This window comes from Chrysemys picta, chromosome 2, assembly GCF_011386835.1.
Source record: "Chrysemys picta bellii isolate R12L10 chromosome 2, ASM1138683v2, whole genome shotgun sequence".
NCBI classification, from domain to species: domain Eukaryota; kingdom Metazoa; phylum Chordata; order Testudines; family Emydidae; genus Chrysemys; species Chrysemys picta.
The window spans coordinates 207,469,991-207,684,124 of record NC_088792.1 but is presented as its reverse complement, the minus strand read 5'-3'; the positions used below and the strand labels follow the sequence as shown (position 1 = coordinate 207,684,124).

At 41.4% G+C, this 214,134-nt stretch overlaps 4 protein-coding genes across 12 annotated transcripts in view; 2 read left to right on the top strand and 2 right to left on the bottom strand.

Moving 5' to 3' along the window:
• Positions 1 to 51,374, top strand: part of SMCHD1 (structural maintenance of chromosomes flexible hinge domain containing 1) — a 168,956-nt gene extending 117,582 nt beyond the window's left edge. The window contains exons 32-48 of one of the 3 annotated variants that reach the window (XR_010598829.1): positions 275 to 432; positions 5,772 to 5,887; positions 7,992 to 8,053; positions 12,730 to 12,817; positions 13,299 to 13,430; positions 19,408 to 19,560; positions 22,543 to 22,669; positions 22,855 to 22,974; positions 24,272 to 24,352; positions 25,402 to 25,524; positions 25,774 to 25,964; positions 26,814 to 26,923; positions 37,863 to 37,933; positions 38,712 to 38,883; positions 44,983 to 45,141; positions 46,793 to 46,910; positions 48,620 to 50,966. Coding sequence is in view for 1 of the 3 variants with exons in the window: in XM_005310383.4 (XP_005310440.2) it covers positions 275 to 432; positions 5,772 to 5,887; positions 7,992 to 8,053; positions 12,730 to 12,817; positions 13,299 to 13,430; positions 19,408 to 19,560; positions 22,543 to 22,669; positions 22,855 to 22,974; positions 24,267 to 24,352; positions 25,402 to 25,524; positions 25,774 to 25,964; positions 26,814 to 26,923; positions 37,863 to 37,933; positions 38,712 to 38,883; positions 44,983 to 45,141; positions 46,793 to 46,890 (1,966 nt within the window). In the remaining 2 variants the exon portion in view is untranslated. Of the gene's footprint in view, positions 1 to 274; positions 433 to 5,771; positions 5,888 to 7,991; positions 8,054 to 12,729; positions 12,818 to 13,298; positions 13,431 to 19,407; positions 19,561 to 22,542; positions 22,670 to 22,854; positions 22,975 to 24,266; positions 24,353 to 25,401; positions 25,525 to 25,773; positions 25,965 to 26,813; positions 29,695 to 32,344; positions 34,225 to 37,862; positions 37,934 to 38,711; positions 38,884 to 44,982; positions 45,142 to 46,792; positions 46,911 to 48,619 lie in introns of those variants that run through there. The other 2 variants (XM_005310383.4, XR_010598828.1) reach the window with 2 other exon arrangements.
• Positions 51,375 to 80,228: 28,854 nt separating this feature from the next.
• EMILIN2 (elastin microfibril interfacer 2) lies at positions 80,229 to 184,706 on the top strand. Of its 3 annotated transcripts, XM_042854791.2 has the most exons (9): positions 80,229 to 80,570; positions 81,039 to 81,161; positions 103,780 to 103,955; positions 111,819 to 113,744; positions 125,509 to 125,955; positions 127,004 to 127,042; positions 134,254 to 134,388; positions 136,390 to 136,746; positions 184,112 to 184,706. In XM_042854791.2, exons 1-8 carry the CDS (start codon positions 80,446 to 80,448, stop codon positions 136,725 to 136,727), a joined length of 3,309 nt encoding a protein of 1,102 aa, XP_042710725.2. In that variant the 5' UTR covers positions 80,229 to 80,445; the 3' UTR covers positions 136,728 to 136,746; positions 184,112 to 184,706. The 3 variants fall into 3 exon arrangements, with proteins under 3 accessions (XP_042710725.2, XP_005310438.2, XP_042710726.2); XM_005310381.5 differs by lacking the exon at positions 184,112 to 184,706 and having other exon boundaries at positions 136,390 to 138,137; XM_042854792.2 differs by lacking the exons at positions 127,004 to 127,042; positions 184,112 to 184,706 and having other exon boundaries at positions 136,390 to 138,137.
• LPIN2 (lipin 2) lies at positions 142,093 to 205,027 on the bottom strand. 5 transcript variants are annotated; one of them, XM_008174993.4, is made up of 20 exons: positions 204,784 to 205,027; positions 181,983 to 182,183; positions 177,990 to 178,085; positions 169,140 to 169,441; positions 166,704 to 166,811; positions 163,456 to 163,579; positions 161,498 to 161,834; positions 161,097 to 161,196; positions 157,757 to 157,944; positions 156,233 to 156,326; positions 155,756 to 155,825; positions 155,514 to 155,603; positions 154,084 to 154,166; positions 152,768 to 152,912; positions 151,172 to 151,320; positions 150,585 to 150,671; positions 148,812 to 148,964; positions 147,552 to 147,666; positions 146,600 to 146,703; positions 142,093 to 146,285 (listed from the first exon to the last, which is right to left on the bottom strand). In XM_008174993.4, the coding sequence occupies exons 2-20, from the start codon at positions 182,172 to 182,174 to the stop codon at positions 146,141 to 146,143; spliced, it is 2,682 nt and encodes an 893-aa protein (XP_008173215.2). In that variant the 5' UTR covers positions 182,175 to 182,183; positions 204,784 to 205,027; the 3' UTR covers positions 142,093 to 146,140. The 5 variants fall into 5 exon arrangements, with proteins under 5 accessions (XP_008173215.2, XP_042710727.2, XP_008173212.2 ...); XM_042854793.2 differs by lacking the exon at positions 204,784 to 205,027 and adding an exon at positions 193,510 to 193,630; XM_008174990.4 differs by lacking the exon at positions 204,784 to 205,027 and adding an exon at positions 189,514 to 189,799.
• A 4,653-nt stretch (positions 205,028 to 209,680) lies between these two features.
• LOC101940074 (uncharacterized) lies at positions 209,681 to 213,590 on the bottom strand. Its single transcript, XM_065585326.1, has 3 exons — positions 213,452 to 213,590; positions 213,162 to 213,306; positions 209,681 to 212,379 (listed from the first exon to the last, which is right to left on the bottom strand). Exons 2-3 carry the CDS (start codon positions 213,271 to 213,273, stop codon positions 212,168 to 212,170), a joined length of 324 nt encoding a protein of 107 aa, XP_065441398.1. The 5' UTR covers positions 213,274 to 213,306; positions 213,452 to 213,590; the 3' UTR covers positions 209,681 to 212,167.
• Positions 213,591 to 214,134: the final 544 nt, after the last annotated feature.

Sequence of the window (214,134 nt, the reverse complement as noted above, 5' to 3'; positions counted from 1 at the left end):
TCATTAGTGCATAGTTAGATGTGAGAACATCTTAAACGTTAGACATTTCTTGACTCATGATATTTCTAACCTTGCATTAATACTAGGTTTTTGCCTTTACTATAATTTTTATATCAATGATAGAAAGTGGGCGTGGGGAGGAGAATATTGTAAACTCGGAAAGCCAAATAAGTCACAAGTACCTTTATGAAAATCCATTTAAACATCTTTTTGAAAAACTGCTATTAACTTATTGCATTATAACAGTTTGTTATATGATTGGTGTATGTTTCAGGGGAGAGCAAACGTTACAGCTTAAAGCCTCATACAACAGGAACACGTTAGATTGCCCTATAATCAAGTTCAATGTCCTGCCTGACCCTGAGAAACCAGTGTGTTTGAATGTTAAGTATGACAAAAATGCTTCTTTTGCAGCAGGAAGTACCTTCCCTGGTGAGTAGTTCTATTTAAATTAGCTTTTGTTTGGGTTTTGTTTTTGTTTGTTTTTTTGTAATTTTGGAAACCAGCCATACAAATAAATTATGGCTTTTGATGTCTGTAAAAAGTGATTTGTGAGATTTATTTCAATGGTGATCAGTATTTTCATACATCCCTTTTAGCTGATATTCCATTATACCTGACTGGCAAAATCCTTTACAATCAGCATTTTGGCTTCACCTATTGAGAAACAGGAGGCAAATATGTGAAATGATTGACAGAAGTTCCAGTTTTGCCCTTTTTGCCTGATGTCTACTAAAAGCCTGGAGGAGAAGAGATGTCTTTAGACTATGGTTGTGCCACTAAAAGCCATGCCACTAAAAGGCGCGCAGTGTAGCTGTTGTTTGTCAGCAAGAGAGAGTTCTCCTGCCGACAAAAAACTTCCACACAGACCCACACACACACACCCCCACGAGCGGAAGCGGCTTTGTCGGCAAGAGACAGCTCTTGTCGACAAAGCGCTGTTCACACCAGTGCTTTTCATCTGTAAAACTTTTGTCCTTCGGGATAGTGTTTTTTTAACATCCCTGAATGACAAAAGTTTTGCCAACAAAGTGTCAGTGTAGACAAAGGCTTAGTTATCATGCCCCTCTTAGTCTTACTCCACTTTCTTTTCCTCTACCAAAAAAAAAATCTAAATGAAATAGTCCTTCAACTTGTGAGCCTCTTTGCAGTGTATACAGAATTGGTCTTGTGGGCTGGTTCCATTTGTGCCCACTCTGAGGGGTTTTTCTCAGTCACTGGCTTTTTCTCTTTTCTGAAGATGTTGCTCTATAGACTGGGAATCCCACCTCTGCTACCATTTCTCCCCCGGGTCATGGAGGAAATTCATTTTTTGCCCTGACACTCCTCTTCTTGCATCACCATGAATGTCACAAGCTGATAGAGCACACCCAGATAACAGCAGTGCAGGAGATCTGACTCTTATTTAGAGGAAGTCCAGTATCAATGTGCTGGCATTCCACATTATCCACCTTATCCTTCTTGCCTAAAAGCCACTATTAGACAAATTGACTGCAGTGGCATATGTATAACTGGGAGGTACTCTCAGACCTAGCTCTTGTCTGAAATCCCTTCCCTTGACACTTGGGTAGAAAAATCCACGTTGCTTTTTTTCAGTCATTTACCTCAAATTCAAAGAATGTTACTATCCACTGCCTGAGCAGAACTCCCATATTCCCAGTATACGCCTGCAGATGCTCAATAAAATTTGTCATAGTGTGGAACTCTAACCATTGATTGGTTTGCGCCACACAAGACAAACAAACTCCCCGTGTTGTTCTCCAGGAACTTCACTCTCAAAATCCTTGTGACAGATTCATTCTCCTGCCGTTGGAAAGAAAAAACTAAGAAACTGTTTCCATTTTATTACTCAGATTAACCAAGGATGGTGGAAAATCAGGCTGGGCCTGGTGGAAATAATTTTACTGTCACAGTAATGGCTTCACCAAGTCCTGATTTTTCTGATGTAATGAATGTGCGTGTCTTGCACCAATTGAAGCTGTTCAGTCACTTTAATAGTTGATGCCCTATGTGACCTCTATGGGTTCAGGGGGTTGTTCTGTTTTGTTTCTAGGTTTTGTGAATAATGAAAGTTGAATTTTGTTATTTATATTCTATAAATTGCCTAGGGAGGTTGTGGAATCTCCATCATCAGAAATTTTTAAGAGCAGGTTAGACCTGTCAGGAATGGTCTAGATAATACATAGCCCTGCCATAAGTGCAGGGGACTGGACTAGTTGACCTCTCGAGGTCCTATGATTCTATTTCCATCTTGTGCATGTGTTTATGTTTTGTTTCATTATGTCTGTATATTTTATATAAAACAATAAAAATAAAGTCTAAAAATCATTAGGATTATCATGCATCTTCTTAAACTATTTCTAGCTGGGTAAAACAGTGTATCCCTGAATGTTACATGTTAGCAGCAGCTTCTGTGCCTAGTCAACCATTGAAAAAAGAGGCTTTCAAGCCCCCATATTCCAGCATTTTATAATGTTTAAATCCTTTGGTATTCAGATTGAAAGGGTTAAAGTTGTACTACTGTGCTGAAGTATCAATACACTTGCTATAGTTCAAATTCTACTGCCACTGGAGGTCATAAGAACATAAGAATGGCCCTACTGGGTCAGACCAAAGGTCCATCGAGCCCAATATCCTGTCTTCCGACAGTGGCCAGTGCCGGATGCCCCAGAGGGAATGAGGTAATCCTCAAGTGATCCATCCCCCATTGCTCATTCCCAGCTTCTGGCAAACAGGCTAGGGACACCATTCCTGCCTTTCCTGGCTAATAGCTATCCTCCATGAATTTATCTAGTTCTTTTTTGAACCCTGTTATGGTCTTGGCCTTCACAACATCCTCTGGCAAGGAGTTCCACTGGTTGACTGTGCGCTGTGTGAAGAAATACTTCCTTTTATTTGTTTTAAACCCGCTGCCTGTTAATTTCATTTAGTGACCCTTAGTTCATGTGTTATGAGAAGTAGTAAACAACACTTCCTTATCTACTTTTTCTACACCAGTCAGGATTTTATAGACCTCAATCATATCTCCCCTTAGCCGTCTCTTTTCCAAGCTGAAAAGTCCCAGTCTTATTAGTCTCTCCTCATACGGAAGCCGTTCCATACCCCTAATAATTTTTGTGCCCTTTTCTGAACCTTTTCCAATTCTAATATATCTTTTTTGCGGTGGGCCAACCATATCTGCACACAGAATTCAATGAATAGAGGCAACATGTCCTATTATCTATCTCTTTCTTAATTATTCGCAGCATTCAGTTTGCTTTTTTGACTTCCCCTGCACATTGAGTGGATGTTTTCAGAGAACTATCCACAATGACTCCAAGATCTCTTTCTTGAATGGTAACAGCTAATCTAAACCCCATCATTTTATATGTATAGTTGAGATTATGCTTTCCAATGTGCATTACTTTGCATTTATCAACATTAAATTTCATCTGCCATTTTGTTGCCCAGTTTTGAGAGAGCCTTTTGTAGCTCTTCACAGTCTGCCTGGGTCTTAACTATCTTAAGTATTTTTGTATCATCTGCAAATTTTGCCACTTCACTGTTTACCCCTTTGTCCAGATCATTTATGAATATGTTGAATAGGACTGGTCCCAGAACGGACGCCTGGGGGACACCACTATTTATCTCTCTCCATTCTGAAAACTGACCATTCATATCTACCCTTTGTTTCCTATCTTTTAACCAGTTACCGATCCTTAAGTGCACCTTCCCTCTTATTCCATGGCAGCTTACTTTGTGTAAGAGCCTTTGGTGAGGGACCGTGTAAAAGGCTTTCTGAAAATCTAAGTACACTATATCCACTGGATCCTCTTGGTCCACATGCTTGTTGATCCCCTATTCTAGTAGATTGGTGAGGCATGATTTCCCTTTACTATAACCATGTTGACTCTTCCTCAACAAATTATGTTCATCTATGTGTCTGACAATATTGTTCTTTATTATAGTTTCAACCAGTTTGCCCGGTACTGAAATCAGGCTTACAGGCCTGTAATTGCTGGGATCACCTCTGGAGCCCTTTTAAAAATTGGCATCACATTAGCTATCCTCCAGTCATGTGGTACAGAAGCTGAGTTAAATGATAGGTTACAGACTACTGTTAGTAGTTCTGCAATTTCACATTTGAGTTCCTTCAGAACATTTGGGTGAATACCATCTGGTCCTGGTGACTTATTGCTGTTTAATTTATCAATTTGTTCCAAAACCACCTCTAATGATACTTCAGTCTGGGACAGTTCCTAAGATCCTTCACCTAAAAAGAATGGCTCAGGTTTGGGAAACTTCCTCACATCCTCAGCCATGAAGACTGATGCAAAGAATTAATTTAGTTTCTCTACAATGGTCTTATTGTCCTTGAGTGCTCCTTTAGCACTTCAATCATCCAGTGGCCCCACGGGTGGTTTAGCAGGCTTCCTGCTTCTGATGTACTTAAAAAAAATTTGCTATTACTTTTTGAGTCTTTGGCTAACTGTTCCTCCAATTCTTTTTTGGCCTTCCTAATTGTATTTGTGCACTTAATTTGCCAGTGTTTATGCTCCTTTCTGTTTTCCTCACTAGGATTTAACGTCCACTTTTTAAAAGATGCCTTTTTGCCTCTCACTGCTTCTTTTACTTTGTTGTTTAGCCACGGAGGCTCTATTTTGGTTCTCTTACTATGTTTTTTTTATTTAATTTTCAACATTTAAGTTGAGCCTCTATTATGGTGTCTTTAAAAAGTTTCCACGCAGCTTGCAGAGATTTCACTTTTGGCACTGTACCCTTTAATTTCTGTTTAACTAACCTCATTTTTGTGTAGTTTCCCTTTCTGAAATTTAAATGCTACAGTGTTGGGCCGCTGTGGAGTATTCCCCGCCACAGGGATGTTAAAGTTAATTATATGATGGTCACTATTACCAAGCGGTCCAGCTATATTCACCTCTTGGACCTGATCCTGTGATCCACTTAGGACTAAATCAAGAATTGCCTCTCCTCTGGTGGATTCCAGGACCAGCTGCTCCAAGAAGCAGTCATTTAAGGTGTCAAGAATCTCTGCATCCCGCCCTGAGGTGACATGTACCCAGTCAGTATGGGGATAATTGAAATCCCCCATTATTATTATGTTTTTATTTTAATAGCCTCTCTAATCTCCCGGAGCATTTCGCAGTCACTATCACCATCCTGGTCAGGTGGTTAGTAATATATCTCTACCGCTATATTCTTATTATTAGAGCATGAAATTTCTATCCATAGAGATTCTATGATACAGTTTGATTCATTTACGATTTTTACTTCATTTGATTCTACGCTTTCTTTCACGTATAGTGACATTCCCCCACCAGCATGACCTGTTCTGTCCTTCCGATATATTTTGTACCCTGATATAATTGGGTCAATGGGATAATATTTAGCCCTTATTATTTTGTAGCTCATGTTTGTGTAGCACAGCATAAAGTGCTCTTAAATATGTGTTTAGATTAATTGTGAAATATTCTTGGATGCCTCCTAACAAATATATTATGCTAATACAGCATTTTGTGTTTATCTAAAATGAAACTTTTTCTCTCCAGTGTTCTGTTTTAAAGGACAATTAGTTTGCACTGCCACAATTTAAACATTGCCTAACACTCTTTCTTTCTCAATTTTGTGATCTGACTAGGAAAAATTGGGGGGCGGGGGGAGTGATGAAGGAGGACAGTAATTTTTTACATGTATTATTCTTGAAGAGGTTAGACGTGAGTTTCTGAATGTAAAACGTGAGTCTTGAAAAATAACGTTTTTATTTATTTATGCAGATTTTATGGTTAGTGTAATTTCTGAAGATAGCAACATTATTAAAAATATTAATCCAGGACGGATTTCTATGAAAATGTGGGAAGGACAGAGCAGTGGAAACAGAGTACCAGCTAATGTGAGTAATTGGAAAATGTTATAACACATGTTGGTCCTGTGAATATGACACAAACAACATTTTCTACAGAAGGGAATTCTGTGTGCTTTGTTTAGAGAAATGTCTTTTTCTGGATTGCAGCTATTAAGTGTTACATTTCTTGTACATTCAGTAAAATTATATCCACGCCAGCTGCTGTCCCTATTACTTTAAACAAACTAAGCTGTCTGTCTGGTAAAACTGCAATACTTCAACATTGGGAATGTTGTTGCTATTCAGCAGAAGCTCACTAATTTACACTCGGGGGAGACCTGTTACAAATTACAGCAGTGAAGTTTGTGAATTACCAAGAAAAGTAAAGGAGCATACTAGAAGTGTAATGCATTACAATGTACTTTTTATGTATTTTGACAATTGTTTCATATATAATAATGCAATAGTGTGTGTACTACGATATGTATTTTTAAAATAATGAAATATAGTAATATGAGAGTATCATTACAGAATTCTGCTATTAATTTTCTAAATAGTAAGGAAAGCTACTGTTTTGAAGTAAGTGTGTACATAACTGAAGTTTTACTTCAGGGTCTACTGTACTTAAGACAAGAAGTATGAATATATTGCTGTATAAAGCCACCACCATTCTCCAAACCTTAAAAACCAAAGGAGTCTCTTTGCACTCCATAAGGATGTCAGAAGAGTTGTGAAGTATTACCTTTTGCCAATCTGATGCTCTGTTTGAAGATTTAATTTCCAAAGCCTGTATTTGTCACTGAGTTAAAATAACTATAAAAATAATCTCCAAACAGATATTTTGCCTTTTGGCATTATAAGTTCACACTCCATCAGATCTTTGTTGACCTTATGGGCAAAGAGAAGCAGGATATGTTGCACTGAAACTTGGAAAGCACGTATCTACACCATTACTAGAGATAACACTTGTTTGTAGCTTTTAGCTGCGATTCCGTTTTAGTGTGTTATCTACAAATGATACATCAGAGTTGTCTGGATTAGCATAGATGTTCTGGAGAGTGGGACAAATCTATAAATTGGTCATCTCTTAAGAGGGCATCCACCAATCCAGAATTTCCTCCTTCCATCCTGTTTATATGGGATTTTTTTTTATACAATTCATGTATGTGTATTAGACATGAAATCCTGCCCCCACTTTGGTCAATGAAAAGCTTTCCTTGCCTTCACTGGGGCAAGAATTGTACCCTAAGATTTTCCAGTATTATTCACAAAACTTTGAAGGTGCCTCCCAGCCCATGCCACTAAACTACCACCCCTCAGCAGGAATCTTTCCAGCTGGGGAAGGAAGAGCTGGGGGGGCATCAAGCTGCTCTGTGCATGTGCCAGTAAGCAGAGCTCCTCCATCAATCCGAAGCAATTTACAGTAAGAGAAATTTTATTGCAGTTTTTTCCATCATATGCTTTAAGCTTCTGTTTGGTTGATTGCAACGTTAGCTGTTCTTGTGCTTGGAAGTGAAGATAGGCTGTGGTTCTTTGTACAAAACATTTTTCTTCTGAAGGCTGAACAGAAGGGATATTTCCACAACTCTTTGGTAATTTTCCTTGGCATACTAAGGAACAGTGCTGCATTCACATATCGATTAGTTCACTCATCTCTATTATGCAGGAACTGAGAATACCAAAATAGCGTCTAAATTACAAGTTCTTTCAGAAAACTGCTATGTTCAGTTTTCTTAATTTAAAAAACTTGTTTAATGGAAACAGCTTTTAAATTTTATAACAAACATACAATTTTTAACTGATGTTTAGTAGGGATGTAAATAGCATGTAAAAAACCTACCCATGTAACTGATTGAAATTCTATTGGTTAAACGTTTTACCGGAGAACTAGGGGGGATCTCCGCTGCCGGCCCTGTGCCCAGGGATCTCTGCCGCCACTGGTGTCCCCGTGCCAGCCCTGCGGGCCAGCAGCTGGGACCTCGGGTGCTTGGGGAGACAGCAGAACTGTAACCGATGAGCATCAAACTTATCAGTTAACCGGTTAAACTTTTACATTCCTAATGTTTAGTAAGACTTGATAGCATGTTACATATGAAGTGCTTTAAAAAATTTTGTGTGTTACATTTACCTTTTTAAAACCTGTTCTTTTCAGGTTACAACTCTTGGCTGTAGTAAAGTCAAGGATGGCAAGGATGAGGGCTTCTTTTACTTCAGGTTTGAGCAAACTCATTTTATAATTAAAGTTCGTAATAGAGTACGCATTAACAATATAGCTGTTGGAGAAATGCTTTAATTTCAACATCGTTGAAGAGAAACTGGTGTATATTCTAATGTATTGGTATGATATAATGCATATGGAATGGAGTCCTTCACAAAAAATAAACCCTGTTCTTTTGAGATCAATGTGAACATGTTACATATACTTTGTCAACATATTTAGAGATGGTTGTGGGGTAATGCATCCCTCATTTTGAGGCCACATTCCCTGTCTGTAATTTGCCATTTATCTGGGGTGAAGGAAAAGGATAATTTAACTTATGCCTTCTTCTCTGTCACCAATCAGTGGCAGAGATGCTCTATTTTCTGCCTCATAAGTTACCCATTAGTTCACAGTACTGGGTTATCTCCTTTCTCTGCAGTAGAACCACAGTTAGCAACCTGTCAGCTCGCCCACATTTTTTCTTTGTCTCACAGATGTCCTACCTATAATGGCAGGAACAGACAGCAGCAGAAAGTGCTCCCTTTTTCTGGAGCAGATTTTATCAAGTGGGCAAGTGTCATGCAAAAAGCAGGTACCTCAGGAGTGCTCCAAAAGTAACTTAAATAGGTGCAAAGAAGTCTGGGGAAGCAAATAGGAATCTTGTCAGAGTGCCAGGATCCTGTAGTGGGCTCTTCCCACAACTAACGGGATCCTTCATAGTGCCCCTACTTGGATGACCTTTCCACACAAGCGTCTTTCCACCTAAATGCAGTTAACAGGAGCACCTCCGAAGTGTGCATGATCACTCCGGTGGTGGTTGTTCACAAAGAAATGAAAAGAACAAAAGGCTAAGAAGCCTAAAAGTTGTAAGTCCAAAAATGGTTATTCAACCTCTCCCATTCCCAGCAGCTCTGCCCTTGAAGAAAGCAAACTGTGTCTGACCATGACAAGCCAGAATCAGATTCTCAAGAGAGGTTCTTTGATATTCTTGATATGAAGCCTGGTAACATGGAGGAAAAAGGACCTAACACTAAGGCAAAGTCCTTCTCCTTTGAGATTATCATAAGATCTGAATGAGAACTTGCAGATAAAACAAAGAGGGTTTATGATGAAGTTTTACAACTACCAGGGACTAAAAGTCTCCCTAACTCAGATACCCAAGATTGATGAAGCAGTAGCCTCACTAACAGAAGACATGGTTACTCCTTTGTGGAGAGACTCTTCTTTTCCCAAAGATACCATAGATAAAATGATGGAGGGTATCTCTTACAAGGATTTCAAAGCTTCTTCAACAGCCATACAGATATACTTTGCAAGAGCCAGAATGGCCAAATGTGGTGATCTGAAAAAAACTGATCTTTTTAACTAGAATAATTTTTTTGTCTTTTGATAAAGAAAATGTACCTCTGTGGCCTTAGATTCTTCTATAGTAACTGAGGTTTAGGGCAGAAACAGACACTAAGGTGTCAATAACATTCTGACACTCTGTATCTAAATTTGGTATACTAAGTAGTAGCTGACAAGACAAAACAAAACAAAACCCAAACCCTAAAATCTTGCTTCTAAACACTACTAAGTATCAGAATTAGACTATACGGCAGATTACAGATCCAAGCAGTTCTTTTCTTCCTACCAAAACCAAATACAGTAACTCCTCGCTTAACGTTGTAGTTATGTTCCTGAAAAATGCTACTTTAAGCAAAACGACATTAAGCAAATCCAATTTCCCCATAAGAATTAATGTAAATAGGGGGAGTTAGGTTCCAGGGAAATTTTTTTCTCCAGACAAAAGACTATATTTTATTTATTTATTTATTTATTTATTTATTTATTTATATATATGCGCACACACACACACATATATACACACAGTATAAGTTTTAAACAAACAATTTAATACTGTACACAGCAATGATGATTGTGAAGCTTGGTTGAGGTGGCGAAGTCAAAGGGTGGGATATTTCCCAGGGAATGCCTTACTGCTAAATGATGAACTAACACTCGGCTAAACCCACGTTGTTAATGTAGCCTCACACTCTACAAGGCTATGGAGGAAGGGGAGACAGCATGGCAGAGAGAGACAGAGACACACACCCTGTGTGAGAGAGACGCACATTGCCCCTTTAAGTATGCTGACCCCGCTCTAAGTACATTGCCTTTTTAAGTAGATTAGCAAATTGAGACAGCAGCTGCTGCCAGCAAGCTCCCTCAGTCCTGACCCCTGTAGTGTGCGCCACGTCCCCCTCCCTCCCAGTGGAGATAAGGAACTGGAGATGGGGGTACAGGAGTGTGTGGAGGGGAACACCCTGACATTAGCACCCCTCTTCTCTCTCTCTGCCCCCCCTTCTCCCCGCACAGCAAGCAGGAGGCTCCCGGGAGGAGCTCCAAGGCAGAGGGCAGGAGCAGCACACGGCAGTCGGGGGAGGGACAGCTGAGCTGCTCTGCAATTGATAGCCTGCTGGGTGGATGCCACACAGGAACTTAGGGAAGCTGATAGGGGGGCTGCCGGTCCACCCTGGTTCCAAGCCCCCACCAGCTAGCTCCAACAGGCTGCTCTTTCTGGAACCAGTGGACAAAGCAGGCGGCTGCCAAACAACGTTGTAAGGAAGCATTGTGCAACTTTAAACAAGCATGTTCTCTAATAGATCAGCGACGTAACAACGTTCACCAGGACGAGTTTAAGTGAGGAGTTACTGTAAACTCAAGAGAATTTGCCCCCAGGAGCAGAGGCTTCAGAGGGAGAACTAGGCAGCCCTCTTCTTCCTCATTCTTTTCCATCCTACCAAACCCCACATTGACACAGACTGTGCTTCCGTGCAAGTTCATCTGGGGAAGGCAAAAGAGTGTCTCACTCATTTTAATTGCTCATGAAAGAGTCAGTATTGGACAAAGGTTCTGGAGATGTCTCTCAGTGCGTCCATGTTGCACTCAAATATTTTCTTTTTCCATTCTTCATAGTGCTCCTGACTTCTCTCAACAAAATAAATGTTGTTTTTCTACACATCTCAAGAAATAATCCTACCATCCTTTTGTCCATCCCCAAGGTACAATAAAAACATTGTGGCACGTTCTAGACATGCAGATCACTAAGAATCTACTTGAAATTAAGTATTCCAGGAAATCTTATTTATTTTCCTGTGAAATGAAGAGGAGACAGCATCCAAATAATCATTAGCAAGATAGCTAAAACATTGCATAGTGGAAGCATACAAGGCTTCAAATCAGTCAATTCAAGAGGGCATCATAGATCATTGTACCAGTGTCCAAATCATGAGTAGAGACTGCTTGCATCTCCTGATCAGATTTGTTAGTAGCAATGTGTCGTCATAGTCCATCTTCTTGAGGTGCAACAAACTAGACAATCTTTCATGTGCTGTAAGTGGTACCCCTGTTAGGCCAAATACCTGTTCTAACTTTCCCTCAATTTTGATTCTGATATTTCTCATTCTTCACATACTGCAGACTAGTGATATGAGGCAGAATGGAAATTTTTATTTCCTGTTTATCTTCTTTCTGTGATTAAGTTCTACACAAGTCCAAACCATCCACTTTTATAAATTGTAAATTTAATAATTGAATTTGGATTTCTATTGAAGTTGAAAGAATCGTATTAGGTGTTCGATGAAAGTTAGGGTTTTTTGTACACATAAGTTTCCTTATATATTATTCCAATGCTTTTGAGACAATTCATCTAAATAGTACAGGAAGGAGTTATGATCAGGCTGACAAATTGCTAAATAGTTTGGATTACCCACAGATTCACTGCAGAGAGGAGACAGACCAATTCTGTAAACTAGTGGAGAGGCTAATCCCAGAGAGCCATATTGTGACACTGGTGTGCAGGAGTAAGATTTAGCCTCTCCCTTTGTCACTTGATCATATCTCTGTGGGCTAAATTGAGCTGCAAGGCTCAGCAGTGAGTAAAGAATGGCACATTCTTGTGCCACCCCAGGCAGACCCTTGTGATTGTGGCAGACCACTGCCATTCCCTCTTCCTTGATCTTCTTGCTACTGCTGTTGCCATTTTAAGTAGCAGCAGCCTATTGTTGTTTGTTTACAGTGCGATAGCTCCTGAAATATGCTAATCATTTCAAGACACACAAGACATATTTCTGGCTCAAGTGTGTGCAGTCTTCTGAGTTGGAGTTGCTACTAGCCCCATCCCCTGCTGATATATGAAGCAACCCCCTGCTGATATATGAATCAGGGCTTTTTACTTATAAAATGGCAGAAGAAAAAGAGGAAATTAAGCCAAATGAAAGTAAATAAAGTAGTCCAAACCAGTTTAAAAAATGTTCATCCATTCCATTATTAAATATAACTGATAACTTTCCATGAAGTAGTTTAAAATGATGTGAATAAAATTATAGTTGTGACGCAAGCTGACAAAACCCAGGAAATTCAGTGTTGTTATGCATGTGGGGTCGGGGGGGGAGAAGTACCTTTTAGCATTCATCATTCCATCTTGTATAAAAGAAGAGAATTTCATAAACTCCACAGAGAGTCTTCCTCAGACAGGTTATCACAGGTGTTGTTCATAAAATTGGGTAAAGAATGGACAGAATCTTATGGAAAGTAAAGTACCCCATCACTTTGTAGTAAGTGGTTAACAGGAATAGATAAAGATTTGATTTGCTGACCTTATTTGTAATGTCAACATTAAGATCACTATTTTTTTTAATTAACTTAGGGATAAAATGGTTCCAGAGAGAGTGGGAACTTACAGCATCCAGTTTGCTTTTGCGATTGATAAGACAAATATACTCAGCAGTGAACAGGTTTGCTTCTGTGATGAATTATATATAGTTAGGTGTATATATAGTAGGAAAGAAAGTATGTAAAATTCTTTACAGTAAATGAAAGATGACTGATTTTAATAAAAACATTTGAATTACTATTACCATTGGCTAATTTACAAAATCCATAACTTTATTTTTGGTAATATCAGACCTTGAACAGTTGATTATCAAATCATGTTTTTATTGGCCTTTTAAGTAGGCAGACATCTGCTGAATAGACTTTTTTCATTTTGTTCTGTTGTTTCTTCATAAATGCCGCCTCACTGTTTCTGTTAAAATATAACATTTTTATAAACTGCGTAATTTATAAACTAGTAAAACTCGTTATGGCCCTTTGAGTTGTTGATTACGTTTTAAGAACATATTTTAGCTTATACATTGTATTTGTTTCAGTATTGTTGGGCAGCCTACATATTGTAGATGAAATTTCAGTTAACTGTGTTCCTCTTACTTTCTTAAGATTATAATTGAAGTGGTAGCTAATGATCCAGTGCAGTTACTACCAGAATCTCTACCAGCTACTCCTGTAGTTTCTAATGTTCGAACAGTTGCCAGCCGAACTCTGATAAAGGATTTATGCCTCCATATAAAGGTAATGTTACTTTGCTGCAAAGCAGTAGTTGGAGCAATAAATAAAGGTTAATTAAAAATGTGATGTATTTTGATCATAAAAATTATCATCATCTTTAATTGTAAAATGTTGGATAAGTAGAGCAGTATGATTGGATGCCGCTGTTCAAAACTCAGAACTGTTTAAAAAAACATTTAAAAAAAAAACTTGCTGTCTACATTAGAAAATAAAAAAAATGGGGTTGGTTTGTTTTTCCCCCCCAAAAAAGTATGAACATAGAAATTACATTACATGCTGTTATTTCCTTTACTATTTCTGTGGACTTGAATTTGTAGGTTGTTGACAACAGGGGGCGCTACTTCCCCTGAAATGCATCTTTACTAGCTTCCAGTGGAGCGGATTACTGTCAGACCAGTGAAAAATGTCCACAGCAATTATCTTCAATACACAGCAGTTTATTGAGAAGGAATTACACAAGTGGTAAAGGGTTATATCAAGCACATAACTCCTATGTTAGACATTAAGACCTATACATTCCTCTTAACGAGTCTCTCTTTTACAAACATACACAAACAGGCCTTGTGCTAGCCTCATGCAGTTCCTGCTTGGCAAACAGAGAAGGTGGTTAACAATTTTATAGATGGCTTTTTCCCTCCAAGTCTGTTCTTCTCAGCCCTCTGGTCTGTCTCGGATTCCCTTGAGACTCCTCTAGTTCACAGTCCTACTCGAGCCCACGGAGCAGAGTTTTGGCTACTCTGCCTAACAGCATTGCTTCTTCAAGCGTCAATTAAGGAATCCCAGTCACAGTAATTTACTTTGCTTGATTCTTATACTCTTTTTCCTCAAAGGAGTCACATGTCTTAAAAGCATGCCCAGTGTGGATGTGGTTATTAATTTTATCTTCTTAGTATTTTAGAAGGAGCAAGGGGGGGTTGTACCGAACGAAGCTCACCCCACTTTACTCACTCATCAATCATTCACTCTGACTCGCTGTAAGGTCACAATAACCAGGTCGACCTGTGCTCCAAGCTGGAACTTTATACATGGGATAGTTACTTTTGCATGGGCCCATATTTGCAGACCAATAGGTTCAATATTGATTGCACACACAGACTTTGCCAAATCCTTTATCAAATCTGCTTCTGCTTAAAGGGAACCCTGCTCCCAGGATCCTCTGCAGCTCTTCAGCCATATTTAAGTCATGTCAAGTTATGCTCACACCATTCATTCAGTATGGCCACACCAGTTTGGCATCATCCCAACGTAAGTCTTCTACTTTTATCCCTTTATATTCAAGATGGTGAGAAACTCACACGTTAAACTGTTAGTCCTACAAGTTACTCTGGTATAGAGTATAACTCTGAAAGTAGCCACCTGCTCTAGATGGTGTCCTCAAACCCCTCTTTCTCCCTCTCCCCCCAAAAAAGAAAAGAAAACCACCTTCCCCTCAAAGGACACCAGATTATTACAAGAGCCACAGAAGGTGAGCTCTTCCATGATTGCTCCTTGTTCTTCTGGGGGAAAGATTTGAGCCTGAACATCTTGTTAACATTCCTGGCATCAGCTAAGATACACTTAGAGACATCTTAAAAAGGATGGATCAGTCCTTCTTGGAACTCTGAAAAAAACAGACTGTCCTGGCCAGTCATGGACTCACAGGATGGAGGTCTAGAAATCTCCCTGAACCTACAGATGAAGTCCAACTCTAAAGGAAAAAGAACATGAGTCCTATCCCAGCTTCTTAAGAGGGTTAATCGTGTTACTTGGCAACTCTGACTCCTTCTGAAGAAAAATCTAAAGCGGTCTTTTAAAGACGTTCCCTTTCATTTCCTCTTCAATTAAGTCACATTGTGATGAGTGTATCATCCTCCTCCTCCCTTGCAGGAAAAATCCAAAAGGGAATAACAGATGAGAAAAGTCAATCCTGGAAATTACCAGTCACCACCCTCTTGTCGTCATCTTCTTCTCTCTCTCTCTCTCTTCCATCCCCCCACACGGACAAGAGAACCAAGAAGACTGAAAAATAAAATCAGGAAAAAAAGCCAGAAATCACCCCAGATTTTCATCTCCTTCAATACGTTCTAGTTCCTCCTTCAGAAAGGGAATTCTGAGCTCTGAATCAAGATAATCATAAATCCAAAAAGAACTACAACACTGAGCTGAAAAATCAGATGTTCTTTACTCAGACTTCCATGAAACTCTGAGAGTGGTGGCTACTGTGTTAAGATAGACTATTAGAAAGTAGGGCTGGAAGGGACCTTAATAGGTCATCTATTCCAGCCCCCTGCCTTGGGGAAGGGGGTGGAACAGGGCATATCCCTTCCAGCCCCCTGCTATGAGCCGCTCAGGGCAGGGGGCTGGGAGCACCTCCACAAGCCAAGCACCCCAGCCCTCTGCCCTGAACCCCCCCACACCCCCAGCCTTCTGCCCTGCACCCCCACACACCCCCAGCTCTCTTCCCTGACCCCTGAACCCCCCCACACCCCCAGCCCTCTGCCCTGAACCCCCCACATCCCCACTGCCCTCTGCCCTGCACCCCACACACACACCCAGCCTTCTGCCGTGAACCCCCCCACATCCCCACTGTCCTCTGCCCTGACCCCTGAACCTCCCCCCAGGTCTGGGGTCCTGTCTGCCGGCCCCTTGCCAGCCGGCGTCCCGGCCGCAGGCCCTGCTCAGCCCGCTGCTACATCTCAGTGGTTTGAACAGAACCCCAGGCTGGAAGCGGGCTGAGCAGGCTGGCGGCATAAGATCAGCATTTTAATTTAATTTTAAATGAAGCTTCTTAAACATTTTGAAAACTTTGTTTACTTTACATACAACAATAGTTTAGTTATATAATATAGACTTATAGAGCGAGACCTTCTAAAAAACGTTAAAATGTATTACCGGCACGCGAAACCTTAAATTAAAGTGAATAAATGAAGACTCGGCACACCACTTCTGAAAGGTTGCCTACCCCTGAGCTAACCTAAATCTCCTGTGCTGCAGATTAAGCCCATTACTTTTTGTCCTACCTTCAGTGGACATGAAAAACATTTGATCACTGTTCTCTTTATAACAGGCCTTTCATAAATTAGAAGATTCTTTTCAGGTTCCCTCTCAGTATTCTTTTCTCAAGACTAAAAATGCCAAGGTGTTTTGTTTTTTTTTAACCTTTCCTCATAAGTCAGGTTTTCTAGATTTTTAAATGATCCTAGAATATCAGGGTTGGAAGGGACCTCAGGAGGTCATCTAGTCCAACCCCCTGCTCAAAGCAGGACCAATCCCCAGACAGATTTTTGCCCTAGATCCCTAACTGGCCCCCTCAAGGATTGAACTCACAACCCTAGGTTTAGCAGGCCAATGCTCAAAGCACTGAGATGTAGCAGGGCTCCATTTGCTCCTGCCTCTTCTCTGTTCCTCTGAGTCTCTCAGAGACCCTGGGGCTCAGCAATCACCGGTCCAGTTTATTTACAGCATGTAATCCCACCACCTCACCATATACAGCTTGGGGATTTCAGCCTTAAGGACTTCTCAGCCTCTGTACCCAGGAGGGAAGAGTTACCCCTCTCCTTCCACTCTCTGGCTTCCCCCAGCTTCCTTCCTTGGCCTGTTTGTAGCCCCGGGCTAATTAGGCTGTCAGCTATTTCCCATTTGCCAGTTAGGTGCTGGTTTCTCTAGCCAGCTCCAGTTTGCCTCCCTTAATTGGAACTGGCGTGACAGAGGGCTGGCTCAGGAGCTCCTGCCCAGCACCCTTCACACTAAACTTAATCTTTTTGTTGCTCTCTTCTGAGTTCTCTCCAATTTGTCCAAAATGTGGGGCCCAGAACTGGCCCTGGTACTCCTACTGAGGCATCACCAGTGCTGAGCAGAGCAAGATGATTACCTCCCATATCTTACATATGACATTCCCGTTAATACACTCCAAAATGATATTAGCATTGTTGACTTGTATTTTTAACTTGTGGTTCATTATAACCCTCAGATCCTCTTCTGCAGCACTACCACCTAGCCAGTTATTCTCCATTTTGTATTTGTGCATTTAATTTTTCTCTGCCTAACTGTGGTGCTTTGCACTTGTCTTTATTGAGTTTCATCTTGTTGAGTTCAGACCAATTTTCCAATATGTTCAGGTCATTTTGAATTCTAATGCTATCATCCTAAGTGCTTGCAATCCCTTCTGCCTTGGTGTCCTCTGCAAATTTTGTAACTGTGCTCTCCACTCCATTATCCAAGTCATTAATGAAAATATTGAATAGTATCAGATGTAGCATCCCACTAGATATGTCCTCACACTACTCTGAGTATGATCTTTCAACCATTTGTGCACCCACCTTATAGAGCCTGCCAGAGAAAGCATATGCACAGTCTAAAGTCAATAATAAATATCTCCCATCCAAAACTAAAACCTTCAGAAGTCATTAGGGAGGAGTGGGGAACTCCTGAAAATAGAAAGTGACTTAGTTAGCAAATCTTGAGATTATGCAGGCCCCAGAATGGAAGAAATTTGTCTTTGTGATCTCCAGAGTTGATTCAGTGGTGACATCCTTACCAGAGGATAATGGATAATTCCTGTTAAGAGGGATGTCTTTTCCAGAGACCCTGTAGACAGGAAATTAGAAGCCACCCTTAGAAGGGACTTCAAAGCCTTTTCAGAGCCCTGCTGTCAACCAAATGCTTTGCTAGAGTGCCAGTAACTGATGTAATGTCCTAAAAATATTCAATCCCCACATCCATGGCAAATTCAACCCGTACTAAAGAAGATATTCCTAACTATATCATTAGTGATGAAATGTTCCAGGGATTCCATGATCCTTGTTGTGAGACCAGTGTCAACCAGTTCAGTGGCCAGATGCTTTAAGCTCTGGACAGTAGATAACTTCTACAAAACAAATCTGAGTACCATTACTACTATTTCAAGTGATTATCGACATATTTCACTTCTGGTGCACATGTATAGCATGAATGTGAGATCAGATTCTTTTAAGCTAGTAGTATCTGCTGGTGCTGCCTCTGCACCCTAGATATGCTCATGGCTCCAACCCAAAGACATAAAGGGCTGAGAAGAACAACCATCCCTCAGTTCCTTCTTACTGCCATTGCAACAAGACAGAACCTCTACAGTGTCTGTTTACTCTGCACACCATGCAATCTCTTGTTAGCTAGTAAGTGTAGATAGTATATTTACTAGTTTGTTTACACGCCTTAGCCAAAAAAACCAAAAACCTTTATAATGCATTAGGGAATACTCCCAATTCCGGAACCCTCGCCAATATGGCTGAAACAATTCCCTGGGATTTAAAACTTGCCCCTTTTGTGATGCTGCTGTTTCACTCAATGGGCATTGAGGTGCCTGTTTTTCCTTGGTGAGGGATACATTCCTGACAAATGCTCTGTTGATCCCTCTCCAAGTGGACCCAGAAAGCTCTTTCTATTGGAGTGATCAATGAAGGCGTCTTCAGAACCAGGGGTGAAAAATCCTGTCAAGCCTGAATAGAAACTTTTGACTAGTGCTCCTGTGAGCTGCAGCTCTACTTTCCAAGAACCACTGCTTTTACCTAGAACTTTACATAACAAAAACTACCACCACACTCTATCTTCCCAAGCCTTAACCTTTCCTCACATGCTAAGAAAGAGTTTGAAAGATTCTGTAACCGCGCCACCTGGTGACTCCTATAACAACATTTACCCTAAATCAAGGGTTCCAAAACTGGATTGTGCCATCAGCAGATGGAGTCATGGCAGTCCCTAGTGCATGAAGGATACCACTTTGTTCCGTGCAGCGTGATCTCACTCATGCTTGCTCGTGAGGTCAAGCTGTATGAAGGATGTCATTGTGCTCTACAAAATGGCATCTTCAGATGCTGTCTGGGGTCTCAGGAGGAAATAATTCATTAAAATGGGGTCATGCTAGCAAAGAGTTTTTTTGGGGGGGGAGTTTGCTGCCCTAAATATTCAGTGCAATTCTTATTCATGACCTACACAAACTCATTTTTGTTTGTTCTTTTTTATTAAGGATGAATACAACAACCGTACAGGAAATGATTTGGTTGGCAAGATAGTAGCTGCAATTAAGAGTTCCAGTGAAGAAGATACAGAGATCCCAGTCTTTCAGGGGAAAGTTAAAACAATTGAGTTTCCATTTAACAGAGGATCTGCTGAAATTGTTGTAAGTGTTTGTTTTAATCACAATGAAAAATGTATTTTTATTTGTATGTAACATTTCAGTAATTTTAATTTTTGTTTAATGGAATTCCTTGATTTTTTTTCATAAATTCATAGATTTTAAGGCTAAAAGGGACCATGAAACTATCTAATCTGACTTCCTGTATATCAGAGACCATCAAATATCACTGTTATCTGTGTATTGAGCCCATAAGTTGCTTTGACTAAAGCAGGTTGTCTAATAAAGCATCCATTCTTGATTTGGAGACATCAAGAATCCACCACTTGCCTTGGTAGTTTGTTCCAATGGTCAGTTATCCTCATTATTCAAAATTTGTGCTTTATTTCTGATTTGAATTTGGTTTCAGTTTCTAGCCGTTAGTTCTCGTTACGCCTTTCTCCACTAGATAAGAGCTCTTTTGTACCTGGCATTTTCCCCTCATGAAGATTACTTATACACTCTAATTGATTCACCTCTCTGACTTCTTTTTGATAAGCTAAACATATTAAGATCTTCTTGAAACATGGAAATGGAATGTGAGTGACATCACAAGAAGTATATTATCCTCTTAGTCCTATAATAGTTTTTCTTTTATATTGAACAGTTTATTTAAAACTTTTCAGTGGGGAGGGGGGAAATTATTTAATTTCATGGAGTGCCAGTCTTGAGGAAAATGCTGGATAGTGCTTCACACTAGCTTCTGGAAGCAGAAATAAAAAAATGTCTCTCTCCAACCACTAGCACCTGCTCTCAAAGAGCCAGTTTGGCAGCCAAACTCCATTCTTCCTGCCTCAACAGCAGCTGACAATGTTACAGTCTCCCTCTGCTTATGCTATGAACCTTCTTTCTTTCCCTGTTATCTTTCCCTGGTTTTCAGCTGTCCTGCTTGTTATTTCATTCTGGCATGGTAAGATCCTACTGCTTTGGACAGGAACTCCTGTTGTCCCCCTCTCTCCCTTGAGGGGATGAGGGAGTACTTCAGTAGTGACCATCTTCAGTGACTCTTGTATTCCTTCTCCTTCCAGTAGCAGGTTGAGTTGTTTAAAGGTATATCTGCATTGCCAGGTGAAGATGTGATTGTAGCATGGTCTGGCATACCCTGTGTTAGCTTTATTATAGCTATCACAGGTAATAATAGCAGGATGGTGTACACTACAAAAAAGTAGTGTTTGTTGTATTGGGCTTCAGCACAGGCTAGCAATTAGAATACCAGCCCTCGAGGGCACGTCTACACTGCAGCTGGGAGCTTACCTGCCAGCCCAGATACACAGACTTGTGCTAGCTTGGCTAAAAGTAACAGTGTGGATGTTGTGGAACTGGCGGCAACTCAGGCTAACCCATCTGACTCCTGGGACCAAGCTCGGGTGGCTAGCCCAAGCTGCTGCAAGTGCCGCAGCATCCACACTACAGTTTTTAGTGTGCTAACAAGTCTGTCTACCTGAGCTGGCAGGCATGGTCCAAAATGCAGTGTAGACACACCTTTGAGGGCTGGTACTCTGGTTGCTAGCCTATGTTGAAGTCCATGCCGCCACATCTGTCCTATTTTTGTTACCCATTAAAGCTAACACAGGTATGCCTATCCATGCTACAATCATACCTTGGCAATGTAGACATAGCCTTAATAACCACCGGTGCTCCCATTTATAGTAGCTGAGAGCCTTTTGGTTTCATATAACTTAATGTACATGAATAGACCTATTGAACTCAATTGGTCTATTCATGTGCATTAAGTGTTTGCAGGATTGAGGTCTTTGTTAGTTGTGAAACAGCTTTTAACTTTTTATTCGACTATAATTTTGCATCAGAAATTCAGGGATATTCTTAAATTTTGGCAGCATTCCATCTTGACTAGAAGTATGGGTAAGTACCAGTTAACATCATGAAACTGATAACCACATAGGTTTTCACCAGTATTTTGAGTTTTGTAAACATGGAGAAATGAGGGGAATGGGGAAACAATTTGGTTCTATAATATCTATAACAGAACTTAAATTATGACTTACTAGAATTTTCGTTTCTTAGTAGTTGCTGACCAAATATGTAGTTGCAATATCTTTTTGAAAGTCATTGAATTTCTCTAAAGGTTGTATTGTTTTATTTCTTCTTGTATTGGTGACCTTTAAAAAGTGGATCTCTTGTCTGGTTACATAAAAATCTCTCAGCGTTAACAATGGAGTTCAACATTAGATTTATTGTGATCATCGCTTGTATAAAGCTTGGGAAAGATGCTATGTATGTGCCTTTATTTAAATTTACCCATACTAATTTTACATTTATATCATTCTTGATGGTTGTGGTATTTGCTATATTAAACTGTAGGGAAAGATGAGGGTTTTAATAAGACATTATTGAGAAATAGGTCTCAAATATAGTGTTTGGAAGCAGGTTAATTTTCATCTTCGAGAAAGTGCCCTTTAATAATAAAATGACTTCTCTATCTGTCATAACTTTGTTCATTCACTTGGGACCTACTGTCTATTTCCATAGTAACAGCAGCAACTTTAGCTCAGCATTGGGAGTTAGGTGCTTTTCTTACCTGGGTTTATATATTTGGCCTAGTTTCCCATTGTGTTTGCATTATGTTCACATGATACAAATGCACTCTAATACTTCCAGGAAAATTTTACTTAAGGGAGAGAGTATAAGGCATATTTTTTCTAAATGTTTGATCTTACTGATAAAACGTATAGTTAAAACTACAATTCTTTCACAAAGTAAAGCTGATATTTTAGTCCTTAAACTTAAGGTATAGAGTGTTTAATCTTCAAATTTTTATTAAGAAAAGAAATTATAAATATTGTTAATTAAGGATAAAAGATAGTTATTGATAAATTTCAAAGTCAGTATTTAAAACTTTATCCATATTTTATAAATAGTACTTAGTCAGTGATGTGATATTTGACTAGGAAAAATTCATAAGTCAAATTTTATTTGTTGTGATATATTTGTGCATGTTATATGATGTGTGTATATTTGTTTCTACAGAATCTAGTGCTGGCAGAAAACAGCCCTGGAAGAGATAGCACTGAATATATTCTTGAATTTGAGGCAGACTTACCAGCTTTGGCAAAACCTCTGGAACCATATCGTCTATCATTTATGTTTTACAATGGTGAGTTTCAAAAGTAGCTTCAAAATATTTCTCATTCTCTCATTCCTAAAGTTTGACTTTTATTTCACCCCCAAAAAAATCCATTTTGGTTTTGGGCATCTTTTCTCTCATCAAGCTGTGTGACATTTTAATATGTACTTCTGTTAGTATTGTTAACAGGATGTTGACGTGTTTAAAAAATTTAGATTTTAAGAAACAGCAGCGGATGGCAACGCTTACAAGAGAGAGAGACGAACTATCTAAGTCAATAGCTGTATACAGAAATATGTTTGATACCACTGAGCAGCTTATTACTGAAATGAAATGTAAGTCATGTCATTTACACATATACCTTTAAAATTAAAAAAAATGTTTTAACTATATTTTCTCAGGAAGGAAACTAGTTTTTTCCTATTATGATTTTGATATTAAAGAGATTGTAAATATCAAAACTGAAAAATGAGGAAACAAATTTTACAGTTTATTTTGGAAAAAAGTAGTGTTTGTTGCATTGGGAGAAAAGCATCTGGTTATTTGAGTAGGTGTACGTATAAAAAGTCTAGCAGTTATCTTGACGTGAGGCAAAATCCTTAGGCCAAAGTTTTCTAACATAATCCTCACTGCTTCTGAGCACTTTCATTTTTTCAGTGAGAGCTGTGGGTGCTCAGCTTGCTGGAAATCAAGACTGCCTTTTAGTCCCCTAAATATAAATTTAGGGACCTAACTTAAAGCCAACACTTTCAAAAGTGGATACCTAAAGTTTCATAATGTAATTTTTCTCCCCTCACCCTAGAGATCGTAACACCCAAAAGTATGTTGGTTGTATATGTTTGTAGGGACACACAGCAGTCATAATTGTTTATAAAAAGAGGTTAAGGAAGAGATATGTAGGGAAGGCTTACATGAAAGAGTGAGATAAATAAAAGTAGAGTGAGATAAATAAAAGTAACAAAAGTATACTTGTACATTTTGGTTATTCTTAAACTTACTTTGTTTGGATCAGCCTTCTTATTGACCCAAATGTTTCATTTGTTTTATATGCCACATATTTTGAACTTTCTCTCATTGTTAATTGCTAATATAAGTTAAATGAAGAATATTGATAAATTATAAGAAACGTTTGCTCATTGCAGTCCTAAGATCAGAGTTAAATTCCATAGGTGTAGTTCTAATATGGGCTCTCGATGCAAAGCTGGGTTCTGATACTTGTGGTAGAGGAACTTTTAGGAGCATTCTCAGATTTCAGACATTTCTGTCTAAGATAGGAGATCTGGACACAAGCTGTGCACTATGCACTGTTTTTAAAAACATTTTGTTTTGATTTGTTAGATTGAATGGAGAATAAGACAACAAAATTGTTGGGTTTACTTCTTTGTTTTCAAAGCCGTTTCAATATAATTGGGAAGCACTTATTTGAAGAGAAATTGTTTGCAGTCTGGCCAACCCCAGAACTCTTTTGTGATCAAATCTGAGGTGCGTCCAGTATACACTGGAAAGCAATAATAATGGAAATATCTCTGACAAGGGGAAGGAATACTCCTAGAAGAGAACTCATTGGGTAATAAATTTTCCATTCCAACATTACCTACCACGCTAAGTGATTATTAAATTGTTTCAGATCAGGTCCAGGAAGCTGAAACAAGACAGTCTCACCTGAAGAATGAACTGAAAAAGCATCAAATTGATATTCCACAGACAAGCATAGTATGGCTTTTTAATTTCCTTTTAAATTGTTTATTTCACAACAAGCAACATATTTAACACTATACAAGTAAAGCCAACTCTCAGCTTGTGTTGTATCAAAGAATCAAATAAAATGCGTAATCCATACATACTTATCTACCAAAACTCTAAGGTGTAAACTTAATGGGTCACTTATATAAAGTAGTGCCAAAAACTGTGCTTAATTCCTTATGTGTAAAGCAAGCTTTCATTTACTGTTCTGTCAATATGCCTTAAAACTTATTTGAAGGGACTATTTCTGAAGGTGAGTAGTTAGCTGTATCTGTCCATATGTAGTCCTTGCTTCTCGGCAAAGACTACCAGTAGAAGTGCCAGTTTTGAGGATTGCTATTTATAATATTATACAGATGATTATACATTTCACACACAACTGACCAATGCTGAATTAAAATTAGTAATTTAGAGGTTCAGTACAATATCTCCCATTATCAATTTCCCTGAAAGATCAGTTACTCTTTAAATAATCTATTGAGACATCTTGCATTGGTAAAGTTTTGAGTTCATTATTGAAATAATTGAATATAGAAATGAAGGTTATAAATAATATATATTATTTATCACAAACCAGTAAAATCAATTGTTTTTCTATGCATTCAACATTCTGGCCAGTTGGTTTCCCTCTGTTAGCTTAACCTTTAGGCAGAGAGCCTAATTGCAGCCTTCCAAAATTTTGTTCTCACCGCCCAGCTACAATCCTTCGCTCTGGCTCTTGCACTTTCTTCAGTTCCTCTTCTGTCTTGGCTTAAGGCAGGCACCTTCATTTTCTCATGAAGCAATTAACCAGTCTGACAGATGGAAAATGAAATAGGTACCTGAATTCTTTCAGCAAAAGAACCATAGTTGTGATGCCACCTTTTGTTTTCCTCTGACATCAACTAGAATAGAGCCATACTAAGTCTGGTCCAGATTGTTGTATGCTTCACAGCAAAAACCTGATTTACAGCTAGATAAAATCATGCTCTACAAGATGAGATGATGTACAATTGTTAACTTTCAATTTTAATTTACAGTTGCAATATGTTGATTCTTTCATAAAACAAAAGATGTTGGAGCAGGAAGGAGTAAAGAAATCTCCAAGAAGAGCATGTACCCTTTCAAACTATCCCAGAGACAATCAGGATATTTTAGGGAAGGTGAGTTTTTTGTTAGTCCTTTTCACAACAATTCCATGGTGAAGAACTTCAAGCTGTTCAGTCAGTAAGCTCCTAAACAAGTTTCTAAGTAACCTCTGGAAAAGCAGCCTCCAGAAAGGGGTGCCAACAGCATCCCATCAAAATTGCCCAGTTATTGTAATGAGCCTTCAATTGAAGAGGGATTGTGGTTAGCAGAAAAAACGTAAGTGATCTTGTTTCCAACAAGTATTCTTTACTTCTCTTGTACAGATTGCACATTTAGCACAGATTGAGGATGACAAAGCAGCGAAGGTCATCTCTTGGCATATGGCTAGTGATATGGACTGTGTAGTCACCCTAACTACTGCTGCTGCTCGTCGTATCTTTGATGAAACCCAGGGTCGACAGCAAGTCTTGCCTCTTGATTCTGTTTACAAGAAGACTCTCCCGGATTGGAACAGGTAAAGGAAAAAAATTGTACTTCTGTTTTCCTGGAAAACTTTTCCTTCACTACATTTTTTTTCTAATTTTGTTTAACCTTTATATTAGCAAAGAATTCTAATTAGAAAATGTCTTCACAATCATGTTAACTAGCAGGAATGTAGCTTAAAATCTTAAGTAATATCCCAGTTTTGTAAATTTAACTTTGTATTGTTATTTTCTATATTCTATAAGAAGCTTTTCTCTTGTAGTACAGGAGACCGTATATAACTCCTTTACAATTAACAAAACATTATTGGATAATGTTATGGTACATAGAATTAGGTATTTGGACTTATCACTTAGTACTTTGAAACCCTAACTTTTTCCGTTCAAATCATGAGCATGTTCCCAGAAATCATCTATAGTCATTCAAATTACTATACTGATTCTTTTCCTGGAAGGAGAAGATGCAATGTAGAATTTCAGGTTTCAGCTGTGCCCCAAAAGGAAACTAAACTAATCAATTTAAATAAATAACATTATATACATTTGCTTTTTAAACACAATTGTACTTAAGTATCTTGGATGGGTGGGAGATAAAACAAAAAACATGGTTTTTCAGCTGTTTGTGAAACAGTGTATCAAATCTGGCTTACATAGGACTGTTACATTCAAAAGTAACTCTTTAAGTCAGATCAGTTCAATTATATATCACTAGGAATTTGGGTTTCCTCAGGTGATATGTATTAATGTTGGGAACTTCCAAGTCCTGGCATTGAAGTGTTAATATGTAGATGAAGTATAGTTTCATGTTTCTGATTAGTGTGTCAAAAACAATGGTAGAATAAAATAAAATGTAATTTGTCTTTTTTTTTTTTTTAAACCAGGACTTTACCTCACTTACGAAATGGAAGAAATCACTTCAGACCTATTGGAAACCCTGTATTTGCCAGAGATTTGTTAACATTTCCAGAGAATGTAGAGCATTGTCAGATAGGTAAATGTCACTAAAGAAGTATTATCTTAATTTCTAAACGGAGTAGACACAGAAACCATACCAAATCATATAGTGAGTGATGGCCATTAAAATCTTTACAAATTTGCCTTTTACCAAAGCGATCACATAATTTGTGTTAGAGAGAATGACAGTAATGTTAATTTGCAAATGACAAGAAGATTTTAATGATCACTATCACCAGTCTTCATTCTTGATCGTCATTCTCCTACTTTTTCTTCTATATATTTAATTTTAAAACAAAAACTTCAGCATTATCTCCTAACCTCCAGTTTGTTTCAAAATAATTGGAGTCAATCTTGACACAGTTTTAAAAATATTTTCCAAAGTACTGTTACACTATTTGCTGTTCCTTGTATTTTCAAAACTATGTAGGGTATCATATCACCTCAGACCAAGTTACATCCTAGCTGGATTATGTATAATCATATGTGTGTGTTCAGTACCTGCATCCAAAAAGATTTTATCCTTCAACAATTTCACATTTTAAATATATTAACTTTCTCATCATACCTTTTCTAGCAATATACTATTTCAAACCCTGGCTTTCTTAAGCTTTTAAAGATCTACTCCAAAACTAAATATAATCTAATATTTTTTATCACGTTACCAGTGTTCAAGCATTCCTTTCCAATATTCATCAAAAATCAATTTTCCTCCAAATCTTTTCCCAAAGTTATGCATCTGCCTTCATTTCACTCGGATTCTACTTTTTATGAACGTTCAAATGATAGACTATTGCTTAGGGGTTGGCAATAATTTTCTGGTGTTGCAATATTACAATAAATATTTTCTAACAGTCTTCCAAGGGAAGTAGTAGAAACCACAATGCTTGAAACATATAACGGATGACTGAACAAAGTTGGACACTTAGAAAATCCCTTGTAGGGTATAGTTCTTTCCTGTCAAGGGAATGGACTTGGGAAAAAAATCCATGGATCTTTGAATTCTGTGGTAATGTATGTTTCTTGCTATTGAGAGGATTAACCAATCAAGGACAACATTATGGAAGGAATAGAGAGAGCACTCCTGGAATAAGAGTTCTTTATATGAGTCTTCACAACAGTTGTAATCAGTTGGTCTGCTTAAATTAACACAAGTGCAGTAACTTTACTTCTCTTCTGAAGATTTCAGGAGATAATATTGTGGGGGAAGTATACTTCCAGCTAAGTAATCTTTGAGTAGCATCCTTATGGATGCTCCACTTCAGGTGTGGCATTTTTTTTTCCATTGGAGACTTTCAGTAGCAATGCCTGTTCAGCCCATGCATGCTCCCTAAGCATCCTCATGCCTACACAGAGGTTTTATAGGGCTGTATGGGCCAATTGTCCTCAGTTCCTTTTCAACCACCTGGGCCAGAGTGTTTAGCCTTCCCACTTGGCTATTTGTTAAGCTTGCCTTCTAGTTTAGTTGAGCCCTTATTAGTGTTTTGTTTAGTTTATGTCTTTCATTTGGAGGGTCTTTATTTTATTCCCTCATTTTTCCCCTTACTACCTCCGCCCTCTGGGGGGAGGGAGCGAGACCCTTTCCCTCCTTTACATGGGTATGCTGGGATCACCAGGATTCAAGCACTGTCTCACTTGCCCAAACACTATCCTGCTCAGTGACAGACATTCCTGTTATATTAGTCTCTGGGGGACATGCTCATCCCTCAAAAGTGTAACTTCTATGTAGCCCTCAAGAACAGGACTAGAAAAACGTTGACAGACTCAAACTTTTCAAGATGGAGCGCTCTCTTCATCATGCCTCTGATTCAGGTCAGGGGGCCCATTGTGTGCATCAGCCACCAGGTGAGCTTATTGCCCCGTCTGTATCGGCACCACATTCACCCAGACCTTTGAAGGAGAAATCATCAAAAGGTACTGGGGAGGCCTCTAAAAAAAGGAGTTCCAGTTCTCCTTATAGACAGTCTATTTCAAAAATATCTCTGTCTCCACTGAAACTAGCTGTTTCTGAATCCTCCATCACTTGTTGGGTACTATTGAGACTTCAGACTCCTTCAGTACTGATAGATCTCCAAGACACTGAGTTCATCTAGGAACTACGGTTCCAAACATACTTTGATGCCTAAACAGTCTTTTGTACCACCTAAGCATGATTGAAGCAGCAGGGAGAAACAGACCTGCTACTAGCAGTACCAATGGACCTTCCTATGCAACCTTTTGTGCCTAGCCACATGACCACCTCAGTACCACGGAAGGTTAAATTGCCTCAGGCGTCACACTCTTTGAGGTATCCAGAATCATTGGTACTCACACTTCTACAAAGGACTCATCAAAGTAGGTTTCTCTTCTATCTTCATTCTCTCACCTGGTACCACAGGACTTTAGGTATTCCAAAGATCTGCATGTCTCTGATGAGCCAGTATCTCCCCTTTTAATGGGTACCAAGCGCCTATCAGTACCAGGATTGTCAGGGTCACCAGAATTACAAATCTTTCTGGTACCACTGGATTTTCCACCAGTTTTGGAGCAAGGTAGGGCTCCTCTCTGGACATCGCAGAAGATTTTTTTATCTGATTCCCATGTCTCTATCCAATATTCCCCTAGCTATCGCTACAGGGCTCCCTCCCTGATACTTACAGGGAGAAGGACTATTCATGTGAATGGCACACTCCCACTCCTCCTCCATAGTATGAACATCAACGGGTGCCACCTCCAGTGCCTTATCGCCCCCTCTCCCCTCCCACTGGGGACCCGTGGGACACTTACCATCAACAGTGTTGGTCTCTCTCAAAGGAACTATTGGAACAGGTTTCAGAGTAGCAGCCGTGTTAGTCTGTATCCGCAAAAAGAAGAACAGGAGTACTTGTGGCACCTTAGAAACTAACAAATTTATTAGAGCATAAGCTTTCGTGGACTACAGCCCACTTCTTCGGATGCATATAGAATGGAACATATATTGAGGAGATATATATACACACATACAGAGAGCATAAACAGGTGGGAGTTGTCTTACCAACTCTGAGAGGCCAATTAATTAAGAGAAAAAAAACTTTTGAAGTGATAATCAAGCTAGCCCAGTACAGACAGTTCTGCGGTGACCTAGAATCCTACTTTCGACGTCTCCGACTCAAAGAATATTTCCAACATACCTCTGAACAGCATACTAACCCACAGAATCCTCCCTACCAGCACTACAAAAAAAAAAAAGGATTCTGCGTGGACTCCTCCGGACGGTCGAAACAACAGACTGGATTTCTACATAGATTGCTTCCGTCGACGTGCAAAGGCTGAAATTGTGGAAAAGCAACATCACTTGCCACATAACCCCAGCCATGCAGAACACAATGCCATCTACAGCCTCAGAAACAACCCTGACATCATAATCAAAAAGGCTGACAAAGGAGGTGCTGTCGTCATCATGAATAAATTGGAATATGACCAGGAGGCTGCTAGACAGCTCTCTAACACCACATTCTACAGGCCATTATCCTCTGATCCCACTGAGGATTACCTAAAGAAACTACACCGTCTGCTAAAAAAACTCCCTGACAAAGCACAGGAACAAATCTGTACAGACACATGCCTAGAACCCCGACCAGGGGTATTCTATTTGCTACCCAAGATCCATAAACCTGGATATCCTGGACGCCCCATCATCTCAGGCATTGGCACCCTAACATCAGGCTTGTCTGGTTATGTAGACTCTCTCCTCAGACCCTACGCTACCAGCACTCCCAGCTATCTTCGAGACACCACTGACTTCCTGAGGAAACTACAATCCATCGGTGATCTTCCAGAAAACACCATCCTGGCCACTATGGACGTAGAAGCCCTCTACACCAATATTCCACACAAAGATGGACTACAAGCTATCAGGAACAGTATCCCTGATAATGTCACAGCTAACCTGGTGGCTGAACTTTGTGATTTTGACCTCACCCACAACTATTTCACATTTGGGGACAATATATACCTTCAAGTCAGCGGCACTGCTATGGGTACCCGCATGGCCCCACAATATGCCAACATTTTTATGGCTGACTTAGAACAACGCTTCCTTAGCTCTCGTCCCCTAACGCCCCTACTCTACTTGCGCTACATTGATGACATCTTCATCATCTGGACCCATGGAAAAGAAGCCCTTGAGGAATTTCACCATGATTTCAATAATTTCCATCCCACCATCAACCTCAGCCTAGATCAATCCACACAAGCGGTCCATTTCCTGGACACTACTGTGCTAATAAGCGATGGTCACATAAATACCACCCTATACCGGAAACCTACTGACCGCTACACTTACCTACATGCCTCCAGCTTCCATCCAGGACACACCACACGATCCATTGTCTACAGCCAAGCTCTAAGATATAACCGCATTTGCTCCAATCCCTCGGATAGAGACAAGCACCTACAAGATCTCTATCAAGCATTCTTAAAACTACAATACCCACCTGCTGAAGTGAAAAAACAGATTGACAGAGCCAGACGAGTACCCAGAAGTCACCTCCTACAAGACAGGCCCAACAAAGAAAATAACAGAACACCACTAGCTGTCACCTTCAGCCCCCAACTAAAACCTCTTCAGCGCATCATCAGAGATCTACAACCTATCCTGAAAGATGATCCTTTACTCTCACAGATCTTGGGAGACAGACCTGTCCTTGCTTACAGACAACCCCCCAACCTAAAGCAAATACTCACTGAACAAAACCACTAACCCAGGAACCTATCCTTGTAACAAACCCCGATGCCAACTCTGTCCACATATCTATTCAAGTGACATCATCATAGGACCTAATCACATCAGCCATACCATCAGGGGCTCGTTCACCCTGCACATCTACCAATGTGATATATGCCATCATGTGCCAGCAATGCCCCTCTGCCATGTACATTGGCCAAACCGGACAGTCTCTACGCAAAAGAATTAATGGACACAAATCTGACATCAGGAATCAAAATACTCAAAAACCAGTGGGAGAACACTTTAACCTGTCTAGTCATTCAGCGACAGACCTGCGGGTGGCTATATTACAACAGAAAAACTTCAAAAACAGACTCCAACGAGAGACTGCTGAGCTAGAATTGATATGCAAACTAGACACAATCAACTCCGGTTTGAATAAGGACTGGGAATGGCTGAGCCATTACAAACATTGAATCTATCTCCCCTTGTAAGTATTCTCACACTTCTTATCTAACTATCTGTACTGGGTTGGCTTGATTATCACTTCAAAAGTTTTTTTTCTCTTAATTAATTGGCCTCTCAGAATTGGTAAGACAACTCCCACCTGTTTATGCTCTCTGTATGTGTGTATATATATCTCCTCAATATATGTTCCATTCTATATGCATCTGAAGAAGTGGGCTGTAGTCCACAAAAGCTTATGCTCTAATAAATTTGTTAGTCTCTAAGGTGCCACAAGTACTCCTGTTCTTCTTTTTATTGGAACAGGCAGTCCCCTACTTCAGCCTCCTCAGTTGCAAGAGGAAACATTTTCCACCCACCACCATGACCTCATCTTCCCCAGATGAGGCTGTGTTGCCTCTTCCTCCTTCCCTGGCCATGAGTTCAAAGAATTGCAGGACGAGGTGAAACAGATTGCAGGGCTCATTGCATATCCAACTAGAGGAGGTCCAAGAATCTAAACATAAAATCTTGAACATTCTGCAAATGTCACCTTCTGTGCACAAGTGGCTCTACCCATAAATGAAGCCCTCCTATATTGTGCCTAAACCATCTGGCAGACCCAGCAATGGTGCAACCCACACACAGAAGACTTGGTAAAAAGTACTTTGTCCCAGCACAAGACTCGAAATTTTTATTTTCAGATCCTGCACCCAGTTTTTGGCAGTTGAAGCTGTAAATGAACACTGCAGACAGCCATGACCGGGACCTTTTTGGCTGTAAAACCTATTAATCTGTGCCCTTGCAATTTAGGATTGTGAATTACCAAGTGCTCATGGCAAAGTACAATCACACCAATTATTCAAAATTTACTTCTTTTATTGAACATCATAGCTGAAGGTCAGCTATTGGCTCAGACTTTGCTATTAACCTCCTTAGATATGGCTGATGCGGCAGCACACTCCATCTCCATGGCTACTATTATGTGGCAGGCATCTTGACTGCAGCTCTCAGGATTCCCTAGGGAGTTTCAGGACACTGTTGAGGACCTTCTTTTTGGTGGAATCAAACTCTTTGCAGACAATTGACAGATAATTGCAGACCTTGAAGGATTCCAGGGCCACATTTCAGTCACTTGGAATCTACATGTCTGAAAGCAAACATAGCTTTAGTAGATCTCATAGCATCAGATTTTATCCCACACAATTATTGGGTTTCCAGCGACCCACTGAGCCACACTACATCTGTTTAAACCATGCAGCCACCCTCAACTTCAAAGCATCAATTTTGACAGACTGGTTGAGGGTCCCGATCAACCCCAGTTTATGATCTTTCTGCTGCATCAGTTTACCCACCTTCCTCCCTTTAGGAACCGCCTCTTCCACTTCCAGCTGGCATGGGAGCAAATTATACTCCAGGGGGGATTCTGCGCCACTGCGCACACAGAATTCATGTCCCTCACAGATTTTTTTTTTCTCAGCAGAATATAGATTCTGCTGGAGAGGTGCTGCAGTTACACTTTTCACCCACCAGGGATTGCTGTGGCGCCAAAAAATAAGGCAGCCAACTGGCAGAGAGGCTTCATTCCTCACTGCAGGGCTGGGTGAGGAGGCACACAATGGACAGAGCAGGACACACGGATCTGCCGGGGGGTCATAGACTGGGGTTCAGAACAGCTAATGCGGGGGACAGACTGAGGCGAGGGCTCAGGAGCTAATGGAGTGACAGCATTGAGCCAGGAACTGATAGGAGGGGACTGAGGAGTGTGGCTGCAGGGGCACATGGGTCTGGGGCAGATGTGCCTGACTGAATGGGAGAGGCTAGGGGTCTGCATGGGGGAGGCTCTCCAACTCTCTAACAATTCCCCCTCCCCTCAAAATAAAAACCTGTTCCATTCTTCTCCCTTCCCACCCACCCCCACACACAACAAACCTCCAAGTTCACTCCTGCCCAGCGATTACTTCCCTCTCCCTCGGATCATCTGTTACCCCTGACTCCGCAAGCCTTTCCACTGCTTCTGAGGGGTGCGCAAAAAACATTTCTGTATTATAGTTTAAATTAATTATTACTGAAAGTTCTGTATTAATATGCCAAGTATGGAATCTATTTGTCAAAAAAAAATTCCTAATTTATTTTTTTTTGGTCTGTATTGTTACAGACATACTTGCTGACAGGTATTTTGAAATAAATTACCAAAATAATTGAAACTGGTGTGATTAAATTGTGTTATTTTGACAAATAAAATATTGCAGAATTTTCAAATATGCACAGAATTTTTAACTTTTTGGTGCAGAATTCCCCCAAGAGTAAGATTACATCAGGCAGTTGGGTGCTGGTGGTCATTAGATCAGCTTACTCCATCCATTTCACATCTTTCTCCTCCCCAGCCCCTTCCCTGTCCCTTTGCAGGGACCTCTCTAATGAGTACTTGCTGAGACAGGAGATTGACTTCCTTCTACATTCAGGAGCAATAGAACGGATTCCTGCACAGAATGGGGGCCAGGGGAAGGGGTTTTACTCCCAGTACTTTATGGTCCCAAAAAAGAATGAATGTTGAAGACCTTTTCTAGACTCTTAAACAGCTTTGTGAAAGCACAAAAGTTCAAGAAGGTGACTCTTGCAGCTGTAATTCTATAGTTGAATCTTGGTGATTGGTTTTCAACCCTCAACCATTAACATGCGTATTTCCATATCGTAATTCACCCATCTCACAGAAGTTCCTTCGCTTTCTGGTCAGCCAGGACCACTTTCAATATCAGGTACTCCCATTTGCCCTTTTCTCTGCTCCAACAGTATTTTTGAAGGTGCTGGCATTGGTCACTACCTATCTTCATCAAAAGCCAATAACAGTCTTTCCATACCTCAGGGATTGGCTGATCAAGGGTTGGGTCTTACAAAGTTCTTTTCACCATAAAGACAGCCTTGTCTCTGTTCCTCAGGCTAGGTCTCCAGCTCAGTATCAAGAAGTCCACATTGATTGACACCTCTACAGAGAATAGAATTCATAGGGGCATCCCCAGATGTGGTAAGAGTCAGGACTTACCTCCCCATGGACAGGTTCACAGCTCTATCAAACTTTATCACAGTGATTCAAGGAAGCCTGCAAACTTCAATAAGTAACTATCTCCAACTTTTGGGACATATGGCAGCTTGTACCTTTGTAATTCATCATGCAAAGCTTTCCTTTTGCTGCTTCCCGGTGTGGCTCAGAACAGTTTATTTGCCTAACAGACACAATCTAGACAGACCCATATCACTTCCTTGTCAAATAAGAGTCTCTCTCAATTGGTGGAAGTACCTTCACAAAACCTATACAGGAGTCCCTTTTATCCAATCATCTCAAACCATCACCATAACGACAGAAGTATCTTTGTTGGGCTGGAGAGCAAATCTGGGGACACATACACTTCAGGACAGATGGTCTATCCAAGGATCTCGTTTGCACATCAGCATTGTGGAACTGAGGACAGTCAGGAATGCCTATGTTCACTTTCTCCCATTAATCAGAGACAAAATCATGACAAACAATTTGGCTTGCATGTTTTACGTTAATCATTAAGGAGGAGCAAGATCCCCTTCTCTCTGTGCCAAAGCAATAAAGCTATAGAACCAATAGAACCAATCACATTTTCATTTCCGTGGCATAACTTCCAGGCATACAAAACATCATAGCTATTGCTCTTCACAGATGCTTCTCCTATGATTGAGTGGCACTCTCAATCATGTCTTTCTGACCTGGGGTTTCCAGAGATGGAACTTTTTGCCAACGAGAAGTTCAGATAGCTTTGTTCAGGAGGATTGTGAGGCCTTCACTCACTAGGAGATGCCTTCCTCATCCCATAGATGAGGGGACTTCTTTATGCATTTCCCCCAATACCTCTAATATTAATAGTTCTAGCATGGCCAAGACAGCCTGGTATGTTTACCTGATTCACCTGACTGTTTGTGGGCAATCAGCCTTCTGTCCATTTCTTATCTCTTCTCTCAAGATGCCAGTCAGACTCTTCACCCTAACCTGGGAATTCTTTTCCTCAAGACTTACTGTTCTGCAGAGGTACAACAGGTGCTGTTGATGAATAGTAGGAAAAATTCCACATGATATACTTACCTTCAAAAATTGAAGAGATTAAACCATTGGTATGACCAGCAGCATCTTTCATCCACTCATTCTTCCCTCTCAGCTCTTCTGGACTACCTCCTGAAATTGAAAAAGACAACATTATCTGAGTTCCATCAGAGTCTGCTTGACTGATATAATGGTCTTTCCTTCCCCAGTTGAGCATTTCTTGGTGTTCGCTCATCCCACAACAGAGTGATTTATCAAGGGGTCGAGGAAACTTGTCCCCCAGATTAAAGAACCTGCTCCTGTTTGGGATCTGAACTTAGTACGTAAGTATCTTATGAGGCCTCCCTTGAGCCGAGTGCGATCTGTTCTCTCTTTAACCTATTCATAAAGATGGCCTTTTTGGTGGCTATCACCTCTGCCAGAAGGTGTGGCTTTAATGGCAGACCCCCCATTTACTGTTATTTCCCCCAAGGACAAGATTTTGTTATGGCTACATCCTAGGCTCTTACATTAGATGCCATCTGAGTTTCACATAAACCAACTCATCCATCTTTCAGTCTTTTTCCTGAAACCATATCAGTCCAGGATGGATGCTACCTTATACACCTTGTACATCAGGAGGGTGTTGGCTTTTATCTGGATAAAACCAAGCCATTCAGGAAGTCTCCCAGACTGTTTGTTTGTAGCAATTGGTGATAGGTCCAAAGGGTCCACGATCTCAATCCAGAGACTCTCCAGGTGGATTTCTGGTTGCATAATATCTAGTTGTGAATCTACCGATATACCATCTCCTTCTAGGGCAGTGGTTCTCAACCTATTTCCCATTGATGCAGCCCAGAATGCGTTATGTGGACACATCCAATACTACTTGTATGGCCCTGAGGATGTCACATGGGCTGCAGCTCTGTTCTGATTGGACCACAGGTTGAGAACCATTGTTCTAGGATATTAGCCCATTCCACAAGACTTCTCTCTGCCTCTGTGGGGTTACTCAAGCATGTTCCTATTGTGGAAATTTGCAAGGCTTCAACTTGGACTAATAGGGACATGTGTCTTTGATCAGAGATTTTCAGTAGCAGTTGCCCGTTTGGCTCGCGCATGTGTCCTGTACATCCTCATGCCCCACATTAAGGCTGTACAGGGCTGCACAAGAGAACCAGCCTGAGTTCTTTCCACCACAAACTCACACAGAAGAAACTCTGAAAGCAGAGGGGAAGGAGTTGGATATTGGTGCATTTATAGAGTTACATGTCTCAAAGAACTCAGTTACTGCATGAAGTGAGTAACCTCCATCTGTGTCCTAGACACAGAGGCAGTCCTAAAACCTTAGTAAATCTTCTGTAATAAAAACTGCAATTAAATAAAAATACACTAAATTCTGATGGGCTGAAATGCAAAGGAATTGGTTATATGTAGTCCCTTTTGCCTCCTTCCTACAACTCGCAACTTACATTCAGAATTTTCTTACATCATAAATGTCACCCTGAGCTTCATTATTGTTCATTTTTTGTCTTTTTGCCAGAGAATTACGTTGTAAAAAGCTGTTTTATATTTAAATTACAATAGATATAGCATTTTAGCTACAATATAGCAGATACATTTTAAAAACTCAGTTAGTGGTTATGCAAGCTTTTATTAAGAACTGGTACTGCTTCTCTTAAGCTGTTGTTTTGAGTTGTCAATATCATTTTGGACATTTAATTTACTATAGACTAATACCTGTTTAAAGTATTTTATTGCTGAGAAGTTTCACCATTTGAAAATTCATTAAATTTACAGTGTTCGGGATGCTCTTAGGTGACACCATCATTATTGACAATTTGGATGCTGCCAATCATTACAGAAAGGAGGTATGTACCTTACCTTCAAGTGTTTGTGTATTTGCTTAAAGAAAATCCTGTTGGGTTACAGATTCTGTATACTTATAAATGTAAAGGGACAGATCCTAAACTAGTATAAATTTTCATAGCTTCATCAACTGAACTGGAGCTATGACAATTTATATTAGCTAATGATCTGCCCCAAAATGCTTTTCATTCAGAAATCCCAATGCACTTTACAGTGGATGCAGTCTATAGTATCAATGTTGACAAAATTGTCTGGGTTTTTTGTTTAAAAAAAAAAATACTACTATATGAATGTTGTAGTATACCATGGAATTTACCCTTGAGCTAGCCAGATGGTGTGCTCTCTGTCCTTAGACTCTCCGTGAAATGCTCAGACTCTTGCTTGGAGTGGAGGGGGCATGCCGAACATGCCAGCCTGACTGTGAGCTCTATGCTCTGGCCGTGCAAGGGTCAGCTGGCTGTGAACAGGCAGATCATAATTCACCTTCCAAAGTGTCTGCGAGTGACAGAGTATGCAGGGTAGGCACTTTAAAGGAAATGTAACTATACATTTAAATTGAGCAAGTTTGCTCTGTAATTTTGAGATGCAATAGACATGCCATTTTTACAGAATCACCTTTTAGTGTAGACCACCTGCATTGTAATGTAATAAAGGTAAGTATAAAACTGTGGGGTCCACCATGACTGGCCCACCACTACTGATGATTAAGCTTTTCCTTTTAACAGATTTACTATACCTACATACTTTTTACCTATGAGATTTATTTTTATACCTGTGTAGGTTGTAAAAATCACACATTGCCCAACATTATTGACTAGGGAAGGAGATAGAATTCGCAGCAATGGAAAGTTTGGAGGCCTTCAAAATAAAGCTCCTCCAATGGACAAACTCAGAGGAATGGTATTTGGAGCACCGATGCCAAAACTTTACAGTACGCTTTCTGGACAGATAGGTAAGTTCACAAAGTAGTGATAACGCCCCAAACATTATTTACTGTGATGTTACTTGTATATGTTTTTTATTACATCTGTTTAAGGTAAGAAGTGATACTTTAAGTTAGGTATAAGGTTGTCTTTTAAAGTATTACTGTACAGTCACTTTTTTATGACTACAAATTGAAAATTTGGCCTTTAAACTCTGTCAAAGTGTTTCTTCAAGAAAAAGAGAAATAAAAAAAAAAATTTGAAATGTTTCCTGTTTTATAGGTGTTAATAGTAAGAGAGCATTGTGATGGGTTATCCCCCCGCCCCCCGGGTGCAGTCTGGGAGCCGTGGGAACCGCTTTGCCTCCTAACCATTCAGCTGGGCTGGTCTCTCTCACACTGCTCTGCTGGTGATTCAGCCAGCCTCTCCAGGCCCTGTTATCATCCAATACGACAGCAAGTGGTACCACACACCCAACCAAGTTACTTGAGTGTTTTACCTAAGCCACTCAAGGATAGACAGAGAACAACAGCCAATTTTCCAGCTCCCCAGCCTTTCACCTTTGCTGGAGTATAAACCCAATATTATACTGTCTTGCACTGCACAAGGATCTGTACAATGCAAGCTCATTAGTATAGTTCACTTTGCTGTCGATGTGGGAAAGATATGCACAACAAGCCTGGGGTAACCAAGCTGAGATTTTCACAGACATTTCACTTAAAGACACACTCGTTAAAATAAAACATAAAACAAGTTTATTAGCTACAGAACGATAGATTTTAAGTGATTATAAGTGATAGCAAACAGATCAAAGCAGATTACCTAGCAAATAAAACAAAAATGCAAACGGAGCCTAATATACTAGATAGATAGGATACAAATTAGCAATTTCTCACCCTGATTGATGATACAAGCAGGATTGCAGATTCTTAAGGCACAGACTGTAATTGCTGTGCAGCATGGGTTCGCCTCCCCCGTTCCAAGCCCTTTGTCTTTCAGAGCGTCTTTCAGGTGTTGAGTTATGGGGGAGTGAAGACAAATCATGATGTCACTCCCCATCTTATTCAGTCTCTCCATATGGCAGGAACCCTTCATTTCAAGCTAAGTTCCCAGCCCCATTTTTGGGTCTCAATTTCTTTGTCAGCCTCTATCCGTTTAAGTTCCAAAATTCTCTGGTGTGCGGCTGCTTGCCTCTGCGCCTCAATTTCCAGCCATTTTAATTCCATAAGTCTTTTATATTTCTTTTCTTTTTCTTCTGCCTGCAATCTGCACAGCTCCAATTTCATGAAAGTTTCACACACACTCATTTTCCTGCTTTTCTATCCCTACTTCCCTTGCCCGAAATAAGCAAACAGAAAATAACAAGCTGGTAACATCCTTTACTCATCTCTTGACTCCTTGACCCACTACACTTAACTTTCACTTAAGATCTCCGTCAGTGTATGAAGTGCAAATCTTACTCAGAACAACAAGCTGTGTGGTTCACCCTGCTCGACTACGCCACTGTCACTGTGCCTCAGTGGGTCACAACTGAGAATACCAAATTCAGGACAAACTGCTGGAAAATAGGGCAGACATACCCCAAAACTGGTGGTTATGTATAAGAAATACCCAATCAGCAACAAAAGTAAATTTCTGTCTCAAAATAATGGCTAACCAGAAGTCAGAAAAGCAGTCTCCTAAGGTATCCCAGTCCTTGTAACCACCAAAAACACTAAACTTAATGATAAGTGGTTATTTAAAGACTAGATGCCATTGGCAGTAAAATGTTTTTGAACTGCATGGTGGAAAGCATAACATCCAACAAATGGATTTTGGAGGTCTTCGTATCCGGTTGGCTCATCCATTTCACATCCATCCCTCCCTCCTGTCCCTCTTCCCTGTCCCTTCAGTGACCCTTTTCACAATCAGTTGCTGAGACAAGAGGTGTATTCTCTTCTACATTTAGGAGCTATAGAACCCGTCCCAGCTCAGCATGGGGGAAGGGGTTTTATTCCAAGTACTTTCTGGTTCCCCCCCCCAAAAAATGGAGGATGGAGACCAGTATTAATCTCAGATGTCTGAAAAACTTTGTGAGACAGCATATATTCATGATGGTGACCCTTGTCACTATGATTCCCTCCCTATATTCCAGGGAGTGGTTTGCGATCCTTGGCCTTCAAAACACCTATTTTCATGTTGCAATTCACCGCTCTCACAAGAGGTTTCTTCACTTCAAACTCAACAACAACCATTAGTACAAAAGATAGATTTCATAGGGCCTTCTCTGGATGCAGTAACAGGCAGGGCTAACCTACCTACAGACAGGTTTCTCACCCTGAAGCAGGAGTAGTCCATTATTTTTTGTCAAGGTCCAAATTTCTTGGTCAAGGTATAGTCAAGGTCCAGATTCCAGAGAAGAAAATAATAAAAATAACAATAATATAATAAATAAATAAAAAGATTTCATGGTCCATTCAAAAGCATCTGGTGGTCTGAAATTGGCCTGTGGTCCGCCTATTGACTACCCCTATCCTAAAGAATCTCATCTCAAAGATTCAGCTCAGCCCTCAAACCTCAGTAAGGCATTGTCTTCAACTATTGGGGCACGTCACAGGTGTCCGCTCAACATGAGCAGTGCCTCATGTTGGCCACTCTGGGGATTAACTCTGCTAGCTTGCGCTCTCTCTCTCTCTCCGTTGTTGGCTTCTCCCATCTTGTCTGACTCTGCTTCCCTGCTCACTCCTGGGTCTGCAGCTTCCTCTCTGTGGCCTACTTCCCTGCAGCCTTTCCCAGAAGCAGCACCCCACCCCCGCAGCCAGCTACCTGGCTTTATACAGGCCCTGCCTGTTCCTGCAAAGGTGAGCCTGTCCTTAATTAGCTGCCTCCAGCTTGAATCTCCCCCGCTTGCAGCCTAATTAAGCTGATTGGACCCACTTGGCCTAATTCAGCTCTTACAGAGCTAGTGTGGAGAGTCCACCCCATCACAGGGCACATGGCAGTTTGCATCTGTGTAACCCAAAACGCCAGGTTACATCTTCGATTACTCAGGGATGGCACAGGACAATCTATATGCCAAAGAAGCACATTCTGGACAAGCAAGTGTCTGTACCCAGCTGGGTTCTGCAGTCAGTGGAAAGACCCTTCAGAGGTCTATGCATGAGTCCTGTTTATTCATGATTCCCCAACCACTGTGATAATATCAGATGCTTCTTTTTTGGGATGCAAGGGCACATCTAGTGCCTCACTCAATCCAGGGCAAACAGTTATCCCAATAGCAGCTTTTCGACATCAATCTTCTGGAGTTGAGAGCAGTCAAAAATGCTTGTTTTTACTTACTTCCTCTGATCAGAGCCAGATCAGTCGAGATCATGACAGACAACATGTCCTGCATATTTTATATGAATCATCAGAGAGGGGCACATTCCCATTCACTCTGCCAATGATAAAAGTTTGGAATTGGTGCATAGCCAACCAGATAGTTATCTCAGCTTCTTCCAAGTCTCCAAAATACCATGACTGATGATCTCAGCAGGCACTTTTCCCAAAATTATGAATGGGAGCTAGACTCACGAGTCCTCAGCAATATATTCTTACCTTGGGAATTTCCATAGGTAGATCTCTTTGCAACTGCTGCAAACAAAGTGCAAGAAATTTTGCATGCGAGTGCCATCGAAGTCCAAGTTCTCCAACCCGCCTTTTACAGTGTTTTTCAAGTAAAAGCTATAATCACAACCACATCCAAAGTTTCTACCTAAGGTGTCTTCTGAATTCCATGTTAATCAGACCATTCATCTCCCAGTTTTTTCCCCCCAAATCTCATCAGACTAGACAAGAAGATGCTTTCCATACCCTGGATGTAAGAAGGACATTAGCCTTCTATCTGGACAGAACCAAACCATTCAGACAGTATCCTAGACTTTTTTTCAGTTGCAGACAGATCTGCTGTCTCTACCCAGAGACTTTCAAGATGGATCTGAGCCAGAGTATTATTGCATGTTATGACTTGGCTGACATTCATCTTCCTTCTGAACTGATAGCTCATTCTACAATGTCACAATCTACTTCTGTGCATTACTCAAAGATGTTCCAGTTACTGAAATCTGCCGAGCTGCAACCTGGACCTCTGTACATACTTTTTCCAACCATTTTGCTCTGCTTCATGCCTCTAGATCAGATGCTGTGTCTATGCTGAGGGTTAGATCAGCATAGCTGCGGTTCTGAGATGCGTGAATTTTTCACACCATTGAGTGCCATTGCTATGTCAGCCTAACTTTTAAATGTAGAGCAAGCCTCAGTAGTTTCAGCTTCATAGTTCTAAAGGAGTAAATAATAGTGGAGTAGACACCCTGATTTTCAGTAGAATATGACTCAGAATACACAAGAGTAGCAGATCTGTTAGATAAGGAAGTGCTATCTTTCCAAGTCATTTTTCAGAGTAGACTGATACTTTTAAACTAGGGCTGTCAAGCAATTACAAACATTTATTGTGATTAATCGCATTGTTAAATAATAATAGAATACCATTTATTTAAATACTTTTGTATGTTTTCTACATTTTCAGATATATTGCTTTCAATTACAACACAGAATACAAAGTGTTCACTTTATATTTTTTATTATAAATATTTGCACTGTAAAAATAAAAGAAATAGTATTTTTCAGTTCACTTAATACAAGTACTGTAGTGCAATCTCTTTATCATGAAAGTTGAACTTACAAATGTAGAGTTATGTACAAAAAATAACTGCATTCAAAAATAAAACAATTTAAATCTTTAGAGCCTACAAGTCCACTGAATCCTACTTCTTGTTCAGCCAATCACTAAAACAAACAAATTTACATTTTCAGGAGATAATGCTGCCCGCTTCTTGTTTACAATTTCACCTGAAAGTGAGAACAGACGTTCGCATGACACTGTTATAGCCAGTGGCACAAGATATTTATGGGCCAGATGCACTAAAGATTCATATGTCCCTTCATGCTTCAACCACCATTCCAGAGGACATTCATCCATGCTGGTAACGGGTTCTGCTCAATAACCATCCAAAGCAGTGCGGACCAAAGCATGTTCATGTTCATCATCTGAATGAGCGGAAGGTTGATTTTCTTTTTTGGTGGTTCGGGTTCTGTAGTTTATGCATCAAAGTGTTGCTCTTTTAAGACTTCTGAAAGCATGCTGTACGCCTAGTCCCTCTCAGATTTTGGAAGGCACTTCAGATTCTTAAACCTTGGGTCGAGTGATGTAGCTATCTTTAGAAATCTCACATTGGTACCTTCTTTGTGTTTTGTCAAATCTGCAGTGAAAGTGTTCTTAAAATGAACAACATGTGCTGGGTCATCAGCCGAGACTGCTATAACATGAAATATATGGCAGAATGCGAGTAAAACAGAGTAGGAGACATACAATTTTCCTCCAAGGAGTTCTGTCACAAATTTAATTAATGCATTATTTTTTTTAACGAGCATCATCAGCATGGAAGCATGTCCTCTGGAATGGTGGCCGAAGCATAAAGGGGCATACAAATGTTTAGCATAACTAGCACGTAAATACTTTGCAATGCCGGCTACAAAAGTGCCATGCAAATGCCTGTTCTCACTTTCAGGTGACATTGTAAATAAGACGTGGGCAGCATTATCTACAGTAAATGTAAGCAAACTTGTTTGTCTTAGCAATTGGCTGAACAAGAAGTAGGACTGAGTGGACTTGTAAGCTCTAAAGTTTTGCATTGTTTTGTTTTTGAGTGCAGTTATGTAACAAAAAAAATCTACATTTGTAAGTTGCACTTACATGATAAAGAGAGTGCACTGGAGTATTTGTATGAGGTGAATTGAAAAATATTTTTTTTTTGTTTGCCATTTTACAGTGGAAATATTTGTAATAAAAAATAATATAAAGTGAGCACTGTCAACTTTGTATACTGTGTTGTAATTGAAATCAATATATTTGAAAATGTAGAAAAACATGCGAAAATATTTAATAAATTTCAATTGGTATGTCTGTAGGAAAGTTTACCTTGCCTGTATTATGTCTGGCAGTCTTTTTTATTAGTGGCCGTTTAAAATAATACCCACAGTGGGAGTTTAATTATTTAACAGTTTTCCATGTTTTGTGTTTTATTACCCTTTTGTTCTTTATCTCCTATTAGATCTTCTTCAGCAATACCGTACAGCAGTGGTCAAACTGCATAGTGTTAATCAGGATCTTCATTTACACTTAGAGTCCCTTAATACTCCAGAGATGCAAAAGAGAAAACAGGAGCTTGCTGAACAAGAGAAAAGTCTCAAGCTAATAGAGGAGAAACTGGGTATGTTATATTAACATTTTGTTAACACCCATTTGTCTCTCTGAGGGGGGAGAACAGTCAATGGACTAGCATACTTCCACATGTATTAATTTTCAGAAAACTAGAGAAACCAAACCACAAAGGCAAGGTTATGAAGTCATTTCACAAAGTGAGTTTTTACTTTAAATTGAGAATTAGGTTCTTGATAATGGTTTCTAATTTTTTTTCAAGGAAAATAATATAAAAACTACTTGCAGTGCACTGTTATGCATCATGATCCAGATATACATTTTCTTCCAAGGTGTCTTTAACTGACACCTTGAAAGAAAATCTTATTTTTATGTTCTAAAATGGCTTGCGAACAAGAGATTATGATCTCAGTAATAAGAATTGCATAATTTTATTATTATTTTTGTTTGCCAATGTTAAGAAAAGCTGCTTGTTGAAATGACTGCACAGCAAATAGTTGGACTGAGGGTGTTTCCCTAGCAAGCTGTCGCGAGGAAAGCGCGCCCCGTCCCCTTTTGGGGCAGGGTGAGGGTTATTATTTCCTTGCAGCTGAGTCTGTGCGATTCTCCTTTGTCTCAGGATAGCATGGCCCAGGGGCAAAAGTCAATATAACTACCCTCTCCTTCAGGGCTGCGTGGCCCAATGGCCAGAGTCAGTAGGGCTGCTCTCTTCAGCAAGGCCCAAGTCAATATGACTGCATGGCCTAGTGGACAGAATCAGTATGGCTGCCCTCCTGAGCAGGGCTGTGTGGCCTAGTGGCCGGTCAGGCGAGTGGGTCACCACCTAAGAGTGGGTGGCAGCCAGATAGGGGACCCGGGCCCTCCCTGCTCCACCGGTTCCCAGCTCAGGGCCTTGGCAGTGGCAAGTGTGCTTGCCACTGGGTTAGTGGAGGGGTCTGTCCAAAAGACGCTGACACCACCTGGCACAATGATTAATTCCCCCTGAGCTACTCTGTCCCTCATGCAGTGGTCCTGGCGTCTCCAAGGTCTTTGGGTTCCTTGGCCTATGCTGCTCTCAGCAGCTCTGTCACTCCTGGGGCGTCCACAGGAGCGTGGGTGTTTGCCTGGGTCTCAGTGTCTCTGGCTTCCACTGCCTGGGGCCTCACCATTTCCCAGGCTGGAGCCCGCAGCGTGCTTCCTCCCTCCACGGTGGTCAGCCTTCAATGAGCTGAGCTGCTCCCTTTTATACCTGGTCTCCAGAGCATGGCCAGCAGGCCTGGCCTCCTCAGCCCAAAGGGTGGAGTTAACCCTTGCAGTACCAGTGCGGGGCAAGTGCACCCCATCACACAAGGGCAAAACATTTTTTGACCCTTTTGTTTGTTTTTGTTTTTTTCAAGACCATAATTCCCTAAAGACAAACTTTCCAAATGTAAGAAATGTTGAGTTGATGTCAAACATTCCTATAACATATATGAATAATATGGAAACTAAGCATTTATTCTTGGAGACCTACAAGTAAAGTTTATAAGTGATTATTTTTGGTCTATTTTCCTTTCCTTTAACCAGATTTTAACATTAAGAAAGCAACCTTATTTGTGTTGAATGGCAAAACTTACCATTTTGAACTTTTTTTTATGATTTGCACCACTGTTTTATGAACTATTATATAAACAGGGTGAAAAAAGGTTCTGTTTTTGATGTATTTTTATTTGTACTTCTCAAAGGCATGACCCCATCAGGTAAAGGCACTGAATCATTACTTCCGCTAGAAGCACTTGATATGTCTGACAGTCCCACTCCTCCAAAAAGAATGAGAAGATAAACAGTAAAAAAGGTATATAGGTAAGTCTATCCTGAGTTCAGTCATTACTTTCCCATATACTAAACTAAGAGAGAAAATTGGTTTATTTCTGCCTCAGGAAGAGGAGTGCTTTTTTTTTTTTTTTAAATAACAATCATGTATAGTCGCCAACCACTAAGATAGATTGTCTGTAGGAGGCAGACTTCCCAAGAGACTTACAACTTCCTGCAGAACTTGTGCTGTAATATAAGTTCTACAGAAAGTCTTTACCAACCAGGTTCTGCTCCCCTCTCTGACAGCCTCTTTGGCTGTCATCATAGCTGCTCTTGCAGAGAGCCAGCGTTTCCTGCTCTTCAGCTCCGTCACCCCTTAGAAAAACTTAACATCTACCTAGAAACTACCCAGGTATCTGGGTCAGACATGGGTATATGTGCATTCCTACATAGGCTGCTTCAAACAAGTGTCTGAGGTAGGATCTGTGATACCACATGATGACAGGAAAGACAAGCAGCTGACACACACACACACACACCTCTCTCTCTCTCTCGTCAATACCCTGTTTCCACATGTCCCTACAATGCAAGGGTCCCCCATGGAGCTCCACATTGATAAACGTATGCATAACCGTTGAGTGGTCTCCATATTCCTCCCACCACTCCCGTTTTGCAGTGAAGCCATGCCACTTCCACTGCCAAGGGAGCCTCTGCACCCATAAAGAAAATGGCAAGAGTTGATCCTTATTGATTAAATGTGTGTTTTGCTTTCTGACAACCCAATTTCTCCTCTTTGATGCTACTGAAGCAAAAGCTGAATTTTTCGACTGAGTTTACTACTCATGAAAGATGCCCAGCACAACTGCCAGAGAATTCTGCAGTTCTGTTAGAAGAGCCCCCTTTTATGTTTTGCATGGAGTTTTGGGATCAACAAGTTCCAGACTTTGAGGGATTTACTTACCTCCCTCTCCTATGGAATTAGTGTTAATCTGTGAGAGGACCTAGATCTGTCCCATAAATCAGGATCAGTGCTTGCTTCGTTTCTAAAGAAGAATCAAGCTTCCTGCTTTTCAATTTTATACCAGTGAATGTCTCTTTTAGATTGGGTGCTGAATATTTTGTAAGCCAAAAACATTCCAAGAATGATGTAAGTGTACAGTTTTAAGATGGTAGGGAGAGTTACTTTTTGTTCATTTCCATTTGCCATTATAATCCTTAGAATTAAGTTATGTTAGTTTTATACTAGATTATGGTTACATTTTTGAGACCATTTAAATTTTTGATAGCTGTATTCTGTAACAGTATGATCTTACTATATTACTGTGCCACATTGCTTTTTTTACTATTTTCATTTGTTGGTTATTCTTTTCCTCCTCTTAATTATTGCCTAAATGCAAAATTTAAGTAGCTAGCCAATGGAGAGGTCTAAACAATATATCAACCTGCTACCACCCCCCATTTTTATCAAAATAACTACAAGACCAGTGATAAGTATAAAAGTAATCCATTTACAATATTAGTAATTCTATTTTACTCTTATGATCATCTCATCATGTTATTCAGTCATAAAGTCAGTCAATACATCAAAACAATCTGGGGTGATTTCTTCTTCACAAATTTTGAAACATACCTGAAGCTAATGTAAATTACCATAGCTCCATTGAAATGGATGGACAATTTACATTAGCTGAGGATCTGCCCCTTTACATCTATTATAGAATTGGTTTATAAACACTAATACCATACTTTCTCTTTAGTTCAGAAGAATATCGCCTCTCCTATGAAGAAGCAGCAGCCAATGCAAACCTCCATATCAGAATTGAGTGGGACCCTACAGAAGGGAAAGGCATAGACCAGTCAGATTTGATGGAAAGTAATTGTGTATTGAAAAATGTAAATAAGCTCTAATTTTTTGTAAAGTTAATTTTTATTTCTATAAAAGCTTCCAGAGTTTTTAGTTTCTTGAATGTGGAAAAGCTTTAAAATATACCTTTGTTTATTTATGCAATAAAATTGCTGCAATACAAAGAGCACTGCAAATACAATATATTGTGGTGATTTAAGGCTGCAGTAAATGTAATGAAATATGATTTTCATTTTGAAAGTGTCTTAATATGTCTTGGATAAGAGGTAATTCTAGATTGCCCTGTTCAGGTAGATGAAGGAAGTAATAATTCTAAGGCAAAAATTATATGGATAGAGCAACAGTACATTGAGATCCAACCAAAGCAGAGTCCTTAGGCAGTTGACTTCAAGCCAAAGTCTAAGGTTCTGTCCAAGGAGTGGAAACTAGGGGTTTGTGTACCTCAGATGATATCAACAGAGGAGGCAAGGTTTGTCTTTAGCCACTAGACGTAGAACTTACATTGATAGAAGGCTGTATTTCCATAGTATGGCTTGACAAAGTGAGAGACTTTATGGGTGCCTGAAAGAATCTTCTATACATAAAGCTGGAAATTACATTGCTGGTTGTGATCGCCAGGCATTTTTTTGTTGTGATATTGTACTGATATAAACTATTATTATTTGCTTTACTGCAGTCCCTATAATGTGCTATTTGCTTTCTGTGCAAATAGGAATACAGTTCTTGCTCCAAAAAGCAAACAGTACATGACAAGCAAAAGACAGTGGGTGGTGAAAAGAGAGAAAATATACAATGAAAGGATTTTTTCAGATTGTCAGCTGTTCCCAGTTATCTGTCTATGTAGCCATTGTTAGTTAACCAGTTTCTTTTCAGCATCATGATGAGAGAGGGATGGGAGGCTGTATTTGTAGGAAGGGAGGGTAGTGGCCTTACAAATTCTGAGTTGAGATCCAATGCATGAGAAATGACATGGAAGAAAGCACAAAGACAGTTGTAAGAGAAGCACACAAACAGGTCATCGAGTCTAGTCCCCTGCCTTCACTAGCAGGACCAAGTAGTGATTTTGCCCTAGATCCCTAAATGGCCCCCTCAAGTATTGAACTCACAACCCTGGTTTAGCAGGCCAATGCTCAAACCACTGAGCGAGCCACTGAATAGGGCAAGCCAGAGATATGAAGGAGCTTGAAAGTGAGAACCAGGAGCTTGAATTTGGAACAGTTGGAAAGTAGCCAGTAGAGGCAATTGAATGGGGGAAGACATAGAGGCGAGGAAGAAGATCATAGCAGCTGAATTTCCTATGGACTGATGGGGACAATGAGTGTCAGAGGCCTGAGAGGAACAGGTTACAGTAATCAAAATAGGATATGGTGAATGCCTGGAGAAAAATTGTACATATGAAGACAGAAGTTAACATTTTGAAAGTGCGTAAACCTTACTGACTTTCACTAAATCACTTAGCTGCCCTGGAAAATTTTACACTGAAAACTTCGGAACTTAAAAATGTTTTGGAGGACGAATTAAGATTTGGGCATGCCTTGGATGTGTGACGCAAATGAAGGGGAGGAGTCAAAGATGACCTCCAAGTTCTTCAGTTGAGTCACATGGATGGTGGTCATGTGGTCAATATATGACAAAATAAGGAGTACTGGGGGAGAGGTGAGGAGCATGAGTTCAGTTTTGGCCAAACTGAGTTTAAATAATTGGAGACCGGCTGAAGGATACAGGTCAAGAGTGGAAAGGTAGATTTGTGAGTCAGTGTAACTGTATGATGAAGATTTAGATGAAGCCATGTGAGCAGATGAGATCACCTAAAAGAAAGGATGTTGAAGGGAGTGAAAGGATCAAGAAGGGGTCCTGTGGGTTACACAAGCCTCAACAAATCCGTTCCTGAGGTCAAACTTGATATTGAGAACCCAGGTTTCTTCATTACCCATGGCAGTCTTCAGACTGAGACATTGGAGACATTTATTTGTTCTCACTCAGCAACAAGGAAGTTAGATACCATTTTAGGCTGAAGCATACTGTGCAACGCTATCTAGGAGAGTAACATTTGCTCTCTTTCTTAGCTGAACTAGGGTAAGTTGGGAACAAAATGAGTAACTTCAGGAAAAGCACCCTTTTCAGTGATCGTGGAGAATGCTGGTCAGTGGTGGACATTTTCTAAGTGACATTTCTAATTAAAAAAAAAAAAGGACAAGTATAGCACTTAATGATCCACATTTATCTGTAGAGTTATTCCAGGCATCAGTTTGTTCCACTGCTTATTTTTCTTTTTAAAAATCACATATATTAACTGCTGCAATGTAAAATTAACTACAAGTGTAATAATAAAAAGTACTTCAATCTGGTTAGAGTACCAGCCAGCTCACATTTAATGGCTATCAGAAAAATAGGAACTAAAGGTAAGATGCATGTCTGCTTCCATATAAATTTCATTCTAGCCCCTGAAATACATACATTGAAGCACAACAGTCCATTTGGGCTTACACACTGCTTTTTTGTGTGTTTATACAGTATGTATAATTTATTAGAACAAGGAAAAATTGCACTGTACATTGTTTTCTTATGAAGTTAAATAGCTATTTAATACAAAAGGTTTGAATTTTTATGTAATTACACATCTAGATAATAAACAGACTGAACTGAAACAATATAGCTGTAAAATATTTGGTTTATTCAGGACCATTTATAATTATATAGTTTGAGTCCCTTAAGAGAAGCATATCCCATGAGGGGGGAAGAGCAGCCAGATTCCAAAGAGAAAATTGGACAAGTCTTGTAGTTTGGACATATCATTAGCTTCTTTTTAGTATATGTATGAAATGGGGCACCAGATGGCAACAGTAGTCACTATACTGATTATTTTATTTGAGGCAAGAAAAAAAGAATATAAACTAGTGTGAACTCCTGTGTAATTTAGGCCAAAGAATGTCACCCAATAATTTCTACATCAAGCCCACAACTTCTGTTGATGTTTAGCATATCTTTTAGAAATATATCCAGTCTTGACTTAAAGACAGCAAGTGATGGAGAATCTACCATGTCCCTAGGTAAGTTGTTCCAATGGTTAATTACTCTCCCTGTAAAAAATTTGTACCATGTTTGTAGTCTGAATTTGTCTAGCTTCAGCCTCCAACTATTTGATCTTGTGTCTTTTTCTGCTAGATTAAAGAGCTGTCTATCAGAAATCCTTTACCGTGTAAGTACTTGTTACACCATGATCGAGATCCCTCATAAACCTCTCTGGTAAACCAAATAAATTGAGCTTCCTTAGTTTCTCACTATAAAGCATGCATTCCCAATCTCTAGTCATTCTTATGTTTTCTGAATCCTTTCCAGTTTTTCAAGATCTTTTCTGAAGTGTAGATATCAGAACTGGATGCAGTATTCCAGTAATGATCTTAATACCATAAACAGAGGTAGTAAAATATCCCTACTCCTACATGATATTCCCTTGTTTATCCATCCAAGCATTGCATTCGCCCTTTTAGCTACAAAATTGCATTGAGATCTACCCTAAATCCTTTTCAGAATCACTGCTTTCTAGGAAACAGTCTCCTAGTTTATAAATGCAACCTACATTATTTCTTCAAGTGGTGGTCCTTATGTATCCATGTACACCATGCAGCTGAGACCATAAAATCCTGCAAGTAGTGTCCATTAGTTGGTCCATGCCTGCACCCTGTAGCTCCTTATGCTCAGAACGGAGGGCATAAGGGGAGGTGCAAACTGACTGCCTCTCCTCTGGCCAGGCAGGGTTACCCTCCAAGAGATTTCTGGTCAACAGTGCTTTGGGGCTCCCACCAACTAGCCTTCAACCATTCATACAGACCCTATTGGGGTCCATGAGATCCTTATGACACCCTGGATCTGTGCAGAAGAGTCTGTGCCAAAGAGGCAATTGATTCACCACCTTCGTCTCGGTCTGCAGTCTCAACCTTCCACAACAGTTTGGCTGTGCCTGAGACTCCTGGGCCACATGCGTGAGCTAATTCTGTGAGACCACAAGCTACCTCAATGGCATTCTTAAGTGACATCTCAATATTGGACATTTGCAGGGCCACTTTGTGGTCGTTGATACATATGTTTACAAACCATTGTGCCATGACCATGGCATCCAGAGCAGATGCAAACTTTGAGAAGGCGGTCTTGTAGTCCTTGTTAAATAGACTCCAAGCCCCACCCTTCCTGGGTACTGCTTTTGAGTCTCCTAAGTGGAATACGTGGCTGCATCTACTCAAAAAAGAAATGGTTACTTACTGTAATTGTGGTTCTTCGAGACGTGATGCAGTCATGTATGCCAGTGGTTCTCAAACTAGGGCCGCTGTTTGTTCAGGGAAAGCCCCAGATGGGCTGGGCCAGTTTGTTTACCTGCCGCGTCCGCAGGTTCAGCCGATCATGGCTCCCACTGGCCGCGGTTCGCCGATCCAGGCCAATGGCTGCAGAAAGCAGCGCGGGCCGAGGGATGTGCTGGCCGCCGCTTCCTGCAGCCCCCATTGGCTTGGAGTAGCAAACCGCAGCCAGTGGGAGCCGCGATCGGCCGAACCTGCGGACTCGGCAGGTAAACAAACTGACCCGGCCCGCCTGGAGCTTTCCCTGAACAAGCGGTGGCCCTAGTTTGAGAACCACTGATTTATGCCATGACCCACTTTCCATCCCTCTCTACATCGGAGTCTAATCTCTGACCATTAAATGTGAAGGAGCTAAACGGGGGTTGAGATAGCACCACCTCATATAGCTAGGGGAGGGTCTTTGGCCATAAGGCGTGATGACTGCCTCCTACGGGTACTGTTAGGCAAATTTCTCCAGCTCCAGTGCGCTTGGCATACTTACACCTAAGTGGAATAAACATTTGCATCACATCTTGAAGAATCACAGTTACAGTAAGTAACCATTTCTTCAGAATCTCTGAACTACCAGGCCTGGTAAATGAAATACAATTTTATGAGCTACTACTATGATTTTATGAACTATGCTGAGAGGTCTTTGAGTGATTACACATGTGTATTCCACTCTTGGTGTGCATATACTCCACACACAATCATCCAAATTTTTTCCTTCAGTTGGTATCTGTTAGGGCAGCTCAAGTGCCCTCTGCTGCTATGTGCCACTGAGTTTAAGGGACCCAGCCATCCCTGAGCTTCCGCAGTTCTTTCTTACCACCCATGACAGTCATTTGATTCACTTGACTTGCCTTAGCAAGTGCTCTCATTGTGTTCAGGCTCATATTCCGGATCAATGCCAGATGTGCAAAGACTTTAAGCCTTGGACAAGGAAAGATGGAGAGGTTTTTGCTCATGGAGGCAGCCCTAAGACCTCCATCAGAGTCCAGTCAGTCAGACTCAGCACTGAGTTCCTCGGCATCAGGTAGGAATGCACTCCCTACTTTGCCTGAGTCCCAGCACTGCTCACCCTCCCCAATGCCTAAGATGCATAAGACCTCTAAGCAGACCACCTAGAGGGGAATGTTGCCAGTCCAAATGTCATCTAGGCTTGGGGATAAAAGTAGAGTGCAGCTGAAACCTAAGCATTCATCATCTCTGATGCTGCAGAAGCCTGCACCATTAATTCCAGCACCAAGGAAGGTGCTGTCAAGTCCAGAGCCTGTGGGTGCACCTTCTACATCTGTGACACTACACTATCCCAAGACCATCTCAGTACCGACCATGCTGGAGGCATTTGCATCAGCAAAAGATTTGCTCAACCTTTCAGTGCTGGTTTCTCCTATGGCGCAGGAGACTGCGCTCTAAGTACCAGCACACATGGGAGTGCCAGCAATATTGATGCAGCATTCAGTCCCACATCAACCACTGTTGCCTCAAACTGTATGTCCACCAGTACTGTTAAAGGGGAGGCTTGCAATGTTGGCTGCACTGCATCCTTCTTTGACTCGGCACTGGTCTCCGGCACCATCGGGAGCAGCCCCTTCTTGGTCAGCAGCAGAGGGAGAGTCATCCTCCTATGAATGGGAGATTGGCTCCTGTGTTTTCCAGCCTTAGAGCCACTCTCACTACTCTCCACTGAGGTACTACTACCCTGCAAGCGAAACTTCGGTACCATCATGTGGGTGGCCACTGGAGCCCACCAACAGTTCAGTGGCCCTTTTGGAATCTGTGAGGTTTCCCCCTGGTTTTAAGTCATACACAAGATGTTCCTGTTCTACTCAGAGGGCCATGATGCTCCTACTCATCAGGAAGAGGTGGTTCAGGAGGACCCCGCTAGACAGCTAGCGGAGGAAGAGCCGCCTCAGCCTGTGCTGGCCACCTCTTCCTCCTCTCTGGATGAGGCAATCTCTGCAGTGAGTGTTTTGCCTACCCCAGGTGACTATAAGGCCCAAGAGCATTTAAAAAAGGTGGTCTTAAACATTGGGATGCAAGTGGAGAAGGTTAAAGAATCCTCACACTGCCTTGACAATGTTTTAGCCCCTTATCTATTAATAAGGCAGTTATTGATGCTATTAAGGCTCTCTGGCAGACCTCTTCGTTCCTTCCCTCTGCCTCAAAAAGGACCTAATATAAATACAATGTGTCTTCCCAGGGTGGTTGAATACCTCTATTCTCACCTTCCTGGGCCCCCATGCTCTCTGGTGCTGTCAGTAGTCAATGAAAGGGAACAAGGGAAATGAGGGGCAACCCCCAAACCAAAAGATGCAAAAAAATGGATCTGTTTGGTAGAAAAGTTTATTCTACCAGGGGGCTGCAACTCAGTATTGCCAATCAGCAAGCACTTTTGGGCCAGTATGATTTTAATGCTTGGACTCTCTTTTAGAGTCAGGGTGCTAGGCAGGAGTTCTCCTTGTTAGCTGATGTGGGGAAATCTGTGGTAAGATCTTCTCTGCAGGCTGTTCTGGATGCAGCAGACTTGGCAGCTAGGTCCAGGGTTTCTGCAGTGGCCATGCACAGGAGCTCTTGGCTCGGGGCTTCCACAACAGGTCCAATGGCCTTTACCTGCCCTTGGCTGCAAAAACAATGAAGACCTTTCAAACTGACTCTGAACTCCACAGACTGGAAGATTCTAGGGCAACTCTAAAGTCTCTGGGGTTGTATGCTCCAACCCTATCCAGCAAGCACTTCCATCCACAGCAGACCCACCATTACTCTGCTCCTGCTCCTCAGCAAGACTTGCAGAGAAAGAAGAATGTGGGGGTTATAGATGTAGATCTCTTCCTCCTTCTGCCTCTGCATCAACACCTGCTCCATCTAGACACCCAGAGGGTGCTCAACAGGCATTTTGATGGGTTGCTCAAGGACACCACGCCAGTTTTCAAAATTCCATTTTCCCCAGATTTGCAAATCACCTGCCCCACTTTCTCAGCACTTGGTCCAAGATTACCTCAGACAACTGGGTTTTAAGTACTGTGGAAGTGGCATATAGTCTCCAATTTATTTTTGTCCTCTTCTCCCTCCACATCACTCTTCAGGGACCACTCTCATTAGCAGTCTTCTAATCCATCTCTCCTTCAGGGAGGAGCCATGGAGGAGATTCAGCAGCGTCACAGAGGGAGGGGGTTCTGTTCCTGTTATTTCCTAATCCCAAAAACAAAGATCTCAAACCAATTTTAGACCTGCACAAGCTCAACAAATATCTAATAAAGATAGTTTTGTATGGTCACACTGGCTTCCATTATTTCCTCCCTGGATCCTGGAGACTAGTATGCCACCCTTGATTTAAGAGATACATACTTTCATGTGGCAATTTATCCAGGTCACAGAAAGTTTCTCATGTTCATAGTGAAACTCTCTCAATACCAGTTCACTGTGCTTCCTTTTGACCTGCCAGCAGCTCCACAGGTTTTCACAAAATGTATGTCTGTAATAGCAGCGTTCTTGAGGAGACCTAGGATTATAGATCTACCTTTACCTGCATGACTGGCTAGTCAAGGACCAGTCCAGGGCTAAGGTTCTCTCCAGTGTGCAACTCATCTAGTCAGCCTTCAAATCTGTAGGTCCACTGATCAATTTAGATTAGTCCATCCTTTGTCCTGTGTAGAAGACGGAATTTATATGAGCAGTGCTGGACTCTACTCAAGCCAGAGCTTTCCTTACAGGCACAAGATTCCAAACAATTTGATCTCATGTGGCAGATCTCAAGGTTCGCCCAATCACAACAGCTCAAAACTATGAGAATTCTGGAACACGTAACTTCATGCACATATGCAGTTGATCATGCCAGGCCGCACCTCAGGACTCTTCAGAGTTAGCTGGCCTCCGTGTATTCACTTAAGTCACCACCACTTAAGCTGAACACTGAATACTGACTTTGCTAGATTGGTTGACGCACCCACTCAATATTTGTGCTTGTATTCCCTTTGTCCATCTTCAGCCTTCACTGACACTGGTGACTGACACATCTGCCCCAGGGTAGGGAGCTCATCTGGGCCCCCTCTGAACTCGAGGTTTGTGATCCTTAAGGGATCTCTCTGTCTTCATATCAATGTCAGAGAGATAAGGGGTATCTGCCTCTCCTGTCAGGCCTTCCTACCACATGTGAAGGGGAAAAGCCTGTTTTTTTCTCTTAGAAAACATTGCAAAAATGTTTTACCTCAACAGGCAGGGAGGTGCTCGCTTTTCTCTTCTTTGTCAAGAAGCAATTCACCTATGAATTCACCTATGCCCGCTCTATCTTTCCTAAATAGGGTGTATCCAGTGATTTTAACATTCCAGTCATGTGAATCATCCCATCGGCTTTAAGTAATGCCAGTCAAATTTGTTTTAATGAATTAGTATTTCTAATTACTCTGTAATTATAGAGTATTTCCATAACCAGACCACCTATGGCCATTGGGACTCTTTGGAAATGGGTGGAAGAATTAGGAGTGTGAAAAAGTTACTGGGGCTGACCAGACATGCACTGCTGGCTGCTTATGCATCCGGATAATTCTCAAAAATAATGGCTTCTTCCTGGGTTACACATGCTCCTTGCAATGGAAGTGGTTCCAAGAGACAGATCAATCACAAATCAGTAGCAATAGTAAACATATTTTAATAGAAGTATACTTAACTTTTCAAATGTTTTTCAGATGTTGGTGTAAAATTAGGCACCTGTTTAAGTGTCTTAATCTTCAAAGTGCTGAGCTCCTGCCACTCCTACTTGCTCCAGACAGAATTAGTTATTCCACAATATCTGCTGAGCTTTCAGTGAGTTATACTTAAATATTGATCTCAGAGTTTTGTGAAGATTAATTAGTTAATGTTTATAATGTCCTTAAAAATGAAACTGCTCTAAAATATTATTTTGAGGAGAATACATTTTATAATAAGTCCCTGCAACTAACTATGCACAGTACAGTGTTTAGGCCATGATCCTGTGAACAGTTACGCATGTGCTTAACTCTGTATACATGAATAGTTATGTTGACTTCTGTTGGGACTATTCACATGCATAAAGTTTAGCATATGCATAACTATTCATAGGATTTGGGCCTTAATCTGTGGAAACTACCATTCATTCAGTCATAATCATAAAAGATTTTGTCATACCAAAACTGTTAATTTCCCACTCTCAAGGGAAGAGCAGATTGTGATGACATTTTCAAATAATAAATGTCATTATCAAAAGAGGAGGGGGGGAAATCTTGGCCTAAATCATGTATTTTCAAATTTTTAAACACAGGAAAAGTTACATTTTAGGTACAAATTATCATTAGTGGGCCCCCGTTTCTTCCCTCCTTCGCCCCCCTTCCCGGCTTTATTCCCATCGCAAACAAAATCATATTATTTAAGGTGGGGGTCTGGAATTGTGTTCTGGTATTGTTTCCTAGAACACAGAAATGATTTCCCCCAGTTTACTCACTATAGCTGTAAAATGTTTTGAGGTCACATTTAGGTGAACCAGGTCACTTTGCTAAATCTATATTTAAGATTAAATCTTTCTCCTGGAAAAATGTTCATGGTATAACTGGTGTTTAATTTCATACAAAATTATTTTATTTCATACCTGCTGAAATCCATGTGAAAGGATGCAATAGTTTGATAAGTAGGTGTTTAAGATTGTCTCTTCCTTGGGGAAGATCTTGGCTGCCCCTGTGACAGTAGGTTTTTTGGAAGAGGTGAGAATGGAGAGGCAGAAGCCCTGTGAAGGTTACTGATAACATTAGACTTCTGTCATAGATGTTCATATGAGATGGAACAGTTTGAGGAAGTGCAACGGAAGACTATAACAGTGCCTGGGAACTAGAAGCAAAGCCATCAAATACAAAGCATGCAGGAGTGCTGTGAATATGCAAGAACCCTCCCATGCTGAAGCTGAGTCTGCCTAGCTGCTAATGGTACAGTACTTCTGACAGCAAGACACGCTATGAAAGAACTTCCTTAAACTTATGGAAATATTCTTATCTTCACCCACTCATTAATTGTCCTGGGGGCACACAGCAGGGCTGAAGGAGTGGAGCTGTTGTAGCAGCATGGTAAAGATGGGGATAGGTTAGGCCACTTATCGGGGTGCCTTTTGTGGGGATGGGGTTGTAGATCTGCTTGTGGTGCACATCCTAGCCCCAGGTGATGCTCTTAACAGCAACACAGCCTGAGTGTGGAATGTGAGTTCTGCAAAGGAGAGGTGCTGCTCCCAGCTTGTGCCCCTGAGGCAGGGAATCAGTATTTTGTTTTCAAACAGAGGTAGGGTGATTAAGATAAGAAAGGCCTGGTATTTAAATTAAGAATCTGGAAGTCCTTCGATGAGCCTCTAAAACAGGAATCCCTTTACAGCAGCGGTGGGCAAACTACAGCCCGCGTCTGGCCTGTCAAACCGTTTAATCTGGCCCTCGAACTCCAGCTGGGGAGCAGGGTCGGGGGCTTGCCCCGCTCCACCTGGCAGTCCCCAGCCCCCAACTCACACACGCTGAGCCAACACTGCACAGACACGACCGACACCCCAGACTTCACTGCGCTGTTTTCAGGATCAGAACCCCGCCCCTTACGCAGCAGCACTCCCAACCCCCAAAACGCCAGCCTCCTCGCATAAGCCACACCTGTCCCAGCTAGGGTGCCTCTCCCCCTGGCGGTGCCTGGTATAGTCGCCTTGGTGTCACTGCCAGCAGGGCCCCTAGGAGTCCCAAGTACCACCCCTGTAAAGCTCCCCTCCCCCAACTCAATAACATCCCTTATAGAGCTCCTCCATGCTATACCCCATAAAGCCCCTCACCCCCACCTCGGTAACATCTTACTATATACAAACTTTTAATGAATGCAATAGTGCAAACAGAACTCAAAGTATAACAGTCAGAACATTTCAAATACACCATTTTGGGGGGGAGGGTAGAACGTAAAGCTACAGGTGAATACACCCTGCTTCTGCCTGTCCACATGGGTTCTGGGATAGAGTGCCATGGCTCAAAATTGTCAGGGGCACTGATGCCCGACAAATCCAGGCTAGAGAAAGGGCCCAGTTTTTTCATGATGCATGCAATTTCCATAATGAGAATGATACCTGACTTTGATGCCATTGTAGAGAAGGGTGACCATCTACATTGTTCACATTAATCAATGAGGGTGTGGAAAGGGGGTAGGCTTGGTTTAATTATTGTAATATGTTATGATGGTATATTTATAATAATAAGTAAGGTTTTATGTTTATTTCCACTAAAATGTATCTTTATTAAATAGAATTTATTTGAATATCTCTGAATTGTTAATTTTGTAAGCATTCATGGTCCTCCATATAATTTCAATACCCAGATGTGGCCCTCAGGCCAAAATGTTTGCCCACACACACCTGGGGCTCAGGCTTTGGTCCCTCATCCTGGGGTTGTTTAGTAATTTTTCTTGTCTAAAGGGGGGTCGCGATGCAATGAAGTTTGAGAACCCCTGTAGGCACTTTAATTTAGATAGTCAAGGAAGCATGGAAAAGAGTAGCAGAAAAAGGGAAGCCTGCCAAGTCCCTTAAAATAATACCCATCTGTCATCCTTATGTAAAGTTAAGTGAAAACTAAGCTGAAAGGTGTCCGCTTCCACCAATACAAAGGCAGAATTATTGTAGATGTAAAGTAATCATGAAATTCATATAGAGAGCCCTGCATGTTTACAAGTTTCGTTGAAGTTGCCTCCAGTTGGTTCCTGTGTGGATCCTAACTCAATAGAACTGCTGTTATATTCATAAACATACATGAGTTCAAGATTCTTTATGATTACAAGTTGCAAATCCTCTATACCCAAGGACTCTTAAACTTAATAATAATGTAAACCACATCTTGGAGATTGTTTTGTGGACCACTTTCCCTCCCGTTTTTGGTCATATAACATCCTTGTAATTTCAGCAATTGCTTTACATGGAAACATAATAATGAAAGACCTGATTTTTAACTCTCAGTAGTATACTAAGTGTTTTGTCCTTTTTGGAAAAAATCAATCATGTTGTTGTCTTCTACCCTTCATTTCATATCCCTCTTAGGTTTATTTTGTGCCTCTCTGAGCCAGCACCATTAACCAGCTATTTGTCCATGCAGCACCAGTGCTCCACAGATCATAGTTTGGAAACCTATAGTCCTAAACCATGAACCTTAGAGTAATTTTTTGTGATAATAAATACAACTTCTGGAGAAAGCTAAATTGACCTTGGAGAGAGGGTTTACCAGTTTAAGACAGGCACAGATCACAAAGCATATATACAGAATAATAATTTTGGGGTACTGGGTTCCCTTTCTTTAAATATTGAATAGCTGGGTCTTTAAATCATGTAAAATGTTTAAAGCATCAGTGCTGGAGTAATTTCTATTCTTGTGCACTACTTTCTTTTGTCTTGGAATGTTAATATATGTCATAAGTGCTGCAAAACAAAGTTAGGAGTACTGTATTTTGACTATGTTTGCAAGTAACCACAAGGAGTTCTTGTATTAATGACTGAGGACTTTCCTGGGTTCCATATAGAAATATTCCCAAGGGCTGTCCTTTTGGCTCGACTGTGGACATGCCTGAGATGGTCTCTGCAACACTTGGAGGAAGAACAAAACTTGAATGGTTTGTTACATTTTTTGGCAATGGAATTATCTTGTACTATATTTTTAATTCTTTTTAAGAAGTTTGTACATGAAGAACTCCCACCATCCATCCCAGGGAGGCAAAAAATGAAATTTAGAGCCTCAAACTGTGATTAAAATCTTTGGTTTTTACAGTTTAAGTCCTTGCTTTTCCAGTCTGCTGATTTTTTTTCTGTATTGGTGACACACTTGTAATTTAGTTGATAAGAGAGGCAAGGGTTGGGAATGTTGAATATTTTGGAGCCTTTTAATCACAACAGATAAGAAAAATTAGCATAGCCTGGAAACAAGGGATCTTTGTAATACATTTTTTTGGTCAGGTATGTACGTGATTAAAGTCAAACTGAATTTGTCAGGAACTAGTATCCTCTCTGTTCTTCTCTTTTGAGGCATTTTCTACATGCAGACAGATAGCAGTGACCTTGTGTCGCATGTATGGTAAAATATGTTCATTAACAGAACAGGGACTTTCACGACTAACTTGGTCTGTAAGGATGATTGTTCCAGAGAATTATGAAAGGCATGCGGGTACATCCTTTTAGCGTGTCAGATGGCTGAGTATATGGAATACTTTCCAGGATAATATTTCTAGGCTTAAAAACATGACAATCTGTAAAGTGTTTTGAATATATAAAGCACTAATTAAAAACATGCCATCTTCATGGGAAGTAAAAACTGAAAAGAAATCTTGGATACTTTTTTCTGAGCTGCCAAAGCAAAAAACTGTTCAGCGTTCTGGATTATAAATACTTTCTGCAAAACATGCAAATACAATTACAGCTTTGGAAACAAAAGGGTAAGTTCTTCTTTGAGTATGTGTCCCTCTGGGTGCTCCACTGTAGGCTGTGCGCATGCCCATGCACTCTTGATGGAAGACCACAAAGTAGTGTCTGCGGGCCTGTACCTGCACAGAGCAGTGCCTCATGCTTTGAATGAGGACATATAGGGAGGCACAAGCCTGCCACCACTCAGTTCCTTCTTAACTGCCTGTACCTGAAGACAGAGTTCTGCTGTCTGCATGTGATGGGGTCCACTCATCACTAAGGGCGCCTCCTCTGGGCTGCTCTGGGGATTAGCTCCACTCATGTCTGATGCCACCTTCTGCTGCTTGTTCATGCACCTTATTGCCTCACAGAGAGAGAGAGGCAATAAGGTGCATGAACAAGCAGCAGAAGGTGGCATCAGACATATATATGTCTGATGCCATATATATATATATATATACACACACACACACACACAAATTGTGACCTGGACCTCCTGGCAGGTCACTATAATCCTCCCCTTCTGGGGCAACAACGTCCCACTGGATGACTATCCTAGGCAGTCTTCTGTTCCACTGCCTGGTCTGTACCACCCCAATGGCTGGAAGGGGATCCTGAGCCTGCCCACTGCTCCAGGTTCTAGTTCAGGGACCCTCTAATCAGCAGCCAGGGGTCAAGCTTCCAGCAGCTCCCATTGGCCTGCAGCAGTGAACCCCGGCCACTGGGAGCCGCGATCAGCCGAACCTGCGGACGTGGCAGGTACACAAACCGGTCTGCCAGGGGCTTTCCCTGCACAAGCGGTGGAACAAGTTTGGGAACCACTTCTCTAAGGTACAATAGAGGCTCTGACTGAGTCCAGTACTGAAGTGTCAGTACTCCAAAAGAAACACTGTTCTGATATACCTACACCAGAGCAACTACTGTGGTGGCACCCTCTGATTCCTTGTGGCACCGCAAGACATGCAGGGCTACCATCCATGTACCAGTACTGGTATCTCACCAGACCTCTGAAAGGTGAGATGACTCTGAAAGGGGAGATGTTGGTACCACAACAGCCTCTGTCTCACCAGCCAGTACCAACCCAAACTGTGTGTGAAGGCTATTGGAGCCCTCAGCATCCTTCCAGGTTCCTTTCTTCAGAGGATCTCATTATCTCTGATGAGCCTGAGTCGCCAATGCTGGTTAGATCTACCATTGTCATATCTGTGGTATCGCTAAGAAAGCAGCAACCTGAGACTTGTTTAAGTCTCCAGTCCTTGATACCTGTTAGGACAGGGGTTCTCAAAATGGGGGTCAGGACCCCTCAGAGGTAATTACATGGGAGATCGCGAACTGTCAGCCTCCACCCCAAACCCCGCTTTGCCTACAGCATTTATAATGGTGTTAAATATATTAAAAAGTGTTTTTAATTTATAAGGGGGGGGGTCGCACTCAAAGGCTTGCTATGTGAAAAGGGTCACCTATACAAAAGTTTGAGAATCACTGTTAGGACATCAGAACTCCATCTCACCTCTACCCTTAGTTCAGGCTAAGGTTCCTCATACTCAGAGATCTCAGGATAGGGATCCATCCTAGTACTATACTACCCTTGTAGGGATATAAAAGAAGGTACTAACAGTGATTCCCCCAAGTGACAGTGACCCCCTCATAATTTGTCCCCCACACTTTAAAATCCAACAGTTTCACCAAGTACAAAAATCTTTTGGGTCTTCTGTTAAAACTTGTAAGCTACTGTCTGTAGAAACCATTGATTATATCTATCCTGTGAAAGATACTTTACTACTATGTAAAACTTACAAACAAGTTAATTGACTTTGTTCTTGAAGTAATTGATACAATGTAAACAAACACTATAAGCTGTTAAGTGACTTTCACTTCATTCAACGGCTGCTAGGACAGACCCCCACCCTCTGTGATTAAAGGGCCAGGAGTCTCAAATGAATTAGCACACACCCCGAAAGTGGTGGAGACAGTAAATTAAAATATGGTTAAGATATGGAATGTATGTTGATGAATGCTTGATATACATGAATGGTTAGGGAGGTGCCAGCCTAGAAAAGGAGTATCCATCGGCCGAAGAATGTGTCAAGTGGATGACCAGAAACCCCCGGAGGGTAAACTGGGATCCACCCCATCACCTGGAAGGATGAGAAACACAAACTTTGGACAGTGTGGAGCCACCAGGAATGTGCCACTTTGGACAGGAATGTGCCATCTGCTGATTGAGTTCCCATAGACTAACATAGGAATTAATTCCTATAAGAGTGGACTCTAAAGACTGATAACTTTGAGTCTCTGGTTCTGGTGCCAGCCTCCAGGAGCATCAGGTGCACCTGACACAGACTCGGCTCCATCCTCATGACCAAGATACCTGGCCAGTAACTTGGCATGAGCAACTTCTAAGCTGGTAACTATAACACCTACACAGAACTTGAATGAATGATTGTGTGTGTGTGTGTGTGTGTGTGTGTGTGTATAAGAAATAAGTAATCAAACAACGTTGTTTACTTTTATCTTTTGCTTTATCAGTATATTTACAATAAATGTGGCATCTTTGCCTTATCCCTCTTAATAAGATCCTGCTGGTTTTTATTCTATTGGTATAACACCCTACCCCAATGAGTTCCAGTCATGAAGACGATCCTAGGGAGCCTACCATACATTGTAGGCCCAGGTATTGATTATCACTGGGATCGCTTCCCTTATCTCCTCCTCCCCATCCCCCCACAGTGGGATTACTGGGACCCTTGAGGCCCAAAGACGACCAACTCCATCAGGTGGCTAAGAGACAGCATTGGCACTCATTGGTACCATGCCAACCACTGGCACATAAAGAGTGTTCTATAGTACTGCGCACTTCAGTACCATACACTTCTCTGGTACCGGATGAAACACAGGAGGAGCAAGAGTCTGAGGCCCAGGAGCTCTCACCCTGCATCTGGGATGTCCTCTTCATCTCTGGACAAGGCAGTAGTGCCACCACAGCCCTTCTATACTGGTGATTTTAAGATCTTCCAGGATCCCATGAAAAGGCTAGTGGACTGCCTTCAGATCTCACTAGAGGAAGTCCCAAGAGTCAGAACATTCCTTGATGGACATCCTGGACATCAAGTCCCAGGGAAAGGTTGCCCTACCCATCAATGAGGCTTTATCTCCTCCCACACATACCCTGTGGAAAACACCTGCTACAATTCCACTAATGTATAAGTGAGCAGATAAGAAATATTACATCCCATTTAAAGGAATGGAGTAGTTTTTCACCAACCCTACCTAATTCCCTTAATGTGGCCAATGAGAGGAACTGGATCTGGACACCAGGCCATCTCCATCTGACAAGGAAACTGAATGGCTGGACCTGCTGGGAAGGAAGAGCTACTTATCAGCCGCTCTCCAGTTGCACATTGCCAACTACCAGGTCTGGATGGCAAAATATGATTTCAACACATACTCCAAATTGAGCACTTGCCACGAGACCAGACAGATCAATTTCAGTCTGTCATCACTGAAGGAGAAGTTGGTTGTGAAAGCTCCCTGCAAACTCTCTAGATTCATTGATACAGCTTCCAGGTCCCTGGCCGTGGTGGTCCAGAGGAGAGAATTCTGCGCTGGTCCTTCCAAGAGAAGTTGAAAACATAGTGAAAGCCGTCTTGTTAGTAGGGGCCTATGTTCTTCAGTGAATATTAAACTCCTCTCTCCACATGCTCAAGGACTCCAGAGCCGTCATAGGGGATTTTTGTGCCTGCAACGAGAAGATGGTTTAGTAGATCCCAAACCACTCAAAGATCAAGACTATTCCAGTACCATCAGCACACTTTCCATAAGCCTCCATAGCACTTCAGGAGAAAGGCCAGACCACAGAAACAGGGGCCTCCCACCCCTACTTCTATCCAGTCAGCCCCTCTCTCTACAAGTCATTTCTGACAGTTTAGTTGAGGGCATCAAGCAGTACGTTCAACTGTATTGCCTGTTGTGTGACTACCACCAAATACCATCTTTTACAAGAACAAGGTTATATTAAGTCCCCATCCTGATTTCCTTCCAAAGGTCTCCTCAGAAAATAATGTTAACCAGGAAATTTGCCAGTTTTCTACCTAAAACCTCATGCCTCCAGAGAAAAATCAAGCCTTCATTCACCAGATGTTAGGAGGGCCCTTGCTTTCTGTCTGGACCTGACTAAACTATTGCGGGCCTCTCCCAGGCTATTTGTAGCAATTGCAGAGAAGATGAAGGGCCAACCAACTTCCACACAAAGATTGTCTTAAGTGGGTTTCAGATTACATCTTGACCTGGTATGAAAATGCTGGGGTGCAGCTACCTCATGGAATAACAGCACATTCCACTAGAACTCAGTCCACATCTAGAGCTCCACTGAAGGATATTCCCATTACAGAAATCCGCAGGATTGCTATTTGGTTTGGTTTGCCAAACATTTGCTATCGTACCTGTTTCCGGAGATGACACCTCCTTTGGCAATGCAGTGCTTTGAACTGTCCTGGACTTACCTCTTCAGCACCTATCTCCTCATTGACTTTGCTTGGAAGTCTCCAAGCGGGAGGACCTATAGGGACATATACTCCAAAAAGGAAAAGAGGTTACTTATCTTACAATAACTTGAATTCTTTGAGATGTTTTGTCCCTATGGGTGCTCCACCTCCCACCCTCCATCCCCTCTGCTCTGGAGTTCGGCTTCACAATTGAGAAGGAACTGAGAGGCAGCGGACTCATATCTTCATATATGCCCTCATTCAGAGCATGCGGCATTGCTCTGCACAGGCGCAGGCCTTTGGATGCAGCTTTGCAGGCTCTGATCGAGAGTGCACATACAACGTATGTTTTCATAGAAAATTAGGGTCGGAAGGGACTTCAGGAGGACATCTAGTCCAATCCCCTGCTCAAAACAGGATCAACCCCAACTAAAACATCCCAGCCAGGGCTTTGTCAAACTGGACCTTAAAAACCTCTAAGGAAGGAGATTCCACCACCTCCCTAGGTAACCTATTCCAGCGCTTTACCATCGTCCTAGTGAAATAGTGTTTCCTAATATCCACCTAGACCTCCCCCACTGCAACTTGAGACCCTTGCTTCTTGTTCTGTCATCTGCCACTACTGAGAACAGCCTAGCTCCATCCTTTTTGGAACCCCCCTTCAGGTAGTTGAAGGCTATCATATCCCCCCTCACTGTTCTCTTCTGCAGACTAAATAATCCCAGTTCCCTCAGCCTCTCCTCGTAAATCATGTGCCCCAGACTCCTAATAATTTTTGTTGCCCTCTGCTGGACTCTCTCCAATTTGACCACATCCCTTCTGTAGTGGGGAGACCAAAACTGGACGCAATACTCCAGATGTGGCCTCACCAGTGCTGAATAGAGGGGAATAATCGCTTCCCTCAATCTGCTGGCAATGCTCCTACTAATATAGTCCAATATGCCGTTGGCCTTCTTGGCAACGAGGGCACACTGCTGACTCATATCCAGCTTCTCATCCACTGTAATCCCCAGGTCCTTTTCTGCAGAAAAGTCCAGTCCAGTTTTAAGACTCAAATAACTGGGCTTTCACCATTTGGGGGTGGGAGGGGACTATTTCACATTTGAATAAAATCTCAATAATTAGGACAGTTTCCTGATATTGTTTCTGTGTTTTTGTTTTACTCAGTTTCATCCCATTACTCTTAATCCTATCCTTTTGTACCATCCAAAATTATTACTTTCTATTTTGTTTCACTCTTCAGACGTATGTGTAAATACAGTATGTGTACATTTTATCATATTCCCCTTAATAATCATTTCAACAAATTGTACTATGGATATGTAATTCCCATAATCCTTCAAGCATTTGAATTATTTTTATACCCTTTAAATGTCCTTTAGGACACAATGTACATTATTATGCTTGTAATAGAAATAGTCAACGTGTATGTCTATTTTACGTCTTCTGTCTAAAACACTCTACCATACAATTGTCACAAAAGGTTATATTCTGCCCTTAGTTAATCTGTGCAATTATTTAAATCAGTAATTTGAGTTCGAGATGTTTTGTCCCTATGGGTGCTCTACCTCCCACCCTCCACCCCCTCTGCTGTGGAGTTCGGCTTCACAATTCAGAAGGAACTGAGAGGCAACGGGCTCACACCTAGGAAAAATTGGGTCCCTAAAGACAAGCTCTACATCTTACAAAACTTGGAAAAAAATGTAAACCATCTCTGCACCATGAGAAGTTACTCATCCTAATATAAACATCAAGCAAGAGCCACATTTTTATTAAAAGCAACTGGATTTGTATATGTTGTCTAAATTAACTCACTGAAACAGAAGGAGCTAGGATTAATACATGGAAATCCCACCCTCAGGAACAAAACTTATCAGTAAACTTTTTTCCATTTTACAGAAATAACCTCTCTTCATCCATAAAGTGAAGATAACATAATGTGAGGATCAGATTTTGAATGGTCCTCTGGGAATGAAAGGTTGGGGGTTTTATTTGTTTGTTTTTGTAAAGTAAAGTGATACACATAGACCAAAATGCACACTTTGACTTCAATGGGAGTTGCTGGTTGCTCTGCACTTTTGAAAATCAGGCCACTTGTTTAGGCTCCTAAATATGGATTTAGGGGCCTAACTTTTGACATCTACTTCTGAAAATCTTGGGCACGCCTATAGACTGGAGAGGGTGACCAGATAGCAAATGTGAAAAATTGGGACGGGGGTTAAGGGGCAATATGGGCCTATATAAGAAAAAGCCCTAAATATCATGACTGTCCCTATAAAATCGGGACATCTGGTCACCCTAGAACTTGATCTGATTGCCATTGATTTCAGTGGAAGCAGGACTGAGTCATTCGGGGTCACTTAGCTGTCTCAGTATCCTGCACTCAAACTTGAGCTTTTAAAACCATAATATTCCTTTCAACATTTTTACTAATAAATGATAGAGCAAGAGCTGGGGGAGGGATAGCTCAGTGGTTTGAGCATTGGCCTGCTAAACCCAGGGTTGTGAGTTCAATCCTTGAGGGGGCCACTTACAGATCAGGGCAAAAATCTGTCTGGGGATTGGTTCTGCTTTGAGCAGGGGGTTGGACTAGATGATCTCCTGAGGTCCCTTCCAACCCTGATATTCTATCCTGAGGCTCCAGTAATCTGAGGTAGGATTCTTCCCCCTGGTGCACTCTCTAGTTCACTCTCCAGGTGATTCAGTGTCTTGGCCACAATATGTATATATTTCTTTCTTTTGTACAACTCTGAATGTACCAAAATGTTTTTAGAGCCTTGGAAGCAATTATGAAGGCTACACACTTTTGTCTGCCAGAGAGAAGGAAGAGTTTCAAGTCACTTAAAAGTGACCAATTGTGGCTTACCCATAGAGCTGTCCATGGGTTTTGGGAAGGCTGAAGGCTAGAGGAGAGTTGCCATGGTATTGGAACTTAGAGAGAAAGGAGAGAGAGGTGCTTCCTACTATAACACACTGCAGACAATAACAAATGGCTAATAACTTGAGAAAACATACAAGGAGTTAAAGAATAATACATAGAGGCAGTGGGCCATAGTTAACATGGGAGCAGGATGGAGAATGTTGACTTTATTAATTGATTAGAGACTTAGTCTTCATTGTCTTTGTACTTCATTTCAATTTTCTTATTGGGAAGTCTATTTTTATTTTTTTTTGCACATCACAATTTTCCCATGGAAATTTTTGATTTTTGCGGAAACTGCATTTTCCATTGGAAACTCATTCCAATGGAAAATTCCCAACTAGTTCTAATACTGGTACATCTTCTAGACGCCGTTATGCTGATATAAAGGTGACTCATAGTAGTATAGTATAGTAGACAGTGTAAATAAAACATTTTAAACATTGAAAATACAACATTCCAAAAAGTAATAACTGAATCCATGACTGAGTTCATTCCTGAGTAGGTGCAGTCATACATAAACTCTTCACTCTCTTGAATAAACTCTAAAATAATGAATTCATTCCAGCGCTACTACATTCTGTCCTATAATGCTGTTAACTTAGTTAAGGTATTTGATCAAATGATTTTCAGTCCACTGTACAAAATACGTATCAGTGGTTTATGCTGTTTGAAAGTTATCTTCTAAAACAATGACCTGCAGCTGTTGCTAATCATTCCTGCAGCTGTTGCTAATCCAAAGCGATAAGAAGACCTATCCTTTATAGGCTACGGATATTTCCTTTAAACAATAAAAAGACAAAATAAGGATGACAGAGGTTAGTGCATGATTGAAATGACCATCAGTACAATCCGCACCAGGAAGTATGTTTGAAGAACAAGAGGTATCTGAAGAATGAAAGGAAATAGCATCAGGAAATAACTCTGTCTCAGGTGGGAGAGAGGAAGTTCATCACTGGCCTAGGTTTGAAAAGTTGTTCTATTGTAAGTAATTTATAGACAGTACTGAAATCCCCTGAGTGTTCTAAACCTTGTTGACATAAATACTGACAAATAAATGCTTACTTCACATGAGGATATTAATGTACAGCCTGGGCTGTTCTTCCTTGCCAGAAAAGACTGACAATTTACTGGTGATAATTTAGTGTCTTGGGATTACTGGTTAGGAGATCTCTCTCTCTCTCTCTCTCTCTCTAAAACCCATCATTCTCTCTCGGTGTTGGAAAGAAAGGATAGACAAGGCCACTGTAAGTGGAAAACAGTTCTCAATACATCGTCTTTTCCCTAAATATGTGCTGTGTTGTGCCAAATCAGTTAATGTCTTAATATAATGTAAAACACAAAGACCCCAATCCTGCATTGGTTTCTGCTACTGCGGATTCTCATTAATACCAGTGGGATTGTGCACAATGCAGAATTGGGGCTATTGTTGTCTGTACTTTCATCTTGGATAATTCATGTGATCAATTCACAGCCTAATTCTTCAGCCCTTAACTTTCATACACAGTCTTTTATTGCACAAAAACACATGAACATCCATCTATAAGTTCGTAGATAAAGTACCTGACTGAATCAAAAAACAATTCTTCCTTATATGTATAGTAGGTGCTAATTTTCTTAGTATGATTAAAAATGGAAAGTGCTATTAGAAGCAGTTACAAGCAAAGCAAAATGATACAAAACAAACAAACAAACCCCCGTTTTTAGGTGTAAGGCTTTTTTAAACAATTTTTAGACATAATCTCGTGCCTGTTACAACTATGTCAGCAATAACTATAATCAATTTTGTTCAATTGAGTATCTTTGATTTTCTTTGAGATTTTCAAATGAGCCTAAAAGATGTAGACATCCCAATTCCCCTATACTTCCCATTGAAAGTAGAAGAATGAGAGGGAGTGAATATCAGCTCATTTGGGGCACTTAGGTCCAGATCATCAAAGGTATTTAGGCACCTCATTCTATTTGAAATCCTAAATAACTTCGAGGATATTGGCCTTATCTCCTTTATATTATTTTGAAAAATACCTGCCTTTGCATTCATCTCTTTTAAAATAAATTCTTGCCAACATTGACCCTTCTGTATATGAATCTGTATACGGCCCAGTTTAAACATTTACAAGTACAAAATAATACGAGATTAGAGAACATTTTCTATGTGCACAGTAATTTATTACAGAGGTGCAAAACATATATATATAAACCTTCGGTTTTCCAGGTTTGCTATTAGTTTCAGTTTCTCTTTTGAAATATTTCTTTGTATATACTCTTCCATCGTAATGTGTATTTAACCTTCAGTCTTTGAACAGTTAGCTCCTAAATAGAGGAGCCCCCTAGAGGGGGCCCAGGGAATATTTAGCAGGTGCTTTCATAATCAATCAGAATAAGTGGAAAATCGCGTTAGAAAAAGTATTTTCAAGGCCCCAGCTACAATACAATTATTCAGATAACTGAATGGTGACATAAAAGTCTTTGTCCTCTCTCATAGTTGTATTTTGGCATATATAAAGGGTAAGAATATGCCAAAGTACCTGCACCTGATGAAGACCCTGCCTCCTGTCCTTGACTATTACAGCTTCTTGCTTCTGACACCAGCATCTTGCCTTCTGGTCCTCAAGTCTGTATGAACTGCTGCAGCTAAAATCTGTATCCTCTACTCCTGCTACCTTTCTGATTTGCCATTCTCCTGTTTCAGTCCCTTCATTGGCTTTCTCCTGCTTTCCTATTCAATTTCCCAGCCTCTCATCCTTTGTTTCAAGGCCATGCACAAGTCTGCCCCTTCCTACATTGCTTTGCTCACTTTTGTCTACTCCCCTTCTCATTGCCTATTTTTCTCCCATACCTTGTTCCCAATCCCATGACTCCCCTTTTGTATTTTTCTCCCACTCTCATTTTTGTGTCTACTTTCATGATGCCCCTTACATTTGGAACACCCTCCTCTTCCACCTGAGCTTCATCCAAACTGCTCTTAAAATTTCCACCTTCCATGAAGCTTTTCAGTGATAATCAGCTGACAAAAGGTGAATACAAAGCATCACCAAAGATCAGTATCACTGGCAGTGTTCCCTCTAATTTTTTACATCCATGGGCGGAATGAATTTTGTTATGTGCACCAGTATGGAGGTGATGTGGCGGAGTGGGGTCCAGGGATTTGGAGTGTTGGAGGGGGCTCAGGGCTGGGGCAGAGGGTTGGGGTGCAGGGGAGTGAGGGCTCCGGCTAGGGGTATGGGCTTTGGGGTGGGGACAGGGATGAGGGTTTTGGGGTGCAGGTTGCCTTGGGGCTACAGCAGGGAGAGAAGACTCCCCCCAGCTCTCTCTCCCTGCAACAGCACCTGGGTTTGCGGGGAGAGGTTCCTCTCCCCCAGCTGGGGCTGGGTTGGAGCTGGGGGAGGGGCGCCTCTCCCTCCAGCTGCGGCTGGGTTGGGGCTGGGGAAGGGGTGCCTCTCCTCCAGCCGCAACAGGTCCAGGGCTGGGGGAAAGGCATCTCTCCCTACCACAGCCCTGAGCGCCTATGTGGCGCTTAATAGGCTGCTGCGTGGCTGTGCAGCTTAGAGGGAACTTAGATCACTAGTCTGAATGCTGGAGTTTCATGTAGTACATCCTGTGTATCTTTTGCTGACTGTGTCTAATTTTGACTGTAAACTCCTTGGGGTAGGGATTGCGTGATCCTCTGTATGGGTCAGATTATGATAGCCTTACATAAGTAGTCCCATTGAATTTAGAGGGACAATTCACACATAAGTAAGCATATCACAATCTGACCCTATATTTGTTCATTGTTGATAATGAATAATGAATAATAAATAATAAGAACCTCTTTGGGACAGGAAGAGGAGAGTGGTTACTCGGAAGAATCTGTCCAATGATGCATGTGCCTGTCTGGAATAAGTAGTCTGTTTGGGGGACCACAATGGATTTTAGAGGATTACATATTTTTAGCCCCCAGTTAGTCTTAATCTTCCCCCTCATGAGTGTGTCTGATTGAAGTGGGTGAATGCCCTTGAGCTGTCATTCTGCTATGTTCAGCAGAAAGCTGCAGTCTATGGTATGAGTTGTAGTTTTGAGTGTAACTCCTAGAAAGGCGCATAACATTTATAAGAAGCAATTTAAAAGTGCAGACTAGAGAGGAGAGTTTTTTCCTTAATTTCTTCCCGTTCTTGTTTTTTTTAAAAACGTTCATTTCTGAATGTGACAACTAGTATAACTTAAATCATACATTTACAGAAAAAAAGTAGCAGTATGTTCTACAGGATACTATGGTGTGGAAACCAGAGAAAAACTGGAATCCAAATATATATTGCTTTATATCCAGCTGGCTATGTCAGAAAGAAATAAGTTGGCTTCCATAAACCCTATTCTAAACACTGCCATTTTTGAGTGTGGTTAGGTACGAGGTCAGAGTTTTTTGCTAATGAGTTTTTACATTATACCATGTTTCTCTCAATATTGTATTTTGTTATGTTTTATTTTAAACACACACTTCTGTAAGAACATTACAAGCTTTTTAAAATGTGCACCAGTGAACCAAAGATAGGATTTACCTTTGAATAGAGGTTCCAGACTGATCTGGAGTGTAAATAGCTGAGAAACTGTCAAAAATATTAAATACATCCTTAAAAACACATAATTGGAAAGCCAAGACAACTATTTTTTCAGGAACCAAGTAAGCTGTTGAGCATTATAGTCTTGGGAGTTGTCTATATAAGAAAGTTGCATCTGTTTACTTTAAATCAGTTTTTAAATCTACTTGGTTAAAGTGGAGCAAACTCCTTTGTTGATACTCTCATTTCAGTTTAAGAGGGGTTATTGCAGTTTAGCTTAAGTTGATTCCGATTATAAGTTAGACTAAAATGAGTCTGGTTTAAATGAAAATAAGAGCATACATGCCAGAGGTTTGCACCTGCTTAACTAAAAGGGTTTCAAATCACAGCTTTGAATTTTTGGCCATTTTAAAAAAGCTTCCCACATCCATTCTTTTGGTAAATTTTTGTGGCAAGCTTCTAGGAATCGTTTTGTTTTTGGAAAAAGGAACCAGGAACTTTAAAAGTAATTGTCTGCTGCAATATGCACACAGGGAGCATGCTTAACAAATTAAAGGTACAGTACGCAGAACATACAAAGACATCAGTTTTATGGATACAGTCACCCTGTAATTAAGGATAATTTGTTATAAATAACATTCAATTTTTAAAACAATAATCCATGATTCAGTACTTATTGTATTTATCTACTTTGTGCAGTTCTCCCTACTTTGGCAATGAAATCTTGCATTTGCTTCTTGTCCATTTCTGATCACTTTCATGTTATCGTGCAATAGCATGCTGCTGAATGTTGGGTTGCAAACATTGTGGAGGATTGCTTATTTGTTTTATAAAACTATTTTCACTGGAATTTGAATAAAAAAGTTTAATGGAAACATTTCTATGGTTTTTAAGTATTATAAATGTATATCTATAAAACCTAAAGTTTGCAGCAAATTAGAACTGGCAGTGTCACTTTGATCCTTTTTTTTTTTTTTTTAGCCCCGGGTCTAACTATTGTGTATACATACCCAACTATGTAGACCCAATGTTATCAAATGGACTGTCTGCAGTACAGCTCAACCACATTTGGCATCATCTCTGGAATACTGAGTGATGGCATAATGGGAGGAGAACGTGTGCGCCAATGGCCAGGTTGCTGTTTTACAAATGTTCAGAATAGGGATCTGCGCTAAGAATGCTGTGAAGGATGATTGTGACTCTGTGGAATGAGCAATCAGGTTAGCTGGCAGTTAACATCTGCCTGATCATAACAAGTGTGAATATATGAAATTATCCAGGACAAAATTGTCTGAGAAGAGATTGGGAGACTTTCATCCTGTCCGCTACAGATACGAACAGTTGGGTGGACCATCGGAATGGTTTAGTTCTTTCTATATAGAAAACTAGAGCCCATCTAACATCCAATGAGTGAAGACATTGTTCATTCCTATTTACAGGAGTCTTTGGATAGAAGACAGGTAGGTAAATTGCTTGAATCCCGGCACCAATCACCATCCCCAGTGCCTAGAAAAAGGCATCAAACAGCCTGCCAAAAGGGGGCAATTCTCGACACCGAAGACAGCCAGGCACGGGGATCAGAGTAGAGTGCTATCTAAGCTAAAGCATTCCCCGGCCTCAGTATAACAGAAGGCAACATCATTGACTTTGGCACCTATGCAGGCACCATCGAGTCTGGTACCAGAAGAGCCTTCTATATCTGCAGCATCACACAGGACCAATACTATCTTGGTACCAACCACACCGGAGGCAATTGCTGCTGCTACAGGAGTGCCACAGGCAATTGCCAGCACACAGGAGTGAACCTGCTGGATTATTTCAACATGTTCTTCGGTACAGTCAAAAGGGAAACCAGATATGCTTGCCACGGTGCAGACCTTGCCATCATGGCCCTGTCGGAAAAATCTCCGGTGACTCAGCGGGGGGTGCGTACACACCTAGAGTGGAATGTGGATGTGCAATCACTCAAAGAAGAACTGCAGTTAGAAGAATTTTAATGGGATTGAAATGGAAGAATTTGGCCAGAGATCTAGAATTGGCCTCAATGCCAACAAATTATCAATGGGTTTATATCAGCTAATCCAACAAAAATCATTTTTGTGCATCACAGAACAGGCTAGAAGGCACTAGATAAGAATTTTAGACTCAGATGCATGTTGAAGATGCTATTCAAGCTCTCTTCCCTGATGCACATATTAATGGGCTACCTGGTTTTATTAAAAGAGTTTGGGGTGGATCCAAGTGTCAAAATTAATATTACTTTCACGTGACAGAAACATTCACACCATAACAATTCTTATTGGGATCTATCATGTCATCTCAGACTTGTAGAAATTCCCAAGACGATTCCTACAGTGCATGGGAAATCTTCATTAGCCCCTCCCACAGAGGAGAATTTTTAACCTGGAGAATGTGGCCTTCAGAAGTTCATTAACTCTGATCTCTCCACCCATTCAACTTCTTGGGAGTCACCTAGAGTGGAATACACATGTGTAATCACTCGAAGAAGAAAAAATGGTTTCCTACCTGTCGTAACTATTGTTCTTCAAGATGTACTGCACATGCCCATTCTCCGCCCTCTCACCCCTCTATATCAGATTTTTCTAGAAAGAAGGAATTGAGGGTCAGCCGGGCACTTGTACTGGTGCTAATGGTGTGCGGCAGCAGAGAGCACTCGACCTGCCCCAGCAGGTAACACTGAGGCAACAATTTCCGGTAACTGTGCATGGGGCATGCACACACCTAGATTGGAATGGATATGTGCAACACATCTCAAAGAACAACAGTTACAAAAGGAAGGTAACCGTTTTTATCTTAATGCTGTTATTTGCTTTTTGAGCCACTACACTCTGGTGCATAAAGCTATTTATTCTGTGGAATATTGTTCAGGTTCAAAGTTCCATGCAGTCTCGGTTTCATTGGTAGGAAGAGAACAACCCTAAAGGATTTCATTTTTAAACTTTATGGTTCATGTTTAATTTTGCAATGAAGCAAATCATAAAATGCATTGTGTCTGTGGTGGATGAAGTATCATATTTCCTTCTCATAAACAAGTAATGATAGTAAGGATTATCATTCCCATCTCATACCATTTATGAGGATTCTAACTGTTGGGCTAGGAGCTAGAAGCACTGATATTTCAGAAAACAGCAGATACATTTGATCATATGCTCATATACTCATTTCCCCTAAGGGTGGAGTTCTGAAGAAAGTTTCAGGCAACTGTTAGTTGATTCATTATTTGTCACGACAAGGAGATTAATGAATGAAGGCTTACAGTTACCCTCTGTTCTACTGTGTTTCATATTGTGTTTTATCACAGAATCCAGGTTTCAAGCTATGGGTTGTTAGGGCACCTCATGCAAAATTAGAAGTAGAAACTGCTATCTGGTTATTATGAGGCACCTGAATCATTTTCACTCACCAGGGTATAAATTCAAACAAAATATTTTGTGTATAAAGACATACCACTGTGTCTTATTTTTGTTTAAATCATCCAATTCATTTTTGCAGTGTGTAGTCATTCAAAAGATAGAGATGACCTCAGTCCTCCATTGTTTGATGATTTTCTCTTTGGGACAGCCCACTCTTACATATTACTAGTAGCCTTTTGAAAGGGGGCCAGTTGGAGTTCCTTTAGTGGAGGGGGAAAAAAAGAAAGAGTCTTTATTGTTGTGTTTATGACATTTTTGGGACCATGCTGGATTCTGTCTTGCCTTACTCAAGAGAAATTCCAAAGAAGTTCTGTTGGCACAAATAACTAAGTCTAAAATGTAATGGTACTGCAAGTGTAAACCATGGTGCAGTAGATTATTTGAACTTTGTAAAATCATTTATTACCATCAGTCAGTTGTTGTCTTTCCCACAACAGCTATGGAGCACTGTTGGAAGGATGTTGTTATTTTAGGTGAAACAATAAAGACATCCATAATTCCTAAATGGATTAAAAAGAGGGCAGTAATCTTGAATAGTTCTTATCTTAGATGGTCTCTTCCAATGCACCTGTAATTTAGAGAATTTTCTACTGGTAAGCAAGGGTTCAGCAGTTTCAAATGAAGCAACTACTGAAAAGAAATTTGCTGAAAGACTGATTTGGCTTCATAGTTTTGCAAGCTAATTTTCTTTCAGATTTGGTGACCTTATCAGCCAAGCAGTTGGACAGTAGGTTTTGGCAGATTGGCAGGTGGAATTCAGGTAAGGTTAGGAGTTATGTCAGACCACATGAGAAGAACTAAGGTGAAGATAAATGTTATGATGGTAATGATTTATTTGTTTGTATAGTAGTAGCACCTAGGGACCCCAATCGTAAATCAAGACATCATTGTGAGAGGCACTCTGCAAACACAGAACAAAAAGACAAAAAATTATCTTCTAAGAATTATAGGAATATGAGCCTGTCATTTTCCAAAGTAATACCTTAAAGAGAACAGTCCGGTTGGCAGCGCAACAGGGCTAAGGCAGGCTCCCTGCCTACCCTAGCTCTGTGTGGCTCCTGAAAGCAGCTGCTAGGTCCTTGCGGCCCCTAGGCGCATGGGTGGCAGGGAGGCTCCGTGCACTACCCCAGCCCTGAGGGCCGGCTCCACAGCTCCCATTGGCTGGGCACCGCGACCAATGGGAGCTGTGGGAGTGGTGCCTGTGGGCATGAGGGCAGCATGCGGAGCCTCACTGGCTGCTTCCTGGGAGCAGTGGTAAGTGCCGCTGGGACCCTGCCCCCTCCCACATACCCCCTGCCCCAGTCCTGAGCCCCCTCCTGAATCTCTCATTTCTGGCCTCACCCAGAGCCTGTATTTTCCCCCCCCCCCAGCACCTCAACCCCCGGCCCCAGCCCAGATACCCCTCCCGCACCCCAAACCCCTCATCCCTAGCTTTACCCCAGAACCCACACCCTCTTCCACATTCTGAAAACCTTGGCCCCAGCCCAGAGCCCCTCCTGCACCCTGAACCCCTCATTTCTGGCCTCAGCTGGAGCCTGTACCCCCCAACACCCCTGCCCTAGCCTGTATCCCTCTCCCGCACCCCAAACCCCTCATCCCCAGCCCCACCCCAGAGCCCTCACCCCCTTCCCATACCCCAACCCCGTGCCCCCCGCTCAATGAAAGTGAGTGAGGGTGGGAGAGAGCGAGCGATGGAGGGAGGGGGGATGGAGCGAGTGGGGGCCGGGGTGTTCCTTTTGTGGGATTAGAAAGTTGCCAACCCTTAAGGGGTCATGGTGTATGGGTAGCATGGTAGCACTCCCATTGTGTGAGATATGTGACACCCTACACATAGAGTATAATGTTCATTTTGGACTGAGCAGTTTCTCTATTAGTTACTAGTATTAATTTATAAAGCATTGATTGCAAAAGCCTTCACTGTTACTGTTTGCTGGCTTGTATAACTGGGCGGGGCGGGGAGGGGAAGGCAGTCCTGAGTGGGGAGGGAGTGGTGGGTACATGCCAGATGAGTTGCCTGTGTACCTAAGTATCTTACAGTAGCACGTGTGCACTCCTAGGGGATTAGAAGACAAAGGTCTCCTGCCAAAGGTGCAGGCCAATAGAGGGCGGGGTGGGGCCTGTTTGTAAGGGTCGGCCCGTCTGGCTCTGGGACTGTGTGTGCAGACGAGATAATGGGTAAACGCTCTCTCTGGAAGACAAAAAAACCCTCCACAACTGAGTAATATGAAGTAATCAAGACCTGCCCCTTCCTTCCCCTCCCCCCCCGGTGGGAAAGGAGTGGGGGGTTCCTGCCTTGCATTAGTTTGGTCAGACAAAGCGTGGGTAGAGGGGAGTCACCCGTCGGGGGTGGGGGTGTGAATCCAGTGGACGGAGGGCGGAAGGGGGGCCTCTTGCGTCAGTGCGGGATCGCAGGAGGAGAACGGAGGGAGAAAGTGCAGGGGCGAGAGGAGAGAAGCGGGAAGACGCGAAGGGGGATTCAGAGGAGCGGAGTCTCTCTCTGCGGGGGCTTCTCAGCACGGCGCGGTCCGCTCTAGGGTGTCTCCAGCCCCGCTCAGGCGCCAGTCCCCAGCCAGGCGCGGGGAGCTCCAGCTCCTGCCCTGCCGGCCGCAATGGGGCTGCGCCCGGGACCCGTCGCGCCCCTGGGCTGGGCACTGGCGCTCCTCCTGTCTCTGGCCGGCGGGCTCAGCGAGGCCACCCCGCACTTGAGGTACAACCGGCCGGGCGCCAGGAGCAAGTAAGTGCGTCTCCCTCCTGCGTGCGCTGGGCAAGCGGGAGGGTCCCAGCTGCGGCTCCCGGGGCTGACTGATCCCCTCTCGGCCCCGGTCTCCGCCGCAACTCCAGAGGCAGAGCTGTGGGGGCGGGAGGCTCCCCGGGAGTCCCCTTTAGTCTGGGGGTTCGAGATGCTGCGAGACCCTCTGCCTGCAGCGGGGCGAGCCAGAGCGAGAGGAATGTAAAGCCCCGACGCTTGAAATGGCTGCAGGAGGGCTGCGGGGTGGATGCTGACACTTCGCTCAGGGCGCCCAAAGAGCTGGTCATAGGCTTGTGCTAGAGGACATGGAGAAGGTTTTATGAGCTACAGTCACGCAGGGCTGTCTCCTGACTGGTGCTTTTGTTCTACACTTGACATGCCACTGGTTTAATAATCTTTATTGTTTGCCCCTTTAACTGTGCATTTGTCCTGCTTTTTGTCACCCTCTCCCAGGAACTGGTGTGCCTACATAGTGAACAAGAACGTGAGCTGCTCTGTGCTGGATGGAACTGAGCAGTTTATTCAGGCGCAGTACAAATGTGCCTGGAACCAGTTTCCCTGTTCACCAACCCCAGTGTAAGTAAGAGAGGCGGAGATTTCTGGGTGGGGAACCATTGGGTCATCAGTAAATCATTTCCACATCTAGTGAGAACACAACAGCTAACAAGCTTTACATCACCAGAGCTCAGATGGTCAGTGGGATTTTAAAGTTTGGGATCTCTCTGTGGGTATTGCGGGACAACGTGTATAATTTTCTAGCCTCTGAGTACTGAGCTATAGCTTCGTTCGTGATTTACTATCTTTTTTATTACAAACATAAGGCAGCTGAAACAAATTAGAGCCACATTGAGTATTCTGTTGTGAGATCATGCAATAAGTTAGTTGTACATTGCTAAAACAAATCAAGGAAATTACTTGCAAAAGTCTGAACTGTCCATTGATAATTGATTTGGTGCTTATGTCATTCTAGTGTTATCTAGTCGGGGTGAATATGCATGCTGTACTTCAACTTTTGTGGAAAGAGTGCAAGCACCTGCTGAGAGTACAGTTACACACCTTGGCCTAGAATCATGGGTGCACTCCAGCTGTTTCGCTCCATTCCAGTGGTACAAAGCAATCTTAAACCTGGCTAAAGCTGGCTTTACAGTTGCTTTGCATTGCTGGAACAGTGTACTGGTGAATGTGGGCCAATATCTTTATAATTTATAGATTCTTAAATTGTCCAGCATAGACAGGAGTTTGTTTGTTTTTGCTTTTTGTTTTTGAATAAAGCTAGCGCATTATGCACTAAGGCATGGTTCTGTAGTACGTATTTTATGTTAGGTAAGGCATTGTGGTCCATTGGACAGGGCACTGGAGTAGGAGTCAGGAGACTAAGGTTCTATTCATAGCGCTGCCACTGACCTGTTGTGTGACTGGGGAAAATCACTTTACAGGGCTTCAGTTTCCATATCTGTAAAACAGTGATAATGGTACTTACCCTCTTCTGCAAAGGAATTTGAGATCCACAGACAATAAGCTCTGTTTAGGTCTGATCCAACTCCTACTAAAGTCAATAGATTCCTACTGACTGTAATGGATATTGGATCAGACACTAAATGAGCTAAATTTTATTGTTATAAATAGAAAAACAAAAACTGTTTGTATATATTTCTGAACAGACATGAGCGAATGAAGTATGTGGCTGATACTGCAAGGACCTGAGCCCCTCCTGCGATGGGCTCAGTCCACTCAGCTCTTGTTTACATCTATGGGCTCTGAGGACGCTCCTTGCCTCACAGGGGCCTGAGACAATTAATTTTGCATATTTGGTGTTTGTAAGACTTTTTGGCACCAAAAGAAAAAAAAAGGTACCTTCTTTTCTTATATAAACATTGGCCACTTGAGACAAATCATGGGAGACTCCCCAGAGACACAGCTGAATAACCCTGTCTGGGTCATTTCCGATGTTGTTTCTTTTCATAGTATTTAACTGCCCATTTTAGAGTTGTGACACTGAAGTGGACAAATAAAGATTGGGCGAAGTATATCCTTGTTTATTAATGGTGCCTGTCACTACTTCTGAGTGACAAACCTATCAGGAAGTTATATATGGTGAGCCAGGTTCTAAAATATTGACACTGAATATCTGATAAGGTATACTGGAGGTGTCCATTTTAAAGGAAATTAGATCTTCCTAATTGCAAATCTTTATTTCCTGAATCTGACTTGTTTTATATTGGTGAAGATAAACATTATCTTCTGGATAACTAGAGTTGGAATTACAAAGCATATTTTTATTTTTAATATAAGGTATACTATATAAAGGTATCTTTCAAGTTTCATATGCATTCAGGTGTATATTAGTATGGCAGCAGTGTGACTATAAAAACTGGGTGAATATTTTTTAAATAACTCAAAATATAAGTTCTGTAATCTTGGAAGTTTGCTGTGTCCCCAAAACTCTATGATATTAGGAGAATCTATTATTGTTAATATTGATCTATCACTCACTGTGTGCTAGTTTCCTTCAGGATAGAGAATAAGAAAGGAAAATGCACTGAAGAGTTTGCAATCTATGTCCTTGATCTTGCAAACAATTATGCACATGAATAACTTTAACTTTACTCACATGAGTAGTCTCATGAAACTCAATGGAACTACACATGCAAATAAAGTTACTCATATATGTAAGTGTTTTAAGGTTCAGGACCCAAACATAGACGAGACAGTAGGAGGACCGGGAAAAGGGTTATAACAAACAAGTAAAACTATTGAGGCAAAGTTCTGTGTAATTATTCTTCTTATTTCCTTTACAAATTTACAGATAGAGGACTAAATCATGAAGTAAATGAGCCAAATTCTGGTCAGATCGAGTAACTGAGATCTGAATCAGGTATACAACTTGTTACCTGTGTTGTAGATGTGTGCCTTTTGTTATTAATGTTGATCTGTGACAATCACTGATATGTCAGACTGACTTTCTGTATCCAACTTTAAAAACTGACTATGCCCCTTCCTATTATGTGGATACTCACCTGTTCCATGAAATGTCACTATGTGTCTTTCATTCGTAATAAGCTGAGCAATAAATTGCTAAGAACTGATACCCTTCAAATAGAAGCTCTTCATCATTTTAATGCTAAATATTAAATAGCATTTGAAATTTGCCATTTACTTCTAGTTAGATCAACATCTTGTCCACAGTGCTTTTTTGATATTTAGATGATCTATGTTACATATAAAAATATTTTGATGAAACAAAGCTGTGCATTATATATTGTGTATATAACGGTCTTAAATATCAGGTGCTTACCCGAACAGAGGATATTCTATACATACGAGAATATATGTATTATGGATATTAATTACAATGACAGTGAACTACTCTATAGAAATACGAATTCCAGTGACCAAACCCAGCACCATGTGAATTCATGAACTCATTTTTAATCACCTCTTACCCATTAGCCCTATTAAAAAATGTTTGTTTAAATAAAAAAAAAAAAAAAAAAAAAAGCTGTTGAATTACTGCATTGCTAGGAAATTTTAAGTGTAACAACTTTAAAAACAAGATGTACACCTCTACCTTGATATAATGCTGTCCTTGGGAGCCAAAACGTCTTACCTCGTTATAGGTGAAACCGCGTTATATCGAACTTGCTTTGATCTGCCGGAGTGCGCAGCCCTCCCCCCCCCCCCAGAGCACTGCTTTACCGCGTTATATTCGAATTGGTGTTATATCGGGTCGCGTTATATTGGGGTAGAGGTGTATTTGCTTAAATTGTAAGTTAAAATTCAGTAATTGCAGTAGGATCTCATTATTTAAGTATCTTTTGATATGTATTGGGGCCCAATCCTACAGTCTTTCCCTGAAAAGTTAGTGGGAGTTTTTTCTGAATAAGATTCTAGGATCTATATGAGCAGATGCTTGGAGTCTGAGAAGTTAGAAGAGAGAAGGAAGAAAAACCAGAAGGGCTCTTTGAAGTATTTTCTGCCCTTGGAGAGAGATTTGATTTATTTTTCTTAAACTATGACCAGCCCCGGAGAGAGGGGGAAAAAACAAACAAACAAACTTTTGCTGTTGTTGGGAAGTGGGAGTGAAATGTACTTATGCAAAAGTGTTCATGTGTTTACTTACCCACGCTCAAATATGTTTATAATTTAAAAAATCACTAATGTGTACAAATAACTGATCGTCCTATACTACCTTATTTTTAATTTATTTATTTTACTTTTTCACTTTCCATTGTGCATTCACTCTCTTTGGTTTCTTATTGAAGGGTTACTCATGAGAGTTGGGTTGATATCATTATTATATATTTTAATATAATTATTATAAGAAAACTATATTGGCCTTCTGGCAAATAACAAGTGTAGTATAGTATCAATATAATCTATCTGAGGATTATGCGCTTGATCCTACAAATATCTATCCATGTGAATAACTCTACTCATGTAACTAGTCCCATTGATTTCTGTGGTTCGACTCTTGGGAATAGAGTTATTCATGTGCTTAAGTGTTTACTGGGTCAGACTATATGTTCTTACCTGGGGGGGTGGGGGGGGAGTGAATTTAATGATTTTAACTGGTCTTTTTCATCTTTAACTTCTGTGATCAACATATAATAAACAGGGAGACAAATTATTCCACTAGATTGCAAGTAATTAGAACATAGACAGGAAAAATGACAAATTGTCTAAAAATAAATATGAATAAACAAACATTTAAATAAATATTTACAAATTGACCCATTAAACAAGTATTTTTGAGCCTATTGTTTTTACGTATATTTATCACTATAAATAAATCTAATTCCAGAATAATCACAGCGTGATAAACACCAACATTTGAATAAAGCATAGACAGAATTATATAAAACAAAAGACAGTGAAATACCCATAAACTCTAATCATTAGTATATGTAATTGTAAAGGCTGGGAGACCAACCTATAAATAGCATCAGACAAAGTGTGATAATAAAAACATTCCAGGTAAAGATGTAAACATTATTTTATTTAATGTGGGGAAAAAAGACTATTCGGGTGCTCCCTTTAGAAAGAAAACAGTAGACCAGATCCTTGGTATAAATTGGTATCACTGGTTGTTATCCACATTTTTTTTTCTGGAATCCATGCAGCAGTTTCAGTCCCTGTTCCTTACATAGAGGGTACTATAATGGGGTTCAATCCTGCCCAGAGTGGAGCGCTCTGGCTCCAATCCAGCATAGCACTTAAGCATATGCTTAACTTTCAGCTGTTGGCAGCCCCATGGTAATCAATGGGACTACTTGAGGGTTGAAAGTTTAGCATGTGCTTAAGTGTTATGCTGGATCATAGCCAGAGTACTCTGCCCTGGGCAGGATCAAGCCCAGGGTACAGTAGTCCTTGATCAGGGTCTAAGTGGGTCTCTGGCTTTCAGAAGTCAATATCACATAAGAAAAACCCTTGAAAACACAGACACTATGTTAAGTACAAAAGGGGAAAACTGAGGACTATTGTATATTTCCCCCTAAATATCAAGAAAGGAGGTTTTTGTTTTGTTTTTAAAGAGAGGGTATCTTGTGTGGGACAGAAATCTCTCTGTACAGGCTTCTGCTAGCTGACTATATGGAGAGTTTAGCCTAAGGAGGGGGACGTTGAAAGCAGTACGAAAACTTTAATAACATATTTGAGTTTTCTAGAGTGTTTGTTTGATAATCTTTGCAAGACAGCTGGGTGTGGTGAACTTGTCTGGCTGTGTGTCTCTGAGCCTAATATTGTGTATCTCTGACTATGCACACAGCAAACAACACTGCCTTTCTTCTCTGAAACTTGGATAGGAATTTTCATTTCATACATCATTCATAGCTTGTTGCAATAGTTCCAAAAATTTCACAAACTCTCCCTCAACTCACATTAATACAAATATTGCAGTTGATATTTGTCTGCTTTTTCATGAGTTGAAAATTGCACTGATTGGAGGTCTGGGGCTTCTTCTATTAAGTGCCGGACCAGTTCCAAAGTAGCATTGCTGGTCCAGAGGACCACTGACCAATTTAAGGTCTGATATTCAATAAACCACCAGAACAATAGAAGAATGCTCTACCTCACTGCCAGGTTTCCCATAATGGAGAATATTCCTCAGTTCCCCTTGTGGTCCTCAAGATATCAGACCTTCATATAACGTTCTGATAACAACTTGCCTTTTTTCTCCCCTCCCTCCCTCCCACACTTCTGACCTGTTTCAATTCAGGGGTCGGCAATGTGTCCATACACAGACACAAGTGTCCGTGGTAAATATGTTGAGGTCCGTGGGGGTGCTCACCTCAGGCGGCTCTCCACAAGCGGCTCCCCATCCCTGCTGTTGCTGGCGGAGGTGCGGCCAGGTGTCAGGCAGCTCTGCAGGGACGCTGCCTCCGTCCCCAGTCCCTGAGTGCTGTCTCTGCAGCTCCCAGCCCATTGGTTGGGAACCGCGGCCAATGGGAGCTGCGGGGGCGGCAGCGCGCAGTCACCTGGCCATGCCTCCATGTAGGAGCTGGGGGGGGAGGGGACGATGATATGCAGCTGCTTCCTGGAGCGCGCGCGCGCGCGCACACACACACACCGTCCCTGCACCCCACCCCCCTGCCCCAGCCCTGATCCTCCTCCTGCCCTCTGAACCCCTTGGTCCCAGCCTGGAGCAACCTCCTACACCCCAAACCCCTCATCCCAAGCCCCACCCCAGAGCCTGAATCCCCAGCTGGAGCCCTCCCACACGCCAACCCCCTGCTCCAGCCTGGAGCCCCCTCCCACACCCTGAACCCCTCATTTCTGGCTCCATCCTGGAATCTGCACTCCCAGACCAAAGCCCATACCCCCTCCCATACTCCAACCCCCTGCCTCAGCCCAGAGCCCCCTCCTGGCCCCCCGCCAATGTCTGTCACTTAGTCCGGTAATTTTGTCAAGTGTCCATTGCGCAATATGGTGGTGCTCACGCCTGATTCGAGTGCATGCTGCCTTGAGAAATGTTAGCTCTAGAAACAATGCTGTAGTTCATTCTGAAAGCTTAGAATCCCAGCTTTTAAATAGTGCAAACTATGAAATCTCTCAGTGCTAGTGCTTCATGAGAATATTGGTTGTGTTTCTGAATTCAACATTTATCTTCCATATATATTCTTTAACATTCTGTGAAAGTTTCTCTACAAATATTCTTGCTGGGAAACTTAATCATGGAGAGCAAAGACAAGAAAGCTGCAAATACAGATTAAGCAAATTCATTTTTTATTCACAGTTCTGATAACGTCCACTGCTGCTGACGTGTTAGACACTGTCACTAGAGGACAGGTAAAAATAATCTTCTGATAAAATATCGTAACATAAGTGAGGAAATCATCCTGTGAAAAACTGCGGTAGTAATTAGCAGGACCAAATGCCTCTGGTCTTCCTTGCTTTTGTGAACAAGTTTAAAAAACGATGAGATAGCATGGACCAACATGAAATCTTGCTGCAGAAGTTATGTGGGGAGGCTTCCCGGCTCGCCGAGCTCTGGTCAAGTGAAAAAATTCTCTAAGTTCTATCTGTGCTATTCTAACACTAACCAGAGTATTGCTTTCTCAGCTGTAGAGAAGGGTAGATTAAATGATAATGACCTAAGCTAGATGAAGGGAGAGCAATAACTCTGGTTCAAGCACAGAGCATTTTGTAGAGAAAAATGAGTGCAACAGCAGTGAAAATATGTTATTGTCCCAGTGTCTCCTCCCTCAAAATGCTTCAGCTGCTGCTAATAGCGGAAATTCAAAATCAAGCAACTTTGCCAGGTCTGGTGCGAATTCCAGCTCCAGTCCATCTGTAGAACACATCACATGTTCATGCTTTACCTGGCCTGAGTTGGCAGGGGGAATCTCTTAGGAAGACATTTCAAAATCCTGTTAAACATGTGTCCTTTCTACTCAGTGCTCTGCTTTAATCTCTTCTTAAATTTCCTTGGTGATCTGTAGGGTAGCCACTCCCATTGATGCTTTTTACCTTTCTTCCTACCCATCACAGTGCTCTGTTCACACTGCTGCCTTGCTCCTACACTTTGCATCTCTCCTACTCCCATCTTCCTCCTCTGACTTCTGATTTTCCCTCATCCTTTGCAGTGTATCCTGGCCTGAACACACAGCTCTTATCTCCCCACTTTGCCAGTTGCCCTCCATAGTTCCAGTTCCCAGGAAATTGTAAACTGGGGTCTGATTTTTCTCTCTCACAACTTTTATGCCACTGACCTCAACTGAGATACTCCAGTCTAAAAGGAGAATCAGGCGCAGAATCTGGGATTATGAAGTGAAAACAGAGTTGACTAACCATTTGCTGTTAATGTAATCAATGGTTAATGTATTACAATTAGGGCTGTCAGTGATTAAAAAATGAATAGCAATTAATCGTGCAATTAAAAAAATAACAGAATAAAATTTATTTACATATTTTGGATGTTTTCTACATTTTCAAATATATTCATTTCAATTATCACACAGAATACAAAGTGTACGGTGCTCAATTGATTTTTGATTCGTTTTTTACAGTGCAAATATTTGTAAAGCTTTGTTTATGAAAGTTGAACTTACAAATGTAGAATTATGTACAAAAAAAACCGGCATTCAAAAATAAAACAATGTAAAACTTTAGAACCTGCAAGTCCACTCAGTTCTACTTCTTGTTCAGCCAATCACTCAAGTTTTTTTTTTGTTTTTTTTTTTACATTTTCAGGAGATAATGCCTGTTTGTTGTTTACAATGTCACCTGAAAGTGAGAACAGGCGTTTGCATGGCATTGTTGTAGCTGGCGTCACAAGATATTTATGTGCCAGAAGTCCTAAAGATTCATATGTCACTTCAGGCTTCAACCACAATTCCAGAGGATATGCATCCATGCTGCTGATGGGTTCTGCTTGATAACAATCCAAAGCTGTGTGGACAGATGCATGTTTATTTTCATCATCTGAGTCAGATGCCACCAACAGAGGGTTGATTTTCTTTTTTGGTGGTTCGGGTTCTGTAGTTTCCACTTGGGAGTGTTGCTGTTTTAAGACTTCTGAAAGCATGCTCCACACCTCATCCTTCTCAGATTTTGGAATAAACTTCAGATTCTTAAACCTTGGGTTGAGTGCTGTAGATATCTTTAGAAATCTCACATTGGTACCTTCTTTGCTTTTTGTCAAACCTGCAGTGAAAGCGTTCTTAAAACAAACATGTGCTGGGTCATCATCTGAGACTGCTGTAACATGAAATGTATGGCAGAATGCAGGTAAAACAAAGCAGGAAACATACAATTCTCCCCCGAGGAGTTCAGTCACAAATTTTAATTAACACATTATTTTTTTAACAAGCATCATCAGCATGGAAGCATGTCCTCTGGAACGGTGGTCGAAGCATGAAGAGACATATGAATGCTTAGCATATCTGGCACGTAAATATCTTGCAATGCCGGCTACAAAAGTGCCATGCGAACACCTGTTCTCGCTTTCAGGTGACGTTGTAAATAAGAAGCAGGCAGCATTATCTCCCATAAACGTAAACTTGTTTGTCTTAGCGATTGACTGAACAAGAAGTATGACTAAGTGGACTTATAAGCTCTAAAGTTTTACGTTGTTTTGTTATGGAGTGCTGTTATGTAACACAAATAAGCTACATTTGTACTATGGTACAGTATTAGTATGAGGTGAACTGAAAAATATTTATTTTGTTCTTTTCACAGTGCAAATATTTAATCAAAAGTAATATAAAGTGAGCACTGTGCACTTTGTATTTTGTGTTGTAATTGAAATCAATATATTTGAAAATGTAGAAAAACATCCAAAAATAAATTTCAATTGGTATTCTATTGTTTAACAGTGTGGTTAAAACTATGATTAATCACAATAATTTTTTTAATCTCGATTAATTTTTTTGAGTTAATCACGTGAGTTAACGGCGATTAATCGACAGCCCTAATTACAATACAATGTTGACTTACCAGCATTTTCCCAACTCCTTTTTTCTGTTTTCTTATTATTAGAAGTATTTAGGTTTCTTGTTTGTTTTGAAGTACCAACCTAGTGCTGATCTGGCAGCATGTGATTTATTGGTATTTGACATTGTTTATCTTGCTGGTATAAAAGTAGAAGGAAGCAACCATAGAGGAAGCATGGGACTGGAAGTCATGAGATCCAGGTTCTATTCCGAGCTGTTCCATAGACTAGCTGTGTGATTAGGGACATGTTACTGAACTAGATTCTGTGGGTATATCTACATTTCAGGTGTAATTCCCAGCTCAAGTAGACATACCTGCGCTCACTCTGATTGAGCTAATGCACTAAAAATAGAGTGTAGCCACAGCAGTGAGAGGGGCTAGCCGCCTTGAGTCTGAACCCATCTGAGACTCTAGAGGATATGTGATATATCACTGGGAAATGAAAACACTGATGTGGCTGTAGATGCAATATTTTAGATAGTACAGTACTTTGGCTTATTTTTCCCCTTCTCTGCCTGTGTTGCAGAACTCAGCATAATGGACGAGTTAAATTCCATGGGTGAAACTCTGGCCCCATTAAAGTCAATGGCAAAACTCCCATTGGCTTCAAGGAAGCCAGGATTTTGGAAAATGAATGATTTCATGATACTGGACATTTTAAATGCAATGGATTCTGTAACTAAAAGTGGGATTTAAGGGTGTGGTACTGAGAATATTTAAATGTTTTTCTCTTCTAACAGTGTCCCATAATCCACCTGTCCCTTACAAGAGAAACAAGCATCCTGAAGTGATATCAGGCTAGAGTCTCAGCTGCACCTAGCTTCAGAGTGGCATAGAGGAGTGGAGCTATATTGAGTGGGATTCTCTGTCCTGCCCCTAGCACAGTTTAGAGTGTTCAGAGGCTGCTGTAATTTGTGCTAGTTAGCAATGAGTGAGTAGGGCTCTACCAATTTCACAGTCCATTTTGGTCAATTTCATGGTCATAGGATTTTAAAAATTGTATATTTCATGATTTCAGCTACTTACGTCTGAAATTCACTGTGTTGTAATTGTAGGGGTCTTGACCCAAAAAGGAGTCGTGGGGGATTGCAAGGTTATTGTAGGGGGGTGTGTGGTACTGCAGTGCTACCCTTACTTCTGCGCTGCTGCTGGTGGCAGCACTGCCTTCAGAGTGGTGCAGCTGCACCACTGCAGTCTTTTAAGTGTAGACAAGCCACTAAGGTGCAGATGTGCTACATTTAAACTGTTTTTCCTGCCAAGTTCCCATAAATGTTCATCAGTTTGTTTGGCCAATAAGTATTTATTCAAGACTTAGCTAGTCTGGGCAATAGTTGTACACACACATCTTTCATTGATTTTAATGGTAATTGTGCATGTATGAAGATTGTAAGATTGATTCCTAAATACTATTTTTGGCTTCGTCTTTCTTCCTTTTGTTTCACTGTGCCAGTGTTCAGAGCAGTGCCTGATCATAGCTGTAAGACTCAGACACTGGAATTTTGTTTGGGAGGATATTGCCAGTGCCAGGCATTGATCAAGTGTGTAAAAGTAATGGCACATTTAATTCTGATTTACAGCCATCTATTTTTCATTTTCTATCTTCACTTGCTAGAGGGAAACTATTTTATTCAGCAAGTAACTCCCTATCCTTCCTCCTCACCTCCCCGCCCAGCACGTGTTCTATCTTTTTATATATTAAGTTAGGAACTGGAAATAAAAATAGCAACCTAATACAGTAAACAGTGCCAGAAATAGAAAGACAATTCTTTCTTTAGTGCATTCAGTAAAAAGAACCTTGATTTTTTTCCCTAATATCAGACCAAAAAACTGATTATTTTTCAAATTATGTTTATTTGGTTCTTTTTCTTTGTTAATGGCATTTTAACACATACTGTAGTCTAGATTTACTCCTAACTTTACAGCTCTCTCTCCCTACACATTTATGCTTTCAGCAAGTTAGTCAGTCTTCTTGCCCCCCAAAATATTTTTCTGTTTTTGAAATATATTTGCATTATATGCACACAATTATTTACCAGCATATAGAACAATAAAAGCCGTCTTTTTAGTTTTCAGAATTAAAAGTTTTTAAGAATAAAAAAACCTAAGAATTAAACTGGATTTTGAGACCCACAAGAACCAATTCTTTGGGAATTTGAGAAGGTAAGGAGAGCTTGAAGTGATGGAAGTCCCCAAAAATAACATTGGGGGCCCCAAACCCCTAAATCCAGCCATCCTAGGAATTCACAAAAGAATTTAAACCATTGTAGTATATGCTTTTGGAATAAACTCCTACTTTATTAAGACACTTCATATTTTTCTAAAATCAAACTACAAATGCTGTAGAATGGTGGTGAGTTGTATCATAAAGCATCTTGTCTGGGTGAAATCTTGACTCCATTAAAATCAATGGAAAACTTTCATTGACTTCAGTGGATCCAAGGTATTCCCTACCATTTGTAGCAGTACTGTACATGAACTCTCCTCATCCTTGTGCTGCCAGCTGAAGGTATTAAGGGGTAGCCGCTCTGACCTCCCCATCAGTTTCTTCTCACTGGCTGTGGTTGGTAGTCGGGGAATGTGTGAGCTTCTCATATTCTCTTCCCTTTGTCCCTCTAGAAAGCTTTTTAGAAAGAATTTATTGTAAATATTTTTTAATTAGCAGTAGTTATTGTTAGTGGTACTGTACTTGTTTTTTTTTTCCTAAAAAATTTCCTTGTTTTTATAGTGTTTTCTTTGAGATTTTGGATACAGGGGTGTGCCTAAATCCCCAACTTTTGAAGCACTGTTTTGGCTCTAACATGTCCATGCCAGTCAGCAATCCTCACCCCTGCTGTTTAAAGTGTTTGGCAGAAGGTCACTTTGAGGCATAAGTGCCTTATTTGTAGGGGGTTTAAGACCAGGACTAAGTAGTTGAGGGAAGTTTGCCTTTCATCCTGATGAAAGCAGCTTCGCACCCCCATTTGATTGCACCCCGTTCTAGCCAGAAGAAAGCTGCCACTTTTTGAGAGCTAGATTCCCTACAGATTCTCACAAGAAGAAGACTTCTGGTAGGAGCTCCCTGGTACTGCATTCTAGCAATGTACAATTGTTGACTCTGGATTCTCATGTGGTAGCATGTAGACCAACTCCGTTGGGACCTTCAACAGCATTGACTTCCTCTGCAATACACGCTGCTGTATATCGGTATCAACGAAGTCTGAGGTGTACACCACGACAGGGATCTTTTGTCGGTGCTGAACTCGTCCGTTACAGGATGAGATCCAGGTACCGATTATTCCTTCCGTACTGGTACTGGGATCTTGCTTGGCACCTGTACATCTGATATCTTTGGGAACTGAGCCTTTGGTGGTACCCTCAGGGTCTGGGCTCTGTGGTGCAACAGTCTAAGTGCACAGTCCCTTCAGCAGAGAAGCCTTGGATAATTCTTCCGCTACCATCCTCTGAATGCTAGTCCAGGTCCCGGTTTCTGGCTACTCTGCCCTATACTGTGCCACCTTGGCATTTCAGTGTTGACTTTTCTTTGGATACAGATGTGGATCCTACATATCGAGATCTCATTATAGGAGATATCAACTGTGTCCTTGTTCTTCATGGCAGAGGTCAAGGTTCCAGCACAGTGACTCTTACAGAAGCATATCTAGATAGATTGCGTTGGGGTTGGGCTCTGGTACCATATCAAGTACAGCAGTGGCCTTGCTGGAATCCATGGTGGTGGTGGTGGGGGTGTCTTTGGGACTCCAGATCATCTTGTCCTCAACACTGCTTTACTAAGTCCCTATCCAGGCACTCTACTCTGTCTGATACCGCTCTCTCTACTGACACTGGTACCCAACAGCTGAGGGAGGTTATCCCTGTGGATTCTGATCCACCTGCTACTGAGGTTAAGCAGACACTAGACAGACTGACACTTCACTGTCTCTACCCAGCACTTCTTCTTCATCAGATGAGGCAACCATTTCAGAATCATCTTCCCCAGTTCTGGATGATTACAGAATGTGCCAGCAACTGTTGAAAAGCGAGGCCACATTCCTAGGTATCGAAATTGAGTTGTACAGGATAATCCACACAAACTGGATGCATTCTGCAGGACCTGCTAGCGTGGCTTTGCCTATTAATGAGGCTATCTTCAAGCTCCCCAGACTTCTTTGGCAAACTCCCTCTTCTCTGCCAGAAGAACAGAGAAGAGGTACTACCAAGTTCCATCTCTGGGACATGAGTACTTTGACTCACATTCCACCCCAGGTTCTCTGGTGGTGGCGGCCATGGATGAGAAAGTGAGGCGGGGCATTTTAAGTCTATTCCCAAAGATAAAAATGCAAAAAAGCTGGATTTATTTAGATGTACAGTTCAGAATTGCAAACCATCAGCCCTTCTTAGCTCACAGTGATTACTCCATCTGGGACCCCATATTAAAATTTGCAGACAAGCTGCCAGCTGATGTCAAAGAGGAATACAAAGCTCTTATAAATGAAGGCCACCTGGCTGCAAGATCATCTTTACAGGCTCTGCTCTAAAGATGGTGATTTGGCTGTTCGGGTGATGGCTACAGCATTGTGCTTCTTGGCTTCAGTCGTTGTGCGTGCCATCAGAAGTCCCACAAACAAATGAGGACTTGCCTTTTGAGGGCCCAAATTTGTTTTTAAAAAAGGCAGATGGAGATCTGCATTCTCTTAAAGATTCTGAGGCAACCACAACTGTAAAATCGTTGGGCATTTATACTCCAGCCCTAAGAGAAAGCAGTTTCACCCTCAAGTCCAACAAGAGGTATCTGTCATCCATTAAGACAATCTGACCAATCCCAGAGACACCATAAGTCTCAGAGGATGAGACCTCCTCCTTCACCTTCTGCTAATGCAAACAACCTGTAGCATCCAAACAGTCTGGTTGATGCCTTGGTTGAGGCCAGTGAACCACTCCGTATGATTTCCCCTCCCTTTGGCAGCAAGTTAGTTTCTAGTTTCTAAGTTAGGGGTGGGCATACTTTTTAGCTCAAGGGCCACATCGGGAATAGAAATTGTATGGTGGGCCATGAATGCTCACAAAATTGGGGTTGGGGTGAGGGAGGGGGTGAGGGCTCTGGTTGGGGGTGCAGGCTCTGGGGTGGGGCTGGGGGTGAGTTTGGGGTATAGCAGGGTGCTTTGGGCTGGGACCAAGGGGTTCGGAGGGCGGGAGGGAGATCAGGAGCACGTAGGAGCCGGAGCGGGGCCATGCCGTGGCTTCCGGGAGCCGCGTGGTGCGGCCCTGACCCTGCGCCCCAGCTGGAGCAGGGCTGAGCCACGTGGTGTGGCCCCTGGCCCATCTTAAAACTTAGTTTGCCCACCCCTGTTCTAAGTGCTTGTACCTGCATTGCTTAGATGGGTTCTAAGCATGGTGGAACTGGGATATACCCTACAATTCACGTCTCTTCCCTGCTTCCCATTCCCGCTTCCCATTCCCACTCCCCATCTCTTTTCAGAGACCATTCTCATGAGAGTGTACTAAACCAAGAAGTTCAATGCAATTAGGGGCAGCAGAGGAAGTACCTCCTCAGCACCAGGGAAAGAGATTCTATTCCCATTATTTTCTCATTCCAGAGTTCAAGAGAGGCCTCAGGCCTGTCTGAGATCTGCAAGACCTCAGCAAATACATAAAAAATATAGTTTTGCATGGTTACCTTAGCATCTATTCTCCCATCCCATCCCTAGACCCCAATGACTAATTCTCTGCCTTCAACTTAAAGGATGCCTACTTTCATGTGGCCATTCACCAGAGTAACAGGAGGTTCTTAAGATTAATTGTAGCAGATGTTTATTATCAGTTACTGACAGGGCTTAATTTGTAATGAAAGAGGTGCCAGGGCTCAGGCAATTTGGTGCTGGGGTTAAAGCAATTTTTTTTACATTCATAACTGATGCAGCAAGCACAGCGGTGCCGGGGCTATGAACTGCCAAGCCTAGAGGTACTGGGCCTCACCCCTGGCAAGCCCTGGCACAAATTAAACACTAGTTTATGGTCCTTCCCTTTGGGCTGTTGTCAGCTCCTCAAGTCTTCATAAAGTGCATGGCAACAGTTGTGGTTCATCTCAGCGGGCTGGTTCAAGGAAGGTCCAGACAGCAAGTGCTAGTGTTTGTCTAAAAGATCTGGTCCCTGTTACAGTTGTGGGGTGTTCTGAGTTGTCCTTGTTGATCAAGTCTTCTCGAGTTTATAGGGTCACTTCTTAGCTCAACCACAGTGAGATCATATTTACTTCGGGCCAGGTTTCAGGTGATATTGGAGCTATGCAAGAACTTCAAGGCATTCCCTTGTAGAACAGCGAGGCATTGCCTGGAACTTTTGGCTCCTGTGGTAGCTTGTATGTAGGTGACTCAGCATGTCAGACTTCACCTCAGAACAATTTAGAGAGGGTTGAAGTCTGTCTACCATTTCTCTCATCTTCTCTGGACATGCTGGATCACATATCTGTAAGCGTTCTGTCATCTGTAGCCCAGTGGGCTAGCTTACCTCTATTGTATTCACTGCTTTGTATTATATTCTGCATTATTCTAGTTAGCAGTAATGCAAGGAACCTACAGGCCTGCATCCTGTAAGACATTGGCGTCAGCAGTTAGCATAAAGCTTGAGGCCTATGATCTTTGGCATAGATAAGCTTAGGTGACCCATAATTGCTGGGGAACTGGAAGTAGAGTGCAGGGGGGAATTTTGTCCATAATGACATCAGCCAGCCACAGAAACATGAACTTAACACCAGCTTCTGGGGTTTTGGATGGAACATCCAACCGCAAGATAGGGATGTAAATACCGTTAAAAAAGTTAACCATCAAAAATTGGCTTGCATGCCACCTTTGGCACGCGTGCTGTAGGTTGCTGACCCCTGCACTAGGTGCATGTTGTTAATTATCACCTAGAAACACATCCACAGTGTGAGAGTGGTTATGTACTACTTAGTGTGAGTAATTTTAACATTCATGTTGGACTATATCAGTAGTCAAAAATGCTACAGCAATTAAGAAATTAACCTTTATGTAGCTGGGAACATGGTGGAAAGCCATTAAGGTCAAATCTTGTTTGCCTTACTCAGATGACTAGACACACTGATGTTGATGGGACTGCTTGACTGAGTGCCTCCCTAAATCCCAATTTAAATGCTAAGGTACACAGATTTGTATGCTCTTGAAGATTATAGCTGTCAAGGTTTCCTCTCCACTCTGAACTCTGGGGTACAGATGTGGGGACCCTCATGAAAGACCCCCTAAGCTTATATTCCACCAGCTTAGGTTAAAAACTTCCCCAAGGCACAAATTCCTTCCCTTGGACGGTATTGCTGCCACCACCAAGTGATTTAGACAAAGATTCAGGAAAAGGACCACTTGGTGTTCCTATTTCCCCAAAATATCCCCCCAAGTCCCTTCACCCCCCCTTACTTGGGGAGACTTGAGAATAATATACTAGGGTTACCATATTTCAGCAAGCAAAAAAGAGGACGGGAGGAGCCCTGCCCTAGCCCCGCCCCTGCCCCTCCCACTTCCCGACCCCCTCAGAACCCCCAACCCTCCCCCCGTTCCTTGTCCCCTGACTGCCCCCTCCTGGAACCCCTGCCCCTAACTGCCCTCCAGGACTCCACCCCCTACCTAAGCCTACCTGCCTCTTGTCCCCTGACTGCCCCCTCCTGAGACCCTCCCCCCATCCTAACTGGCCCCCTAGGACCCTACCCCCTACCTGTACCCTGATTGCCCCAACCCTTATCCACACCCACACCCCCAGACAGACCCCTGGGACTCCCACGCCCCATCCAACCACTCCCCACCCCCTGACAGCCCCCCCCAGAACTCCCGACCCATCTAAACCCCTCTGCTCCCTGTCCCCTGACTGCTCCGATCCCTCTCCCCACCCCTGCCCCCTGACGCCCCTCCCAGAACTCCCAAACACCCCCCCCCCTGCTCCTTGTGCCCTGACTGCCCCCTCCTGGGACCCCTGCTCCTAACTGCCCTCCAGAACCCCACCCCCTACCTAAGCCTCCCTGTTCCTTGTCCCCTAACTGCCCCCTCCGAAGACCCCCCCCCAAACTGCCCCCCAGGACCCTACCCCCTACCTGTACCCTGACTGCCCAAAACCTTCTCCACCCCCCCCAGCTCCCGACCCCCCCCATCTCTTGACTGCCCCCTCCAAAATCTCCCTGCCCCTTCTCCTGCCCCCTGGCCCCCTTACCCCGCCGCTCAGAACATGGTGTTGGGCTCTGTGCGGAGCCGGACACATGGCTGCGCTCCCCAGCGCAACACACAACCCGGTCCCTGCCCCTGCACAGTGCTGCCCGAGCGGGGCGCTGGGCAGCAGGGGAGGAGGAGCTGCCGAGGCCCGATGCAAACAGCCCGGCAGGCCGGCCGGCTCAGAATGCAGGGAGGGAGGGAGGGGGGGGAGGAGGAGCTCTACAGCTGCTCCGGAGTCCAGCCCGGCAAGCTGCGGGGGAAGGGCTCTGGCTGCCAGAGCCCCATGCGAGCGGCTGACTTTCCTGCAGCCCTCCCAGCCGCGCCTCGCTCTGCATGGGGGGGAAATCCTGGACATTTTTAGTGATTTACAAATTCCCCCCCCGACGCTATTTTTAACACAAAAAGGAGGACATGTCCGGGAAAATCCGGACGAATGGTAACCCTATAATATACCAACCAATTGCCTTTAATAAAAGTACAGACCAGACCCTTTATGTTTAGGACACTGAAATCAAGCAGGTTCTTAAAAGAACTTTATTATAAAGAAAAAAGTAAAAGAAGCACCTCTGTAAAATCAGGATGGAAGGTAATTTTACAGGGTAATAAAAAGATTTAAAACACAGAGGATTCCCCTCTAGACTCAACTTCAAAGTAACAAATACAGGAATAAACCTCCCTCTTAGCATAGGGAAAATTCACAAGCTAAAACAAAAGATAATCTAATGCATTTCCTTGCTATTAGTTACAATTTCTGTAATTTTAGATGTATCATTTCAGTAAGAGCTGGGTTACCTGCTTGGTCTCTCCCTTTGTCCCGAGAGGGAATAAAACAAAGAGTACAAACAAACCCTCCCCCTCCCCCAGATTTGAAAGTATCTTCTTTTCCCATTGGTCCTTCTGGTCAGGTGCCAATTAGATTAATTGAACTGATTAACCCCTTACAGGTAAGTGATTCTGTACCTCTGGCCAGGAGGGATTTGGTGTTACTGCATACATAAAGGTTGTTACACTTCCCTTTATATTTATGACAATAGCAGTGTAGAACTAGTAGATTGTTCTTTGTATGGCTTTTGAAGCATTTTAATTCTTGATTGGTTTTGCTCCAGTGGAGTTTTATTTTAAGATTCAGATGAGTTTAAACCTGATGTGGTAAAGCTGAAACTCAAATCAGAGCCAGTGGGTCTGAGTAAGCTGTATGCTGTGTGTATGGGCTATCAAATTTGCAAAAATTCACAAGGAATAGGGTTGGTGAGGGATTTCTTGATTCACGGGACCTACCATGTGGGGATTTTTTAAACTGTCGAATCAGAATAGGAGGGACAGCCCAATATTTTAGACTTATTTTTGTATTAAATTATTGGAAGTATTTTAAAATACATTTTAAATGTTAAAATAAAAAAAATTAATTGACATACTCTGTGTTGTATTTCCATATATAACCCCGTGTGTATCAAGTAATAATAATAATTAATGGAGATATCCCATCTCCTAGAACGGAAGAGACCTTGAAAGGTCATCGAGTCCAGCCCCCTGCCTTCACTTGCTGGACCAAGTACTTATTTTGCCCCAGATCCCCAAGTGGCCCCCTCAAGGATTGAACTCACAACCCTGGGTTTAGCAGGCCAATGCTCAAACCACTGAGCTATCCCTCCCCCCTAATGGGAAGCCTACTGTAATCACTCATTTTTTTAATTAGTAGGAAAGGAGAGTAGTAAAATTGTATGTAAATTGTCTGTATGAATGAGATTTGTCCTGGTTGGCTTTAAGATTTGTCCTGGTTGCACTCCTCTTTTATACTTGTGTGTATGTTTTTGTCATGATTTATTTTTACCTGAATATTGTTTGAGATGATTTCCTCTTGTTTAGCTATGAAGGAGGTCACAGGGAAAGTGTGCACAGGGTAAAGAGTAATAGTTGCGTTATGAATTGTAAAAGTGACTGCTACAAAAAAAATCATTACACAATTTTTCGGAGTAAAGTGAGATAAATTCTATGTCGGAGTTCTTTTCTTATATGCTTTTAAAACTTGTCTTTTAAAAGTTTGTCAAAATCATAGCTAATGGTATTTGGAGCAGATTAACAAAATATCTTCAAAAAGGAGTTTGGCCACACAGGGATGGAATGGAACACACAGCAAGCTTAGAGTAATTAAACGTTTTGTGGATATCCGAGAGTATCTATTGCCATCTCCTTCATACCAAAATTGACTTATGAGTTCAAAGTTTGTATTCCAGTTAGATGCTCTTTCTGAGAGAGATTGTAATCACCCTCAAACCACTGAAATATCTATCCACTCCTCAGTCACACTGTATCCAGCAAGTAGTTCAAAGTAAAAGCACCTTAACAAAATTTACATACATAATATAAGTGATTTAATGTTATAAACAAGAGAAGATGAACAGGAAAGTTGTGGGTGGCCAGGATGTTGTCTTTTTTTCATTGTTCCATTTTCCACTACATTAATCTATTTAATGTTTAGGAATTTGACCTAGGACATCTGTACTTTGCATTTACAAACAGGATTTGTTAGGTCTGTTGATGGAAATCATAACAGAAATAATAAACTTGTGTGCAACCTACAGTTGCTGAGATTATATTTTCATGAATGTAAAATTTATTGGAAACTGAGTCTGAATGAGTGTGCCCTAGGTCAGAATTTGAAACCATGATACACTGACTCACTCTGATTATTATTTTGTTAACATTAGCTGTGTAGCAGATGAGAAATCCCCTGGACTCCTGCATTTGAGATAAAATAACCACAAGGATCAGGGACTCCAGAAAATTATTTTATTAAATATTTTAATTAGCAGCATAGAGGGACAGTAAATGGATACCAGATGTAGGACATTATATTAAAATTATGGTTGTGATAAAGACACATTTTTACTAAATAGAAGATGTTGGATAAAATATGTCTAATTACTAAAGCAATTGTTTTTGCATGTGGCAAGAAGTCAGCAAGAGTAACAGTTAAAATAATATTTAATTTATTTGTGTTAGGAATTGTTTCCCAAACACAGCAGGATTTAAACTTTTCAGTCTGGTGGTTGATTTCTGTCTCATTTAAACAATAACACTCTTCCCAAGTTAGTGTTAGAAAATGATTCATTTAATACAGTCATTCATATATAGTTTAAGTTTTGTGACAGCTTGTTGTCTGTGGTGCTCACTCTGTCTCCATATGGTCCTGAAGTCAATGGCAAAACTCCCATTGAGTCCTATGTCATTATCCTGTCTTCCCTTCTACTGCATTACTCTTCCAGTGACATCAAAGTTGTGGAGTGTGTGTGTTTTTCATTGTCTGATTGTGAGTTCTGGTGATAGTCTAAACAAATCTGAGACACAAAAAAACCAAACCAAACCCTAAGCAGTATAAAGGATAGCAACAGGATTTTATCCACGGTGTAGGCATTATTTCAAACGAATAGGTAGCATTGTATTTGTTCACATAACTTTTTATTCTAAGTGTAATAACTTATGGAGACACAGTTAAAGGAAATAGTCCATGTTTGTTTTATTTTCCTCGTCTCTTACCCTGAAATGAGATATGTGTGTGTGTTGCCTTGCTTTAGTGTTTTAAATACAGCATAAACCCATAAGGAGAAGATGGTCTGATGTCTGTCAATATAGTATGAAAAAATTGCAAGATGCCACATGTATCATGTATAGGGAAAAAACTGGTTATTTAGAAATAGTTGGTGATCATCTGATTAAAGATTGTTGTAATACATAAACACAGGGTGCAAAATTAAGGTTACACATTCCAGATAAATTTGTAATTTACTGACTTACGAGTGCTTAACCATGGAAACTTAAAATTTTTATATATATCTTTTTGCATTTAATTAAATTTATTTTTTCTGGATTTTTCTAAAAAGAAAAGAGCTGGTGGGAAGAGGGAGTAATTAAAAACAAGGTGTTTCATTCTCTAGGGTTTCAAAGCTCTGCTGTTACAAAGTAATGTACACAGAACATGGTAATTCCATAATCTTGAACTATTTGGCTAAACAACACCTGGACATTACCACCAGAGGCGCCAAAATCTAGCCATATTGTGTGAAAATTATCAGGGCTGGTTTTTGGAGCACTGAGGGAGATGAAGGGCTTCATAATGCAGGTAACTACTGACATACACATACCACATCCTTTCTTAAGTGTGCATTTAATGAACTTAGGGGAAAAAACTCTACTGTGCACGCTCAGTGTGTGATTTTCAAATGCTCATAAGATGGTCCAATAATACTATTAATGACTAAAACAAGGCTCAGCGGTGCTTCTAAATGAGTAATCTTTCTAGGCCAAGTTGCAGCTTTCAAACTTCAGTTACTTTGAGAACAGAAATCAGTCTCTCCTGGCTCCCTGCCTGTGCACATTTATGTAGGTTTGTCTTCAAGATCCTCTACAACTTAACTCCTTCCTACTTCTCTACTCTAATCTCCTTTTTCCTCCCTCCCCTGATTGTTCCAAGCCTATGTCCTTCATATCCCTATTCTATGCCTACCTCCAAACTTTTTTTTCTTAAGCCACTCCCAGTGAATGGAACTTCTTTCCTAATTTTGACAGTGGTCACCATATCACAAATGCTGATGCTGGGAAAAAAATTAAGTCAACATAATGCAGAAAAATAACAGTATTTTTAATGAGAAAAATAGGCAGAAAAAGTTTTGTTATGAGATTCAGGTTGGCGCTGATTCAGCAGCTACTCTGTGTTTAAGGATGTGAGAAAAAGTAGTCAGTGGGAGGGAAAGATGTTGAATCAGTAGTGCAGTATTAACACTGGTAGTCACCAGCCCTTTCAGTAACTTCCCATTCTACTGTACATCAGTCAATTCATAGTTCAAAAACCCGATTTATACAGGCAGCACATCATGTTTGATAACTCTTACTAACAGTGGGTAGGTGTGCATGTATATGTATAACTAGAGTGTTATGTTCTATCTAAGAGAAAAATAAATCTTGCTGGGTATTATTAATTTCATTAATCATCATTGATTACTGTCTTTTTAAATCTAGGTCTGATATAAATGGCTGAATGATTATAGATGACTTTTAAGTACTTTTACTTTCTATTTTGACAGCTACCGTATGAGTTTCAGACCTCGGTATACAATTGCTTATAAGACAGTAACAGAACTGGAGTGGAGATGTTGTCCTGGTTATAAAGGTCAAGATTGCAGAGAAGGTCCAGCGGAACAACCAAGAACCATTCTGTTTCCCACTTCTCCACCACGAACTCGTGTGAAGAAAGTCTTGGGTAACTTTTTGTTTGAATCTTGGTATGCATGATCATGTCTAGTTTTGTATTTTGTCCTTTGAACCAAAAGAAAAGTGGCTTCTGTTACACAGTTACTGCATGGTTCAAAAACAATATTCAAGACGTCATATAGTGGGAGCCCAGGGGAAATAGCAAAGTTATAACAATATTGATTCAGCATGTTTCCTGGGGAATGATGAATGATTGGGTTAGAAGGCTGATCGTAAACCCATGCTGGTCAGTAATAGTTCAGGAAATTCTTTGTGGTAAACTTGTTCGTGGTAACAGTTTAAAGGATTTTAGTGTTGTTTTTTCAGAATGTTGCAGGGAAGACGAGTTTGATTAGCATTGCTATAGAACCAAAAGCAATAATAGTAATACATGATCATTTTAAATTATATACTAATAATGCATAATACTTGCATAGCATTTTACTTGTAAAAGGGCAGTCCAAACATAACTAATTAATCCTACAGGGCAGATAAATAGTAAACCTCAATTGTTGAGATGAAACCTGTAAAAGTAAATGATGTTTTCATAAACACTGCGAGGGTAAATGAAGTTCAGTTATTACAAGATTGTGACTTTAGTCTCAGTTAAGTAGAAGACAATGAAACAGAAGACTTCTGCTGGAGGAATTTATTACAACATTTATCAGAAATTAATACCTGTACAACACTCAGAATTCCATTAGCATTTGTTACATAGATTAGGTTGGAAGTGAACAGATTGCTATGATTTTAAGTAGTAAATAAATCTATTTTCAACACAGTCATATATATTAGATAATGTAAGTGCTTATTTGTGGAACAAGAACAACAGATGCTGGCAAGTATTTCAAATAACTAGCACACCAGTTATGCCTATAGAGTCTTTCCTCCAGACTGATAAAAACATAATTGTGATCTTAAGTTCCCAAATAAAAATAGATCAATGCATCTGCACTAGCCGCAGTTCTGACACATATTCAGCTCTGGTTTGTGCAAAATTAACATTAACCTCTCTGCCAATCTTGACTAAGTAAACTTGTGGTTTCTTGGCTTCTTTACAACATCCTTCAGCTAAATGCCAGTTTAAAAACAAACAATAAAAATTCCAACTTCATCTCCTCTGTTTCCTATCTCAGCATAGTCCTCCAACTTGTTTCTACTCCATAAACTTAGCATCACACTAAAACACATATGCCTGCAAATCTGCCTGTAACTAGCTCCATAACATTGCCTGTGTACAACTGCCTCAAATCTACTACTGCTGAAATCCTTATCCATATTTTCCTCTGATCTCACTCTGACAGTTGGAACTCCTTTTCCACAGACACCCCAAGCCTCAGCTCTCAGGACCCTAGCACGTACAGAATAATGGTGTCAGCATCTTCACATGCATAAAGAAGCACAATCACATCACTCCCATCCTTAAACATGTTAACTAGCTCTGTACATTTCAGGATCCTTTTAACAACTTCCCTCATTGTTCTTAAACCTTTCATGGATTTGTTCCAGCCTGTCTCACTGACTTTTCTCATTCCACTTCCCTCCTCACTACCTCACCTATCATTGACCTGTTCCCTCTCTCATAACACAGTCTGGTCAGTATTTGAGCAAGAGCCTTTTCTTATTCATCTGGGACATCCCATGCCATTTACTTGTCATCTGAAGCATCCTTTCAGTACCAAAAGATTCCTTATCTCTTTTCAAATCACAGCTGAAGGCATATTTTTTTCTCCTTCACCAGTACCTCTTAACTTTTCTCTCTTTACTTTTATTTATCTCTGCAATAGTATGATTTAATTCTGTAAAGCACTTTTGGATATAGTCTGTGTGAAAGATACTGTGCAAAATAAAATACTATATACTCCCCATATTTGCAGTGGTGTTATAGCCATGTTGAGGATATTAGAGAGACTAGGTAGGTGAGGTAATATCTTTTATTGGACCAACTTCTGCTGGTGAAAGAGACAAGCTTTCAAGCTACACAGAGTTCTTCCTCAGGGCTAGAAAAGTACTCCGAGTGTCACCGCTAACTACAAGGTGGAACAGATTGTTTAGAACAGGGGTCTCAAACATGCGGCCCGCGGGGCTATTTCCTGTGGCCCGCCAACTGGCCTGCAGCCCCTCTCCCCGGCCTACCTCCAGGCCGGGGTGGGCAAACTACGATGCAGCCCGTGGGATTGCCCCCTTCGAGGCCCGCGCCGCTCCGTGTAGCGGCTGGCATCATGTCCCTGCAGCCGGGAGGGGAGGGGAGAAGAGGTCTCCGTGTGTTGCTCTGGCTTCCAGGCACCGTCCCCCCGCAGCTCCCATTGTCCGGAAACAGGGAACCGCAGCCAATAGAAGCTTCGGGGGAGGTACCTGGAGGAGCGGCAAGCAGCGTGCGGAGCCCTCCGCTCCCCCTCCCCCAGGGGCCACAGGGACGTGGTTCCAGCTGCTTCCCGGAGTGGAGCGGGGCAGCACAGGGCCAGGGCAGCCAGCAGGCAGCCTGCCCTGGCCCCGGTGTGTGCCGCTGCCACCCCAGAGCCGCTCTAGGTAAGCGGCTCCGGGCCAGAACCCGAAGCCCTCCTGCACCACGCCCCCCAACTCCCTGCCTGGAGCCCCCTGCCTGCACCCCAACCCCCTGCCCTAAGCCACGTGCCGCATCCCACACCCCTCCTGCACCCCAATTCCCTGCCCTGAGCCCCCTGCTGCACCCCACACCCCAACCCCCTGCCCTGAGCCTCCTGCTGCATCCCACACCGCTTCTGCACCCCAACCCCCTGCCCCCAACCACCTGCTGCGTCCCAACTCCCTGTCCTGAGCTCCCTGCCTGAACCCCAACCCTCTGCCACACCCCGCTCTACCTCCTGCACCCCACACCCAACTCCCTGCCTTGATCCCCCTGCTGCATCCTGTACCCCAACCCCCTGCCCTGAGCCCCCGCTGCATCCTACATCCCTCCTGCACCCCAACTCCCTGCCCTGAGCCCCCTGCTGCATCCTGCACCCCAACCCCCTGCCCCGAGCCCCCTGCCACACCCCTCATCCCTCCTGCACCCCACACCCCAACTCCCTGCCCTGAGCCCCCTGCTGCACCCTGCACCCCAACCTCCTGCCGCACCCCACACCCTGACCCCCTGCCCTGAGTCCCCTGCCACACCCCTCATCCCTCCTGCACCCCACACCCCAACTCCCTGCCGAGCCCTCTGCCACACCCTACACATCTCCTGCACTCCCTGCCCTGAGCCCCCTGCCGCACCCTGCACCCCAACCCCCTGCCCTGAGCCCCCTGCCACACCCCTCATCCCTCCTGCACCCCACACCCCAACTCCCTGCCCTGAGCTCCCTGCCCTGAGCCCCCTGCTGCACCCCGCACCCCAACCCCCTGCTGCACCCCACACCCTGACCCCCTGCCCTGAGCCCCCTGCCACACCCCTCATCCCTCCTGCACCCCACACCCCAACTCCCTGCCTGTATCCCATCCTATTTGTATGCCTGTATCATTGTTGTATTTGAAGTTATGAATATTGGCTATGTACTTGCTTGATTTCTAAGTAGCCTTAGTAAAGCATTTGGTCAGCTTCTTGAGAAAGCAATGTGAAAATTAAGTGCCCAATCAAGAAACACTTAAAGGACAATGAATCCACATAAGAAGTCTACCCGAGGACGTTCAGGGTGGCATGTAAACAATGGCAGCTGCCTGTAAAAACTGAGTCATACATGGACATGTGACTCCAAAACTCCATCTTGGAGCTGGACTTTGCATAGGAGAGAGGAGGGGGTCTCCACCCACAAGAGAAAGTCTATTTAAACCCCTGGGAGACCCCTTCATTTTGTCTTCAGCTGGCTCAGGAGATACCTGAGAGAAACTGGAACTAAGGGCAGTAACTACAGGGGTTATGAGTGATACAAGGAGACTAGTCTGTAAAAGGAAGCTTACTGGAACACCTCTGGGGATGAGGTTTTATCTTTATTCAGTTTTATTACTGTATTGGGCTTAGATTTGCATGTTTTGTTTTATTTTACTTGGTAATTCACTTTGTTCTGTCTGTCACTACTTGGAACCACTTAAAGCCTACTTTCTGTATTTAATAAAATCACTTTTTACTTATTAATTAAGCCAGTGTATGTATTAATACTGGGGGGGAGGAGGCAAACAGCTGTGCATATCTCTCTATCAGTGTTATAGAGGGCGAACAATTTATCAGTTTAGCCTGTATGAGCTCTATACAGGGTAAAACTGATTTATTTGGGGTTTGGACCCCATTGGGAGTTGGGCATCTCAGTGTTAAAGACAGGAACACTTCTTAAGCTGCTTTCAATTAAGCCTACAGCTTTGGGGAACGTGGTTCAGACCCTGGGTCTGTGTTGGAGCAGACTGGCGTGTCTGGCTCAACAAGACAGGGTGCAGGAGTCCTAAGCTGGCAGGGAAAGCAGGGGCAGAAGTAGTCTTGGCACATCAGTTGGCAGCCCCAGGGGTGTTTCTGTGATCCAGCCCGTCACAGTATATATTGTATTTATGTATACAAAAATTACATCAAGGACCTGGCTTGAATGACTAAATCCAAAAATTAATGATCAGGCTGAAAATTCAATTTATATTAGTTCATTGTGCATATATGTTATATATAAGATTGCCCACTATATCTTGACCATATATTACCTTGCCATTGAAGTGCAGTTATTGGTTAAGAACTGAGTTTCAATTACACCTCTACACTGATATAACGCTGTCCTCGGGAGCCAAAAAATCTTACCGCGTTATAGGTGAAACCGCGCTATATCGAACTTGCTTTGATCTGCCGGAGTGCGCAGCCCCGCCCCCCTGGAGCGCTGCTTTACCGCGTTCTATCCGAATCCGTGTTATATCAGGTCGCGTTATATTGGGGTAGAAGTGTATAAGACTAAATTTTTACCTTTGTTTGATAAAAGAAAGTAAATTCAGTGTTGTTATGATCTAATAATTTTGTTTGTGTGTGAGAATTTCCTTTTTCCTTTTCTAGTTTTGGCATGTAGAAAACACACACTTCTTGTGGACTTTTAAAATGTATATTAAATAACTTGGAATTTTTAAAACAATTTTTAAATCTATATTACTCCATCATAGAAATGTGCTTAGACCTTGGTTCAGCAAGATATTTAAGAACAAGTCTTAGCTGTAAGGACATTAGTGGTCCCACTGAAATTAATGCCTATTCACAAATAATTCAGAAGCAGAAAAAGGCAAAGTTGTTTTCTACTTATAATGTGACCAATATTAATTATTATTATGAGAGAGATAATGAAAGAGATGAATATAGCTGGACCGCTTGGTAATAGTGACCATAATATAATTAAATTTAACATCCCTGTGGCAGGGAAAACTCCACAGTGGCCCAACCCTGTAGCATTTAATTTCAGAAAGGGGAACTACACAAAAATGAGGAGGTTAGTGAAACAGAAATTAAAAGGTACAGTACCAAAAGTAAAATCCCTGCAAGCTGCGTGGAAACGTTTTAAAGACACCATAATAGAGGCTCAACTTAAATGTATACCCCAATTTAAAAAACATAGTAAGAGAACCAAAAAAGAGCCACCGTGGTTAAACAACAAAGTAAAAGAAGCAGTGAGAGGCAAAAAGGCATCCTTTAAAAAGTGGAAGATAAATCCTAATGAGGAAAATAGAAAAGAGCATAAACTCTGGCAAATGAAGTGTAAAAATATAATTAGAAAGACCAAAAAAGAATTTGAAGAACAGCTAGCCAAAGACTCCAAAAGTAATAGCAAAATTTGTTTTAAATTCATCAGAAGCAGAAAGCCTGTTAAGCAACCAGTGGGGTCACTGGACGATCGAGATGCTAAAGGAGCACTCAAAGATGATAAGGCTATTGCGGAGAAACTAAATGAATTCTTTGCATCGGTCTTTGCTGTTGAGGATGTGAGGGAGATTCCCAAACCTGGGCCATTCTTTTTGGGTGACAGACCTGAGGAACTGTCCCAAATTGAGGTGTCATTAGAGGAGGTTTTGGAACAAATTGATAAACTAAACAGTAGTAAGTCTCCAGGACCTGATGGTATTCACCCAAGAGTTCTGAAGGAACTCAAATGTGAAATTGCAGGACTACTAACTGTCATCTGTAACCTATCATTTAACTCAGCTTCTGTACCAAATGACTGGAGGATAGCTAATGTGACACCAATTTTTAAAAAGGGCTCCAGAGGTGACCCTGGCAACTACAGGCCAGTAAGTCTCACTTCAGTACCGGGCAAATTGATTGAAACTATCGTAAAGAACAAAATTGTCAGACACATAGATGAACATAATTTGTTGGGAAGTAGTCAACATGGTTTTTGTAAGGGGAAATCATGCCTCACCAATCTACTAGAATTTTTTGAGTGGGTCAACAAGCATGCAGACGAAGGAGATCCAGTGGATATAGTGTATTTAGATTTTCAGAAAGCCTTTGACAAGGTCCCTCACCAAAGGCTCTTAAGCAAAATAAGCAGTCATGGGATAAGAGGGAAGGTCCTCTCATGGATTGATAACTGGTTAAAAGATAGGAAACAAAGGGTAGGAATAAATGGTCAGTTTTCAGAATGGAGAATGGTAAATAGTGGTGTACCCCAGGTATCTGTACTAGGCCCAGTCCTATTTAACATATTCATAAACGATCTGGAAAAAGGGGTAAACAGTGAGGTGGCAAAATTTGCAGATGATACAAAACTATTCAAGATAGTTAAGTCCCAGGCAGACTGCAAAGAGCTACAAAAGATCTCACAAAACTGGGTGACTGGGCAACAAAATAGCAGATGAAATTTAATGTTGATAAATGCAAAGTAATGCACATTGGAAAACATAATCCTAACTATACATATACAATGATGGGGTCTAAATTAGCTGTTACCACTCAAGAAAGAGATCTTGGAGTCATTGTGCATAGTTCTCTGAAATCATCCACTCAGTGTGCAGCGGCAGTCAAAAAAGCGAACAAAATGTTGGGAATCATCAAGAAAGAGATAGATAATAAGATAGAAAATATCATATTGCCTCTATATAAATTCATGGTATGCCCACATCTTGAATACTGCATGTAGATGTGATCGCCCCATCTCAAAAAAGATATATTGGAATTGGAAAAGGTTCAGAAAAGGGCAACAAAAATGATTAGGTATATAAAACGGCTTCCGTATGAGGAGAGATTAATAAGACTGGGACTTTTGAGCTTGGAAAAGAGGCGATTGGGGGGTGGTATGATAGAGGTCTATAAAATCATGAGTAGCATAGAGAAAGTAAATAAGGAAGTGCTATTTACTCTGTCTCATAATACAAGAACAAGGGGCCACCAAATGAAATTAATAGGCATCAGGTTTAAAACAAACACAAGAAAGTATTTTTTCACGCAACGCACTGTCAACCTCTGGAACTCCTTGCTAGAGGGTGTTGTGAAGGCCAATACTATAATGGGGTTCAAAAGGGAGCTAGATAGATTCATGGAAGATAGTCCATCAATGGCTATTAGCCAGGATGGGCAGAATTGGTGTCCTTAGCCTCTGTTTGCCAGAAGTTGTGATTGGGTGACAGGGCATGGATCACTTGATGATAACCTGTCTGTTCCTTCCCTTTGGGGCACCTGCCGTTGGCCACTGTCAGAGGACAGGATACTGGACTTGATGGACCTTTGGTCTGACCCAGTATGGCTGTTCTTATGTTCTAATGAACTAATAATGACTGAATTATAAACCACTGACAACAAAGACTGAGAATAGAAAAGATGACACCAAGCTATATAATATTTATAAAGCATTAATATGTTTTAACTTGATTTAAAGAAATTAAAATTGACCTCCAGCTGTTCTAAACTGTTGTTGTTTAGACATACTTGCATCCAAATTTTGTTTCCATTATGTCTTTAAAACAGACTCAGAACCAACGGAAATGCCACGGGAATCACCTGAGAAGAAAATTCAATTCCTTGAGGATGAATTGTTTAGACTTAGGCAGACAGTGCTTGATCTTCAATCCTCCTTACCTGGTGTGAAGGAAAACCTGAAAGTAACTGTCCAAGAAGATGCCAGTAAGATGTTGGTCTCATGGCCGAACAACCTTCATGATCACCCAGGGCCTGATAGTGTCCTGGGTGGTGAAACAGACAGTATTCATCTGCCTGGAATACTTGGCAATAAAGACCAGAAAGAGCCTCTTACTGATTTTGGAATGGAAGACATAAAGTCTGAACTAGCTGAGGTCAAAAATACTTTGAAGACAAAAAATGACAAGCTGGAAGAACTGAATGGGAAAGTGAAAAGCTATGAAGGGCAATTAAAACAACTGCAGGAAGCAGCACGAGGACCTACAATAACAATACCGAGTGGTGAGTTATATCAGGAATATCTAGATTCTAAAATTGAGGCCCTGAGACAGGAAATGCTGGAAGGATTGGAGAAGAAAATGGCAGATCTGAAAAACTCATGTGAATACAAACTAATGAATATCCAGCAACAATGTGATGACCATGAAACTAGCTGTTCAGAAATAATACAACTTGTAGAAGAAAAGGAAAATGGCCTGAGGAAAGAAATAAATGAGCTACGAACTCAGATCCAGGCTCCTTCAAACCAGTCAGGTTGCTGCAAGACTAGCCAGAGTGATGACTTTGGTCAACAGATAAAAAATTTGGATGAGAAAGTTGACAGAGTTGTGGAAGTACACAGAATCTTAAATGCCAGAATAGATAATGAAATCATTCGCATTTCCACTCCAAATCTAGAAGACATCTTTGGCCCAAGATGGGAGGAGCTAGACGCTAGAATCAATGTTACAGAGAGGAATGCTGAAGAACATTGTTTTTACATTGAGGAAACTCTCCGAGGTGCTATAGCTGCTGAAGTAAATGAAGTCAGAGACTTACTTGATCAAAAACTACAGGCACTGGAAGACAGGTTGGGTGGCACTATTTTAGAAATTGCCAATGCCACAGCCTCAGATGGAATATCAATTAGTTCAGGATCAGTCTTGCACAGTGACTCAGAATCTGGAAATGAGCAGCTTACAACTGAGATGAATCTCCTGAGGAACAAACTACAAGCCATTGAACACCTTTGCTGGCAGAAATGCCAATCTGCACCCCAAGATATGGAAGACCTTCAGAAAAGCATAGAAAATTGTAGCAACAAATATGAGTACTTGCTTTTGAAAGTAGAAGACAACTCTGCTCTTTTGAAGTCTTTAAATGGTTCCCTTAATGAGAAATTTAACTTTACTAAGAGCAACCAACAGAACGTCCAGAAGGATTTGCGTAGACTTCGGTATGGTCTAAACGTCATGGATAAAGATGTAAAAAATCTTCAGGTTGGCTTGAGCAGCTGTAAGGAGCAACTTCTGGGTGTCAATTCTACATGTGAAAAGACCCAGCAAGGTGTATTCAGAAAAATAGATGAAATACAAAAAACAGTTGTGAATCAAACTTCTCACCCAAATGATAATTGCTGTAATGAGGTGAAGGGGAGGATGGAACAGCTAAAAGAACAAATCTTTAATGACCTCAGGAAATGTAAAGAGAACAGTGGTATTCAGGAGGGAGTCTCAGATGTGGATAGCAGACTGTCCCATGTTGAAAAAGTCTGCAGCAAAATAGACTCCATCTCAGGTAGCCTGCAGCGAATAAAAGAAGGTCTGAACAAGCATGTCACTAGCTTATGGAACTGCATCAATCAGATGAATGGAACCATGACATCTCATTCCAAAGACATTTCTGGTCTCAAAAATTCTGTCCAACAGTTCCACAAGCAGGTCACCAAAATCACCACTGACCTTCAGGAGCTGATGAAAATTCAGTCTGGGGCACGTAAGTTAACCTTCCTTTTTATTTTCTCCACTAGCTTTCTCACCAGAAAAGTTTAGAGAATGGAACTGAGCTAAACAAGTCCCCGAATTCAGTTCAGCTTAACAAGGGAGAGCAAAAAACATTACATTTAAACATTTGTTTTGTTTTACAAAGATAGTAATTTGATTCTGTTTTCCAAAACTACATAAAAAGCTCTTTGCACACATTTTAAAAAAATACAATCAATATGTTTGGAATGTTACTGCTCTTACTTTTTGATTAAAAACAAAGCAGCAGCAACAAAACAAATGTTTGGTACTTTTGTCCCCCAAGAGGTGAATTTCAAATGAGTGTTTTAGGTAGTGAACATCATTGAAAATTGCTTCAGTTTGTTTTATTGTATTCACCTCCCTCCTTTTTTTTTAGTGACGTGAAAGACAACTTAGGAAAAATCAAAGCCAGATGAATTTTGACTTGAAATAATTATGAGACAGATCTCTAATTTGGCTACTCCTACATATCACTCTAAAGTTTCTTTTTAAAGAAATGAGATTCTCAGGTCGTGTCATTCAGCACTGGTCCATTGACTTTTATGGAGCTATACCATTTTATACCAGCTGAAGATCTGGACTAAGACTCTGGTGGTGTATAGTTTTACAAAGAAGCTGAGTTTACTGAAGGACATGGAGTTCCTGTCTTTGTTACCATGATTAAAAACTGAGAGTATTGACAGTATTGTGAAATTTGCACTCTTCCATTTGTTGCGAAACACATAGCTTTATTTTATTTTTATGCTTTATACAGATATGATATATTTGACATTACAATGGATTGATTATGCTATAACTTTAAATCAAGGAAAGCACAATTTCATTATTCACTGATATTAGGATTTAAAACATAATTGAACTTTTCTGTGTGTTAACTTCAGAGTAAAAGACTGTGAAGCTATTTTCATGTAAGTATGGGATAATTAAGTAAAGAAGAGAGGCTTGTGAATGCTAGATAATGCACATTGGCATGGAAATAAATATTTCTTCTTTAAAATGACAATGTTTAATTGTTTAAACAGCAAAAAATGTGTATTTTGATAACAGAAATAAAAATTTTTCTTCTTCAGGTGCCCCCTACTGGTGCTCCGCTCTAGGTGTGCATGCGCCTCAGATCAAAGATTTTACATAGCAGTGTCTGTTAGGCCCACACGTGTGCCCCCTGCAGTTTTGTGCCTGGCACAGTGGCTATATAGAGCTCTGCGGGTGAATTGCTCTCAACTCCTTCTCAACCGCCTTGGCCTGAAACAGAGCTTTAGCAGCATCTGAGCTGAGCTTACCTCAACTATATTTTTTTCTCATATCTTACTAGTTATTGGTAGTTCGTAGTGTTTCCTATGTGTGTGCTAGTTGTAGGAATTTTATAAAATAAAAAAAAATTATTAAAAAAATGTACTTATTCGTTTAGGGTAAGGACTGTTGTCCTTTCGCCTTTCTCCCCTCAGAGGAGCTTAAATGCAGGCAGGGGAGAGCTTAAATGCAGGCAGGGGGGAGCTTAAATGCTGGAAGGACATGCCCGGGTCTCCTGGTTTTAAACACTGCCTTTCATGCCAAGAGGCTATCCCAGTCAGTGACGGGCACTCCTGGTGTGTCCGTTGCATTGGGGAGGCGCATGTTCCCCAAAAGTGTAACCTCTTCTTGGCATTAAAATCGAGAGTCAGAAAGAACCAGGATTTAAGCTACATCTCCTTATGATGGAGAGCTCGCTCTGACTGGCTTCTGACCCTGGCCAGGGGACCCTCCCGGACAATGGTCTCCGAACAAGTCGACCACTTTGGCCTCCTCGGCACAGCACTCCTCTAGAGCATTGAAAAAGAAATCTGTGGAATCCTCTTCTGACCACATCATGCTACCGATTAATGAGGTTCTACTAGACCATGCAAAAATAATTTGGCATACCCTGACCAAAATATCACATACCTGTAACAGGAAGGACAAAAAAAATTATGTTCCCTGTAAAGACTTGGAATGTTTATTTTTGTATCTATCACCCAACTCCTTTGTGGTCAACGCTGTGAACGAATGTGGAAGACAGCACCACACTAAATCAACACCTTCTGTTAGAGACCTAAGCGACTTGATTTATTTGGCTGTGAGTCCTATTCATCCACGTCTCTACGATTTAGGTTCACGAACTACCAAGCTCTCATGGTGAAATAGAGCCATGCTAACTGTTCATAGTTGAATGTCTTTATTGAGCATCTTCCAACAGAGAAGAGGAAACAGTTTTAGGCAATCATTGCTGAGGGTCAGCAGCTGACAAGAACATCCCTGCAGGTCTCTCTGGACACCACTGATACAGCCGCTCATTCTATCTCCATGGCAGTACTCATAGAATCATAGAATATCTGGGTTGGAAGGGACGTCAGGAGATCATCTAGTCCAACCCTCTGCTCAAAGCAGGACCAATCCCTAGACAAATTTTTGCCCAACATCCCCAAGTGGCGCCCCCAAGGATCGAACTCACAACCCCGGGCCCAGCACGCCAAAGCTCAAACCCTCATGAGGAGGCCCTCCTGGCTTCAGCTCTCAGGGTTTCTGAGGGAAGTCCAAAATACAGTTGAGGACCTTCCTTTCGATAGATTGAAGCTGTTTGCAGAAAAAAATGACAAGTCACTGCATACCTTAAAAGATGAGCATCTTCAGTGACAGGAAATTGACATCCTCCTAAACTGGGATGCTATAGAACGGCTCCTATGCCACACAGAGGGAAAGGATTATTCCAGGTACTTCCTGGTTCCAGAAATCAGGGGCAAGTACATGAAGAAAACGATGGACAACCTGTCATGAATGTTTTATATCACTGTAAAGAGGAAGTGAGATCACCTTCCCTCTATACTGAAGCAATGAGACTCTGGAATTGGTGCATATGAAACCAGATCATTATCTCAGCAGCTTAATTTCTGCGTGTACAAAATATCAGATGCCCTCTATCAGATGCCCAAAATATCAAATAATAGCAAATGCCCTCAGCAGGCCCCTCTTGCAAGATCAAAAATGGGAGATAGATCGCATTACATTCCACCGGATATTTCAATGTTGGGGCAACCTGCAGATAGACCTCTTTGCCATACCCAAGAGCAAGAAGTGCTCCCACTTCTGCTTGAGAGGCGGACTGGGTCATCATTCCCTGGGGGATGCCTTTCACCTTTGTTTGGAGTTCAGACCTGCTGTATGCATTTCCCCCAACTCCCTTGATATCCAAGGTGCTATTCAAGATAAGAAAAGACAAGGCCAGGGTTACTCTAGTAGTTCTGATGTGGCCAAGACAAAGATGGTTCCCTTACTTCGTCTAGGCTCTCTGTCTATCAACCAGTTACCCTCCAGACTTTTCCCCATCTTTTCTCACAGGGAGCTTTGTTAGAGTGTCTCTAAACTTCATTAGAGTGCACTTGGCAGCTATTACGGCCTTCTATCATATGGTAGTGGTAGAGGGGTTTTCTGTCTTTGCTCATCATACAACAAGGAGGTTTCTGAAGGAACTGGCTAAAAATTCTCACAAATCAGATGCCCTGCACTAGCATGAGACCTCAGTTTGGTGCTCAGATGCCTTAAAAGGCTCTCCTTTGAATCTATGGCTACCTGCTCCCTTTTACTAGGGTGACCATCGTCGCCTATGCTGAATACGGGACACTTGGTAAAATTGCTCGTTTCAAATGAGTTCAAAGGCAATCAATCAGAACTATGAAGTAGCCCCCTCCTCCCCCGCTATTAAAAACGCCAGGGTCCAGCAGCGCAAGGGGGGGCTCAGGCCCTTAAAAAATCTCCCAGATTGTTACTCTCCATTGCAGACAGAACTAAAGGATCTCCAGTTTCCAAGCACAATCTCTAATGATGGATATCTGGCTGCATTACCTACTGCTATCAGTCTCCCGAACTTCATCCTCCTCCTGGAGTATTAACTCACTCCACGAGATCCCTCTCTACTTTAATAGCCTTTCTTAAGAACGTTCCCATCATGGAAATATGTAGAGCCATGACTTGAACCTCCATTCATACATTTTCTGAACACTATGCGGTTAGTCATGCCTCCGCTTCTGATGCCATGTTTGGCTCAACTGTACAATTTTCAATCTGAGATTTGACTCTGAAGCCCCACCCCTCTGTAGACAGTACTATTCAGTAGTCCCCTAGAGTGGAGCAGCCATAGGGACACTATTTGAAGAAGAAGAGATGGTTACTCACCCTTGTGCAGTAACTGTTGTTCTACGAGATGTTTGTCCCTGTGGGTGCCTCCTCTCTTTTGTTTTGGAGTTCTTTACAATGTTGTTCCAGGATAAAGAAGGAACTGAGGGTGGTTTGCCTGTGCAGCTATATATAGCCATGGTGCAGGGTACGAGGCTGCAGGGGCGCATATGCAGGCTGAACAGATATGATTACCGAAAATCTCCGATCTGAGGCATGCGCACCTAGAGTGGGGCGCACCCGTAGGGGGACACATCTCAAAGAACCACAGTTACTGTGCAAGGTGAGTAACCGTCTCTTCTGGGAACTTCTCATGTGAAATTCCAGCCCCAAATTTCCACTTATTTAAGCAAAGAAAGCAAGGAAGACTCATAACGCCAAGAAATTTCCTGGGGTGAAATTTTGGCTTCATTGTCGTCAATGGGAGTTTTACCATTGACTTCAGCGGGGTCAGGATTTCACTCCTAGTTCCTAACTCAGTGCCAGATTAGACTCAGCCCCCAGAAAAATACAAGATAATGGTGAATTTCTAAGGAGAAGGATATATTAAAATCCAAAAATCGACTGCATATGTCCTGAAATAAACCCCCTTCTGTTCTTCAGTCTAAATCTTATTAGAAGCCACCTGAGAGAGGAATGCACGCACTGACACCATTTGGTCAAAGCAGCATTATCTTCTGGGTGACTCAGTAAGCTGCCATTAGTTCAGTTATCAACCAAGTCTTTCTCTTTTCCGCCAGTGTGATTCAATAATGTGTGGCCAGAATAGTGGGATCAAGATTATTGTTTATTGTGTTCAACACCTTTGCTCTCCCGCCCCCAAACCTTTCATAATTTTGCTGCATACAGAAAAACCACCACCCCTCACCACTATTAATACCTCTATTGCTTTTTTTGTCATTGAACAATTTGTGTTTCCCAAAGCATTTAACTAGAGTATGCATCTCTATTAATACTCCTAGGAGGGCCAGGAGCCTGCCTACCAATTAATTGTTGTTGGAATTTAATGAAAGAATAAAGATCAGAAATATTGGTACTGTCCAAGAGAGTAGGCTTAGCCCTTCATTGTAGTTCGCTTACACTGAGTTTCATAGAAGTCTTGTTGCAGTATTGGTAGATGGACTGTGCTGGTGGATTTTACATTGAATGTGAACTGGGATCTTCAAAGTCAGTGATTTCTGAGTTGTCTGAGTATATACAACATATAATGCTTGTATTTGGGCCAAATTCTTGTGACCAGCTCAAGAAGCTGGGCTGAGCATGAAACAGACAGGAGAGGAGAAGGAGGTATCTTCCTTCCCAGGCAGTGGAACAGCCGAAGAACCACTCTATAGTGGCTACTTCAGTCCCACGACTAGATCCTCTGATCCAGCCCACCCTGCTCCTCCCCCACTTCACTTCTGCTGCACACAGATGCACACCCTTAGCGCAGTCCACCTAATTCTGACTATAGCCCCATCCTATGCATTTTGAAACTGCACCTGCTATGCAGAAGGGATCAAGACTTTTTCCTTGCTGCGGACACACACACTCTTGTCCACACAATGTAAAGCAAACCTCTCAACAGCTTCATGGATTATGTTTGTTTAAATCTACTGCAGTATTTTAAAGCATGAAATAAGCTTAAAACACCCACATTTCCATAGTATAATTCAGTTTCATAGAACTTTATATGGTCTCCATAAACTGTACCTACAGCGACCTTGAGAAGAGACCCAACCATTAGAGACTAAACATACAAGCTTTTAAAACTGTAGCTTCTAATGTCAAATATCTGTGGCCTCAAAGAGGTTCATAAAGCAAATACTTATGTCCCAGAGTGATTCAGAATAAAATAATGCTATCCAGCACAGCAGTCTGAGTAAGTCTTGATGTTTGTAGCTCCGAAAAGCTTTTGGCAACAGAGGGACTCTGTTGGAAGTGGTTAGGGAACCTTGCTCCACTCGGCAGTTACGTCTTGTACTTATTCCCTTTGGGGATTAATACCATTCTTGGAACAGGATGTGTCTTTATCTATGTGCATCATTCCACTAAGATTTAACTTTTTGATGTGTCTGATTGCAATATCTTCTATGGTACCTTTACTACTTTGAACTGGTGATTTTCAGTTCTGGCTTATAGATCAGTATTAAATTCATACCTAGATTTAGGTACTATTTGCCAATATATTGTATCATTTAAATTATGTCATTTTGGTTTGAGAGACTAGAATAATAACACATTTCTCTTTCTACAGTTGTTTGAATGTGGTAATACAAGGATACCCTATGAGAATTCTAAAACAAAACCTTGTCAAATTACATGCACCAATTAGACAACTAAACTGAGCAAAGGCAAATTAGTCTGAAGCCAGGAATATGGCTGTTTTGGCTTGAAATGTTATATTGAGACATTTTGCAGCCAAGAACATTTAAATGACTCAGTCCAAACTAATGTTGCAGGGTAATAAGTTATTGTGTGTACTATATATAAACCATGGGTCAAATCTTTTTTAAGTCATTTAGGACTTAAAATGAAGTTTGCCTGTTAGGACTGAGCAAGACTGCCAGCTTTGGCTCATTATGAATAAGTAGACTAGATAATCCCATAAAATGTGTAAATAGGTTCTCTGTGTCACTTCAGCGTTTAGAGAAGCATATTACTGAATGATACTGCACTAAAACTGGCACTAAAATAATCTTTTCTTTAGATGTAGCCTGTTAATACATTTTTGCCATTCATTCCTGTCGCCAGAAAAAGTATGGTCTGCAGCCAAAAATGGCTTCAGGATTTTAGTTTTCTTTGATTACAACTATTTCAATCAACTTGTAATTATCTGTGAAGAGGGGTTTCAAACATAGGAATTGCTAAGAGCAGTCTTCTATAGTTATTCTCGATGAAATCTTGTGTATACCTAAATTACTACACTTAGGGATGTGTGGTAAAAACTTTTCTGTAACACCAGTAATAGGAATTCTGGTGCAAACCTTAGTATATCCTCTGCCAGGTACACCAGGCAGCCTTTTGTAACTTGACAATTGTCAAATCCATTGTCAGCAACAGGAGTTTGGAAGTCATAGCTCTTCTTGATTCTTGTCAGTGGAGTCACTGATGCCTTAGTCATCTAGTTTATTTCATCCCGTCATTGTTCTTGTCTGCTCAATATATTATTAGGGAAATGGACATTGCTAGAAAGAGCAGAACCACAACAAAGTGCAACCTGAGTTTCACATACCTGTCCCCTGCCTCCCTCCCCCATGTATTTTTTTCTCAGTGAAGTACCAGTGGAGTTTAAAAGTGAGGGGGGAAAAGGAATTGGCATTTTAAGCCTAGGATTGGGGGGTTTCTCCTCAGTTTAATTTAGATAGGCATCTGAGGTCAGCAAGCTGAGAATGACCAGGCGGGTGATAGTAAAGAGAGCAGTGCGAACACTGTTGGTGAAGAGGGTGCTCCTGAGATTCTAATTTGAAGTATAATAATGGTCTAAACTCTGCTGCTTGCCTTTCCAATTGCTTTGTAGACAATGGGGAATACTTCTCTTTTGTGTGCTACTCAACACAATACAAGCTGACTTGGCCAAATTCATCCCTAATTTTGCCCCATAACTTCAGTGGAGTTACACCAGGGAATTTTGTCTTCACTCTTTGGATTGGTAACACATGTTCAGTCCAAAAATATGCTGGCATCTTTGTTATCATCTTTGTCTCATGATTTTAAAGCACAATGCCATGATATGATGCAATTCAGTACAAGAGGCCAAAAAGGCATATGAAAACTGCCAGAACTGTAAAAGCGATGCCTCTCAACTAACACACACTTTGGATGGTTGGCATATGATTTTTTTCCAAAATGGAGTTGGTATATCTGGATATTTTCAAATATATGGATATACACACTTGTCAAGGTTCCTTCCCCACTCTGAACTTTGGGGTACAGATGTGGGGGACCTGCATGAAAACTTCTAAGCTTAACTACCAGCTTAGATCTGGTTTTGCTGCCACCACTCCCAAGTGCTAATTCCCTTCCCTGGGTAGCCTTGAGAGACTTCTTCACCAATTTCCTGGTGAACACCGATCCAAACCCTTGGATCTTAACACAAGGAGAATTTAACCATCCCCCCTCCTTTCCCCCACCAGTTCCTGGTGAGTCCAGATCCAACCCCTTGGATCTTAAAACAAGAAAAAATCAATCAGGTTCTTAAAGAGAAGGCTTTTAATTAAAGAAAAGGTAAAAATCATCTCTGTAAAATCAGGATGGAAAATAACTTTACAGGGTAATCAGATTCAAAGAGCCCAGAGGAACCCCCTCTAGCCTTAAGTTCAAAGCTACAGCAAACATTCTAGCAAAAGGAACATTTACAAGTTGAGAAAACAAAGATAAACCTAACATGCCTTGCCTAGCTGTTACTTACAAGTTTGAAATATGAGAGACTTGTTCAGAAAGATTTGGAGAGTATGGATTGATGTCTGGTCCCTCTTAGTCCCAAGAGTGAACAACCCCCAAAACAAAGAGCACGAACAAAAGTCTTGAAAGTATCTTGATTTGAAAGTATCTTGTCCCCTTATTGGTCCTTTGGGTCAGGTGTCAGCCAGGTTACCTGAGCTTCTTAACCCTTTACAGGTAAAAGGATTTTGGAGTCTCTGGCCAGGAGGGATTTTATAGTATTGTACACAGGAGGGCTGTTACCCTTCCCTTTATAGTTATGACAACACTAAACACAAAGAACCAGGCCAAACATTGTTAGAAAGGTATTAAGGCTTTTGGTTTAAGTTGTAAGAGCTTGGGGGAGGGGAAACTAGTCAGACATGCAAATTCATTCTGCATGCCCCTGTCCAAGGCTGGAGGCCTAAAGCGAGCTTAACTAAACTGATGAGAGAAGGTAAAGAAGTGAAAAATATATGAAGGCAAGAAATAAGAATACCAAGCCAGTTTGTGTTGTCAATGATATCAGTGCAGATCTGAAGTAACTCTACTGATCTCAATGGACTTTAGATTTAAACCCATGTTACTAATATTAGAGACTGCCTCATTAGGTTAAAAATCAAGCACAGGTGTTATTCAGTTAGGAATAAATTAAACACTTGCAGTCACCTTTGCCCTTACAAAAATATTCCATTCTTTAATCTTGTATCCTGTGTATAGCATTACCTAGGTAACTTTCAGCAAAACTTTGTGGTGCCTGATTCTTTAACTTTCCCCTCTCATTACAACACATTAGTATCATTCTATAAAACTCAACCAGGAAGGGCCAGGGAGATTTTTTAATCGGGAGCTATCACATGATGCAGGTACTATGAGAACATGGAATTTTTTTAGATGAACCTTCCAGAAGAGTGTAAGGCCATGAGTAATTTACTTTTTTGAGATGGAGAACAAGAAACAAACCACCCAAGATAAGAGTGAAAATGCAGGATTTTTCATTACTGTCATCTTCAATTAAATGTCACATTTGCAAGGCAAAGTTCTTACCAAAACAGTCCTAAAACGCTAGAATTCACAAGTGTTATATTTATCAGAGACACAGGACTACAGGCAGCATATCTCAGTGTGTAATTAGGATTTGATCACATGCTGTCACAAACTCTTCCCATTTTCCATCCTGGCCTAAACCATGGCGGTACACTTCCCTCACTACTCAAATGAAGATCACCACAAATAGCAAACAATAACCAACACTAAGGTCATGTCTACACTTAACAGGGATCAATGCTGCTGCGATCAATGAAGGGGAGGTCAATTTAGCAGGTCTAGAGAAGACCAGCTAAATTGACCTCAGAGAGCTCTCCAGTCGACTGCAGTACTCCATCAGAACGAGAGGATTAAGGTAAGTCGACGGGAGAGTGTCTCCTGTCAACACAGCGCAGTGTAGACACTGCAGTAAGTCTACCTAAGCTAGGTTGACTCCAGCTACAAGCGTGATTTAGGTCAACTTGACCCCGTAGTGTAGACAAAGCCTCAGTCAGTACTACAAACACATTAATAAACTAAAATTATTACTACCCTACACCTCTTCATTATGTTCACCAGAGTTCGAATTTGTGGTAGATACTACTTTTTTTCCCTTCAATGTAAAAGGCCTTGTGAGTGATTCGAACAGCTGGAGTCTATACATTTGCGATCTCCAATGTATTTAGACAAAATGTTTACATTTCACCCACACAGTATATCCATTGTAATTACCACTGTAGCCAGTCAATATAATGATATACTTTTGCCTTGCAGTGTTCACATGTTCCTATATAAAAAAACAGCCAGGTACATATCATACCATCCTGCCAACATCTGCACTGGATTGAATTTCACCTTCGTTGCATAATATCAGGTGTCATATGTACTGTACAACTTAGGCACAATAGGTAAAATTTCCAAAAGCACCTAGGGGAATGTCTATACTGCAGTTAACCACCCAGGGCTGGCCTGTGCCAGCTGATTCAGACTCACGGGGCTCAAGCTAAGGAGCTGTTTAATAGAGGTCTAGACGTTTGGGCTCAGGTTGCAGTCTGAGCTCTGGAACTCTCCTACCTTGCAGGGTCCTAGAGCCCTGGCTCCAGCCGAAGCCCAAACGTCTACACCGCAGTTAAATCGCTCCAGTGAGCTAGCATGGACCAGTTGCGGGTTTTTAAATGTAGTATAGACATACCCCAAACCCTAAGAGACCAAGGAGCATGAAACTCAAGGACTTTCAGTGAGTCTTAGGCTCATAAATGATTTAGGACCTTTTGAAAATGTTACCCAATGAGCAGTGTTAAGGGGCAGTTAATTATTATTATTAATGTTGAATGTCCTTGCTTTTCACATGTTAGTGATTTTTGTATAACAAAGTTAAAAAGAGAAGGAAATGGAAGCTCAACATTGCCATACATTGTGTCATTCATGGGCCTCATTCTGATCTCACCGACACCAGTGTAAATCAGGCCTAATTTTACGGAAGTCAATAGATTTAGACAAGTGTGAAACTTGTATAAATTATGTTAGTTCTCTTCGGTGGTTAATTTAAATAGAGATGAAACTGCTTAAAATGAACAAGGCAGGTTTTTGACGGAGAGCAAGGATTGCAAGTAAGGTCCTTTGGTCAAAGAAACTTTTTAGTACCCTTCTTATCTTTTAAATCTGTATAAATATTAACCCCCCGTGCAAATAATATACATTCACTTTCAGGAAGACATTACATTTCTAAGATTCGGTTAGGACTAAATTTTTTACAAATATGTTGTAAACGCTATCAAAAGGGATTTGAAATAGAACAGCTACACAACTCTTATCACTATTATCAATGCTATATGGCACTGATATCATACGGTACACTGGCTATCCTACTGGAAAAGTCCTTTAACAAAGACCCTTCCAAACAATTAAAAATTGTTCAGTAAACTGTGACCCTGGATCTGCCTTCAGTGTCATAAAGTTTTTAAAACAGAAGAACGTTGATTTTTTTTTAATTATTCCATCTTCAGAAAGGAAACTTGCAGTTTAATTAAAAGTGTTTGTTTTACAGAAGTATAAATGTAATGAGTTTTATGAATTTTCTCAGATGGATAATATTTTACTTTTCTCTTTCTACAAATGCTTAGCTGAAAATCAACCAAGAGTACCACTGGGGATACCACAAGAAAGAACTCCCCTGCAGCCATCACAGCCAAGAACACCACTACAGCCACCACAACCAGGAACATCTCTACACTCACCAGAGCCGAGAACACCACTGCAGCCACCACAGCCAAGAACACCGCTGCAACCATCACAGCCAAGAACACCGCTGCAGCCATCACAGCCAAGAATAGTAATACAACCACCACGGCAAGGAGCCCCTCTTCAGCCATCACAACCAAGAACTCCCCTACAACCATCATTACCAGGTTCAGCCACTTTACCACTTTTGCCTGGATCAACTGGGATCATTATGGAGTCTGGACAGGCTGGTCCTCCTGGCACAGTTGTAATGTCAAGAAGTGGACGGCCTAAAGGCATAGATGGTCAGTATACCATGCCCATAGCTGAAGGATATGCAGGAGCACCAGGTGAGAAAACTGAAATGTTATCCAAGTGATCACTTTATAATATTTGACCCCAAAGCCAGTGTTACTGGACTTACGTTATGTTAAGTATAGAACACATAGCTTTGCTAAGATTATAGACTAGCAGGGTCTTTCATCAATAAGTAGGACAAGCTGAGCTGTCAGATTCCAGCAGTGAGTTTGTTACTCTCCACACAGAGTGACATTAAAGCTGCCCTAGGTGCAGGGGGCATATTGGGGCTGGCTACGGGATAGAAGGTGGCAGAACTGGAGTGTGATGCATGTTGCCAGTCCCCTGCAGGATATGAAATGATGCTTAACTGGCATATGTTAGAGCTGTTATATTAGAACAGCCTTTGGCTAATTTAATTTGCATGATGTCTATTTTGGCTGCAGCTGGACACAGGCCCAGAGGATACATAAAGAAGCCAACTTCGCCTCCCTGGCCAAAGCTGCATCAAGCATAATCTCAGTACAATTGCTGTGTAGTCCTCAGTTGTGAAACTATGTACCACTAGGGTAGCTTAAAATAACCTGTTTTGCCACAGTACACACAACAGAGCCGATGCACTGTAATGGGGAATGTGGTCCCCTTTGCTTGGCTGCTACTGGTTTTTAACAGTCTTAGTGGTATGAGTTTCTGCCATCTGATACTATGCACTTGTTGAAATGAGTTACTATTTCATAAAAAGAAAAGAAAATGTTGGTAAACTGTTGTGATATTTAGACTATGTTGTACTCTTAGGGCAGGTCTTCACTACAGGGGGGGTCGATTTAAGATACGCGAATAGCGTAGCTGAATTCAACGTATCGGAGCCGACTTACCCCGCGGTGAGGACGGCGGCAAAATTGACCTCCGCGTCTCCCCGTTGACGGCTCTTACTCCCACCTCCGCTGGTGGAGTAAGAGCATCGATTCGGGAATCGATTGTCGCGTCCCGACGAGACGTGATAATTCGATCCCCGAGAGATCGATTTCTACCCGCCGATTCAGGCGGGTAGTGTAGACCTAGCCTTATTCACTGTGTAACATAACTTCTTCTGTTTTGTAGGGTATCCAAAATCTTCTCCGCCTTCTACAGACTCACAAGGTAATCTAGTTGTTACCTAGGAATTCTTTGAACAACTATTCACTTATTTCATAAATAGAAAATTCTAGTAGGGTGAAACTAAAGAGCAAGAATGTGGATGCTTTTAGGGCACAGGCACAGTTCTGATCTCTTTATACTGGAAAGGGACAACCACCAGGGATGATCTCTTCTCCCCTTTTTTTTTCACACTAGCAGTCCTGTCCTGGCTGAGAGGATGTTCAGGGCACATGGAGTATGAGAAAGTAATGGAGAAAGTGGCACTTAATATATATTTAATTTTTTTCTTTCAGTGCCTGAAAGGTCACTACTGAGAGAACTAACTGAAAGTTATGGGTCATTTTCAGGATTTAGCCTTAAGTTTACAGGGACTCTAACACTGTCCTGCCAACTCCAAGTGTTCAAAAATAATGAGTCAAGCCCCAAAAAACCATAACACTCTTTTCATGAAGATGCTAAAAATCAGATTTAAAAAACTAATAAATTTGGGGGTTCTTTTTATTCTGTTTTTTGAACCTTGAAGGGTTCATACTTTTTTCTGCAACCATCAGGGATAATAATTTATATTTTTCTTTTCAAATGAAAACTTAGATTCTTACATAATCATATGATTCTAGAAGCTGGAGTTTTAAGAAAAAACCCCAATATCACAAACCTCAGTTTGCAACACTATTGTTGACTCAATTATCCTATCTTAAACAAGCACATTACTTACCTATTTTACCAAGAATACTTTAGATTATTAAAAAAATCCAATTTACTTTTCATTGTTTATGCACTTTGTTCACTTTTATTTATTTCTCTCTTCTTGGGCAATGAAAGTCAATGAAACCAATTTCACTTTTGTTTAGACTCATTTTAACTTACAGGTTTTCATTGCTGCATGTCTGGTTTCCAAGCACTATGTCGGAGTGTTTACTTAAATGAACTAGTTTAGTTTATTTGAACTGTTGTAGTTTCTGTACATCACTATACACCAATACATTTGGATTACCGAAAGTGTAAACCTTTCAATAAATGACCAGAACTTTAGTTTAATTAGCCCAAATATTAGTTTGCTAGGTGATCTGACTACCCTATAACCTTTAAAAAAATCTCTTAGTTTAGCCCTTTTTATATCTAAGCAATGAATATTGTTATCCTGGATCAAAGTGGATCCTCCTACACTCTCTTCACAGAGAATGATTTAATCCAATTCTTGTTTGAAGAAATGTCAGCAACAGATAAAAATGAAACATTAGAATTTTATGGCCTCTGAAGACACTTCCTTAGGACTTAGTTCGCTGGGGCTAAGAAAATTGCAGACAAGGCATGACGAATTGGTCTGGGAATTGACATGAAGACAATTGTAAGAGTTCATGCTACAATCTTGAGATTAAAACTAACTGATTAGAAACTTGTATTTGGGAAGTGTGGGGTGGGAACAATAAGCAATAGGTTAGGGTTCTGGAAAGGGATAAGAAGTAAAGGAAAAAAGTATCGGTGTGAACAAAAGCCATGATAAACGTCTAGACTTATATATTAAGATCATAGTCTCACAGTGGTTTTTTCCTTGGTACCGGTATTTGCATTTTATAGACAACAGTGTTCTCACTGGCTTATGGTTAAATTGTATGAAACATAACAGTATAATATGCTTTAAATGTTAAAGATGTTGAGATACATAAATAACGTTTTATTGTGGCAGCCATTATTTGTACTCAGGAAATATATTAAAGGAAATAGACACCACCCAAGTAGATCTATCTCCCAACTAGAGAGGTAGATTTAGCAAAGAGATTTCCTTTGCTAAATCTCTTCACTTTTTCTTAATTGCCCTAGACTATGAAACTGAAAATAATTGTATTATTTACATTATATATACACACTCAATATGTAACAGCTTCCATCTCAAAGTGCCTCACAAACTCAGATATCAGATGCGCTCATATAACACAGTGATGAACATGATATAAATGCCTTGGTGTAGATCCTCAGCTGATGTTAGTGGAGCTATGATAGTTTATAACAGCTGAGGATGCACTCTGGTTGTTAGTACTGCAGTGTACACATACAAACATCACTGAAAGGCAGCCACCTCTGGGCCAGATTATAGCAATTAGCACCCTACACAACAGCTGGGGAAGGAGACATTTTGGTTAAAGACAGTGGTGCAAGCTAACCACTGCCTTGGAACCACTCCAAGGCAGTGGTTCTCAAACAGTGGGTCGGGACCCCAAAGTGGGTCACAACCCCATTTTAATGAGGCTGCCAGGGCTGACTTTAGACTTGTTGGGGCCAAATGCCAGAGCCAGGGCCCGAGCCCCACCACCTGGGGTCAAAGCCTGAGGGCTTCAGCCATGGGTAGTGGGGCTCAGGTTACAGGCTCCCTGCCTGAGGCTGAAGAAGACCTGGGGCTTGGGCTGTGGCTCCCCCACACCCAGGGTGGTGGGGCTTCAGCTTTGCGGGGCCCCCCACACACACACCCAGGGCAGTGGGGCTCGGGCAGGCTCAGGCTTCGTTTCCCCCTCCTGGGGTCATGTAGTAAATTTGTTGTCAGAAGGGGGTTGTGACCCAATGAAGTTTGAGACCCCCTGCTCCAAGGTGTCATCAAATCTTTAACATCCATGCAGAGCAGGACCCCCATTTTTAATTTCTCATCCAAAGACCCACATCCAGTCAATTTTATGTACAGAGTTAATATCTCAACAGAACATAGGGCTGAGCTGGCCCTTCTTGTATTTGAATGTGTGCTTCCCAGAATAATAGGTTTTTCAAGCCTGAGACTTAGATTACTAGAGCATCCCACCCAGCACTCTTTTAACTTCTCCTCCCGTATAGTTTCTACGGTGTTGAAAGTGTTATAAGTGCCGAGTTGATGGCTCTGCTCCAGTCCGCTGGACTGGTCTGAGCCTCTTCTTGGGTAATAATTTCCATATTTTCTGTGTCATAGAATTTCATCTAACCTCTTCAAGTTCGAGAATATCCATTGACATACAACTAACGGCTAAAGTTCAAGTTCACCTGTAGTTCAATAAAAAATTTTAAAAAATCCAAGAAAATAATGCTTTGCACTTGCATACCACTTCTTATGCAAAGCTCTTCAAGCATTTTACAGATGTTAATGAATTAAATCTTACAGTTCACTTATGAGGTAAGGAAGTAAATGTTAGCTGTATTTTACAGGCAAGGGAACTGAAACAAAGAAAGATTAAATGATAGGATCAAAGTGGATCCTCCTAAGCTCTCTCTATACAGAACAAATTTAGTTAAATCATTGCTGACAGAAATAGCAACAGCAGATAAAAATGACACACTAGAATTTTATGGAGTCTGGAGCCATTTTCTTTGCTCATTGGGGGTTGAGAAAATTTCAGACACAGGCCATGACAAATAGGATTGGGAAATGATGAGAAAGAGCTTGTAAGAGCCCTAAGTCGCACAGCAAGTCAAGGACTGAGCCAAGAACAGGACTTGGATCTTCTGACTCACAGTCCTGTGCCTTAACTATTTCCTCTCATGCTTCCATTAACGCAGTTTGTGAAGATTGCATACTCATACTAGGGTTTCACTGAAACCTGACGGTTCCTTTAAAAAGAAACTGTATCCAAAGTGCAGTATTGGATACAGCTGAGCCAGTGGACACCATTGATTGTGAACACCTTCTATCCTTCGAAGTACGGTATATAAATAAAACATTCAGATATTTCTGTATGTAACATTAGTTTGATTCTGAATTGTTCAGACTTGTCTAATACCTAGCTATCATGAATTTCTCCAGGTTGTCTTGAGTGGCAGGTTTTAGGATACCTTTGGTATAAGTCTGACATTTATTAATAATTATTATTAAATATTTATATTGTCATAGTGTCCAGAAGTCCCAGTTTGGATCAGGGCTCTATTGTGCTCAGCACTATACAAACACATAAGACATGGTCAGTGCTCTGAAGAGAGACTGTATTGAACATAAAAAATAACCTGCCATTCTTTCTGATTATGGATTGGAAAGTAAAATCCAATGTTTTATTTTTCTGCAGCATGGAGTTTGGGTCCTTTGGTGGGATTATCTGGATATATCTCATTTAATCAATTCCCTGCCACTGCAGGGGCCTTGGGCACTGGTGCACCTTAGTCTTTCCTGTTCTCTGCCTATGGCACATAATAGTCTAGTCCCCCGTGGGCTGCAATACTTTAGTTTAATGTTGGTGGTTGGGTTTAGTGTGCGGGTGCTAAGTGGTGGTAGCATGTGATATACAGAAGGGCAGACTAGATGAACTAGTGGTCTTTTCTTGCCTTAAATTCTATGACAGTGTCTGGTTTTTGTCCAACACTTTCGAACTTTTTCTTTTCACCACTGATGGTGACAATACTCTGGTTTGTATTCATTTGTATTAAATCTGTGAACCTATCTGAGGTAAATAATTTCCCTGTATTTTCCTTTGCACCATTAGCTGTTTACTGCTGGTGTTTACTTGTTAGGCTCAAAGGAAGAGCTCAAATCACAAAAGCTTGTTGCAGCGATGTTGTTTTAAGAATTGCTGACGTCTAGGTATGTGATATTTGAAGAGGAATTGGGTAGGGGGCATGGGTATTTAAGGAGACTAATAAGTAGATGACAGTGTGCATTCTGTCCCCTTGAACTCAAAGGTGGGATTTGGAAGAACATAAAGGACAAGGAGGGGGGGCAATGTTACTAACAGACCCAGGGGAGAAACATAATTAAACTAAGCAGAGAGAGTGTTTTGGGGGGCCAGACTTCAATGGCAAGTGTTACTTACAAACAAACCCCACGACCTCAGGGCCAGACCTTTAGTTGATGTAAGTCAATATATCTTCATTCATTCAGAGGAGCTACACTGCTTTCACCTGATTTCCCTCAAACTATTTATGACTTGTCTGCATGGCACCAGCAAAGTGCAGTAGAGCAGTGTGATTTGTAAAGCACACTAACATGCTGTGCTCTAACTGCCCTGAGTAGACCCTACTGGGGCAGTCCAAAAGATACCTAGCTCACATTAATATAACACCCCTCTGGCACTCTTTGCCATGCCATGTGGACAAGCCCCTAGACTTACTTAAGGGCAATTTCAGAGGTGACTCTGAGAGAGTCTATGATATGTAACTTCATCCTTCCAGGACCCACCATCTGAAAAGGAGTAAGTTACACTTCCAAAGACTCAGACAGACTCTCACACACTGACTGACATGTAACTTACAAACTTATGCTTCCTTTTCTATACTGTTCTATACATGTTCTTATACTATCCTCATCACTGTAGTATCTGAGTGCCTTCCAATGCATTAAGCAGTTTGATAAACATCTGTCACATGTGGTTCATGCTTTCTATGGGCAGCGGGTATAATAAACCAAGGGAGGTTAAGCCGGTGGCAGCGAACGCCCGGTTGCGGGTTTTGGCGGTTTGCACTTGGGAAGTTTTTGCTTATTATTATTATTATTTATTATTATTAAAAGCTCAGGTTCTTCAGGAAGAGACAAGAGCTCTTCCCACAGGGTGGCTTGGGGTCTCAGGAGGGGAGGCGGAGCTGGGGCAGCTTGGGCTGATCACATGGGGGGCAGGGCTCCGGGTGAGCCGGGGCTCCTCCAGCTGCGGAGGAGTGGAAAGGTGGGGGCAGGCAGCTAGGCTTCCCAAAGGAAGGCTCCACCCGCCACCATGATTCTTTCTCTTATCTTTTCCGTGGGGGAAGGGAGAGGGAATTGGTTGTGGGGTTTTATTTCATCTCTGAATACAGCCCATTGAGTCTTGAGAAGTCAGAAGTTATTGTAACTTATATGCTAAAAAGCCAGAAGAGAAGAGTGCAGCAAGAGCTGCAGGTAGAAGACAGGTGTAAGTAGATGTAGGCTAAAGTAGGTCACCCCAATATTTTAACTCCACTTTCTTATGGCTCCTCAGCATACAAATTACATCAACTTAGATTCCCTTATACACACTCATTTCCAAATAAGTAGGTGTAATTAGCCCTACGGGAGTCTAATTGAATTGACAGGAGCATAAGGAACGTTAACTTGCACATCACTCCAAAACTGACTGAAGGACTTTCTTGCATATGAGAACCCTGGCTAACAAACTGTACTGCCTGCATTTTTATTTATGCTTTTCTTTCTATTTTTGTAGTTCCACAATGCAACATGCTTTTATTTGAGATCTTGAGTTTTCAAACCAGAAAGTCAGACAGAGAAATTAACTTTAATCTTGTGGGGAAGAACAGAATTGGTAGGTAATGGCGTACGGTGGAGAGGTCATGTTCCACCTCTCCAAATGCTGCTGTGAGGGCCACTGACAGACTTAAGTGACTTGAAAGGTATTAGGTCTGGGTGTGATTCGCTGCCAGTGCCTTCTTTCCCACTCTCTCTTCCCACCTTCTTCCACTCCCTATCTACTAAAAAACTCAGTTGACTTCTTTTCCTATTTCTCTTTTGTACCGTGTAGTTAAAACTCTAAATAGATGCTGTACTAGGGAAATATGAAAATCTGAAGCAATTTCAGCTGTAAGATCTTTGTAAAGATAGGAATGTTAATCCAAAGAGCATTAGTGCAGAGTGTCTAAGAGAAACAAGACCAGAGATAGTCTTTGAGTGCTGTTGCACTGGTCCAGTAGTGGAGAATGATCTCCTGGGAAGCTCAAACCATGCAAAGGAGCAGGGCATTATCACTGATTGGAGAAGTGAATAAGGATATCAGCTAGGAAGATGAACCAGGCAAAGCTGAGGGACTCGGGCAGAAGGATGGAGATGAGAAAATTCCAGTTCAGGAAGAGTGTGGTGCACAGTTGGCAGCGATTATCCAGGCAGGAGCAGCCCGTAGCAGCATGGCTCCTGAAGAAGGGAGCTCAGAAAGCAGCATGAAACACCTAGGCTGAAATCTTGGCCCTAATGAAGTCTGGCAACACTCTCATGGCATTGTAGGCCATTCCTCCTGCATACCCTTCTCGCCTTCTCAAGAGGAGCATGTGTTAAAGAAAACCCCGCTAGGTGAACTCAGTTGCCAAGCTCCTCTGCTGCTCTCGGGTAGGTTATGGGAGGAAACATTGTGGCTCAATCATTTTGTGGTGAGACAATTGGAAAATGACCCAGTGGCACTCATGCCAACCTCTCCAGATTAACAGAAAACAATGTGTGTGCAAGACCACAAACAAACTCTACTATAAGCACCAAGAGTAAAAGGCAACATCTTTATTCTGATTGTCTCTGGATTCTGTTCTCTTCCCCATTCTAGGACCTACTGCTGCTGCCACCTCTCTGGTGTCTTTTTCGGCTGGTCTTACTCAGAAGCCTTTCCCCAGTGATGCAGGCGTGGTCCATTTTAACAAAGTGCTTGTGAATGATGGAGACTATTATAATCCTAACACAGGTAACAGCCAAAAAGGGATATACAGGGGAGCTGGGAAGCCAGCTGGGCAATATCATGGGATAGAGACATTATTACATTATCTTGAATGTTGCCAAGGTGCTTGTGCTGGAGAAACAAAATACATAGTTCTGTGGTATAAATCAGACACATCTTGGTTAAAACTACCTGTCACGCACTGGAGGATGACCCAGCCTTTAAGTGCAAATATCTATGCATTCACAAAAAGACTTTGTTACAGGGAATTCAGGTTGCTTAGCAGAGCCTTGTAACCTTCCAGAACATGGAAGTTGGCAGCAGAAAATAAAACCAAAACACAAATACTAGAAAACCAGGAAATGCTGCATTATGGTCATGACCCCCCACACACACACCACAGCCCCCACCCTTGCCATCTCTGCAATCTCCATGATTCCTCACAGCAGTGATTAGGGGAGGGAGCAGAGTTAAGGGTATGGGAGGCATGACTGTAATTCTACATTTCCTGGTTTTCTCTCTCTTAGAGATGTGTTTCTGGGTACCATATTCTGGAAGGGTACAAGGCCCTGCTTAGCAACCTTATTTCCCCTTTAACAATGTTTATGGTTAATGAATTTCCCTTGTTGTTTGAGAAATTGATGGTTGTGAGGGGAACATGACTGAAGGACCCTTTGGGGACATATGATGGAGTTCCCTGGGCACAGGTAGCAGCTCCTCAGCCACTAATTCCTGGCACTTCCAGATGTAGGTACTGTTGGAGGGTTATAGGAACATGGAAACTGAGGGGCTGTGAGAAGTGCAGGTACCAGTGGAGGCAGGGCTCTGTACACTCCTTGTGACAAGAGGCTGATGGCGAATTCCAGAGCCTTTATCCCAGATGGGGGAGAAGTGGGTGAAGGAGGAATTTAGAGTTCCCCTTTGCCCCAGGAGTGGCTGAGGCATTCCATTGCCTGCCTTCCTATTTTGAAAGCTTCATGACAATTGCAACTGCCACTGCATACCCCAGGAGGCATTCAGATGAGAGTGAGCTGTGCCCTTCATCTCAGTGGTCATATTGTTCTCTCCTTTCCCATCATCACCTCGTCTGAGGGCTGTGAGCCTCTGGCATATTAGGGAACCTGCCAATTCCCACAGGCCTTGTCTTCAGAGATATATATTTTTAAGCTCAGGGTAACTGTGAGCGCTATTCTGAGGTAAAAACTCAGTGAAGATGAGGCACTTTAGTTTTGCTAAGAAGCAATTAAACTTGCCAAGGTCAGCACTATACCCTTACCTAGTCCTGAGCTAAGTCCCCACATGTGTAGCATGCTCCTAGTTTCCCCGTTCTCGTCTCCCTTGGTATATGTGACCTGCACTGCACGTGCCCATTCTCCACTCCTCAGCCCCCACCAGTGCTGAACGTTACAATGCCAAAGTCCCTTTGTGGATCTAATCCTCTGTTCCTTCCTTTTTGCAGCCAGCTGTGGGGTGGGGACTTGTCCTCCATGCCCAGACTCATTTTTTTCTAACCTAGATTTCCACGTTTTTCTGCTAGATGTGGCCTGGGTGTGAGCCACCCTACTTAGGCTGAGCACGCCCCCCCGCTCCTCCCCTCCCCTGACTCTGACTTGATCAACTTTGGCACACAGTACAGAACTATTACTTTGTGCTGACTAGTGTTTTAGGTGGTGGTAATGATATTAGGCTAGATAACATGAGCAAACACCACACATTGAAATCCTGCTCCAGACAAAGCCTGAGGGCTTGTCTACACATGGGTGTCATTTGGAATAGCTATTCCACTTTAAATCCACGTGCTGTGGAATAACTGCCTATTGTCAGTTATTCCACTGACACATCAGACAAAGCAGAGGGTGGTGAGATTTCTATATCAAATGGGCCTTTATTTTCCTTCCTCTATAGTGCTTATTCAGATGTCTGGGTATGAGCAAGTGGATAACTTCGTAGTTTTAAAATGAATTTGTCATTATTCCTACTGCACTGGAGAGTTTCCATCAGTAAAACTGTAATTAAATGTCTTTGCAGGCATCTTCACATCTCCCTATGAAGGGCGATATCTGATCACTGCCGTCCTTGCTCCCGAAAGGGATGAGTATGTAGAAGCAGTGCTGTCTGTTGCCAATGCAAGCGTTGCTCAGCTCCACACAGCTGGTTATAGAAGAGAACTGCTTGAGTATCACAAACCACGATCAGGGAAACGAACCTGTGGTGGTGCTGGAACATTCCACCTCGTTCTTCACCTAAAAGCTGGAGATGAAGTAAACATTGTAGTTACTGGGGGCAAGCTGGCCTACACAGACTCCGATGAAATGTACTCCACATTTAGTGGAGTTCTTCTCTATCCGTCCATTGCTCATGTCTAGGTTCCTCGTGAAAAGAAGGGTAAGATATTCAGAAGAAATAAAATTTGAAGCTTTAATATATTCATTTTATATATTTGATTTGAGTGGTGGGTTTCTGATCCATATTTAACTCTACCTTCTCCCCCCCCTGCAAGACTTCTAAGTTCTGCCACTGTAAAAGGCATGTTTACAACAGTTAAACTCCTTCTCCCAAGCCCTACAGAGTAGAAATTGTGTCAAACAGTAAATTTGTACCCAGTCTGCACAGGTAGCTCTCTAATTTGCTCTCGTATTATTCCTTAGTAAACAATTTGCCAATTTCCATTCCCTCATTTCCATTCCCTCCCCCTGCCCCCCACTGTGTCACTGTCAGTTCCATAAGCCCAAACCTGCTCATTTGAAATCCTACATTTTTGTTCTCTACAATTTTAGTCCTCTGGTCTGCTACTTTAATGTTTCCACTAGTGCAGAGATGAGGAAGTGATGGTTACATAGGCCTGAGCTTATCCAGATATTGGGTTGTGATCTTTGGGTCAGCAGCCTTTATTTAAGAGAAAAATAGCTCCAGGGAATTATGGACAATGGTTATTCTGGGCAAAAAGGATATTGTTTGTCAAAGGGTAAACCTCCACTGTCAGTTGCAAAATAAATCAGTCACATCATATTCAACTGGAAACACCTGTAAGGGGAGAATTTGGCCCTAACTCAAGTACTTGATGCAGAACTGAGTCACTTTCTGCTGATAGGGGAAAAAGGAAGATGAGTAGAAGCTTCCTTTGAGTTATAGCGCCTGGCTTTGAAAGCTTAAGACAAAATATGTTGAGAACAAACCTCAACTGTCCCTCCAGTATGAGTGCTAAAGCTAGCAACAGGAAACTTAACTGTTATCTGTGATCTGTTAGAAAAGGTGCATTCAATTGGAACTCGACTACCTTTCAAAAACTACACTTTCCTGTGCTAATTTTCAGAGGTTTTACAATTAAGAAAAAATTTTTTTTGCCTTGATGCTAGGTGACAAACCCACCAACCACAGGGGAAAACTGGCTACAGCAGGGAATATCAAAGCTGTCTCTAGCTCGCATGTTGTAAATACACAAAGTAAACTGAAGAACATTTTCTTTAGTCTTTGTTTTAGTAACCACATTACTTGTAGCAGCAGTGACAAACTTTCAGACAAGGGTGCATTTTACATTATGTACTCCAACCAGATAGCAGGCTTCCCTTTGTCCTGAGTAGATGAAATACATTTTAGACACCACTGTAGATTTCCTCATGCCTTCATTAAAGTGGTGACCAGTCAAATTATGTGTTAGCTCATTAAATCTGGTAGTATTTTGATCCTTGGTGTGGCTAGAAAAAAATCCAACAGCAATCTGAGTAGGAACATGTGGCAGATTTGTAAAAATCTATAAACTGAAGTTTTTAATAGTCTACTTTGTATAGAGTTTTATTTATAGCAGTGGTATGTAAATACTTTAACTTTTCTACTGACAAATCCAGAACAGCTCTTCGTCTCTGTATGAATACAACTGTTAGGAGGTAAGCACTCTCTTTCCTGTGATAAGGTATGATAAATATATATCTAGTCAACATCTTGTTACAGCTGAAGTGGTAGCTTTGGAATAGAAGCTCCTCAAGAACTCTGTTGTGGGAAGTCTTTAGCTCATTGCTTGGAAACAGAATGAGCTCAGCTTTCAGGGTAAGTTTGAGAAGCTAATACATCAGCTAGAGAAGAAACTAACTCAGAATTCCATGATAGAGTAACAAAGTTTCTTCATAGATTTGTTTGACTGTAGTTTTTATAAGCAAAGTATCAGAATGTCTATTGGAACTTTAACACAATCTTCAGCAGAAGTTGTTGGCACATTCTTGGTTTCCAGTGAGCAAGTTATAGCTAAGCTGAGGCTAGGATTTTGTGTGGTGTATAGTAGGAAAACTACTAAGCGGAGGAGCTGCTGTCTCTCAGCCAGTGCCAGAAAGCACACTAAACGCTTCCTAACTTATAGCTTCCAGGGAAAGAAGGGGAAGACTTAGGTTGTTTTCCCGAAACTGCAGTGCAGCTTTAAGTGTTAGCATGCTGTATGACAAAGCAAGCAGCTGTATAAGGGGGGTGGGGTGTATTTTCCTCTGCCTTAAGTCCGCTTCATGCTTTCAAGCCATATCTTTTAGTGTAGACATAGGCCATATGGCCTAACTCTCTGTGAGCCAACTATTATGACAACCAGTTTGCTCCTAGTATAGGCAAAGAAGTGAGAGACTCCTTAAGCTTTTTTACACTCCTCCCAGAAGTTGGCTCCAGACGATGTGTGACTCAATATTGGTGGCTGTCCTAGAAATGACTCATGGAAACAATGTGAGCTGAGCGCTCAGGGAAACCCAGTTGGCAGGCAAGCTCCCTTTAAAAAAAAAAAAAAAAAAAAAAAGCGCTTTGTCTAATGAATCAGAGAAGTACAGGAGGTAGTGCTGCTGCTGATTTAGCCAGAGAAGTCTTGCAGCATGGAAGACTTGTATAACATGAATGAGATTTTCAATCTAACAGAAAACATCAGTCAAGCCTGTTATGTGCCAGTTTCAAGGCAGGTTGGAAAGAATCTGAGAACAAACCATACAAGAGCTAGCGTCTGTCATTCTGTGGCTGGGCAGTCATACACTAAGACCTCTCAAGAATACTAGAACTATTGAGATGAGATGAGCTTGCAAGATAGCATCATATATAAAGGCAGTCAAAGCAGAATACCCAGATCCTTGAGCACGAACAAAAATTTGTCAGAACTATTCTAAAACAGAGGTCTGTATCCGGAAAGAGATTCCACATAGAAATCCTTGGTCATGTTTGGCCACTGAGTCCCGGTGAGCAGATGTGATACAGGTGAGGAAAGGCAGACAAAGCCGTTAAAAGATAACAAAAAATATTGCTCAACAGACCTTGGAGCAAAGTAGGAATGGACCTTTTCACCAAACACCACCTCATTATTATAGACAACTATTCACATTTCTGTGAACTAGATGAACTACTATAGCAACCATCATAGACAAAGAATCAGCACGGTATCCTGAACTGTATAGATTCAGACAGACCACAAGTTACTTTCAGTAAGCTTGTGCAATTTACCTTGGAATAGGAATTTAGTCACAGCACAGCATTGATTGTTTTTTTAAAAAGTGCAAAAAGCCAAAGAGAAAATATGGCAAGCTATTCTTGAGTGGAGAAACACTCACACAGACTGCATTAATAGTAGCCCAGTACCATGCTTGATGTCAAGATGCACATGTCTCGTGGTGTCCAGCCCCAGCCTTACTACAGCAAGCAGTAATGAAAGAAGTTGAATAGAGGCCAGTGAACTATGCAGTCCACTGAAACTCGATCAGCAGGACACAGATGGACCAAGAGAGAACAGAACAGACTCAAAACACCACACTGCCCTAGGAACCCAAGTGCAAGTCAGTCTCTTGTTGTCACAAGACAGACCCGTGTTCACTCCAACATCAAATCACCTGCAAGGTATGCACCAGACTTTACAAAACTTTTTAAGGATGTTCTTTCAAGCTAAGTGGGAGTAAAAACCAGTTGGTGGTGTGTTAAGTTACATGATATATGCTTTAAGGGTGTATAATATTAAATATTAAGCAGTTATAGTATTTTTCTTATCTCAAATAAATATGATGAGTAATTTTACAATAGACAGCTTTCCAATAAGGGGCAGTATTGTATGGGAATATGCTTGTGTATAGAGTAATGTCTAGGAAGAGTGTAAGTGGAGGAAAAGTAAAGCCTGAACCTTGCACTGTCTACCCTCTCTTTTTAGCCTTGGAAAGAGAATATGTGCAACACAGCCAGCAGAAGTGTAGTGTGTTTGTTTTAAAACCGACTGCTTTGCTATTCACCTTTGGCTTTTCCATCACAATTTCCACCTGGCTCTTGCCTGGGTTTTAGGCCATTTCTGAGTCATCCAGTTTGAAACATTGGTCTGGGTTTTGTGGAGGTCTTAGCTACAAGGGCATAGAAATATTGCAGGTGCAGTTTTTAGCTAACCAGTCAGTTCAGCTGGTGCCTCTGATCAGATCACTCATCCTCCTCACCGATCTCTTTGATGCAGGTGCAGAACAGTGTTCCCACACTAGAGCTGAGGAAATAGATTCAGAGAGGACAATCTGACTATCTTCAGTAATCATATAGCCTCAGATAGGCCTGCTTTTTCAAGGTAAAAAAGTGCATTGTGTGTACACCTTTTTGGAACTTGTGTTCTTTCCAACCCAGCAGCACCACAGCTAGTCTCTTTATGTCAACTTCTTCCATTGCCATCGCTGCTCTGAGACATTAGGACTTTGCATCTCCTAACAATAGGTCTATGCAGACTGAACTACAGGGTTTGCCATTCTAGTCCAGATGTTTGTCCATCTTGTCTGGGATCCTGTATCTAGAAGGGGGACAGATTATTTCTGCCACTTTAAGTAAATATTGTGGGCAATCCCACGTATAATGCTACTTGTGGCCATGTAAGTGACTGCAAATCTGTTACTTTAAGTTGCCACATGTGCTATCCCCAGGGCTGGCAAGCAGGTGCTTGGGGCGGCTGCTCCGGAGAGGGGCAGCACGTCCGGCAGACTGTCCCTCACTCCCGCTTGGAGCGAAGGACCTCCTGCCGAATTGCCGCTGCAGATCATGATCGCAGCTTTTTTGGGGGGCGGCCAAAACCCTGGAGCCGGCCCTGGCCAATAGTAGGCAAAGTACATAGAGTACACCAGGAGGGCTGGCAGGAAGTGGCACCACATCTGCTGTAGCAGAGCCCACACTCCAGTAGTTTTGAGGTGGTCTGGGACCCAGCTATAGCGCTCTGTACAAGAGGAAATTATGTGCTTGATGTTTAAGTGGTGGGAAGGGCACACATTCATTTATACTGTGAAAAGTCAAAGGCACAACTATTTGTCTAGTGAGTATTTCTGTACACAATTCACTACTATCCCATATTAGAAGTTACTGAATCAGATGGATTATCATGAATAGAGTAAAAAAAGCTGGTTGGAAAAGAGTAACTCATTGAAAATAGCAAGTGACTAGAACAGGTAAACTTCCCTAGTAGACTATATGTGACACATGATCTGTATTAGTACCTCATGTTTACTTTTATCAGTACAGGTAACAGAATTGAACAGTATCAGCAACCTGACAGTAATTGTACATCATTAATCAGCCCCTGGAAAGTATTCCAAAAGAACATTTGCTTTTCTTCTTGATGGTTTTTTTTTTTTAAATAGGTATTTTCATTAGATAAACCTGATTCCATCTGAAATGCTGGTTTACATACATCCTTATAATAGATTGCCAAAGTACTACATAAGAGCCACTGAATTTCATTCTTTAAAAAAAATAAAGAGAAGAAAACTCTTTAATTTAAGTTTGTTTATTGTGGCAACATTGTTTTGAACACCAATAAACATTGCACCAAAGTGTAGGTTATATACCCAAAGACAGTCCAGTCTTTACAAAGACCACTGTACTGGCATATTTACAGAATTGACTATTTAACACTAACTTATTAGTGATTGTGTGGTTTAACAATCAACTATTTCACATGTCCTCAATTTAATAATGAAACAAAGTATTCGAGTTCTCCTGACCCTCACCTTAAAAACAAATCAAAATGCAGCTTTCATCTGGAGATAATTAACACTTGTTTTTTTTTTAAAAAACAAAGCAGAGTTTCATCCTGCTTAGCAGGATTTAACATAGGAAACAAAACTTTCTTAGGCAAAAGTGACAATTCAAAGGCATCTAAAATTCACTAGACATTTCTAATGAAGTTGTAATTTAGTTGCTTATTTTTAAACTCCTCCTTCAAATGTTGAGGAGTCTATTTCTAGGAGACTTGAATACAATGTCAAATGAATCTTTTTACCCATTTGGCTTACAATTGCCAGACTGATTCAGAGTTTGTCAGAAGTTATGTAATTTAGTTGATTTAAGTGTTAAGACTTTTCCAGTTGAAGACTTATGTTCTAGAAACAGTAGAATGATGTCACTAGGCTAAGAATACATGATCCAGCATCACACCTGCACTTCTATACTCAAAGATTAAAAGTCCCACATTTTTGAAGTACAAGCTTAAACACATGAAAGTAAAAAAGAAATCCAGAAATGTTTACCTCTATACATACAAGTGACTAAGTTATGATCTTTAATCACTATTGAAATGGGCAGTGTCTAGTGGACTGACCAGATCTGAACTGCAGTGTTCCTTTTTTATCCCCAGATAAATACTGTGGAAGTTTATGGTGTCAAACACTGTTCCAATGCAAAGGGGATCTGCATCTTCAACAACAGTCTTAAGAGGTGTGCGTGTGTGTACACACACTTAAAAGCTCCTCTCTTTCACAGAAAGAATGAGTTAATTTGTGCTGATCTGAAATAGGCTTAGCACAAACATTGTTTTCAAACCATCTATTTCTACTAAGGTAAAATAAAGGAAGCAGACTAATGTGTAATTCTAATGTATCCACTTCATATTGTAATACTGTAGCACAAACCTACCATTTGACAGTTCTAATGAGATGTCTTTTCTAGAATTTGTTTGGAATACTGGACATTTTACCTCCCTAAGTATGTAAGTAATGGTCTGCATAGAACAACCAAGTTCAGTCCCCAAAATGGATTCTGAAGTATTATTACCATCTAATCTGAGTAGGGCTCCAAATGCAAGTTGGTTTCAAATTAAAAAAACAATTTGCATATCAGGAAGACTCAAACTATGTAGCAGAATTGTAACCATCACAGACAGAGTGGAAGGGCAGCATATATATTCAGCAGCTTTTTGGAAATCCTTAAATGCCAAAAATTCACCCCAAAATTGCAACACAATCCAAGTGCTCACATTAAATTTAAACTACTGGTGCTTAAAGGAGACATTTGACCCTATTCAGTTTGTCGTTTAAAACAGGTTTTATGCTGATTTTACCCTGTCCCCCACCTTAAAGTCCACAGAATTCATCACTGCATGTGTCAAACTGTAGAGAACATGAAAACCTAGGTTAAGAGAAACTAGCAAAGTAAGATACAGCCACATTCTTGCCTTCTGCCCAATTTGGAATTTCATCAAGTACTTAATAAAAAACTGCATTAAGCCAAGGCCACCAGAGAATGAGCTAAAAGTGCTGAAGGAAATTCTGACTACTACAGAAGAACTGATCTAGGAGATGCAGGTCCATTCCTTTTGTGGAAAGATTTTTTCATCACCGTGAGGAAAATCTTTGCACTTAATAGCCTGTATCTCATTGATTTTCAAAGCAACTTATGAAAATTGTACCCTTTGGGAAATGGCTTTCCCTATTAGAAGAAACCAAGAAAGAAAATAAAAATAGCTACAGGGCTTTTAAAGACTGGGGTTTATAAGCCTTTGCTCAGTGCAGTGATCTATAAAATAGGCCACGTTCCATTCTGATCTGAACCTGTGAAACAAACCAGCAATAGCATTTGCAGCCCACTACTGCTTCCATTAAAGACAAAGACTGGGGCTCTTGATTGAGTAATCCTTGTACAATTATGGTTGCGGCTAATACTAACTTATAAAACAACATCTTTAGACATTTGTTTGGATCATGAAAAAAATGTAGTCCTATCTACTTAACCACTAAGTAGACTTGGGGAATGGCCAACTTTTCTGTGGAAATGATTATTAGCATACCATGAAATCCATATGCTCTAATGAGGCTGCCATTTAAATCATTTGTTTATATGGAACAGAAAAGTTCAAACTGATGTAATTCGCTTTTTCCTTTCCTTCACGAAAGAGCCAGGTCCCCTTTGCAACTTCACCTCCTTGCTTATAATTCCAGTTGCTGCGAGCTAATCATTAGAAATAACCTACTTCAAATAATATGTTGATCCAAAAATATTCAGTGAATCTGTTTTTCAGTTGACTGGAGCTAGCGCCTGATGTTAGAACCTCACATGGAGAATTCTCAGACTGACAAAGGAAATAAAAGATTCCTTCTAAAAAAAAAAAAAAATCTACCAAAACTGCTGTTTTCATTGACAGCCTAGGGTCAACATCCTCAATTCCACTCTGCACCTCTAAGAGGCACAGCACAGAATTTCACTCCAGCTTTTTAATACTATACCCTTCCTAAGTTTGCTGTACAAACCAAAAGGAAAAACCTTTGCCTTCAAGAATTTTTTGGATACCCAGTGAAGACTGCAGGCAAACTGCTTTTGGAGTTGGTAAGTATTAGGCCTATGAGGCAGTTCGCATAATACAGTAATTTATAGGCGCTGATCTGAAACCAAGGAATGGCCACACAGCACTGCTTGTCATTTACCTGAAAACTCTGTTGGCTTTGCTCTGCTATACAGCATTCAGAACACAAACCTTACACCTGGGGGCTCACTGCTGCACAGTACTTGCTTCAACAACTGAAAACCCTTAACACATAATTCTGGAAAGGCCTGCAGTAGATGCAATTAAAAAAAATAAATACATAATTTTCTTCAATTACGACTCCCTGAATATAATCTGTACATGCTTTTTACTGGCCTACACACATATATGCATTTCAATGCTGTAAAGAAATGCCAACTTCTCAGCTATTACAGTAAAGCTTTTTCCGCAACTTTCTCTCGACTGAAAATTGACATGGAAGGTTGCAGCTTGGGAATAACAAAAGTCATTCAAGAATCAAAAGGCAAACTGAAACTTCTCAAGACAGCTTTGGATTTAAAATAAGCAATAAGCTCATAAAATGGTCAAATCACTGTATGTTTAGAAAAATGTAAGAGGCAGAGTTAACATGAGTGGCACCTTGCTGCACAAGCACAGCCTCTACCTTTAATATACACTAGACTGTACATGTGACAATACTATTTACATTTAAGGAGGAACTTTATAGCTTCAGTTTCTGTCAGCTGGTTAATGTTTAAGACATTTTCTATATTTTGTTTATGAGAAATGGAGCCATAGTTGTTTCAGACAGTTACTCCTTTTTAAAATGGCCTAATTACCAATTTGAAAATTAGTCTATAACTGCTATAACATGGCTGATAGTCTATTTGGCAGCTTCCATGCACTTTTTGGCTTCTTTTTTAAAAAAATATTAAGGAGACTAATATACAAAAAGGTCTATATTTAAGGTAAATTTTGTATCTATGGAAAGGCAAAGATGCAGCAAAAACTCCACCTTTGTGTTGCCATCTAGTGTCTCAGTACCGCTGCTATCACATAGGCGGATCTTAAATGCCTTAAAAAGTCAAGCAAAGTCAGAGATGCAGAAACTTTGCATTTTGTTCGTTTGTGCCAAACCCATAGACTTAAAGTATTGTCTTAAGTAAGACTCATGGTACCAATGTATAAATTAGCATCTCCAGAAAAGAAGTTCTCTCTTCACATTTAAACTGAAGTTGAATGACTGGATATGAAATCCCATCTCCGTGTAAGCAGAGTTGTTCAGGCTAGATCTTCCATGTTCACCTCAGGAAATGGTTGTCGCCAATAGCAGAAGGAACTGAATTCCGGGCACAGAAAAGCAGAACTCTGTTCTTTATTGAGTAGTGGGAACACATGTTCCACAAGCTCACTTAGCCTGAAATACCTACATTAGAAAAAGAAGAGGGTTATCTATTGTTGCACAGTTTTAGAAGTGTAATTCCAAAAGCCAACAGTCAAAGAGGCAGTGTTCCTCCAAAAGCTATTTTCCACTTTACTTTGTTAGTTTACATTTTCTTTCTGAATACATTTCAGTACATATGAGGCTGAAGATCTCTAGTAGGCAGGATTTCACACAATTCCTTAATATAATATGAGATTTCATATTATAGCATCACTGTTACAATGGTTACTGCCTTGCTTGAAGCTCAGCCCTCCCCCACTTCTTCTGACCAATTGAAATAATAAAAGTGGTCTTACGAGGACTTGTTTCCCTTTGTCCGTTCCTGGATCAGTTCACCCTTTGGGTTCACTGTAAATATTCTGCAGTCTGGGACTCCCACTTTCGTGTAGGCGAATACATCCTGCAGAAAGCATGAACAGTGGTGCAGAAGGAAGTTATTACTCTGCTTTCAGATTCCCTTACGTGAGTGAGCATTGCTCAATAGAAAAAAAACTTTACAGAAAGAACATGAATACATTTAAAAGCAGATTGAAGTAATTGAAATTTGGCTCATCAAAAGTTAAAAAGAAGACATGCAAAGCATCAGACATATTTAGAAGCCATAAACCTTAGGCAGCATAGAAAGGGTTAGAATATACAGCAACAAATAAGATGAACTTCCAGCCAGAGTCTGGGAAGTAAGATTTGTTCCTAGGCCTTAGGCCACAAACAACAAAATGCTTCTTTGGGGGAATATTCCATTTCTGGAATGGAAAAGCAATACTTTTGGGGCCCATCCCTTCCTTGCTGGTTCAGGGCTCAGCATCTGTGTGGCTGAAGACAAGACAGGGAGAGAGGAAAGTGAGAATTGTGTGAAAGAAGAAAGTTTCTGCATTAAGTTACTATGGAATTAATAAACTTTGGCTCTCAGATACCGTGGTGAACACCACTGCAGAAACACCAAAGGATGGAATGTTTAATAAATAAATATAAGGCCAGATTCTGAGAACATTTACATGTGAGTAACTTCACTAATACATGTAGTTCCACCAAAGCCAGTAGAACAGCTTGCACGAGCCAAGTTATTTCTAAGTGTGTTTGTATGACTGCCCATAAAAAGGAAAGGTCATCAGGTGTTTAATAAATTAAAGCTGTTCAATTTCCTTCTTACATTTGTAAAAGGACCAAAAAACCCTCTTATTTCCCTTGCTTCACAAATAAAATTTGTTTGGGTGTTTTGACCCTTCAATTAGAAAGGTGCAGACTTACATTGGGCCTGTTTCCAAAAGCAGCATAGAAAGGCTGTTTATTCGGCACAAACAAGTTCTTGATATCATTCAAACACTCGATTTTGAACTTTTCAGGCTTCTTTTCTATCACTTCCCTAGAATAAAATTTGAACACAGTCACTGAATCCTAAAGCACCATTTCAGAGGGGTAATTCCCCCTATTCAACTGGTGTTTGCATTCTCACAGTACATTGTGTGGCTGAAATTTCCAATGTACAGATATTGTACCAACTGTAAGAAAAAGAAAAAAAACAAAAACAATCCACTTGCCCAAGACCAATAAAACATTTTTTCCTTTACCGACAATCGCAGTAAAATGCAGGTCAACAGATTCTGCACTTGGGCTGGTAAATTTTCAAGCCATACCAAATTCATAACTGCTCTGACAAGGTCTCTGCCACCTCAGAGGATTATTTAAGCAGATCAGGAAAAATGGCAAGTGAGAATATGTAGGAACACATTAGGCCTATTCTCAGTCCTGCTCCCACTGAAGTCAATGGCAGTTTTACCAGTGACTATTGGTGGTAGAATTGGGGCCACTGCTGGATGCAACTTACTGTGTCAGTTCATTTTTATTTTACTTTTCTTAAGACTATATTACATTTACCTTAATTAGCTATTAATCAGTGACAAGTGATTAGTCTATTGAAGTTTCCAACAGTGATTGTCTCAGATATTTAGATAACAAATCTAGAAGGTTGAACATTTCTTGGTTCTTTGTAAGAAGTAATATTTATCATTACATTCTTGTTACAATGTAGAATTCCCAAGGTTCTAATACCACGCAATGTGGTAGTGAAAAGCTGGGAAATCCAGATTAGCTTGTGGAAGTTCAACTCTGCAGTTCTTGCAGCCATACTTCTCTGGACAGAATTTTACTGATACGTACAGAACCCTACGTTAAGTGTCAGTCATAGGATGGGAGGGAGAGGAGTGGACAAACACCTCCTTTACCAGACTGACATTTTACCTGCTGTAACAGCTTTTAATACATGCATATATGATCACAAATGTTACATTGCAAATGAAACGTTTTGGAATCAGCAAATGGCTTCAGGGGGTCATAATAAAGCCATGGGCCCTATTCAGTTTGCAGGGGTAAAAATAAGAACAATGGTATAATGATAGTTCATAAAGCAGCCATTTCACTCAGTTCCTCACACCTTTTCTATTTATCTCTGCCCACTTCCTTGCCTCCTTAGTACAAATAAAATTGCCAATAAAATACCGATGTGCTTACCTATGAAAGGCTGAGAACAAGCTGCTGGGGGACAACAACAGGGGGCCCCTGGGTAGGATTGTTCCTTTGTCATTCACCCAGTGTAAGTACCCTCTTGTCATATCTGCCATTCCAATAGCACGAGCAGAGCAATACAGAAACTTGTAGCCATTCCTAAGGAAGAATATTCTGCTTAGTTTATATTCCAGCCAAAGAAATTTTTTGCCAAGATCCCTGTATTATGGTAGTGCCTAGAAGCACCAATCAGGGCAGTAACCTCATTGTACACTCACCATGCACAGGTAGAGGAGGTTGTCCCTAATTTGAAGAGTCTGTAATAATTTAAAGATTCAAAAAGCAAGCCTAATAGAGAAGGGAAAAGGAGAGCAGATACTAAGTACTAAGATCACACTTTTAAGGTTAGATTTATGCATAAATCTAACCTGTAAAAGTGTGATCTTAGTACTTAGTATCTGCTCTCCTGGTGATTCTGGATAACTGGCAAAAAAATTAATTTTGTAAACAAACCTATATCCAACTCTCATTCAACCCCCTCTATTAGTTATAGCAATTATTTAAACGTGCATTTGCAGATAAGGACTCCATTTCTGGATATTAAAATGTTCTGCTGTTGCTTGTAGGCAAAAATATTTGGTTACAGTATGTCACATCAGAACTGCTGAACAACAATGAGTTTTCAGTAAATCTCTAAAAATGCTTCTGCAGACATGTCTATTCATATGAAAAAAAGCTGCATTTGAGCATGTTCACTGTGTTGGTCTTGTGTGTGCAAGTGGATGCAAGTGCATTTTTAGAAGCCTGATGAAATTTGGCTCACAATGCCAAGATTACTGCTTCCAATGCATAAGATATTGAAGTTCTGCCCAACTCCCACTGACAATAAGAAGAGGCAACTTTTGGCCCTTTGCATTATATCTGAGGTCAACATGAAGGTTCCAAGGCCTCAAATCTAATCTGTCAAGGCAATGATTCTAAACTTCAACTTAAAAGAATCCATTAAAAATAAATTATTTGGAAATATCCCCAAACAATTACTCATCTTGTATCCCTCAGGCACAATACTAAATGCAGTTAAATACTATTCCCAGGGCTGCCGGTGAATAATGGTGCTGTCAATATGTTTTTGAAAAGTGTCTGCCACACAAAGGACCAATTCAGGAGGGAAAAAGATATTTGTCAAGTTAACACATTTAAACAATTTAAAAGATTACTAGACTCTATGCTTTTTAAATAACTGAACATTTTTAAGAAGCAGGATTAATGTACATCTGGAGTTCAGTAACGTACATGTATAAAATTATGCAAGATATAAATAGCTGAAAGCACACAGTTTAGGCCCAACACTTAACTATTTTGTAAAAGTTATTTGAAATGTAAGTGTTTTCATGATTCTTTTAAAGTATAACAGACACTCACTGCAATCTGAAGAAGAGTTACAATTCTATTTCCCAAACAGCACAACAGTTAAGAATGTCTTTAGAATTTCTGTTATAAAACTACAATTTTTAAAACTAAAATCTGACTCTGTTCCTTGGAAATACAATGGAAAAGACCAAATTACCAGGGAAAGTGGTAGTTGATGGGCAAAGCAATAGCACGTGTTTTAGAAAGTTCTGTTAATGTAAAATAATTGAGTTTGTAGCAGACAACTTATTTTTCGTTATTTAGGTCATGAAAAGGTGGTCTAAATCAGAAACTCAGTTAATCTGATTAATTTTAATTCTGTTAGTCAGTAATCCCAAATACCCGGTTGCTTCAAAGTAAGACACATACTCATTGATGGAATGGTAGAGTTTTGCAATGCCTTGATGGGTCCAGTCCTTGCCAAGCTGTGGGAGAATTTGTCCTAAGGCATCAGACCTAAAAACAAGTATACAAGGAGAGATTTTGCATTAAAAAAAATACATGTCATTGAATTTGTTTTGCAACAAATATTTGTGGAAGATTCAAAGAATCTCTGTGCAACAGATTCTAGAGGTTACGGCAAAGCTTTGGTAGCTAGTCTGGATTGAGCCATTAGTGAGCCCACTATGCAATAGCAAGCCACTACACCCAGTCTCAAGCTACCCACTGAACTGGAGGGGAAAAAATCCAGAATATCACTGAAAGCCACCGGTGCTACAATTATATTCTTTCAAAACTCTCATCATAGATTACTGTAAGTAAAAGTACAAATTACAATCAAAGAACACTGTAATCAGCAGTCTTTCACTGGGATTCTTACTATGATGTAAATTTAGAGGACAGGCTGGATTCAAGCTCCCTTTGAATCACTCTTTATAAGCTCTTCAGAGGAGGGTGCTATAAACAAATATCATCCAAAATTTAAATAAAAGCAAAAATGATGTAATGGTACTTGCTTTGTTATTGTTCCATCAATATCGGAGATGATGATTTTGTCATTCCAATTCCAGAGGTATATTGTTCCTGCGCAGCGGCAAGTACCTTGATATTGGGTTGTAATACTGAACACAACATCATTTGGACCATCTTTGAGCTTCAATTTTGCCTTTAAAATAAACCAAAATTATTAAAGTGTTTTGCATAGTTAAGTTATAAATAGCAAAAGAGCTACAGGAAATGTCATGGGTGCTCATACACATCTACTTGTGTGATCAGATTAAATATAATTTGTAATTATATGTTTATTGTGTCCTCAAATTAAAGCCATTGCACAAGAATCCAATGTTAGCTTGGTGCACTATCCAGATACAACAACCCACCCTCTTGCCTACCAAAAGAAACAATCCTGGTAATTTCTCAACTTTCTCCTTCTGCTAGTAAAGGAACCTATCCTCAATTTTAATTTAGCATTATTCTACATCAGCAATTATCTTCTGAATTAAAAAAAAAAAATCAACGTACATCTCCTTCCTGAAAAATCCTTGTTATTCTTTACTACTGAGTTAACTTTCATTGATGTAAATAGACAAGATTGGGAAAGATACCATTTCTAGAGCTTCTAATTATATCTAAGTAGATGATAATGAAAAGGACCTAATTATGCAAGGCCATCTGTAATATCTAAATTTAGAATTCCTCAGCCATCTTTTGTTAATACTAATATGTGCCTCTTCCTTATCTAGAGAGAAATAGTTTGTTTTGTTTCTTGTCTACACTAGCAAAAATGGGACCAGAATTCAACATTGGTGGAGCTCCACTGATAGAATCTGTAGTGTTTTTACCACTGTGTCATCCAATTCTATTCAGAATAAGCCTGGATACAACAATAATAAAGATATCAGAGGCTTGACTGCATTGCAGCTTCCACTCCTGCGACTGTGGTGAAGTGACACCACTGATAAGTTATGGATCCCCACTTTTGCCAATGTGGATGCAGCCTTTATGTGATGTTATCCTTTCCTACTTGTATATGTCACTCTTTAAAAGGACAGAAATGGAAATTAAATTCTTGCCTTGATGAGAAAGAATGATCAAATATTTTGGGCTATTAGTGCATCTAAAATGAGTTAAAATTTAAGAATCACACTCAGAATTGGACAGGACTCCTGCACACTGCTTCAAATATGTGCAACTGGACAGTTATAAGAGTCAGTGGCATGGGAATTATAAGAGGGTGTAAAATATAATAGTATAAACGTTATTTAGCAATGTCCTGATATAGCAGTTTGACTATTTTCTGCAGAAAAAATATGGACTACAATTACCAGGATTATATTTGCTGGATGATTTTTCATCATAGCACAGAACTACACAGTCTTTTTTAAAAGACTGCAGCATTCCTAGATAGCACAAGAAAACAGAGGTCCTTTAAATCCGGTTGTTCCTTGTCCAAAGTGCTAAATGTGGGACCCCATATAAGTGATTCTGGTCCTACTTTATTTTTATTAGAAACTTAAGTTCAATGGTTACTGTAGTAAGTTTTAGTGAAAAACTCAATATGAAAAAAATAGAACACTTATCAGAGCTGCAACATGCAAAAATATACCACTTACTATTTGGTCTGAAGACAGTCTAAGTGACTTCTTATAAGAGATAGGGTTCCCATGGTTTGGATGTTCCACTGGGACAGAATCTATTTTTAGGGATTCTTTCAGCTCTTGTGACTCTTCATCACTAGAAGAATCATCTTCTGTCGGCCTAATATGACATCAACCAAAATAAAAGTAAGCTGCAGAAAATTTTTTGTATGCGCTTAAAACTCATGTCTTCTCATATGCGTAAGACCAATTATAAGTATCAAGATTTTCTGCTTGTATCAAGGATTTGCCACTGGCCTTGAGAAAATTAGCCCTTGAGGTGTACAGATTTCATCTATGGATAGAATGTGTATTTTTGGGGAAAAAAAAATTTAAAAAATGCCCACACCATCTTAATCTGGCTAAGCCACACTACGATGGTAAACTCAACTACAGATTAGTGAGGTTTGCAGTTAGCATGTTTCAAACCAGGGCTAGTGTATGCTAGTAGGGTTGGGAAGAGAAGTCTTGTAACATCTTGGTATTGGTGAAGCCTTGAAACAATGCTATTTACATTGGAGCTGACTACGGTTGGGTAGGGACATGAGACCTGTTTGTCACTACTGCTGTGCTATTGAACTAGTTACACCACAGATGAAGAGGGATATTGGACAGTACTTTATAATAATTCTTAATGACAGCTCTCTGAGAACCAAAGGTTAAAGGTGGGCTAATAAATTACACAATTTAGTGGCTAACCTCTAAAGATTACCTTGTATGTTTTTATTTCTTTGCCAATTAATCTAAAGTTTCAGGATTTAAAACAATTGGAGTTACATTTAAGTTTCTTGGGGTATTCTTACCACCATAGCACACTTATATACTTTCTTAAACCTTACTCTCATCCCTTCCTAAAATCTTGGAAGAGAGGCAAGGGGAATAAAACATTATGGGGACAGCCCGCACTAGACAGAAGTAAGTTTTGTGCTGGTTACTACTAGTCCTCAACTATTTCTTGGGTGACTGACTCATTACATTCAATACTATTTTTATTGTTTTGATTCTTATAGGTTACCAAAAAAAGGGGGCATATTGTGCAAATCCACCAATGAACATTAGGATTTTATCATAAGAAACCAACAGACACCATACACCTACATATTCTCATATGATTTAAGGAGTTAGTATGCATAGCTAGTGCCTAAACTGTTTACTTCCACACAGTTTCTTGCGGAAGTGTTGGCCAAAACTATCTGTTTTTGTTTAGTAGCTCAGAGGAAACGTTTCTTCCCACAGTAAATCCCCATTGAATTCTATTGAGTCTGCAAAGGAATCTTCAGACAGGAACGCACCTGCTATTAACTTGTTCTTTTGTAGTTGCTGGCAGGTCATTTGTTCTTTGTGCCTCAGACTTACCCTCCTTTGCCTCTGGTGGCTAAGACAGCACAAAAATCAAGAACATACCAACATTTTAGGCATCTGCACTGACAAGAACTAAATTAAATTTCAGACATAACCAAATAGCTAACATATAAACAGTAAATTTGCTACTCTATCTGTATGAGATACTCAAACTTGCTCATTATGGGGACTACTTCATAAGAGATCCTTTCATAGTTCATTTCTCCTCAAAATATTTAATTTTGTAGGAAAATAGGAAGGACTCTGCAGACCAGATACTAATTAATGTAAATAATGCTCTAATCAGGCACTTTTTGGTGCACCATCTATGGTCAAAATCTTGCAGCCAAGTTGCTTATGACAGTCTTAAAAAAGAAAAAGAATAAAATCAGTACAAGACTAGTGTTTAGTGGTCTTGATCCTAGCAGGCAAATATTCCTATAATAGAAATTGCTATTAAAATTTACAGCCTTTTCAGTAGCACTTAAGAGATCATGAATGGGCTTGGAGACAGCCATCTTTAGAAGAAGTGGACCTTTCCAAGCTTGGTGTTGTGGCACGTGTGCAGGAGAGTATGATGGAAATTGGCACTGCTACGGACCATTTTGTGGCAATCAAGGCTCTCAATCCAACATCTTTTAGAAACATTAAATTCACTAAAAATAAACTCTAAAAAGTGTTGAAGTTAAAGAAACGCATGTTCAAAGTTTTGGAAGAAAGCTTAAATCAACCTAAAATAGCTAGTCAAAATGAGAGTACTGTAATTATGTAAGGGGCAGACTGACAGAACACTGTGCCCATTTTTCTATTTACCTTTTATTTGCACAAAAGTTCCCAAAATACACTGCAGCTTCTTTGAAAAGTAGTTTTAAAGACAATTGATGGTTTACAGTGAGGACTGCCTGAAATAAAGGCTATGTCTACATGCCCCAGCAGTGGGAACTACTGGGTGTGAACTACAGCGTGCTGTGCTGTAACTCCCTCATGTGGATGCTGGCATGAACTAAAAAGTACCCAGCATCACAAACTAGGTAATTTAATTTGTGCCAACAGCATCTACACAGTGGAGTTACAGTGTAGCATGCCAGCATATGCTGCAATTCACATCCCCATAGTCCAAACTGCAGGACATTTAAACAAGCCCCAAGATCCTTCAATCCAAATTTGTTGTGTTTAGTTAGTAATGTTACTAGTGATATTTCAGTCTCTAAACCTCAAAAGCAATTTAAATAGTTACATAATATTGATGAATAATTGAACATGCAGTTTACAGCACTGACTGCCAAAGATCTGACCAGCACGTCTGATGCAGTTAAGAGCAAAATTTCACATCTGATTTTGATTCACGTAACCATTAAAAGATAAAATAGGCTTCAATTACTTGTTTAGCCATGCTGTCCCTCTTGCGCCAGAACCACCATCTTCCAGATTTCTTGGGCATCTTGTCTTTAACCCAAGACTCTACTGTAGCCTGAAAATGTTTAGTTTAGTTAATTTGTGTGTATATACACATACATACACACACACACACATACACGCGCACACACACAAAAATATTAAAATTATAGTTCTGTATTACTATACATACAAGTTGCATTAAAGTACAAGTTTGTGTTAGTTTACCTTAGGCAAACTTTTCTGGAACACCTGCAAGCTGAGAATCATGGGTGCAGCCAATGCCCAATTATAGTACCTGGTTTAAGGAGATAGTCTTGATGAGAAGTTACAATAAAGGACTGAATTCAGTAGAAATAACTGATTAGTGTGCAACATACTCTTTGCTTGGTAAAAATAAAGTTTGATTTTTGTTGTAGGCTGCTCATAAAACATGAAACTAATGTTTGCTTCAGGCCAAATAGTTTTCCTAATGCACACTGTTTACTGTTAGTGACAAATACTGCAAGATCTCGCTTTAGAAGATGCAAATCTGACTTTAACCTGCAATTCAAAGGCATGTTGCATGAGCAAAAGATCACAAATACAAAATACATATGGAAATACAAGTTAGAACTGGAACTGAAAGATATAGTACCTTTAAAATGTATTACTAAAAAAGAAAGCTATAGGACATGTAAACATTTTATAGTAATGGGAAATTACCTGTTGTAAATCCTTATCACTAGATTAGGACTGTCTATGAGTCCTGGATTTTCGGCAAATTCATTGTAAGTAATAATATGTTCCATGAATTTTTCTGCAATACAAAGACATTTTATCAATTCAGTTAAACATTAACTATTTTTGCCTCCTCTTTTTGAGATTGCCTTTTGTAAGTCTGTTGTCTTGTATACAAACTAATAAATCCTTTTCCTTGAGCTTTCAATTACCTTTGCTGACTTGCTAACATCAGCCAAAAGAGATGCTGAAAATGGTCCACATCATAGGTGAAAAACGTGAAAGATCCCATGAACATTTCCTCATTTGCAGAAGGGCCTCACCTTCTAGACCCCCACTCCACCAGTCACAGTAACGAGAAGTAAAGTAGTACAAGAGGGAAGTGAGACTGATTTACTTTTTATTTTTAAAAAGAAAATGTAAGCGTATCAAATCATGAAATCTAAACATTGACCTACAAGTAACTATTTTGTGAGTGCCAATAAGTACCCATTACTGATGATAGACTTTGGCAGCAACTATGCAGTTTTACAGAAATACAGTGTTACTGAGTTAAGTCCTCCCCCCAGCGCACTAACACCCCCTTCTCCCCCCTCCCCCCCCCCCGGCCCTGCATGAGGAAGATTTTTGTTAAATATAGCTTTTTATAATTTAAGTCTGATTTTTATACCTTATACAAATCACATCACTAAGATATACATTCAAAATGTGTATCGATCTTGGACTTTATAAAAAAAATTAAACTCCCTTTGACCGCCGGAAAGGAATATTATGGCAAAACTTGAATATCGAATAAAACAGATGCTAACACTTAAAAACCCCATTATGTTCAGGAAATAAGTGACATTTAAGGAGAAAACAGTAAGAAGCATGTATGGTTAACTTTCACTTTCTACAGAGTATGAATAATCGAACAGGAAAGTAGAGACAAAACCAATGTGACTTGAAAAGATCAGGATAAGGAAATATTTTGTGAGGGGAAAGGAAGATGAATCTTCATTTCTAAAGCAGGATAGTCTAAGATGATGACATTTGCCATCCTTCCTCTTGCTGAGTAAGAGATTAAAAAGAAAGTCTATCAAGCAATGGGATACAAACACAATTTTAAAGCTTTATACAATGGCAAAACAAGCAACGCAGAGGGAGCCAGTACCAAAGGTGGTCAGACATTTCACATATGGTGCAGCAGAAGGAGAGAAATAGCTGTGAGGAAGATAGGAGTTTTTCTTTTCTAGTTTTGGACTGATCCCCCCATAATATGAATGCACATCATCTATCCTTTGCAAATGTTTGAGAGTTTTATACTGTATATATGATTCCACAGTAGTCGATTTACTCAAAGCATATAAAATACAAGGATGTTTTCGGCTCTCTCATGCTTCCAAAATTAAAAACTAAAAGCTTCATATGGCAGTCTTCTAAAATAAGAGTACTAACAACCGGAAGTAACTTCATTAGGCTGTACTCAATTCACATTTCTGGCTTAATTTGACTTAGTTTCTTACATACCTTTAGAGATCTCTCCATTTTCACTTAGACCTCCACAGACAGAAAGCGTGACATCAGGCAAGTCCATAGCAGAATCAGACATGCACTCTGTGCCACTGTCAGCAGCAGCACTTCCCACGGACTGTGGTGACTGGGAACCAGAGAGGGTATCCGACTCAGTCCACTGTCTGGAACTTGGATCAGAATCACTAAAGGAAAGGAGTTCACATTTTGTGTATGTAATTCTCTTGCATATACATATGTATGTATTTTAAGTTATATGCAACCACAGTATTACGTGCAGCACATGATACAAAACGCAGTCCCAGCACTATATATTCTTGTATTTCAAATATATTTTGTTACAAAATTAAAGATTTGTTCTACAATCGCCAAATTTTCTTTTCTGAAAAAGGAAATCTGAGTATCTGTGCACTCAGATGTTCACAGAAGGTATTTTCTCTCACTAACATTTCCTTTCATCTCAGGACTGAATATTAAAATGGAATGTCAGCTGCTCTACCATTACTGACATATTCTTTGTGATAGGAACTTATTTTGTAATGATCCAGACCAAACCATCAGGCTCTAATAAATAGATAGAGATTATTTGTCCAATGGTCTGAAAACTGAATAGGTACATGGACCTAAAGATCAGTAATTAAATAACTTTTTTTTTTTTTAAAGATAAACTCTTGATAATGCTGAAATAACTACTTTAAGCTCATGATACTAGGAGTAGTTTCTTGACAAGAAAACTAACAGAGATTTACATTTGTATTTCCAGTGTTAGAATGTTAAGTTTTGATTTTATGAAGGCCTCAGTGCCACTCCAACACTTTGTAAAAATCAGGAGGAGTTTAGACCATTTGTGCATCCTAGAGCTGGTCCACACTAACCCCCCAGTTCGAACTAAGATATGCAACTTCAGCTACGTGAATAACGTAGCTGAAGTTGAAGTACCTTAGTTCGAACTACAAGGTACTTACTGCGGGTCGACACACAGCAGGCAGGCTCCCCCGTCGACTCCGCATACTCCTCTCGCGGAGCAGGAGTACCAGTGTCGACGGCGAGCACTTCCGGGATTGATTTATCACGTCTACACAAGACGCGATAAATCGATCCCAGCAGATCGATTGCTTACCGCCGAACCCGGAGATAAGTATAGACGTACCCCTAGATTATGGTTGATACAGTTTAAGACTGGCAACTGCTTAGCACAGGAAGGGAAGAGTTTTGTTAAGAGTTAAAGAGTTTTGTTCTTTTGCAGCTCCCAACTGCAGCTCATGTGGTTAGCAGACTTTTTGTAAGTGATACTACAGAAAGTAGAGTCTTGAGGCAAAGACAAGCGAACTAATTCTTGTTTCTTCAAAAGACGATTGCTGTGCTGCTATGCTCAGAGTTGTCTCCTTTCACTAACTCCCTTTTAAGCAAATTAAAACCTTGATTATCCAGGTTCACTTATCTATAACCCTATTAACGCTCCTGTTCCCTGGAGCGTTGGAAAAGAGCAAGGATCAACATTATTGGAGAAATGGTTCTCTCAAGACTAACTCAATGGAGCTCGTCCTGTTCCCTCACTTCTTCCAAAACCAGCCACTTCCCCACATGAAGGAACGCTACAGTTGGAGGGAGAGGCTTCAGTCCTGCTCCCAAGAACTGCTGCAGTCCTATTTGCCCCGCCCCCCCCTCCATCCTGATCCCCCCTCCCACCATTTTCTCTCAGCCAGTTCCCAAGCTACAGAGAAGTTCTGAGCTCAATAGAGCTCAGGAGCAACTCTTCAGCTACAGAGGCATCTTGCAGGAAAAGAAAAGCGGCGGGAGAATGAGGAGCAGGACAGGATTACTGGCTCTCCTATGGCTACTAACCCTAAACCACAACTTCTAAATTTTGGTCATGCATAGATCCTTTGTAGTTTTCGAGCCAGCTGGGAAAGGAGGAGCAGACCAGCAGTCTAAAAATATGTGCTCAAGTTAGTGTTCAGGTCCAAAGCCTGCTAGCTGGCTCCCCCAGTTATCTGAAGGATTTGGATGCCCCTGAAACCTTCAACTAATCCATGCTTGGCTGTAGCAAAATACTGTTTTAATAAACATTATTTTCGTTAGCCTTTATTATACTGTGGAATACAGTCTCTAAGCAAACAACTGAGTGAGTCAATTATACTGGACAAAATACATGAGAAAACGCTGCACTGATGACAATCCTGCCTTTGACAAGGGGATAGACTAGATCAGCTTTTCCATATCACCCCATGTTACCACAGGAAAGTGTCAGGATCCCTCAACATCTAGCTATAAAGAAAAGGAAGGTGGTAGCAACCCCATGAATCCTGTTTGTGATATCCCGGAGGTCTTAACCCACAGGCTGATAACGTGCAGGCTTGACGGAAGAAGCCCCCAGTACTGGGCCATGATTCTGATGGCACAATTGCACCCCACCATAATTTTGAACTCCATCAATTTTGACAAAATTGTAAGTTTGCCCCCAATATTCCCTCAAGCTCACATGATCAGATCCAATTTAAGAGAACAGGCATTATAGTACACAAGTTTCCTCCACCAGTTCTACATGCCACTATTTGCACTACTCATTGCTAAATTTCTCTGCAGAAATTGGTACAAAGCACCCCTGATCATATGGGATGCAACCCTGAGGCTAACAGTTAAATTCATTAAGAGAGTAAAACCGTTAGATATATCATATTTCACCTTTTCTACTGCTACTGATTCTCTCTGAAATGAAGCAGATATATTAGATGCTTTATGACCGTTTGTAAAGCCTGTAGAATTTAGATGTTTCCTTTTAAAGGTCTTCTTGGAAAGACATACTGGAGAGTATCTTAGCAGTTAAAACATTTTAACTACATAGAATATGAAAAAGGGTTAACTCAGTTACATACGTTTTCTTACGAAATAACTCTCAGTTTATATAGTAACACTAAGGATACACATTTCACTCCATGAAAACAGTGATGCCAGTTACATGGGAAAACACATTAGCACTAAGACAAATCACTGGGAATAATACTGCCTCCGAAAATAGCTATATAGTTTAAAGTTTCCCACAAGGCCCCAGCACTTTCTCGGTTCAGTTGGGATAGAAATACCACAATAGCAATCTTTCACATCATATTTCATTGTCTCTCCTTCTTGCCAAAATCAGAAGCAGAGAGATATACAGAACAAGTTCAATATTGATTTATCCTATTATATACTCTAAAAGCTCAAAAGACAGGCTTGAATTTTGAACAAGGATTGGCTCAGTTCTTTTATCTCAATTGGCTCACCCACTGCTAAAACTAACAGATAAATTATTTTGCAATATAAGCCTTGCCATATTAGAACACTAACTCCAAGCTACCTTTTGGGAAAGTAGAGTGCAGCAACTTCAGGTTCCAAAGCCTTCAAGTCATCCAAGTAAATATCATGAGGCCCCTGGTGTTGGCTTCGCTTGTGCGCCCCTGTTGATTGTCATAACAATTAGGTGGTTTGAGATTAATACATGTATTAAATACAGTGCTGTGGGAGACACGGTTTTCTGCACTTTGAACATTGTTCATATAGGAATCTAACAGGAATGCCTGCAGGTTAGTTGGCCTGTAGTCTGTGAGGTTTTCTGGTTGCTTTTTTAAAATTAAAAATGTTAGTTGTATTTAAATCTCAAAATTGAAACTGTAAAGCTACAGTTTTGGGATAACTTCATCAAATTTCACAGAACCCTCTGTGGGAATGTACCAGTTCTTTTAAATACAAAATGAATACCTTTCTTTTTTGAAGGAGAGTCAATTTTTGCTGGTGGTTTTGCTTCTGAAGGACTATCTCCTAATGGGCTGGGGAGATGATCAGCATCTAATGTAGATGATTCTTGAGGGATCTCCAGCAGAGGTTCTATGACTGCAGACGCAAGAGAATCTTTAACCTCTATTTGCTTAAACAGGGGATGAGTTCTTGGCTCAGGTTTCAGTACCGTACAGACAGAATCTTTCACCAAAAAATCATCTTCAACTTCATCAGAGCTGAGAATGACCCTAAAATGAGTCTTTTCTGATGGGGTAATGGTAGCTGTTCTAGGATGCTCCAATTTGTCCTTCTTGCTTATCTGAAAAGAAGAAAGATCTTGTTCTCATGTACTTTCATGCAATATGTCATTTATTTTATTCAGCTCTGAACATTAGCTAACAAGTGCTTATAGTAATTATGCCAGAGATACTACTTTTCAAACCAAAGAAGTCAAAAGCCTGCTGGATTAAACTTTAATGTACCTTTTAGCAACTTCACATGCAGTCTCATTAATAAAGTCCCAGCAATGCCAACCACATAGGAACTTGTTCACCAGTTTCAGAGTATAAAAATCTGTCCATGTTTCTATATTCTAAGCTCTTCCACAATTCAAGTTCTTCCTGAAGGCCCACCTCTACCATGTGCCTACAGGAAGCTTCCTGACTGACAAGCTTGAAGAGTAATATGTGAATATTTGTCGTCATTTTAATTTATGTTTTATACTTGCACTTTTTGTGTTTACACATACTGTATATATGTTACATCATGTCTCCTGCCCTCTACTTATTTACCTAGATTGTGAACTCAGGCCAGGGACTGGGCCTTTTTCTCTTAGGAAAGCACCTAGCACACTGTGGTGCTACAATAAATGCCTGGCTAAGACACCATTTAGCATATAAAAACGAGGAAACCTATTCAATCCCCCTTGTCACTGGGGAGGAATGTATGAGTAATTAGCACAACCTGAATTCACGACGCTGTATTAAAACAGACCTCATTAAAACCAGCTCTCCATTTCCCCATTTTGAATGTGATTAGGTCACTTTTGAAGAATTGCAGTGACAAATCTAGATAGGTTTTTGACACATTCAAACTAACCCTGACTTTTCAACTGATGATGATAGATCATTGCTTATAGTCAAAATGTCTCCTCTCAATAATACCCCAATTTTTAAAAATATTCATGTACAGCCTTTTTCCAAAAGCACTGTTGTATGAATGGGCCCAGTGAACTTCACTAAGGCTCTGCAACAGAACGGCGGTCCACTCACCCAGAGCTATCTATGGGTTTAGGGCCTAAATTTCATCATCTCTTGAGGGTACAGAGAAGGTGCTACATTATACTTCCCTGCCTCAGTTTGGACAACAGTGGATTTATGTCAGGCTTCTACCGGGGAAGGCCAGGAGCACTTATAAAGGGGGCTGTCTAAGGATGTACAGATTCAGCAAATTTCTTCACCTGTCCTATTCAGGACCTCTCCTATGTGGGGCTGCATTTGGTAGCTAAAAGTCCACAACGTGAGGGTGAGCAGCCATCAAGTTCCCTATATTAGAATTTGCACATGATTCCCCTGGAATGAGCCTGGTCCTATCTTTTACAAAAAAGGTTACTAGACTTGATCATTCCTGTTGCATCTAATGCATCATTTAAAAATTATCTTCTGTTTCTAGCAGCAAATTAGAGAGCTACAGATTTTTACTCTAAAAATCATTCTGGAAGATTTTTGCAGCCCTGCTTTTGAAATCAATAAAAAGCCTTCAGCTTAGCCAGCCACAAGAGGGTGCTGTTTTCATGTTATTTCAGTTGAATTATTTACAATTGCTCAGTTTTCCTCAATAGTCTAATGTGAAATCTAGAGTTTTAAGTTTTAAGGAAGACAAAATTCAGTCACATTAAAAGTCCCAGACAGTATATAAAATTCATCTGTAAATAACTTTACCTTAGTAGATTCTGGGAATCCTCCCCATGTCCACTCCATATGAGATTCAGCTCTAAGCAAGCTCTCTGCAGGTTTCACTTCTAGCTCTGAATCACTTTTAGGACAGACTGGGTCTGAGAAAGGGCTATCAAAGTAAACACAGAAAACTACAGTATTTAAAATGCATTTGTTGTGCAGCTACTTTTGTTAGCCTTCCCTAGTTTAACACAGGTTCAATTATTCAACAACAGGGCAAGAAGCCCAGCTGGGTTTTCAGACCAAGAAATTAGGTTAAAACGAAAATCACATTCAGGGGCTTACATACTGATCACACTAAACAGATTTCTTCATTGTACTTGAAGTGTTCTCAGTATAATCCCCCACAATTCTCTCTCTTTTTTTTTTTTTTTAAAGTTAGATGATTTAGCTGCCATCATGAAACAGATGTACTTCCTCCTGTTAATTTAGAATATGTTTTAAATTCCCATGTTCCAGACAAGAGATAGCATTCCAGTTTACAAAGCCTGAAAAGTTTCATCCATGACTAAAGTCTTATTACTGCAAGTTAAGTTAAATAGATGGTTACATTCCAATATACAACAGCATACAGCAGTACACTCCACCCCCATCAGGGTTGAGTGGGGACAAAACTAGTAGAGCATATGATCAAATCAGGGAAAATATTGTGTGTTTACTTGAAAGTTTCCTTAGAATAATGAGGTCCAGATACATTACAGTGGTATTTCAGCCTGCTTGCAGCTTGGAGACAGACCCACACCCCTCAATCACTGATGATAGGAGAATGCCTACTAATTTTTGAAAACTGGACCCCTCCTGCCCCCCCCCGACCCTATCCCACCTCTTCCCCCAAGCTCCCACCCCCTCTTGCTCCTCTGCCCCCTCCCACTTCCTCATCACTTGATCCTCTCCACTTTCCTCTCCCACCCAGCTGGGCTTCTGCTCAGGGGCTGGGACAGGAGCTGTAACCTGACACGGAGCCTGCTGCCTGCCCATGAAATGCAGGCACAAGGTGGCCCTGGCTGAGGAGGGGCTAGTGTGGGTTGATAACTTAGCGCCACCTGCCCCGGCCCATGGTGACTGGACACTGCCAGGTCCCCTTTTCAACTGAACTTTCAATTGAAAGCCAGACTCCTGGCAACCCTAAGAATGCCCTGCCCCTTGAATTTGCCTTCAATTGAGACAACTTTGACAGGCAGGATAATTCAATTCTACTTTCCTAAATTACAATATGGGTACTGTTCTAAATAGCAACATGCCTAGGACCTTGTGAGGCTGGAATAAGGATGGTTACTTGAAGGAAGCATTTAGTCTTGGGATTTACAGAAAATTTTCTTTTCTTGAATATGCTGATAACATATTACAGAAACTTGACGTTTTGCTTGAACATTCATACACCCACAGTGAGTTCCTCTAGGAGGGCTGTTAAGCCCTGTTTCATCGGTTTAATGTGCTAGTTAAACATTGGTCTTTGCTACTGATTGACTTTTTAGGGTGCATGAGATTATCACGAGTGTGATAATCATCCAAGCATTGATTTTGAACCTGTCTGGTCCTGGTTGGAGGCAGACTCATCAGAAGATCCAATGCTAAGTTAATTAGGTGCAAGAGCAACAGCTTCTTCAGCCAGAAAGCCAATAGTATCATTGCTGCTCTCTCCTTCGTATATTTTGTATGGTCCTGGGGAGTAGTGGAAAAAAGCAATTTCCCAGCTTTGGAAGAAGTCATTTCACTACCTCACATCCCAGGTCATGATACAAGGACAGGACACAGGGCAGTTTATTGCTGTTCCCGATGCAAAGAGATCAATCCCCATCCCGCCAAACAGATTTAATATGAGTGAGGATATTTCTAGGTGCAGGTTCCACTCTGCTTAATCCATCTTCTGTCATGTAAGTCTTGGTGTTCATCTCCACCTGGATTGGCAATGCAAAAGGAAACTTTGCTCCACGCAGAACTGGAGGAGGGATGATGGTTTATTCCCTTCAGACATTAACTATCATGACAAGAACAAGTTTGCTATCCACGGAAGGAACAGTGCTCAGATACTTCAATGAAACACTGTACTCCAACTGATGGATTCTGTATTGCACACAAAGAACCGGAACAAGCTGGAGGCTTGCTCCTCTTGACTGTATACTTTAACACTTGAAAAGCTCAAAGCTCCTGCTAACCATTTTGTAAGGCAAAGAGTAGGAGCCAAGTCTTCCTTCTCCTTCCCCAACAGCCACCCCCTTTGAATACGTCAACTGGAATAATTAATTGAATCAAAAGCACACCCAAAGCTTTGCCCAAATACTTTAAAAGGTCAAAACTCCATCTTTTTAAGAGGCCAGGAATCCCACTGGCAAATGCAGTTAAATTCTTGTTTCCACCACCACCTCTGCCCTGACAGTTTTTTTAATTCGCTAAAGGATCCCTCAGCCACCAAAATTGCTCTCTATCCCCAAAATTGGTAGATCGCCTCATGCACTAGAGAGGAAGGATGATTTTATGGTTAAGGAACTGGACTAGGAAACAGCTTTACCCCAGACTTGCTGTGTGATCTTGTGCAAGTAACAGTCTATCTCAATTCCACATCTGTACAATGGGGAAAATATTCCTCTATCTCACAGCTGTGTTGCGAAGATAAATTCATTAATTCTTATGAAGAGCACAGACACCATAGCAATGAACGCCAAATACCTGTTAAGGCTAAAGCTCCAAAAACCTGGAGATTTTATGCAAATATAACTGGCTGCTCCTCTGCTCTGGACTGGGGGTTTGTCTAGAGTTTGTGGTCCTGTTTTAATTTGAGTAATTTGTCATTTAACTCAACTTAACAAAAGTTAGTACAAATGTTAGCCTAGGCACTTCCAAATGTTTACTCTGTGACACACATATTTGTGGCTGACCTTAGGTTGAGTGCTTGGGAATCTGCCCTCTTCCTGTAATTTATTAGGTGTGAATAAAATGATCAGCTACAGTTTTATTTTTTCCCTGGTGAACTTTAACAGCAGCTTTTGTTCATTCAGAAAGGATGATACAAGTACAACAGTTTTTTGGTTTTTTTTCAACAAACGTAAATTTACACATAAATGGTGCACAGTCTTTGAGCCCGTGCTAAGTTGCAAATGCAGTCCTGGATGCCACAGATGTTGAGCACCCTTCTTTATGTAGTTTTATAGGTCAGAAGAAGTTACGGAGGTGGTGCATTACATAACATAAGAGTACAAAATCATACAGAAAGATGACACCATAAAATGACCTACTTCTCCAAAGGGGACCAGTCTCCATCAGATAAAGGGTAATGATCCTTGGAGTGATAAATCAAAGGCTCTTTCTGCTCTTCACTCTTTGGTGAAGAATTTGAGGATCCTCTGTGGAGACAAAAGAACCATTTTTGTTTTAAGTGAGTCAATGACAGATCTCCACTGGCAACTTACCTAGTGGAACTGAATTGTTTTTTACCAGAAATCTTAGGTCAAAAAGAGAAAGGAAGAGACTGACTGATAGTTGAGAAAGACTGATAGTTGAGAGATAACTAAAGAAAGAGCAATAGTTCATCATCAGAGGTGCTGCTTTCTTGCCTACACAGCCATTTTAATACCTGTAAAAAAGATCCTAGCAAAGTTTAAAAATTACCCCCACCACATATTTAACTAAACAATTTAGTGTTAATCTAAAGATCTCACAAACATATACCAAGTGATGCCATCCTCCACAAGCTCGCTGTTTAGTATGTAAGCAAAAACTGAAATTGGGGAAAATTTCAAGCACAATGTTGATGATCCTCACCAAAAGCCTCCAAAAATCTATTAATTTAGAATACTACAACAAAGGAATGCCCAAAATAGATTTGACACTGTATTCTTTGAATATTAGCCTAGTTTGTGGATAATGAAAAAAAAAAAAGTTATTGGTAAGTCACATAGGACCTAGAAGTTAGCCAGACTAACACTGGATACTACTATTAGTTGCCTCAAGTATGTTTATGAGCAGAGGATGTAACTGGGTTAATTTCCCAACACCAGGCCCAACTGTGATGTCAAAATGAATTTTACTGAAATTTACTGATGCCGCTAGCTTATCCGTTTCAATATACAGGAAGGAGGTAGTTCTCGTTCTTTAGCAATAATCCAGAAGGACCTGCAAGCACTTAAATTAAAATCTGGTTTGAATTACAGAAGTCAATTTTGGGGAGTCTAATTAATATCTAATGGATCATATGTATTTGATACTACTGAGTTTATTCCAGAGGTTTTTAGGTACACTACAAGCAGCATGGTGCCAGCCAGAGATGAGGGATTGAGATATTTGAATACCACACACCAATGCAGTAGTATCTTGCACAACACTTGTTTACTTTACCTACATTCTTTCAGATATACTTATTATGAGAGAATGGCAGCTGCCGCATAGTTAAAAGCTGCATTACTGTTTGCTTAAAGCCAAATTCTCATGCCCTTAAAATGGGGGTGGGCAAACTACGGTCCACGGGCTGCATCGGGCCCATCAGAACTTTTAATTCAGCCCTTGAGCTCCTGCCAGGGAACGGGGTTGGGGGCTTGCCTCGCTCTGCGTGGCTCCCAGAAGCAGCAGCATGTCCCCCCTCCGGCTCCTACGTGAAGGGGCAGCCAGAGGGCTCCGCATGTTGTCCCCGCCCCAAGCACTGGCTCTGCAGCTCCCATTGGCTGGGAACCGCTTGCGGATGGGGCAGCGCACAGAGCCACTTGGCCATGCTTCCGCATAGTAGCCAGAGGGGGGACATGCGGCTGCTTCTGGGAGCTGCTTGAGGTGAGCGCCGCCCGGAGCTTGTACCCTGACCTCCTCCCATGTCCCAACCCCCTGCCCCAGCCCTAATCCCCTTCCTGCCCTCTGAATCCCTTGGTCCCAAGCCTGGAGCACCCTTCTGCACCCCAAACCCCTCATCCTGGGCCCCACCCCAACCCCCTGCCCCAGCCTGGAGCCCTCTCCCGCACTCTGAACCCCTCAGCCCCAGCCCGAAGCCTCCTCCCCCACACCCCAACCCTCTTTCCCCAGCTCAGAGCCCCCTCCCACACCCATAACCCCTCATTTCTGGCCCCATCCTGGGACCCGCAACTCCAGCCAGAACTCTCACTCCCTCCCACACCCCAACCCCCAATTTTGTGAGCATTCATGGCCCGACATACAATTTCCATATCCAGATATGGCCCTCAGGCCAAAAAGTTTGCCCACCCCTGCCTTAAAAGGTGACTTGAAAGACAGCAGTTTTCTCCACCACAATCAGAACACTTCTGTATATTTAACATCTTCAGGTCAGGACTGCTTTTTAGTGTTCTATAAAGTGACATATACATTTACAGCATTATGTAAGTGTGCTCTGTAGTGTGTTGCCAGCCTGACCAGCCCCATGGGACTGATTGCTAGGGACATGAGTGATAATTTTGATGGAAGACACTAGCTTAAACAAGATTTGGCATTTGCACTGGGATCCAAAATTCAATTCTGAAAGATTCTGAAGAGTGCTGGAAGAAGTCAAATTACAAATATAATTTGTTTGTATTTTTGAGGAAAGAACTCTTGGACTTCCACATTCTAGAACTTATTGAAACCTACTCTGACTCAAGGGTACCTTACATAAGAGAAAAAGTTAATACACAAGCCACAGTACGAAGCCTTAGTGATACCACATGAAAGCATTCAGTATGTATTTAACAATTTACCTCAGATGTTGAACACCCCTCTCGTCATCAGAGCTGATTTCTATTTCAAAAATCTCTTCAACCCCAGAAGAGGAGATCTGATCTTCCTTCTTGCTATCTTGTTTATATTTCTTTCTTCTTCGCTTTTTCTTCTTCACAGACCCTGAGGTGAACAGAGTCTCTGTTTCCATGATGTGTGTAACTTCAGAGCTCTGACATGTCCTTTCATTTTCACCCGACTTCAGCAAGAGATCTTCAATCTCTTTAAAGAACTGATCCTCAGTGATTATTGGGGAGGTTGCCAGATATGCAGGAACTTTTTCCTAACCAAAATAAGGGGAATAATAAATAAGCAGATACATTATTATGTACACAAACAGAATAACAAAAGGTTAAATAAATGTGGGGGTGCAGTGGGGTGGGAGAGGTGAGCAGCATCAAGGACTGACTGGCAGATATGGCAAATTTCCTGCCTGATCAGCAATACTGCCCCACATGACTGACTCCTGGGAGACCTTATTGAAATTAAATTTAAGTATCTTTGAAGTCCACTGCACCTAAAGGCAAAATTTACATCTTATGGGCTGGAATTGTGTGTAATATGCCAGGCAAGAATGGACTTTAGGATAAGTGTGAAGTGGATTTTCTGGGGAATACCTAGGGAGAAATTAATGCAAATTTCACACCTCTGGATATGCAGAAATCCAGGCTTTTGAAGATACGTCCTGAGGTGTGGGTCTTTGCTCATTACCTGTTCCAGACAGTAGCGGGTTTACAATGGCACCAAAGGCACCAGGCCCACACTGGGAAGGAGCCCTTTATGGACTTAGGGTCTGGCTCCTTGCTCGGGGCAGCCCATGGCCAAGGCCCTGCTGTGTGAACAGCTCGAAGCCAGCAGGTCCCAGTCGCCTGTAGGCAGCTCGCCGACCAGCAGCTGGGCTCTGCTATGTGGGCTGGGAAGGGTTGCTGGCCGGTGGGCGCAACCGGGGGAAGGGGGCTCTGAGGAGTCACGTCCCAGGGATCTGCCCTGCTCCCCACTGTGGTTCCAGCTCTGAGCAGTCTCTGCTGTCCGCCAGCTGCAGGACCCCCACCTGTGTACCCAGAGGCCAAGTCACCTGGGACTGGTGCAGGGGCTGGCTGTCTCAGACAGTTTGTGGGGAAGGGGCGGGGGAGGGGGGAAAGAGTAGAACAGAGGCTCAGCCAAGCCCCACCAGGCAAGTGGGTCCGGAGGGAATGCAATCTGGGCAGGCCCCACTCTGGCTTGGGCCTGGCTGATCACACCGCTCCCGAGGGTCCACATCCTGGGACTGGCCCCAGCTGCACTGTCAGCTCAGCCCAGTGGACACAGTCACCTCCCAGCAGGGCTGGTGAGTGCGGCTGGCCATGGGGGAATGGGTCTCCGGTGGGTGCTGGGCAGTGGGGGAGGTCTGTGCGTGTTGGGGTGCTGGGCTTGGGAGGGCCACTAGGCTGTGGGCGGGGAGAAGGAGGGAAGGTCTGTATGTGTTGGGGCACTGGGGGGGGGAGGCCTGTGGGGTGTGCGAGTGAGCAGAGGTGGTGGGGTGCAGTTGTAGTGGGGTGTTGCTGGGCATAAGGAGTTAGGGCGGCGCTTTGGCAGCACAGGGCCAGGTTGGACAGTGTGCATCTGGCAACTGCCAGTTTGTAAACTGTGTGCTCATGTTCAGCTGGGCGGAGTAGGACCACCCCCGCCACATCGAGGCCCACTGCACGCGGTCGGCCCCTTACTCTGGGGGCTAACCCCCTCTCACACACACTATGCCCCTTTGCTCCTATGGGGGCCAACAAATATGTTTGGTGCCAGGTCCACAAAAGTTAATCTGGCCCTGTTTCCAGAGAGTGGAGATCAAAGGCCTGAGCTGTACAAAGAAATGGCTGAACTGCCCAGCCTGGGTTCTAGTTCTGAATCTGAAACAGTTTTGAACTTGTAACCAAGGTGAAAACCCAGTTGAGGGCTGACCTCCGATAAGCTTTTTAGCATGCATGTAGGTTTTTTTGTTTTTAATTTGTTTTCTCTGAAAAGTTTTGACTTTAAAAATAAATGTGCTTGCTTAGAAAGAGTTGTGTGGTAATTAACAACTGTGAGCAATATGCTGGTTAGATTCTGGAGAGAAAGCAAAGTGCGGGTGCTGGCTTGTTTAGGCAGCCTGGCTTGCTGGGGATATCAGTGTGGGCATGGAACCATGCAGCCTGGAAAACCCTAATCAGGATTAAATGAGACACACATCTGTGCCCAAGAGATATGATGGCTGGGAGCTGGAAATCATTAAGTGGGTGTCTTCAAGGAGTGGGAATACAGATGCAGTTACCCTGAAACTGTGACACTGAGAATCGCATCATTTTTCTATATAGTATCTAGTATGTTTTTGGCATTACTGTAATATTAATAAGAAATGTTCATTAGAGAGACAAGGTGGGTGAGATAATATATTATTTCATGTTATAGCAATCTCAGATGATGACCCCAGCACACGTTGTTTGTTTTAAGAACATTTTCACTGCAGATTTGACAAAACACAAAGAAAGTACCAATGGGAGATTTCTAAAGATAGTACAGCACTCGACCCAAGGTTTAAGAATCTGAAGTGCCTTTCAAAATCTAAGAGGGACTAGGTGTGGAGCATGCTTTCAGAGGTCTTAAAAGAACACTCCTATGTGGAACCCGAACCATCAAAAAAGAAAAATCAACCTTCTGCTGATAACATCTGACTCAGATGATGAAAACGAACATGCATTGATCTGCACGGCTTTGGATCGTTATAGAGCAGAACCCCTCATCAGCATGGACACATGTCCTCTGGAATGGTGGTTGAAGCATGAAGGGACATATGAATCTTTAGGGTATTTGGCATTTAAATATCTTGAGACGCTGGCTACAACAGTGCCATGTGAATGCCTGTTCTCACTTTCAGGTGTAAACAAAAAGTGGCAGCATTATTTCCCGTAAATGTAAACAAACTTGTTTGTCTGAGCAATTGGATGAACAAGAAGTAGGATTGAATGGACTTGTAGGCTCTAAAGCTTTATATTGTTTTGTTTTTGAATGCAGGTTTTTTCAGATTTTTTTTTTTTTTTTTACATAATCCTACATTTGTAAATTCAACTTTCATAATAAAGAGATTGCACTACAGTACTTGCAATGGGGGAATTGAAAAATACTATTTCTTTTGTTTTTTACAGTGCAAATATTTGTAATCTAAAATAAATATAAATTGAGCACTGTACACTTTGTATTCTGTGTTGTAATTGAAATCAATATATTTGAAAATGTAGAAAACCATCCAAAAATATTTAAATAAATGGTATTCTATTATTGTTTAACAGTGTGATTAAAATTAATTGTGATTTATCATAATAAATTTTTAATCGCTTGTCAGCCCTAATCAAATTAAATTAAATTAATAGAGATATCCTATCTCCTAGAACTGGAAGGGACCTTGAAAGGTCATTGAGTCCAGCCCCCTGCCTTCACTAGCAGGACCAAGTACTAATTTTGCCCCAGATTCCTAAGTGGCCCCCTCAAGGATTGAGCTCACAACCCTAGGTTTAGCAGGCCAATGCTCAAACCACTGAGCTATCCCTCCCCCCAGCATAATATAGTATGCTGCCTTAAGATTGAAGTCAGGAGTGAGAATAAAAACAAAGGATGCTTTTAAAGATCTTATTTAAGAAATGAAGTGTGCAAATCACATTACAGTATTCCTGAAAGCAGGACATAAGGGATCTCCATTAAGATCCAAAAACAGCTTCATGTCCATTTCCCAGCTGAACATTTTACAGCAAAAAGGTAAGAGGTTCAATGGCCTTTCCTATCATGATGCAGATGTTTCTTCCAAATAACTAAATGGATCTGTAACCAGACTGCTCAGCTTTCAGAATATCTTGGCAGCCCTTTTCAGGTCTTGAACTTTACGAATATACTATATACATGTATGAAGTGTTAGTAATCTGAGACACTTGGGAACGAGCTCTCTTATTAAGGGGCTGAAGTGTCCAGTGGCTGTCTGTGCATCTAGCACACTACGGCATAGTTTAAAAGAAAACTGAAAACTAAGTGTTGGTGAGACAGAATGAGCAGCTGAAACAAAGAGGAAATATCAAATATTTCAGCTAGACAGGGGACTAGAAACCAGGACGCCTCAATTCTATTCTCAGTCCTGCAACTACTTTTTCTGTTGCCTTTATGTGTACCTGTACCTACTAATAGTTATCTGGAACACTGTTATACACAGGGCCGGCTTTAGGCCGATTCAGCCGATTCAGCTGAATTGGGCCCCGCGCCAAGAGGGCCCCGCGCTGCAGCTGTCCACCCCGCCCCCAGCTCACTTCCCCCTCCTCCCCTCCCCTGAACGCTCCGCCCCCTCCCCTGCTTCCCGCGAATCAGAGATTCGCGGGAAGTCTGAAAAGAAGCAGGGGCGGGACGGCAGCACAAGGTAAGCTGGGGTGGTGGGGGCGCCAGAAGGGCTCCGGGGAGGCGCGGCCCGTTCCCGCAGGCCCCAGTGGCTCTGGCCCGGCTTGGCTCCAGCCCGGCCCCCGCAGCTCGGGTCGGCTCCGGCCCGGTCCCCGCGGCGCGGGTCTCCCCCCGTCCCCGTCCCCCCCCACGGCGCGGCTCGATTCCTGGGGGCGGGGCTTGCTGCAAGCCCCGCCCCCAGGAATCGGGCCCCGCTCTTGCTAAAGCCGGCCCTGGTTATACAGATAGGATAGGCAATAGTGGATTAACTATTGTTTTATAACTTGGTTTTAGTTTATATTAAGTGCAACAGCTGTGTTAAAGTCCTGTCCTAGACATTTAGGAAGTGGTTGTTGGGTTGGTGGTTTTTTAAACTTTTGACTGATCAATTCCCATCAGTGATTGGTTTGCTCTCTGCCTGCAAAAGAACTGCTTTCAGTTTTGTATTTAGTCATGTTACGTGTTATATTAAGAATATAAGAATGTCCATACTGGATTAGACCAATGGTCTGTCTAGCCCAGCATCCTGTCTTCTGACAGTGGCCAATGCAGGGTGCTTTAGAGAGAATGAACAGAACAGGCAATTGAGTGACCATTCCCAGCTTCTGGCAATCAGAGGCTAGGGACACCCAGAACACAGGGTTGCATCCCTGACCATCTGGGCTAATGGCCATTGATGGATCTATTCTCCATGAAATTATCCAATTCTTTTTTGAACATCATTATAGTTTTGGCCTTCACAATATCCGCTGGCAACGAGTTTAACAGGTTGACTGTGCATTGTGTGAAGTACTTCTTTTTTGTTTGTTTTAAACCTGCTGCCTCTTAATTTCATTGGGTGATCCCTGGTTCTTGTGTTATGTGAAGTAGTAAGTATAGACCTCTGTTATATCCCCTTTTACTGATCTCTTTTCCAAACTGAAAAGTCAGTCTTTTTAATCTCTCCTCATACGAAAGATGTTCCATACCCTTAATCATTTTTGTTGTCCTTCTCTGTACGTTTTCCAATTCCAATATATCTTTCTTGAGATGGGGCAATCAGAACTGCAGGCAGTATTTAAGGTGTGGCCATATCACGGATTTATATAGTGGCATTATATTTTCTCTTATTTTCTGTCCCTTCCCTAATGGTTCCTAACATTGTTAGTGCTTTTTTTTGACTGCCGCGGCACATTGAACAGATGTTTTCAGAGAACTATTCAAAATGACTCCAAGATCTCTTTCTTGAGTGGTAACAGATAATTTAGATCCCATCATTGTGTATGTGTAGTTGTGATTATGTTTTCCAACATGTATTGCTTTGCATTTAACAACACAGAATTTCATCTGCCATTTTATTGCCTAGTCCACCCAGTTTTGTGAGATCCCTTTGTAACTCTTCGCAGTCTGCTTTGGACTTAACTATCATGAGTAGGGCTACAATTTAATCACGGGTATTTTGAGCAAAAGTCACGGACAGGTTACAGGCAAGGAAAAAAACCCATAGCCCATACTTATACCATAAATACCCGATTGAACCTTTGGGGGAAACCCGGGAGGTCCGCAGCACCAGCTGCGGGGGGTGGGGTGGGTGGAGAAGCCAGTGCAGAGGAGGGGAAGCCCGGGGGGCCAGCTGCTGCTCTGGCCGCCCCAGGACCGCTGACAGGAGCCACCGAGCTGCGGCTGATCCCACTGCCCATGGGATCACTTCTCAGGTGATCTCCAGGGCCAGCTGCACTGGCCGCTGTTCAGGCGTTCCCCAGAGCTAGCTGCCAGGGACCACCAGAGCACCGGCCAGTGCAGCTGGCCCTAGGTTGCTCCAGCAGCGCCTGGTGCGGCTGGCTGCAGGGCCACCCGAGTGGCTGGTCCTGGGGCTTCTGGGGAATCCGTGACTTTCGCGACCTCCGTGACAAACATGGAGCCCTAATCATGAGTAATTTTGTATCGTCTGCAAATTTTGCCACCTCAGTTTATCCGTTTTTCCAGATCATTTATTAGTATGTTGAACCGCACTTGTTCCAGTATAGATCCTCGGGGACACCACTATTTACCTCTTTCCATTATGAAAGCTGACCATTTATTCCTACCCTGGTTTCCTGTCTTTTAACCAGTTACAGATCCATGAGGATAGACCTTCCCTCTTATCCTATGACTGCTTACTTTGCTTAAGAGCCTTTGGTGAGAGACTTTGTCAAAGTCTGAAAGTCAAGTACACTATATCCACTGGATCTCTTTTGTCCACATGTTTGACGACTCCCTCAAAGAATTCTAATAGATTGGTGAGGCATGATTTCCCTTTACTAAAGCTGTGTTGACTCTTCCCCAACAAATTGTGTTCATTTGCGTGTCAGATAGTTCTGTTTCCTACTACAGTTTCAACCAATTTGCCTGACAATGAAGTTAGGCTTCCTGGCCTATAACTGCCAGGCTTTCCTCTGGATCCTTTTTTAAACATTGGTGTCACATTAGCTACCCTTAAGTCATCTGGTACAGAAGCGGATTTAAATAATAGGTTACATACCACAGTTGGTAGTTCTGCAATTTTATATTTGAATTCCTTCAGAACACTTTGGCGAATACCATCTGGTGCTGGTGACTTATTACTGTTTAATTTATCAATTTGTTCAAAATCCTCCTCTACTGACATTTCAATCTGGGACAGTTCCTCAGATTTGTCATCTAAAAAAAATGGCTCAGGTATGGGAATCTCCCTCACATCCTCTGCAGTGAAGACTGATGCAAATAATTCATTTAACTTCTCCACAGTTCTTGAGTGCTCCTGTAGTACCTCAATCATTGAGTGGCCCGACTGATTGTTTGGCAGGCTTCCTACTGCTGATGTACTTAGATTTTTTGCTGTTAGAATCTGAGTCTCCATTCTCTTCCTAGACATTATGGTTCTTCTTCACAAGTTATTATTTTGAGTACTAATAATGTTGATGCTGATTTTTCCCCTTTCATTGTGAATGATTCACAACCACTTTGCTTCCATAGTGAGTTATTTATTTCATAAAAAAAATGAACTGCCACTCTTCCCACCCCCACCCCCAACAGCTAGTTCATTTTTAAGATTTGCAAGTTTTCATGACTTTTCACATTCATTTATAATCTGTTTGTATTTCATTGTCCAAAAAGTGTTTACTTTTGATATGTCTCCTATTCCCTCCAAAAACACCAATGCCTATGACACCACCCCCCCCAAGTCCATGATCAGGATGTGGAAGAGGCTTTATGAATCACAAAATATCTATCAACTGAGACAAGCTTTGACATATGCGCATATAATGCAGTTTGCTATGAATATGAAATACTGAAGAAAGTAAGGGCTTGTCTATTCAGGGAAGTTAATGTGAAGTAAGTAGGGTGTAAATTTAAAGTGCGATAGCTATTCCATACTAACTTCTCTGTGTGGAACATCTTGTTCTGCACTAAGGGACTGTCTACACTGTGACGCTGTCGACAAAACTTTTGTCTTTCACGGGTATTTTAAAAAGCCCCCCTGCAAAAGACAAAAGTTTTGCCAACACAAGTGGCAGTGTGAACGCGGCTTTGTCGGCAGGAGTGCTCTCCTGCCAACAAAGCTACTGCCGCTCACAGGGCTGGAAGTATTGTCGGCAAAAGTGCCGACAAAATACCAATAGAAAGCATTCACACGCGCTGACTTTTAGCGACAAGGCTGTGTCGACACAACCTTGCCACTAAAAGCTGCATAGTGTAGACAAGCCCTCAGAGTGCCTTTTTTTGTTGATTAGTTTAATTTGCTTTCTAAGCAGTAACTATTCTGTACTAGTTACTACGGGCTTCCTCCACTCCCCAAGGCTATACTTTTTAAGGCAACAGATGTGTAAGCATCAAGAGCTGAAAAGCCTACAATCTCAAGAGGCCTTGGGGGATATTCAGAGGACAACTGTATCAGAAAGCCAACCCACTATAATGACTTCCTAGTTTTGGAAAACAAGTTAACTAATGAAAATTCAGAGATAAGAAACTGCACCCTGCCAATGTAAACAAACCACACTGATACTGAGGTCAGTAACACAAGTGACTTGAACTACTTGCAAAGAGTAGTTAACAGTCACTGCACAGTCTGTACAGTCAACATCACCCTAAAATTAACGACATAATAGATTACTGTTCTAAGCAAACAGGGTGAAAAGTGCAGCAAGTCTTCCTATTACAGCTCTGAAAAACAAGGTGTGCTCAGGAGGATCTGTTACTTTCCTGCCACCAGTAAATGTGTTAGATACAGTATTTTATTGAACTATTGCAAGCAAATAATGCAAGTTATGAATCAGCAATAAAAAGATCAGTCATTAAAAATGCTGTATTTTAATATTGAGAACATGAGACACAGCACTAGTAACAGGATATAATTAACTAAACAATGTACTCAGCAATGTACTCTTCAAACACCACAAAACACTTACGTATTCTTCTTCAGTTTCCTGTACGAAGAAAGCCTCTCCATTGTCACCCAGCTTCATATGAAGATCAACTGTGTCTCCATTAATTTCTATATCAATCTGTGGGAGCAAAGACAGTTTAATGTAGAGTATCTTCCACACAGCAAAACACACAAATATTTACCTTAAGACTGATTCCTCTCTGATTATTTTTATATGATGCCTGCATTCCACTTTATGATCACCACTCCAACTCCAGGCTTCTCCCAAGAAGACTGTCATACCTCCTGCTTTGTGCTCTCCTACCCCACAAAAGAAATCAGTGCTTTTTTAGGAAGCAGATTGAGGTTTGAAATTTGAAAATGTAGAAAAACATCCAAAAATATGTAATAAATTTCAATTGATATTCTATTGTTTAACAGTGCAATTAAAACTACAATCACAATTAATTTTTTTAATCGCGATTAATTTTTGAGTTAATCGCCTGAGTTAACTGCAATTAGATTTTAAGTAGGACTGTCGATTTATCTTTCTGTAGTTAAGTTTATTTTAACCTTTTATCCTTACGAGTGAGTTTATCTGAAGTTCTTGGGGAATCTGCTCAGACTACAAAGGATGGTGCATATCCACTATCCTTTGACAGTGTCGAACTAATTAATGAGCTTGCACTGTTCAAGAGAGGGTCTTGAGCAGTGTAAGACGGTACATTTCTGGGGTGCAAGGCTGTGGGGGTGGGATTTGCTGGTGTCTCCCCCTATATATTTCATGAATGGCTTCGAGAGCATTCATGCAACTTAGCTGGGTATGTCCCTGGACGTTGTTGGCTGAGTGATCGCAGCACTTGGAGGGGTTTGCTCCTTGTCACTAGCACAGCATTGAGAGAGACAGCCCAGATGGAAGTGTTAAGGGGGCACAACGGTCCCACAGCTCCAGATTGCACCCTAGGAGTGTGTCACTGATATAAAATTACTCAAGGAAGTTAATTCCAACACTGACAAAGTTACAAAGGAATCTCACAAAACTGTCAATAAAATGGCAGATGAAATTCAATGTTGATTAAGTACAAAATACAGCAGAAGATAGTTACGAACACCTCAGGAATGGAAAAAGCAACAGAGGGTCCTGTGGCACCTTTAAGACTAACAGATGTATTGCAGCATAAGCTTTCGTGGGTCTGATGAAGTGGGCATTCACCCACGAAAGCTTATGCTCCAATACATCTGTTAGTCTTAAAGGTGACACAGGACCCTCTGTTGCTTTTTACAGATCCAGACTAACATGGCTACCCCTCTGATTCAGGAATGGAAGTTGTTCATAACTCTGAACAAAATGTTACTTTTTTTCAAAACTGAAAAAAGTTATTTTTACACTGACTTAATACAGCTTTGAAACTTTACTATGCAGAAGAAAAATGCTGCTTTTAACCATCTTAATTTAAATGAAACAAGCACAGAAACAGTTTCCTTACCTTGTCAAATCTTTTTAAAATAGTTTACATTTAACACTGTATTGCATTTGCCTTTTTTTTTGGTCTCCGCTGCTGCCTGATTGAATACTCTGGTGTTCGTAACTGAGTTTCCACTGTAACGCATATTAGAAAACAATCCTAACATACATACAAAATGATGGGGTCTAAATTAGTTGTTACCTCTCAAGAAAGATCTTTGAATCATTGTGGATAGCTCTCTGAAAACATCCGCTCAATGTGCAGCGGCAGTGAAAAAAGCTAACAATATCAGGAACCAATAGGAAGGGATGGAAAATAAGATAAAAAAATATCAGAATGCCATTATATGACTCCATGGTACGCCCACACCTTGAACACTGCGTGCAGTTCTGGCTGCCCCATCTCAAAAAAAGAGTGAATTGGAAAAGATACAGAGAAGGTCAACAAAAATAATTAGGAGTGTATAACAGCTTCCAGAGAAGGAGAGATGAAAAACTCTGGGACTGTTCAACTTAGAAAAAGAGACTACAGGGGGATATGATAGAGGTCTATCAAATCATGAATGGTGTCAAGAAAGTGAATAGGGAAGTGTTATTTACTCCTTTAATTGAGTGACCCCCAGTTCTTGTGGTATATAAATTATCAGGCAGCAGGTTTAAAACAAACATAAGGAAGTACTTCTTCACACAACATACAGTCAACCTGTGGAACTCATTGCCAGGAGATGTTGTGAAGGACAAAAAATATAACTGAGTTCAAAAAAGAATTAGGTGAGTTCATGGAGGATAGGTCCATCAATGGCTATTAGCCAGGATGGTAAGGGACACAACCCCACTCTCTGGGTGTCCCTAAACTTCTGATGGCGGATTGGATGCCAGGGGATGGATCGCTCAATAATTGTCCTGTTCTGTTCATTCCCTCTGAGGCTTCTGGCACTGGCCACTGTCAGAAGACAGGGTACTGGGCGGATGGACCATGGTCTGACCCATATGGCCATTCTTATGTTCTCCAAGAGCCTCTCAGTTTTCCTTCTCCTCCTAGTCCTAAAGATCTCATGTTGCAGTGTCCCTCCTCCCAGCTAAGATGGGGTATACGTTACGACCTCCTAAACTAGTCAATACAGTGACTACAGTTGGCCACAAGATGTGGTATGAAGCACTTCCTCCTCCAGTGTATCGGAGCCAGTCCCATTTAAACAACAAAAGAAAATACACATTTACTAGTAAAAAGCTGTCATTTGAGCAGGGCTGGCTCTAACTTTTTTGGCGCCCCGCCATAACACCCCCCCCCCAGCGCCGCACCGCCCAAACCCCTGGAACACCGGGCCGCCGAACCCCCCCGAGCGCCGCGCCGGCCAACCCCCCCCCGAGCGCCGCGACGGCCACCCCCCCCCCCCCCGAGCGCCTCGCTGCACCTCCCCCCCAAGCACCTCGCCAGGCTGGCCAAACCCCCGGAGGGCTGGGCCGCTCAAATCCCCGCCCCTCCTCAAATCCCCGCCCCCCCCAACCCCTGCCCCCCCCCCCCGAGCGCCGCGCCGGCCAACCCCCCCCGAGCGCCTCGCCAGGCCAGCCAACCCCCCCCCCCCGAGCGCCTCGCCAGGCCGGCCAAACCCACCCCGAGCGCCGCACCTCCCCCACAAGCACCTCGCCAGGCTGGCCAAACCCCCGGAGGGCTGGGCCGCTCAAATCCCCGCCCCTCCCCAACCCCTGCCCCCCCCACCCCCAAGCGCCGCGCCGCCCAAACCCCCGGAGCGCCGGGCCACGCCGCGCCGCTAAATCCCCGCCGCCTCCCCCTCTCCCCCGCGCTGCCAAAACACCCTCCGCGCTGCCCGACCGAAACAAAAAACGAAAACAAAAAACACCGTGAGCGCCCCCCGCCATCCGAACATTGGCCACCCCTTCTAAGGTGCCGCCCCAAGCACGTGCTTGGTCGGCTGGTGCCTGGAGCCGGCCCTGCATTTGAGACAAACTGGTAGATTTGACTGAAGTGTGAGAAAACCCCCTGAACATGTTATAAGACTCTTTTGCAACTTTGATGGCTATAAAATGTCAGAGTATTGATTACATTTCTTATAGCATCAAGAAAGTTACAGGAGGAAGAGAGTAATGACTAACACATAAACGTCCCTAAGCATAAGTAATCTGCAATAACTGAGGTCCCAGTACTACAATCAGCCACTTGGATCCATGTTTCTTCAGCTAGCAGCACTCTGAAAACCTCCCAAAAGTCTAAGGCCATGGAAAGACTATACATCCCTTGGGCTCATATTAAGTTTTCATAGCTTAATGGGTAGCTCTCAGAAATCTCATCTTTCCTTCCTGATCTGCACACACTTATCTTTGCAGTGATACATTCCTTATCAGATGACCGTGCAGCCAAAGATTGTCTATTAGACCTCAAAACCATCATCTTATACCGCCTGTGTGTGAAAGTGTTCTGGCCTCAGCATTGCTGCAGGTTGTGCATGTGTAACAGGAAAAAATATATAATTTTATTTTTTATATATATATTTATATTTTCTTTCAAGTGACAGGTCCATTCCCCAGGCCCATGCCATTTGCTACACTTACCACTTTTTCCTTAGAACGCAGAACACCAAGCTTCCCAAATCGGACATGGAAAGGAGAACACTGGTATGTACCATCCTGCTGCCGAACCACAATTACATCGATGCATCCTGAAAGAGTGGCCTGGTTAATGCCTTTATATAGCTCTTTCACAGTAACTAGAACTTGTCCTGCAAGCTGTCCCACGTAATTCATAGTCTGAGACTGAAAGAAAAAAAAAGGAAAAAATTAAGTCAGATATTTGTACCAAATTTAATCTTGCAATATCATTTAATTATCAACGAGTCTGTTTACTATAAGCCACATAATTAGCACAAGTCTTTTTACAGGCACTTCACTGACTGAACTTTGAACTCCTCCACAAAACAGAATGACAGTTTTCACATAGATATCAAAATGAACCTATATTAAAGAATTTAAGCTAACCTATGAAAAACTATTTAAAAACTATTTTAAAAGAGACTTCTAATTTATGTTGTTTTCAATTCTGAAGGCCTAGATTCAAGTCCTGCTTAGCTTCTCAATGGAACCCAGTGTGGCTGTTTCATTCTCAGAGGACTGCCTACATAAAAATCTTAATATTTTTAATACAATTGTTCAGACAATCTTTACTGAAGACAACAATGTCACAGGTCAACACCACAACATATTGACAGAACTGTATGGATAAGCTTCTGGTACCTCCACAATGTCTGGTTCTTCCTTCATTTTCACCACACTAATTTATAAACAAAGTTAAAAAAATTATAAGAGTATGAAAGTTACTTACATTCAGTGACTTACTTGGAAGGCAAAGTGATGTAGAACAGAAGTGAAACAAAACCAAGGAAGACAGATAAGAAGTCTAGTCCTCCTCCTACACAAGATTAAACAACTGCCTTCTGAAGCAGGAACTGTATGTATTTGCTAGTAAAGTCACCACACATATGCAGTGTCAAGACTTCTCTCAACATAAAACATTCAGTGTATCGAACCCTTCCCAGAGCTTTTAGGAAAAGTGCTGCCATTCATCTGCAGCAGCAGTCACAGAGTGCAATAAGAAAGATTTTTACCTGAAATAAAGGGACAAGCAGAACCACTCTAAGGAAGTTTACACAGATGCCTCAATTCACTTTTAAATAGAAAAAAGTTACAACAGAAGACCAACCATTGTAGCTAGATGAGACAACATACTTCTGACAGTTAAAAATTACTTGCTGGAGACAATATATCTGAATTAAAAATAGATGACGATATAACATGTTCAGAGAAACATCAACATCCAGCTACCAACATTATTAATATAAGGCTTGAAAAACCCACTCACCAGGGACAAGTAGGCAACTTTTCTGGTGACTGCTCTCAACTTCTACGGAACCTAAGCTTTTATTTAAAAAATGAATTTCCATACCTTAAGTTTATGAAGATAGTCTTTCATACACAAAGAGTGTAAACCAGGGGTCAGCAACGTTTGGCAAGCGGCTCGCTAGGGTAAGCACCCTGGCGGGCCGGGCCAGTTTTATTTACCTGCTGACGCAGCAGGTTCGGCTGATCGCGGCCCCCACTGGCCGCGGTTTGCCGTCCCGGGCCAATGGGGGCAGCGGGAAGCCGCGGCCAGCACATCGCTCGCCCGTGCCGCTTCTCGCTGCCCCCATTGGCCCGGGACGGTGAACCGCTTCTGAGAGTGGCTGCATGAGATTCTAGGCGGGGACCCCACCAGGATCCCAACACTCTGTGGATACCTCCCAGGGGACCTAGACGGCCACAGACAACAACGAGGAAGACATTGTTGATGAGGAAGAGGAGGAGGAGGGGAATGCACAGGAGAATAACTGACATTCTTCGAGATAAGTGTCCCTGTGGATGCTACACTTCAGGTGAATGTGTATCCCAGAGCCTTCAGTCACAGATTTGTACAACAGTACCTCTACAGGCTGTGCACGCCTCTCGAGCTGTCAGTGTTTGAATAGCACGTGCACAGCCCGAGCTCCTCAGTTCCTTCTCTACAACGGAGTCCATTACGAATTCCGAAGTAGGGGGAGGAGGGCGGGTAGTGGCCGAGTACCTTGGGGAATGTATTTACTGCTGTGAATTGTTTCATTCATTGCAACAGTTAACCTTTTGTTTTCAACAACATATTCTTTTCCTTGCAGGTGCAACATTTTCTCTGGGTGCTTCCTCCACTCCAGCACAAAGGCTGTCCCAGATTAGAAGGCGAAAAAAGCAGACAAAGGAAGACATGTTCCGTGATTTGATGCGTTCTTCCGAGGCTGACAGGGCCCAGCTCCATGCCTGGAGGCTCTCACACTCAGAGAGCAAGCGCATTGACCAAGAGGGCAGAAAAGCAAGCAGGGAACAAGAGCGTAACACGCATGAGGAGATGTTGCGGCTCATGGGGGAGCAAACAGACATGTTGAGGCATCTGGTTGAGGTGCAGGAAAGGCAGCTAGACAGTAGAGCCCCGCTGCACCCAATGATGAACCAGCTGCTCTCCTCACCAAGTTCCATATCCTCCTCTCCCAGATGTCCTAGAATACAGAGGGGAGGAAGGGGAAGAGTTCCGTTATCCCTTGAACTCAACTCCAGGGGATGGTTCATGGAGCAGAAAGCTCTCATTCCCACAGCTTTTATTGCTAGACAGTGCAATTGTAATAAGTTACATGTCCTTGCCCCTCCCTCCCTGTGTTATCAGGCCCTTACCTGGTTATCATTGCTGTCTCTGTTCTGTGTTTGTTAGCATAATAAAAATGCATGAATTGAGTACAAGAGGCTCTTTATTCACTGTGCACACTGTGGTTGGTGGGGGTTTAGTTTACAGGGCAGTACATGTGAAAAAGGGGGCAGGTTGGTAAGGAACAACACACAGAACTGTCACATCAGTGTTGGATCATTCATGAAACTGGTTTTCAAAGCCTCTCGAAGATGCAGTGCACCTCAATGTGCTCTACTTATTGCCCTGGTGTCTGGCTGCTCATAATTGGCAGCCAGGCGATCTGCCTCAACCCCCCACCCAGGCAGAAACTTTTCCCCCTTAACTTTCACAGATATTATGTAGAGCACAGCAAGCAGCAACAACAATAGGAATATTGCTTTTGCTGAGGTCTAACCTAGTGAGTAAATTGCACCAGCGCCCCTTTAGACAGCCAAAGGCACATTCTACCACTATTCTGCACTTGCTCAGCCTCTGGTTGAACTGCTCCTTACTACTGTCCAGGCTGCCAGTGTACAGCTTCATGAGCCACGGGAGCAAGGGGTAGGCTGGGTCTCCAAGGATGGGTCTCCAAGGATAACTATTGGCATTTCAATATCACCAATGGTAATTTTCTGGTCTGGGAAGAAAGTTCCTTCTTGCAGCTTTCTGAAGAGACTGGAGTTCCTAAAGACGCGCACATCATGTACCTTTCCCGACCATCCCACGTTGATGTCGGTGAAACGACCCCTGTGATCCACTAGTGCTTGCAACACCATTGAGAAGTAGCCCTTCTGGTTTATGTACTCTTTGGCAAGGTGGTCTGGTGCCAAGATAGGGATGCGCATTCCGTCTGTCGCCCCACCAGATTTAGGGAACCCCATCGCAGCAAAGCCATCCATTATGTCCTGCACGTTTCCCAGAGTCACTACCCTTCTTAGCAGAAGTGAATTGATTTCCCTGGCTACTTGGATCACAGCAGCCCCCACGGTAGATTTACCCACTCCAAACTGATTCCCGATTGACCGGTAGCAATCTGGCGTTGCAGGCTTTCACAGGGCTATCGTTTTTTCAACTGACAGAGCAGGTCTCATTTTGGTATTTCTGCACTTCAGAGCTGGAGAAAACAATTTGCAAAGTTCCATGAATGTGGCCTTAAGCATTCGAAAGTTATGCAGCCACTGCTCCTCATCCCATATCTGCATCACAATGCGGTCCCACCAGTCTGTCCTTGTTTCTCTAGCCCAGAAGGGGCATTCCACTGTGTCAACAAGCTTGGCTGCTGCTGCCAGTATGTGCAAATTGCTCCGTTCCATGGCTTCCAGCACAGCTATTTGTGTGGCATCACATTCTTCCGCGAGGCTGTTCCTGACTATGCTCTGCAAATATCGCAGGACGACGCGCGAGGAGTTTGTGACGCTCACAACAACAGCGTATAGCTGAGCGGGGTCCATGCTTGCTGTGCTATGGCGTCTGCACAAGTAACCGAGGCTTAAGCGCGAAAATGATTGTTTGCTGTTGCTTTCAGGGAGGGAGGGAGGAGCCAAGAGCATCATGGGAGGCTTACGATATGTACCCAAAACACTTCACGAAAATGTTTTTGTCCCATCAGACATTGGGAGCCTAACCCAGAATACCAATCGGGAGCAGGAACTGTGGGATAGCTGCCCACAGTGCATCACTCTGTGAGTCGATGCTACCAATGGTAGTGGGGATGCGCTCTGCCGACGGAATGTACATAGTGGGGACATACACCATCGATTTTGTAAAATCGGAGGCTACAGATCAACTGTAATTTTGTAGTGTAGACAAGCCGTCAGAAGCAGGGGGGAGGGGGGAAGAGATGCAAATGCACAGCAGCATGACAGAATTATGGAGACCAACATGCAGCTGCAATAAAGAAGCTTGTGGAATCTCTTCTAGAAATAAGCATTTTTGCTACCTTACTGTAGCAATAACAGCAGAATTATGTTTACAAAACAGCAGATGTAACACTGAAGGTCATGAAGAACATTTATCAAAATTGAAAGCCACTCAACTATCTTTGTTATATATGAATTGTCCAGTTTGTTTTTTAAATAAGCTGCAAATCAGGTATTTAAGTTTCAAGTGCAAAAAAGAGAGACTACATTTTAGAAGTCAGGCTCTTAAGAATAGCTTACTTGGGGTAATGAAAACTACCTTTAGTTATTTTAGTAGATCCAAATTGGGACATGAAATTGATCAAGTAGGGGTCAAAACACCACTTCATATCTAAGAATGTATAGCTGCCCGGAGTCTCAATATGTCAAGAGGACCACAGGTTTTCTGGATCTTTTTTTTTAATTGTGATTTAGCCGTTCAAAGAGCATTCTGGAAAGCCTAAAGTAAGTAGTACTGAATTTGATAAGTAGCAGCAATGTCATTGCTTAAATACATGCAGATGCTTCACCAGTGTGAGAGAAGCAGTTCTGACCACAGATTTAGAAATGCTACAAGGAAACTTTTGCAGTAATGTTTCCCCTCTTACTTTCAGGCTTATATGGCTAAAATCTCACATTGTCTTGACTGCAGACAGAAAAGAAAGAAACCATGGCTTCCTCTTCATCTTCTTTGGAACCACCTAAAAGCAGTCTAGTTTCCATGGCTGGTATAAAAGGTGAGAGTCTGCTGGGAAAGCTGAGATAGGCTTAATGAATGTGACAGCATTTAAAAAAAAAAATTATTTTAGCTTTCATTTGTCCCTGGGACTCAGAACATGCATGCTACCTGCCGCGTTCAAACTCTTCCCTCTTGACTTCTGAGTAATAGCCAAAAGTTAAATTTTAGTCAATAATAAAAATATTGCTGAGTTAACAGCAGATTTTAAAGGCTCAGCAATACTGAGGGCTCCAAAGCAGAGGGGAACTTCTTGTAATTTTTAATGCTCAAGAGGTCTTGGTTTTTGAACGCTTAAGTTATATGCTTGCATTTGTAAGATTCTCTATAGTTGAAAATATTCAAATATTGGTGGAGTATGCTGTGGCTCTAAGCAGGAAGAAAAAAAAAATTGCATCGCCAGAAAACACTGCCCTACAGTATTAAAGGTTTTTCAGGCAAAAAGCCATGACAGAATTCAAAAAGTTGAAACTGCCTGCTCTATCTTCTATTAAGACAAATTGTAACAGTAAATACAGAACTAGGGGGAAAGTTACTTACTCTGGAAATGAAGCCACATGTTTATGAAACTAAAAATAGCTAGGTTATGTAGCATAGCTTGTTCCACGCGCAAGATACTTAAACCAATATTAACTAAATTAACTCTCCACGCCCCTGTAAAATAGATTTTACAGTTCGAGGAACTGAGGCGAGTAGCTTTCACAATGGCAAATGGGACACAACTCAGGAGTTTTCAGCTCAGACTACATGTCTGATTTATTCTAGACACTAGAGGTTCAAATTACATTTTTAAAACACCTTCGGCAGGAAACTCTCAAATTTAAGGAGTTCTAATTTAAGTTTTGAGGTCTGAGGCAGGGACCATGTCTGTCTGCCATAAAGCATGTAGCACACTTTTGAATACTGCAAAAGTAATACAATGTACATTAATGTGCACTGTTTATAGTTTAGGAACTTTTAATGGAACATCTATATGCAAGCACGTGACATAACTGGAACAGCATCTACAAGAAGAGGAAAAACTTCCTGTGTATTTGTGGCATTTCTTCAGTGCAACAATGGAAAAACAATTTATCTTAATTTTTTAAAACCTAGCTCAGAATCCTGGTGTACTCCATCTGGTTTACTAATGCAACCTTTGGTTAGCTAATTGTATTGTTTGGGAAATCCAAAGTATTACATGCTAATACATGTTGTAAGATACAACTTTTTCAATCAAAATGATACACAGTTCACTTTATACACACACAAGCAACTGACAGGATGTTTCCGCTACAAAGGGAATGAATCATAACTATCATTATGAAAAAATGTCAATGGAGGTCTTAATAGATAAGAGAATTAATTGTTCTATTGATTTCACATTGTATCTATTGCAGAGTGCCTTCTGAGTTAGTAATAAAGGGTTGCTCCTTTTCATTACTACTACAGAAAAGGGAAGAATGGAAAAGAAAAAGAGTGTAGTCTTGATTTTCTTCAATTTACCTGGTTTTGCCCATGTAAAAATACATATTTATTAGGTAGGAGTTATGTTTAACTGGATACAATTGTCATTTAGTCAAAATTTTATTAGATTTGTTCCTCATTTATAATTTTTATTAGTATCTTGTTCACTTTTAATTAAGAGTTTTGTACATATTTAATTACAAGATCAGCAAAACTATAACTGCAGCTATAATATTTACTTGTATTAGTTATAATAATTTACTTGTATTTAGTTATAATAAATAATACAGAGGACTGGCAGCTTCCAAATGTCACTTGAATAAAAATCCTTATTTAAAATAATGTTTTTAAAATGTTTCATTAATTTTTACTTTATACTCCATTTTTCAGTTTGCGTATAAAAATAAATTTCTAACTAGGTCACTTCATATTCTTTATAGCAAAAGTTAACTAGATATACAGAAGTATATCTAACAAAGGAACTGGGTATGCCAAGGTATACATAGCAAAAAACAAATATACATTTTGCTCTTAAATAAACATAACAAAAAAAAAAGATTTAGAAGTTGCGGTTGAGCATGTAGTTATGAAAGAGAATGTGAAACCAAATCAAGTCCACTGAAGTTCAAATTAAGGTTTTCTAAAGAGTATTGCAACTCAAAAAGAGCTTGAAACTAAATGTTTCTCTGACAGATCCACTATGACTATTAACTACTTGACTGTGCCACACAAAATGAAGTCACTATATTTATAGTAAATAAGGATATCAGGGACAGAACTCACCAAGATACCAGAAGGGATTCCTTCATGTGCAATGACTGCATTCTTATTTATGTCATCTTCAATATCAATCTTTTCTGAGAAATACATCTCACAAAAGAAGTTAACTTTTCACAGTACAGGTAAATACCAATCTAAAAAGCATAACATTATGTTGTACCAACTTTTTCTTCTTAAGATGGAAGCAGAATTTTACCACAAGTATTTTAAAATAGTAAGGTTTTCTCCCCTGCAGTCTTTCCTTCCTGAGAGAGGTTGATGTTCAGTCTACTTTCACACGTAATGGTATGGTTAAGTAAGGAAATGGCTATTTAGAAAAAGTCACATAGAAACTCCTTCACCAATAAGATTTGCTTGAACTGTCACAACCCCCTTCCTCTGTGAGATAAGAAGTAACATGAATATACTTTAGCATATGTTTGTACTGATAGTGTAATACAAAATCATTTACCCTAAGTCACATGATATTAGATGAGACTTCCATGTAATGAAACAGGGATTTAGTTAATGATTCTTATGCTTTGTCAACACTACGCTGATTTAGATGTTTTGCCATTGTAACTACCACCTGTAGCAATGTTGTGAGCTTTAGTACAGATTGCAGCTTCCTGTGGGTACAATCATATGACACTATCAGCCATTCTACCCTGGTACTCCATCAGCGGCTAAAATCAGTGGAGTTGAACTGAAGATTTAAGTTTTAAAGGAAAAAAAATCCTACTATTCAACCCAAGTCCTGACTCACACAAAGGTTTTGTACTGATTTAACTATTTCTATTAGGGTGTGATTTTTTTTTTACTGAAATAATTAAATTGGTACAACCCCTAGTGTGCATGAAGTTATACTGGTATAGTTTATCCCCTACAATTTATAAGAATAAGCTATACAAATTAGCACTTTTATACCAATGCAACAGTATCCACACTAGGGTGTTAATACCACTTTAACTATACCTGTATTGTGGTGGTACAACTTGTGAGTTTAGACAAACCCTAAAAGTTCACCATGTACCAGAATCACTATTTCGTTAAAGGCAAAGAAAAAACACAACTTTTTAAATCGGAGAGAATGTAAAGCAGCACTACTGCTCTAATTAGTATCAAGGCTATATGAAATCACTGAGAAATTCAGTACAAAAACAAAGCAAATTTCTCCTCGAAGCCTAGGTGACCTTGACCACATTATGAAAAATATGAACCATCTAACATAGAACGTTAACATTTTTCTTCCACACAGTTTTCATCAATTTCGATCAACTGCAACTGAAAATAAAGAGGTTGTAACTACCACAGAAGTTTCTTTAACTTCAAATTTACATAATTGTTTCTGAGAGGTCCTACATGTTGAACCACCATCTCCATTATACCCTCCTCTAAAGTAATCAATACATTAGACTTGGATGAAGGCAAATTAGTTGTTGATTGCAGCCGAATGGCCTCAAGAATCTTCTCAAGAGAACTTCTAGAGGCCACAGGTGAAGCCAATCTAGATTAATCTAAATTTTTGCCAGAAATATATGCAGCCTTGATTACTGTCCCTCACTTGCAGTAACTACTATGAGGATGGACAAGGGTAGACTCCACTTGCCCTCAGATTTTACAGTCACCCGTCCCCCACCACTACCACCTTCATTTAAGTCAGCAACTAGGACTCTAATGTGACAATGTATTTTTTAGTCATTTTTGAAAGTAGAACCACACTGGACAGAGAGAAGCATGTTACTAAAAGTGAAATAATTTTGAGCTTCAGTATCTCACACTTTGCTAGTCTATAACACATCATTCAACAAATCAAATTCCCAGTTGTCCAGGAGTACAGAGCATTAGTCCTCAGCCCTGACAGCTGGTAGGACTTTGACCCTGGATCAGTAAGAATTCAAAACATGTAAATCCCAAACCAGTGTAATTTTTATTCACTATATGTCTGGAGTTTTTATTGGTAAAAATACCAACCAGTTTTGAAGTTAAACCCACTAAAAGCAGCACACAACAATTCTGTAATCTTGATAGGACTAGTAGTGAACTTTGGGTACACTGAGACACCACCCCAAAAAAAAAAATCCTAGTAAGGACAAGCCCCTCCCATCCCCAAGTATACTTGGGGTCTGTATTACACATTGAGCAGGGCTAGTGGTAAGGAAACCCTACTTGCAACTGACAAATGAAGTACTTGTCAAGTTTGCAGGGTGGATAAAAAACAATTACAAAAAAAACCACCTGATTTTTTATTTAAATTGGATTTTTTTGATAAAAAACTAAGATATCTTTGAGCTATAATGTATCTCATCATGGAATAGGGATTATAAATTCTAATTATATAGTATGAGACAATATATTCATGTAATGTTCAAGAAAAGTTTTGTAAATGAGTTCCAATAGTTCATGGATTAGGGACCCAATTTTATGGGGCTCCAGCGGCTTCTGTATAGATTATTTAGGTTAAACTTTCTATCTACCCATTCGGACTCCGTGCTCAGTCTAGAAGATAACCATCAGAGATACTTAGTTTTGCAGTTCTCAAACTGTAGATTTGTGTCTCCAGAGATAACATACTTATTAACAGCAAAAATGTTTTTAAATAAATCAAATATAGAGGTGAGACATAGCAGACCTCAACCCTACTGTCCCTCTGCAAATTTGTGCACACAGAATCAATCCCTGACCTCTCTCTAAAAGTACAAAGTCTCAAAAAGTTCAATGAATAGAAGATTGTTGGGGGCGGAATAGATCTGGACAAGGAGAAGAAGTCTGCAGATAAATGTGAGAAGGGAGGGACAAACAGTAGAAACAAAAGTGAAACTGTTTGAGCAGCATATTCTGGAAGTCTTGAGGTCTTTCTGAGTGTAACCTTCATTGATTTGAGATCTACCATACCATTCTCTCACTAGAAGGGAAAACCTATAATGGCAGCAGGCGGTAAAAGAGACCCAGTTTGGGAATAGGAAACATTCAAGAAATATATGTTTGCTGATGATGTTTTAAAGAAAGACACACCAGTGAACTGGTGGAAGTCACTTAAGCACTTGAATTCAGAGACTGTTGAAGAGATAATCTCACTTTAAACAGCAGTAGTGTCTTCTGCCAGTGTAGAAAGAATATTTTCCTCCTTTGGACTAATTCATTTCAAATTGAGAAATTGTTTGAGACCTGAAAAAGCAGGAAAGCTTGTTTTTCTTTTCCAGATTATGAACAAACAGAAAATGAAGGTGAAGATGTCTGAGTTAGCTGCAGAAGCCAATATTTTAAGTTTCTTGTGTTGACCTGTCTGACATAGTCGATTTAATTTTTTTTTTAATATTTCATTTAACTATTTTACTTAAAAACAATTTTAACAAAAACAAACCTGATTTTAAAAAACTTGAATGTTTAACTAAATTCAAAAATTCAAATGCTTGTTTTGTTAAAATATTATATCTTTGCTGCTGAAGAAAAAAAATCCAGAATACATGTTGTTGTTTTAGATAAATAAAAATGTAAATGTCTGTCTGGTGATGTTCTCCTCCTAATACAGCATGGCAAGAAAAACCTTCAAATATAAATGATTAACCTGTTGAATTAGAGATAGTTCACCTCCCAATGACTTCATAAATATCTGCTTCAATTACCTTTGGTAAATGAAATAACCGAACAATCATACATTTTCTGATATAGCTGTAAAAGTAATCTGAAAAGTCTTCAAAATAAATCACTTTTAAAATGTATAGTGTGTACCTTCTAAAAATGAAACCTACATCTAGCTCTGAGTTGTGATGAATATGTATTAAGATTATAACAACCAACAAGAATGCACTTTTATGTAGAAAACCATGATTAAATCAAGTCTTCCTGACTAGTGATTTAAATCATGATTTAAAACAATTTAATTTAAATCAAATCCACCCTGCAAGTTTGTATAGCACTTGGATACTACAATGACTGGCACAGAAAAGACCAGTTTTCTTTCTTACCTGTGAGGTAAAGGGGGAGTAAGAAATTAATTTTTGTATATGTTAATCTTACCTAAGTACTGCAGTTTCAAATGTGAATCTTCTCCAGTCTGCAAACAGCTTACTTGCTTCTGCTATTGCTCATTACTTTCCTGATACTTATGAAAGTTCTCCTAGCAAGAACCTTGTTAGACAAAGCCTGTTAAAGTGGGCAAAGAGACATAAGGCATAAACACACCCTAGGATATAAATGTATTCTTGCTTAAATCAAAGATAGTAAATATTTAAAAAAAGATTGTGTGTGGCACATTCCTATGCCAGTGAAACCACTTGCTTTTCCTCGGCTTTTTCCTTCTTCATACTGTTGGTCTCTCTTTATAACTGGTCATCTTTTACCACAATTTTAGAGATTAAGACACCTTATCTAGAGATTGATTTTTCAGCTTCAACACCTTTTTTTTTTTTTTTTTTTTTTTTTTTTTAAAAACACAATTTTCTGTTTTACCCATTATTTAAAAAAGTTCAGCATTCCAGTTTGACACTCAGTACTTCAACAGATCCTTATACATTTCTATACACCACTTCAGTTGCACCTACCAGAAGGCATTCATATCTCAAGGAGTGGATGGTGGGAGAAGCTTTGGATAAGAGCTACACTCTAACCTCTCAACGAGTTTCCCTGAATGTTAGTAAATTAAACAAGATGTAATTCCCTTTAGAAATAATTATAAAGTTAGCATATTTTTTCAAGTATGCAACAGCTAGTAAATGCCAGAATTAAGATTGCCTGCACAACCTTAATTTTGGCCACCTTGGGCATAGGCATTGTGAATAGTCTAATTACATGATTACATAATATTTTTTTTCCACAGGACTACTTCTTAATTCAGTGCACAGGAGAGTGCACTTAATGAGCAACTAATATTTTATTTTATCCATATTGTTCAAAGTGTGAAGTACACAAGGCTTGGGGACACACTATCCAAACCCTGTTCTGAAGACAGAATTAATTTCCTCAGTCTTTTCTATGGCAGTCATTGTAGTATCCAAGTGCTATCCAACCTTTACTTTATTTTCACAATATCCATGTGAGATAAGTGAGTATTATCCCCACTTTGCAGATGGGGAACTGAGGCAGAAAAAGATAAATTTATTTTCCGCTCCACTCCTCACTAATTAGGCCTCAAGTGGAGTATTGTGTCCACTTCTGGACGCCACATTTCAGGAAAGAAGTGGACAAATTGGAGAAAGTCCAGAGAAGAGCAACAAAAATTATTAAAGGTGTAGAAAACATGACCTATTATGGAAGATTTAAAAAATTGGGTTTGTTTAGTCTGGAAAAGAAAAGACTGAGAGGGGACATAGTAACCATTTTCAAGTACATAAAAGGTTGTTACAAGGAGGAGGGAGAAAAAATGTTCTTCTTAACCTCTGAGGATAGGACAAGAAGCAATGGTCTTAAATTGCAGCAAGGGAGGTTTAGGTTGGACATTAGGAAAAACTTCCTAACTGTCAGGGTGGTTAAGCACTGGAATAAATTGACTAGGGAGGTTGTGGAATCTCCATCATTGGAGATTTTTAAGAGCAGGTTAGACAAACACGTGTCAGGAATGGTCTAGATAATACTTAGTCCTGCCATGAGTGCAGCAGACTGGACTAGATGACCTCTCGAGGTCCCTTCCAGTCCTATGATTCTACGTTCAAAAGTATCCACTAGTTTTAGGTGTCCAATTTGAGACACTTAGGGCCTGATATTTGAGAATACTTAGCATAATATAGAACTTTAAATGTTCAACACACAGCTCCCATTTACTTTAGTTGCAGCTCTGGGAGCTCAGCATTTCTGTAAGTCAGACCCCAGGGTACCAAGTTAGGCACCCAGAAAACAAGGAACACACAATTACTGACCAACTTGAAAAGCTTGGTTTAAGAAACTTCACCCTCCCAGTGGACGGGCTCATTTTCATATAAGATATTCTCGTAGCTTTGGTTTAGCTTCAAACATTTCTCAAGAGACATACGCTAAATTGAAAAAAGATTTTATATGAGAATTTTTTTAAAAGTGCCTACACCCATCAAGGTGGAGGAGAGAAAGATAATTATACCAGTATCTGTTTAAATTCATATCTTATACCTGTAGACGGAGACCTTAGTTTTTTTGGCATATTCCTTTTAGAGGAAAGGAAAAGTGATCTGTTTATTTGAGGCTGAACACCTTCCCAATCTTGCACTTTCATGGACCCATCCTAAGAGACTTCAGCCACTTTAATGATCCCTCTCTCTTCACAGCAGTGCAGCTCCTCTTGGAGCCACATCACAACTGGCCGGGTCTCTCTGTAGCAATCATGGAAGGGAACCATGAAATTTGTGCAGTATTTCCTCTCATTTCAATTTCTTCCTGGGATGACCAAAGCATAAAAAGGTACACACCTCTCTGCACCCCTACAACCCAATTTAGTTACTGAACTCTGTGGAGAGGCACAAGCATGCAGCACCAGGGGAAAAGCTTTTATTACAGTGCCTATGGAAGAGGGATTGTCCCTCTCCTTTCTCAAAACAGATGAGATTCGTATTTCCACTGATCTGATTTGGATTATCTAGGACTTTATTTTCACCTCTTTCTCACCTAATTTTAAACAAAAAATAAAGCATCCATGTACACGGCAAGACTGGAAATATGAAAAGCAATCCAACAATAATTAATTCATGCTATCAATAGCATTTCCTTACCTTTAAACATATATTGCATTGTATCCACACATTATACCATCATCATCACTATCAGATACAAGCATAGAGATTTCAAACACAGAGTCCCATAAAGTCTTTACCAAAAAGTGCAAATATGCAATTTGATAGCCACATAAATGACAACTGGAAACTTTCCTTAATCTACTTTCACACTTCAATGTTAAATGATTTTACACTCTCTCTCTCTCTGACACACACACACACACACACACACACACACAAGTAATTTTCTCCTTGATGCACTTAACATCCCTTAACATTGATTTTAATTAAGCACATGCATCACAAGAAGAATCTAATCATGCATTCAATTTGCATATAAAACAGTCTTTATTATGAATGGGATTTAAGGGGGGGGGAGGGGAAACCAAGATTCCAGAATTTTCCCTGGGAAGGTGAGGAGGGAAGAGGAGAATAGATCTGTTTCCTAGTATAAAATATTGGTATTGCTGATTGAACTTTTATGGACAGTCACAAAACTACTGTTTGTAAAAAGGATAAGTCTGTTAATCCCCAGCATGTGATAGTGTTTTCTACATTATGCATTCATAGATCATCTATGCTTGACATTATTGTAATGCAATGCAGCCTCAGAGCTCCTTGACCCGGATAACACACAGACTTTTCATCCAGGGAATCAGAGGAAATAAATCAAAGGAATAGTGTATCAGCAGTAGAACAAGAGTACAAAAAAAAACAACCACCACCCTATAACAATAGTTTACAAAAATTGCTTGAAGATGATAACTCCACTTCAGTATATATCACAAGTCAAATTCCAATTTGTCCTCCATTTGATTAACAAGATCTAGAGAGTTCCATCTTTGCTGTATATTTCATCAAGGTGAAATAAGCCTGTATTTCAGTTCCAATGAACATTACTGAAACATCTCCTCCTTCACAGGAATGCTCCTCCATTGCTTACTTTCCATTATTTCCTCAAAAAACCAGCACAGTGACCATGCCACCAGCCCAAAGACAGGATTTCTTTTTGAGACTGTTACATTCCAGACTTGCATATATCCTGAGACTTCACTGACTTCTCAGTCAATGGAGCTGTACAGTGTACACCAATGCAGAATTTTGCTGTTTACAGAATGAGACCTCAATGTTATTACTCAGAATATTTTTAACCTATTGAATGGCCCAATTCCAATATTCTGTATGTTATTTCAGGAGACTTGAGTTTAATTTCTGAGTTCAATCTCATTTCCTCGGCCAAATGGGTTAGGAGTGTTAGGCCAATCTACATTATGCAGTTTGGTAGTGTAGTTTAAGAGGCCTTATGCTGACCTAATGACAAATGCATCTAAAGAGCCAGGTCCCTTTCACTGACGTAACTCGCCCACTACGTCAGCTTAATTTCTCCATTTCCATGAGAGGCACAGTGCTTAATTCGATGTTGCTAGGTCAACAAAGAGGCAGAGTAGACACTGCATTGCTTACGTTGACCTAACTGGCCTCCAGGAGGTGTCTCACAATGCTCTGGTAAACGCTTTCAGCTCTGCTGCACAGAAATCAGGTACACAGGAAACAGTCCCTCCTCTATCAAAGGACCAGGAACTTTTGAATTTCCATTTCCTGTTTGTTTGGCATGGAGAGCTCGCTTGCACAGATAATCACGGCAGCTCCACACTCCAAATGCGATCCAGCCTGGAGTACACAGGTGGTGGTGGATATTCTTGGTCTGTGGGGAGAAGAAGCTGTGCAGGCATAACTCTGATCCAGCCATAGAAACGCAGGCATCTGCAAGCAGATTGCGCAAAGCGTGGGGAAGAAGGGCTACATCAGGGACACACCACAGTGACGTGTGAAAATCAAGGACCTGCGGCAGGCATACCAGAAGGTAAGGGAGGCGAACAGTCGCTCTGGTACAGCACTGCAGACATGCCTCTTCTACAAGAAGCAGCATGCGATTCTCAGCAGTGACCCCACCACAACCCCCAAGAGCAGCGTGGAAACCTCTGAGGAGTCGGAAACCCAGGCCAGTTCAGGCAACACTAAGGAGGAGGTCTTCGACGAGGAAAAGGAGGAGGAGAATGGGAGACAGGCGAGCCGGAGAGCCAGGAGCTGTTTGTAACCCTGGAGCAGTCCAGCCAGTTGCAGAAGAGCATCGTGGCCAAGCATGATGCCGATGAAGGAACCTTTGCCAAGTATGCAATTTCAAGTATGCAATTTCAATAATATTTTGGGGTCAGTACGGCGGAACAAAGAGTTGATGCACTCCGAGATTTTATGGGAATCCTCCACAGAGATCTCTAGGAAACTTTCCTTGAGGTACTTGGCAATCCTCTGCCGGAGGTTCGTTGGCAGAGCTGCCTTGTTCCTTCCTGCATTGAGAGAGACTTTCCCATGCCACTCTGCAATCACTTGGACAGGGACCAAAGCTGCACACAGGCGAGCAACTTAGGGACCGGGGCGGAAGCCACAAGCGTGTAGGAGATGCACCCTTGATTTCCTGCTTACCCTCAGGAGTGAGATATCTTCCATGGTGACCACCGCCTGTGGAAAACGGTGGTACCGTTTAGAGTATTGCCCCCCATAAGTAACCTTTTCAGATTGCTTCACTGCCCTGGCCTCACCATAGGTGGGGTCTTCTGCCTCATGTGTGCTTGCCTAGAGTCACCGAGAAAGCGATAGGCATGTTACCAGCATTGTGTTAATGTTACTGTTGTTTCAAATGCTCTGTGTGTAGCTGACAATAGCTCTTCTGTTTATTGTGAACCATGTGTTTCCAGATTTCACCTTGAGAAACAACCGTCCGACAGCAGCAGAGTGTCTGCACAAGATAAGAAACCGTTTGAGAAGGACCAAGGAAGATATGTTCTAGATTGTGCTGCAGCAGTCAGAGGCTGAAAACACTGAACACAAGAAGTGGAGGGAAAGTGAAAAGCAGGGAAGAGAAAAGAAGGATTCTTACAACAGGGATGCCACAGAGAGGCTGATTAAAGTTATGGAGTGTCAAACCGACATGCTCCAGACTCTCCCCTGCACATTCCTTTCCACTTTTTGACACTTTGTGCTTTCCTCTACACTCCACCCCTGCAGACAGCTGTTCCAATGAAAGCTGGACCTATACTCAATTATGAAAATCATCCCCCTCCGATTCCTTCCCTCCCCCCCACTAACTGTGTGGATGGCTGTGTGCGCCTGTGTGGTTTGTCAATAAAAGCAGTGTTTTTATTAATACGCACTCTTTCTTTATTTTCCCGCAAGGGATGATACCTAATGGCACCATGCAAATCAGCAACTTTATTAGTCCCTTACACTGAATCCTAGGACTTAACAATCATAGTTGCTTCATAGGCTACCAGATTTAAGTAATCATTACAGTCCCAAGCATAGCAGCAACCGTTACCAATTTTCTTGTTGGAACTGTTGTCTCAAGGCATTCCTTTTTCCTACTGCTCCACGTTGCGCCCCTCTAATTGTCCTGGTATCTGGCTGCTCAAAATCAGCAGCCAGGCTTTCTGCCTCAGCAGTCCACCCCGAGAAAACCGTTCGCTCTTCCCTTCATAAATATTATGCAGCATACAACACGTGGCTATAACTGTTGGAATATTTTCCTCACTCAGGTCTAGCCTGCCATATAGGCATCGCCAGCGCGCCTTTAAGCAGCCAAATGCACATTCAACCTACTCAGCCTTTTGTTGAACCACTCCTTATTGCTATCTAGGTTTCCCATGTATGGCTTCAAGAGCCATGGCATTAATGGGTACGCCGGGTTTCCCAATATCACTATGGGCACTTCTACTTCCCCTAGGGTGATGTTCTGGTCTGAAGAGAAAGTCTCTGCTTGCAGCTTTCTGTACAGACCAGCATTCCTAAAGATACGTGCGTCATACACTTTTCCAGATCACCCCATGTTAATGTCTGTGAATCAGCCCACAGTGATCCACAAGCGCCTGCAAAACCATAAAGAAGTACCCCTTCCGATTGATGTACTCAGTCACAAGATGGTCCGGTGCCAGAATTGGAATGTGTGTCCCACCTATCACCCCACCGCAGTTAGGGAAACTGTGCAAAGCCATCCACAATATCACGTATGTTGCCAAGAGTCACGGTCTTTCGCAGCAGAATGCGATTAATGGCCTTGCACACTTGCGTTAACACAGCACCGATGGTTGACTTCCCCACTCCAAACTGGTTCGTGACCGACCGGTAGGAGTCTGGAGTCGCCAGCTTCCACACTGCAATCGCCACATGCTTCACCCAGAGCACAGCTCTCATTTGGGATCCCTTGCGCTGCAGGGCTGGGGCAAGCTCAGCACACAGTTTCATAAAGGTGGCTTTCCACATCCAGAAGTTCTGCAGTCACTGTTTGTCATCCCAGACTTGCATAACTATGTGATCCCACCACTCAGTGCTAGTTTCCCAAAAGCAATGTTCCACTGCAGTCAGCTCGTCTGTGAATATCAAAAGCAATCTAATATTGCTGCTGTCTATGTCGGACACCACGTCAGCCAACTGTGACTGCCGTTGCCTTTGTAACTTCAAGAATAATCCACTGCCACTTGCGATGTGCTAATGAGAGCTAGCAGAGCAGTGGAGAGCAGTGCAGGGTCCAATCCTGCAGATAGATGTGGCGGGGAAAGCACTAAGGGACAATGCAAAATGCCACGAACTGAAGACTGAAGCACATTGAATGCTGGGATGGAAAGCAGTGCATCACGGGGCATTGAGCCTGGACCCAAGATGCACCGCGATCCCATCTGCCTTCCCACAAGACCTAGCAGTAGAAGGGGGAGAGCTGCAATGTGGGATACCTAACCACAGTGCACTGCTCTCATTGGCAATGCAAGTGCTGCAAGTGTGGACACACTATGGCGCCAGCGGAAAACAGTGTGGACACGCAACTGCACTTTTCATTAAAGTGCGTTAATTAAAGTGGTATAACTTCTGGCGCAAAAACTTGCCAGTGTAGACATACCCTAAATGACTGGCTGGGAAGGGCCCACTCAAGTTGGATGGCCCATCAGGGGGACACTTAACTCACAATGGACCATGGACCATCTACATCTAATGGGCTTTCTTGTAAACTTTCTAACTAAAGTATGGGTAATGGCCTCTGCTGTGACTAAGCAAAGCATGCATGGGCATGTGACTTACCCATGTGATGGTTACTGGACTCTATCTTGGAATACCAGAGCATTTCCACTGAAAGGCGTGGGAACCAAGCTTGGAGACAAAGGGTTCCCACCATATGCAAAAGCTATTTAAGGCAGGGGAATGACTGTTCTACATCACTGTTCTACACTGACTCCCCACCCAAAGGAGACTCTTGGAAACACCTGAGAAACAAGTGCTGGACCCAGGCTAGAGGGATTTCTAACCTGTGAAAGGAATACCCGGGGTTTTTAAGCTGCAAGCAAGGGCAGCTGGCCCCTTAAGAATCTCTGCAGCCAGCTTAAATCATTATTTAGGGTAAGAATTTGCTACTCATATCCAATCTCTTTAGTATATTAAGCTTAGATTGCATTTTTGTTTATTTGATAGGTAACCTGCTTTGATCGGTTTACTATCCCTTATAATCACTTAAAATCTCTCTTTTGTAGTTAATTTGCTTCTGCGTTATCACAAACCAGTGTGTGGGATTTATAACTTGAGGCAAAAAGCAGTTATATATATCCTCTCCATGAATTTCATGAGTTTACGCTGTACAGATCTCTGTGCAGTGCAAGACAGTATAATTTTGGGTTTGCACTCGGGAGGGGCGGGGGAGGGTGAACTTGAGCAGCTGAGCAGTTCCTTAGCTGTAGCCTCCCCATGCAGAGCTAATCTCAGCAGTCTGTATGTACTGCAACTGGGTGTGTCCCTACCTGTATGTGTGCTGGAGTATGTGGCAAAGGGCTTGGCAGGCTGGTCACAGCAGTACAGTGTAAAGGGAGCCCAGGCTGGTGGGTCAGGGGGGCTCAGTGGTACCCCAGTTCCAGGTGGCACCCTGGGGGGAACCCATCACACCCACTTTTTAAAAAATCTAAATTTTAAGTGTTATAGTTGCCCATTTTAAATGGAGATTTCTTAAATCCACAAGGCCAAAATTTCAGAGATGAGCAAAAGTGTGCATGCCCACCGTATGCCATTATCATCATGTCCTGATGTACCAAGTGCAGGGGTTTTAAACACCCTGTCATCCAGCCCTGCTCAGAGCCATCAAGGCTCTCAAAGTGTATTCCATGGTTGCTTAAGATGAAAACTGCAGGAGTCTACAAACAAATAGGTTATTTTGAATACTGTGGCAGACAAATGCCTGCTATATACCAGCATTACAAGATTTGCATGTAAAAAGGGGGGGTTATGTACACAATTAGACATACAATCAAATGTTCCATATTCAGAAAGAAGGTGCAAAGTTCACAAAACAAAGAATCAAACTTAAATATTGATGTATTTAAACAAAGAACTCAGATACTAGCCGATAAAATTATATTTATTGTTACTGCTGCTTACCACTCCTTTTAGGTTTATTTTTGCTGTATTTGAAAGTAAAACCCAAGAAGATGCATTGATGATGTAGTCATTAATTCAAGCAGTAGCCTGACAGCCTCAGTAATCATGTTCATGTATAGACATCTCTTTTTCTTTGTTTAGCTTAGGGGGTTCTAAAATTCGTTTTAGAATGTTACCAACACTATAGCAGAGTGTTCATGGACCACCTCCTCTCCTATTCACATTAGCAGATAGAAAGGGAGGTGATCGGTACAATCACATAACATACCTATAGCAATTACAAAAAATGTTTTCATGGAAAAGTAGCATCAGGCAAATATTTTCATCTGTCTTCATGCTATTTAGAAGTTAGAAACAAGGAGCAGCAACACTGTAACTAATCTCATCTCCGTCAACCTCAAGCAAGTGCTCCACAGACCACAGCTCAAGAACTTCTGACTTAATGGAAAGAACTAAAGCCTCTCTAAATACAAGTTAAAACTGCCCCACCTTTACACAGCCCTCAAAAAGCTTTAGACACCATTTAAAGGTGACCGACAAGGTTCTTTATTTTTGATTGGGTTTATGCTCTTTATACACCATAAAGGAGCAAAAAGCAGTAAAAACGTTAAGGATTTTTTTTTAACATTACTTATTTTTACCTTCAAAATCAGGTTTATCAAATCTGGTCTTCCCTGGTTTTGTTGGAGAATCTTTGAAAAAAGTGTAATGGATCTTTATCTGAGCTGCAGGGGTGTACAGAGAGACCAGTGAGAGACAGAACATTCCCTCTTCTCATTAGGAAAAAGCCACCATAAGTAAGTATGTATATACCACTTTTCACATTCAATGCATTTCACAAACATTGACTAGTTAGCACTCAAAAAGACACTGGACGCATCATCATATTGTTAAGAAATTACTTTGATGCTTTGGATTTTCCTACCATTACATACGAATCGTATGCAATCTTCCTTCTCCTCAGAAGGAATCCCAATTGGGCAACACACATCATGGGACATTGCTACTTACAGCAGTGCCAAGTTAATCTCTCAGGGTTCTGCCAAATCAGGTTTTTTTTCAGTGTCTTTGGGGGGGGGGGGAGGAGGAGAGGAGCACGAATAGTGATGTTTGAGGAGGACTCAAAACATTTTCTGCCGTGATTGACAAAACACCACCTAAGACTAGCCCTGGCTACTAAATCCTATAAGTGTGTAGTATTTAGAAATCATCAGATGTACACATCACCTCCTGTGTAGCTTCACTGGTGATAGCCATTATGGAACTGATGCATAGCCAAGATGTGGGCATTTTTACCATCATGTCCTGATGTACCAAGTGCAGGGGTTTTAAACACCCTGTCATCCAGCCCTGCTCAGAGCCATCAAGGCTTTCAAAGTGTATTCCATGGTTGCTTAAGATGAAAACTGCAGGAGTCTACATAAAACAACTCAGACAAAGCAGGTCATTGGCCGCCACTCAAAACGCAGACACAGCGAGTGCACGCCAAGTGATTCATAACTTCATCCTCTGCTACACAACAGACATAACCAGCAAAACCAAGGCAAAAATGCCCCGCAGCTAAACAAGTTCAACAACTTCCGCGTAAGAGCCGCACAGGTACAAAGGGCCGGGGCTGGCAGGTGTTTCTGGGAAGTATTTTTCAAATTCACGTTCCGTTATTTGGCATGTTTAGGCCAGGATCCCACACGCGTCACGCGGATACGTGCCGGGCGCGGAGGCTCGCTCCACACCCCGCCTCAGACCCCTCCCCCGGAGAGTCGGGGTGCGGGGCCCCCTCACACTCCAGCAGCTTTAGCTCAACCGGCCTCAGTTTCCCGGAGTGTCTCTCCCAGCCAGACCCGCCCCCAACCCCGGGTGACCCCGCCACGCTCCCCTCGCGCCCGTACGGCACCCCGGGCCGGCTCTGACTCTCGCCACGGCAGCGCTCAGGCAGGAAGCCCCCTCGGCTGGCCCGGGGCGGCGGCACCGTGATGAGGTGGCGGCCGGTCCTGTCCCCGCAGCGGCCGGGGAGAGGCGGGAGGTTTGGCCGCATCCAGCCCTTCCCCCCCCCCACCCGGGCTCGTTGGGGGTTGTGGGCGTGAGGACACCCAGCCCCAGCCGGGCCCCGGAGCAACCCCCCGGCAAAGCCCGGGCCTCCGCTTACCTCCTGCCGAGCAGCGGTGGTTGGGGCCGAGCGGAATGCAGCGTCGGTTGCCCCGGGAGCCCGTGAAGCAGGCGCGCCTGCGCACTGAAGCGGGGGAAGGGGGATTCCGGGTCCCGAAGCCCAGCCAGTTCCACTCAGCTGAGCCGCCGCCGCCGCCTCGCCCCACGTGACCCCGCTCCCTGGCGTATCTGCTCTGCCGCTCTCAGCTGGGGCACGCGCCCGCCCAGAATGGAGCTTTGCCGCCTCTGCGACGTGCAGGCGGCAGGGCCACGGGCCAATTAGCGACAGCACCGGGGGGAGGGGCTATCAACATGAGTGTGCGCGTGTCCCAGAGCCGTCCTGTAGACCTCTGCCTTCTCGCTCCGTGTGCTGCGGGCAAGCCGCGGTGTGTTCAGCGCCGCTGCTGCTGCAAACTGATGTCTGTCTCCGTGCATTACGGCTGTTAACGCGTGTGTCTCCCAGTGCAGCGCTGCTTATCCCGGGGTGGGTGTCTGTCTGCCTGTCCGAGACTGTTCATAACTGCTGCAGGTCCGCTCTCTGGACACAAAATGTGTCTATGTCCATTTCCGTATTTCTGCAAAGTACCAAAGCTCAGGGGGTTTGTGGGGCCGGGACGGACAGAGAGACAGGTAACGACGCTCTCTCCTCTGTGCTTGTAATAACAGCCATTCTAGGGGTTGTATTTGTTTTAGCAGGAACGTAGCTCCCACATTAGTTCTCTCACTGGTGATGGGGAGTTTGCGCAAGGGCAATGGGTAGGTTGCTTGCTGTGGCCTTTGTGTAATTATTTAAATTTTTAGTTGTTATATCGTTAGTGATGGGCCTTGCTGCCTTCCTGGTAATTCTGGAAAAATATGCTCTTCTTCAGCACCACCACTGTTTCTGCCCGTAGTTTCTCATTCTTCTCCGTTCCCCTTTTTCTCTTTCTTTCTCTTGTCTCCTCTCCGCCTGGTATTTCCCTCCCTGCAGCAGCTCCTAATCCTCCTTCCCATTTGTAAAAGTAGCCACTGGAATCAGAGGATTCTGATCCCACTGTCTTGTATCTTTTGCAGCCTTGACTCAGTTGACAGTACTGTGCCCAGCAAATAAAGTTCATTTTCTTACCAACACTCCTGTGTGACACACTTTTTCTATGTCATAGATTTCACTCCCACCCATTTCCTCATCCCCAGCTGTTACAGGCAATAAAATGTTTTAATGCTTACATTTTTAGTGTCATCATTTGTTATGCTTTATTAACACCCAATGAGATGAAAAGTAGGTAATGGTAGAGTTCACACTTCTCAGAGCTGTTCGTTCAGACTGTCTACACTTGGTTCATACTGTGAAAGTTATCTTTGCATCCATGAGGGGCTTGAATTTTTTTAAATGAAAACTTAGATTCTATAGAATCTTAACTTGTCAAGCAAGCCAGGTAAATACCTCAAGTTAGCTGGATGTTTCACACCACTGGTTTGGAGTTCAGTAAAGCTAGTTAGTTATTATTTATTTGCATTATGATAGTGCCCACAGGCCCCAACTGAGACTGGAGCCCCATTTTGCTAGGCACTGTACATACACATAATAAGAGACAGTCCCTGCCCCAAATATCTTTCAGTTTAGACAAGACATACAAAAGATGAAAGGGGAAACAGGCACAGAGAGGTGAAACTATTTACCCAAGTTGACACGGCAGGGCTGTGACAGCAGTGGAAATACAGCCGAGGTCTCCTGAGTCCCAGTCCAATGTTCTGTAAATGAAACCTGCTGCCTCTTTATTTTAATGTAGATTTTTTAAACCAATAAATGATCAGATTTTTGTCAAGAATGGATTTCATTCCATTTAGGTGGAGGGCCATTTTGATATTTACCTTGTTTTTACATTTACATTTGTGTGACATCACACAATTGGGTATTTTGCATAATAGTCAACACAACTAGCAGTCATTGCTAGAAAATGATATGCTAGCACAGTGATCTATGGGTAGGGAAAGCCTTGCTACGGTGGGCAGGCACATGCTCTCTGAATCTCAGCCTATAGGCTTCTTGCATATCTTTTGTACATGCAGAAGTCCAACACAGCTAAGAGAATGTGGTTTGACTTCTGCATCTCTTACAACAAATGGCCTGGAAAGATATGTCAACATATTTTAATTAGGTGTGACTTGTGTGTTTCTCATTGTTATTTAAAAAAATTTGGACACAGAACTGAAATCTGTTCCCTTCACCATGCACACACACTGATTTTTGAGTCCAAGTTTTTTTAAGTATTTATTTAGAAAACATACACAGAATTGCATAGGCTATGCAAATATATATACGTTTTAAAGTTATAGGTCAAATTTCAAGCCTAATTCTTCTTGATAATGTTGCTTTTTCACATCAGCAATTGAGTCAATGTTGGAAAACTTTATGGGTCAGATTCTACCACCCAGATACACACTTGCAATTCTCACTCAAGTTAGTACGGTTAATGTTCACTCCTTCACTGCTGCACAAATATGCCTATTTCAGCTGCTGCAGTTTTCTAAAGAACCACTCATTTGAATAGCATGTCAGGATAACTGTGACCCAGCTATATTTTAATAATATCTTTCCTGAACATATGGTATCTGGGAACTAAGATTTAAAGATGTTAAAATACATTCATCCTAAATTAAGTCAGGTTTCCTCTCCATTACTCTTTGTTATGTTCCTTCTTCGATGTCTTAATTCAACTTTGGATAAGGGCAAGATAAACATGTTAGTGTTTGTCCCCATAAAAATATTTTCTTCCTCGATCCATGATATCTTTGCTGCACATAACAGAAGGAGCTTTTCCAGTTAAGAGGAATCTCCTTTCTGGCACCAGAAAGATTTAACTGCTTCTTCCCCCCTCCAAAAAATAAACCCTTCTTCTTTATGTTCTCAAAATGAAATCTTAAGCTAGAGCCTCTTATAACATTAAACCAAATCCAGCAACTGACTGACTGCTCAGATGGCAGAAAAATCTTTACTGGCAGGTGGTGTCACTTTAACTGATAATTCAGCCCTTCCATTTCAGCCTGTGACACAGATCACTCCGGCATTCTGAACAAACCACTACCAAAACCTTAGTCAGCCCTAAAGAAACAAAAGGTGTTTTATTTGGCTGTTGCCCACTGCAGGCAGGATACCACCTGCCTCTACAGGCAAGTCATCAGTAGCAAATCAAAAGGACAATAGTCCCACATCAGATCTATCTTCTCTGAGGGAGGCTCTGGCAGGCAGCCTTCTTTTATGCCATTTCCTGCCCCAGCTAAGCCTCTCCCACAGAATGAGAGCTGAAGGTCTGCTCTCCTTCCTAGTCAGTCCCTAGCTGAGCTGTGATCCACACCTCCCCCCTTACCTCCCTTCCCCACAAGCCTGAGCCCTATGGTAGGTGTAGCAGAGTGGGGCTGAGTCCACAGCCGCTCATTAACCTTTTCCTGGCACCTGTGTTGTACACGCTATCAAACCGCTCCAGAAAAGAGGGTCCTGATAATATGGAAATCCATTTCAGAACAGTAGGTGGGATCTGTGAAGGGACTTAGGCATTACAAGGCTGAGCATCATGTTGCCTAGATAATCACAGGAAACTGCGATCCACAAAGCTGAGTTAGGCGCCTGGGCTTCCTATACAGTGGATGGGAAGAGATAGGCTTCAGACAGCCATCTACAAAACCAGCACGCTAGGCAAGGAGCCACCTAAGCTAGCCATTGTGAGATGCCGACAACAGGGATGTGTGCTAATCCCCATCCCCTCTGTCAGCGATAAGTGCCTAAGTCCAGGCTGCAGGGAAGCACATAGTTCTGTTTAGCAATCTACGAATGGGAACCTGCTGCCTCTAGTCAGACAGCATAGGCTCCTAGAGATGTTTCATGAGGGAATAAGTTAGGAACCTGCCTCAGACCACACAAAAAAGGGGTAGGTAGCACCTACTTTAACTGTTGGTCTAGTGGTTAGTGCACCCCCCTGGGCTATTGGAGACCCAGGTTCAATGCCCCCCACCCTGCTAGGGGGCAACAATGGATTTGGATGGAGGAGGCTATAGGATATGCTGATATGCTGTTCATGCTCTCTGTATGTGTGTATATATATCTCCTTAATATATGTTTCACTCTATATGCATCCGAAGAAGTGGGCTGTAGCCCACGAAAGCTTATGCTCTAATACATTTGTTAGTCTCTAAGGTGCCACAAGTACTCCTGTTCTTTTTGCAGATACAGACTAACACGGCTGCTACTCTGAAATCTTTCAAAATACAGTCACAGATTGGGTAAAATCTGGATGGGTGGCAACCCTGACAGTTTGGTTTTTGGCTTCTGTGTCCGTGTGCCATTTAGGGTTGCCAGGTGTCCAGTTTTCGACCAAAAAGTCAGATAAAAAAGGGGACCTGGCTGTGTCCGGTCAGACACCAAAAGTCCAGTTACCGTGAGGCGAGGGTAGGTGCTGGGTAATTAATCCATACCAGCCCTGCTCAGCCGGGGCTGACTCCTACCTACAGGCAGGCTCCTTGTCAGGCTGCAGCAACTCTTGTGACATACCCAGAGCAGAGGGAGCCCAGGAGGATGGCGGGGGGACAGAGGGTGGTGGAGACGATCCAGCGAGAGAAGGGGAGAGGAGCAAGCGACAGGAGCGGAACCTTGGGGGAAAGAGGGGGAGAAGGGGGTGGGGCTTTGGGGGAAGGGGTGGGGCAGGGAGCAGGGCCTCAGGGATCTGGTTACCAGCAATTAGAAAGATGGCAACCCTAGTCACAAATGTCTGTACCTGTCTGACTGCAGGATATAGAAATAATTCACATTCTGTCATCATATAATGGACTGGAGGACTAAAGAACATGGATAGTGGCGCATATAATGAGCTCTCACATTAAAGATTCAAAACACAAGAAAAATACGTATTCAATACCATCGTAAATAGAGTACACTCAACAGTTCTTTTATTTCAGTTTTATTGTAAGTAGTTTAGGGTCATTCAATCAATTTTACAGAAACAAGATATAAAGATAATTTATTTTTAAAAGCACTTTCTTGCCTATGTGAATGACACCAAGTTAGTAACTAAAATAATAATTTTAAAGATTTTATTTAATTATCACCATTTTTGCTGTATGTTTACCTTTTGCATTTCACTCACCTCTGATAATGACACTAGACCGGTTAGTGAGTATGCCCTAACAGAATACTGTTGTGTCTGTGTTCTGAGCTTTGTAGAGGAATTAAAAACAAAACAAAACAGAAATCCTGATGTATTTTCAGTGCTAAAACAAAAAAACTCTTATTTTCTATTCAGCGTAGGCTTTGATAAAAACAGCAACAATCTATTTTGTTTTAAACCAAAATTTACAGGCCCAATCCTGCTTCAATTTAAGTTAATAAAGAATTCTGTCATTGATATCCATAGCCTAAATTTGAGGCTTCCGCTACTTGAGAATGGTCATCAAATCAGGCCTTGTAAGAACATTCAAGTCAATGGAAAGGCCCCTACTGACTTGAATAAGAGCTGGATCAGGCACTGAATGGCAAAAACCTGCATCATTGTTATATTTATCACTTAGATAGCACCGTAAATATTCATGGTACGTTGATGCAGGCAAAGACAAATTCCCTGCTCTGAAGAGCTTTAAAGAACGATTGATAAGATTATGCAAGTTTCAAATAATCACAACAATAAAGAAGAGTTAAGAAGCATACAAAACAAGCAGCAAATACCAATTTTTGCATAGCAGTGACATTTTGAAAGGGCAGAGTTTCTCTAGCTGCTGCTCTCTCACTCAATGATATAGTCATTATTTCTCCTCTAGACTAGTCACCCTGTTTCTGCTGCAGTCAAAAGCCAATACATGCCTAACAATGTTTGTATCATGAGTTGCCATTAAAAACATCTCATAGTGTAGAACCACTCCCTTCAGTGTTTCTGTATCAAACCAGTGTACATTAGCATATATGATTTGTCAGCCTGATTTGCCTATGTGCCACTCCAGTTTTCTATTGATTTGAATGGAGTTACAATGATGTAAAACAGAAGTAATACAGTAGTGAACCAGGCCGCAGGTGTCAAACAGTAACTGTGGCTGGTGGGAACAGTCTTAGCAATAGCTCAGTCTGAGATGTATGCATTCTTAGGGGTTGTTTTGTTTTCTGTATTTCTTGCTTCATCCACATTTTGCTGTGTGTTATTTAGCATCTGCTGGCAATTTGCTGTCTCTCAGAATGAATCACTTTGTATGGGTCATCCTAAGTTGTTCAAGCTCTGGTTTGTCTGGTGACATCCATCTTGTTTACAGGAAAGTTGTTAGCATTGCCAGAGTGAAAACTTACTCACATTGCCTCCAAACAGGGCCCAATTTAACTACCATTTAAGTCACTGGGAGTCTTTCCATTGTTTTTAATGGGAGCTGCATGGGGCCATTGGATCCCTGTTCAATAGGAAGCATCAAAGTACCAGCAAATGATTTAAACATTTTAAACTTTTCTTTCTTGAATATATTTCTGTACAATTTCATTAAAAATAGCTGGTATTTATGTTTTTCCATATTCCAAAATTTGTCAGCTTATACCCTGGAAATATGTTATGAGCCTAATTCTTTTAATTGGACAATAATCCTCTGAACTATCAGAGGAAAATCCAGAGGACTTCTCCCCTAGGTAAAGCAAGTAGAATTTGGCCTTGAGGGTCTTAAAATCAATTTTAAAACATTCCATAGAAATGTACAAAATTCAAAGGTATGAGTTATCCAAATACCAGTAACCACACACACACACACACACACACACACGTTAAAAATGGTTAAGCTTGTGTTACAAATCAACAAAAGACATTTTGAACTCATTGTTCTTTTCACCTTGCTTCTAGGCATCCACTTTTCAACTTCTGCCATTTTTGTGCAAAGATATCTAAGTAGCCAAAGATCTGAGACTCCTTAGCACAAACTTGAATCACTGACTTATGTATGAATATTGTAATGCTGTAAAGCATGAATGTTAGTATGCATTGGTCTAACCCTTCTACATAGCCCTATACAATATCAATGCATGCCTTTTGCAGAGTAGTAAATATGATGCTTCTTGACAGGATATATCATAAGGTCTTCTAATCACGCCTGTCATTGTGCCACTGCATTTTATCAAAGCCTGAATCACTGGCCAGCCAGATACATTCTAAAGAATATTTAGAAGCAACTGCAATGTATTTAATCAATGATATTAAGATATGAATGTACACTAAAAAAAAACCCACAACCCATTGCGTGTGAAGCCATTACAAGGGTAATAGGCAGAATTAGGAGGTCTTTCTATAAACATATTATGGAGATGCTAAATCCCATGGAAGTTCAACACAAGATCGATATCTATTTCATAATAAAATCATTGTTACACACATACAGTGACATCATAGTTTTATTCAGGTGTTTGTTTCCTCTGATTTCTCTCCCTGTCTAATCAAGCTTCCTGTGGGATGAAGAATTATTTCTGGTACTGTTGACTTCACATCAGTCTCCTTTACTGCTTGCCCGCTACCATCTCGATCATCTCCCTCTTCCACAATCAGGATTTCATTTGGATCAGGTGTCTCTTCTGTAGCAATAATCTCTTCTGCATGTGGCTTAACAAAATCTGATTTAGGAGAAGTAATATAGATTCTCACATATTTACTCTGACATAACACAAAGGCATGTAGAGTGTTGATTTGTTTTAACTTTGTTTATGACCTTTTGCTCTTCCTTTCCCTCTTCCCACACCTATTTAAGGAGATTCTGCACTAGAACTTATGTTGTTGTAATTTGATATATAGAGCCTAGAGTGAGCTTGTCCCTTTACGGACATGTAAGTAAACAGGTCCATGCCTAAAGAGTTTTTATACTAAGAGACTAGGGGCAGCTCTATGTTTTTTGCTGCCCCAAGCATGGCAGTCAGGCGAATTCGGCAGCGTTTCTGCAGCATTTCTGCGGTGATCTGTCCTGCCGCCGAATTGCTGCCTGACTCCCGCCCTCACGGCGGCCGGCACGCCGCCTCCCGCGGCTTGCTGCCCCAGGCACGCGCTTACTGCGTCGGTGCCTGGAGCCGCCCCTTAAAGGGACAGAACCTGCAAACATTTACTCACAGAAGAAAATTGGCCAAGATTTTCTAAAGTGACTAGTGATTTTGGGTGCTCAACTTGAGACACCAAAAGGGGCCTGATTTTCCGAAAGTGTGGAGCACCCAGCCCTCTGAAAACCAGGCATCTCAAGTTAGGCATGCTAAACACTTGTCACTTTTGAAAATCTTGCCCATGATATGTATATGTGGTTTAAGAACTCACATCTAGGAAGTAATGATCTGCATGGACTTCTAAGAGCATAATGTCAGATTTATTTTTCTTCTTGGAGCTGCACCCATATAAATGAAGGAACTCTTACCTTCTTTCTCCCCTTCATTGTGATAATTACTTGTGGCAGTTGCTTTTTTCCTTTTAGCTATAGTCATTGTATTTAGATTAGGTCCCTGCACATCAGCATCATGCATAACCATGCCAATTTGTGCCGTTGCAGGAGTCACAATCACCTATACCAAAGCAAGAACAAAGAATGCACAAGCAAGAAATGCAGATGCATCAGAAATTTCCTTTTAAACAGCAGTGATAGAACCCCTATAATCAGTATATTTAGAAATGGGTATCAGCCTAAATTCTTCATCCAGATATACATACACAATGTCTGTTGAAGTGAAGAGGCACAGACTTGGGCCCATTATTTAGTAGATCAGTGTATCTAATGAATGCTTTCCATTACACCATTCATAATGGGAATATTCCCCTGTAGCTCTGTCAAATATATGGAGGAATGATGGGAACAGATTTTTGGAGAGAAAACAAAATTCTGCAAGAAAAATGAAACTGTATTAAAAATATACTTGCAAGAAATAAGAAAGTTTAGTTAATCTACTACTCCAATGAGAAATGGCCAAACTATGCTCTCAGCTACACCTCTGAAATCCTATTGATTTCACTGATGATGCAAAAGTGTAACTTGGAGCAGGTTTAGTCAATTGTGGTTTATAATTATAGTGTAAATTCTGGGCCTAAAATGGAATGATCTAATTATCAGCTTTCAATTGGCTTCATATCATATTAAGTGAAAGTATCAAATTCATTGGCAACATTTGTATTTAAATTTCAGAAGGTTAATCATGGCATATTAAACAATGAGGCTACTTTCCCTGCTTTGAAAATAAAAAGTAAGAAGCACTTTTACTTTGTTTAATATATATAAATTCTGTGAAAACAAAGTCCCAGTTGATCTTTTTAATTCCTTAAGCCTTCATCCAAAGTATTTACGCATCTGCTTAAACTTTAAGCTTGTTAGTTGTTCCATTGAAACCAGGGGACTACTT

Excerpts from the sequence above, each read along its gene's own strand:
- LOC101940074 (XM_065585326.1), bottom strand. The coding sequence starts at position 213,273 with ATGGTTATGCATGATGCTGATGTGCAGGGACCTAATCTAAATACAATG. Across the intron at positions 212,380-213,161 it reads CAATGAAGGGGAGAAAGAAG|ATTTTGTTAAGCCACATGCA; the intron begins GTAAGAGTTCCT and ends CTCCTAAATCAG.
- EMILIN2 (XM_042854791.2), top strand. The coding sequence starts at position 80,446 with ATGGGGCTGCGCCCGGGACCCGTCGCGCCCCTGGGCTGGGCACTGGCG. Across the intron at positions 103,956-111,818 it reads TCGTGTGAAGAAAGTCTTGG|ACTCAGAACCAACGGAAATG; the intron begins GTAACTTTTTGT and ends TCTTTAAAACAG. Across the intron at positions 134,389-136,389 it reads CTATTATAATCCTAACACAG|GCATCTTCACATCTCCCTAT; the intron begins GTAACAGCCAAA and ends ATGTCTTTGCAG.
- LPIN2 (XM_008174990.4), bottom strand. The coding sequence starts at position 189,600 with ATGTATTTCTCAGAAAAGATTGATATTGAAGATGACATAAATAAGAAT. Across the intron at positions 169,442-177,989 it reads AGGAAACTGAAGAAGAATAC|GAAAAAGTTCCTGCATATCT; the intron begins GTAAGTGTTTTG and ends TATTTTGGTTAG. Across the intron at positions 163,580-166,703 it reads GACTGGTCCCCTTTGGAGAA|CCCTTTCTCAGACCCAGTCT; the intron begins GTAGGTCATTTT and ends TTACTTTGATAG.